This window comes from Cupressus sempervirens, chromosome 9 (genome assembly GCF_028749045.1).
Source record: "Cupressus sempervirens isolate cs-2001-9-10 chromosome 9, ASM2874904v1, whole genome shotgun sequence".
Classification (NCBI taxonomy): Eukaryota; Viridiplantae; Streptophyta; class Pinopsida; order Cupressales; family Cupressaceae; genus Cupressus; species Cupressus sempervirens.
In genome coordinates, this window is record NC_143126.1 from 53,158,449 (window position 1) to 53,446,806 (window position 288,358).

Below are 288,358 nucleotides of genomic sequence, written 5' to 3' on the forward strand. Positions count from 1 at the left end.
CTTCAATGATATCCACTTAAGGTCAGGTACTACTCTTCCTTCACCACAAAAACCTATAATAACTAAAGTTAAAGATCCCTAGCTAAACAAGTGGATGTTTTAGTTCAATAGACCTCTCTTGTAGCCAAAGAGCCTCCATTTCCTCATAGGTTAATGGAACAAGGTCAGCATATAGAAAGCCAAGTAGTAATTTATTTTCTTAATCAGCTAAAGTAAATGACAATAAAAATACCATTACTTGATGTTATCAAGGAAGTTTCTATCTATACTAAAACCATAAAGGAAGCATGTATCAAACAACTAGGTCAAAAGAAGAAGGATCCAAAAACCATTCATGTCTTAGGACAATTGTCTGATCTAATGTTGGAGAAATTAACCATACCCAAATATTCTAACCTTGGGAGTCTTGTGGTCATTGTTTCCAATCATAGGATGCAAGTTAGAATTCTTTATTTGACCTAGAAGAATCCATAAATTCCATGAGAAAGGAGGTATAGTCCCAACTGCATATCATTGGTCTTTGAGAAACACCAACCATACTTCAACTCACCAATAGTTCCATTATTAAGCTAGATGGAATGATAGAAGATGTCATACTCACCTTAAACTATTGGGAGTATCTAGTAGACCTTTTTTGGCTCTCCCTAAAGGCTAATATGGGTGGATGTCCTTTAATTTTAGGGTGACCATGGTTAGCTACTATAGATGCCTATATAGCTTGCCAATTTGGGAAGATGACAATATCCAACGGTATACATACTAAGAACCTAACTTTATACTCCCCTTCTCAGCCATTATTTCAAGATGACCAAGTAATCTGGCCAAACTTGGGTGATGATGATCCAGAGGTCAATTTCATTCATCAACTTATTATGATAGGCTAAGATTCATTTGTAGCCTCTTGGTAAGAAGATGAGATATTTTCATCCATTATTATGAATGAGTATGGAATAGAGTCACAAGTGTTTACTCAAGGGGAATGTATCCTAGAAACCATATTACCACCTTTGAACACACCTTAGCATTAAAAAGCCTCCCAATTCCTTCACACATTATTACCTCAAGAGTTGTATTCTTGTCCAATTTCTCAGTTATTCATGGTAGATAAGGTCATTAAGATGGAAGTTATTCCACAAAGAGAGTTGAATGTTAGCAATACCCTATCACCTTCCCATCAAAAAGTTATTTTGTAGTTATTGTAGGAGAATCAAAAATAATTTGCATGGACATGAAAGGATTAGATCCTATGCTTTGCACTCACAAGATCTACATCTATCCTAACTTCAAATCTATCTGACAACCTTAGAGTAGAGTCAGCCCTATTTTAAGGGATATTGTAAAAAATGAGCTCTAGAAGCTATTAAGTGTTGGTTTTATCTATCCTATCTCTTATAGCCAATGGGTCTCATCCCTAGTTATAGTACCAAAGAAGGGATGAAAATGGAGATTTTGTGTAGATTACAAGGAGATCAATTCAACCACTAAGAAAGAACACTTCCCCTTGCCATTTATACATCAAGTTCTTTTGAACTTAGCTAGAAAGAAATTTTTTTCTTTCCTAGATGGTTTTAGTGGTTACAATCAAATACAAATAGGCCCAAAGGACAAAGAAACAATAACCTTCACATGACCATGGGGGATGTTTGGCTACTTAGTCCTACATTTTGGCTTGTGCAATGCCCCAACCACATTCCAACGAGCTATGATAAGTATCTTTTATAATATAGTTGATCACTGTATGGAGATCTACATGGATGATTTTGCTATTTATGAGACTACTTTTGAGGAAGCAAAATAAATATTAGAAAAGGTACACAAAGATGCCAAAACTATAACCTTTCCCTAAATAGTGCAAATTGTTTTATAATGATGGAAAATAGAGTAGTACTACGTTATTACATTTTACCACAAGGCATCCAAGTAGATCCAACAAAGGTAGAGGTTACTAATAGGCGTCTAGAAACCATTCTTACCAAAATAGTAGAACTCCTTAGAAAGGATTGGGCCACATGCCTTCTTGAAGCTCCTTGGGCTTATAGAATCACCTGGAAATCTAAATCAAGTTTCACTCCTTTTGAGATAGTCTATGGTAGGTTAGTTGTAATTCCTATGGAGTTTGAATATAAGATATTAAGGACTACTTTAGAGCTTGGTATGAAACTTATTATTGCATAATAATACCAAATTTTGAGTTTAAATGGCCTTGATGAATGGCACAAGTCTACATTGAATAACAATAAACTCATCCAATGTTAATGTAAATAATAGAAAGATAAGTTTATCAAAGATAAAATGTTTGTTGTGGCGAATTGGGAACTTCTTTATGATTGTAGGTATCAAAACAATCCAGCTAAGTTTCAAAATCATTAGTTATGGTCGTATGAAATTTTTGTTGTGTTTCGAAATGTCCAACTCTTTACTGTTGATCATGTTCAATTCAAGTTACTAGTCAATGGACAAAGGTTGAAGTTTTATCACAAACCATAGAGTCAAGCATAGTTCCTACAATATTTCTCTTCTACTAATGGCAATACCTCTCTTGCAGCCTCTCGATTCTACTAATTTTAGTTCTTCTCTTCAAATATTCTTGTCATTTCCATAATAAGCACTTTCTTTATGAAAGTCAGTTCTTCGCCATAAATCCACATCATCATCTCTTATCTTTTCACTCATCCACCTCATCATTTTTCATTCACTAAAACAACAATAGATGCACTCAGAAAATGTTTAGGTTCATACACTAGCTAAGATATTTATTTCTTAATTTTTTTTCCAACTTTTTTTAGCTTTGTGTCATCACATGTGCACTTGTGGGACCAATTTCCAAATTAAGATAGGGGGAAGATATATCTTTTTTATACATATATTCATAAATCATTAAAATTTATTCTTTTAAAGTCTTATTTGTACTTTTGCACACTTCTTGCCATCCTTTTCTTTGAATGATGTGATAGTTCTCTAGGTGATGTGATAATTTTTAAAGAATTATGATTTTATTTCTCACATTTCATGAAAGATTGCTAGTACAAGTCTATGATTATTTAATTATGAGTAGTCAATGTGCATTATATGCTTAATTTACACTCATATTTTTTCAAAGCTCACTTTCATCCCATTTTTTGAGATACCCAAACTCCTTGTTTGAGTTTTTTTTTAGTACATGTTTAAATTTCTTGCATCATCATTATGGAGTAATTTGATAGCCTGAAGATGGGAGGTGGCCTTCTCAAGTATGAAACTATAGTGCACAATGTTTTTTTAGATGATCAATCTTTTCTACCATACTTCTATGTAAGAGGGTGGCTTGATTATATTCATAGGCTCACCAGTTGGGACAAAGAAGTTGCATTATAGTTTTTGAGCATGTTGAAGGAAGGAGTGGCCATGGTCAAGGGATTAAAGTTACCCTTTTCATAGGAATTAGTAGCAGATGTTATGGGTTTGTAAGAGGAAGGGGAAGAGTTCTCTAAAGACTTTGATCCAATAATAGTTAGGGCACAATTTACCCTACACATAGACCCACCTCTAGATATTGATAAGAATCAAGTTACACAGAAAATTTCTTTACCAAAACCATTTGGGAAATGTGCAATCTATTTTATCAAATATTACACTTGCAAAGGATGGCAACCATTTTGGTATTCTATTCATTTCAAATTTTTATGTTGTTTCTTGCATGAAATTTAGGCTAGAAATGTTCTTAGCTTCATGCTCAACATTTTGAAGAAGAGGGTTGCTCTAGTACAAGAAGGTAAACTTTCCTTTATTTCAAATCATTATTTAATAAAGTTAATTGTTGTAAATGCATTGAGAGAATAGTCAAAAATGTCATGGGACTATTTTTTGTCACAAGGGTTTAAAGAACAAATCATAGAGCACATAGGACGAAGATTTGGGTAGAGGACTCAAAATGAAAAGGGGCTTAACAAAATTATTGTAGAACTTGAACCAGGATCTTCCTCTAAGAAAAGTTCTAGAGTTAGGACTCTAGTAGGTTCCCCTTCTCTCTCCACCTCTAGGTCCACCCAACATAAGGATAAGGAAAAGACCTTTGTGGAAAAATCTACTCCTATATCACAAAGGGGTCCTCAGAGAAACAAAGATAAGAAAGGAAAAACTACCCCTAGTCCTCTCCATTAGATAAAGAAATGATCTCCTATAGCCACAAACACTACTAGGAAGTGGAAAGTTTCAAAGGAAAAAGAGGAAAATTCATTGAGAAGAAATAGTAGATGGAAGCAAAATGTGATAGTAGACATATCGTTAGAAGGGTTATCTGCTGAATCTGAATCTACTGGGAAAAAGGAAGAAGAACCTATGAATGTTCAATAGGAATTATTTGAGGAATCTCCTGAGATAGAAAAAGAACAAGTTCTTATGGAAAAAATGACTAAGGAATTTATCATAATTGGTGATAACTCTAGCCCTCAAATGTAGGATTTTGGATTCTAGAGAAGAGGTTCATCCTCTAAGGGTCCTCAGATAGCTAATAATTGTAGTGACTTAGAAAATGATGAGATGCATACAAAATGTTTTGCAATGGAAAAAGATGAACCATAATTATCTCCTAAAGTAAAGAAGAATTTGTTTGAAGAAAACTTTGGTATTCACTTGAATTTTGTTAACCAAATGGTAGATCAAATTTTGAGTTTAAAGGATCAAATGCATTGGCCTCTATTGTACAATAATGCAATGATACTAAGAGATCCATGCTAATATGGATAGATCCTATGAACACTGTGAGTTCCAAAAATGGTAAGTCCCTTATTTTTCATTTAGAAAAAAGGGAAGTATTAGCTTTATGTCAGATAAGTCTGATTTTGTGTCTCTATTGTCTAGTATTTTAAAGTTGTCTAATCGATTTGCTTCAGAAAGAGAACAATGGAAACAACAAAAGAAAGAATTAAGTAAGCTTATATATGGGCATTATCACGAAACCCTTGAATAGGAAGGAAGAGAAGAGTAACTACATGAGACACTCAATAAAGCAACATCTCTTATTGTTGAGTTATGGGCTATAGGTCCCCATCTGCTCTATATGCCTTATTTATTAAGGGAAAACTATTGAATTCCCAAATGACTTGCATCATGTAGGATAAGTCCCCATCATTGCAAGAAACTCTTCAGTTTACCCAAGCTTTTCATAATTCTCCTGAATCAAAAAACATACCTATCTCACCCTTTTGTGAAGGAAAAGGCTAAAAAAATTACAACTATTCACCTTCAATGATATAAAAATAGTATTATTATTTAGAATTTGAAAATGAAGTAAACTAATAAAATGTGTAAAAATTGATCAAGTTTAGGATTATAATTTTTAACAATTATTTGGATTAAGAATTGATATATTTTCACAATTTTTATAGATAATTTTTTAATTGCTAAAACCATTGAAAATTAGAGGTCTAGTTCCCGCCACAAAACTACATGGAAATAAACTTATTTCCCTTTGAACTTAGACTATGTTATAGACATCATATATATTTAGAACATTAAAAAATAAAAATTGTCTTTAGACTTATATTTTCACTTTTATAATCATTCAAAGTTCAACTCACCTGAAATCAATAGTTTTTATCTCCCACAACATTTTTTATAACAAAGATGCTCTAACTAGAATAAAAGTTATATATTCTAGAAGAGGAATCTCTCTTCTAGAATGTCATATAAGTTTTAAATTTTTATGATATGATTTGCTTAGTTTTTCTTTCTCAAAATTGATATCTTTTCAAGTGTTTAAATACATGCTTGTAGAATTTTTTAATTACAATATACTATATCTAATTAAAACACTATAAACTCTATATGATAATATTCTTGACTTTGGACTCTATAAATGGTGTTTCTAAGTTATTAAAAATATATCATAAAAAATGTAAGAGTTATTGAAACATCAACTTTTGTAAATAATTATATTTCTTTAGTAATTTGATTAAAACTAGTATAAAACTTTAATCTCATAGACTTTTCCGATTGGAAAGGTGCAATACCACATATAACTTAGCTAGTATGAATTTATCTAGATCATATCTTTGAACAAAACTGAATTTTAGATAGAAATACTCAAATTTAGTCATTCTGATTAGTCAACATGAAAAGTGACACAACTTTGTACTTTTACCCTTCTACATCCATTAAGAGTTTGCTATGTGAATTATTTCTCAATAATTTAGTAATTCCAAATAATAGAGTCTGGAATCCTTTATTAACTATTGGGGATATCCTATTGAGAGCTCTTATGTCTTGGATTTAGAAAGAAGTTAGTCAAGAATCCCAAGTCAAGATATATAGGGAGTTGGGGGATGAAATTCCCCTCTATTTGAGGCAAAACTTAAGGACCCAAGAACTTCTTATTATCATTAGTTAAGGACTGAACCTTCAAAAAATGGAAAACAAAACATTTACCCACTCCATAATGCAACATTTAATTAGTATGAACATTTAGATAATGGTGAGTTGCCTATAGCCATGAACTCCATCTAGTGTTGTTGGCTTAGTTTAACAAAGGAACTAAGAGATAAGGAGGCACATTCACCTCTTAATCTAAACATCAAAAACATACATGCTCCATAGTATATCTACTTGGGTAGAGTAAGAGAGAGTTTTTGGATTCCAGTTACATTTCAGTTGCCTTTTCTTGTGTCACCTCTATTAACAAAGTCAAAAAATTTAGACAATTATGATACAGAAGGATAGGTGAACAGGTGGGAAATATATGGGGGAAAAAATGATTTTATTGGAGTCTTGCTAAGTGAGGTTTTGGATAGTCAATATATTTTGACTAGAGGATGATAGCCAGAATTAAAAACTTTATGTTTGTTGTGGGACCAACAAAAGGTCAGGTGGGAAATGATGAGCCCAATTTATGGTTATTTTATTTATGATTTTCTAATTTAAAACTTGGTATTTCATGAGGTTCTCATAAACAATATTTAGACTTTCTAGTTTTTTTATATATATTCTTATGTGTGTATTTGAACTTTTAAGACTAAAAAAAATATGTTGAATATATACACTTTCCATTCTACATTAATGGAGTTGAGTTCCTACAACCATGTGATGAGGATAATGCTAAAGTAAGGAAACTTATTATGAATCTTTATCTTTGGTATGTGTTGTGGGTTTTGTGTGCACTAATCTCTTGTAAGAAAGAATAAGTTAGTGGGTAATAGGAGACTCGACATTAAAGTGGTGTCATCAAGATAACAAACTACATTCAAGGTTCATCATGGCTTCATTATTTCCTATCAATGGTGGTTGCTTTTATTCATCAATTGATTTAGGAGGATATCTAGTAGTCATGTGTTCCTAGATTCCTATGTGTTTGAATGCATTTTACTCCAGTGATGAATGTTGTTGTTTCTTTTATAACTAAAAGCTTTTGTATCATTAAATGGAAGGATCCTAGTTCTTAGTAGGTTAGCTTCTTAATTGTATAAATAAGTTGGAGTTCATAATTTTAGAGATTATTAGATGTTTAGGAAGTCCATTTTGTAATCTAGCAAGTAGTGAATACAACTCTATTATTTTTTATCTTGTACTTATGATTTTATGAATGAATAAATGATACTTTTAGATCTTAGTCTTTGAGTTTTCAATTCAGCTACTCTTCTGTCAGGGCCCACACTGAAGCTGAACTTAGTTTGTGATTATGTAGGAATTAGATTAAGATTTCTTGAAGTAGTTATAATCCATTGCTCCTACAGCCCCTCGGTAATAGAACCATTGGTTATTTCCTGTAGTATAGGTCCATAGATAGGTTTACTATTTGTAGCATTATCTTAAGCTTTAAATTAAGTTGTCATTTCTATTTCTAGCATAAATTCCCTTCAGTATTGTCTTTGCTTTAATTGAAATGATTTTAAAGGTGAATTAGAGCATATACTTCATAGTCTCCATTTCAAGTTTATGCTCTTGGATTGATAAATCAAATGAATTCAATGTACTATTTTAAGTAAGACAACTATATCACATTTAATTTTAACTAAAAATCACAATAGACCCACAAATCCATATAAGAAAACCCATTATAAAGGACAGAGTACTAAATCAAACTCAAGGGTCAAAATAATGAATTCATGTCACGACAATTTTGGAAGGGTAAATAACTCAGATGCTTGTCCTAATTTCTAGGAAAATTGGATTAAGGTTAGAATTTGGATTCAAGGACTATGCCTCCTCTTTTACCATTGAGACACTACAATAGGGCACACTCATCCTAGAAATTTAGGGAAGTCAATACCCAGTACCTACAATTCACAAAAATCTGAGCATGTACATATACATATAATCTAAATTAAGAAGACAATGATAGGGACTGGTGCATCATGTAGATCCTAACTAGCAGGTGACTATGACTCCTCCTTCAACCATTTCGAAAATATCAAACATAAAGTAAAACATACAAGTACACCATACACATGCAAGTTTGGGGTAAGTAACCATAGAAACTACATATAAATCATCCATCTAACTATCATCATGAAATAATTCAAATTCACTATAAGAACATATGAAACATCATTTTCATCAAAAGGATAAACAAAAATATGTGAAATAAATAAGTATCAAGTAGACCATCAATTATACATAAGTTGCATATAAAATAACATCCAATCAAATCTGCTAATCAAGTAGTACTAATCATAAAACATAACTGTAAAACTGGCCTAAAAGAGTTCAACATTAAAACATGACAAGTGAACTAAGGGTAGGCATTACATCCACCCTCCCTAGACTTAGCCTTACTCCTAGAAGCCTACAAGTAACATAAAAACTCTAGCATTCACTGTATGAGTCCTATTGAACCCTTTACCCTTGTAGGAGGACAAGACTCTGCTAAAAACACCCTCTCAGATCTACCCATATCTCCAACCATGGGTTATGGAGCTATAGTTCTGTGATCCAAGAACTCTAATTTCATTTGAGGATAATTCATGTAGGAGCACCAACCTCTTTACTTTCCAAAGCATCTATCATTTCTAACTCTTCATGAGTTTTACTCAAGGACATTTGTGCCTAAGAGACATATGCAATGGATAGAAATAGTTATATAATAAATCAAGCCTATTTTTAAGACCTAGTCCCCATTTAGTAATCTATAAACCATGGGTTTTTTACTATGTTCATTAGGCACATCTTAGTCCTAGGAAAGGGTAAGTGTGTGCTTAAGTTTCTAAATTGTGTACTTGACTAACACAAGGAATTCCATTGTTAACCAACCTGACTCAGGTGGTATAAATTTTATGTTAAAATTCCTTCATTAATGGACCCAAATCTATCAACAATATCTCTAAACTTGATTAACACTGGGATCTCAACACATATGTGGGAACTACCTTCAATGCCTAAGTGAGCTTGGTGAACACTGACTGCTTGGAAAACGTTGATAGTTTCTCGTTACATTTAACAAAATTTCACTTAATCACTCCCAATGGTCATAACCATTGAAAATTAGTTGGATTAGTTGGGAAAGGTATTCAAATATCCTTTTTAGGTGGGTGGAAGACATATAGAGATAATAATGTAATTTTTCCATTAGAATCAATAAAAGATCCCATTTTTCCTTGTAAAACACTACATTTTCATAGTATATAGGTTATAACATGTAAATTAATGATTGATTTAGAATATTTAACATCTTAGTAGAGTATTGCAAGTTATTTGAGGTTTTTAGGTGCCCTATAATGAAAAATAGTTCAACTTCTTTCTTGAGTGCACGAAAACCTTGTGTTTGGTGACTTATTTTGGTAAAAATGGCCTAACTTGCATTCCCACTATGGAAAATTCATGCCTATTGGTAAAGTGAAAGTTAGGAAGATGTAAAATAATACCCCTAAAAGATGGTAGATATAAATTATGGCTACCAATTTTTCTAGCAAGCCCTAGGCCAAACATCTCTATGTGGTTGGTGTAGGACAACAGGTGTTGAAGTGTTACAGGCACTTCACAGATGAATAAAACCTTTCTAAAGGTGGATAATGATCTTTTATAGATCCCTAAATGTTTCCCAATTAATATATTAACCTAGTCAATCACCTGTTTAGTACTTCCTTCACAAACCCTAGCAATTAGGCCTAACAAAAAGGAAATTGTTGCATTTTTGGTAAGGGTTTCATTTGGCCAATCTGGAGTCTAAAACTTTGAAATTAGAAGATTATTCCAAAAAAGGTGTTTGTATATGAATTTATTTTTTCTATATCCTTTGGATAAGTTTCAAACTAAAACCTAATTACCCCATTGATAGGGCCAATTAGGGTTCTTGGGCCCAAAAGATAGTTTTGCTATCTATAGTCTTTGGGAGAAAGATATGCTATTCAAACCCACCAATATGAGTTTGTTGATTTTTTAAGAACCTTTCCATTCCCCTATAAACTCATAGGTTCCCATTTCAAGCATAAACCTAGTATTTGGAGATTCTGTTCTTTAAAACCTAGTAGTTCTCTATTGGGTGTCTAGGCCATATTTTCAATTAAGTTTTCTTCAAACATGTAGAACCCTCTCTTGACTCTATTTCAGGGTATTTGAAGTAGTCCAAGGTGACACCACATTATTATTTCATGTTAAAATGATAGCTCTATATCAAGTGGTATCAAAGTGACCTAAGATCCCTTAGCGTAAGAAATTTGACTTTAAGCCAAAACAAGACGGTGTCACTAACAAGTACCAAAGAATGAAAGATGTTCAAAAATATAATCCTCATCCCCACCATGACCCTCACAAAGAGAAACCCAAAGAACACTTTGTTGTCATGGTAGGTAAACAAGATGTTAAATACCATCAAAGACTCTTAGATAGGCTGTGGGCTAGTCCTCAAACCTAAGATGAAAGAAGACACCCAAGAAGTGCCTAAAGAAGTAATGAATCTACTACAAAAGTAAAAAGGGATACTTACAAGAGATACTCAAGATAAAATCCCACCATTGAGGGATGTATCACACTAGATTGACTTTATATTAGGTTCTTCTCCAGATAGAAAGGCTGCATATAAACTCACCCATGATCAGAATGTTGAGGTATCAAGACTGATTAGTGATCTTTTGGGAAAAGGACTCATTCAAAAGAGTTTCAGCCCTTGTGTGGTCCCTAATGTTTTGGCCCTTAGAAAGGATGGAAAATGTAGACTTTGCACTGACTCTAGGTAAATCAATAAAATAACAATAAGGTATAGGTTCCCTATACCTAGGATTGAAGATCTTCTAGACCAACTTGGAGGAGCATGCTACATTTCTAAAATAGACCTTAAATCAGGCTACCATTAGGTAAGGATTAGGCTTTGCGATGAGTGGAAAACAACATTTAAAACCACTGAAGGGTTATATGAACATGGCTTGTCATGCCATTTGGTCTAAGAAAATTCCCTAGAACCTTCATGACGGTGACGAATGAAGTGTTTCATGTCTTCATATATAATATTATGGTTGTCTATCTTGATGACATAATTCTCTTTAGCAGGTCCAAGGAAGAACATATGAAACATTTGGAACTAGTCCTTTAGAGGCTACATGAAAACAAGCTAGAAATCAACCTTGAAAAGTGTATATTCATGCAAACAAAATTGACCCTCTTGTGCTTTTTCATCTCAAAGAGTACCTTGAAGATGGATCCTAAAAAGGTTGAGGCTATCCTCAATTGGCCAACACCTAAGATAGCAAGGAAAATCAAGAGCTTCCATGGACTAGAAATTTTTTATAGGAAATTTGTCAAAAGCTTCAGTCACATATGTGCACCTCTTTGGGATACCATCAAGGGAGGTAAGAAGATAAAGTTTCAATGGAATACCCAAGAAGATGATTTGTTTGAATACTTGAAGGGTAGGGTAACACAATATCCAATCTTGGCACTACCTACCTTCAACAAATTATCTACAGTAGAAATTGATGCAAGCAATCTTTTCATAGGAGAAAATTTTAGTCAAGAGGGAAAACTAGTGGCTTTCTTCTTTGAAAAAGTCAATTATGCCAAGAAGAAATATAGTACATATGACCTATAACTATATGCTATGGTTCAAGCTCTAAATAAATGGAGGCACTACTTGCTTCCTAAAGAATTCATTATCTATACAAAGAATCATGGACTAAGCTTCTTGAATAGACAAAACAAGTTGAGTTGCAGACACATGAAGTGGCTTGAGTAGCTCCAAGACTTTACATTTTCAATCAAGCATAAGAAAGGTACTACAAATAAATTAGATGATGATCTTAGTAGGAGAGTCACCTTGGTGGAAGAATTCCAAGTGTAAAGCATGGGGATTGATGCCCTTAAGTAGTTATACAGAGATGACCCAAAAATTGGGGAAATTCATAAGGTTTCTCTACATCATTTGATGGATATAGCACAATATCTTTTGAATTTTTTTGCAAAATGTTCTATTGTTCAAATAAGGACAACTTTTTATTTTTAGATGCTCCATGAGGGATAACTTGATAAAAGAGAATCATTGTGGCACATTAGAAGTTCACTTTGGGATTGAGGAAACTCTAGAGATCCTAAGGAGAAACTATTATTGGTCCATGTTACCTACTAATGTCTGAAGATTTTTTGAGACTTGCACAATATACCAAAGAGCCAAGGGAGTAAGGAAAAATCAAGGCCTTGATCAGCCCTTACCTATTCCAACCAAGCCATGGGATAGTGCAAGAATTTTTTTTGTCTTAGGTCTTCCAAGGACAAGACAAGGTTTCAATAGCATTTTTGTTATTATATATAGATTTAGTAAAATGGCTCATTTTGTTCCTTGTAAGAGCTCTAATGATGTTTCACAAATTGAAAACTTGTTTTTCAAGGAAGTAGTCAAAATTCATAGATTACCAACACCCATTATCTTAGACAAAGATGTGAAATTACAAGGTTACATTTGGAGGACCTTATGGAAAAATTTGGGCACAAATCTCTCCTTTAGTTCCACCTACCATCCATAAATAGATTGGTAGACTAAAACAATCAACAGATCATTAGGTAACCTTTCAAAGTGTCTAATAAAGAAGCATGAGTAGGCATGGGCTATGATCCTCCCTTAAGAAAATTTTTCATTCAATTACTTATTAAATAGTTCAACAAGGAAGACCCCATTCCAGATTAACTATGGATTCCATTCTAGAGGAGTCACCCAAAATCCCAAGAAACCCAAAATAAATTAACCTAAAGTTTCACTAAGTTTGCCAAAAAAAATTGAAAGATAATAACTTAGCGACAATAGATATAATATAGTGGAAGCAATAACATATACAAAACACATACCATAAAATAGATTACAATTTTTAAGGGTTCAATGATGTTGAATTGCATTTAAGTTTAATTAATACTAAAACCAATATATAACAGATCCACATAATAAAAAACTAAAAGTACGAATCTATTTAAATAATATACAATTATCTTGAATGCCACTTAACAATAGTCAAAATGTACAATCATCCAATGTACATGTCATAGGGTATGAAAGGATAGAAGAATACATATCATAAAATAAATTACATCATCTCTTAAGATCCATGAAATAAAATATAATACAGTAGGTATAACCATCCATCATAGTACACAAGATCAAAATGAAAGGAAATACAGAACTGGGAACTCTAGCCATGACATCAAACTTTTGGATCTAAATGGTAAAAGTAAAAAGTAGTACCACCTAACCTCATGGTATGAAAAGCTAAAAGAATATACATATTAAAATAGATTACATCATCTCTTAAGATCAATGAATTAAAATATAATATGTATAACCATCCATCATAGTACACAAGAATAGAATGAAAGGAAATGGAGAACAGGGAGCTCTAGCCGTCACATTGAACTTTCAGATCTCAATGGTAAAAGTAAAATACACTACCACCCAACCTCATGGTAACCCAAAAATGGTCCCCTCCCATCGTGTTGAAGAGATAGTCTCAAGTCCCAAAAAGGCTAACAATCACAAAAGTCAAAGTCAACATCCAGGTCAAGGAAAACTTGAAAGCAATCTAACTCAAGGTACCAAGACACAAACGACATCTAAACCTAGAGGCAACAATGACACATGGGATAATCTACTATGAAACTGGGCAAGTGTCATTTCATGAGCCAACTCTAAGGTTACCCTAATAGCCTTATTGGACTCTAGCCCCCTAGTAACTTTATATGGCACTAGTATCATTTCCTACTGACAAGGCATACTAAAAAAGAAAGGTAGCAAATAAGCATCCTCTCTATGCCCATCTTAGCCTATGCTAGCACTTGAGGCATGGCTAAGGGAAAACAAATAATCTTATTAATTTATTTTACTCTCATTTAATGAAATGTTATCATGTATTAACATAACCTACAATGGGCTACTTAGGCAACTTCATTAGGGCTCCAATCTCCATTGTAAGCCACTTCCCAACATGACATATAGATAACATGTCCTAAGCTTACTAAAAAAAGGTCTTATATGACCATAAATCACATATCAATTCTTAAACAAGAAACTAGAAAGTAGTAAAATATCACTAATTAAAAATCACAGATTTCACCAATATAATCATCCTAAAAGGACAAATCCAAAATAAAGTCCACATGTACAACATCATGACATCGCATGACATCACCAAAAATAATAACTCCTAGCCTCTAGTAAACATATTGAAACTGGTCAACACTCTAAGGTAACCCCAAATGCAATAGACAGGAAAGTAGACAACTAGCAGTGTAGTTTCATAGTTTTGTTCGGTTTTGAAAACACACAATTTGAGTTAATAATAAGGTTCAAGTTTATATTTTTCATAGAGTTTACAATTTATCGTATGAATGACCTTGTTTTAACAAATCAATGATTATTTCATTAGATCAACATTAGATTTAAAATAAATAATTCAAATATAAGTCTTGCTAGTCTAAAACATAAAATCATTTCCCAAACTCATAACTAAATAATGATTATTAAAACCATGCTCATTACATAATGATTTAACACAAAATTACTTAAATTCATTAAATAATATCTAATATTATTTCCATTAATTATATAAAATTTAAAACATTATAATCAAATTAATTAACATAACAATTCTAAAACTATATTAAAATATATTATTAATTTTAAAAAATCTTAATAATATTTAATGTATTAAAATAACTTAAAATTAATAATTTGATAAAATGTATTTAAAGGCCCGTCAGTGTAGCAAAGACTACAAAAATAGTATGTTGCGATCATAACAAAGTACTTTTGCATCAGCAATAGTACCTACTATAGTCGTAGTTGATCTAGTCTGTATGCAAAAGAAACTATCTCAATGTGGAAAGGAGGAAAAGTGGGTGGGGAGGTTGGCAAAGTAGGGGTTGGGGTTTATTATTATTTTTAAAATTTTTTTGTTTTAATAAAAAAATAAAAAATTCACCCTCCCAATAAAATGCAAGTTCACATTGTTTTTTGATAAAATATTATATCATAAAAATATGAATTATATCAGATAGGGAAAACCCAAATAACTAATCAATTTTGTATTTTATAAATTGAGTTCTCTTCCAAACCCTACTCAATTAAAAAAATACCATTCTATTAAATTAATATAATGAGGGTTTCTAAATTCTGAATTTTCATATACATATAATCTCAGAATGAAAAACAATTAAAATTTACAACAGGTTTCAATTCATTCATTTATAGATGTATTCTAGAATAGAGAAGAGTAAATTTCAATAGAAGAGTTCTAACCAAATTTAAAATTTTGAAAACAAATTTATCTAGATAGGAAGAAGACAGGAACTCAAAGAATGGAAACTACTAGGAAAATAATCCACAAGATTCTAATTAAATTTGATGCTAAGACGACAACCAAGGAACACACAAGTATTCCCCTTTCTTCTAAAAACCCTTCTTCTTAGAAAATTGCTCCTCCAAAATTAGTTATGGAGAAATGAACTCTAAATTTCTAATAGAAAGTTTTTTCCCAAATTTAGGGCTTTGATTGTGCAATCACATGAAAATCACTTTGCCTTCATTATTTAATTATATTTTAATATTCATGGACAACATTTTTTTATTTAATTAAAATATCTTTATTCAATAATTTTCTTTCTAAAATTATTTACCTTTTCATTTTCCAACATTTACTTTGCACATATGTGGAGGTGGGAGCCCAACACAACTAGATTTCTTGATAATGATTGCTTTCTAAAATTATTTTCATATCCCATTACTATTGACATAGATTACATTAAACTATACTATCCAAGAACATTAATATCTTAACAACTATAATGGGAGATGAAAATAATTTTAGAAAGCAATCATTATCAAGAAAGCTAGCTGTGTTGGGCTCCCACCTCTATGTATGTGTGAAATAAATGTTGGAAAATGAAAAGGTAAATATGACTACAAGATTTCTTTTCCTCCAATAATGGTTTCTCCAAGTTTGATATTTTGCCAGTTGTTTATGATTTTAGTAGTTTATATAAACATATATAAAAGGATAAGGTTTTCATTAATGCATCATAAAAGCTGTCATTAATGAATTTGATAGATTAGACCATTTTTTTTTTTTTATTCAGAAAAAATAAAAAATTCCTCCGTACTAAAATTATAATGGTCCAAAGTGAAAAAAGTGGTTAAAAAATTTATGTAAAATGAGAAATATGTGTAAATATTTGAAATCACATTTAATTTATGTAATCCTATCATCTGATTGGTCAATTTAATTAAAATATTCACCTATATGAATGCAATAGTATCATGCCTTTGACAGGTACTATTAATGGCCCATATAGATAGATCATGTCTTCAAAAAAGAAGATTAGGTATGTAATCCACTCTTGAACACCATACATTAGGATTCATTTCATGTTGCAATCTTATAAATAAAACCATGGACCTAAAGTTCTTATTATGTCAAACATATGATAAGAGAGAAAGTAAATTAAGTTCTAGTATAATGAGGATTTTATGGCAGATTTTATAGTTAAAAATAATCCTAAATGGTTTCAATTGAATATTTTAGAACTTTCAAATAGAAGATCTAAGATAGTTTCTAAGGGTTTCAATTGAATATTTTAAGATTTTTTTAAAATTTTTTTTTTTTGGTTAAATTTCATAATTAGTAACTTAGGACTTCAAACTAGTTGATGTTACAATCAAGAATAGTTTAAAATTGAATGTTTTATAGAGTTTGAGTAAATATTTAGGAATATTAAAATATTTATTTATGATTTACATTAAGGATTTTAAGAAATTCAAAGTAGTTGTTTAGAATTTTAATTAAAATTGTAGGAATTCAAAATAGATGTTTTCTTTTCATTATAGAATATAATACAATTTCAATTAAAGATTCTAAGAATTCAAATTAGTTATTTATATTTTCAAACTTCAAAATTAGTTAAATTTCCACCAATCAATAAAGTGATGCATTGGATTGCATTACATTATGAGGATATAAATTGACCCTATAACAATGTGAGAATGCTTATATGTTATGATAAAAAATCATTCTTAAAACATATGTTTGTGCATAGCACTATTCCTAATATATTAATCAATAACTTTGATTCATACTTTGTAATTGAATCGTATTGAAATTTTAATACTTTTTAGTAATAGATGATAGTCAATTGATTTATAAAGATAAAGTTGCAAGCTTAATGTCATTTCAAAATTGTAATTATTAAAATATAAATCCAACATGCAGTTTGGGCACGAACCTTCTACCTATTATTCAAAGATTAAATATAGATAATTATTCTTTTTGACCTTTAACCTACTTTCTCTTCATTATTTCTTTAGGAAGATTACTATTTAAAATATAAAGCATGAAAAATTAGACAATTATATATTTCTGTAAAATCTCTGATTAACTTAACAAGTTACTCAAAAGATATATGTGATTATATTCCTTTTTCAGATAGATAATTAGTTCTTTGTGTTCTAGATAAAGTTTTGAGTCTAGTTCAAAAGCTATATAGATCATTTGCTCCTACATAATTTCAATTTTGGTTTACTATTTTATTTATGCATTTGTTGACCATAATTCTTTTAAATTTTATTCAATAGATTTACTTTTAGCTCTCTTTTTTAAAACGATGGGAAGAATATTGTAATAACAAATGAAAGTACACATCATTTAATAGATAAAAATAAAGATTGGCTTGAAAATGTGCAAAAGCACTCAAAATTAAAAGAAAAGTCTTCAACTACGCTAATTTAAACTTATATATAGATTCTCTAATAATGTATATTGACAATATGAATGCATGAAACATGGAACATTAAACTCTAAGACATTAAGGAGATGCAAGCTGAGATATTAAGGAGATGCAAGAGGCTTCAAATGAGATGATTAGACATATCTGATATTCTAATATCTTCATCTTGTTAGGATTTGTCACTATGAACTCGAATATTTTCCCTAAATTACAAAGTTTCCTAATGTGTTTATCCAATATAAAGTCGAATTTACTTTTTCTACCTAATATTTCAACACCGACGTTTCAATTGAGTACTTCACTAATTTTACAGGTTCTCATTACAACTAGAATCGTTGTCCTGATTGTGAATTAGATAATACTTTACAGAAACCGAGTTCAACTAGACGACGCGTATGAACGGTCAAAGATTATGAATAGGATAACAAATTAATACTCTTAACTTATTGATACAAAGAAACCAGATTCTTCTTAACTGGTGTGGAAAGAGTAATACATAGCTATTATCATTCTAATATGATAATGGCCATCATTTAGGTTAGAATTTTATCAGAAAGAATTTACATACCGAAAATGCAACAAATTGTTAGTTTCAATTAAAATAGAAATTAAAAATCTAAAAATAAAAAGAAATCCATGTACTTGCTATTTAAATCAACCATATAAATAATTCTAAGCAACACCCACACCTTGCTACAATATTAACATTTCGAAAAGACAATAATACCTTTGACACAAATGAAATGAGAAATTTGAAAACTCATTCAGCGTGAAGCTTCATTGATTGATGTCATACCTAGTATTTAATCTCCCATTATACTGAACTGAATCCATGTTGACCAAGATAATGATGGCATGATTATGATTATGATGGTGTGGATGCCCCTCAATCCTTGTCTCTAAGTCGAAGAGGTTTCAGGCACATGGGGGTTCATATTGGATTCCTAAATCTTGAAGTGATGGCCTTCACTAGTTGGTAGCTGGCAAGCATTGTGCCTCATTGGGTTGTCGTGCAAGTCTAAACCCTCAATCAAAATGAAAAAAAATGGATAGCAGGGACAAAGATCAAAACGAATCAATCGCAATTTTTTGTTAAATAGCAAGATTGCTCAATTCTCAAGGCAAGGATTGTTGGGATATGGATACTTTGAACATATTTGATAATACAATTTGAGCTCTAGTTTGGGAATGAATTGAGTTATTAAAGCTAAGAATTTCTAAAATCTGAATGTCTATTATTAAAGCTATGCCCTAAGATCTGACTATAAATTTTTGGCTTTTTCTATTCTTAAACATCCGCTTGGAGGTGCTATTATTTTATTTAATTAACTTGTATTTGGGAAGTTATTAAGATTAAAGAGATTAATCCCCACTTCATCATAAAAATTTTAAGAGTGTTGATTCCATTATACCACTGTATAGCTTGACACATTTGTCTCGAATTCTAAAACCATCAGAAAAATTCTTCTACAAAATAATTGGATTTCTTATTTATAATTCTAACAAATATAGATCGATGAAATTAGACACTCTAATATATAAAGTCAAAATTAAAAAGAGAAAAAGTATTAGACACTTGATGCTATGGAATATAAAAAAGAAATTAACCCACTTGAAATGTCTATTTGATGATAAAATTTAAAATAACCCACTTATGAATTGATGAAATAGGTGAAGTTCAGGTCTAAACCTTCCAACTGATATTCAAAGATTTTGTGCAAATGAGTATTCTCTCCCTCCATCAAATGAGTTTCTTCTTTATTTGTTAGGATTATTAATTAAACTATAATGTATCAACAATTATATGATAATATCTTTCTATAAAAGTTATGATTAAAATTGGTATATCATCTTTTAAATAATGTGAAATTATCTTAAGATATTTGTAAATTATATTTGGTAATTCCTTTTAGCTATTTCTACTAATCATTATGAATATAGAGGTAATTGTATTATTCTTTTAAATATAAAAATAGCTAGTTATCTTGTTCACAAATCTTTAAGTTTGTATGTTTAAGAGTTTTATAGATTTTTTTTTTGATATGACATTAATCTTATTTTATTTTCATATTTATGCACTTCTTGACAATAAATTTAAAAAATTAACTTTAATAGATCACCAAACACAAAATTTTATATGTGTGTGTATACACACATATATACATGTACACACACACACAAACACACACACACACACACACACACACACACACACAAACACACACACACACACACAAACACACACACACACACACACACACACACACACACACACACACATGTATGTGTGTATCTATATACACATAAGTTTATACATATGTGTATATAGATACACATACATATACATCCATATATATATATATACACACACACACACACACACACACACACACACACACACACACACACACACACACACACACACACACATACACATATGTATATACATATATACATATATATATACATACACATACATACATGCACACACACGCACATGAAATTTGTTTAGTGTATAGCATTTTATCACAATAATAAACTAGGATGAATATTATAGATGCAATCATTTCTACTCATGAGATATTACATTCTATGAATGCCAATGGCAAACTGACCATGGTTCTCAAGCTCAATATTTCTAAAGTCTATGGTAGGGTGAAATGGTCTTTCCTTGAAAAAGTGCTAACTAATTTTGGGTTTCTTTGAAAATCCCTCGAGATGATTATGTCATGTGTTACCTCTACGTCTTTTATTGTTCTTGTCAATGGTGCTCCCTTAGGATTTTTTACTATGGGTATTCACCTCAAACAAGGAGACCCCCTCTCTCTCCCTATCTATTTATTATTGTGGCAGATGTCCTAAGTAGCTACCTGAACAAACTTAAGATCTCTAACTCTATTCATGGTGTCAACAATACCTCTAATATTCTTCCCTCTACTCATGAACAATTTGTGGATAATATTGTCCTTTTTGGAGAAGTAATATTATTTGAAGCAAATGCTTGGAAGTCCTTGTTAGCTAGTGATGCCAAGTTATCTGGTCAGTAAATCAACTTTAATAAGAGTAATCTTTCCTTTTTCAATACCCCACAAGTCATTCAAAGATAAATTTCTACTATGTCAGAATGCCAAATCAAATATTTATTGGATATGTATCTTGACCTACCCTTCTCACAAGAGAAACTTGGTGTCCTATGCTAGAATAGTGTCATTGAAAAATTCCAAAATAAACTGGCTGGATGGAAAGAAAAACTTTTATGTTTTGCGGGAAAGCTTCTTCTCCTTAAAGCTTACCTACAAAGAATCCTAGTGTACCTCGTGTCATTTTACTTATTGCTTACAAAGTTGGCATTTTTCCTAAAGAAATGTTTTTAAAAACTTCCTATGGTCAAGAGAGGAGGAAAAGAGAAAAATGGCCCTTGTAAACTAGAATGAAGTGTATAAATCCAAGGAGAATAGAGGCCATGGGATGAGGATTTTTAAAAGTATGAACATATCTCCGATCTCTAAATTGGGCTAGTTAACCTTACAAGAAGCTAAAGATTGGTCTAAAATATTAAGGGAAAAATACTTATCTTTTGGTCCTTCTTGTTTTTACCTCTATAGTAATAAATCTAATGACAACTCCATCCTCTAGAGGATAATATTGAAAACCAAAGGCTTGATTAGACAAGGAAGTAGAATGTAAATAGAAATTTTTTTTTGGGAAGAAATATGGAAGGATGAGATTCCCATCAAGGACTAATGTGGTTGATAACCAAGGACTAATGGACTAAGTGAGGGAGAAGATGGGGGCGAAGGTGCAAAACTACCTAGAATGGGGAAATGACGATGAAAGATGGAAGGACTTAAAATAGATTTTGGAAAGTCACAAGAGATGCCAAAAGAATTAGGAATATTAGTAAGGAAGTGGTCACATATCTTATGGATATGATCCCTAACCCTAATCTCTTTAACCAATTCCAAGAAGACAAATAGATCGGGAGATATAACAACAATGGCCTATTCTCAGTTAGCTCTTCCTATAGGGTGCAAGAAGAAAATCTTTTGGTTGACATATTGTAGAGGAACATTTGGATTCATAAACTACAACCTAAAATAAATTTATTCTAGTGGCTTATAGCTCATGGAAAAATCCTTACGATTGATAATGTATCTAAACATGGTCTATGGCTTGCTAACAAATGTGCACTTTGTGAGAAGGATGCCAAGTCTATCAATCATCTATTGTTACATTTCTCTTTCACTATTGAGATCCAGAATCTAGTGCTGAAGGATTATCACCTACCCACGGTGTTCCCCAAAAATATTAATATAATGGTGATTCATTGGATGGTGTCTCCTTTATCTCACTCTATCTCTATTAAAACTTGGGAATTGATTCTTCAAGTTGTTATTTGATGTGTTTGGAAATAAGGAAACAATAGGGTCTATAAAGACAAATAGAAGGATGTTGTCTCCACTTTCCATATAATCAAAAATATCATTATAGAAAGTATGAATTGTGCTTACTTCTCCAAGTTCCTTATGTTCCCTAGTATGTTAGACCTAAGGTTAATTTTTTTTTGGAATATTAATCAAAGTTTGATAGATATTAATTGGCTGAAGATATGGAAAAGGAAAAACTGCTAGTGGATCCTGCTTGAAAGGGGATGATTGAAACGTAATGTAGATGAATGTTCTAAAGATAATCCTAGCATCATTAGAGTTTGAGTAATTATTAGAGATTGGAAAGGTGAAATGGTTCTTTACTTTACGAAGCTGCTAGCACTAAGCTCTAACAACTATGCTGAGGCTATTGTAATGTGGTTTGGCATCAAAACTTTATAGGACTTAGATGCTAATAATGTTGATTTCGAAGGTGATTCAAAGCTAATTATTGATGAAATCTAAAAAAATTTAACTTCCCTTGGAGAATTTCCCTAATTTTAAAAATTATTGTAGAAGATGGCTCTTATCATTTAGCAAAGTTCTTATCAAACATTGCCTTAGAGAAGGGAATAAAGTTTCTGACTATTTGGCCACATGGGGATTAAATTAAGAGGAGTAGAAGATGGAGACTAAGATAGAGTGCATGCAAGAATTAAATTTAATTTTGTTAAATGATAACAAAAATACAAAAAATTTAATAAGAATAAGAAAGGTGATAGGTGGATCCTTAATTTGTGGAGTCATTAGGGTTCATTTTCTAAGAGTATTGAAAGTTATAATTTGACTATCCCTTTGCTAAGTGTCAAGATTAATAAGTGCATTACTAATGGTTTTAGTCTCATGAAGATAAAAAGTACTTCCCATATTATTTTTTAAGCAAGCTTTTTTGTGTGTGAATCCCACCCCATATCTTCTCCTAGGTTTTCCCAAGGTTGTTATTAATACCAATGTCAAGTATTTATGTAGGCAAGTTAATGACCACTCTACCCAACAAAGTTTATATTTGTGACATGTCATCATGATTCATCATATTTTCCACATCAATGGTAGGGAAAGACCTAGCTATGTGAAGTGGTATGACACAAGTTTTAGAGTAAGATCTGTGACAATATTTTAGACCTATTAATGACTCTGATCTATTTTTTGCATTGCTCATAGTTGTGAATGGAATTTCTTTCTAGGCCTTCTAAGTTAGTCCATAATATCCATAATCTTCAGTTTCTAGAGAAAGTTTCCATGATGAATGATATTGTAGAGAAAACCTTGTTAATTAGAACTTGGGTACTCAGAATTTCAAGCAATCGTTTGAGAAAGAGAACACCATGGGATGCTTGTCAAAACATGTCAAACCTAGAAATTGTAAAGAGCTAGAGAAGAATAAATAAATTTGGGGATATTTTGTTAAGGAGGGTCTCCATTTGTATATCCATGAGACAAAATTCCACAACACTATTTTCTCCACTATGTTTGCAAATTCTTAAAATAAAGGACTGGCGAAAATTGGTAGTATTAATTTTGTGGTAATGCTAGAACTGATTGGTGAAGAGATGGGCCTAGAATATATTGGCATTAGAGTGGAAACAAAAAGTTCATTGGAATACAGTAAATTTAGGCATAAGGTCTTTGAAGGAATGAGAGAACCATCTCACGTGAGCTCTAGAAATGGGTATGATAAGCTCTCTCTCCCTAGCCCTTTTGGTGCCACTTTCTACAAGTTTATCAACTATTTTAATCTTGAAGGCCATTACATGACCTATCATGGCTATTATTTTCCACTGCTTAATATGCATAGACATGGGGAAAAATTTAACATCCCATTCTTCCTATATTCCTCTCTAGTCAACAACATTTTCCTAGGAGAAGACCCTTCTATTCACCAATGACTCATTTTTATTCTTTATCATCATATTTTTCTCACCACCTAGGTTTTGGTAGATGTATACCACATATTGATAACCCTATAACCCCTAGAGATCCTGATTCCTCTATGGTTATTGAACAAATCTATGCTAATAAGCCCCAAATGGAGTCACCTCAAATTTTGAATAACCACCATCCCACTAAATCTAAGGAATTTTAAAAAAATCTTTGGAATTACCTTTTGATTGAGGCCCCCAAGTAGTAGAAAATACTTCTACAATATTTGGCCCTAACAAGTATGCCTAAAAAATGGAAAATGGTGGAAAAAATTATTAATATTGATAAAAATAAAGGGGAGGGAGATGTTTCTAATGATGAGGAGAGAACAATGGACCTCAAAAAGAAAAAGGGGAATAGTATCTCTAGGGAGAGAAGATCTATGAGGTAAATAAAATAAAATAGGAAGAGTTGTAAGGAAGAAAGAAAAGAGGAATCCCATAATTCCCAAATTGAGGAAAAGGTGGAAGATACAGAAGTGGAGGAAATGATAAGGAAAGATGGATTTTTCTCCTTTGACAAGGTTGATTTTGAAGTGGAAGCAGAAGAAATTGATGATGAGACTCACTCTCCTCAATATAAGAAAGTGGTGTTGGACTTAGGTATTACTAAAGATGAAGGGATTAAGGGTAGTGAAAAAATTGAGGCTGAAGAAATGATGAAATCCCTTTCCAATATCTAGAGGAATTTGGAAGACTTCAAGAAGGACCGTCATAATAAATTTGAAGAAATAAATGTGAAAATTGAAAATGTAAATAAACAATTCAAATTTGTGGTTACTGATCTTGAATTGGGGGTGACTATTTCCTCCATTTGAGAACTACAAAAAGAAATGATAAGAATGGTCATGTTCAAAGTCATCAATTGGAAGAGAAATTTGAAAAATGCAAGCCAAGCTAATGAAAAAAATTATTAGGAGATAATGAATGCCACCGAGATAAACAAATGGTCTGATAATATCAATTACCTCAATGAAGATTGGTAGAACATTAAATAGGATTAGCTTCTTTTCCTATGATTTTGGTACTTTTTTGGGTTTTCTGTATGTCTCCTTCTTTATGTGTTGTCTTAAAAAAAATTCTATAAACTCTTGACCATGGAGAGGTTTATTTCAACTATTTACTTTGTTAATCTACATCGATGTTGGAGTAATAAATATTTTAACATGTGGTTAGTAAGCTTAGTAGTTTAAGGTTTAGAGTACTATGTTAGTGATAAATGTGTATGGTTTAAACTATTCAAAGAACATCAATCATTTTGATTAATTTTGTCTTTTTGCAAGTTCTTGGTGGGACTCTATCCCCTAGGGTTAGAGTGTGCTTCTCTACTACTTTGATATAATGGCCTAGGATAGATATGGTTTGATTACTTTGATCTTATATGGGTTCAAGACCCTCTTCCTTCCCTTTTTAATCAAAAAAACTTATCACAAAAAAAATTATACTAAAATGTAAGATCCTATATAAAATATTAAAAATTCAATAGAGAAAATAGAATTTTAATTATAAAATTATCTTTTAAGCCTAAAAAAATAGAAATATAATAACTACTCATATGAATGTGTAGAATTTTAAATTCCTACAAATTGAGTATATACAAGAAGCATTAAATGGGATTATTCATTTATCTTTCATGATGACCCTACTATCTTCATATTGTTAAAAAATTTCACCATAAAGTCAAATATTATTTATAAACAACAAAGTCAATTTCTTCATCTATCCTCTTATGTAAGGTACCATCATGAAGATCATAACGAGTTGCATATCCTAGTTTTTTCAATATAAATTTGAATAGTTTTCCTACACACTCAAAGTATAAAATATGAGGATTAAGAGTTTCACCAATTTTATCATTCTTTATTACAATTGGAAGTATTTTCCTAATTATAAATTAGATAATAATTTTCCTAAATATAACTAAACTAGATGGCACATACAAGCAGTCAAAGATTGTGAATTAGTTGATAAATACTCTGACTTATTTATTAAAAGAAGTTGAATCCTACCTAATTTTTGGGTAAACAATAATAAAGAAGTGTTGAAATGTATAGATGATACTTTGGTCTACTCTCTGACAAATCCAACATCTAATACTCTTTTTTAGATTCAACTTCATTGTCATTTTATTTTTCCATCATAGGGAATTACATTATTATGAAAACAAAATTTAGGTCAATAGAATCCATGTTTTCATTACTAACAAGTCATAAAATTTTATGAGGTTAATGTGGATAAATAGAATTTCCTCTTTGTATTAAACATTATTTACACTAGTATCTTAATTATTTTTTAGAAAAAGTGTAAAAGAACTCTATATATTAAATATAGTACCTAGTTCAAAACAACACCCCGAATAAAGAACATTGAAGAAAACTTTGATTTGTCCTTTATAAAGTACAAAAGTTTGGTCATAAAGTACAATGAACCAACATATTGGTCTTGTTAGTAAATAGTTTTTCCAAAGATTTTGACAATTTTAAAGGGAATATACCTGCATACTAACAAATTGAATTCCTAATTATAGATAAGGAATTCTCTACTTGAGATTTGCTTTGTGTTATACAAGGTGCAACTAACCCCTTATGAAAAGATAATCTTTAAGTCCTCTATTGAGAGAAAATCTTCCCAATGAGTATTTTACTATAAAGCTTTAAGTTATCTCATGAATACAAGATAAATATGAATACTAAAAAACCATTTGATTTTAACAATCATTATCAACCACATGATCGAATGCTAAAACAAAGGATAAATAGTGAAGTAATATAGATTCCACCTCCCATGACCTTCAAGATTTAAAACAAATAATTCCAGAATACACAACAAATGTAACTTCACTCCCAATATAACATACACCCTAAGAATGCAAAACATCATAAAGTAGATAGTAGTATCTATCTTCAACACATAAAACTATAGAAGTTTTCTTTAATTGCTACTAATCCAAAAAAATTTCTATTCAAAATTCAAAGTACAGAATATCAAAACCAAAGCATTTTTTTTTTAGTCTACAAAGAGATGAACCCTATTAGATATTATCTATTACATATTTATATGGCATAGAGTTGGATAGTTATCCAAAATTACCCCACCAAGAGTAAATCATCTCTTAGTTAACACAACTGTGTTAACTGAAATGTATAAAAGAAATAAATAGGAGGAAATAAAAATGCAACTGCCTAATGAACATGTGCCATGTCAGGAGGAATTATCATGCCAGTCATGATTCTTGCAACCTTCCATGTTTCATAAGTAGTGGTAAATGTAGAGATAATTGACTGATGAGGTAAGCCGATGTATGCAATTCTCTACTTCTAGACTTCCTTTTCTCTCTTTAGTTCTATTACCTTGTCTTCATGCATCTCCAAATATTTCAAGTTTATTCAATGTAGTTTTAGTATGAGTGACATTTGAAAAATCCTAACCATATGCAACTTTCTTCTCCTAAATCTCTTGGAATTTTTTTTGGACTTCATTTATCAATTCTTTCCTAACCCGCGCTATGGAGTCACTTTCCTTACCTGCGCAATGCTTTTTGAACCACTTTAGATCACCTTAGATTATTTTATCCACAAGCTTAAGACCATCCAAGATTTCTTTGATTTCACTTACTGCCTAGACAAGTGCCTCATTCCTCCATTGGATACAATCTTTAATCACATAACAAAGTTTTTTCATCCAAGCTGACCATACAAAATTCAACTTGGAACCTTTATTATCGAAACCCTTGAATTTCCTCTATCTAGAGCACCACTTTTACCCAATTGTTTCTTTCTTTCTCAAAACCTTCATTATTGGACTCCAACTTCTTGATGATGGTAGTAGTTTCTTTTGAAGTCTTGTCCAAAAGGCTTATCTGTTTCACAGTTTCACTCAGGACAAATTGCAACCATTCTTTAGATGTCCTTGCAAAAACTTTACATTTCTACAAACTATTTAGAAATTGTTGGTTGGTCAAAGAGGATACATCCATTATTATTGACATCTCATTCAAAGGTTTGGGTTCTAGGTGCAGGATAACATTGATGTATTGCGCCATGCTCCTCATAGCTTCTTCATATCTTGTTTATCCTAAGCATCTTTCTAGACTCTGTCTATAATCCTTTTGTTTGAAGCTTTGAAAATCTTCATATCTACTGCATGACTCCCCTTTCTAAGATCAATCCTTAGTGCTCGATACTCCTGAGGAATGAGGTCCTCATGAAAACTACATTTTGGATGCTTGGCTATCTCAGATGACCAATGTCTCAAACTTTTATCAAACTTTATCTTGGATTTTGTTCTAGCTTTTTTGGTTTTAGAAGACTTTCTGAAGCACTTGCTAACCAGTTTATTGATAGGCATTAACAAGGGCACCAAGGATCTTTTCTTCTCGATGGAGGTTTCTAGTCACTTAGGCATGGTAGGTTCTTTTCCTGTCATGGGAGATACCTTGGTTAAGGTGATGGCACCTGATTGAGTACCAATGCTTTCAAGTAAGTTTTGAGGATCTGGTGTAATATTGGCTATGGGAGAACTAAGAGACTATTCTAGATTTGACTTTGTTTCGGAAGGATCTAGATCAACTATCACTATATCCTTTACTTTGCTCAACATTTCTTTCTTAGCGCTCAAGTGAGTTACCCTTCTAACCTTCGGCACCTCGTTATGAACTTGAAGTTGAAGTGGTTGCGATGTTACTTCAACTTCAACTTCATGGAAAGCAGCAATAGGATAATCAATACTAGGGTTAGTTATGGCCTTTGGCTTTGAGAGTACCTTTTTATGTTTAGCTCTTGAGTATTTCTCTGGGGCCCTAGAGGTAGCTATTTAAACATTTTTTGACTTCAACCATTTTTTAGTTCTTCTTAACACTTCTAAAGTATGGGAAAGTAGATCATCCTCGTCCCTTCTAGTCTAATCAATTTTAGAGATAGGCATGCATTCAATTTGATTAACCTAAAATGGGTCAATCACTTCTTTAACTTCATCTTCCATTATCCCATGGGTGTTGAGGTTAACTTTAAACATGTTAATCTGGCTAACCATCAACCTAGACCATAATCTTTTTCTAAATTCAAATTCATTAGGACAATTAGCCCAATAATCTTCTAAATATAGAACATGGACCAGTGAAGATGAATTCTTGAAATTATCCCTAGTAAAACCTATATAACCAAAATCTTCTGTAGGAGAGTAGGGTTTGAGGTATAAGTGTGATAATGCAATTTTTATTTACACAACTTTCTTGAAGTTTGAGCATATGTAATGACCAAATTCGATGATAAATATGGATGAAGATGAATTTTTAGTGCTTTCAAGAGACTCTATCATAGAAACAAACTACCTACATATCTCAAATAAGATAATGTTGTCTAAACAATAGTGTGGCAACCTAAGAGGTTCACTAGAAAAACCTCCAACTCTGATATACATAAATATAGGGATTTGAATATAGAAATAGCAAGAATTCTTGATGGCTTACATTAATTCTTTTGATAAACTAGGATGTTTGTGTCCTTGGAGCTCAAATACTAACCTACCAAGGAATACATCATTAACCCTCCTGAATTCTTTACAAAATTTAGTTTCTTGAAGACCTTTGTAGTACTGATAGATGGTCATTTCATCAGTCTAGGGCATGTGTAGAAGTCCCTACTATTCCTTCGATGTTGCTAAAATGTAGATTAAGAAAGAGGATAGAAAGAATGAGCTGAAATTACAAATAGCTTTAAGGCCCTTATGTAAATTTTCATCTATTAAATCAGCCCAATCAATGATTTTTTCACCTATGAAAATCTTTTGAATAAAGAGGTACATCCAGTTATCCCAGTGGAATGTGTGGTGATTACCCTTGACTCTATTTAAGAGTAACACAATATTTGCAATCTCCCTAATAAAATGCTCAATAGTAAATTGTTTGGGCAATCTAGAGCCTCCTTTAACCAGTTTTAAAAGCCAGGCTTGAGCCATAATAGAATCATAGTCCTTTCTATCATCATATACGTGTTTTGATTCCTCAAATGTCCAAGGCTTGTAAGGTTCTTTCTGAGGAATTCTTAGAGCCAAACTAACACTAGTCTTGTTTATCCTAACCAATACCTCGCCAAAAATCTCATTTATACACTAGGTGCTAGGGTCATAGTGATTTGCACATTCAATAACCAATGCTAGACACTCTATGACTTATGAGAAGGTGGTGGCTTCGAGTAACCTATTGCTGGATAATTTCTAATTTATGGGCCTAGACTAGAAATTTTTTTCCTGCTAAACTATAGTAGCTAGATTTTTATTTACCTGGAAAGTATCCCAAATTTTGGGGAGGGAAAACAAGAGGCATAGGTTTTCTAGCTTAGGCATCTTAGGGAAAAAAAAGTGTCATGGTTCAATTTTGAAAGATGAATATTTACAGAGATAAACAGAAGCACTTAAATGAAAACTAGGCATAAAAATGATAGAGTAGAGGATGATGCACTTATAGTACTTGACAGAGCTCAACCTTTCACTTCTGTTGCTTACCAGTCGACGTCGAGAGCTCAAAATGATTAAATGAGAAATTATGCAAGCGAGATGGGTTATTGTAGGAAATCATTTCTTGAAAATTTCAGGACAAATATGAGCTAGTAGAAGTATTTATAACAAGCATGTTGCCTATTTCTAACAAGACTTGTAAGGTTTTTTGTAGTTAATGCCCATCAAATTCGCACGCAACTCTACATCTCATGATATCACAAAATCTAAACACCACCTTTTCACATTAAAGTAACTATACTTTAGCACAATTTTTCAAAGTTGTCATATTTATTTCCTTTCACATCTTTAAGATCTCTATTAAGTGGGACTCATTTCTTGCCTTGCAAATGAGTTCATGATTTCTTAATATATAACCTGTGAGAAAACAAGAAAATGTCAGAAAACCATGAAGTCAAGTTTGATGTTGAAGTTTTGAATCAACTCCTACTTCAACTTCAACTTTGAGAATATGAACTCGAGATGATGGGTAAATACCTTGTCAGAGTGATGAAAAGTGGGTGGAGCTAAACTTGAACTTGAAGTAGGATAAAACTTCAAGTTTGACTTCAAGTTACAAAAAGGACTCTTGGCTAACAATATTGCACATTGTGAAAAAGTGTAAGGCAACAACTAGTTCCAATTGGGGAACGAGACTAAAAAGGATCATATACGAACTTAGGATCTTTGGTTCCATAGACTAACTTCAAATAGACCTAAACTAAAGAGACACCAAAACAAGAAAAATAGAAAAACACAACCAAGAGGGAAAAAAAAGTAGGGGAAAATGAGTATTTACAATGAAGACAACAAGCAAATGTAAAACTTAAAAAGCTTAAGATCTTGTCCATTATATGACAAGGGTAAATCATCACCATTAAGATACTTAAGTTTGAATGCATTGGAGCCCAGTTTTTCTGATATGACAAATGGCCCTTTATACAAGCTTTCAAACATGGTATGCTCTCTCTTAGGCTCTCTCCTTTTTTCCCATAGTAATACTTGATCTCCTTCCATGAGCTTCCAAGGCCTTTCTCTCTAATCAAAAATATTTGTTTACCCTTGCCTAATGATTGGTGATCCACTATTTCTCTCCTCTCTTCTTTGATCTTTTTGAAGGTACAATATTTATTTTTCAATAGAAGTAGAGAAAACCTCATCCTCAATTACCTTTTTTAGGTTTAGAGCTACTAGTTCTAGTGGTAAAGACAATGGTGCTTCAACTCCATATACTAGTTCAAAAGGAGTCATACTAATAGCTCTTTTAGGAGCGGTCATATCTTCCCAAACTGCTTCATACAATCATTTATGCCAGTCTCTCCCTTTTTCATCCACCAATTTTCTCATGGTATTAATCAAATTTTCATTATTCAATTCAGCCTACCCATTACCTTGGGGGAAGTAGTCAGAGGCATGTGATAGCCAAACACCATGATCATAACAGAATATTTGAATTTCTTGGGATGAGAAATTTTGAGCATTACTAGCTACTATCTTTTCTGGTACCCCAAAGCAAGTTAGGATATCTTCTATTAAGAATTTGTAGGCCACCTCAGACATTGTAGATTTCATAGGAATCTCTTCCACCCATTTGTTGAAGTAGTCTGTGGTAGTGATAATATGGGTATGACCACTACTAGAGTTAGGATTGATTGGACCAATAAAGTCTAGTGCCTACTAATAAAAATATTCTTCTATAATGACTAGCTTCAAAGGTAGGGCAGCTAGTTGTGGTTTACCAGTAAACAATTTGCATTTTTTACAATTATGTACCCATTTATAAGTAGACTTAAACATACCTGGCCAATAATACGCACTCCTTAGAATTTTAAAGGCAGTCACTGTGGATGAAGAATGCCCTTCATAAGCTTCATTGTGAAAAGTTTTAAGTAGCTTCTCAAGAACATACCATCTAGTCCTCTTTTATACAAGACATCATCTACAATCACAAACTTTGCTTCTATGACCTAGCTCTTTTGGTCCTTTCCTTTTAGATGGTTTGGACATTCTCCATAGGTTAGAAAATATGCTATATCTAAAAACCATTCATTCTTCAAACCAACTAATAAGCAATTAGGGTAAGCCCCTTCTTCTTTGTTTTTTGACATAAGCTTGTAAAGACCTTCACCACAAACTAGCTTGGATGGTTTGATATCTCGGCCAAACTCTTGCACTTTTGATACCTAGGTAGCCCTATTTTTTACTGCTACATATTGTTGTGTAAGAATGCTCTTAACTATTGTAGATAGTACATAACCTACATAATGTGAGTGAAGGATGTAGTATCAAAATTTCTTCATAGCCTTCACAATTATGAATACTTTCTTCTTAGCTAGGGAATAGCTTAGTTCATGTTTCTTTAGAGGAACACTCATAAAAGAAATAAGCACTTCTTCTCCCTTTTCATTTTTTTGAAGTAGGATACCAAACATAATATGATCTGATGCATAGAAATACATTATAAAGTCTTTCTTAAAATCAATGTAATCAGATTTCCACAATCCATGATTTATAATGCTAAGTTTTTGGAATAGATTGTGTAGAGATTTTTCATCAATGTTTCGAATCACACTACGTGATCCATCATCAAGAAGAGAGAGCAAAAGGTGTCAAATTATGTAAGATGCAGATTTGGCATAGGGTCACAATTTAAGGAGACCTGGAAGAGAGGGACTGCACACACCCCAACGCAAGTCAAAAGAAGCAAAAAAAATAAAGACAAAAAACAAGCACGGGGGAGAGACAAAACCACCCAAGACACAAAGTGAAAGCACCAAGAGAGATAACAAAGAAAATAAATAGGACAAGATAATAAACTCCAGAAAGGAAGCAAAAGGTAAGAGGTAGTATATGTAAAAATATAAATATATAGTAGAAGAATATATAACGTATAAGAGAACAAAACAGAAACTTAAACATAGTGTCAACATGTGAATATGCCACATAAATTCAATAATATATGCAATATTATACTACCAATTAATAATAAATAATAATAAAATTATGTAGGAGCAAAAATAAATAAATAAATACATAAATCAAAAAATAAGACAAAAAATAATGAAAATTAAAATAAAAATTAAAAACATAAAAACCACAAACACACACACACACACACACACACACATATGTTTATGTATGCATGCATGTGGATAATATAAACTAGCATCAAAATATCAATAAACTCCCATCCTAAAGACAAAATTGTATATATATACATATATATACTTACTAATAAGTGAGAAATATATATATATATAATGTGCACCTATCACAACTAGATGAAAAGAAATGCAAAAATAAATAAATAAATAAATAAATAATAAACAACCTCCATACACAACCCACGAATGGAAATAGATACCAAAAAGCAAGAGAATGCTAAACATATATATATATATATATATATATATATATATATATGAAATATACTATCATATATGTAATAGGAGAAAATTGTATATAAGCACGAGTATATTATGAATAGTGAATATAAGGAGAGAAACACAAGGTAAGGAAGAACAACAAAAGAATGAAGGACGAACGAGCAACATAAAAGGCGCAAAGGCAAGGAGGAGGGAACAACCAACTCAACAAAGAAGACCAAAACTCTGAAGGAGGAGAGGAGTAGCAACAAAGACCTAAAGAGGACTAGAGAAGAAAGGGCGGGGGGGGGGGGGGGGGAGGGGAGGGGAATCAAACCACACACAAAGAGATGAAAACAAAAATGACAGGAAAGAATGAATAGGAGAGAGGAAGAATCATCAAAGACACAAAAGAAGAAGTGGCTAACCTGGGGGAAGGGTACACGACACCAGAGGAGAGGAGAGAGGGAGAGAGGACAAGAACCGAGGAGAGGGGGAGCAACCAAGCAAGAAGGATGGAGAGAGAAAAAGAGAAAAAAGAGATTAACCAGCACAACGAGGGTTCTCTGCAGAAGTCAACAAAGGATGCCACGAGGGGTTGAGAAGCCATCCATCATCACGATTGAGGTTGATGGGGTGGTTAATAATTTCAACGGCTTCTTTAAGCTTCCTCTTAAAATAGTTGTCCTCGTAGGAAATGATTTGCTTGTCCTCCAAACATATGTGATGTTTGGTCAAGAAGGAATGTTTAGCTAGTGCTGACTTGTAAACCCTATCGTGTCTAATGTATGCCACATGCTCCTTGATACGAGTGTGGAAGGAGTCGCCTGTTTCACCAATATAGGGTGTGCCACAAGAGCAGACCACATTGTAAACCCCTGAGTTGGAATACGAATCTGTGGGGTCTTTGATTGGTGGGACATGATTCTTGAGCTTGAAGAGAGACTTGAAAGCAACACGCAAACCATTTTCGGATAGGATCTTGGCAATTTTATGGGAAATGCCTTCCACGAAAGGGAGGGAGGCATGCAGAGCACGAGGGGGGGGGAAGAGAAGGGGGTGAGGAGGCAAGGTGGAGGGACCTAGCTTGGGTGAGGGCCCTAGAAATTTGCCTGGGAGAATAACCATTCAGCCAAAAGACCTGACGGAGGTGGTTGAGGTCAAGGTTTAGATGATCATCATCACAAATCCTATAGGCTCTTAGAGCCAGGGTCTTGAGAGTGCCAGCTTTATGGCTAGGATGGTGGTGGGAGAAAGGATGAATGTACAGGTCGGTATGGGTGGCCTTTCCAGACACACGATGACCGAGGGAGCCATCCAATTTCTTGATGAGCAAAACATCAAGGAAAGACAATTGGTTGTTAGACTCTAGCTCTTTGGTGAAAGAAATACAAGGAGTCAAATTGTTGATGTGCTGGTGGAACTCTTCTAGCTTGTCCAGCCCGTGAGGCCAACAAATGTTAGTATCATCTACATATCTTTTCCACCATTTAGGTTGAAAAGGGAACGAATGAAGGGCTACCTCTTCAAAATGCTCCATATATAGGTTGGCGATGACAGGGGAGAGAGGGGAGCCCATGGCCACACCATCAACTTGCTCATAGATGACCCCTTGAAAGGAGAAAAAGGTTGACCTGAGACAAAGCTCGACCAGACTGGCAATCTCTGCATTGGTCTTGCACTTCATGATTTCAATGGAATTAGGGATAGGAACCTTTGTGAAGGGAGAGACCACATCAAAGCTTACCAAGACATCATTGACATCAAGCCGAGTATCCTTGACAAAATTGCACAAAGTGAGAGAACTCTTTAACAAAGGAATTAGAATCGCCTATCAAAGGAGAGATTAACTTGGCCAAATGAGCAGCTAAGGGACACATGGGGGAACCTATAGTGTCAACTATAGGTCTAAGCAGGATGCCCCCCTTGTGGATTTTTGGGACCACATAGATATGAGGAATAACTTCCTTGGAGGGAACCAAATTTTTCTTGATGTCATCATCAAAAGATGAGGCCAAGACACTCACTTTGACTTTTTTTAAGATTTTACCACAAGGGTTACGAGATAAGGTTTTATAGCTAGTTAAGTCGGAGAGGAGGTCTAGCATCTTGGAGATGTAGTCTTGTTTGTCCATAATGATGGTAGCATTGCCCTTGTCAGCTTTGATGATTGCTTTGCCATAATGACACAACAAGCTTTTGAAAGCAAGAAGCTTAACCTTGGGGATGTTGCACCTCAGTGGTTTGGCACGCCTGAGGGCAACTTCACAATCCTATCTGATAATTTCAGCAACATCATTGGGGAGAGAGCTGATGACATTCTCAATCTCAAGGAGGAAATCAACCCAAGGTATGCTACGAGGTTCCATAGAAAAATTGAGGCCCCACTTCAAAAAGTTGAAGGAGTGGGGGTTGAGAGTGGCGTCAGATAAATTGACGAGTAATTTGCTCTCCCAGCTGGACACAAAATTAGAAGAAACTGAAGAGTCAAGACGACAAGAGAGGGGACAAGGCTCATGAGAGTATAGAAGAACAAGTGATGAAGATCCCAAAGAGGGAGGAGGCAAGGTGGGAAGAACATCCCCGGTCCTTTCCTTCGCAATCCTACTTCGTGGGGAAGTGGGGCCCAAAGGAGAAGCATGGGTGCGGGAGGGAATGTAAGGGAGGCCATTACTCCCATCACATAGATCTCCCCCATACATTGGAGGAGAAGGGGTGACAGGTTGACATAATGTGAGGGTCACATCATCAAGAGACAAGTGGTGAGGAGCAGAGCTTGGAGGCGCTCGAGGTGCAACTATCACCTGCGAAACAGCTAGGGTAACATTAATGAAACAAGAAGAGGGAGAAGAAGACGTACCTAACACGTCTAGAGAATGACCGTTGGAAGAAACTGGCCATTGAGGACCTTCTGTCTGCGGGTGAGAGCCGAGTTGAACCATGTCCAGAGGGATGTCATGAGGTTGAGAAGCAAAGGTAACAGCGGCATGGAGATCAGAGAGCTGGTGCGGGGGCTCCAAATGCTGCAACAAGCTTGGCTGCACATGAATATCCACTGTGTCACCAATAACATTGGATGTCTACAATAAGGAGGCCCTAAACGCAGTAGAGGTGGAAGACTGGAATACATTAGTCGATCTCTGAGACCACGCCTCGTCCCCAACAGGAGAACTAGATGGATGGCGGCGAGAAGGGCTAGACTGGGTGCCTTTGCAATAGCTTCTTTTACTTCTTTGAATACTTTAATTGTCAAGTCATCCCACTTGAAATTTTATTTCTCACTTAAAATTTTTGTCATAGGTTTTATGATTTTAGCAAAGTTAGGTACAAACTTTCTAAGAAACTTGATTTGGTCGAAGAAAGACCTAATACCATTACGATTAACTAGGATACATAACTATTGGATTACTTTCACTCTCTCATGGTCGATCTTGATCCATTCCTTGGAAACTATATGTACTAATAGTTTTTCTTCTATTATAGCAATGATTGATTTCTTGAGATTTAATGAGATGCCATGTTTTCTACACTTTTCAAGTACTTTCTTCAAATCTTTCAAATGCTTTTTTTGTCTCCTAAAGAAAATAGTCATATCATCAAGGTAAACCATGATGCATTTATCTAGAAGGTGTCTTTAAGTTAAACTCATTGTACATTGGAAAGTTGCGCCAGTATTTATCAAACCAAATGGCATTCTCTTATAGGGAAAGGTGCCCTAGGGAATTGTGAATACTATTTTATGTTGATCTTCTTCAACAACTCCTATCTGATTATAACTTGAGAACTTGTCAAGAATGACAACATCTCTGAGCTAGCTACTATTTGAAGAATCTAATCCATTATGGGAAAAGAAAAGTTATCCTTTAGGATCTCCTGATTTAGGTTCCTAAGGTATACACAAATTCTTATTTCTCCATTCTTTTTCCTTACTGGCACTATATTTGTCACTTGATTTGAGTGATGTGTGGGAAAAATTATATGAGCCTTGAGCATCTTATTAATTTCCGTGAATATTTCATCTAAAACTTTTGCATTATGGTCATTAACTTATGTCTAAAAGGAGAAGTACTTGGATTTAGGGTAATGTGGTGCTTGAACTATCCTTCCCTGAAGGTCTTCAAATCTTCATATGACCAGGAAAAAAAATCAATATATTTTCTCATTAGTTTCTTCTCATCTACCTCAAAATTGGTCCTCATGTTCACCATCTTATGTTTATGTTTATCTCCTAAGTTGACCTTCTCATACTTGCCACTTTTGACCTCTTTAGGGAGTGAACTTCGAGCTAAGAAATAATCCCATTTGTTAAAAAGCTTCTCAAGTTCAGCCAGTCCTTTGGGTATTACATTTTCTTTCAATTGCATTATACCTTCCATTTGTTCACTTTCTAAGTTAGGACAAAGCTTCCTACATTTTGATTTAGAGCCTTCAAAATAACTAGTGGAAAACATTTCCATACTTTGCAGGAAAGCATTAATATGTGCATCATCTTTGAATGATTTCCATGAATTATTATTGTCTAGGACACTCGGTCCATGAATGATCTCTATAGAATTCTTACTAGATACAAAATCTAGTTGAGGGATTAGCCAAGAAGTCGATACTATGAAGGAGTTTGCTCTAGTATTTCAATCTCTAGGAATTGATTCTATTGAAAATGATTTGAAATCTTCAATTTCATCCCATACCCAATTTCTATAGTACTTCAATATTTCATTTTCATTGAAAATAGATTCCTAACCTACTTTATGATCAATTTTGCATCACCTTTGGCCTTTAACAACTTAATATTCTTCTTTTTCACCTCTTCTATTCCTAGGAGTAAAGTTGTATATTCTACTGTATTATTCATATGTTCAAAAGCTAACTTGAAAGAAGAGGGAAAATTTTGACCTATAGGAGATACCAATACAACACTAGCCCTAGACCTAATTGAGCAGTGACTTCCATCAAATTCCAACCTCCAAGGTAAATCCATATCTTCTAACTGCATACTTGCTTCTTCATTTTCAAACATAATCAAGTAATTAACAAAATTTGTTTCTTGATAAAGGTTTTGAGATTTTGGGTCATCAGATGGGAAAACTGTATACTTAGACTTGCCTTCAAAAAATAGGGTTACTTTCTCTTTCCCTATGGGTATGAAAACTTTGGACCAATCTATTTTGATTTCTCCTCCCAAATCCTGACATAAATTTTGGGTAAGGAGCAAGCTATAGCTAGTAGGGATGTTAGCTACTAGGATCATAAGCTTTATTCTCTTCTCTAGGAAGGCTTTTAAAGAAACTTGGGCATCTTTTATTTGGCCTATTAAGGGTACCTACTTGGAATCCATCGAATAGAACTTACCAAAAGTCTTAATGAGAAGTAGATCAAGGGCTTTTTGCACTATAGCTGGCATTATAATATCAGATGCACTAGAGTCTATAATACAATTGCTTAATTTAAAGCCATGGAGAAAAAGCGACACATAAAAAGGGTCAAGTTTTTTTGTGGTAAGGTAACTCAAGGCTAACTTTATTAGGCTGGATCAGGTCCTTATGGTGATTCAACTTTTGAGTTTTGGTTTCTTCATTGATAAGGATTTTGCTCATCTACGTAGCAGATACTTCTTCACTAATAGAGACTTTATTTGTCTATTTAGTAGACATATCTGGTGAAGATTGGCGGACATATTCAATCAACTTATTGATTTCACCAGGATTCATTCTCAAGTATCCATCAAGGGATATTTGAATTCTAGATGCTTTACAAAACTCAACTATATCAAATGCAGAGTCAGGATCAGACCTTTTTAGAATTTTAGCAATAGGAACTTGTGTTTGTGATGACTTACTTTCACCTTCCCCTCTAGCTTTGGAATCCTTTACTTTAGTAGGAATTGTAGTGTTTTTGGATTGAGAATTACTTGTGGCCACTCTATGGCCCCTAGTTAGAACTAAACATGAAGCTTCTTCCATAGTTAAATGAATGCCACTGCCTCTATCAAAATTAGATTCATATCTAAGGTAGTAACTTATGGAGTGACCAGGTCCTTTGGAAGACTCTTCCTCTACTATTATATTTGTTGTGGCTACTTTCTCAGCTTAAAGCTACTCATATCTCACATTCTCAAGACATGTGGCCCCTTCATGATCATTAGTGAGGTAAAAAATATATATGTTGGTCTTGTTGGGAGGAGACTCAATTTGTACTATTTGTTGACTTGGAGGCAGGGTAAATTGTTTCCTTTGGGAAGGACCATTATGATTGGGATATTTCCTTGGAATGGCTTGATAAGGAAATAAGGCTTTGAGGAGTTGCTTCTTTACTACCAAAAGGTCATTAGCCAGCTTTTGGATGAGTGCATCATTGGAAGATGATGATGTTGAGGACTGAGAATTTGGTATTTGCACATCTTTTTTCCACTTGCTAAATATGATAAAATCATCCTCTAACTCTATAGAAAGAGTTTTAGATGTTGCAAGAGTAGGAGGGTTAGCTCTTTTCATGGGAAAAGCAATGTTTGGAGGCATTGTATTTAAAAAGAAACCTTTTTTATTCTCATCATTAAGTGTACTAGTTGTAGGTATTTGATGCAGGGCTTTATTAAATATAGCCACAAATTCATGCATGGGTACATGCATTTTGTTTTGCATTTGGCTTAATTGCAGGAGTAAAAACAAATTATCTTTAGCTGCTTTGAATCTAGCCTCAAAATCATTTTTCATAGTATCTCAAGAGGTGATTGATGCATTAGGAAAATGGTGAAACCAATTGGCCATTGAGTTGGTTAAGGTTTGAATGGACAACCTTATGACATCATCTTCTATTGCTATAGCCAAAACTCCACATGCTATATTAGATGCATTTAAATGTTCATCATGCGATCTTTTCCATCTCCACTAAATTTAGGGAGGATTTCTATTGCTCCTTAGGTAATCTAGCCATATTTCCCACAAGTTGTAGAGGTCCTATAGCAACACCTTGGGGTTGATTTTGATCCATTCCTAGTAATCTAAAACTGATAGGTAGGATTGTAACAGTAGAAGGGATCAAGGTTTAAGGGATGATTAGGGATTGCATAGAAAGAAAAGGACTATCACTTTTAGTAGGAGGTGACACTCTGTTGATGGTTTTAGCTTTGTTCTTTTTCAAAGAAAGGTTAGTCTTGAACTCAATTCTAGCTAGAGATTTGAAATCTTCGTCCACTAGACCTAAAAGTCTATTAGTATGTGTATACGTTTTTGCAGTGAGGGTGAAAGTTTTAATATGATTTAATCAATTATTTGCATGGGAAACCCTTTCTACCATGATTCTTTCGTGCACTACTAGAATACATCTAATTCTCTTAGCTATTTCTTCTTCTCTTTCTAGTACAAATAATACTTGGAGATATTGTTGATTACTAACTCAATTAACCCAAGCACAAGAGTTAAGGTCAAAAACAATATGTTCTTGTGTACCTTGAAATCTTAGGTTTGGTTGTAGAATAGGAAATTGATTATAGTTAGGAAGTACCATTTCCCAAAACCATGTAGTCTATTAGAAACCTCAAAGAAAAGAAAACTCTACCTTTTAAGGTTTCCCTAACATAGTTGCCAAAAACTATTAGTAAATAGTTTTTCCAAAGATTTTGACAATTTTAAAGGGAAGATACTTGCATACTAACAAATTGAATTCCTAATTACAAATAAGGAATTCTCTACTTGAGATTTTCTTTGTGTTATACAAGGTACATCTAACCTTTTACAAAAAGATAATTATTAAGTCCTCTATTGAGGGAAAATCTTCCCAATCAATATTTTACTGAAAATACTAAAATGCTTTAAGTTATCTCATGAATACAAGATAAATTTGAATACTAAAAAACCATTTGCTTTTAATAATCAGTATCAACCACATGATCAAATGTTAAAACAAAGGATAAACAGTGAATCAATATAGATTCCACCTCCCATAACCTTCAAGATTTAAAACAAATAATTCCATAATACACAAAAAATGTAACTTCACTCCCACATATAACATACACCCTCAAGAATGTAAATCATCATAAAGAAGATAATGGTATCTACTTCAAGAAGTTTTAGCATGTAAAACTATAGAATTTTACTTTAATTTCCGCTTATCCAAGAAATATTCTATTCAAAATTCAAAGTGCAGAATATCAAAAAAATATATTATTTTTTAGTCTGGAGGGATATGAACCTTATTAGATATTATCTATTACATATTTATATGACACAGGGCTAGATATTTATCAAGAATTACCCTGCTAGGAGTAAATCATCTCTTAGTTAACACAACCGTGTTAACTGAAATGCATAAAAGAAATAAATGAAAGGAAATAAAAATATAGCTGCCTAATGAACATGTGCCATGTTAGGAGGAACCGTCCATACCAGTTGTGATTCTTGAGGCCTTCCATGTTTTATAAGTAGTGATAAATGTATAGATAACTGACTAATGAGGTAAGCCAATGTATCCAATTCTCTACTTCTAGATTTCTTTTTCCCTCTGAAGTTCTTTTACATTGTCTTCATACATCTCCAAATGTTTCAAGTTTAATATCAACATAGCTTCAGTATGAGAAACATTTGAAAAAGCTTGTCTACATGGAACTTTCTTCTCCTGAATCTCTTGGAATTCTTTTGGAGTTCATTTATCAATTCTTCCTTAGGGGCTAAAGAGTCACTTTCCTTACTCATGCAATGCTTTTTGAACCACTTTAGATCACTTAGGATTCTTTCAACCATACGCTTAAGACCATCCAAGATTTATTTGACTTCACTTATTGCCTAGACTAGTGCCTCATTCCTCCATTCAATACAATATTTAATCACATACAAAGTTTTGTCATCTAGGTCAGCCACAGGGCATTTAGCTTGGAACCTTTGCAATCCAAATACTTGAATTTCCTCTATCTAGAGCACCACTTTTACCCAATTGTTTCTTTCTTTGTCAAAGCCTTCATTATTGGACTCCACCTTCTTGATGATGGCAATAGTTTCTTTTGAAGCCTTGTCCAAAAGGTTTATCTGCTTTATGGTTTCATGAATATTTATTGAGTCAAACTCTTTAACTCAGTTTCTTGCTATCAATATTTAACTATGTATTTTTTGAATCAAACTCTTTAACTCATGTTTCATGAATATTTATTCATACATATCCATATCTCATGATAATAAATGGAACAAGTAGCACTATGAATTCACCTAGATCCAATGAATTCTAGGAAATTCTCACATAGGTGATGCACCAAGACTTCAGACCTTAGATCTAGGTGATGCTCATAGAGGTGAAGGAATGAGACTTCACCTAGATCCAATGAGAGATAAGTGTTCTATTTAATATAATGAGAGATGGATACATGTGAATCATAACTTATTGAACATGAGTCAAAGACTTCGACTCAAAAACCATACTATTAAATCCTGATAGAAATATCAAAATTTAAGTTATTGTGGAATAATGTCTCCTGCTTAGGTCAACATACTAAATATCAACACAAGAAACACCTCTCAAACTTTGTATCAAAGAGTATCAATATCATGTGTATAACAATTTAGAGGCCTAGTAAAACCTCTTGCAAGTACAATATCTCCAACATTGAGAAGACCCTTTCTCATATCCATTAAAAAAATTTGTAGTTGTAAATCTTTGTATAGCACTCCACAATTGATATATAAAGTGGTTCAACATTGTGGGGGAGATGATCAATATTGAGAAATATAAGTCCATAGTTTTCTTAAGAGTTGTGTCAAAATATTTCCTCGTCAAAAATATTAAGACAAGACTTCTTTAAAAAATTCCTACTATCTTATTTTCAGCCTTCAAATTATCCAATATGTTCCCTCTCCTTAATTCTCTTTCTTCTCTTAATTATTGATGTCCTCTATCTTCTCTTACTTATTGATGTCCATCTTGTTGTTAATGCAAGTAGAAAAACCTATCCTCTTTTATAGATATATAGACCTAGATCCATTTAAAAGTGTCATATAAATTATCATTCCTCCTTTCTCTAGAGTAAGTAACTATATGAAAACAAAATATTGGTGACAAATTTCAATTGGATAAGAGAGAAAACTTTTTCTCCATCACATCCCAAATTTGTGAGATGGTAAGAAAGTATATTTCCTTCCTCAAGAGTATATAAAGTTCATTTTATAATGTTATTATTAATAAAGAAAGTGAGAAAAAATCAAAGATCCATTTATGAAATCAAGCAATTTCTTTCCAATTTAAAAGTAGAAAGTAGAACTAAAGTACAGTTTTTAAATTTCTTTCCACGAATTTCCTAGACTTATATAATAGTGTTGTAATAGCTTAGGTTAGAAAGAATTCAATATTTGATAATAAATTTGATTATTAAGATCATAGAATGGAAAGAAGCATGTTCACTTAGTCTTGTACTTTTATTTATATACTTAAATTTAGTAGTTGTTGATGGTTATTTTCATCAAACTTATATGTAAGGTTTTATTATGTACTTGATAATATCTTTTTCTCCTTGGGTTATTAGGATGACCTATGTATATTATCTAGTATAGAAAATTATTTTAAAATATATGAAAACAAAGAGACAAAGTGAGGGAGTGGGAAGGTAAGGGCTGTACAAATCATACTTGATAAGGCCTTGTTAAAAACAATTACTCACCTGTATATTGTCTTTAATGCCACACAAAATGTCAAGTCTTTACTAGTCAATGTCTGTCGAGCTTACTCAAGTGATGAAGATAGATTCCTATGTATGTACAATATTCCAATGATAATCAAGTTTAGAGTTAGTATCTACCGAGCTCACTCAGGCATTGAAGAAAATCTAATGTTAATCTATCTCACTCAGTTACAAAAGGAAAGTTAGCATGGAACCAATATTAACTAAGCTTACTTTGTTACCAAAGAAGAGTTGGAAAAATCTAGTGTTAACTAAGTTCACTTGGATACCAAAGGAAAGTCTTTTCTAAGTTAGTGTTGACCGAGTTACGTCAGCTAACAAAGCATTATTTTATTACAACATATTGAGCCTATTGGACTATTTTGTTAGTTCTAGCCAACTCAGGGGTTGATTATTGATTAATTAAAAGTTTATTCAAGACAAATTGACAAGGTTATTAATATAAGTATAAGGTCAAGTTGAGGATTAAATAAGAGAATGTGTAGAAGAAAAGAAGATGAATAAAGGAAGAAAATGACAAGGATGGTAGAGTATCTATGTTAACTGAGTTACAAAGAACATTCTAATCAAGAAGGATCAAGTATTAAGCTAGAACAAACATCTAAATCAACAAAGTCAATTGTATCGACAATCAAATCAAGTCATTTTTGTTCTCTAATAATTTTAGCAATGAATTAAATCTCTTAATAGAGTTACCATTTCTAGATTGAAGTGTCTTAAGACCTCTAACAAGGCCACTCCTAATACGGTGATCTCTAAATCCTTTAACAGGGTCACATGTAATACTGTGTTTTTTAATCTTTAAGAGGCTTGGATTCTAACAAGGATTACTTAAGAAGAGTGAAAAATAGTAACTAGTTGCAACTAGTGGTTTTCCCAAATTGGGATTCCACTTTAAATATTGGTGTCTCATGTGTTCATGTTATTTTCTTTATGTTTCTACAGCTAAGTTAATTGAGGTTAATCACACTTAATACCTTAAGATCCGCATGTTTAGTGTTAACCAAGTAAAATAGTACATAAATTTAGTATTAATTGTGTGTTTACTAGGTGACAAAAATTTATAGTGTTAACCAAGCGATTCTATGTTAACCGAATTACAACAATTTTGACAGAGTTTTGGTTTTGTATTATTGACATATTAAGGGACTTGGACTTGGTTTTGTGTTAATTGATTCATCTTTCCCCTCTCGGCTACTTCTCTTATATTTTCTACAATTGGTATTAGAGCATTTGGTGCTTGTAGATAATGGTTCAAGGACCTAAGCTAAAGAAGATGTCTTACAAAAAGGGAATTGCTAAGTTAAATAGAGATAACTTCAAGGCATGGCAGGAAGTCATGAGGTTGCATTTGGCAACCATTACAGACTTAGGATTAAAATACCTAAACAACAAGTATGTGGCACCAACTAGAACTTTGACTATGGAACAAATTACAGAAAAGAAGAATCATAACATAATGATGAATTCCATTTCCTCTACTCTCAATTATGCTGAATTTGATAAAGTCAAAGATTATCCTACTACTCATGAGACATGGATTAAGTTAAAAGATATGTATTGAAAAGATGATATTGTGAGGATATCTAAGGCATAAAGTCTCAGAACTCAATTTGATCAAGTAAAAATGAGAGAAGATAACAACATTGCAAAATATAGTGAAAGAATCAAAGCAAGTGTAAGTGCAATCAAAGCCTCAAGAGGGAAAATTGATGATGTGATAGTGGTAGGCAAGGTACTTAAAACTCTTCTTCCTATTAATGCAATGGTAGTAACAAAAATTGAAGAGATGAGATGTGATTTCAAAGTTGATATAACATTGGATGCATTAGTGGGAAGGTTGACAACCTTTGAGTTAGATAACTTTGATAACTATGTTCCTAAATTTAGTAACATTGAGTCTAGATTTCATGCTAAGATATCACTCAAAATGAAAGGTGGACAATCTAAAAGAAAGTAGTCTGATAGTGAAGATGAAGAAGATTATGATGATGATCTTGAAACCATTGAAGCACTACTTGCAAGAAGATTCCCTAAAGGAAAAGGAAAGTACAAAGGTAAAATTTCTCTAAATTTTTTTCTTGTTAAGAAGTTGGTCACATTGGTGCTAGGTGTTGAAACAAAGAAGGAAAAGAATACAAGAATTACAAAAAGTACATAGGTAAGAAAGATTTCAAAGCTACAAAGATAGCAAGCAAAAAGGTAAGAAATATTGTTACATGGCTAAAGATTCTAACAATAGTGATGAGGATGAAATGGTTTACATTGCAATTAAAGATGAATCAGATGATGAAAATGATAAGATGGCTCTCATTTTTTATATTAGAAATAATGACACATGGATCATAGATAGTGGTTGTTCTCATGACACGACTGATGATAAATCTAAATTTGAGCACTCAATACACTATGATGGTGGGAGTGTTAGATTTGGAAATGATGAACCATGCTATGTAAAAGAAAAAGGATGGATTGTATTGACCAATGAACTCTAATGTGAAAATGCTATTGGGTTGAAGGACTAAAACATAATATACTTACTGTGGCACAATTGAACAACATTGGATTCAAGGTATAATTCATGAATAGTAAGGCCAAGCTACTGGATGCAAAAGGAAATCTAGTTGGGACTAGCAATCAAACAAAAGGTAATCTATTCTATCTTGATCAAATTGAAATTTCGCATTTCCTAGCTCAAGTAGAAGAAAGTTAGTTATGGCATAAAATGTTGTGTCATGTGAATTTTGATAACCCAGTCAACATAAGAAAGAACAAAAGAGTGAGATGCATTCCAAGCCTCAAGAAACCTGACATGGGCATGTGAAAGAATTGTCAAATTAGGAAGATGGGAAAGACAAGCTTCAAGAGAAAGAACTATCAATCTAAAGAAGTTTTGGAGTTGGATCACACAAACCTTTATGGATCTATTGGCATAGAAAGCTACTATGAATAGAGTGAAAATGATGTACTTGAAGGATAAATCAAAAGCTTTTCAAAAATTCAAGTGGTATCTAGATAGAGTGAAAAAGGAAATAGGAAAGAAACTAAAGTTTTTAGGATTAGACAAATTAGGAGAATTTATCTCAAATGAATTCAATGTATTCTTTAATGAAAGAGGAATCAAAAGACAAGTATCTACGCCTCATAGACCTCAAAAAAATGGCATAGCAAAAAGAATAAATATATCCATTCTAGATTGTATAAGATAATGATGATAGAGAAAAAATGTTGCAATCAAATACTGGAAGGAAGCAATCAACACATTAGCTCATACCTTGAACTGATTTTAGTTGAAGAAAGGTTCAGAATAAACACCTTAAGAATTATGGTATGGCTATCAACCTAATCTCTCTTATTTCAAAGTATCTAGAAGAAAATGTTATATCTTAAAAGAGATAAGGAAAGGAAAATTTGATGTAAAAATTGATGAAGACATATTACTATGATACTCCAACAATAGAAAAGCATACTAATGTTTGAATCTATCTATTCACAAGGTTATAGAAAGTTCACATGTAAAGATTGATGAGTTTGTAGAAAAGAGTGAAGAACAAAGCAATAAAGAACCTAAAAACTACATGAACTTTCTTTACCATGAACCTGATACTTCACCTTAAGTTCAAGCTAATGCATCTAGGAATCAATAGTCTTCACCACCCGAGTCCCCAAAATCTTTAGTTCAACCCGAGTTTCATCCAATGCAACCTGATTCATAGTCAGAAGGACCTGCATCTCTATCAGAAGGACCCAAGTTTTAGCCAGTGGAAACTAAGTCACAGTCTAAAGTCCCCAAGTCATAGACAATGGGACCCAAGCATGATTTAGAAGATCATGCTAAACTAAGTGTACTAAAAAAGAAGGGAGGTCTGTACTTGCTAGATATGTCAGAAGTCATCATGCACACAAGAAAATCATTGGAGATCAGTCAAAAGGAACAATGACAAGAAATAAACTAAAAGATACATGTTTTCTTACTAAATTTGAACCTAAAACTACTAAAGATGCATTAAATAATGAAATTTGGATTGAAGCTATGAATGAAGAGATAGAAAAAATTGAAAGCAATAAAACTTGGTCTCTTGTTCCTAGACCCAAGGATAAAAATGCAATTGGGACAAAATGGTATTCTGAAATAAGTTGAATAAAATTGGAGAAGTGGGGAATAAGGAAAGGCTAGTATGCAAGGGCTATGCTCAAGAGGAACGTATTGACTATGGAGAAACTTTTTCTCCTATTGTAAGACTAGATGGTGTTAGGACACTACTTTCTTATGTTGCACATAAAGGATTCAATAGTATATCAGATGGAATAAAGTCATATTTTTTGATGCCTACCCCTAGTTGAATTTTTTGTTGCATTGTCAGATTCTTTTAGGCCAATTTTATAATTTTGTTTTATGGTTCATGGTAGTTGATTACTAGATTGATTAGATATTATTTAATACCCAGTTGAATTATGTGATGAGCTACTTGAGTTATTCAATTACGCATATGTTCATGATTTATTTTAATGATGATATATGTATGTTCATACAATGATTTTAGTTATTTCATGACGCTAGATAGAGGAATGATTTATATGTAGTTCTATAGTTACTTACCCTATACTTGCATGTGTATGGTATACAAGTAAATTTTCTTTATGTTTTACATTCCTAATGCGATTGAGAGAGGGAGTAGTAGTCACTTGGTAGTTGTGATCTACATGATGCACCACTTCCCACCATTACCAATTTAGTTTAGAATGTATGCATTTGTACATGCATGGATTTTACACAGATTGCAGGTACCAGGGATCGACTTCCTTGAATTGCCAAGATGAGCATACCCTATTCCATTATTTCAATGGTATAAGTGGGGAGAAAACTCTTGAGTCCCAATCCTAAACCCTAAGTCAATTATTCTGAAAAGTTGGACAAGTATCTGAGTTAGTTTACTCATCTAAATTCATCAAGTGATGTGAATTCATCAGTTTGACCTTAGACTTTGATTATGTTCTTTGTCTTTAATTGAGTTGTCGTATTTGGTTTTGTGGGTGTATTTTGATTTAAAATTATAATTAAATTAAATTAAAAGATAATTTAAAGATTTAATTTGATAAAACTTTTATATGTAAAATTCAATATTTGATTATATTTAATTAATTGAGAAATTAATTAAATAAAAGAATTAAATTTAAAAGATGAAATTAAAATTCCAATTTTAGCGTATTTATACTTGTTTAATTTAATCATTATTATTTAAGATTTTTATTTTAATAATAAACTCTAAATAATATTATTAGTTGAGTAATAAATATTATTTGATTAAAAAGAAAATATTAAAAGATGTCAATATTTGATTAATTAAAAACTAATTAAATTTATGCTTTAAACAACAAGTCTAAAATTAGAAGTCTAAGTTTAGAAAATTGGTTAAAGAAAGATTAGAATATGATGTTATTTAATTAACTAGAAATTAATTAGATATGTACTTTAGTTTAAAATATTTATTTTAAAAGTCTAATTTAAGAAGTTGGATAAAAATAGAATTAAAATATTAAAAGATTAAAGATTTGATATTATTTTATTATGATTATTTAATTAATAATTATTAAATTAGAATTTCATTTAAATAATGGGCTTTAATTATTCTTATTGATTTAAATAATAAACTAGGCTTTAAATAGGGCTTGCACTAATTAATAAAGTGAAGGAAAAGAAAATATAAAAGAATATTTTAATTAAAAAGTTCTTTAAATGTGCATAAAAGGATTAAATAATAAAAGTTTATTTTTCGAGAAAGGCTTTTACATGTTTGAAAATTGAAAACCCTAAGTAGAGTCAAACTCTTTATTAAGAGATTCAAGCTCTTTTCTACACACACAGGTTTGGAGGAGCCAATTTCGAAAAAGAGGGTTTTTGAAGGTAAAGGAAGATTCTTGCGTGTTTGTGCATTCATTGTTTTAGCATAAGATCTATGTAGGATCTTGTGGGTTTCTGTAGTAGTTACTCATTCTTCAAATTACTATCTTCTTTGTGTTTGTTGTGTTTCTATTTTCAAAATTTCTCTGGGTTCAAACCATTGTTTGAGAAAATTGATTTCCATGATAGAATTGTCTGTGATTTAAATTGAAACCTCATTGTGAATTTATTGTTCTTCTATTTTCAAATTCTTGTGTCCTAAACATAAAAATGAAAAGTAAAACCCTGTAGTGAAGTTAAAAACTCTATAAATAGTAATACTTGGAAAAGAAAACTGAAACCCTATGTTGGAAATGATTGAAATAATTATAAGAAAAGTTGAGGGAGATTGCTGGAATAAAATATGGAACTAGTAAAGAATGTCCTCAATCATTGTTTTGTCATTGATGTCAAAATTGCTACTTGCAAGGATGATAACTGCTTTAGTGATCCAAATACTATCAATTAGTTGATTGTCAAGGTGGAGGCAATTAATAAGATGTAATCAAAATACCTAGAGAAAGCTTGAAGTTATGATGTTGGAATGAAGTACAAGGATCAGCTAAGCCATTGATGAAAGAATGTATTTGATGACACACTACAAAGAATGGGCACACAGAAACATATCAAAGATTTAAGGTTTTAACTAAGTCTTTTGTAAAGCTTAAACTAAGTTCATTACAGAGAAGGATTCGAGCAACCTAGTAAGAGCCGAGCAAGTTCTAGTTAATGTCGAGTAAACTTCAGATGCCGAGTGGTGCCGAGTAAGTTCAAGTGCCGAGCTAGTATAGGTGCCAAGTAACACAGAGGTGCCGATCACCAGTAACTCAATAATGTTGCTACATTATTTAGGAAATCGAAGATTCACCAGATCTAAGCCAACAAGGTTGTTATCTAGAAATCTGTGAATTAAAAAGAAGATAAGAATGATGAGTTGGTGGCAGAGAACACCATGTAGAATATTTTTAAGATACAACTGGTGAAGTTTCAAGTAGAAAATAAGATATGAGGTAGATACATTGTATCCTACCTAATCAATTTTGAAACCCTAAAACTGAAGAGGGAGAATTGAGTGGTAAAGGCAAATTAGACTTCTATATAAGAAGACATAAGTTAATGAAAAAAAAGAGAGTGAGAGGGGATAGAAGGAAAAGAGACAGTGATCAAGCATAAAAGCATGAAATGCTGAAGAATGTGCCTAGGAGAAGATAGCGCAAAAATTTTATTTGTATAGATGACCACAAAGATGATTGCATTGGCAAAATGAGTGAGAAGACTCAAGGAGATGAAGCTTGAGAGGAAGACAAGCAGTCAGAGCTAAACAGATTAAAACCAAGCATAAGGATTGAACTGAAAGTGTGATCTGAAATCTGCAAAGTATGTTGTAAGTTATATCAGATCAAAAGACCATTATTGTTACTTTCTAGAAATTGTAACTGTAAGGCTAAATCCTATGGACTTAGGTTGGTTTAACAGCCATTAGAAAAATCCTTTAACAGGGTGACATTCCAAGTGAATGTTCTAAAGACCTTTAACCAGGCCCATTCCTAACAATTTGGTGAAATCCTCTAACAAGGTCACATTTAACAATGTGTTGTAAGCCTTTAACAGGGCAGGCTTTTAACAGGGCATCACTTCAAAAGAGTGAGAATCAAGTAGCATGTTACTAGTGGTTTTTCCCAAATTGGGTTTCCACGTAAATCATTGTGTCATGTGTTGATCTTGAGTGTTTTATCTTTGCATGCTGATTTATTGTAACTTGCTTATATGATTGTTTTAAGTATGGATTCATTAAAAGTAGTAAAAAGGTATTAATAGGGCATTTGGACCTTGAATAACTGATTCAGCCCCCACTCTCAGTTATTCTAAAGAATTCTAACACCCTAGTTATTATTAAATCTTTCTGTTTGAAAATGAAAAAGAGAACTTGAGAACCTATAAATGGAAGTTAAACCTTTGTGTTTTCATAAACTAAGGCATTGAGAAAGTTATATTGTATGTAATTTATGTGACGTGTGATTTATTAGTGTTGGGGTTTTTAGGGTTCACTTAGCTTTGACCAAATCAGGATGCTTACTAGAGGCTTGGGATTTTTTTTTTTGGTTTATGATGTTTTTTTATGTATGTGAGTTAATGCTTCCACTTTATTTTATCTCTTATTGTTAATGCTTCTAGTATATTATATATATTGTTGTTTATTATCTTTCAAAAAAAAAAGTTTGGAAAACTTACTAAAACTTTAGGTTAATTTCTTTTGGGTTCCCTAGTGGTGTATTACAACTTTCTTGAATGGAATCCTAGAAGAAGTCTACATTGAGTAGCTTGAAGGTTTCCTTCATCCCAACAAGAGGAATATGGTTTGCAGATTACACAAAGTATTATATGGTCTCAAGCAAGCTCCTAGAGCTTGGTATGAAAGATTGCATAGTTATTTGGTAAAGATTGCTTTTCAAAGAACAAATGACAACAACAGTCTGTATATCAAGGAAAAACCAAAAAAGAAGATAGTAATGGCAAAATTCTCGTAGATGATATATTATTCACTAGACATGATGACTTGTGCAAATATTTTTCTGAGGAAATGAGTAAGGAATTTGAAATTTCAATGTTTGGAGATGGTGCAATATTGTCAGAGAAGATTGCATATGAATTAGTACATCAGGTACATGAAAATTCCATTAAATTTTGTGGGTATGTGCAAGATCATGGTGTACCAAACTATGGCCTTAAGTGGCAGTGAAAAATCAGCAAATCAGGTTTATGTCAACTTGACACATAATTTTGAAGTGGTTATGGACTTTATATCAAAAAGTTGTAAAAAAATAATTTGTAAAAAATTGAATTTAGTTTCTAAACTACTAGGCCTTATCAGGTGAAAAAAATAATTGATTGGTCAAAAGTTTGAATTTTAATGCAATACTAAGAAAATTTCAGGGCGAAAATAAAAAGTAGGTGTATGTCTGACCACCTTAATCAAAATCAAATCATAATATATTTTAATATAATTATAGATATGAAAACTAGACTCATGCTCAGATGTGACGCATATTTTTTGATATTTTTATTCTAAATAAATAATTAAATATGAATTTTCTACCAAAACTTTTTCGGATTAAAAAAAGTCCCATGTCTGACCACCCTAACTAATAGAAATTTGATCAAATTTTTCTTTTTTTGTTTTTTTCTTATACTAGGCAAAGTATAGAATGTGACGCAACTTTTAGATTTAAAAAATGTTATACCGTTTGAAAGTTATAGCTATTTTTCATTCAGTATGTGAATCAGCACTTTACAATAATCTTCATTGATAATTAACTAATAAATACTTATCGAACTCAGAATTTGATAGAAATTATATTGATGGAATCTAGAGAGCAATATTAAAAAACTCATTTCGTTTCATTCAATTTCGATCAAAATAACATTGTCAGACAGTTACCCGAAGTCTGAGTATCACTAAAACTCTCTATAAACTCTCTATAAAATCTGATTTGACATCGGATATCCGATATAGCTCGATAGTCAAATTCCAAAAATCTTCAAATTTTGGAGGGAAATTCCATTTAAACGTTTTAATTTTTTATTTTTAAATTATTTCACTTATATTAATATGTAAAGGCATATATATATATATATATATATATATATATATATATATATATATATATAATAACGTAATGTAAACATACAAGATATAATCTAGTAATATATAATAATATCTTATGTTAATCTTATTACAATCTATAAATATAATATATATTATTATTATTTTTACTAAATATAATAACGTAATTTATATATATATATAAAATACATATTATATATTATTATATTAATATGTATAATAATATAATATTTATATAACAACGTAATATTTTTATTAAATATAATATATATTATAAATATTATTATATAAATATGTATGTTATTAATATATTTATATAATAACGTAATATTTTCATTAAATAAAATAATGCAATATGTATATGTATATATATATATATATATTATTATATTATTATATTGATATGTATATTATTAATATATAAGAGTCAAAGGGTGTCATAGGGTGACCGATAACCCTCTTTGACCCATTAAACGACGATATATGTCTCTAGGGGTCCTAGGACCCCTAGGGAAATATGTCGTCCTCTAATGGGTCAAATGGGGTCCCTTTGACCCATTAAATGACGACATATGTCCCTAGGACCCCTAGGGACATAGCCAAATCATTCATATCGGTCAAAGGGGGTCATAGGGTGACCTATGACCCCCTTTGACCCATTAAACGATGACATATGTCTCTAGGGGTCCTAGAACCCCTAAGGACATATTCGAATGGGTATTATGGGTCAAAGGGGTTCATAGGGTGACCTATGACCCTCTTTGACCCATTAAACGATGACATATGTCCCTAGGGGTCCTAGGACCCCTAGGGACATAGTCGAATCGTTCATATGGGTCAAAGGGGGTCATAGGGTGACCTATGACCCCCTTTGACCCACTAAATGATGACATATGTCCCTAGGGGTCCTAGGACCCCCAGGGACATAATCAAATCATTCATATGGGTCAAAGGGGGTCATAGGGTGACCTATGACCCCCTTTGACCCATTAAATGATGACATATGTCCCTAGGGGTCTTAGGACCTCTAGGGACATATTCAAATGGGTAAAATTGGTCAACGGGGGTCATAGGGTGACCTATGACCCTCTTTGACCCATTAAATGATGACATATGTCCCTAGGGGTCCTAGGACCCTTAGGGACATATTCCAATCGTTCATATGGGTCAAAGGGGGTAATAGGGTGACCTATGACCCTCTTTGACCCATTAAACGACGATATATGTCTCTAGGGGTCCTATGACCCCTAGGGACATATTCGAATGGGTAATATGGGTCAAAGGGGGTCATAGGGTGACCTATGACCCTCTCTGACTCATTAAACGATGACATATTTCTTTAGGGGTCCTTAGACCCCTAAAGACATATTCGAATTGTTTATATGGGTCAAAGGGGGTCATAGGGTGACCTATGACCCCCTTTGACCCATTAAACGACGACATATGTACTTAGGGGTCCTAGGACCCCTAGGAACATATTTAAATGGGTAATATGGGTCAAATGGGGTCATAGGGTAACCTATGACCCTCTTTTGCCCATTAAACGACGACATATGTCCTTAGGGGTCCTAAGACTGCTAGGGACATATTCAAATCGTTCATATGGGTCAAAGAGGGTCATAGTGTGACCTATGACCCTCTTTGACACATTAAATGACAACATATGTCCCTAGGGGTCCTCGGACCCCTAGGGACATATTCGACTCATTCAAATGGGTCAAAGGGGGTCATAGGGTGACCTATGACCATTTTTGACCCATTAAACGACGACATATGTCCCTAGGGGTCCTAGGACCTCTAAGAAAGGATTCGAATCATACATATGGGTCAAAGGGGGTCATAGGGTGACCTATTACCCCCTTTGACCCATTAAACGACGACATATGTCTCTAGGGGTCTTAGGACCCCTAGGGACATATTCGAAAGGGTATTATGGGTCAAAGGGGGTAATAGGGTGACCTATGACCCTCTTTGACTCATTAAACGATGACATATGTCCCTAGGGGTCCTTGGACCCTAAGAGACATATTCGAATGGGTAATATGGGTCAAAGGGGGTCATAGGGTGACCTATGACCCTCTTTGACGCATTAAACGATGACATATGTCCCTAGGGCTCCTATGACACTAGGGACATATTCGAATTGGTCATATGGGTCAAAGGGGGTCATAGGGTGACCTATGACCCCCTTTGACCCATTAAACGATCACATATGTCCTTAGGGGTCCTAGGACCCCTAGGGACATATTCGAATGGGTAATATGGATCAAATGGGGTCATAGAATAACCTATGACCCTCTTTGACCCATTCAACGATGACATATGTCTCTAGGGCTCCTTGGACCCCTAAGGACATATTCGAATCATTCATATGGGTCAAATGGGGTCATAGGGTGACCTATGACCCTCTCGATGCATTAAACGATGATATATGTCTCTAGGGGTCCTAGGACCCCTAGGGACATATTCGAATAGGTAATATGGGTCAAAGGGGGTCATAGGGTGACCTATTACCCTCTTTGACCCATTAAACGATGACATATGTCCCTAGGGGTCCTCGGACCCCAAGGGATATATTCGAATGGGTAATATGGGTCAAATGGGGTCATAGGGTGACCTATGACCCTCTTTGACCCATTAAACGATGACATATGTCCCTAGGGGTCCTAAGACCCTAGGGCCATATTCCAATCGTTCATATGGGTCAAAGGGGGTCGTAGGGTGACCTATGACCCCCTTTGACCCATTAAACCACAACATATGTCCCTAGGGGTTCTAGGACCCCTAGGGACATATTTGAATCGTTCATATGAGTCAAAAGGGGTCATAGGTCACCCTATAACCCCCTTTGATGCATTAAACGATGACATATGTCCCTAGGGGTCCTAGGACCCCTAGGTACATATTCGAATGGGTAATATGGGTCAAATGGGGTCATAAGGTAACCTATGACCATCTTTGACTCTTTACATGATGACATATGTCTCTAGGGGTATTAGGACCCCTAGGGACATATTCGAATCGTAAATATGTGTCAAAGGGGGTCATAGGGTGACCTATGACCCTCTTCGACCCATAAAACTATGATATATGTCTCTAAGGGTCCACGGACCCCTAGGGACATATTCGAATCGGTAATATGGGTCAAAGGAGATCATAAGGTGACCTATGACCCTCTCTGACCCATTAAATGACGAGATATGTCGCTAGGGGTCCTAGGACCCCTAGGGACATATTCGAATGGGTAATATGGGTCAAAGGGGGTCATAGGGTGACCTATGACCCCCTTTAACCCATTAAACGACGACATATGTCTCTAGGGGTCCTAAGACCCCTAGGGACATATTCGAATGGGTATTATGGGTCAAAGGGGGTCATAGGGTGACCTATGACCCTCTTCGACCCATGAAAAGACGACGTATGTCCCAAGGGGTCCTCAGACCCCAAGGGACATATTCGAATGGGTAATATGGGTCAAATGCGGTCATAGAGTGACCTATGACCATATTTGACCCATTGAATGATGACATATGTCCCTAGGGGTCCTAGGACCTCTAGGGACATATTCAAATGGGTAATATGGGTCAAAGGGGGTCATAGGGTGACCTATGAGCCTTTTTGACCCATTAAACGACGCCATATTCCAATCGTTCATATGTGTCAAAAGGGGTCATAGGGTGACCTATGACCCTCTTTGACCCATTAAACGACGATATATGTCTCCATGGGTCCTAGGACCCCTAGGGACATATTCGAATGGGTAATATTGGTCAAAGGGGGTCATAGGGTGACCTATGACCCCTTTCGATCCATTAAACGAAGACATATGTCCCTAGGGGTCCTAGGACCCCTAGGGACATATTTGAATTGTTCATATAAGTCAAAGGGGGTCATAGGGTGACCTATGACCCCCTTTGACCCATTAAACGATGACATATGTCCCTAGGGGTCCTAGGACCCCTAGGGACATATTCGAATGGGTAATATGGGTCAAATGGGGTCATAGGATAACCTATGACCCTCTTTGACCCATTAAACGACAACATATGTCTCTAGGGGTCCTAGGACCCCTAGGGACATATTTGAATCGTTCATATGGCTCAAAGGGGGTCATAGGGTGACTTATGACCCTCTGGACCCATTAAACGACGATATATGTCTCTAGGGGTCTTATGACACCTAGGGACATATTCGAATGGGTAATATGGGTCAAAGGGGGTCATAAGGTGACCTATGACCCTTTTTGACCAATTAAACGACGACATATGTCCCTAAGGGTCCTAGGAACCCTAGGGACATATTCGAATGGGTAATATGCATCAAAGGGGGTCATAGGGTGACCTATGACCCTCTTTGACCCATTAAATAAAGACATATGTCTCTATGGGTCCTAGGACTCTAGGAACATATTCGAATGGACCATATGGGTCAATGGGGGTCCTAGGGTAACCTATGATCCCCTTTGACCTATTAAACGATGACATATGTCCCTACGGGTTCTAAGACGTTTAGCGACATATTTGAATCGTTTATATGAGTCAAAGGGGGTCATAGGGTGACCTATGACCCTCTTTGACCCATTAAACTATGACATATGTCCCTAGGGGTCCTAGGACCCTAGGGACATATTCAAATGGTTCATATGGGTCAAAGGGGGTCATAGGGTGACCTATGACCCCCTTTGACCCATTAAATGACGACATATGTCCCTAGGGGTCCTAGCACCCCTAGGGACATATTTGAATCGTTCATATGAATCAAAGGGGGTCATAGGGTTACCTATGACCCCCTTTGACCCATTAAATGATGACATATGTCCCTAGGGGTCCTAGGACCCTTAGGGACAGATTCGAATGGGTAATATGGGTCAAATGGGGTCATAGGGTAACCTATGACCCTCTTTGACCCACTAAACGATGACATATGTCTCTAGGGTTCCTAGGACCCCTAGGGACATATTCGAATCGTTCATATGGGTCAAAGTGGGTCATAGGGTAAGCTATGACGCTCTTGACCCATTAAATGATGATATATGTCTCTAGAGGTCCTCGGACCCCTAGGGACGTATTCGAATGGGTAATATGGGTCAAAGGGGGTCATAGGTAGACCTATGACCCTCTTTGACCCATTAAACGACGAAATATGTCCCTAAGGGTCCTAGGACCCCTAGGGACATATTCAAATGCGTAATATGGGTCAAATGAGGTCATAGGGTAACCTATGACCCTCTTTGACCCATTCAACGATGATATATGTCTCTAAGGCTCCTAGGACCCGTAGGGACATATTCGAATCGTTCATATGGGTCAAAGGGGGTCATAGGTCCTCTTGATGCATTGAATGATGATATATGTCTCTAGGGGTCCTAAGACCAATAGGGACATATTCGAATGAGTAATATGGGTCAAAGGGGGTCATAGGGTGACCTATGACCCTCTTTGACCCATTAAACGACGACATATGTCCCTAGGGATCCTCGGACCCCTAGGGACATATTCGAATGGGTAATATGGGTCAAATGGGGTCATAGGGTGACCTATGAGCCTCTTTGACCCATTCAATGACGACATATGTCCCTAGGGGTCCTAGGACCCTAGGGACATATTCCAATCGTTCATATGGGTCAAAGGGGGTCATAGGGTGACCGATGACCCCATTTGACCCATTAAACAACAACATATGTCCCTAGGGGTTCTAGGACCCCTAGAGACATATTTAAATCGTTCATATGAGTCAAAGGGGGTCATAGGGTGACCTATGACCCCCTTTGATGCATTAAACGACGACATATGTCCCTAGAGGTCTTAGAACTCCTAAAGACATATTCGAATGGGTAATATGGGTCAAATGGGGTCATAAGGTAAGCTATGACCATCTTTGACCCTTTAAGTGACGACATATGTCTCTAGGCGTCCTAGGACCCCTAGGGACATATTCGAATCGTACATATTGGTCAAAGGGGGTCATAGGGTGACCTATGAACCTCTTTGACCCATTAAACGATGATATATGTCTCTAGGGGTCTAAGGACTCCTAGGGACATATTCGAATGGGTAATATGGGTCAAAGGGGATCATAGGGTGACCTATGACCCTCTCTGACCCATTAAACGATGAAATATGTCGCTAGGGGTCCTAGGACCTCTAGGGACATATTCGAATGGGTAATATGGGTCAAAGGGGGTCATAGGGTGACCGATGACCCCCTTTGACCCATTAAACGACGACATATGTCTCTAGGGGTCCTAAGACCCCTAGGGACATATTCGAATGGGTATTATGGGTCAAAGGCGGTCATAGGGTGACCTATGACCCTCTTTGACCCATTAAATGATGATGTATGTCCCTAAGGGTCCTCAGACCCCAAGGGACATATTCGAATGGGTAATATGGGTCAAATGGGGTCATAGGGTGACCTATGACCCTCTTTGACCCATTAAACGACGACATATGTCCCTAGGGGTCCTAGGACCTCTAGGGACATATTCAAATGGGTAATATGGGTCAAAGGGGGTCATAGGGTGAGCCTCTTTGACCCATTAAACGATGACATATGTCCCTAGGGGGCCAAGGACCCTTAGGGACATATTCCAATCGTTCATATGGGTCAAAGGGAGTCATAGGGTGACCTATGACCCTCTTTCAGCCATTAAACGAGGATATATGTCTCTAGGGGTCCTAGGACCCCTAGGGACATATTCGAATGGGTAATATGGGTCAAAGGGGGTCATAGGGTGACCTATGACCCCCTTTGACCCATTAAACAATGACATATGTCCCTAGGAGTCCTTGACCTCTAGGGACATATTTGAATCGTTCATATGAGTCAAAGGGGGTCATAGGGTGACCTATGACCCCCTTTGACCCATTAAATGACGACATATGTCCCTAGGGGTCCTAAGACCCCTAGGGACATATTCAAATGGGTAATATGGGTCAAATGGGGTCATAGGATAACCTATGACCCTCTTTGACCCATTAAATGATAACATATATCTCTGGGGTCCTAGGACCCCTAGGGACATATTCGAATGGGTAATATGGGTCAAAGGGGGTCATAGGGTGACCTATGACCCTTTTTGACCCATTAAACGATGACATATGTCCCTAAGGGTCCTAGGACCCCTAGGGACATATTCGAATGGGTAATATGGGTCAAATGGGGTCATAGGGTAACCTATGGCCCTCTTTGACCTATTAAACCATGACATATGTCTTTAGGGGTCCTAGGACCCCTAGGGACATATTCGAATCATTCATATGGGTCAAAGGGGGTCATAGGGTGACCTATGACCCTCTTGACGCATTAAACGACGATATATGTCTCTAGGGGTCCTAGGATCCCTAGGGACATATTCGAATGGGTAATATGGGTCAAAGGGGGTCATAGGGTGACCTATGACCCTCTTTGACCCATTAAATGATGACATATGTCCCTAGGGGTCCTCGAACCCCAAGGGACATATTCGAATGGGTAATATGGGTCAAATGGGGTCATAGAGTGACCTATGACCCTCTTTGACCCATTAAACGACGACATATGTCCCTAGGGGTCCTAGGACCCTAGGGACATATTCCAATCATTCATATGGGTCAAAGGGGGTTCATTGGGTGACCTATGACCCCTTTTTACCCATTAAATGACAACATATGTCCCTAGGGGTCCTAGGACCTCTAGGGACATATTTGAATCGTTCATATGAGTTAAAGGGGGTCATAGGGTGACCTATGACCCCCTTTGATCCATTAAACGACGACGGATGTCTCTAGGGGTCCTACGACCCCTAGGGACATAGTCGAGTCGTTCATATGGGTCAAAGGGGGTCATAGGGTGACCTATGACCCCCTTTGACCTATTAAATGACGACCCTCTTTTTATTATATATTATTATATTAATATGTATAATAATATAATATATATATAGCAACGTAATATTTTTATTAAATATAATATATATTATAAATATTATTATATTAATATATATGTTATTAATATATCTATATAATAACGTAATATTTTAGTATATATAACGTAATATTTTAGGATACACTATTTATACTATTTTAGGATAATAATTATAATATAAATAAACACTATATATTTACACTATTATATCTATATTAATAATATTAATACTATTATAGGTATAATAATAATATTGATACTATAGGTATATTAATACTATTTTATATTAATATTATTGATATTTTATACTAATACTAATATACTATTAACTTAGTTATAAATTAAAGTTGTTTGCCTCCAAATATTTTCATAATATTAATATTATTGTGGAAAAGGAGGGAAACCTTAGCAAGTTTTCCCCCCAAAAGTCCTTTTCCTATATCGGATATCCGATCCTAGATTAGATATTCGATCTATTATCGGATATCCGATTATACTGGCATCAATTTTAAATATTTGATTGTCCCTACAGACCCGACAACATTATATTTTTACCTTTTTTTTCACGGGATTTGTAAAAAGTCATGTTTTGGGGCCCAACCAATCTAAAAGAATTCGAAAATATAACCTTAGGTGTTCGAATTTGTCATCTAAATGGGGAGCAGCAGTCGTCGAAAGAATAAACGTAAAAGGAAGATATCCAATGAAGACATTGCAGTATATAGGGAAAAGGACAAAATGAAACACCAAAAAAAAAGATAAGGTATGCTAAATATCAATCAAGTTGACGATGAATTAATAGATGGTGAAATCACAGAGTCAGATAATGAAAATGTACAGTTGGGGAATGAAAATGTACCTATTGAAAATGATAATGCGGAAATTGAAAATGTAGAGATTGAAAATTTTGAAGAAGAAATGCCACCAAGTCATAATCCAAATTGCATAATTGACCATGTTGAAGATTACAATGCATAGGAACTTAATGCACAAGAACCTTACATATCTCCTAATTATAATTGACATGAAGGTTCTAAAATACCAAAATGGATAATTGAAATTGATGAAATGATTATGACTAGTTTGGAAGGAAAAAAATCAGAAAGAACCATTCGGTTATGGGCTTCAAGACTATATCAGATGTTTTTTGGCAACAAGACAGTAGTAGAGCAATGTCAGCTTTTCATGCACTTATTAAAGATGCAAAATATGAGACCTATGCTTTCCAAATTGAAAATTCGTGTCAATAAAAAGTTGGAAAGAAATACCATTATTGTGAAGAATCTTTTCAGTGCTCTCAATAGCATTGGGAAAAATAGCAGAGAGAAGGATAATAGAGCTGCTCGAAGGGTTATTACAACCTCTTTGGTAAGTCATCATTTGAGAAAGGGTAGATATATGAGACAAACTTGTATTGATTTGAATCTAAATCGTACTACTTTGAGAAGAGCACTTAGTTGACGAGAGAAAATTGATGATCCTCTTCAAAATGAAACATGGGCATTTGGTGGGAGACTTCCACGTTTTGATAAGAAGCTATCCGACGATGTGAAGGAAGAAATTATACAATTTTGGCACTCTAACTCATGAGTATCACCTAATGCTAAAGATGTCTTAAAGTTGAGAATTGGCATCAGAGACTGCATGCCACATCCTAAACACTATTTGGAGGTAAGTCAAACTATGTTGTTCAAATAATTTAGAGAGAGTCATCCAAGTGTTCATATATCACAAAGGGCTTTTGAATCTTTGAAGCCATTTTATTGTGTGCCACTCAAAATTTGAAATACATGTTGTTGCAAATATCATGTTGATGCACCATGAACTATTATGCTACATCCGTTCTACTTTTCATAGTAAAAAAATGTTGGAGGATTGTGGGGCTAGTGGGCTTCCAAAATTATCAAGAGACGTGTTAGATCAACTCTTATGTCGTAGAGTTGATGGTTGTTCCTTTTATAAAAATGCTTGCTTAAATGAGAAGTGTTCAGAATGTGGTGGCTTATCCAAGTTTGGCACATGTTTCCATGAGGTGTGTGAACAAGATCTTGGAAAGACAATAGTGAAACAAAGGGTCTATGAAATGGTGAAATACACATTGAAGAGTGGGAGTGAGAGCTCTAGATGTGAATTGGTTAGAAAAGATATCAATGTGGCTAATTTTATTTCAAATTTCAAGGAAAATCTTTTTTACAAGTATGCAAGATATAGTCACAGGTCTCAGTGGTTGGATCAACAATTTAGAATGTGTAAGGAGACTTTTCCCATTGACACTATTATATCAGTTGTTGATTTTGCTGAGAACTACACATTGCAACCTCAAAATGAGACACAATCTCAGTATTACAACTCTATTCAGATTGCAATTTTTGTTCACATAACATATAGACATGCCCCTGATAGTGCGAAAGATAATCGAAAGATTATTAGAGAGTATCATTTTTATATGAGTGATGATAGATCTCACTCTCATGAGTTTGTGCAACATTGTTTCAAGAATTTTTTTTATTTCTTACACGAGCATGCAATTGCTATGGATAGACATATCATTTGGTCAGATAACTGTACAGGTCAATTCAAGAATGCTCGCATGTTTTATTGGTTGTGTAGGATGCACGTAGAGAGAGGGGTGCCTCATATTTGGAGTTTTTTTGAGTCCGGCCATGGAAAAGGGGAACATGATGGAGCCGGGGCATGTGTGAAGAGAGCTTTAGTTAAGGAGCAACTGAAGATTTCAACAACAGAGCTTCTTGATGCTCGTAGCATTGTTGATTGGTGTAGTTTAGCATTATCACAGGGGGGGACTCTTAATTCAGTGGTACATGAGTTTTTTTGGTTGGTTGAGGAAGGGTTCATAGGTGATAGATCAGATTGTGCTACAGTGACAGAATCATCAAAAATGCATTCATTTCGGAGCTCTAATTCTAGTACATGGACCATTTGGACACGACAACTAGCTTATTTTTGTCGTACATTTTTTCAGTGTGATTGGGATCACTATGAGTCAAGTGAGTGGGTGGAAACATGGGCTCCACATTATCTTACTCCATTGTCTATCATACCCTCTATCAAAAACAATGACATGGAAAGTTCACTTGAGCATAATCATCTCATGTCTTTGCATTGGTTGCACCATAGGGGAATGATGAGAAATCCGATTATTGGTTAGCACGTTGTGTAAGAGGAAAATAAAAACTTGCACAATCGATCACAGATGATGATGGATTCACGTATCATACTGGTTCAGTGGTTGTTGCTGGGACATGGCTATGGAAATACATGCTTAGAAGGAATGGAATTCCTACATTCGAAGACTATCAGAAGCACAAAGTAATTCTCATATATTTGCATCTTATTATAGCAACAAATGTAAAGTTATTGAAGCATCAAGGAAGACCAAAAGTAAAAGAACTTTTTACTATTGCTAATGCTGATCATGAAGCCTTGTTGGAGACCCTAAAACAGAGAGAGGACCCTATTGGAATACTTGACTAGGTATATATACTTCTTATGTTATTTTCTTCATAATGATTTAATGAATTGATGATTATCTTGTTTAATACAATAAGTTACTAATTTTTGTATGATATTGGAATGTAGGTACATCATGAAGAGTTGGAGGGGGGTGGTATTGGGGAGAATTTCTAAAATTTATGATGTATTATGATGTAAAATGTGTAGCTTTTTGTATATGGTTTTTGTATTTTGGTAGGTTCTTTGTAAGGAATTATAAGAGGAAGATATTGAACAAGTTCTTCCAGATCATATTTGCATGTGATAAAAGGCTATAACGACAATTTTAAGAGCATTTATAACTATATGAAAGATAATTGCATGTGGATATCTTATTACAAATTTGGTTTTTACCTTATTTGACATAAAGCTGACATTATGATTATTAAAACTATTTTCATCAAACTAATAAAATAAGAAAAATCCATAAAGTACGGATGAACAATTAGAATACTTGATTTCTTCCATTTTACAACCAATCATAGCATTTGAAAGCATAAAGAGTCATAATATTGTATAATGTTTTGAAAGACTTTCATATTGAAAAGTTGTATGAAGCACATTTGGGATAAGCCATAAAATCCATGAAAGAAGATAGCATGTAGGATAAGCAATTAAAGCCAATAAGCAAGATAGCACATGCATACTGACATGATATGAAGTTGGATATGAAGGCTATGAGTGGATGAGTCATTAGAGGTATCAACAATCCCATCATAAATGAGATCTTGGATTTTATGTTTCAACACTATGGAATCTTTAGTTTTATGAAATTTTCTTCCATGGAGATTAATTTAAGAATGCCCCGTGTTTATGTAAAGGTCTTAAGGGAGATTAATTTAAGAATGCAATATTCTCCTTTAACCTTTTCTCAAGTTTAGAATTGATTTCTATCATGTGCTTAGAGAGATGAAGGTAAGAAAGATTATTTGTCTCTTCTAGCTCTTTGTATTGAACATATAGAAAGAGAGATGACAAGTGAACAAATTTAAGTGTAGTCAATAGATCAAGGAAACCATTTAGTGAAAGAAATTCTTAGTATGCATATCATAGACCATGAAGTTAGAAAATACCAATAGCTCTAAGACCAAAGAGCCATTTTATGTATGTTCAAGCACTAGAGACATAGAAAATCAAAGTCAATTTATGAAACTCCCCTTAGCAAAAAATGCAAACAAATATTTGCATTTGACATTTTGACTTGGTTGAAAAAGTTTGACAATAATTGATAATATTGCAAGCTTGATGTTCAAAAGCAATTTTTTTTCCAAGAAAGATAGTGACACATGGAGTAGTCTTCAAACAATCATCCATCATTTGCGGCCACCCCGTATCGAGGTGTCTCCAAGATGCTCTAAGTGCATTTGGAGGTCGATCTTTCGAGGGTCATAACTCAGAGCTCATGAGGGCTATTGATGAACTGTCAAATGCTACAGGATGATGATCCTGAGGCCTAAAATAACCTATCTCATTTTTGAGAGATCACATTCCATTTGGATTCAGCACAGTGATCTCGCTCGATGCCAAAACTCGCAGTGTGCCTCAGTTCATAGGTGCACCACAGCGTAACTTTGAAACCGCTGATCTTGGCATCGAATCGTCAGTGCCATTAGCTCCGGATGGGCAGGTGAGCCCTAGTTACACCCTTTTTTTAGCCACGAAGACCATCCATCATTTGCGTCCACCCCGTACCGAGGAGTCTCCAAGGTGCTCTAAGAGCATTTTGAGGTCGATCTTTCAAGGGTCATAACTTAGAGCTCGTGTGGGCTATTGATGAACTGTCAAATGCTACAGGACGGTGATCCTAAGACCTAAAATAACCTATCTCATTTTTGAGAGATCACATTTTGTTTGGATTCAGCACAGTGATCTCACTCGATGCCAAAACTCGCAGTGTGCCTCAGTTCATAGGTGCACCACAGCGTAACTTTGAAACCGTTTATCTTGGCATTGAATCGTCAGTGCCATTAGCTCCGGATGGGCGGTTGAACCCTAGTTACACCCTTTTTCTGGCCAAGAAGACCATCCATCATTTGCAGCCACCCCGTACCGAGGAGTCTTCAAGGTGCTCTAAGTGCATTTTGAGGTCGATCCTTCGAGGGTCATAACTCAAAGCTTGTGAGGGCTATCGACGAACTGTCAAATGCTACAGGACGGTGATCCTGAGGCCTAAAATAACCTATCTCATTTTTGAGAGATCACATTCTGTTTGGATTCAACACAACAATCTCGCTCGATGCCAAAACTCACAGTGTGCCTCAGTTCATAGGTGCACCATAGCGTAACTTTGAAACCGCTAATCTTGGCATCGAATCTTCAGTCCCATTAGCTCCAGATGAGTGGGTCAACCCTAGTCACACCTTTGTTCTGGCCACAAAGACCATCCATCATTTGCGGCCACCTCGTATCAAGGAGTCTTCAAGGTGCTCTAAGTGCATTTTGAGGTTGATCCTTCGAGGGTCATAACTCAGAGCTCGTGAGGGCTATCGATGAACCGTTAGAGGAGATAAGTTTGTAAGGATGGAGTGGCTTAGTGTTTTTGCTAAAATAAGTTAGTGGAAAGGCTTTATTAGAGGGTCTTGGCCAAACTAGTGGGGTGTTTGCCAAAATTTCTTATTTTATTTCTACTTGGTTTTGTTTTCTCATTTTGTGCTTGAGTATTGTTATGGGATTGGGACTTACACTCACCCTTGTGGGAAGGGAAGAGAAGTCCAGGGTGAAGGGCTTAAGTTGGGTTCAAAAAATGTATTGAGAACCTTGGAGTATGGGCTCCATTGTATGCCACAATATTTCATATCTTGCTAGGGGTGATAAGGAAAGTATGGTGTAGAAAGGAAGTTTGAGGAGTTACAGCTGATGGTAGTGGGTTTGGAGGAGGAAATGTGGAGGCCTCGAGAGGGAATTAAATGGTTCATTTATGATAGCCCCGAGAGGGCATGAAATTTGGTGAATTATGATAGCCCCGAGAGGGCATGGAAATTGTTTATTGCAAATATGGTTTGGTATGGCAAGTCTCCATTTTAGAACACACCTTCACCCTATGTTTATGGTTCCATCTGTGAAGCCATTGTGAAATAGTCTTGGGGGGAAATTGTTCAAGTTTGAAATGTAATGTTTATGCATTGAAAGATTGTATGTGTATCCCAGTTTGAGCCTTGTTCCCTAGTGCGGGGGTGGTCTCTTTGAGGCCTATGGTTGGGTGGAAAGCACCCATGGTCCTTGTTATTTTGTTGTGTTGCATATGCAGATTTGTGTCCAAGGGAGCAATGGAAATGGCTTGGAATGATCATGTTACAGATTGATGTTGGATGAGAAAACTTGACATTGTGCCCTCATTTGTGAAGGAGGACTCACCAGCTTGTTCATGTTCTCAACGATCATGTTGGACAATGTTCATGCTACTCATTGTCCATATCTTTCAATGTCCATGTTCCTTATGATTTTGAAACGTCCCTTATGTTGCCCCATTGTGATGGAAGGAGATTGTATCATTGTTACCTAATGTACGTGTAGAAGAAAATATTGATAAGGTTGTATATGCATGTTTCATTTGGAGTTTATATTGTTATGAAAGCATTGGTACAAGTCACAGATTTGCTTTGACATCATTTTTATCATTTGAAAATGTGAAAGAAAGTTTTCTCCTTGTGGTATTGTAAATGACTAGTTGATAATAACAATCCATAGATGTTATGTGATACCATTGATTGTATAAATTTAAAACTTAGTAGATTGCTTACAATCTTGTTGTGCACTCAATAATTTGGTGAGGAAGCAATGCTGATAGATAATGAGGATATAGTAATATACTAATTGTCACATTAATATATATTGTAATGATTAATGAATGTGTGTACATTGGTAATGAGGATAATAAGTAATTCTGATCCCCTTCCCTTACATGCTAGAATCACGACCTAGTCCATATGATACAACTGACAGACCCTAATAGAATATTAGTATCAGAGGCTTGTTAGAATATGAATTACCTCACTAATTTATGAGTGTTTTATCTTGAACTTTCTCGTTTGACTCATGACGCTAACTTGAACTAGACTGTCATCCAATCTATTTGAAAACCACCTGTGACTAAAATGTTAACACCTTCACACTATTCACATGAGTCTTGAACTCCTATTCAATGATAACCTTTTTCTACAATATGTAATTTCTTATGTGACTTCATAAGCTAAAAAGAAAAAAAAAATTGTTGTGTTTTTACTAGTAAAATTTAGGGCATGACACATGATCCACGATAAATTGAACAATACTAGATACTAAATTAATACGTATATCATTGTGCACGTAAATGATAAAAATATATATCAAAATACATGTATCCATAGACAAAATTTTACACAAATATATATCAAAGATCATGTATCCATAGACAAAGTACTCAAATATATATATATATATATATATATATATATATATATATATATCAAAATACATAGATCCATATACAAAATGTGGCTGATCCTGCCATCAGAATGTGTATAATATCAATGTTTCTATATACAATGTGGCATATGCCATCTCAAAATGTCTCATGATGCATCCTAAAAAAACTATACTATCCTAGGGTGCTGGTGGATGATCAAAATGCAGCCTCTTCACTGCACTAGGTGGATCGGATGCCTCCTACATAAACAAAAAAGGAAAACCCAAAGTTAGACTACTAAATTTATATGATTCTACGTATCTAACATTGAATTACTCAAATGCATAATGATCTTTTTCGTATTGGAGATTAATACTATCAAAATTTCATAATAAATACCTCTCTCATCGACCTCTTGCACCAGTCAGGAGGCCTCTCGTATGCCCTTGGCAATGCTGGTACCTCTGTGATTGTGGGTTGTACATGTTCAAATACATTTGTGAGATGAATCTACAATTTAAACTATAACATTATAATTCATAGCATGCTAAATTTATAAAATATTTAATCATGAATTCAAACTACAACTTACTATTGTAGGCTCCTCCTCAGGAGTGAGTGGCCGCGTCATCAAATCTACATAATTGTCCCGTCGAACCTCATGTGCACTAGGAGTCTCCTATGAGATACAAAATAGTAGTTGTTAATATCACGAAAATTAGTTTTGAATTTATTTATGAAGATAAGTGATGCAAGAGCATCCCATGCTCATCAGGGGAACATTGAAGATCCAAGGCATTACAGAGGTCATGGAACATCTCTTGAAGTCAATTGGGCAATCCTTGCACCAATTATGGCTCATGGAAGCATACAAAGTTATAATGTTGGACTCATATGTGGAAGAAAGTTGTAATTGGGCATGAGATAGGATTTTAGGATTTCATATGGTAGATGTGTCATTTGATAGGTTCATGTAGGTTGTCATGATCATATCTTGTCATTAGACAAGTCAAAATGTTCTAGAATTGAGTTTTGGGGTTTGAACAAGCAGGCCCTGGTTTTTAAGCCATTTTAAGGAGGGTTTTGAAGTTTGGGTGTTTAGGAGTGTGACCAAGACCTATAATCTTTAAAATCCTTAGTGTGTTGGTCCCTTTGTTGAAGCCTTGGTCTGTCTAATTCCTCCTTGTGTGTCCCAGAGTTGAAAGGTACATAAGTGGTGTCCAGAGATTTCTTGGTGAGGAAAGAAAGAGAATCAGTGAGTTGGCCCTTGGGAAGGAAGAAAACTTGTTGTGAAAATGCCTCCTAAAAATTAAATGGCTAGAGAACTTGAAGAATTGAGAGAAGAGTTGGCAAAAGAGAAAAGAGAGAGGAGAGAACTTGAAGCATCTAGAGTGAGGGAAGAAAGACAGATGAGAAGAGAGAGGCTGAAGCTTATTGCAAGGATAGAATCCTTAGAAAAGGAGAGGCAAGAACCTAGAGGAGAAGAGGTTAGAGGAAGAAATCATGGAGAGAACCATGAAGAAGAAGAGGTTGGTAATGCAAGGCAAGAGCATGAGACAACAGATGATCCTGAAGAAAGATGATTTATGAGAATTGTTAAGGCAGTACAAGGTAAAGGTGGGAAGAACCATATTGATTTTCCAATATACCAGGGTAAAATGGATAGTGAAGAAGTGCTAGGGTGGATAGAGGCCCTTGAGAACTACTTTGATCTTGAAGACATAGAGGCAGATAAGAAGGTAAAAGTAGCAACAACAAGACTGAGAGGAACATCACTCACTTGGTGGACTAGTGTTCAGAATGAGAGAGAGGAAAGGTGGTGCAGGGCACCTAACCTATGTGGCAAGGGGGAACAAGTATCTCTGTTGCTGGACACCTTGCCACTCCATCAAAGCGAGGATTCAAGTAGATTAGGAAGTTGGAATAAAGTTTTGGTCCATATTTTACAAGTTGGTCTATGTTTTGTAATAAAGGAACATGTAAGGCCCACAAGCATTTTGGTGTGGTTATAAACCAAGTGACTCCATGGGACCAAAAGGCCTTAGAATAGGGTATTTAGAGTCTAAACAGTATTAGCAAAAAGTGGTTGTTTTTTTGTTTTATGGTAGGGAATGCCTATATGGTTGTTCCAATGGTCATGTAGACCTTTATATATGTCATATGTGATCTCAGTTGAAAGGGGGAGATCAGAGTGTACGGTGGTTTGGAGAAAAAATAATTAAAACTTCAATTTTCTGGAAATTTACTTAGTTGCATTTAATAAATCCATATGACCAATTTTGAGTCAATGGAATAGTTTAGAAAGTTAGGGAATGCATAAAAACTATAGTTTGAAATTTGAATTTCAAATTCAAACGGTCATATTAGTTTTGGAGGGAAAGTAGTAATTTGGTATTTATTTGATTAAATAAACCTTTGTAACCAACTTGGTCAGTTGGGCAGGTTCATATAAGCCTATTTAAGTTGTAATGAACATATGCAAGACATGAATCATTATTGGTACAGAAAAAATCATAGAAATTGTATAGAACAAAAATCATACTTTCCTCTGCATCAATTAAAAAAAATAAAAATAAATGATACTTATACATACAATGGGGCTCTCTGTGCGAATGAAAATCCCTGATGATCTAGGACGCCAAATCTGTACAGGCTCATGGCCAGTAGCCACACCCTATATACAATAAATAATGTAATTAAATGAGATTACCACAAACATTTTACAAGAATGCATCAATATTTAATCAATTAGAAAACATCTAATTACCTTTCCTTTGTCAATGCATGCTGGCTCACCCCCCGCACTTTGTCCCCCCGGGGCAGGTGGTATCTGCAAGATAAAAGAAAGATTAGCAACCATATATCCTACAATATGAAATAGAAAAAATAAATTCGAACACAACATAATGTACTGTAGATGTCTCAAGGCCAAATGAAATGGCCGAGAGTGTAGCATCATCTATCTGTCTGAGCTCCTCCTCGGTCATCAACTAAACATGAATGAAGATCACATACATGTAAAAGTCAGTATGGCTTAAAAATTAAAATTACTCTATTATAAAAATTAACTTTAAATCACATATGTCATAAAAAAAAATGTATACATGTACCGACACCGAAGGAGTCGATGCCTCTACATTCCCCTCCTCTCTCGCATCAGGGTCTATAGCCTCTGCACATGCGTCTGGTGTATCCTCGTCTAATACAAAATGATACTCAAGAAGATCACCTATGAGGCCCAGGAAAATATTCTTGCATGTAATGCAAGTGTGAGGCACAAAAACGTGTGATGAGCTAGCCGATGATGAACTAGCACCAACATCATCAACACGAGGAGGCAAGACTGACCTAGCCTGAGATATCATTAGGCTACTCAGCCTATGAATGGCTCTGATGGTCTGAGAGCTAGCCTCTTCCATAATATCTAGATGCTGCACTCGAGGAGGGGGGGAGATATCAGGGGGGGGGGGACAAAAGTGCCAAGTTTCTTCCGCTGGGAAGAGGGTCTATCCTGAGGAGCTCCTAGTCCTAAGCCCATGTTGGGCTTCATGCTCCAATAGCTCACTTTAAGTTTCAACACAAATTCTGCATATAATTTTTTAAGGAAATAAAATGGCATGTCTAAATTGCCATGTGGAGGGATATCAAAGACCATCCACCAACGGTCCCAAAAATTTGCATGTATGACATCATTTGTGCACCATTTAATCGATAGTTTGGTTTTTTTTGGGTCAACTAGTATACCCATTTTTGGGTTAGCAAAAAGGCTTGCCAAATCGTCTTTGGTTATGTTGAGGGCTGTGACCTCATCATAATCCAAACCATCATCAAACATCTGGTGCATTTCATCACGCCAACGAAGAGCGGCATTTTGTTGGTTTGTAAGAGTTTCAATGTTATCCACTATGGTGTTTAACGTGGATAACATAGGAGCCAGTGCAGGTACATTATTGTATGTTCTATGCAAACCTCTCAACTCAGTGAGATTTTCATTTATCAAATCCTCAATTCGAGGAGGGTTTTGAGGAGGTAGAGGATCATTTGGTGGATGCTTTTGTGGGGATACTGGATCGTTTGGTGGTGGGTTGCGAGGAATATTATTCCTTGCCTCAGTGTCATCATTTTGATCAGCCATTCCTATTGAATTGCAAAACGTAATATATATTAAAAAAAAATCTAAATTTTAACCATTTTTGTCAAAAAAACCCTAGATTCAACTAAAACAAACAAAATCTTGTTAAAATCTATTAAATTTAGGTTAAAAATGAGTCGGGGGGGGAACATACCTGATATCTGATATCCAATTTGCTATCTGATATCTGATTTATTATCTGATATCCGATCTGACTGGCCCAAATTCGCATGAAAATAAGGGCCGCGGGTCTGTGATTTTGTGTTTAATCCATGCACAGGTATCGAATATCCAATATTATAATATATATAATATAACATATATATTACGTTTTATATATTTTTATATTATATTTTATATTTATTATATTAATTTACTATATATTATAATATAAAATATTATTATTATACTATATTATTATAACTTATAATATATTATACTTTCTTATTATATATTATATTATAAGATATTACTTTTTATTATTATATTATATTATATATATATATTATATTACATTACTATATATTATAATATATGAAATATTATATTATATTATTATAATATATGATATATTATATTATATTATTATAATATAATATGTTATTATAATATTATTATTATAGTATAATATTATACGATTATAATATAATAATAATATTATTATTATATTATAGTATAATAATTATTATAATAATAATATTAAATAATAATAATATTATTATAATATAATAGTGTGATATATTATTTAATATTATTATTATTATTTTATATCAATAATAATAATATTAAATAATATATCATACTATTATATGATTTTAATTATTAGTCGGATATTGGATTTAAAATCGGATATCCGATATGATATCGGATATCTGATAAGGCTCGGCTTAACCTTCCAGGTTTGGTTCCTGGATAGGTAAAAAAAAGTCAGAGCAAATTTTGAAGCACTTTTAGGCGTCTTCAAACTCTTTTTTTTTCACATCGCCACTTTTTGGCACACCATGATCCTGCACATACCCTTGTCTTTGGCATAAGATGTCAAAGAGGGAGAGTTTATGCTATCATTTTAGAGAAATTTTGTGAATGATTGAGATGTCAAAGAAAGACATTTCTTATGCTAGAGGGAGAAACTATAACTAGAGTAATCAGAGAATCATTCCAAAGGGAGAGATTGATGTCAAAGAGAGCTCACACTAATAGAGGGAGTTCTCATGAATGACAATCATAATCAATTTAAGGATATTATCCTTACTTTTATTTTTCTCTAAAATTTCATTGTATCATGACATGTTTTATTGCCATCAATGCCAAAGAGGGAGATTGTTGAAAACAATTGTTTAATTGTATATTGTCTTTAGTGAAATACTAGGAGTGCCTGAATATAAAAGCCTCAAGAGAGCTTCTAGAATGCATAGAAGTTAGCATCATGATATGTCATACAGCTAGGCAAATGTCCACTAGATATGGGTTATCCTGCATTAAGCACGGGATTAAGTGCGATGATGTGAGGATAAGCCTATAATGGTGTAGCATGCAAATCAGTGATGTAGACAACATGTGCTAATTGAGGAGTGCAGATAACTATGTTGTCAACATAACAACTCAGTGAATGATGTATACTCCTATGTTGTAGACACCATGTGCATAATTAGAGTTGCGTAACTCAATGAGAGTACACAAACTCCTAAGTGTCTCACCTAAAATAATAATTAAATAATGCATTAACCTAAGTAAAACTTAAGTAAGTGTAATAAGTAAATACTTATTTACACGAACACCCCCCTTAAGTGAAACTTAGGAAAATGCCCTTAACCTTACAAAATCTAGGATGAAATGCAATATGGGTCTGAGCGACTAGGCCATATTAGGTATCCATGTACATAATGATATGCAATCTCCCATAAAGCGAGGAAAGAAAAAAAACCTCATGGGAAAAACCCTCCCCCAAAAAGAAAGATAAATAGGGATGCATGGATGGATGGAGTAATTAAGACCCCCCATTATGACATACATCCAGTATATACATAAGAGAATGATGAGAAGAGGAAGAGAGACAAGATAGCCTCCCCCTCCCCCCCCCCAAAAGAAGAATGTCAAACAGTGACTAGTCCGATGAAGAACCTGATCTAGGACTACAGAATGGTGTTCCTCCCCTTAGGAAGAAACAATGCCAAAGGTAAATATGAGATGCTTCTGCTGTGTGTGGAAAGAATCCCATGGATAATTGATGTCTCTAAAACCTACTCACTTGAGGTTCCTTTCCAAGCTCAATATCCTCTGGCTGGTCTCTTGTGTGAAAATTGAGGAATCACACAATTTGGAGTACAATGAGAATATATTCTCAAGTACTACTTTCACCTTCTCAACCTTCTTAGCCAACACAACTTGAGACAATGTTATTTCACCAAATATTTTCTCATTGAACTTCATGTGGAACTTCTTTTTAGACCATTCAAGTAATTTGATACTGGTGTCTAGGTCTTCGCTTTCTACTTGGTCCACTATGTTCTATAGTTGCTCCATGATGGGTTTTTTCTCATCAAGTACTGGTAGGCTGAAAGCATCAAGAAAGATGTCTTTGATTTCTATCAATGCTTTCCTTCATCTATAATCATTTATGAGTATCTCCTACTTTTTCTTCTTCTCCAATGCCTCTTGCACTTCATTAATCTATGCTATGTTCATTGTCTTATAGTCATATCTTGGTATGACTATCTCCTCATCAAGTATAGGGTCTCCATAGTGAAGTACCCTTGCTACCTTGGTATAGTTCGAGACTAGTGCTAATATTTGCAGTGGCACTACATCAGTGCTTGGTTTCTTAGTAGGAGTCCTTATAGTAGGAAAATAAATTAATGTTTGGATTGCCCTTTGTTCCTTCTCCTTAGGGATTTTCTCCTCTTCCTTGTTCTCTTCAACTCTGCTTTGATCAATTATAGTGATTAGGGAGGAGCACCTTGACTCTATGATGTAGGCGCAGAGGTATCCCTTTGCCCTATTTGCTACTTTCCTTGCTCCTTGGCAGTTGAAGTCTTTGTAACTATGGAATCAACCTTAGTAGATGCATTTTATGTTGGCATATCTTGTGGTTATCCACTTGTAGCTATTGGAGTTTGTGAAGGTGATTCTTGTAGCTTCACCTTCTCCTTGGTAATCTCAGCTACTACCTTTTGTAGTTCCTCTACACTCACTAGAACTGGATTGATACATAATTGTGCTTATAATGTTGTCTGGTGATGGATCTTTTTGAGATCCTCTGTAGCTAGTGGGTTGATGTTCTAACCAGACGTGTCAAAAACATCCTTTACAATCATTGTTTCTATAGATGTAGGTGTAGCGTGTGGAGGACTAGGTGGTGGCAATTGTGTGTCTTGGACACTCTATTCCTATTGTTGCTTCTCATCTATTGCCTCATCACCTTTATGTGTTTCCTTCTCCACTGTTACTTCTTCCTTTTCTTTCTCTCCTTCTTCCTCCTCTTTATTATTTCTTTCCTCAAAGGCGTCTTCTTGTCCTTCCTTCACTATATTTAGCCCATAAATCAATTTCCACATTTGTGTGGACTTTTTCACAACATCCTCAATCTTGTTTTGCAAAATGTTGAAGGCTCTGTATTTGGGTGCAAATTTTCTCCCATACTTTTTGCTTGCCTTGCTTATTTGACCCTTAGTGAGGTTAGGCATTACATGGGCCAATGTTGACTCTCTTATTTCTTTCTCCATATTTAGGCAATAATGCCATTTATTTTCAACAATGGAGTATAGCTCCTTAGGCATGGTATTATCAAGTTCAAGTGGAGTGATTTTTAACATAGCCATCATAGTGTAGATTGACTCTTCCACTATGTTTTGCTCTTCTCTTGTCAACTTATTAAAATCAATTCCTTTTAGCCTTGAAAAGTCTGCATTATCCCTAATATTGTAACAAATATTTTCTAAGTCATATTTTGTGATGTGACTTACCACTCTAAATTGTTCATTATTAGATTATGTCCTCTCCTCATCTGACTCTAGAGGTGCCACATATTTTCTTCTCTTTTTCTCTACTGGCTCTCCTTGTTATGTAGCTTTCTTCTTCTCTTTTTCTTTTTCCACCTTTGTTGTTGCCCTTGTATATGCCCTTGTGGTAGGCTTTTCTGGGCTAGGCTTGATCATTTTCTTCTTCCCTTTAGGCTACATAATAGGCTACCTTTGTGCTCTCCTCTTTTTTGTGTTATGCCTTAGGTGTTTCCTGCTTGGCACCTTCTTCTTCCTCAGTATCCTCACTCATTCCTTGGGTTAATGCTAGTGGCCCCTACCCAAGTTCATCTTCATCATCATTTTCCTCTTCATCATCTTCTTCCTCTACCTTGATTGTACCCTCTCTAAATTTGGCCTTGAGCTTCTTTACCAATTTCTTTTTCTACAACATGGAAGAATTTTTCAACTCCATATCTACCCTTGACCTAACCACATCATATGTGCCAAAATGTGGGGCACTCTTATCCACTTCCTCTACTAATAATGTTGTTATAGCTATAGATGCTTCATCAATGTTTGTTTCATAACCAAGAGGTCTAAGCCATCTTAACCTTCATATGGCTGCTTGAATGTAAGTGTAATCAATGTCAACTAGAAAGAAAATGTCATTAATGTGCTTCTCTACTAATGAAATGGGTGTCTTTGGTCTCTGTTTCATGGATTTTTTGAAATCTTCAAAATAACTAGTCATTAATGTCTCAAAATTTGCCCCCATCTATTCAATATATTCATTCCCCTATGCTACAATGGACCTATTTGTCTTCTAACTAACTTTTTCAAAAGATAAAAATTCACTCTATACATAGAAAAATATACAAATCAAAATTGCACCAAATTTACTTTGGGCTCCCTTTGTTCTCCTTATAGCTCCCAAGTTCTCATTGATGTGTTGTAATTACAATTCTACTATGTCATAAGTATTATCCTTTTTAACTAGTTTCTAGCCAACCTCCACTGCAATGCATGGAACAATGTTGAGTCTGCTAGATTGGTAAAACTTGTGGGAAATGACTCTAACAACAAAATCAACAAGGGGATCCTTAATAGTATCTATGGTCATGCCTCTCTTGTTCCATTTTGCTACTGTATTCTTCTCAATGGCTTCCTTGGAGTCACTTTTGAGGGTCTTGAGCTGATCTAGGGTTGGATACCCTGTTACCCTATGAAAAATCCTCTTTGATATCTTAAATGGGCCATCTTCTAACCACAAATTGCCATCATGAATCCTACTCAACACAATTCTAATCCATTCAGTTTTGAAAATGGTAGGGAAATCTAGGGCACAGGTTAAGCCCTTCCTTTCAATAATTTGGAATTCTACCTTTAAAACTCCATTCTCACACAATTTGTCATAAGCTTCTGTAATCTCCATGTCTCCTATAGCACCTATCTTGCAGTTATGACATCTCCTAACATCTTACACCATTACTACCTTAGGAGGGATTACGAATAAGGCTTTGGCTAGGTCATTTTTGTAGGCAACTTCAAGGATAGGCAAAAAATTAGGTTGCTTAACTTCATTTCACACTAATTAGACTTCAAATGGCTCTTTCTCCTAAGGTTTCCTAGAATTGGAGGCCATTTCTTCGAACTAAGTTTTAAACATGAAAAATTTGAAACTACATAGCTTGAAACTAGTATAAATACCTTGGATTTGATGAAACTATGTTGAATCTTCATAGAAATCTACTCAAAGGCTCAAAATTCTTCTTCAAAATCATTTAGCTCTGTTCTTGTCTTTGCTCTTTTGTTTGCAATGGTGAAAAATGATTCAAAATATGATCATATACCCTTATTTCATTGCATTTAATGCTTAGTGCATTTACAACTGTCCACTCAACTTCTTAAGCTTTTCTTCTTTATTTAGCTTCCATTGTCTTCACAAACACTCAGCATATAGTGGACTTTCCCTTACTTAGCTTCAACTAAATTTCCCTTCACTTGGCATCCACTATCAACTCGGCTACAACTAACTACTTTGCTTCTACTGACTTTAGCAAACTACTCAGTATGTACTAGGATTTTACTCAGCATCTGAAGGCAACTCGGCAACACTTGTAAAAAATTGAAGTTTTAACATTACATCTCTATTCATGCTGATTTTTCCTTTTTAGTACTTGCTTGTCTTGGAATTGATGTATGATAAAGCTTTGTAAATTAGTCTCACATACCTTCTTTACTTAGTTGGATGAAGTGTGACCACTTGACCTTTTGGGTGAAGTGATCCCTTCGTTGGATGTGTTACTTCCATCTTTTTTCTTCCATGTCTTGCTCACTTTTCCTTTGATGTGTTCAACATCTAACTTTTCTTTTCCTTTGTTGAACTCTAAGTTGGGTTCCTTTGACCTTGTTGGACAATTTTTGTTGATATGACTAGTCTTCAAATAACTAAAGCATGTAATTTTACTAAGCCATCTACTATAGTTTCCACTAAAATGTTTCTTATGCAGTTTTTAGGAATGTGTCCATATTCCTAACAGTACTGATAGTTATGCCTAGTGTTGTAGTCCCAATTATAGTGATGTCCATAATTATTTGACCTTTTTGATTGATACATAGGCTTTTATTTGCTCTCAAAAGCTCTATGTCCATACTTCTTTCAATTTTAGTAGTGGCCTTCAAATCTTGGTGTTTTGATAGTTCTTGTCTTGCAGTCATGTGCTTGATGTCCTTGCTTGTTGAACTTGTGACAGTGACCCATGTTCTTGGGTTTGTCATACTGATGGGCGTTCTTACTCTTGCACACATTAGAGGTATGTCCCTTTTTACCACAAAAATGACAAGTGGGTCTAGTGTTCTTACCTTTGTCACTTCTTTCTTCTGTAGTCTTGGATGATTCTCCTTTTCCAGTGCTGGTGTATCCTAATCCTGAAGTATCATTGCTAGCTCTTGGCGATTTGAGTAGCTATTCAAAGTACTTGATATCCTCATTAGGTTTTTTGAAGTTCTCTATAATATCCTTCTCTCTTTTCAAGTCTTTTCACAATTTTTCATTTTGCATCTTCGATGTGGATATCTCAATGTCCTTAACATTCAACTCATGATGTGCGTTCATCATCTGGCTTACGATGTCTAGCTGCATGTTGGAAATTCTTGTAAGCTCAATTGACTTTTCATCTAATCTTTTTGCAAGGTTTCTCTTGTCTTCCTCTATCATAACCTTATCTTCAATGGCTCTTTTCTTCTATTCAGTTACTTCACAAAGTATCATGGCTTGAGATTCTTGTTCAAGCTTGAGAGTTGTAATTTTTTCTGCTTGAACTCTATTCTTCTCCATCAAATCTGCTATTGCTGCATCAAATTCTTTGGAAACTCCATTTGCAAACACTTTTGAGGTGTCAATCTCCTTGTACTATGTATCATTCTCAGCTATGTCAATCTCTCTTCTTTTTTAAAGGAGTTTCTTAATTCTTCTCTAACTTCTTCCAATGTATGTAGAACAATTTGTATATCAATCACCTAGTTTTCTATGATCTTCCCAAGTTTGTACACTTCCATTTTCAGATCTTTTCTCCAAGTTGTAAGGCTTCTCCATGTGAAAACTAGGCTCTAATACCAATTGTTGGAATTTACAAGTGGGAAGATTTACTTATAGAGGGGGGTGTGAATCAGAAGTAACAAACTTTAACCTCTAAAACTTTTAACTGAGATCATTCACATGCATCTAACACATCTTCTTAACTTGAAAATAAAGACATGTATGAAAATATATAACACAAGATTTTGGTCACCTAGAAACCCTTAAGAATGAGAAGGTAAAATTGGGGTTGGGATGACACCCACAAATTATCACTGGAGCAATATGTAACTGGTTAAGGTTACAAAGTTTAATCACTTCCAATGATCCGCCCTATGAAAGGCTTGCCCTATTAATTGCTTTAAACTCTATTAAAAGTGACATATTTAAAGGATTTACAAACACTCACTTGGAATATTAGCCTGTTAAAGGATTTATCACTTTGTTAAAGGTTTATGACATGGCTATTAAACCAACCTATCTCCATCGGATTTTCATTCCTGATAAAATGGCTAGAAAGTATTAGAATATGTTGACATGATAACTTATAATCTTTAATTGCTAATTCTAGATGCTTGTTTTGCTCAATCTGTATTGATCCTTCTTAATCTAATATGTCTCTACTCAAAGTGTTGATGATCTATTCTAAGAAAGTTGATTTTATAGTGTTTCTCTGTTGGATACAATTAAGTAATTGTGTATTGTCTTTGATGTTACAAAAATACCATATCAGTTATCAGACAGAGTCTACCAAGTTCTATCGGTCAGGAACATAGTTTACAGAGTATACCGAGCTCAGTCGGTCAGTAAAGCCTTTTGCAGTGTATACCGAGCGTTCTTGTATGTCACACGGTGAGTTAGTGTTAGCCAAGTTCGCACGGTAAGCTAAGGAAAGCTTAGTTTTCACCGAGCTCACTCGGTAGTTGAAGACAACTTTTACCGAGTCTAGTCGGTTTCCAAAGGAAGTGGCAAGTTTACCAAATTCTCCGGTAATTGTAGTTTTTACCGAGTTCTACCGGTTTACAGAATGCACCTCCACTGCTGAACGGTAAAGGAAAGATGATTGGATCTGGTACTCAAACTAAAGGTAACTTGTTCTATCTTGAACTTGGTGAACATTCATGTTTTATTGCTCAAGTAGAAGAGAGTTGGTTATGGCATAAAAGGTTATGTCATGTGAATTTTGACAATTTGGTAAAGATAAGCAAATTCAAGAAAGTGAGAGGCATTCCTGATTTAAAGAAACCAGAGGTCGGTTTATGCAAGAATTGTCAAATTGGAAAGATGGGTAAGTCTAGTTTCAAAAGCAAAAATTATCAGTCTAAAGATTTATTAGAAATTGTGCATACTAACTTATGTGGACCTATTAGAACTGAAAGCTATACTGGTGAAAAATATTTTATTCTTTTTGTTGATGATTATTCAAGAATGATGACCGTCATGTACCTAAGGAACAAATGAGAAGCATTTGAAAAGTTCAAATGGTATTTGGCAAGAGTAGAAAAAGAAACAGGGAAAAGATTGAAATGCCTAAGGTCAGATAGAGGTGGTGAATTTATTTCATATGAATTCAATAACTTTTGTATTGAAAGAGGAATCAAAAGACAGGTTTCAGCACCAGGTACTCCTGAACAAAATGGCATAGCTGAAAGAAGGAACAGATCCATCATGGATTGTGCAAGAACCTTGATGATAGAAAAGAATGTTGCTATCAAATATTGGAAGGAGGCTATCAGTACAGCAGTTCATACCTTAAACCGAGTATAGTTGAAAAAAGACTCATTCAAAGCTCCCTATGAATTATGGTATGGCTATAAACCCAATGTAAGTTATTTGAAAGTATTTGGAAGCAAATGTTATATCTTGAAAGAATCTAGAAAAGGTAAATTTGATGTAAAAGGTGATGAAGGTATATTTCTTGGATACTCATGCAAGAGTAAAGCATATAGATGCTTGAACTTATCTACTCACAAAGTCATAGAAAGTATACATGTGAAAGTTGATGAGTTTGCAGAAAAGACTGAAGAAGAAAGCAGAAGAGAACCAGAAGATTACAAAAGATTCGTCTTCAGTGAACTGGATATAATATCAACTACATCTGAGAATCAGAAACCTTCTTCTACCGAGTCATCACTAACCGAGTTGCAGGAAACATCTACCGAGCCAACGTCTATCGAGTCAGAGGTAACCGAGCATGTGCATACCGAGCCAGTTGATACCGAGCCAGACCAAACCGAGCATGAAGGAGAAATGCAAGAAGATAACGACAAGATTCATCCAAAAGAAAAAGAACCTGTTCTAGCCAAGTATGTCAGGAGACATCATTCAGCAGATCAGATCATTGGAAATAAATCTGAAGGAACCATCACAAGAAGTAAGTTGAAAGGTACTTGTTTACTTGCTGATTTTGAACCTAGAACTGTCAAAGATGCATTAGAAAATGATAATTGGATTGAAGCAATGAATGAAGAAATAGAGCAGATAGAGAAAAAGAAGACATGGACTCTTGTACCCAGGCCTAAAGACAAAAATGTAATTGGTACAAAGTGGGTTTTCAGAAATAAGTTGGATGAAAATGGTAAAGTATCAAGAAACAAAGCTAGATTAGTGTGCAAAGGATATTCTCAAGAGGAAGGCATAGATTATAGAGAAAATTTTGCTCCCATTGCTAGATTGGAATGTGTTATAACCGTATTAGCATATGCTGCTTACAAAGGATTTAAAGTTTATGAGATGGATGTCAAGTCAGCATTTCTAAATGGTATACTGGATGAAGAGGTCTACATTGAACAACCTTAAGGTTTTATAGATCCAGATAAAAAGAACATGGTTTGCAAATTGCACAAGGCACTGTATGGTCTGAAACAAGCCCCTAGACCATGGTATGAAAGATTGCATAGCTATCTTATTCAAATTGGATTTCAAAGAAATAATGATAACAGTAGTTTGTATATCAAGGAAGGACCAGAAAATAAGATTGTTCTGGCAGAAATATTTGTAGATGATACTGTTTTCATAGGGAATGATGATCTTTGCAAAGAATTTTCAGAACAAATGAGAAAGGAATTTGAAATGTCAATGTTTAGTGAAATCAAATTCTTTGTTGGACTTCAAATTCAGTAGAACAAGAATGGCATCTACATCACTCGAGCAAAATACATCAAAGAGATATTGAAAAAGTTTGGTATGGAAGACTGTAAACCAGTTGGAACTCCCATGTGTACTGGACTAAAACTTACAAAAGAAGATGATTCAAAGGAAATAGATCAGACATTGTACAGATCTATGATTGGAAAGTTGTAATATGTAGTTCATACTAGGCCAGATATTGCTCTTGCACTTGGAATTGTGGCAAGATTTTCAGCCAAACCAAGAGAAAATCACATGATGGCAATCAAGAGGATAATGAGATATCTAAAAGGAACTGAAGATTATGGATTATGGTATAAATTTGGAGGAAACCTAGACTTAAAAGTGTTTACTGATGCTGATTGGGCAGGAAACCTTGACGACAGAAAAAGCACAAGTGGAGGCGCATTCTTTCTTGGAAAGAGGTTGGTTTCTTGGACAAGCAAAAAGCAAAATTGTACATCTCAATCAATAGCAGAGGCAAAGTATGTTGCTGCAGCAGTAAACTGTTCTAATATTGTTTGGTTCAAGCAATTGCTACAAGGCATGAAGATGGAAATCAAGGAACCAGTTGTCATGTTTTGTGATAATACAAGTGCAATCAACATATCTAAGAATCCAGTAATGCATTCTAAGACTAAGCACATTGCAATCAAGTATCACTTTGTCAGAGAATTGGTGCAGGACAAGGAAATCAGATTGGAATATGTCCATACAAAGGAACAGATTGCTGACATATTCACAAAGCCTTTACCTAAGGATGCATTTTTGTATCTCAGAGGTAAGTTAGGGGTCATTCCCCTATCTGAAGTTCACTAAAAATAAGTTTTAGTGATGCATCAGCTCTTACAAAATTGAACAATCATCAGCTGATGCAGCAAATCAAGGAAATATTGCATATGAATCAGTACTAAAGGTACAATGAAATTCATTGAAATTGGATTGTCTTTGGCATGTTTTGTCAAAGAGGGAGAGTTTCACTGTCATATCTTTCCGAAATTTGATTATGTAATTCCTTCACAGAGGGAGATTACTGTAAGAGGGAGAGTTCTCTATCTTAGAGGGAGAATTGTTAATTGTGTTGTGTTGCTGTAGACTTGCTTTCAAATTTTATTTCTGCTATGACATGTTGTGTTGCCATCAATGCCAAAGAGGGAGATTGTTGTATACAATTAAGTAATTGTGTATTGTCTTTGATGTTACACAAATTCCATATCAGTTATCAGACAGAGTCTACCGAGTTCTGTCGGTCAGGAAAATAGTTTACAGAGTCTACCGAGCTCAGTCGGTCAGTAAAGCCTTTTGCAGTGTATACCGAGCGTTCCTGTATGTCACATGGTGAGTTAGTGTTAACCGAGTTCTCACGGTAAGCTAAGGAAAGCTTAGTTTTCATCGAGCTCACTCGGTAGTTGAAGACAACTTTTACCGAGTCTAGTCAGTTTCCAAAAGAACTGACAGGTTTACCGAATTCCCCAGTAATTGTAGTTTTTACCGAGTTCTGCCAGTTAACACATGAAGCAATTTTTTTTTGTTCTGTATTGACCGAGCAGCGTCGGCTAGTGAAGAATTTTTTTTGATTGTTAGTTCAAGCCGACTTTGGAATATGTTTTGTCAAGTTGGTTGGGCCAACTTGGTATTATGTATAGTATATAAAGAGGTGCTCAAGATGCGAAAAAGTGTGGAATAGAGTGTATACAGATAGTGCAAGGAAGTGCAAGGAAGAGACTTGTGTGTGCCTAAGTAGAGTTGAGCAGAGGGAAATTTTGGAGCTGCAAAGATATATTTAATCAGTAAGGATCTTGTGGAGCTAAACTGAGATCTCTATTCAGCAAGATAAGTTGCATGTATTTTCAGATCATTCATTGTTGCTTTCTAACCATTGTAACAGTGATTCCAAAATCTCCTAACAGAGTTGGTTTAACAGCCATTCCATAAATCCTTTAACAGGGTGGCAATTCAGTTGAATTGTTCTAAAGACCTCTTACAAGGCCACTCCTAACAGGGTGATTAAATCCTCTAATAGGGTCACACCTAATAGTGTGTTTTGTAACCTTTAACAGGGTTGGCTCCTAACAGGGCTCACTTCAGAAGAGTGAAAATTGGTGACTAGTTGCTGGTGGTTTTTCCCATATTGGGTTTCCACGTAAATCTGGTGTCTACTGTGTTCATGATTACTTTCTTTTGCATGGTCGCTTATTTCAGTAAATGCTTAATAAATTAACTAAACATCTATCAAGTTTTAAGCAGTAATTTATGTGTTTATCGAGTAGCAGCAGCAACTAAGTTTAAGGCATCATTGGGACTGTTGAATTTGTTTTTTTGGTAACTGATTCACCCCTCCCCTCTCAGTTACCCCATCTTCATTTTCCAACAATTGGTATCAGAGCTTTTGGTGCTTACAGGAGGAGATTTCAAAGATCTAAGCCAAAGATCAAGATGTCTTACAAGAGAGAAATCCCAAGGCTTAACCGAAACAACTTCTCAGCATGGCAGGGATTAATGAGACTTCATCTAGCTTCCATTGGTGACACTGGTCTGAAATATCTTGATGAGGAATATGTAGAACCATCAGGTACATTATCAGTCAATGACATTGCTATAAAGAAGACTCATAACATTATGATGATTGATATTGCATCTTCCTTGAGTTATGAAGAGTTTAATGATGTTAAGGACTGCACTACTGCCTATGAAATGTGGGAAAGAATGAAAGAGATCTATGGTGGAGATGACAATGTCAGAAGAGCCAAAGCTGAAAGTCTGAGAGGACAGTTTGATCAGATGAAAATGAAAGAAGATGAAAACATTGCCAAATATGTTGAAAGATTTAAAGCATGTGTTAGTGCTATCAAAGCTTCTGGAGGAAGTATCAGTGAAGAGACAGTCATAAGTAAAGTTGTTAGAACTCTACTTCCAGTTTATGCCATCAGGGTATCAGTCATTCAAGAAAGAAGGTGTGAGGCCAATCACAAGATAAACCTAGAGGCCATAGTTGGAAGATTGACAGCATTTGAACTAGATAATTTTGATAATTATGTTCCAGCTGCAAAGAACATTGAGTCTGCATTTGAAGCCAAGCTTTCACTCAAGGACAAAGGCAAGAAGAAGAAGGAATCTCAGTCAGAGAGTGAAGATCAATCAGATCAGAGTTTTGATAGCGACCTTGAAGTAATTGAAGCTCTACTTGCAAGGAAATATTCAAGAGGAAGAGGTAAATACAAAGGTAAAGTACCCCTAATATGCTTTTCATGTGAAGAAGTCGGTCATATTGCTGCAAGGTGTCCAAACAAGAAAGATAAAGATGAAAAGAAAGATAATAAATGGAATAGTAAGAAAGATCTCAAATCATTTAAGGATAAAAGTAAGAAATCATGTTTTATGGCTAAAGATTCAAATGATTCTAATGATGAAGAAGAGGATGAGATTGTTTACATTGCCGTAAAAGATGAATCTGAAAATGAGGAAATGGCACTCATCTCTCACATAAGTAAGAATGATACATGGATCATTGATAGTGGCTGCTCACATCATATGACTGGAGATAAAACAAAGTTTGATCAATTTGAAGAGTATGATGGTGGCAGTGTAAGATTTGGAAACAATGAACCTTGTTGCATCAAAGCAAAAGGAAGAATCACTCTAACCCAGGAACTTGTATGTGATAATGCTTATTGGGTAGAAGGCCTAAAGCCTAATTTGTTGAGTGTGGTATAGTTACTCAACAATGGACTCAAAGTAGAATTCATCCAAGGCAAAGCAAGACTGCTGAATGGTAAAGGAAAGCCGATTGGATCTGGTACTCAAACTAAAGGTAACATGTTCTATCTTGAACTTGGTGAACATTCATGTTTTATTGCTCAAGTAGAAGAGAGTTGGTTATGGCATAAAAGGTTATGTCATGTGAATTTTGACAATTTGGTAAAGATAAGAAAATTCAAGAAAGTGAGAGGCATTCTTGATTTAAAGAAATCAGAGGTCGGTTTATGCAAGAATTGTCAAATTGGAAAGATGGGTAAGTCTAGTTTCAAAAGCAAAAAAAATCAGTCTGAAGATTTATTAGAAATTGTGCATACTGACTTATGTGGACCTATTGGAACTAAAAGCTATACTGGTGAAAAATATTTTATTCTTTTTGTTGATGATTATTCAAGAATGATGACCGTCATGTACCTAAGGAACAAATCAGAAGCATTTGAAAAGTTCAAATGGTATTTGGCAAGAGTAGAAAAAGAAACAGGGAAAAGATTGAAATGCCTAAGGTCAGATAGAGGTGGTGAATTTATTTCACATGAATTCAATAACTTTTGTATTGAAAGAGGAATCAAAAGACAGGTTTCAGCACTAGGTACTCCTGAACAAAATGGCATAGCTGAAAGAAAGAACAGATCCATCATGGATTGTGCAAGAACCTTGATGATAGAAAAGAATGTTGCTATCAAATATTGGAAGGAGGCTATCAGTACAGCAGTTCATACCTTAAACCGAGTATAGTTGAAAAAAGACTCATTCAAAACTCCCTATGAATTATGGTATGGCTATAAACCCAATGTAAGTTATTTGAAAGTATTTGGAAGCAAATGTTATATCTTGAAAGAATCTAGAAAAGGTAAATTTGATGTAAAAGGTGATGAAGGTATATTTCTTGGATACTCATGCAAGAGTAAAGCATATAGATGCTTGAACTTATCTACTCACAAAGTCATAGAAAGTATACATGTGAAAGTTGATGAGTTTGCAGAAAAGACTGAAGAAGAAAGCAGAAGAGAACCAGAAGATTACAAAAGATTCATCTTCAGTGAACCGGATATAATATCAACTGCATCTGAGAATCAGAAACCTTCTTCTACTGAGTCATCACTAACCGAGTTGCAGGAAACATCTACCGAGCCAACATCTACCGAGCCAGAGGTAACCGAGCATGTGCATACCGAGCCAGTTGATACCGAGCCAGACCAAATCGAGCATGAAGGAGAAATGAAAGAAGATAATGACAAGATTCATCCAAAAAGAAAAGAACCTATTCTAGCCAAGTATGTCAGGAGACATCATTCAGCAGATCAAATCATTGGAAATAAATCTGAAGGAACCATCACAAGAAGTAAGTTGAAAGGTACTTGTTTACTTGCTGATTTTGAACCTAGAACTGTCAAAGATGCATTAGAAAATGATAATTGGATTGAAGCAATGAATGAAGAAATAGAGCAGATAGAGAAAAACAAGACATGGACTCTTGTACCCAGGCCTAAAAACAAAAATGTAATCGGTACAAAGTGGGTTTTTAGAAATAAGTTGGATGAAAATGGTAACGTATCAAGAAACAAAGCTAGATTAGTGTGCAAAGGATATTCTCAAGAGGAAGGCATAGATTATGGAGAAACTTTTGCTCCCGTTGCTAGATTGGAAGGTGTTAGAACCTTATTAACATATGATGCTTACAAAGGATTTAAAGTTTATGAGATGGATGTCAAGTCAACATTTCTAAATGGTATACTGGATGAAGAGGTCTACATTGAACAACTTGAAGGTTTTATAGATCCAGATAAAAAGAACATGGTTTGCAAATTGAACAAGGCACTGTATGGTCTGAAACAAGCCCCTAGAGCATGGTATGAAAGATTGCATAGCTATCTTATTCAATTTGAATTTCAAAGAAATAATGATAACAGTAGTTTGTATATCAAGGAAGGACAAGAAAATAAGATTGTCCTGGTAGAAATATTTGTAGATGATACTGTTTTCATAGGGAATGATGATCTTTGCAAAGAATTTTCAGAACAAATGAGCAAGGAATTTGAAATGTCAATGTTCAGTGAAATCAAATTCTTTGTTGGACTTCAAATTCAGCAGAACAAGAATGGCATCTACATCACTCAAGCAAAATACATCAAAGAGATATTGAAAAAGTTTGGTATGGAAGACTGTAAACCAGTTGGAACTCCCATGTGTACTGGACTAAAACTTACCAAAGAAGATGATTCAAAGGAAATAGATCAGACATTGTACAGATCTATGATTGGAAAGTTGCAATATGTAGTTCATACTAGGCCAGATATTGCTCTTTCAGTTGGAATTGTGGCAAGATTTTCAGCCAAACCAAGAGAAAATCACATGATGGCAATCAAGAGGATAATGAGATATCTAAAAGGAACTGAAGATTATCTATTATGGTATAAATTTGGAGGAAACCTAGACTTAAAAGTGTTTACTGATGCTGATTGGGCAGGAAACCTTGACGACAGAAAAAGCACAAGTGGAGGTTCATTCTTTCTTGGAAAGAGGTTGGTTTCTTGGACAAGCAAAAAGCAAAATTGTACATCTCAATCAACAGCAGAGGCAGAGTATGTTGCTGCAGCAGTAAATTGTTCTAATATTGTTTGGTTCAAGCAATTGCTACAAGGCATGAAGATGGAAATCAAGGAACCAATTGTCATGTTTTGTGATAATACAAGTGCAATCAACATATCTAAGAATCCAGTAATGCATTCTAAGACTAAGCACATTGCAATCAAGTATCACTTTGTCAGAGAATTGGTGCAGGACAAAGAAATCAGATTGAAATATGTCCATACAGAGGAACAGATTGCTGACATATTCACAAAGCCTTTACCTAAGGATGCATTTTTGTATCTCAGAGGTAAGTTAGGGGTCATTCCCCTATCTGAAGTTCACTAAAAATAAGTTTTAGTGATGCATCAGCTCTTACAAAATTGAACAATCATTAGTTGATGCAGCAAATCAAGGAAATATTGCATATGAATCAGTACTAAAGGTACAATGAAATTCATTGAAATTGGATTGTCTTTCACATGCGTTGTCAAAGAGGGAGAGTTTTACTGTCATATCTTTCTGAAATTTGATTATGTAATTCTTTCACAGAGGGAGATTACTGTAAGAGGGAGAGTTCTCTATTTTAGAAGGAGAATTGTTAATTGTGTTGTGTTGCTGTAGACTTGCTTTCAAATTTTATTTCTGCTATGACATGTTGTGTTGCCATCAATGCCAAAGAGGGAGATTGTTGGATACAATTAAGTAATTGTGTATTGTCTTTGATGTTACACAAATTCCATATCAGTTATCAGACAGAGTCTACTGAGTTCTGTCGGTCAGGAAAATAGTTTACAGAGTCTACCGAGCTCAGTCGGTCAGTAAAGCCTTTTGCAGTGTATACCGAGCATTCCTGTATGTCACATGGTGAGTTAGTGTTAACCGAGTTTGCACGGTAAGATAAGGAAAGCTTAGTTTTCATCGAGCTCACTCGGTAGTCGAAGACAGCTTTTACCAAGTCTAGTCAGTTTCCAAAGGAAGTGGCAGGTTTACCGAATTCTCCGGTAATTGTAGTTTTTACCGAGTTTTGCCAGTTAACACAAGAAGCAGTTTTTTTTTGTTCTGTATTGACCGAGCAACGTCGGCCAGTGAAGAATTTTTTTTGATTGTTAGTTCAAGCCGACTTTGGAATATGTTTTGTCAAGTTGGTTGGGCCGACTTGGTATTATGTATAGTATATAAAGAGGTGCTCAAGATGCGAAAAAGTGTGGAATAGAGAGTGTATACGGATAGTGCAAGGAAGTGCAAGGAAGAGACTTGTGTGTGCCTAAGCAGAGTTGAGCAGAGGGAAATCTTGGAGCTGCAAAGATATATTTAATCAGTAAGGATCTTGTGGAGCTAAACTGAGATCTGTATTCAGCAAGATAAGTTGCATGTATTTTCAGATCATTCATTGTTGCTTTCTAACCATTGTAACAGTGATTCCAAAATCTCCTAACAGAGTTGGTTTAACAGCCATTCCATAAATCCTTTAACAGGGTGGCAATTCAGTTGAATTGTTCTAAAGACCTCTTACAAGGCCACTCCTAACAGGGTGATTAAATCCTCTAACAGGGTCATACCTAACAGTGTGTTTTGTAACCTTTAACAGGGTTGGCTCCTAACAGGGCTCACTTCAGAAGAGTGAAAATTGGTGACTAGTTGCTGGTGGTTTTTCCCATATTGGCTTTCCACGTAAATCTGGTGTCTACTGTGTTCATGATTACTTTCTTTTGCATGGTCGCTTATTTCAGTAAATGCTTAATAAATTAACTAAACATCTATCAAGTTTTAAGCAGTAATTTATGTGTTTACCGAGTAGCAGTAGCAACTAAGTTTAAGGCATCTTTGGGACTGTTGAATTTGTTTTTGTGGTAACTGATTCACCCCTCCCCTCTCAGTTACCCCATCTTCATTTTCCAACAATTGGTATCAGAGCTTTTGGTGATTGCAGGAGGAGATTTCAAAGATCTAAGCCAAAGATCAAGATGTCTTACAAGAGGGAAATCCCAAGGCTTAACCGAAACAACTTCTCAGCATGGCAGGGATTAATGAGACTTCATCTAGCTTCCATTGGTGACACTGGTCTGAAATATCTTGATGAGGAATATGTAGAACCATCAGGTACATTATCAATCAATGACTTTGCTATAAAGAAGACTCATAACATTATGATGATTGATATTGCATCTGCCTTGAGTTATGAAGAGTTTGATGATGTTAAGTACTACACTACTACCTATGAAATGTGGGAAAGAATGAAAGAGATCTATGGTGGAGATGACAATGTCAGAAGAGCCAAAGCTGAAAGTCTGAGAGGATAGTTCGATCAGATGAAAATGAAAGAAGATGAAAACATTGCCAAATATGTTGAAAGAATTAAAGCATGTGTCAGTGCTATCAAAGCTTTTGGAGGAAGTATCAGTGAAGAGATAGTCATAAGTAAAGTTCTTAGAACTCTACTTCCAGTTTATGCCATCAGGGTATTAGCCATTCAAGAAAGAAGGTGTGAGGCCAATCACAAGATAAACCTAGAGGCCATAGTTGGAAGATTGACAGCATTTGAACTAGATAATTTTGATAATTATGTTCCAGCTACAAAGAACATTGAGTCTGCATTTGAAGCCAAGCTTTCACTCAAGGACAAAGGCAAGAAGAAGAAGGAATCTCAGTCAGAGAGTGAAGATCAATTAGATCAGAGTTCTGACAGCGACCTTGAAGTAATTGAAGCTCTACTTGCAAGGAAATATTCAAGAGGAAGAGGTAAATACAAAGGTAAAGTACCCCTAATATGCTTTTCATGTGAAGAAGTCGGTCATATTGTTGCAAGGTGTCCAAACAAGAAAGATAAAGATGAAAAGAAAGATAATAAATGGAACAGTAAGAAAGATCTCAAATCATTTAAGGATAAAAGTAAGAAATCATGTTTTATGGCTAAAGATTCTAATGATTCTAATGATGAAGAAGAGGATGAGATTATTTACATTGCTGTAAAAGATGAATCTGAAAATGAAGAAATGGCACTCATCTCTCACATAAGTAAGAATGATACATGGATCATTGTTAGTGGCTGCTCACATCATATAACTGGAGATAAAACAAAGTTTGATCAATTTGAAGAGTATGATGGTGACAGTGTAAGATTTGGAAACAATGAACCTTGTTGCATCAAAGGAAAAGGAAGAATCACTCTAACCTAGGAACTTGTATGTGATAATGCTTATTGGGTAGAAGGCCTAAAGCACAATTTGTTGAGTGTGGTATATTTACTCAACAATGGACTCAAAGTAGAATTCATCCAAGGCAAAGCAAGACTGCTGAACGGTAAAGGAAAGCTGATTGGATCTGGTACTCAAACTAAAGGTATTGACCGAGCAGCATCGGCCAGTGAAGAATTTTGTTTTGATTGTTAGTTCAAGCCGAATTCGGAATATGTTTTGTCAAGTTGGTTGGGCCGACCTGGTATTATGTATAGTATAGAAAGAGGTGCTCAAGATGCGGAAAAGTGTGGAATAGAGAGTGTATACGGATAGTGCAAGGAAGTGCAAGGAAGAGATTTGTGTGTGCCTAAGCAGAGTTGAGCAGAGGAAAATCTTGGAGCTGCAAAGATATATTTAATTAGTAAGGATCTTGTGGAGCTAAACTGAGATCTGTATTCAGCAAGATAAGTTGCATGTATTTTCAGATCATTCATTGTTGCTTTCTAACCATTGTAACAGTGATTCCAAAATCTCCTAACAGAGTTGGTTTAACAGCCATTCTATAAATCCTTTAACAGGGTGGCAATTCAGTTGAATTGTTCTAAAGACCTCTTACAAGGCCACTCCTAACAGGGTGATTAAATGCTCTAACAGGGTCACACCTAACAGTGTGTTTTGTAACCTTTAACAGGGTTGGCTCCTAACAGGGCTCACTTCAGAAGAGTGAAAATTGGTGACTAGTTGCTGGTGGTTTTTCCCATATTGGCTTTCCACGTAAATCTGGTGTCTACTGTGTTCATGATTACTTTCTTTTGCATGGTTGCTTATTTCAGTAAATGCTTAATAAATTAACTAAACATCTATCAAGTTTTAAGCAGTAATTTATGTGTTTACCGAGTAGCAGCAGCAACTAAGTTTAAGGCATCTTTGGGACTGTTGAATTTGTTTTTGTGGTAACTGATTCACCCCTCCCCTCTTAGTTACCCCATCTTCATTTTCCAACATTCTCTTCCTTTTCTAAGTCTTTACACCCCTTTTAACTTCTCTAGCATTCTCCCATACAACTCTCTCTCTCATACATGAATTATGGGGTTTTAACCTCGTTATAAAGGCTTTGAAGACTTAGGGTTAGGTATGAATCCATGATTGATATTCATCCATCTTTTCCTGCACAAATCTTTACACTTTTCCTATTGGTTGCATGCTTTGTCCATTTTTTTGATTGGCTACATACTGATGACATATGGAATGTAAAAGATTTGATCTTATCTTTTAGATCCTTTGAGATTCATCTTGATTTGGCTTGAATATGGTTTACATATGAGTTTTTGAAGGCACAAACTTATATGTTGATTCTATGTTACTTGACACTTAGTAATTGTTGATTCTTAGCACATATAGGATTTTTGTCTCGCTTGGCTCCTATAGTAACTCTGTCTCACTCGACATCTATACTTTTCTCAGAACCTAAAGTGACTCGGCATCACTTTTCACTCAACACTTGAAACTTTCTCGACACCTAAAATTCACTAAGCACCTATTGAATCTCTCATTTGGCACATACTGTAGCTTAGCATCAACCTTAGAATTTTCTTAAGTATATTGATACTCAAATTTCAAAACCAATCTGAGACAAAAAAAAAATGCCATTCCCACTCTTTTTTCTCTACCATAGACTGGAGTTCCTTAATTTTCCTCATTAGAAACCCTTCTTTTCTCCCCTTTTCTAACAATACTTCCATTTTGAGGGGTATTAAAGACAATAGATAAGTCATGAATGTCAAAGGGAAAGGGGATTAAGGGTATACAAAATCCTTTAAGAAAACTTTCCAAGTCTTAAGAAACCTCCAAGAAAATGCTAATGTCATTAGAATAAAAGTTGTACATGGATCCAAACCACGAGATGAGTGAAATAAAGGTAAGGATATATCTTCCCTTGAATTCATCATTAATCCTAATAAACATCTTTAGAGTTAGACAATGAGAAACAAAGGCTTGAATGTTACACTATTTTTTTTACTACTTTAGACATTAATAAGCTACCATTAATAAATTTCTGCAATGGTTGGTTGCAAAATGTTTTGAGGAAAAATGAGTGATCTCATTATGTCTAGTTATCCTGCAAGCCTTTCAAACACTTCAGAACCAATTTAACTTATCAAAAGAAATAACTTTGGGATCTCATTCAAATTCATAATTCTAATTTGTAATCAATTTACTTCAAACTATTTTCTCACTTTTTATGTTACTATCAAATATTAGAAATATAGCTTAGCTTTTACCTCATTGTTAGCTATATTTACCATGGTGTAGTATTAATTATAGATAAAATCAACTTGTAACATATAAAAATTGACACATATGACATCATGATTTAGTGTAGAAACCCAAGGGAAAACCACTTGTGATCGAGAACCCAAATAATTTCACTTTTCTGAAGAAAGCTCTTCGTAGAGGCAACCTTGTTACAATTTTATAAGAACATTTTTAGTGTGACCTAGTTATAGTGTTGTAACATAAAGATCTTCTAGACCTTATCATTCATTGATATTTTCTAAAGAGTTTCTTACTCTAAAGGACTTATAAACATCACTAATCGATGTTACCATATAGTGTTTCACACACTTGTGAGCTCTACTTAGTTAAGATATTTTTCTACTAAAATGGTAAGAAAGTAATAACCAAATGAACTATAAGATTTAGCATTACCTTTCTTATTCAGATCTCTATTCTACTATGTCTTCATCCTTCTATAATATTTTCTTGGCTAATTCAATTCTTCACACTTTCACTCTACTCCAAATCTGCTTATTCTTCCTTCAACTCTTCTTGGTTCTTTCTTTTTTCCTTTTTGTTCTTTGAAAAAATCATCAACTTTAAAATATTGATCAACATTTAACTAGCAACCAAAACTTTTTCCAACACCTACTGAAATAGTAAAATCTTTTTTTCTAGGTTCTTTTAGATTTTATCGCTTAACCACATCTATTGATCTCATACGTATTATACTTAGTCACCTATAAAGTAGAACTTTCATTGAACTTTATTATCATTCTTATCTGTTTTCAATCTTCATCATTAGATGTTTATTGTATTTTTCTAGTCATTGATCTTATAACTAACTTTGACTTGAGCCTTTGAACTTTTTAAACATTCTTTATTTTCACAATAAGTCAGCCTCACATTCCATCTTTCTTAAGTTGTTCATCTAGCTCATACTTAGTCAAAATTGCATTTCACTCGGGTAATACATGACTCAACTAACAAATAAATTAGTCATTTAACACTATAGTGTCATAGAATATATTGTACTCCTTCGTCCACCTTGTTAGTAGGTATAGCTTGTATAGCTCGGTGAATACACAAAATTCATCATTACATTATAGAATTACATGATTGTAAGACAATCAAATCAATATTACATTATCACTATCCAACTAATTCAAATGCCCATTGAATACCATACTTACTAACTCTATCATGATCATAATTTCTTCAAATCCTCTTCATCAAATGATATGGCACTCTAATGAATTACCATAATGTCTACCCAACTAGGAATTTTACATCAATGAAAATATAAGAATTGATATGACTCTTTCACATGAATTTATAGAATTCTTAGTTACATTATTAGTTGGGGCTAAAACACTTAGAAAAATTTCCATCCAAGCTCACATAACCATCAAATTAATCTCACTGATCCAATTCCCACACTTAAAACCAATGAAGTGACCTTTCCTTTATATCAAGTTTTAACCAATTATTGAGTTTGACTTAAGGCTTTCTTTGATAATCCTCTAAGCTTCTTGAACATAATTCCATCTCTTCTAAAAGATACAAATGATTTACTAGTACCAACTTTATCGATACTCTCTCTGAAATGTACATTCATAAAACATTGCAAAACACTAGTTGGCTTCCTATATCTTTCTACTCAATTAAATGTATTATCTATATGTATCAAAAAAAATATTCCAAATCATGGATGTCCCAACTCATTGACCATTAACTTTTTCGAATGCATCTTCATCTACAACTCTAGTAATCATCACAAAATAATGCATATGTTGACATCAATGGAAGAAACTACCATGAATGCAAGCCATAAGCACACCATCATGTCTCCAAAAATTCTAACATACCCCCCCATAGGAATACCATCATTATTCATCTAACAATTTTTTCATTTTCTATTTATTTCATTTGGGGGGCATCTTTGAAAAACCTTTCATCTAGGAAGGTATACACATAAGAATTTTAAAGACTATATATCTTGAGCATATTTACAAATTTTTATTATGATCAAATTTGGATTGATCATTCTTCACCATGTGTTTCCATAAATCCTAGAGGGGGATATTAAGAGGAATAGAGGATATTATTGGAACTTGGGGGTTTTACAAAGATGTTTTATTAATGAAAAGTTTTGTTATTGATGACATGTATTCTTTGGCTCATTGTAAACCTAAATTCTATATATCACAATCTACTTATTTCTTTAGTACATATGTGATCTTAAAGTTATGTATAATAATGAGTATAGACTATTAGAAAGCAAAATCTACCTACAAAACTTTTGGAGGAGAGGGGGGGGGGGGGGGGGGGGGGGGTGGGGGGTGGGGGCGGGGGTGGAGTTGAATTAATTATGCAATTAACAACTCTCAATTTCTTGATTAATTATGAAACATGTAAACAATAGATGCAACAACCATAGAAAGATAGTCATGCACAATAACATCATTTTTTTTTTACTAGGGGAACCCTTCATCAAAGAGAAAAATTGTTGGAATTACAATAGGAAATGTAAACTTTTGGGGGGAGGGTGAATCAACAATTTACACTTTGAATAATAAAACTTTCAGCACACATCCATCTCATGCGTTCAATTGAAAAACTGAAATAATATGTAACACACATACATCTAAATCATGTAAACATATAAATATTCACACATATATGACACCACATATGATTACATAGAAACCCTCCTAGTGAGAAGGTAAAACTAGCGTGGGGATGACACCCACAAATCTTCACTCTTGCAGTAATAAAGTGTATCTAATGAAAGTTACAATGTTTTAATCATGAGACATGATCTACCTTGTGAAAGGTTTTCCCTATTAAAGGCTTACAAAGACTATTAGGTCTCACCCTATTAAAGGATTTCAACATCCTCTTAGAAGTGTACCTTGGTAATGGACTTTGACTCATAATTAAGTAAGCACCCTATTTAAGGATTTCAATATAGCCTATTAGAACTATTCTGTTAAGAGATTTGATTTATTCACTTGCTAGAATTATTCAACAATATCTTGTGGTTAGCACTTGATTTCTTGATGACAAATCACCTCTAAACTGATGTCTTCTCGATCCTTCTTGATCAAAATGTCTCTCTATTGTATGCTCTTCCTATCCTCTATCCTCCTCTAACTAATTTTGCAATGCAAACTCAGATCATAACTCCTTAGCCACCATGAATGCTCTATTTGTGCATGCAAACTTCTCCCTACTCTTCTTCAACATTCTAGATAGTTTAGGGTTTGTCCTCCTCAAGAACACTTAGGTGACTTAGGGTTAGTTATGAATCAACAGTTGTGATTCATCCATTTTTCTTCTTAAACCTTCCCTTTTTCTAATTGGCTGTATGTAATTACATTGAGAATCTAACATAAGATTTGTCTTTATCTCTAAAATTTCATAATTCATCCTCAAGTCAGCTCAAAAATGGTTATATAGTAGTTTGTGCCTTTACATACAAATATGTCAAAAAATTTCTCACTCAACATTTGAAGTTTTAGATGCTTGGCATATATTGATTTCTATACTAAGACTGGGCATTTGTATCACTCAGCATGCATTTCTTTCTTGGCTCCTGAATCACTCGACATACACTATGATTGAAATCTAATTGAAAAAGATCATTATCAAAAGAGGGAGATTGTTGAAATTTTATTGAAAAGATCATTATTGAAGAAGGGAAATAGTTGATAAAGAATCTTTTCAATCATTTTTTTGTCACTGATTTCAAACTTGCTAATTTTTGGAATGAAAATTGCTTATAATATCAAAGTACTATAATTAGTTGATTGATGAAGATGTTTTCATCAATAAGATGTAACAAAGGCACCTAAGGGAAAGGTTGAGTTATGGTTTTCTAATGAAGTACAAGGATTAGTCAAGACAATGGTAAAATGATGTATTGATAACACACTTAAAGATAGAGAGGTTGGTTACACTTAGAAACTCTAGAAGAATAAGTTGTAACAAAGTTGTTTGCAAAGCTTGACTAAATTTGTTAGTGGGTGCCAAGCAAGCTAGTTCATGCCGAGTAGATTATCATTAAGTTTTTAGCAAATGAAAAGTCTAGTGTGTTCCAAGTGAAACAAAAGGTGTTAAGCTAGACAAAAATTTCATAGGTTTCACACATTAGTAAAACTTAGTTCATGCCAAGTGAATCCACAATAGGTGTCGAGTAACATAGTATGTGCTGAGCATTAGAAAGTCAATAGTACAGAGCTGCTGCATTATTTGAAAAGTCAAAGATTCAATAGATTTGAGCTAACAAGTTTGTTACCTTGAATTTTCTGAACCAGATGGAAGATAAGAATGTTGAGCTGGTGGCACACAATTTTTGGTTAACCATTTTTAGGCAAATAAAGGTGGATTTCACATGATGTTTCTAGAAGAAACAAGATAAGGGGTAGATACATTGTATCTTACCTAACCCATTCGAATAAAAAGTAAGAGTGGGAAGATTAGAGTGGGAAAAGTATTCCAAACTTCTATTTAAAGAGTTATAGGTCAAGAAGCGAAGGGGTTAGAGAGAGTGTGTGGTGTCAAGGAGAAGGAATTGAAAGGGAGGAACATAGTACAAAGACTCTACTTTGATAGGTCAGCACAAAGTTGATTGAATTGACATAATGAGCATGGAGAATCAAGATGAAAAAGCTTGAAAGGAGTACAAGTTGTTAGAGCTATAGAGACTATAAGCCAGAATAATTTGTGAATTGAATTGAGATCTAAAATCTGCAAGTTATGTTGTGAGTTATATTAGATCAAAAGCCCTTATTGTTACTCTCTAGAAATTGTATCAATTAGGAAAAAATCCTATGGACTTATGTTGGTTTAACAACAATTTTGTAAATTCTTTAATAGGGTGACATTCCAAGTGAATGTTTTAAAGTCCTTTAACTAGGCCCCCTTCTAATAGGGTGGTTGAAATCCCTTAACTGAGTCACATTTAATAGTGTGTTTTGTAGCCTTTAATAGGGCGGGCCTTTCATAGGGCATCACTTTAGAAGAGTGAGAAAGGAGTAGCATTTTACTAGTGTTTTTTCCCAAATTGAGTTTCCACGTAAATAATTATGTTATGTGTTGATCTTGCATGTCTTATTCTTGCATGTTTATTTATCAATAACTTGCTAAGAAGAATGTTTAGCTTGGATGCATGGTTAGTTTAAATGGGCTCACTGTACTTAGTGAAAAAAATCATTAGGACATTTGGACCTTAAATAACTGATTCGCCCCCCCTCTAAGTTATTCTAAAGAATTTCTAACAATTGGTATCAAAGCCATTTGTTGATTTCGTTTAAAGGTACTAGTAGCAGAAAGATCAAAATATCTAAGAGAGAACTTCCCAAGCTTAGCAAAGATAACTTCATTGCATGGAAAAGTTTAATGAAACTGCACCTTGGATCAATAGGTAGTCATGAAAAAGACTTAATCAAAGTGGAACATGTTGATCTAGCTAGTGTCCCTACAATAGAAGATATGAAGAAAAATGAGCACAACCAGGCAATGCTGGAGATCACCTCTACCCTCAGCTGTGCTAAATTTGATGACATCAAGAGATGTACCTCTACATTCAATATGTGCAAAGTCTTGTCATATATTTATGGAGGAGATTAGAATGTACAAAGAGAAAACAAATAAAGCCTCGGAGGAAAGTTTGATGACATGAGAATGGAAGAAAGTGAGAACATTGCTCAATATGCCTCTAGAATAAAGGAAGTAGTAAGTGCAATAAGAAGTTTGGGGTGTCATTTAGATGATGAAATTGGTAATAGAAAATTCTTAAGAACATTCCTCCCCATCTATGCTATTAGATTATCAACCATCCAAGAGTTGAGATGCATACTAGGAAACAAGCTAACTCTTGAAGGTATAGTGGGAAGACTTACTGCATTTGAGCTATCCAAATTTCATAAATACAAACCTAAGAATCTTGAATCTACTTTAAAGGTTAACATATTGTTAAAAGAAACTAAAGAGGTGAAGCCAAACAAGAAGAAAAGAAAGATAAAATATGCATCCAATGATAGCAACACAGATGAAGAAGATGTGGAATAATTGGAAGCATTACTAGCTAGAAGATTTCATAGAGGAAAAGGTAAATTCAAAGGTAAGTTGCCTATCATTTGTTTTAATTGCAATGAAGTAGGACATATTTCTACAAGGTGCACATAGATAAAGAACTACAGAGAAGGCAACAAGCACAAGAATAGAAGAGAAGATGATGGTAGAGATTACAAAGACAAAGGCAAAAAGTGATACATTGTTGAAGAAGAGAATTCTGATGAAAATAATGATGAGGTAGTGTATGTAGCTATGAAGGATGAGTAAAATGAAGATGAGGTAATAGCACTGGTAACCTATGCAAACAAGAATGACAAGTGGATCATAGATAGTGGATGCTCACATCACATGACAAGAGACAAAAGTAAGTTTGTTACCTTAACTTAGTATGATGGAAATAGTGTTAGATTTGGAAATGATGCTCCATGTATAATCAAAGAAAAAGGTTCCATTAAACTTACAGAGAAAATTTCATATGATGATGCATATTATGTTGAAGGATTGAACTACAATATATTGAGTGTGTCATAGTTAAGCAATGTAGGATGCAAAGTGGAATTTGGAAATAAAACTGCCAAAATCTATGATACGGATGGAAATCTGATAGAAAAAGGAGATCAAACTAGGAGTAATCTATTTTACCTAGATATGGAGTATGTTTCATGTCTTATTGTAAGATTTGATGATGTGTGGCTATGGCATAAAAGGCTATGTCATGTCAACTTTGATAATCTGATTAGCATTAGCAAAATGAAGAAACTCAGAGGATTGCCCAAACTAAAGAAGCCTGACAATACAATGTGCAAACAGTGTTAGCTAGGAAAGATGACCAAGTCAAGTTTCAAAAGAAAAACCTATACTTCCAAAGAAGTAATAGAGTTAGTTCATATTGATTTATGTGGCCCAATAGAAGTGTAAAGCTACAAAGGAGATAGATATATAATATTTTTTGTTGATGACTACTCTAGGATGATGACTATCATGTTCTTAAAGCAAAAATATGATGCATTTCAAATGTTTAAGTGGTATTTGGCCAAGGTTGAGAAGGAAATGGGGAAGATTCTAAAGTGCCTACTATCTAATAGAGGAGGAGAGTTCACATCAAAAGAACTTGAGACATTTTGCAATGACAAAGGAATCAGAAGACAAACATCATCACCTAGAACTCCCCCACAGAATGGCATTGCAGAAAGGAGGAATAGGTCAATGATGGATTGCGCTATAACATTAATGATGGAGAATAATATTTCTATAAAATACTAGAGAGAAGTTGCAAGTACAACTGTCTACACCCTAAATTGAGTACAAATCAAGAAAGGTACAAATGCAACACCTTTTGAATTATGGTATGGTCACTCACCCAATGTAAAACATTTCAAAGTGTTCGGTTGTGAGTGCTATATTCTTAAATATACAAGAAATGACAAGTTTGATGTAAAGAGTGATGAAGGCATATTCCTTGGATACTCTACTAGAAGTAAAGCATATAAGTGTTTAAATACTAACACTAACAAAATTGTGGAGAGTACAAATGTAAAATTTGATGAGCATGTTGAAGTTCAAGTTGATGAATCCAAGAAATTAGAAGAGAACAAATCCTTTGTATACTTCTATGAAGGAATTCCCACTAAGGAAGAAGCTGCCAATTAGAAATAAATTTTAGTATTAGCTGAGTCACAACTAGTGAATGTCAATTTGCATTCAGAAGCTGAGTTGCAAAATGAAGATAATGCACATTCTGACTCTCAAATTAGTACACATGAAAGAGATGTTGAACTACCTAAAAGAGATGTGCACAATAACTCTGAAGCTAAAAGGCCAAACATGGAAACAAGGATAGTGTTGGTGTTTGAAAACACTGGAGGGTTGTCAATTATCCCACTGAGAAATAGACATATCTAGGGGCAGCTAACTCCCATTTTCAACATGCCATTTTTGACAACAGGCCAACTATAAGGCATGACACTTCTTCTACTTCAGGCTTTGCTAAACCTAGGCTGGTAGACCTCAAATTCAAATGATACCATACCAGTGCAAAAACATATCATTGAATCTATTAAGCAGATGAAAAACCCTTATATCTCCTAATTACTCATGAAATGACACAGATCTATAGTAGCAAAATGTAGATCTATGAATCTCGTAAGTTGAGTGAGGGTTAAACTATTCTAGTTTTTCAACATAAAATTGTAAAGATGATTTGAATTTGATTCAATTTTATGTGGGTGGGGAAAGTGGATGAAAACTAGGTATAGACAACAACTTAATGACCCTATAGCTGATCAGTGCCTGAGTCATTGGGAAAATTCATGAATCTCCCTCATGTATTTTGGATATCTGATACTTATTTATATATTCAAATATATGATCTATCCATTCACCTTTTAAATAGACATCAATGTTCGATCTAAATCTCATTCTTACCTGATATCCCCCTTAATAAAACTACAACCCTATTAAATATCTAAAGCATTTACATAATTCCTTTAATTACAAGAAACAATGAAGCAACATATAGCCTTAAGGGACTGCACTTATGATCTAGGCTCCTTGTTCAAAGACCATAAAACATCACAACTCAACTAAGAAAGGAGACTAGATTTAGACTGAAACTAAACACTTCCTGCTCACTATATTAATTTCCTTGAAATAACACATGAAAATACATGAAAAGACTCAGAAATCACCTAATAAACCAGATTGTACAATACCATATGCTATCATACAAGAGAGAAAATGGCAAGAATGAGAAACTGATGGGATGGGAAGGCGGTATCACAGCCAACGAAAAGCTTCATGGTCCTGAACTAGCACATCGCAGGTCTTCCATTCAAAATAAATCAATGCCAGGGCTAGTCCTACTAACTATCTTCATACCATAGATACTTTCCAAAATTTTCACCACCCCCCACCCCAAAAGAGAAGAAGAAAGAAATAAATATCAAGAGGGCAATTCTCGGATTGAATCTACAACTAACAAGTGTCCCCTCTGAATTCCTTCCTAAGAATATTAAAAGCCTCTCTCTACTTTCTCTCTTTAATGTAAAATCAAATCCCCATGATTCTAGCTCTTAGAAGCATAAAGAATATTAGGTATTTGGTAAAAAATATAACTAATTTCTGCTGTCGCATTTGAACTCAAAGTAAAAAAGTGAAAAATTAGTTATATGACCTTTAGGAATCGAGAAAACATCACATAATTGATTTTCTTCACTTTGACATCTCACCAAGCCTTAATATATGTCCTTTAACCAATTCTATTAATCAATGATGAGTTTTTCCTATTCTACTGAGAATGCCCTAGATTTTATAATTTGGCTTATAACTCAAACCGATGAGCACCTGTGCACAAACTAACTTCAGAAATGGATAGTTTGTCTTTTTCCAATTTCAACGGTAGATTGGAGTGCATATTTTGCTTATCGGAAAGCCCCTAAAAACTAGTTTGAAAGATACTCCTCTGGTAGAAATGTCAAGTCTGTCACTTTGAGAGATTAAAAATTCAAAAATTTAATTTAGTTCTAAAGTTCAGACTTTATATTTAAAATCCTTTTCTAAATTTAGTGACGTGCATCTTCTTAATTGGAAAAATGATAAAATATTGATATTTAAAAAAAAATTATTCTCCCTTTATATGCATTTCAGGGTCAACTAACCAAGTGCCATGTGGTAGTCTCTGATTGGTCAACCTGCCACCTCATCACCATGTGGTGCTCGTTGGCTTGCCCACATTTCTTAATGATCCTGCAACTTTTTATTGTGGGGCTGCACTGACAGTCAGATCTGCTAGGTGGCAGCATCTTGTGCCTCCATCTACAACTAGCCCTAGTCACCACATCACCATGCTTGGGTCTCGCACTACCACATGGCACAATCTTGCTTTCTTGCAATACTTATCTAGCGAGCAACTTATAAATGTGGTCTTGTGCCCACCCTTGGATCTGGACACATGGTGGCATCTGGTGTGATCTTCACTTTTGGCACCATGTCATTATTCCTGCACTATTATTCAAAAATTTTCTAATGTCATCATCTAACTTGGGCTCAAAATTTGAAGTTATTTTGCCGATTGCAAACCCCACATGCTAGTTTGGCTTCTTTTTGAAAAGCTTGTGCCTTAAAGACAATTAACCCTATAGTGCTTTTCGTTTTAAAGACTAAATAATCCTGCTCTCTGGTGAATGTGGGATTATGTCCTTTGACTATGTTTTCCACATATTTCACGTTGTGTGGCTATCATCTTTTGTTTGCTATGTGGCTTCATTTTTATTGGTTTCTCTATTTCTTTTTAGTGGATTTTCCCTGTATTTAGCTATCATGGATGTCTTTTACATTACTTTCAACCAATTGCTTTGACTTCCTTTTGCATAGAACTCCCATTTACCTATGGGTTGGTCTTAGAATTCAGAGCAAGACAGTAATTGACAGGACTTTCCAATTTTTGATTGTAGATTACATATACAAAATATGGGTATCTTGTTCATTTTGATGCTAGATATAAGATCTTATAACTTCCACCCCTATCTCCTGTGCATGCTTTGCCTCCCCTATCATTTTCTTTATGTTGGCATGGATCTTCATGCTTTAACAGGCATCCCACTTTAATGGTGTAGTCTTCCATTTTTAAAAACACCTTTATAGATTCTTGGAAAACTGAAAATCTTCTAATATCTCCTATTTGCTACAGGTGTGGCTTTATTTTAACATGCCTGCTTGTTCCTCTTCCAACATTGACTTGTATCTCCCTGTTGTTGGATGCCTCAATGTATTTACTTGCAGTGATCTGTTGAATGGCATTGACTATTCTTTTTCTTTGTCTACTGGAATCTTTCATCAATTTATGCACATTGATTTCCTTCTTGAAAAAATGTGATCTTCTACCTTCAATTTTGAAGGAAACTTGTGCTAATCTCAAAGGTGGCTTCAGATTTTATGCACAAGTCTACTGCTATGAAAGCAAATTCATTTAAAAACTTTGCAATTTTTTCCTTTCTTAAGCCAAGCCATGGACTTCCTTTCTATGCTAGCAACTACTTTGACTGTCTTCATGTTGCTACTCCAGCAATGGACTCTGCCTTTTAAAACTTGGTGGTCACTTGCTAATGGGCATTTTGTGTCTTAAACTCCCCTGCCTATGCATGGGACTATTGTTTCTGACATTTGACTTTAACCACTACCTTATCATGTGTGGATTTTTATTTGATTTGCCCTGCCATAGCCTCTACTCCTTGGGATGCCCTGTTGTTTGCATGCGTGGAAATCATAGGCTCGTTTGCATGTAGAATATTCCTCATGTGTGGGCAGCTCCTTGGCATAGTGGATATTTATTTTTTGCAAATTAATTTTTAGATCCTGTGTGGTGGCATAACTATGAGTTTGTGGGGTTACATTATAGTTGGAGTTCATGCAAGAATACACTAGTGTGATTATAGGCATTGGATGGGTTTGATCCCAGAGGATTTCTACATGGATCCCACATGGATAAGCCTAGAGTCCCCTCCTCTATTTTCTTTAAATGTTGCCTCTCCCTTTGGCCATGTGCATTCCACCTTAGCATTAGGATTCCTCTGAGACCTCTTCTTCACCAAGGTTCTCTTCTTATTTAGCTTGCATATACCATTAATCTACTTGCACTCGAATGAGTGAGAAATCCCATTGTCAACGTGTATGTTGTAGGCATGAATGTTCACCAATCCAACAGGTGAAGATACAATATAATTCTTCACTATCTGGGGAATGACTATACTTGGGCATAAGGATGAATCTGAGAAGATGTTGCACTATTAAAATGGGTTTCTAAAGAGCTCTCTGGGATTCAAAAGTGTATTAGTGACCTGATGATTCCAACCATTTAATTGATAAATTTGCTGCAACACTTCATGCCTTTGTTTCTCCAGTTCATAATAGTTGTTAACTAGATGAATGTGTTGATCACCAATATAATTCATCTATTCTGAAGACCATGCATGTTCTGCCCCAACATTTTTTGTACCATATTTGTCAACCAAACAATAGATTTTGATGAAGGTCCTTAGCCCTTGATGCTTGTACTCTCTCATTATTTATACACCCACAATAAAATTTAAGTGATACTTCTTGTTCAAGAAACATAGCAAAAATTAATCCCCCACAACTACGAACTGCAAAATCTTCTTCTTCAAGAGCATCCTATTTTCTCTTTGCGCCTCTTTATTATTCACTCCATATGATTTGTGTGTTCTTTAGATCTGAAATGAAGGTGTAAGCATATGAACATCCACAATGAATTCACTCACTAAAACCTTAAAAGTAACCTTGCCATCCATGGAATCCTGTTGGTCTGGTGGAAATAGCTGGGCCTCAAAATAGGTCCAACTAAAAAAATTTCATTTTTGAACACCTGAATCTTATAAATGGCCCATTCATGATCTTGGATTGATTAAAATTTAAAATTGAGAATTGAACCATCAATTAAAACTCAGTTTATTACTGATCTGCAAACTGTCAAATTGGTGCCAGAAGGTCCGTTGACTGACCTTAAAAACTAACCCAAGCCTCTGATCAGACCCTAAAATCTAACCCACTGATTCTCTGCTCCGCACTCTTGCACCCTGGAGAATCTCATCTCATGAGAAATTCGAGGTCAAAAGATATTCGCTATCAAAGTTGACCTCTCAGAACTACTTGTAACAAAACATGTCAGAAAATACTAAATTGGGTTTGAATTTGGATTTGAAAACTAGGTAAATCGACACTTGGGAAGAGTAAAACTGGGGCATTGGTTCTCTGTCATGAGGACATTATAGATCTACAATTTTGGCTCATAAAAAATAACAGGATGCAAATGGTGATCGGTCAAACTGGGCTACTTGGAATTTTGTAGATTGAAACAAATGGCAGAAAGTGATTTTTTGCAAATGGAATTGACCTGGAAAAGTGTGTAAATAGATTTGTCATGAATTGAAAATTGGCACACTTGAAGTATTTTCGGAGGACAACACGGTGGTACAATCCATTTGATCTCACCTATCATAGATTAGGAATTATGACATCACGAACAGGGTTCTTGACAAATCTACGAATGCTGACACCAGTAAAAAGATAGAAATTGCATTTGGAATCGCATTTGAAGATGGATTAAATGGATTTGTCATAAGCTCATACTAAAAACATAGCATTTCTCTGACCTCTAAAAGGTAACGGAAAAGGAATTTCAAAAATTGGGTCAACTGGTCAAAATTTATAACTTGTCAAATAGGGCTTCCCAAAAATGTGTGCAATTTGCAAATGTGTGAAAACAATAAACTACCAACTTTGAGGGATTCAAAACCTAGTCAAATGAACTTGAAATGGCTTGAAAATTGAAACATAGGTTCTTAGGTATGAATACCAGACACTCCCAAAGTGGTGAGTCCTAAAACATTTTTGGGTGCACAATATTCAATCACAAACATAGCCTCTCATCACTGTTTGACACTTGGGGTAAAATAGAAATTTGGCAAATGCTCTAAACAAGACTTCACAGAATGACTCGAAATGATAATTTAACTTCATAGAACACTTAGATGCACTGAATGCAGGGTGTTAGAAACATTAAACACCTTAGGGGCCCAAAGGTATGACCAAGTACATCTACATTTATGGGGCTTCATTTTTTAACAGTGCTCAAAATTTGGACTACAATTTTGAGTGCCAACAGATAGAACCAAGACTATCGAAGTATGTAAGAAGACATCACCTTGCTAAACAAATCATTGGTTAAAAGGAAGCTAGATCAATGACAAGGAATAAAATAAGAAATGAATCATGTCTACTGAGCAAGATTGAACCCAAAATAGTGAAATATGCACTACTAGATGATTATTGGTATAAAGCTATGGAAGACAAGATTGAGCAGATAGAGAAGAACAAAACTTGGACTTTAGTTCCAAGACTAGCTGATAAGAATGTGATTTGTACCAAGAGGGTATTTAGGAACAAGATAAATGAGAATGGTGAGATCACAAGAAATAATGCCAAACTAGTCTGTAAAGGTTATGCTCAAGAAGAAGGACTGGACTATGGGGAAACATTTGCCCCTGTTGCAAGGATGGAAGGAGTAATAACTCTACTTGCGTATGCTTCTTACAAAGGTTTTAAAGTATACCAAATGGAAGTAAAGTTTCTTTTTCTAAATAGTATACTAGAAGAGGAAGTCTATATAGAACAATTAGAGGGATTTGTTGATGACAAAAACAAGGATATGGTTTGTAAACTGCATAAAGAACTCTATGGTTTAAAACAAGCACCTAGAACTTGGTATGAGAGACTTCACAAATATCTTGTGAAGATAGGATTTGAAAGAATAAATGACAACAACAACCTATATATCAAGGTAGAAAAAGGTAAAGACATTCTGATATCTAAAATCTTTGTTGATGATATAATATTTGGAGGCAAAGATGCACTATGCAAAGATTTTTCTAATTAGATGAAACATGAGTTTGAGATGTCAATGTTTGGAGAAATCAAATTCTTTGTTAGATTGCAAGTACATCAACTAAAACATGGCATATTTGTGACTCAATCAAAATATATCAAAGTGATGCTCAAAACATTTGGCTTAGAGGATTCAAAACAAGTCAGTACACCAATGGTAATAGGACATAAGTTATCCAAGAATGATGAGTCAGCTTCAAAGTAAATTAGACAATGTATAGATCAATGATTGGAAAGTTATAGTATATTGTACACAATAGACAAGACATTGCATTATCTATTGGAATAGTGGCAAGATTTTCTACAAACCCAAGATAAAATCATCATATGGAAGTAAAAAGAATAACGAGCTTCCTAAAAGGAATAGATGACTTTGGTTTATACTAAAAGAAGATTGAAAAGTTTGAGTTGAATGCCTACACTGATGCAAATTGGGGAGGTAATATAGATGACAAAAAAAGTACCAGTGGAGGAGCACTCTTCTTAGGTAAAAGATTAGTCACATGGACTAGCAAAAATAAAAGTTGTACCTCACAGTCCATAGCTGAAGCTGAGTATGTTGCTACTGCCAGCAATTGCACCAATATTGTATGGATCGAGCACCTACTGAAAGGTATGAAGGAAGAGATAATTTAACTTGTGATACTCTATTGTGATAACACAAGTTCCATCAACATATCAAAGAATCCTATGATGCATGCTAAAACAAAGAAAATTGCAATTAAATATCACTATGTAAGAGAACTGGTGGAAGATAAACAAGTGAAGATGGAATATGTCAACTCAAAAGAACAAATTCTTGACATCTTCACAAAACTATTACCTAAAGATGCACTTGAGTATCTTAGAGGTAAGTTGGGGGTGATACCCCTATCCAAGGTTGTGTAAGTAACAACAAGACTACCCTACATCAAATGAGTTGATTGCTGAAATGGTATAAATTGATGCAAAGGATACTTACTTTAGGTTTTGCTTGAAGTAATTAAAATACTAAAATTCCAAATAAATTGCAAGCAAGGTGACAGAGGGAGAAATTGGAGTTCCTACAAATTCTATACTTGCATGATAGGATGCTAAACTAATATGTCTTTGGCATTATTGTCAAAGAGGGACAAATAGAAAAAACTGATCAAATCTATAGGATCAAATGTGTAAAGGGAGAAATAGAAGCTAAGAGGGAGAAAACAACACAAAAAAAAATCAATGAATTAGGATGACAAGATTAGAGAGGGAGTAGAACAAAAAGAAGAAGATAGTGTATTAGCAAAAGAGATATCCCCAATACTTTGAAAGAGGGAGTTACAAAATTCAGAGGGTCATAAGAAATTTGAGTCATAAGAAATTCAAAATTGCTGATAGAATGAACAATTTTGGATACAAAGTTTTCTTTCTGGCATTTGACTTACTATTTTAACCTAGTCAACATTTCGATAACTTGGTTGATCAATTTGGTTTGCCACGAATGTAAAAGAGGGAGATTGTTGAAATCTGATTGAAAAGATCATTATTGAAGAAGGGAGATTGTTGATAAAGAATGTTTTAAATCATTGTTTTGTCACTAATGTCAAACCTACTATTTGTTGGAATGACAATTTCTTATAAGATCCAAGTACTATCACTTAGTTTATTGATGAAGATGATCTAATCAATAAGATGTAACAAAAGCACCTAAGGGAAAGGTTGAGTTATGGTTTTGTAATGAAGTACAAGGATTAGTTAAGACAATGGTAAAATGATGTATTGATAATACACCTAAAGATACAGAGATTGGCTACACTTAGAAACTCTAGAAGAATAAGTAGTAACAAAGCTTTCTATGAAGCTTGACTAAATTCATTAGTGGGTGTCAAGCAAGCTAGTTCATGTCGAGAAAATTATTAGTAGGTGTTGAGAAAATGCAAAATCTAGTGTATGCTGAGTGAAATAGAAGGTGCCAAGGAAGTTTAGGTGTTGAGCTAGACAAAAATTTAATAGGTGTCGAGCATCAGTAAAACTTAGTTAATGCTAAGTGAATCCACAGTAGGTGTAAGTAACATAGTATGTTTTGAGAAGTCAATAGTATCGAGCTGCTGCATTATTTGAAAAGTCAAAGATTTTCCAGATTTAAGATGACAAGTTTGTTACCTTGAATTTTGTGAACTAGATGGAAGATAAGAATGTTGAGCTAGTGGCACAGAATTTTTGGTTAACCATTTTTAGGCAAATAAAGGTAGATTTCACATAATGTTTCTAGAAGAAACAAGATAAGGGGTAGATACATTGTATCTTACCTAATCCATTGAAACCAAAAATAAGAGTGGGAAGATAAGAGGGGGAAAAGTATTCCAGACTTCTATTTAAGGAGTTACAGGTCAAGGTAAAGGGGTTAGAGAGTGTGTGTGGTGTCAAGGAGAAGGCATCAAAACGGAGGAATAGAGTACAAAGACTCTACTTTGATAGGTCACCACAGAGGTGATTACATTGGCACAACAAGCATGGACACTCAAGTAGACAAAGCATAAAAGGAGGACAAGCTAACAAAGCTACAGATACTATAAGCCAGAAAAATTTGTGAACTAAATTGACATCTGAAATCTACAATTTATGTTGTGAGTTATATTAGATCAAGAGCCCTTATTGTTACTCTCTAGAAATTGTATCTGTTAGGGAAAAATCCTTTCAACTTAGGTTGGTTTAATGAGGTGGCATTCCAAGTGAATGTTCTAAAGTCCTTTAACCAGGCCCACTTCTAACAAGGTGGTTGAAAATCCTTAACTGGGTCACATTTATCAGTTTGTTTTGTAGCCTTTAATAGGGTAGGCCTTTCATAGAGCATCACTTTAGAAGAGTGAGAAAGGAGTAGCATGTTACTAGTGGCTTTTCCCAAATAGGGTTTCCATGTAAATCACTATTTTATGTGTTGATCTTTCAAGTCTTATTCCTACATGTTGATTTATTAGTAACTTGCTAAGAAGAATGTTTAGCTTGGATGCATGGTTAGTTTAAATGGGCTCACTATACTTAGTGAAAATTTTTATTAGGACATTTGGACCTTGAATAATTGATTCACCCCCCCCCTTAGTTATTCTAAAGCATTTCTAACATATTTTCTCGGTAGTTGAGTAACTCGACACATGAGTGGCTCGACACTCATTATGAACTCGGCATGCACTATTATATACATGTTGTGTTGGGAATGTTCTACTTGTTCAGCATGAACTAAGTAAATGACTTATGTGTGTGGACACTCATTAGTCAAAATCAATCTGAGATCAAGAATATCCCCCTTTGACATGAGTGTCAAAAACACTTGGTCATGCACTAATATCTTTAACCTTATGAGCATAACATATATCTAACTTGTCTTATACACAAAACTTCAAAATTTCAAAGTTTTACAATAACTTGTATACCTCAAAATATGATGAATACCCCTAAGTTGATAGGTCTATTTTGTATCCAAAATTTTGTACTCGTGCTAAGTAAATGTGCCTCAATTGATACTCTTTGACTTCATGTTGTTTGTTTATGTTGTTTGTCTGCTTCCTCTACCTTAGCTTAATCTATCTTTTCTCTGTCCCTTTTCTTACCCTCTAAAATCTTTATTTCTCCCCCTTTACTACTCTCTTACTTTTCTTACTCCCTCCCTTTATCTCACTCTCCCCCTTTTTGACACTTATGTCAATGGGCTATACACTTATAGTGTATTTATCAAAAACATATTTATGGACATCTAGAATAATATTAACAATGGCATCCCAATTCTTAGATGCTACATCCAAAGACTTGATTTGGATAGCTAGCTCAATATAAGGCCATCTAATGTTGAAAGATTGGGATCTTTATTCATAAGGGTTTCAGCGTAACCTAGTTCCATGGGGGTCAATGTTTTCTAGATGCTAATCAATTTGGCCCTTATATTGGCCTCATATTCTTACAATGTAGCTAACTAACTCTGGGTTTGTAGCAAAGCTATAAAGTGCTTTTCAATTTGAGCTAGATTAATAGGAAGTTTTGCACCTAATGAATTAATATAACTTTCCAAACTCGTAATGTGACTTCTAGTTTCTTGTGTGAAGGGTGTTGGGTTTCACAATTTTGTGTATAGTGAGAAGATATTCTCAAGTACCTTCTTCACATCCTCAACCTTAGTTTCTAGTTCAAATTTTGTTAGTGCTATGTCACCTAATAATTTTTCATTTACTTTGCTCTAAAATTTCTTTTCTAACCATTCTAATAATTTTGCATTGGTGTATAGGTCTACATCACTAACCTTTACCACTGTGTTTGTCAGTTGTTCTATCAATCACTTGGTCTCATCTAGAGTTGGTAGACTAAATGCATCTTAAAAGATGTCTTTGATATCCTGTAGTGCTTGCTTCTACCTATGTTCCCTTCTAAGCATTTCTTGATGCTTCTTCCTTCCTAGGGCTTCCTAAAGTATGCCCATTTTCTCAATAGCCATGGTGTTATAATCTAATTTGATAACACAATTTCTTCATCTAGGCTCACATCTCCATATTGTATCACTTCTTCAACTTGATGAATTTGGGCTCAACACTAAGATTTGCAATGGTGTTGCATCTATGCTCACCTTCTAAAGAGTATGACTAGAAGGAGTGCTAGATAGTGGTAAGGTTACCAAGGCTTGAATAGTTGCTTGCTTCTTCAACTGTTGTGTCATCTCTATCTCTTTAGTCTTGTCCTTAACTTTCATAATGACTTGTGATGTACCTTGTACTTTGGTTGAAGGTGAAAATGGGATTATCTGACCTATTTGACTATTTTCTTTAGTTGTGACTTGTGTTTCCATTGTGTCCTTTGCAATTGTATCAACCTTTTCAAATGTAGCTTTAGATATGTTATCCAAAGGTTGTACATGAGTGACTTGAGGGGTGATAGTAGGTGATTCTTGTGCATTCACCTCTTCCCTAGTTGTTTCAATCACTAATTTTTGCAATTCATCCACACTCACGAATACAAGATTATCACAAAGTTTTTCCTATAGTGTGGACTGATCAAGTACCTTCTTGAGATCTTTCTATATAAGGAAATTGATTTTCTAACTTGTGACATTAGAGACATCCTTCATTGTTATCATTTCAGTATTCTCACCTATTACATGTTTGGGGCTTACATTAGGCAATTGTGTGTCTTAAATAGTTTGCTCTTTGTGTTGATTTGCTTCAGTTGGTGCCTTGTCATCTATATGCATTTTAGTCCTTCCCTCAATAGTATTGTCATTTTTATCATCTTCCTCATCATATTTAATCTCTATGGGTTCCTATTCACCTTCCTTTACTATAGCAAGCCCAAATATTTCTTTCCACATTTGTATGGACTTCTTAACTACATCTTCAATATTGTTTTGCAAAATGCTAAAGGCTTTATATTTATCTACAAACCTAACTTCATATTTCTTCATAGCCTTAGAAATGTGTGCCTTACTTAGTTCAGCAATCACTTGTGCAATTGAGGTTTCTCTTATTTGTCTCTCCAAATTCAGACAATAGTGCCATTTCTGCTCAACTCTATCATATAATCTCTTAGGCATTGAGTTGGTAATTTCTGGTGGGGTATTTTTAAATTTTTCCATCATGGCATATATAGCCTCATCCACTTGATTCTTCTCAACTTTACCAAGATTATAAAAGTCTACATGAGAGAATCCAAATAAGTCTACACTATTCTTCACATTTTTAGATATATTTTCATGATCTGATAGAGGATAGTGACTCACCACATTGAATTGGGTATTGCCATCTGATTTAGTTTTCTCCTCATTTGATTTAGCTTGTGAAATATTTTTCCTCCTTTCCTTTTTCTACACTCCTCCTTCCTACTCTACTAGTGTTGCTTTCTCCTTGGCCTTTAGAGTAGAGGCATGTGCACTAGCTCTTGCAGTAGGTACAGTTGGTTTGGGCTGGCTCAACTTGGCTACCTTCTTGGCTTTTGTCACTGGTTGGGCCTTAGCCTTCCTCTTCTTTTATTCTGTAGGAGTAGGTGCTTCCTTGGCTTCTTCTCCCTCACCACCTTCAGCAACTTCAGCCTCCTCTTCCTTCTGGTCTTCTTCCATTCCTTGAGTAAGTGCAAGTGGTTCTTGTGCCTAGATGCATTCTTCCTCTTCATCCTCATCTTATTCTTCTTCTTCCTACTTGACACGTTCACTAAATTTATCTTTTAACTTCTTCGTGAACTTATCCTTCTTCTTAATATAATTGAGGTAGTCTTCAGTTCCATGGTGATTTTAAATTTTTCCATTTCATAGTTTCCAAATTCCTTAGCACTTTTATCAATTTCTTCTACCAGTAAAGTTTTCATGGCTACAAAAGCTTCATCCACATTTATTTCATGTCCTAAGGGTCTCAACCATCTCACCCTTAATAATGATGCTTGGACAAATGTATAGTCAGCATCCACTCAAAAGTAGACATTGTCATAATGCTTTTCCACTAGAGATATTGGTATTCTCAATGTCTTCTTCATTGACTGCTTGAAGTCCTCAAACGAACTTGTCATCACAAATTCAAAATTCTCACCCAGTTGTTCAATATATTCACCAATTTGTACTGCTACTGACCTGTTTGTCTTCCATCCCACAGTCCCAAATGTAGGAAAAGTGTTTTGAACATAAAAGAATATACATATGAGCATAGAAAAAAAATTTCATTGTGCACTCTTAGTCCTTCTTATTGCTACTAGGTTCTCCATCAATTTTTGTAGTTGTAGCTCTTCAAGATCATATGTGAGATCTTTCTTAATAATTTTATATCCAACATCTACTGCTATATAGGGCACACTGTTCAATCTACTACATTGGTAAAACTTGTGTGAAATAACCCTGACAACAAAATCTATCAAAGGATCAATAATGGTGTCAATAGTCATTCCTCTCTTGTTCCATACAGCTCTAGTATTCTTCTCTATGACCTCTTTTGAATCATTGCATAGAGTCTTGAGCTGATCTATGGTTGGATACCCTATCACCCTATAGATTAGCCTCTTGGTTATTTTGATAGGTCCATTATCCAGCCATAGTGAACCATCATGTATCCTAAGTTTAGCACTATCCTAATCCATTGGGTCTTGAATAAATTTGGGAAATCTAGGGCTCATGTTAACCCCTTCTTTTTTACAATTTTGTATTCTTCTTTCAATACACCATTCTCTCAAAGTCTATTGTATGTTTCCCTAATCTCCATATCACCAATGCTTCCTATTTTGTAGTTGTAACATTTCTTAAGATCTTGCACCATTAAAATATTTGGTGGTATCATGGAAAATGCACCAAAGGGGTCTTTCTTGTAATCCATATGAAGTATGGCCTTGAATATGGGTTTCTTAACCTCATTTCTCACTAACTGATCATTCAAAACCTCCTTACCCTCTACATTCTTTGAACTAGATGCCATTCAATGAAACTAGGGTTTGCAAAAATATAAACAATGTAGCTTGCCTCTTGATAAATACCTTGTAAGACTTGACAAAATGATATAGAATCATTGCTCAAGTATTCTACAATCACTTAAGTAATTTTTCCAATCACCTTTTTCTCTCCTTACTCTTTCTAGATTTTGAGCTGATGAAAAATGAGTCAAAAATTGATCAAATACCCTTAGAAACTCTATAATTAATGTTTAGTGCTTACACAACTGTAAGCTTAGAATAAACCAATTTGAGGTTTACTTGACATCCATTATCATTTCATTCACTCAACATCCATTATGAGCTCAACATCAACTAGCCATTCTATTGACTTGACATCATCTAGCATTTTACTAGGCACACATAGGAAACTTTTCATGCTCAACAATAACATGAAAAATTAAAGATTTTACTTGAATTCCCAATGACAACTTTCATCTTTATTCATGCTAATGTAATCTTTTCAATATTAAATCCTCTAGAACTAATGAATGATATAACCTTTAAATATCAGTCCCACATACCTCTTAATTGCTTAGTTTGATGAGATATGATCATCTGACCCATTGGGTGAAGTGATCCCTTCTCCATTTTATGTGTTGCAATCATCTTTCTTCTTCCATGTCTTTTTCATTTCGTTTTTGACATTTTCAACATCTTCCTTTCCTTTGCTTTGTCAAATTCACAACTTGGTGTCATTGTCCTAGTTGGACAATAATGATTGATGTGACTAGTCTTCAAACAATGAAAACATGTGGTTTGACTCAACTACCTTTTTTTTTCACCTCTAAAATATGTCCTAATACAATTCTCAAGAACATGTCTAAATTCTTGACAATAATGACATCTATATCTTGTATTATAATCCCAGTTATAAGAGTTGGCATGGTTCCTTACCTTTGTTTGCCTATTTGATGACCACATGGGTTTGGATCTACATCAAAAGCTTTATGTCCATACTTCTAATAGTTATAGCAATATCCTTCAAATCTTTGTGTGTTCATGGTCTTGGTTATGCATTCATGTGTTTGATGACCTTGTTTGTTGCATTTATAACAATGAACCATGCTCTTGTGCATGACATTCTTATTATAATTCTACTCCTACACACATTAGTATTATGTCCTTTCTTATTACAATTATGACAAGTAGGTTTGGAATTCCTACCTTTGATGCTCCTTTCTTCAACACTTTTGGATGACTCTCCTTCAACACTTGTGTATCCTAGTCCTAATGTGTCATTATTGGATCTAGGGAATCTCAATAGTTTCTCAAAGTATTTTATGGATTCATTAGGCTTATTGAAACTTTCATCAAACTCTTTTTCCCTTTTTAGGTCACCTTGCAATTTCTCATTCTACAACTTCAATGTTGTTATCTTAATGTCTTTGACATTTAGCTCATAGTTGGCATTCATTATTTGACTCAGTGTATCTAATTGCACGTTGAAATCTTGGTTAGCTCTGATGATTTCTCTTAAAATTCTTTCATCTTCTTCAATCATGGCTTTGTCTTCCATAGCTTTCTTCTTCTATTCAATTACCTCACATAGTAGCATGGCTTGTGATTCTTTCTCTAACTTGAGATTTCTGATTTCCTCAGGTTGGGCTCTCTTATTTTACATTAGATCTACAACTTATGCATTACATTCATTGGAATCTCCATCAAAACATAGCTTAGTAGTGTCTATCTCTTTTTATTATGTGTCATTCTCCTCAATAGCAATTTGCTTCCTTCTCTTCAACGATTTCTTTAGTTCTTATCTTCCTTCATTTAATTGATGTAGAATGAGTTGTATTTCAATTTCCTAATTCTTAATAAGCTTTATAAACTTGTAGAATTCCTTCTTAAGATATTTAATCAATGTTGCAAAGCTTCTCTTTCAAAGAACAAGGCTCTGATACATATGACACCAAATATGATTACCCAAAAACCCTCCAAGTGAGAAGGTAAAATTGGGTTGGGAATGACACCCACAAATCTTCATTACTACGGTAATAAAGTGTATCTAATGAAGGTTACAATTTTTTGATCATGATAAATGATATACCCTGTGAAAGATATGCCCAATTAAATGCTTACAAAATTTGTTAGGTCTCACCCTGTTAAACAATTTCAACACCCTACCAGAAGTGTGCCTTGCTAAAGAAATTTAACTCAAAATTAAGTAAGCACGATGTTAAAGGATATAAATGTAACCTATTAGGACTACTCTGTTAAGAGATTTGGCTGATTCACCTACTAGAATGATTCAATAATGGTCTTACAGTTAGCACTCAAATGCCTAATAATAGATCACATCTAAACTGATGTCTTCTCAATCGTTCTTGATTAGATGTCTCTTTATTCTATGTTCTTCCCTTCCTCTATTCTCCTCTAACTAATTCTATGATGCAATCTATGATCATAACTCCTTAGCCACCATGAATGCTTTGTTTTCACATGCAAACTTCTCTATACTCAACTTTAACATTCTAGATAGTTTAGGGTTTTACCTCCTTAAGAAGACTTACGTGACTTGGGGTTAGGTATGAATCAATGACTGTGATTTCCATTTTTTCACTTAAACCTTCCCTTTTTCTATTTGGCTACATGTAATTACATTGGGAATCCAACATAAAAAAATTCTTTATCTCCAAAATATTGTAATTCATTCTTAAGTCAAATAAAAAATGGTTTACATAGTAGTTTGTGCATTTACAAATAACTATGTCAAAAATTATCTCACTTAGCATTGAAAGTCTCTAATGGTTGATATATATTGATTTCTATAATGAGACTCAACATCTGTATCACTCAACATGCACTACTTTCTTAGCTCCTAAATCACTCAGCATACACTATCTGCTCAGAACTTGAGTGACGCAGTACGTGACTAACTCGGCACTCACTGTGGACTTGGCATGCACTATTATATACATGTTGTGCTCGGCAGGTACTACTTTTTTGGCATGAACTAAGTAAATGAATTAAGTGTGTGGAAACTCATTAGTCAAAACCAATCTAAGATAAACAAAATTGTGATGGGGTTGGTACCCACAAAATGATGTGTAGACATAAAAGTTCCATGTTAGAGGATAGATTCTTTTAGGAGTCAATGAAATAGAATTAGTACATGTGAGTATATAATAAGCAAGAAGGGATGTATATGATAAGTATAGAAATGTTTCTAGACATATAATAACATAACTACCTAGTCGATTACCAATTTTGGAGTTGATAGGTAAAATTATTTTGTGTTAAGAATGTTGTGTGTTATCTTATATTTCACATGTGTATGGATTTGTCAAGTTTTTAATTCAAGGATTACCAAAAATAACCTTATATCTCAACCTATTCAAGTGTACTTATACTAACTTCAAAACTCTACTAATTTTTAGATAAGAGTGGTATTACATCCTCCACCCCTAAAAACTGACTTACTCTTGGAATTCATCATAATCTTGTAAGTTGCTATCATGTTTCATGGTAATCTACTTTAGGAAAATGTAGTCATTTATTTGGAGTCAATATTACTCATAAGGGTTCTCAAATACCTATTCATGACCATGTTTATTTCATGAGTTAGCTATCTCATTTAGCTAATAAGATTATAGGGTTTTCATTTCCTTAACTATACCTAATAGAAAATACTTCGTTGTAAAATTTTACTTCATGAATTAGCACAATTTCTCTAGAGAATTTTATTTTTCTTTATCTCTATCATTTAAAAATATGAAGAGAAAATTTGTACGCATATGTTCACAATCGATTTTTATGATAAAGAACCTTAATATTGTATTCTTATGATACTTTTTCTATGATTACCTTATTGAACTTCAAGACCTTAGTTTGTTTTCAAAAGTAAATATGACAATTCTTGGCTATAGTTATGTTTTTTGTGTCATTCATGTGCTACAACAAACAATTTTATAGCTCAAACAAACTTTATCTAGTTAAAGATAGTCTTTACCATTCAAGGAGGAAATAAAAAATAGTTTCAAAGAGCTTTCTTTTACATATGTTTCCTATGTTTAAGAAGTTCCTATTATTCTATTCATTTAATACCATAAATCATTTAGTGGGATACATCTTGCTAATCTATGTTCATTGTTGATTGTCCTATTATTTTCTAGTATCAAAATGTTACCCCGATTAGAATTTCTTCTCGTCATTATCCTAAATTTTCCTAGCTCACAATAGCTTAGGACTATCTTAAAATATTCTAAAATGTTTAATACTTAAGGTTAACTTATAATTTGACCAGTATCAAATAAATCTTAAATTGTCTTCTCATAACAATTATATTATTTTTATACAAGACTTTGCATGTTATTATGAACCATTTATTTTGCTAGTGATATTAAAAAGGATAATATATTAGAAACATTTTTCTATTCAACCTTTCTAAATAATAGGGAAATTATTTCTATATAATAGGAAGGGAGGGACTCAAACCTATTCTTTTAAGAAAATCTTATTCTAGATTACTCAAATTTTTTAATCCTTTAAATAGAGTTTTGGGTAAGAAATAAAATATTTAAGGATTCTAACGGCTCATCCATCTTCTAGACTCAAACAAGGATATACTATATCTACCACTTTTCTTATCTAGATATTCATGTTGTTATTACAAACATCTTTTCATTAGAAGTAGGGGTATAGCACATGCATCCCTTAAGGTATCTTATATAATCATTTCTTATTAACAACCATTGTTATTCAAAAATATATTTCTCTAAGAATTATATTATTATCATATATTGATCTTTATGTAAAAATAAGATATGGCATCAAATAAGTGCTATTATCATGTTTTCTTAATTAAGTATTCCAAGCATCCATGTTTCATAATCATTACCCAAGAATGTATAGTATCATTCTGATTCCAACCCAAGATCTTCTATGATCCAATATGATTTTAGGAAAGTTTTTATACTTTTTGTTATTTTAGTAATATTTCAACAATTCTAGAGATTTTTTAACTAATTTTTCTTGTTCTATGATCCCAAACATTAATATTTTGAAATTTAAGTTCACGTTGAAGAGTGAAAAGATAGGAATTCATTAATCAAGTGGAGTTTTTCTCAATACTTGAGACATGAACTAGTGTAGTATAAATTATCTAGAGGTACTTGCAAACTACCCTCTTCTTGGCAACACTAGTAATAAGTATTTATCCCAAAAATATTTGTGTTATAGTTATCCCCTAGTATTGAATTATTTCTTAGAGTAGGACCTTATGGTTATGATTTGTTTTACTCACTAAACTTAAGAAATTTTTTGGAAGATTTTTAGGTCCTCCTACCTCTCATGCCTTAGGAGGTATCCTAATGATAAATAGGAAACATTCTCTAAATAATTTCATGCTTTTTTCTTTCTTTCTTTTCCTAAGCATATTAGACCCCAGAGCTCCAAGTGTAGAAACCAAGGGTTCTGATACCAAATGTAATATCTCACCAAGGAATCCAAAAGGATAAGAGAAATTGATACATAGTTTGGTGACTATTATTTTTTGAATTAATTTTACTTACTATATCTTATATGTAATGCTTCAAAAAAGTTCCCTAACTTCATCTCTAAAAATATTATATACAATATGCAAAGCAATATCTAACATCATAAGGAACAAGGGATGTATATGATAAGTATGCAAATGTTTGTAAACATATATTAACATAAGTACCTAGTTAATTACCAATTTTGGAGTAGATAAGTAACATTATTTTGTGTTAATAATGTTTGATGTTATCTTATAGTTCACCTATCCCTAGATTTTTTAAATTTTTAAATCAAGGAGTACCAAAAGTAACCTTATCTCACAACCTAGTCTAAGTGTACTTATACTAACTTCAACAATTTACTAATTTAGGATAAAGGGGGTATTACATGAGTCCATGCTAGGAGATATTGAATTCCTATTAGGATTTGAGAGGAATACCACTAAACTCACTATCCATATAGCCCCTATACTATCCCATCCGAATAATACAATGTGAAATAAGAGATGTGCAACCAACAACTTGTCTTGCCAAATATAGTTCCTTTTAAGCTCATTATTTCTCAACTGCACCAAAGTCTACTAGGATCTTCACATCTTTGCATACTAATTTTTCATAATATATAGTGCAAATTTATTACTGCATACCATAGAAATGATCTCATTGATTACCAATTATCCATACTGAATCTCACTAATCTCATACCTCACACTCTACCACAAGGAAATGACCATTCCTTTATACCATGTCCTAAGAAAAGTTATTGAGTATTCCTCTAGGGTTTCCTGATTTAAAATAATAATTTAGGATATCTAGGTAAGATATTACAATACACATTACATTATGATATTACAGCTTTTCAAGATTCTAAACAATTTGTCGACTCATAGTCATCATAAATTTCCATGTGGTATGCATATAATTATGATAAATTAACCAAGTCATCTTCAACATGTCCTCAACCTCTACCTCAACTTGCCCAATCATATTCCTTCTATGTTAGGAAATAAAATCTAAACAATAGTACCCACTTTCTAGAAATGCTGTCTAAAAGATGTCTTTACTAAAATCTGTATAACTTTATCTAGTCTTATATTTTTATAGGTTCTCCTAAAAATAGAATCTAGACATATTATAGAACTTAATCCTAGTTTCACATAAGCTGGTCTTCAATCCTTGAACATCATGAAGCCAATTTCTCTCTATTTTTCTACTAGTCCTCACAAAATAGCAAGTATGTTGACATCAATGAAAACATCTGTCATGAATGCGACCCATAAGATCTCAACCATGTATCCAAAAATGATAATATACTCCCCCATAAGAATATCATCAGCATCCATGATAACAATATCACTCGTTGGTATTGATGGCAACATAGATGAAAAACATCTAAGTTCTAAGAATACCAAATATACTTCTTCTTTATCTTTCTTTTCTCCCACATTCATGATGGAAATGAATATCATCTAGAATCAGCTAGAAAAACAAGAATAAGGAAGGTCATAACATCCCATATACATCAACATCTATGTATAAATCTTCTTCATCAATCAAATCCTCTTTATCAATCAACAAATCCTCATCATGAATTAATGAGATCTCTTCAATATCAACAACTATATATCTCTAAAAGGATGTATCAAGTATAATGTACATATCTCTCCATATCATCTGGAATCAACTAAAAAAACAAAAATAAGGAAGGTCATAACATCCCATATACATCAACATCTATTTATAAATCTTCTTCATCAATCAAATCCTCTTTGTCAATCAACAAATCCTCATCATGAATTAATGATCTCTCTTCAATATCAACAATTATTTATCTCTAAAAGGATGTGTCAAGTATAATGTACATATCACTCCAATATATATATATATATATATATATATATATATATATATATATATATATATATATATATATATATATATATATATATATATATGTATGTATGTATCTATGTATGTATGTGTATGTATGTATGTATGTATGTATGTATGGATCTTTTTCATGTACATATCTCTTATCTTCGTATTGACATCAAGGGAAATTGTATCATTATGTCAACTGTCAAAGTAATCATTTTAGAAATAATCTAGTCAAGCTCTAGTGTCCAAAGACATTATAGAATAATAATACCAAGAGTCCTTAATGAATCAAATCAAGCATAGATGCTCCCCCGTAGAGGAAGCATCACGAATTAAATACAAGTAAAGAAATAGTGCTCTTCTACTAGCTGGACTAATGTAATGTTTGCATCATCTACTTTGAAGAAGGTTGGGGAATTTCCCCATGCATACTTCTCAAATATTAAAATATGTCTTTTTCCAAAGGTTTTGTGAATCTATATTTTATCAGCTCCTTTGTACTAACACACTCTAATCTATTATCTTTATCTACAAGTTTCTCTCTAAAAAAGTGATACTAAATAGATATATGCTTTGTCTTTGAATGTACTACTAGATTCTTTGACATACCTATAGTACTTGTGTTATCACAATGTTTGATATCAAGTTTAGTGAATTCAATCCCAATATCTTTCGACATTTACCTCATTCAAATGATATGATTACAATTATTTTCTACTACTACATGCTCCACTTCTACTATACTTTGTGAAATGCAATCATGGTTTTTGCTTAGCTAAGAAATGAATCTTCGTCCCAAAAAGAGTGCTCTACCACTAGTATGTTTTCTATCATCTATACTTTATTCCCAATCATCATCAGTGTATACATGTAAAGTAAATTCATGTGATTTTTCATACCATAATCCATAATTAGGTGTGCCTTCCAAATATTTAAAAAATTCTTTTACTGTTGCATAATGTGTGTCTTTAGGATCTACCTTGAATCTTGCCACAATTCCAACTACATTATCTATATATCAGGACTATTTTATGTCAAATTATGTATTTGGCCAATCATAAATCTATACATTTTTTGTTCAAGAGTAAGGGATTCATCTTTTCTTGATAACTTTCATCCAATTACCATAGGTGTTCCAACTAGTTTACAACTTTCCAATCCAATTTTTTATAGAAAATATTTAAGATACTTTATTTGTGATATAAAAATTTCATCATTATTCTACACAATACGAGTGTTCCATCTCTCCAATTATACTTATGTCAAATTCTTTCTTGTTTTCCTCTAAAAATTCCTCAACTACCTCATCGTTTCCTCCAAAAAATATGTCATCCATAAATACTTTAAAAATTAGTACGTCTTTGGCATTCTCTTTCAAATCCAAATTACTATCATCTTTACCTTTCAAAAATCCCAAACTTGTCAAATACTTGTCCAATCTTGCATATTAGGCTTTTTGTGCTTATTTTAGTCCATACAATACATTTTTCAATCTACAAATCATATCATCTTTATCTGTCAAATGAAGACTATTAGGTTGTTTAATGTATACCTCTTCTTCAAGCTCTCCATTTAGAAAAGATGATTTGACACCATCTGATAAAATTTATAGCTTTACAGTTCTTGTTAGCTGCATATGCCAAAAGAATTATTATCACCACTAGTCTAACACCAGTTGCAAAAGTTTCTTCAAAATAAATTCCTTCTTGCTATGAATAACCTTTACATACTAATGTTGCTTTGTTTCTTACAACTTCACCTTGTTCATTTATCTTATTTTTGAATACCTATTAAGTTCCAATAACATTCCCATCTTTAGTTCTAGGAACCAATTGCCATGTCTTGTTCTTTTCAATATAATATAATTCATCTTTCATAGAATTTATCTAGTAATCATCTTTACAAGCTTCATCAATATTCTTAGGTTCAACTTGAGAAATTCAACACAATTCTTCAAGTAGCTTATTCCTTGTCATAATTCCTTTGTCTGTACTTTCAATGATATGTTCAACTTTTTGGTTCTTTGCAACTTTTTCATTATTTGTTAGTTGTTCACTTTTGTTATCCTCTCTAGGTTCTCCTCTTTGTAATTCTTCTTGTAATTTAGTCTACAAATATGTTTTAGATTCATAAAATAATTCATGTTCATCATTTTTAATGTTAGTTCCTTGATTAGCCTCTCCATTAGAATCATAATCACTTGTATCCTTTCTTGAATTTTGAATCTTTCATCAAATCTCACATTATTATATTCAATAATAGTCACTAAGCTTGTATCTTCTAATTCTTCATCATCCTCATCATCACCATCATCTAGAAAATTTATCATCTAGAAATCAACTTCACCATCATCATCAGTGTAGAAGAAATCTTATGTACGCTTTGATTAATAAAGCTTTCTAGACTTTATCTTCTTCCCTCTTTTAGGAAAACTAGATGCAAAATGACCAAATTATTTGAAAAGCTAACCAAAAAATTTTATACATTCATTTTCTTATTTCCAACTATCATAATTAATTCCATCAATCTTAAGACTTTTTTTTTTTTAAATGCACCATATATCTTGTTTCTGAAGTATTAGATAGCAACCAAAAGAATAGGGGGTTGACCCTAGAGTAGAAAATGGCTTAAGGATCAAAGAAAGATTACCTCCCAATTATCTAATTGATAGTAGTTTTATACTTCAAAAAAAAAAAAAAAGTTCCAAAATAGAGAAATCCTTACAATCAATCATGTTACTAATCCAAAAAAAAAAGGAAAAATATACCAACAGCAAGGAGACATATTGCTACTATTAGTCCAATACTTGACCCTATACATATATAAGAAAACCCCATAGGGAACCAAGTTTAGAGTGACTAAAAACATTATTAAAAAAAAAAAAAAAAAAAAAACATACAAAAAAAAACATAAGAAGGGCTAGCTACGCACATTCTTTTCGTGTTCCTATTTTCTTCTCCTCAAGATCTTCCCTACTTATGTCCACCCCCTCCTCTTTAATAGGTTTGTCCAAGAATGTCTTTAACCAATCCTCTACCAAGAAGCTATAAATGGAGCAGGTAGTTTTTCTCTCCTTGTCTAAATCCCTTATGTCCTTATTCACCTATAGGAAATATAGATTAGTGGTAGTCAAATGCATGAATTTCATGGAGAATTCAACAAGGGTGTCAAATGTTTGGCAGATCCCAATTTGGTTGTCTATCATCTACCTCATCGAATGCTCTAGGCTCTCCAACCAAGCCTTTCTTTGGCTATAGCCATGGCTATGTTTCCCTTTACTCCCCCACCTTTAGGAGTGCCTTTCATAGGGAGTTGATGTCCTCCCCTTTCTTCTAGCTAAAGGATGGGACAACTACAGGAGTATCCAAGATGTGTGAGGGACTAGATGGGCTAGAGATAGGCTTCTTTCCAATTTACTGGTGTGGCCTCTTCATCTTGGTGGGATTTTTCTTACTCTTGGTAGAATCAGAGATAAATTCCTATTTAGGGTAGGGGGGTACTTGAATTTCTTTAATTAGTTTCATTTACTAGTTCTCTAAGCATTCTACTTGCTTCTCCTCATGTCTATATCCAACTCAATAAGTCTTATTTTTACCTCAGATCCAGGGGTCTCCTATTTTTTGTGGCTTGAGCCACAATTAGGGTCTATGTATATTTGGGGAGTGACGATAGCTATTGAGTTGACCAGGAGTGATAGGCTTAAGGCAAGGTAGTATTTGTAAAGTTTGTGTATGAAACCTTGGTGAATGATATAAAAGGGTTTACCTTCCTCTTTCCTTTTCCTAGTCTCATAGACATAGTCTTCCATGGAATTAAAAATAAGACATGGAAAATAAATCTTATCCAAGTTCTTTAAATGGTTGAGAATGGGGAAATGGTAGTCATATAGTAGTTGGAACTAATACTCAAGGGTAATATACCCCATTATGGCATAGAAAATCACATCCTAGGGCTTCAAAAGATCCTCTTTGGAAAACCCACCATGCATGCGAACTAGCTCATTAAATTTAAAGAAATTCCTTAGAATTTTTTCATTGTTTACTCTAGCCTACTTGTGCCAATTCTTACCCCCTAAGGAAAACCCTCCAACCCTAGTAATGACTTCCTCCATGATTTTGAATGCTATCCTATTGATGTTCACTCTCCTATCATCCCACAAGTTGAAGAATTGCATCGATATGTGCTCATCATGTTTTCCCATTCCTTCCATGAATGGTAGTGAACCACCTTCTCAAAGATAAACCATCTCAACATCACTCTTACTGATGCAAGCTTCAACGTCCACTGGTTCAATTTGGTCACCGGCACCGATTTCTCCACCTCACTCAACCACTCAATCCACATTATTTTGGATATTATCGTGTTACAAATTTGGCAATCATAGTAGGTTAAATTAATTACACCAAGGATGAAATTTTTAAGGCAATAAAAAACCATCATAAGGTCACAAGGTTTCCCAAAAATAGAAAAACATCCCTCAGCAATACTTTTGTTATTAACCATCACCATCTTTAGATGGATTGGGGTTTGATTAAAATTTCTTTGTCATCTATCTTTGTCAGTTTTTATATCTAGAAAAATCCACTCCATTCATCCTTTTTTGAAAATAATTAAGGCTCATGGTAAGAGAATCACAAAAAAAATTCTCACGTAATCTTTTCCAAAATTAAAATTTATGAAAGAAAATCCACTAGCCCTTCTGCATATGATGATTCATAAAGGCATACCATCTATTGTAATGATTCATAAAGCTTTTTCAGAAGTACTCATGTATTTCATTATTAATTGAGTTGATGAAAAAGTTTGGCTAATATCCTCCCATTCAATTATCCACGTGATATTATGGAAAAAAAATTCCAACTCGTCTGCCACTCCATTTCCTTTGCAGTAACTGTGGTCCATGTGAATCTCTTGATACCCCTCCATCAAGTTGTAATTTTTTTCTGTTGTCATTTTGATCTTCCAACTACTTTGACCCTCTCCTTTAACAAATTGAATAATTAACATTGAATCCCCCTCAATTCATAACCTATTAATTCCTCTAGCTCTCGCAATTATCATTCCCCATAGGAGAGCCATGGCTTCTCCTTCATTGCTTGAACCCCTTTCATATTTCCCATTATAGGCAACCACTAGTTCCCCCATACAATTGTGGAACACACCCCCAACTATAGTGCTTCCCACCATGGCTAACCCATCAAAATTGAGTTTTATGCATGTTTTAGGAGGGTGCCACACCATTCTACACCTAGCCATAGATTTAGAGTTATCAAACTATACCACCATTGGGCCTAAGTCCCAAGAAGATGCCCACTTCATATCAAATCTTCTTGAGGGGGTCAAGAGGGCTTCCATTGCTAGATCCCACTACATTCTTTTAATAGTCTGATAACCTACTAGATCACTACCAAACTTGTAATGGCTTTGTCCCTAAAGATTATGTTATTTTGATCCTTCCAAAATTTCCAGTAGACATATGGTGGGATTAATGTCCATAGACTTTTGAGATATGGGTGATATGACAACCCATCCCAATGAAGACATTGTTGTACGATTTCATTAGCACACTAGTGGACCTCCCACAATGCAAGGACCCCCCTCCACACATCTAAAGAAAAAGGGCATTGGATGAGAAGGTGTAGGATAGATTCCTCATCTTGGTAACGTAAAAAACAATAGTTGGCTATCTAATACCCTCTACTTTGAAGGTTATCAATTGTGAGGATAGTCTCATGTAAGGCCATCCACCAAAAGAAATTTATCTTTGGTAGGATCCTTATTTTCTAGACCTTCCTCCAATCTCCCTAGGCCACATCCCCCCTTAGACAACAAATATATGTCGACTTCACCATGAATTCACCTGAGGGGGTAAGTCTCCAAACCATAGGAATCTACCTAGGTGAATGCAATCCAATAACATTGAAGAATATTTTATAGTTCCATGGAAAAGCCCATCCCTATAAATTCCTCATTCTAATTTCTTATCCATTGGTGATATGAGGTAATATAGCTTCTAATCAATGTAGCATTATGTCTAGTACAAGTATCACAGAAGGATTAGAACCTAATGTGCATGAGGGGGTCCTCTTGGAGCAATTAGTTTTCCCAAAATTCAATGTTGTTTCCATTCCCCACTATCTAATGACAACTTGTCTTCAAAGTTTTTTAGGTGTTCACCACATTGTTCCAAATTTTAGAACCCTAGGGGAGAGCATGGGTCCATAGGAAGTGATGGAATGGCTCCCCTCCAAGATACTTCACCATCACAATGTTGCACCAACTACCTAGAGAGTCCATCAATATCCAACCAACCTTGGTTAGGAGGGCCTTATTCATATGTCTTATCCTCCTTATATTCTAACCTCCAAGAGTCTTAGGTCGAAAAACTTTTTCCTAGGTCACCAAGCTCACCCTAGACTTCTCTTCAAAACCTAATCATAAGAAATATCATTGAATTTTTTTTTAATAAACTCTTTATATCTACCTAGGAGTTTAAAGATGGAAAAAAAATACAACCAAGTTCCCTACAAAGATGTTGAGAGAAGCTAGTGTTTCCCTACACTACTTAGGATCTTTCCTTTCCATCATGCTAGCTTTCTCTGAAAGTGTTCAACCAGGACATTCTAGTACTAATTGAAAACTTATTTAATTGTTAGAAGGAGACCAAGACAGGTATCCATGAGAATTGCTTCCTGGCACTTCAGTATTCTAGTCATTGTTTCTCGTGGGCTAGTATTTCTATTAAAAAGTACACTATGCTTTTCTGATAGTTAATGCATTGTCTCAAAACCATCACATACTGATTTAGAATAGCTTTCCACTCCCTAGATTCATGAACTAAAAAGATTCAAAATATTAAGGTGTCATCAAAAAATTGTTGGATAATTTATGATGAGTACATGGATGTAGGTTTAATGCCTTTTATTCTATCAAAGTTAGCCATGGCCACTAAAGTTTTCCTAAGCACCTCTGCCACAATGATGAATAGGTAAGGTGATAGGGGGTCACCTTTTCATAGACCTTGGGAGGAAGAAAACAATCTTCCAAGAGCCCCATTAACAAGAATAAAACATATGACAGTGTTCACAACATTCGTGATAGTTTTGATAACATTCTTATTGAAGCCTAAATTATTCAAGATAGCAAAAAGAAATTCCCTCCTAACCTTATTATAAGCCTTGGAAATATTAAGTTTAAGGTCCATACCTAGGTGCCTTCTCCTTTCCATAGCATGAGTTACCTCATGTGGTTATTACCACATCCAGGATTTGCCACCCTGCCACAAAATCCTTCTAATGTGGTCCTATAACCCTATCAAGAAGGGTCTTGATGCAGCAAACCATTATTTTGGTGAGAATTTTATAGATCATTTTGGAGAGACTAATGGGTCTAAAATCTTCCCTAAGTCTATGGTTATTCATCTTAGGAACTCGAAAAATGAATACTTGGATAAGTTCCTTCAATAGTTTGTCATTTCTAATGAACTCATTAGCTGTGTGAATCACATCCTCCTTAGCAATATTCTAGAATTCCTAGAAAAAGCTTGGGAGAAACCCATCACATCCTAGGGCTTTGTACTAATTCATACTAAACATTTCCTATCTTACTTCCTCGTCCTTCTTGACCTTACAAGTCATGGCCTCCCTCGTATGGTTATTCACCATTAAAAAAATGACTTTTAAATATCATTTTGCATGTTACTACTGACCTAAACAACTGGGGGGTTGTAGATTTCCTGGAAATAGTTATTGGCCTTATCTTCTATCTTCTCTACTTCCTTTATCTCTTGATCATTATTGTCAACCAATAGGTTTATGGTATTTCTCTTTTTCCTCCTTGAAGTCAATCTATGGAAGAAAGTCATATTCCAGTCACCCTCCTCTAGCCACTAGACCCTAGATCTCTATTTCTAGAAGATTTCCTCCCAATTTAAGAGGGTCTTTCACCTATCTTGACACTCTCTCTCCTCTTGTTGGTGTTCTTCATTAGCATTACCTTATGCTAGATGATAAGAGATTCCAAATTATTTTCAATAGTCTTCTTATCTTTGGAAATGTTCCCAAAGGAAGTATTGCTCCATCTTCTAGCCTCTTTGTAGATTCTTTCAAGTTTTCTAGCATTATGGAACATATCCATTCCTTCAACCAGATTAGTCCACCATTGTGCAATACAATCCCTGAACTCTATGTGCAAGTGCCACATGATCTCATACCTGAAGGGAATTCATCTAGTAGGTTGACTCTGCATCCATGAAAAAACTAATATAGAGTGGTTTGATATGGTCCTTGGATCTGCCTTTAAGGATGTATGTTGGAGAATGTCCCAGCTGGTTGAGATAAGGGCCCTCTCAAACCTAACCTAAATCAGATTTTCCCCAATCTATTGTTAGACCAAGTGAAAGAAAGACCTTGGAGATCAATATCAATCAAATCATTCCTCCTAAGGAAGCCCTCCAAGTCATGCATACTTTAAGAAAAGTCCTCCAAGGCCCCCATTTTCTCTGAAGGGTAAAGTAGGGTATTAAATCACCAATGCATAGCATATTTTCCTACCTTATAGTATCAACTACTTTATTTGCAATGTCCCAAACAACCAATTTAGCATTTTGAGTGTTGGGAATATAGAAGTTGAATGAATGCCAACTACCAACTTGGGAGGTGAAATCCATGATGACAAAATGGGTATTGAGGAGGATTGTCAAGCTCACCACCTTGTCCAAGTTCCATAGTATTGCAATGCAACTAGAAGCACCATTAGCATCACTATAAGAAAATTTGGCACCTAGACAAATGTAAGTAGCCACTCTAGAGAAAACCTCCTCTATCATTTTTACTTCCTATAGAAGAATTATATCAGTATTAAGTTCAATGGTCTTTTGCTTAATTGCATACTACTTCTTGGGACTATTAAGCCCTCTCACATTCTAGGATGTAATCTTCATCTCTTATATGGTTGGGTTTCCTTCAGATTTTTTTCCCCCTATGCTATATCCTTTTATTTTTCCTTCTGATAGATTTTCCTAATTGGTGGCCTCCCAACCCTCATTGTTGACCTAAAATCAACCCCATTTCCTCCTTGAGGTATCCTCTTTAGGACTCTCTATTCAACTTCATTGCTTAGGTAGTTGATACTTGGTATCTCAGAGGTAGGTGATAGTATTCCCACAATACCTTGGAGTGAAACCACCAGGGTTTTGTCAGAGAGTGGTGAGTCATTCCCCTTATTTGGGGATATGTTATAGGGATTAATCACTCCAAACTCATCCTCCAGGTTGAGCTAGTTGTAGGGCTTGCATTTCAACAATCCTCCCCTCCTCTTTCTCAGTTGTTTCCCTTTTATTAGTTTGACCACATATGATCACCTCACCTTTCCCATCAACATCCTCCTTCATCGGGGTCCTAACCTTCTCTCTATCCTTACTAATAGCTTCATTCAAATCATGAAGTTCATCTACGCTTGTTTCCATCAATCTTACCAGTTCCATTCTACCACAAACACACCTGATGAGGTAACTTTTTCCTTGAGTTTCTCACCCTTCATGCATTCTAATATCAAATTTCTAAGCATATTACATTGTTGGAAGGAGGGAGAAGCATTCTCATAAACTAATGGTTGTGACGAAGTGCCATATTTAGGTTTCAGATCCACCATGGTCGACGATGGTTTATTCATATCCACATTCACACAAAATATGGAAAATCCTAGTTTAGTCGTCCATAGCTAGTCATTATATCCATTTTGAACTATTCAAGGAGTTTCTAGTCCATCTAAACAATTACTCATCATAGAATTCCAAAGGGAAACTAGGTAATCTTATCTAGACTGATGCAGATCTGCAAAGGGCATGCTCAAGGTTAAACCCTAGTTTCTATTTTGCAACCATCAATAGGTGTTTACCAAAGTTATATGATCCTGGCATAACTAACTCATGACCCATTTTACCAGTGAAGGTAAACAAAAAGAGGAATCTTGCCATTGCAGAGACATACACCAAACTTGATAGTTTTTACCTAGTAGAGCACCATTTTCTCACCATATCCATCATAGGTTGGAACAACAAAAACATTCCAACAAGGCACAAGGAAAGACCTAAGGAAATTGAATAAAAAAATGAAGACTGGTACTAAGATCTATGGTCTTAGAGCCCTTGACGAAAACATGTGATTCTCTCCAAAGTCCACAGTAAACATCAATCTAAAGACAACCCCTAGCTAGTTGGACTTTGGGGTCATAGCCTCATTGACACTAATCATGGGACCCCCCAGAGGTTGGGGGCCCAGATAGGCATATTCATCAAGAACATTGCATGGTTCCATCAGGCCAAGATTTTCCACTTGATGCAACACCCAACCATTCAAGGACTTAACAAACAACATTAGCTCTAGATTTGGACACACATGGGCTAGCTCTAGGGTGGTAACAATGGTGGGGGGAGCCATTTTCTTGAAGACTGAGAAGGAATGAAACTAGATTATAGGTCAAGAATGGGTTAGGCTTTTTACTTTAAGGACCTGATACTCTAATACCAATTATTATAATGTAAATTCCACCAAGATAACTAAGATTTGGGGAGGCCGAGGAGGGGTGTGGTGGATTAATATGTTATGCAATGAAAATAACTCTCATTATTATTATTAATTATAAAATGTGTAATCAATAGATGCAACAACCTTTTAAAAATAACCATGCCCAATAACTCCAGACTTGTTTACTAGTGAAAATATTGATCAAAGGGAAAACCCTAGTGGGGATGCTACCCACACAAAATGATATGATAATATTAAATTTCTTTGTTATAGGATAAACCCTCTTAGGAGTTAGTCAAATACAATCAATACATATGAGTCTCTATTAGGAGACTTTGAATCACAGTTAGCATATTCCAACCCTATAAGGAGTTGTGCTAACCATATTATGATTTGAAAGGAAGAACACTAAACCCAATATCCAAATGGCATGTGTACTATCCCTTCTAAATAATACAATGTAAAACAACAACTATTCAACCAACAACGTATCTTGACAAATAGAGTTCCTTTTAAGCTCATTGTGCCTTAACTACACCAAACTCTTCTTTGATCTTGACAACTTTTCATACCAAGTTCACACAATAGATATTTCAAGGCTTTTGTTGCATACCATACAAATAATCTCACTGATTACAAAATATATGTACTGGATCCCACTAATATAATAATTCACACTCTACCACAAGGAAATGATTTTTATTTTACAAGTCCTTAAATAAGTGATTGAGATAGGGTTGAGGGTTTCCTAATTTACAATGATAATATAAGACATCCTTAAGATATTATAATACACATTAAATTAAAATATTACATCTTTTCAAGATTACAACCAATCTATCAGCTCACTTTCTTCAGCAGAGAACATATGATTATGCTAACTTAACCAAGTAATTTTCAACATATCTTCAACCTCTATCTCAACTTGCTTAACCAAATTCCATCCTTTTTAGGAGATAAAATCCAAATAATAGTACCTTCTTTCTAGAAATGTGGTCTGAAAGCTTCCTTTACTAAAATATGTGCAACTCTATCCAGTCTTTATATTTCCATACATAGTCTTAACTTTTACATCTACACATACTATATGTAACAAATTCTTAAGTACACATAATCTGATCTTTAATCCTTGAACTGTGTATAGATAATCTCTCTATGTTGTTCTTCTATTTGTCACAAAATAACAAGTATGTTGATATTAATGAAAAAAACTATCATGAATGCAACACGTAAAATTTGAATCATGTCTCCAACAATGCTATTATATACTCCCCTATATGAATACCATGAACATTCATTGTAACATAGATATCCTATGTATGTTGTAATAGGGGCAGTCTGGATTCTTTAATATCTTGATGGTAGCTAGAAATTAATAATGGTGTTCATGGAAGATGTTATAACATTTTATCATGCACATGTGTTTGGATATGTGAGTCATTTATCTTATTCTAGGAAGGTGTTTGGTATCTATTATAAAATGTATTTTAGTAACAGCCAACTGGGTTGTCGGATCATGTGAATTATTATTAAAAAAAGTTATATTCTTTTGTAATATGTGGTATACTTTATGTAATGGTTATATATATATATATAATTGTACATTGGGTAATCTCTAATAAGATGAACCAATAATATATAAGGAAAGGGTTTAAAGGAGATATATTTTCCTTTTCTAGAATGTATGAACTAGATGATCAAAATGGAATAATGAAATCCTTAATGGTAGATTATTAGAACACAATAGATAAGCCATTGGGATGTTGGTCGACTTCAAAGGAATATTTTTGGAAAAGTAAGTTCTAGTTTAGTTAATTCATACTTATTAGATATGTTATCCTAAAATGTTTATCTTTCACTATTGTGAGAGCATTTGGACAATGGGTCCACTTGTTCTCATCAACCTTTAACATGGTTAGAACCTTCTAAAAAGGGGTCTAGATATCGTAACAAAAAATTATCCTTTAACAAAGGTTTTTATCATAACTGAACTATATTTGACTCCTAAGAGGGTCACATCCTTTTATGAGGAGCCTACATATTAGTACACTATATTGTGGGTGCCAACCCTACCATTATTTTCCCTCTAATCAAGGATTTCCTGAGTCAACAAAATCCATATGTATGGTGTATGGTTTCCTATTATTGTGTATCATTATCATAATTTTTGGTGATCAAGTTTGTATGTTTTGATTTGATTATATTTGTTTACTATTGATTACTCCTAACCTTAAAATTAGATGTTCACAATGATTCCATATACTTAAAATTATTAATAGAAGTGAATTAATTATACTAACTAAGAATGAAAGAGCTTCCTGAATATAGAGGATCATAGGGTTTTGAAAGGATCTCAAAATATTCATGTTAGATTTTGAAATAAATATCAAATGTAATATAAAATATAAGTACATTAGACCAAATAATACAAAAATCTCTTGAAAAGATGCTCTCCACCTCGACAATAGAAAGTCATTCATTCATAAGAGCAGAGAAGGATAAAATAACAAGATTTTTGTTTGAAACCTAATTCATCTTTGAAAATGAGAAGTCCTATCCGAAAAAAGGAAATATAAACAAGGAAATAACCATTTTTAAAAAGTTTTAAACCACCTTGATAGGATTTAATTTCACTTCTAAAGAATACAGGAAAAAAAATAGATGATAAAATGATTTAGTCACCCATCCTAGCTTTAAGGAGAAACCCAAACCTACTAAGGAAAGAATGAAAAAAAATATGGGCTTTAAAATGAAAAGAAGAAATCCCCATCAAAGAAAAAAAATAAAAAAAACCACACAAAACAAGGATGGGCCCTTCAAAATAAACAACATCCATGAGAAAAAGGAAAACTATAACCACCTTGACCTTAAAAGTTAAACTTTAGATAACCAATGAGAAAAGGTGAAAGAATTACACAAACTCTAGAAAATAAAATCTTCTTTGATATATGAAGATGAATATAAGAGATATAAGATTAAAAAAACCCTTAGAGGATAAAGAATTTAATAAGGGAAAATCAAAACTAAGAAAATCAAAATATTTTCAGAATATTGGTATGAAAAAAAGGAAAAAGAAAAAAGAAAAGAGTAGGAAAAATCCCAAAGGGAAACAAAATAGCCACAAACTGACAACTAGGGTCATTTAGTCTAGAGATAACATGGAAAGCTACATAAAATGTGAAAGGTCATAAGTTTGGAGAATGAACCCAAGATAGGGATACTACCCAAAATAATGTGCTCCACAAAGAGAAATAGTAAATGTTGTAGAAAGCCCATGCTAAAATGTTCCAAATGAAACACTAGAACTAAAAGGGGCATAAGTGTGCTCCCCAACTCACATATCCATATAAGTCCCAAATTATAAATAAAAGATCCTCTTGAAAGTGTTCCATAAGAACGTTAAATAAAATGAGATTTCTGGATTGTCTTGGAGACAGATCATGAGCTAGGTAAACATGGCTAAAGAAAAATGGTAAAAGAAACTATGAATCCAAACCCAATATTTTTGCAAATTATGACCAAACTAAAATATATAAAGGAAAGGTTCAACATGGTGGCACAAGTGGTAACAAGGATGTGTAGCACCACAATGAAGTAGGTGTGAACCCAAACATAAGCACTAAAATAAGAGAACAATTAAGATGTAGAATTTTGAGCTCTATAATACTAGAGTAAATGATAATTAAATATATTTTTCATGTTAAATTAGAAGGTTTCAAGTGTCATCCCTAGTCAAAATTGTACACCATAGGAAAATATGGAGAAAGCCACAACTATACAAGGCCCACAATAGTGGGTTACAGTTTTTTGCCTAAATTGACAATGAACTCTGAATTTTTAAGAAAATGTTCACTTTCAAATGCAAATTCCCATTTAACAATTAGGAATTTTAAGATGAACTAAACTAGAGTCTTTTAGGATTTTGTGTCTAGATTCTAAATATATTTTTTTATTTTTTTAAAAATTGAATTTATTGAATTATTGTTTCTCCTATGAAAATTGTATGATATCAAAAACCTGATTTTTAAAGAGTGACATTGTTTTTGACACACATAAATTTTTTCTACAATAGATATCAATGTGATCCTTTTGAATTTAGTTTTTTTAACATCCATACCTAAACTGTAGAGTTGGTGTTATATCTTTATCATTAGTATTTCATATTTTATTGTAGTTTAAAGTTGGCATAACACTAATTTAGACATACGTGGCTTTTGACACATGTAACTTATTATATATTTACCCAATTTTTAAAAAGAAAAATTTTATTGAAAGGTGTCTCAAATACGGAGACCGTACTTATTTTTCAAAAATTTAATTTTTATATTTACTATTTTTCCATGAGCGTCGAATATCTCACTTTATTTTTTATAATAAATCTATGTTTAATTCATGTTAAATAATATATACCTAAATTTTTTGAAAAACATCAAATTCATAGTCATTAGAAAGCTAGTTCATAGTACTTCAATCATGTACAATTTTAGGTCTTCAATGCTCCATTTAAACCTGGTAATTCAGCTCCAAAGAAAGGAAATCATTGAAAAAACTTTAAACTATTCATGTGGGCTTCTATCTAGCTAGTTTTGATAGAAACTAAGTTTCTATCAAAACTATTTTGCAAACTTTCAATAGAAACTAAATGTCTTAGTTTCGATCGAAACTATTCGCGGTTTACACGAGTGATTAGCAAATCACTTTCAATCGAAACTATCATGCTAGTTTCGATCAAATTTATAATGAAAGCAGAATAATCCCCACTCTGACCATAGGGGAGTTTCTCTAGTCGGCTCCTTAGGGTTTTTCCCTTGTTGGCTAATAAGGAGGTTTTTTTTAAAAAAAAAATTGTATATAAATGTGAGTTTCATTTTTCACAATTTGCATTTATGTGAAATCAAGTTATTGGCTTTTGAATTGGGAAGAAAGAAATATTTGAAAAACTTCAACCTATTTTTGAATTTTGGAGGAAGAATTTACGACATGGGCAATAAAGATAAAAGAGCAAGTAAATATGCATGAAGAAGAACTAAGGAACAAGAAGATGAAAATCGTCAAAAGATGCTAGCAAGATACTATCTTAGATCAGGTACACATGCACAATCTTTTTTCCAATGTATTTAATTAGTTTATTTAGTTAGCATTAGGGTTTAAATCCAATCAAGAATATGATATTTATCTTAAATTAGCATTACTAGATTAACTTAATATTAAGAGTTTATCTGAAGCTATGTTCATATTTAGGCCATTAGGGTTTATTCAATTATGTCCATATTAGTCCTTAGGGTAAATATTACATTATGAATAAATTTAAATTATGAATTTATTTAGCATGGGAATTACCTTGTTTATTCAACAATGTTAATAATTTATAGTCCATTAAGGTTTATTAGATTATGATTAAATTTAAATAAATGAATTTATTTAGGACGTAGTCAACCAGGAAAACCTACCGACATTGGAGAAGGTTCACCCCAAGTTCAAACAGGTACATGTGCATCTCTTGCAAGTATATAATATAGATCTCTCTAGATTTCTAGGTCTCTATCAAACTTTATATCTTTAATTTTTAAATTTAGTGAGCGATATTTCCCCTTACAAAATTAGTTGATTTTATTTGTTATATCGTGCACGTGCAACTCTAGTAGATGATAAAAATGTTGGACATGAGGAAATTGAAGATGAAGCAATGTATATTGAAGAAGGACCATCTGAAGGTTAGATAATTTAATCAAGTACATAATATTTCACTCAAGTTAAACATGTATATAGGTATACATATATGTCCCCTAAAGAGATTGTATCTTAAGAATTTGTTTCATTTTTTCTTATGCAAGCTGAGATCAAACAAAATATGAGAATGAAAATTTAGCTCAAAGATTGAAGAGAAAAATTAATCATAGAAACATAGATCATTTAATTGAAATGGATGTGGAAAAATTGAGAGAATATGCTAATCAACCTACACATACTATGAAGAGGAAATTGAATAAAAATTCTAAAGACATAATTGCACAATTTGAGAATCTATCAACAGTGGAGAAAACTCAACTATTATCAATTTCACTTCTTAAAGATGAATTAAAAGATCCAATGAGACTATTGGGTATAGATACAAGTATAAAAAAGAGGAGGACTTCTAAACTAGAAAAAGATATTGGTGAAAGTGTTAAGGAAGGGTTACATTCCATTGGGAAAAAAACTAGGTCTGCAGATAAATCCATTGCACGAAGAGTGATACTGGCATCTATTTTAAATAAGAAAACATCCCAAAATAGATATATCTCTTCATTATCATCTCATTTCAGGTATAGTTGGAAGACAGTACTACATTATCTAAAAAGGAGAAACAATTTGAATGATAGTACATTAGAAGGCAATTGGGCACTAATGTGTAGAGCTCCTCGATCTGACATGATTGGGGAAATAGTTGAGAACTTAGTTATTCAATTTTGGATTGATAATACTCATCCTTCACCAAATAGAAGAGATATCATCAAGCAGAGGATTGGGCCTAAGGAATATATCCAACACACAAAACATTGGTTGGATGTCACTCAACATGAATTGTATCTCTCATTTTGTAATTTAAATCCTAACATAGAGATTGGACAAACAATTTTTGAAAGATTGAAGCCCTATTTTGTGAAGATAAATAAATCTTTTGAAACATGTTGTTGTCAATATCATGTTGAATTTGATCTGTACTATGAAGGGTTTTGAAAGATGATAGAAGAAAGTGGTGGAACTTCTCAAAATATTTTTCCTAAACGACCAAGTCAATTCATAACATCAATCTTATGTAACAAACCTAATGATTGTGGAATAGGTGAAATAGATTGCATAAGAGGAACTCATGAAACATGTGGTAACTTGACTAAATTTCCTTTGAGAGAAGAAGATACTAATACAACAAGGATGGTAAAATGTAAGAGATATAAGTACATAAAGTCAGAAACAAAAGCTGCAAAAGAATCAACAAGGTTAGAATATGTAGAGGATGAGATATCGGCTAGAGAATTTATGTCAAGTTTTTGTAAATTGATTCAACCATATATACAGCATGCATTTTTTGCTAAGTGGCAAGCAAAAAAATTTCAAACACTAAGAGAAACTTTCCCACTCAGAACAATTCTATCTGTTGTTGACTTTGCAGAGAATTACTCTTTCGTATCTCAAAAAAAACTTCAAGCAGAATACTACTATATAGAGCAGGTTACTATTATGGTTCAAGTGTCTTATTGACATGCACAAATTGATCTAGATGGTGTGGAAAGTACAAATCATGCACGAGTCATTAAAAAAGAGTATCACTTTTATATTAGTGATGACAAAGAACATGGCACACATTTTGTGGAACATTGTTTTAGGACATTTTTTTTGAATATTTGAAAAACAAAAACATTAAAATAGAAAAACATTTTGTATGGTCAGATGGATGTGTAGCACAATTTAAATTTGCTAGACCACTTTATGCATTATGTAGATATCATCAATACCTTAATATACCACACATTTGGAGTTTTTTTTAGAGTGGACATGGAAAGGGTGAGCATGGTGGTGCAGGAGCTTGTATAAAATGTGCTTTAAGAAAGTATCAAATGGAATATAAAGGATATCACATTAATAATGCTCATGATGTGGTTCTGTGGTGCAAAAGACATTTTTCGGTGCCAACAAATATAGATAACACATCATCACAAGTAGATCAAGTAATACCATTTAGAGTGTTTTGGGAGGTATCAGGTATATATAAATTAATTTGTTCATATTTTTAAATTGACTCTTAAATTTATATTTAATATGTTACCTTAGATGATCTCTAACTAAATTATGGACCTTGTGTACATTCAAGTGTTGATAGAAGATCAATGCATGCATTCAAGAGGGTAGAGAAGACACGATCTTTGCATTTAGTTATGAGTACAAATAGTAATGTGTGGTCATTGTACACAAGAGAATAATCACGTTTTTGTCCTAATTGTATTGATGAAGACTATGGTGGTTGCATTAATCAAGAATGTGGATATGTGGGTGAACGGACTTTGGTTCCACTAGATGTTATTAATATGAATGAGTTTGAGGATGAAAACTATGATGATATTCCATTGATTTCTAGTGATTATAACCATATTTCAAGATTGATCAGAGTTGGTATGTATTGAATATATATATATATATATATATATATATATATATATATACCTAGATCATGTACATGTATACAATTTTCATAATTTTGGTTAATTATGCTAAGAGAAATTCTATACAATCACAACACAAATCCCTAGCACAGGAATATGCCAAAATAGATTCTCCTTCAATAAAAAAGAAATGGGAGTGGTTACATGCTAATTTAATAAAAAATAATTTTATAAATGCATTTTCAATTTGCGTTTCTGTTACATTTCAATATTTCTTCTTCATTTTTCTTTTTCCAACCGATTGAATGCAAATCAATTGGCAATCTTGTAATAGTAAGAAGCCATAAAATCATTCCAAAACTTTAAATATGTTGGCCTTGTCGAATTTGAACATACACAAAGATATCTGACTTCTGCTTTGTTTTACAATTTCTCTTGACTGCCTTGCTCAGATACGACATCTTTAACAATCAAAATTATACATAATTGCATGCCATAATCCACTGCTTCCCATGGAGAAAGAGAGAAGAAATTGTGATCGATCACATTCTTCAGATCACCAAATGCATGGGTTCCTTAAAGCTTGATCAATCTATCACACATTGCGCTCAGAGGATTTTCAGAGAAGCATTGAACAAAGGAGCTCTAATGAAAGTAAATATGTGCTCTCTTCATCTTGCTTGCATTTACATCAGCGCCAAAATACTCCACAAGATGAAGAAAATGGAGGAATTAGTAGCATTTGTTTTAGAATCTCACATTGTGTGCAAAATTGAGATCTTTAGGGCAATGAAATTCATTCAACAAAATTCACCTACGGGAGCATTTTCTACAGATTTATCAATCGGATCTTCTTCTTCTTCAACTGTTGAGGAGAAAGAAATCAATAAATTTGCCGACAGTGAGTTAGCTAGGGCTCATCTGGATCACCTTTCATAGCTTTTAAAATCTTTGAACTCAACAGACTATGAGATGGTTGAATGTGCAAAGAAAATGGCAGCAAAAGCAATTCAAAATTTAGGGGTTTGTAATTTGAGAGCCCTGCAACACACTTAGACAACGACTTTGCTATGGATATGCTCACATTTTGTTGAGAATAAAGAAGTGGTAGACATAAATTTGGTGGCTCATTACTCCATCAAAAAATACATGATCCATAGCACTTTCAATGAATTGGCTCTGTATTTGTAGTCTCTATTCCCACAGTATTTCATTTTTGGAGATTGTTTGGAAAAGATATATGATTCTTTTGGTGGATCTCACCATTAGCAAGCCTAAAATGGAGAAAAATATGTTTATTTGGAGCAAAATTTGATTTCTGGAGATCTTTTGGAGAAGCTTAATGGTTTTGATAGGCGAATCCCACCATTAATGAAGCTTAAATTAATTTTTTTCATTATTTCTTTGAGGTTTTTAAAATGTTATTATATTTTCAATTTTTTTCTGTGTATCTTTGCTTAATTCTTTGTTTATCATTTCAATTCTTAAAGACTATAATGGTAGAAATATTTTCATCATGCATAATACTGAATTAAAATGCTTTCATAGTTGGACCAAGACGTGCCTTGACTTCTCTACGTGTTTGTTAGATAAAACTCTTAATTCATTTCTTGGAGATTTAAGTCTCTATGCGGCTAGCTATTAGAAACTATAAATTTGATCAAAAAAAGTTTTTAATAAAATTATATTTAATTATATTTATTATATTTGATAACAAGTCATTTCATGCACAAGATGTCAACTTCCACATGAACAAAAGTTCCTAGAAAAATTATAGTGAAATAAATCTTTAGGAAAGAGAAAATAGTAGTCAATGGAGGAATTAGTAGCATTTTTTTTAGAATCTCACATTGTGTGCAAAATTGAGATCTTTAGGGCAATGAAATTCATTCAACAGAATTCACCTACGGCAGCATTTCCTACAGATTTATCAATCGGATCTTCTTCTTCTTCAGCTGTTGAGGAGAAAGAAATCAATAAATTTGCCGACAGTGAGTTAGCTAGGGCTCATCTAGATCACCTTTCATAGCTTCTAAAATCTTTGAACTCAACAGACTGCGAGATGGTTGAATGTGCAAAGAAAATGGCAGCCAAAGCGATTCAAAATTTAGGGGTTTGTAATTTGAGAGCCCTTCAGCACACTTAGACAACGACTTTGCTATGGATATGCTCACATTTTGTTGAGAGTAAAGAAGTGGTAGACATAAATTTGGTGGCTCATTACTCCATCAAAAAATACATGATCCATAGCACTTTCAATGAATTGGCTCTGTATTTGTAGTCTCTATTCCCACAGTATTTCATTTCTGGAGATTGTTTGGAAAAGATATATGATTCTTTTGGTGGATCTCGCCATTAGCAAGCCTAAAATGGAGAAAAATATGTTTATTTGGAGCAAAATTTGATTTCTAGAGATCTTTTGGAGAAGCTTCATGGTTTTGATAGGCGAATCCCACCATTAATGAAGCTTAAATTGATTTTTTTCTGTATTTCTTTGAGGTTTTTAAAATGTTATTATATTTTCAATTTTTTTCTGTGTATCTTTGCTTAATTCTTTGTTTAGCATTTCAATTCTTAAAGACTATAATGGTAGAAATATTTTCATCATGCATAATACTGAATTAAAATGCTTTCATAGTTGGACAAAGACGTGCCTTGACTTCTCTACGTGTTTGTTAGATAAAACTCTTAATTCATTTCTTGGAGATTTAAGTCTCTATGTGGCTAGCTATTAGAAACTATAAATTTGATCAAAAAAAGTTTTTAAAAAAATTATATTTAATTATATTAATTATATTTGATAACAAGTCATTTCATGCACAAGATGTCAACTTCCACATGAACACAAGTTCCTAGAAAAATTATAGTCAAATAAATCTTTAGGAAAGAGAAAATAGTAGTCAATGGAGGAATTAGTAGCATTTGTTTTAGAATCTCACATTGTGTGCAAAATTGAGATCTTTAGGGCAATGAAATTCATTCAACAAAATTCACCTACGGGAGCATTTTCTACAGATTTATCAATCGGATCTTCTTCTTCTTCAACTGTTGAGGAGAAAGAAATCAATAAATTTGCCGACAGTGAGTTAGCTAGGGCTCATCTGGATCACCTTTCATAGCTTCTAAAATCTTTGAACTCAACAGACTGTGAGATGGTTGAATGTGCAAAGAAAATGGCAGCAAAAGCAATTCAAAATTTAGGGGTTTGTAATTTGAGAGCCCTGCAACACACTTAGACAACGACTTTGCTATGGATATGCTCACATTTTGTTGAGAATAAAGAAGTGGTAGACATAAATTTGGTGGCTCATTACTCCATCAAAAAATACATGATCCATAGCACTTTCAATGAATTGGCTCTGTATTTGTAGTCTCTATTCCCACAGTATTTCATTTTTGGAGATTGTTTGGAAAAGATATATGATTCTTTTGGTGGATCTCGCCATTAGCAAGCCTAAAATGGAGAAAAATATGTTTTTTTGGAGCAAAATTTGATTTCTGGAGATCTTTTGGAGAAGCTTAATGGTTTTGATAGGCGAATCCCACCATTAATGAAGCTTAAATTAATTTTTTTCATTATTTCTTTGAGGTTTTTAAAATGTTATTATATTTTCAATTTTTTTCTGTGTATCTTTGCTTAATTCTTTGTTTATCATTTCAATTCTTAAAGACTATAATGGTAGAAATATTTTCATCATGCATAATACTGAATTAAAATGCTTTCATAGTTGGACCAAGACGTGCCTTGACTTCTCTACGTGTTTGTTAGATAAAACTCTTAATTCATTTCTTGGAGATTTAAGTCTCTATGCGGCTAGCTATTAGAAACTATAAATTTGATCAAAAAAAGTTTTTAAAAAAATTATATTTAATTATATTTATTATATTTGATAACAAGTCATTTCATGCACAAGATGTCAACTTCCACATGAACAAAAGTTCCTAGAAAAATTATAGTGAAATAAATCTTTAGGAAAGAGAAAATAGTAGTCAATGGAGGATAAGACTCGATATAAGAAAATAGCTATCTAAAAAAGAGAGAGTCTACATGAGAAAATAGTTGTCAATAAAAGATAAGAGTCTACATAAGTTAAGAGGATCACAAATAATTTTATTTTAAAATAAATTAAATGCATAAGAAAGGTAAAAATTATACACACCATAGAAGGGAAAATATCAGCCAACTCACACACTTAATAGTAGCTAGTGGCTAACTAGCCAACTGGATTAATTATATTAAAAAAATAATAATTAAATGAAAGAAAGGAAAAGCATGGTAATGCAATTTTTAAATCAATTAAAAAATAATTAAAGCAGTGAATCTGGTTGGCTAGATAGACACTGCCCTTTATAGCATAAGTATTTCTCACTTATCTACTTTCCCTAGGAAATATTATTGCATTCACTTGCAACAACTAATGAACTATTTGCACCAATCAAAACACTTTTAAATTTTTCTCAATAATAAAATTATGTATTTGACATATGATTGAATGAAAAATATTTTTGTTTTATAGATAGTTTATCTTAGTATGAATAATTCATATTGAGGCTTCTCTCTAACTCATATTTTAACCCTAACCCTTTCTCTACGAATATCTCTAACCCTAACCCTAACTCCAATCCTAACCTTAACCATAACTCTAATCCTAACACTAACCCTATTCCTAACCCTAATCCTAACCATAATCCTACCCCTAACTCTAAACCTAAATATAACTCTAACTCTAAATCTAACTCTACCATAATTAGACTCTAATCCTAACCCTAATCCTTAGTTTAACCTTCACTAAAAGTATAACCTAACCCTAACTCTAACCTTAACCCTAACTCAAAAATCTAACGCTAACCTTAACCCTAACCTAACCTTAACTCTTACGCTAACCTCCTAGATATAACTGTAAACACAACATTAATCGTAACTCTAACCATGGTCCTACTTTATCCCCTAACCCTAATCGTAACCATAATTCTAATGCTTTGCCTACCCCTTACTCAAGAAATAACCCTAATTGTAACTTAAATTCTAACCTAACTTATATTCTAACACTAAACCTAACCCTGACCCTTACCCTAACCCTAACCTTAACCCAAACCCTAATCCTAACCCTTTATTTACCCCTATCTCTAACCCTAACCTTAAGCCTAAGCCTAACTCTAATCCTAACCTAATCGTAACTGTAATCCTAACACTAACCCTAACCTTAAGCCTACCCCTACCCCTAACTCTAACTCTAAATATAACTCTAACTCTAAAGAAGAATATTCATTTTATACTCATTTTAAGTGTAATCATTACCTCAATAACATTTACTAGCCCTTCATTGTACACTACTCAAGCTAAGCATAATTAACATTAACCAATGGTCTATTTATAAACCTAACTAATAAAATTATAAAACTACTTAAGGAACATTGTAATCCTTATATTACTCCATTATGCTAAGAGGCCTATCTAACGAGAAAAAGATTCCCTCCTAAATGTAACTCTACACGTAACACTAACCATAACTCTAACCACAGTCCTACTTTATCCCCTAACCCTAACCCTAACCATAATTCTAATGCTTTTTCTACTCCTAACTCAAAATATAACCCTAATTATAACTTAGACTCTAACCCTAACTTATATTCTAATACTAAACCTAACCCTGACCCTAACCCTAACCCTTTCTCTACCCCTATCTTTAACCCTATCTATGATCCTAATCTTAACCCTAACCCTAATTGTAACCCTCTTCCTAACCATTTCTTTATCCCTATCTCTAACCCTAACCCTAACCCTAACCTTAACCCTAACCCTAACCCTAACTTAACCCTAAATCTAACTCTACCATAATTAGGCTCTAACCCTAGGCCTAACCATCATCCTAACCTTAACCCTAACTCTAACCCTAACCCTAATCCTAACCATTTCTTTATCCCTATCTCTAACCCTGACGCTAATCCTAACCTAACCCTTACTCTAATCCTAACACTAACCATACCCTTAACCCTACCCCTACCCCTAACTCTAACCCTAATTCTAACTCTAACTCTAAATCTAACTCTACCATAATTAGACTCTAACCCTAGCCCTAACCCTAAATTTAATGTTGACTAAAACCCTAACCCTAGCCTTAACTCTAACCTTAACCCTAACTCAAACTCGTACCCTAACCTTAACCCTGATGTAGCTCTATATATAACCCTACCCCCTAACTATAACCGTTAATCTAACTCTACCATGATTGGACTTTAATATTATACCCAACTCTATATATAAACATAACCCTAACAATAACCTTATGCCTAACACTTTCTCTAACTCCAACGCTAAACCTAACTGTAACCCTACCCCTACCTCTAATTGTAGCCTTAAATCTTACTCTACCATAATTGGACTTCAACCCTAATTGTAATGGTAACCCTAACTCTAACCTTAACCATGACTCAAACCTCTAACCCTAACCCTAACTAAAACCTTGACTCAAACTCAAACCCTAAATCTAACCCTAATCCTAACCATAATTCCAATGCTCTATCTACCCCTAACTCAAACTATAACCCTAACTAGGCTAACTCATATTTTAACCCTAAACCTAACCCTAACCCTTTCTCTATGGCTATCTCTAACCTTAACCCTAAATCCAATCCTAACCTTAGCCATGACTCTAATCCTAACACTAACCCTATTCCTAACCCTAATCCTAATCATAATCCTAACCCTAACCCTAAATCTAATCCTAACCTCAACTCTATCTCCAACTTTAACTCTAACTTGATCCCTAACTCTACCTCTAATTCTAACCCTAACCCTAATGCTAGCCTCAATTCTAGCCCCAAATTCTAACCCTAACACTAATACTAAAACTAACACTAATTATAATCCTAACCCTAATACTAACCCTAACTCTAACCATAACCCTTGTGCTAACCCTAAACCTGACCCTAATTCTAACCCTAACTCTAACTCTAACTCTAACTCTTGTTCTAATTCTAATTTTAACTCTAACTCTAGCTCAAATCCTACCTCTAAATCTAACCCTAACCCTAACCCTAACTATATTTATAACCCTAATTCTAGCTCTAACCCTAGTTCTTAGCCTACCCTAACCCTAGCTTTAACTCAATTTGTAACCCTAGTTATAATTGTAACCCTAATTCTAACCCTAACCCTAATCCTAACTCTAACTCTAATTGTAACTCTAATCCTACCCATAATCCTAAAACTAACCTATATAACCTTAACTATAACCCTAATTATAACCCTAACCCCAATTCTAACTCTAACCCTAACCTAATTCTAACCCTAACTATAACTCTAATCCTAACTCTAACCCTAACTATAACTCAAACTCTAACTCTTACCCTAACCCTAACCCTAACCCAAATTCTAACCCTAACTCTAACTCTAAAGCTAATTCTAATCCTAACCCTGATTCTTACCCTAAATCTAACTCTAACTTTAACTCTATCTCTAATTTTAACCCTACCCCTAATTCTAACCCTAACTCTAACTCTAACTCTAACTCTTTTTGTAACCCTAACCCTAACATTAACCCTAACCCTAACTTTAACTATAAACCAATCACTAATCCTAACCCTAACACTATATATAACTCTAACTCTTACCCTAACCCAAAATCTAATCAAGTAACTTTAACCCTAACCCTAATCTAACCCTAAGCCCAACTCTATCTCTAACTTTAACTCTAATGTGAACCCTAACTCTAACTCTAATTCTAATGATAACCCTAACCCTAACCCTAACCCTAATTCTATCCCCAATTCTAACCTTTAACTCTAATTCTAACTCTAACTCTTATACTAACACTAACACTAACACTACCTCTAATTTTAACTCTAACTCTAATTGTAACCCTAACCCTAATGCTAACCCTAACCATAATCCTAACACTAATTCTAATCCTAACATTAATTCTATCCCTAAATATAAGCCTAACTCTAACTCTAACTCTAACTCTAACTCCAACCCTTATTCTAACTCTAATTCTAACTTTAACTCTAACCCTAACCCTAACTCTTATTCTAACCCTAACACTAACCCTAACTATATTTGTAACCCTACTTCTAACCCTCACCCTAATTCTTACACTGACCCTAACCTTAGCTCTAACTCTAATCCTAAATATATTTGTAACCCTAATTCTAACCCTAACCCTAATACCAACCCTAACTCTAATTATAGACCTAACCCTAACCCTAACCCTAACTCTAACCCTAACTATAACTCTAACCCTAATGCTAACTCTAGCTTTAATTGTAAACCTAACCCTAACAAGAACCCTAACTCTAATTCAAACCATATCCCTCGCCCTAATTTTCATCCTAATGCTAACCCTAACTCTAACTCTAACCCTAACCCTAACCTTAACACTAACCCTAACCTTAATTCTAACCTTAACCCTAACCTTAACTCTAACTCTAACCCTAACCCTAACCTTAACACTAACCTTAACCATAAACATTAATATGTCCCTAACTCTAACCCTAAATCTAATTCTACCATAATTGGACTCTAACCATAACCCTAACCCTAACTTTAATCTTGGCTCAAAACCTAACCCTAACCATAACTCTAGAACCTTAACCCTTACTTAAACCCTAACACTAACCCTAACCCTAGCCCTACTATAACCCTAACCTAACCATAACCATAACTCTAAGCCTAACCTTAACCATGAGTATAACTCTAACCCTAAACTTAACCATAAACATAACTCTATCCCTAACTCTAACCCTAAATCTAACTCTACCATAATTAGACTCTAACCCTAATCCTAACTTTAATCCTAAATAAAACCCTAACCCTAATCCTAACTCTAACCTTAATCTTGACTCAAACCCTAACCCTATCCTTACAATTACCCTAACCTTGAGCCCTATAACAACCCTAACCCTAACCCTAACCCTAACCATAACTCTAACCCTAACCTTAACTATGAGCATAACTCTAACCCTTCACTCTAACCCTAAATCTAACTCTACCATAAATGGACTTTAACCCTAACTCTAACCCTAACTTTAATCCTGACTCAAACCCTAACCCTGATTTTAACCTTAATGCTAACTCAAACCCTAACCTTGGCCTTACTATAACCCTAACCCTAACCATAACCATAACCATAACTCTAACCCTAACCTTAACCATGACCATAACTCTAACCCTAACCTTAACCATAAACATAACTCTAATCTGAACCTTAACCATATATAAGGTAGTTACATCGAGAGGCGTTCTATACAATCACAACATAAATCCCCAGCATAGGAATATGCCAAAATAGATTCTCCGTTGATAAGAAAGAAATGGGAGTGGCTACACACTAATTTAATAAAAAAGAAATTTATAAATGCATTTCCAATTCACATTTCCATTTCGTTTCAATATTTCTTCTTCATTTTTCTTTTTCCAACCGATGGAATGCAAATCGATTGGCAATCTTGTAATAGTAGGAAGCTGTAAAGTCATTCCAAAACTTTAAATATGTTGGCCTTGTCGAATTCGAACATACACAGAGATATCTAACTTCTGCTTTGTTTTACAATTTCTCTTGACTTCCTTACTTGGATATGGCATCCTTAACACCTGAAATTATACATATTTGCATGCCATAATCCACTGCTTCCCGTGGAGAAAGAGAGAAGAAATTGTGATTGATCACATTCTTCAAATCGCCAAATGTGTGGGTGCCTTAAAGCTTGATCAATCCATCACACATAGCGCTTAGAGGATTTTCAGAGAAGCATCGGACAAAGGAACTTTGAGAAAAGTAAATATGTGCGCTCTTCATCTTGCTTGCATTTACATTGCCACCAAACAACTCCACAAGATGAAGACAATGGAGGAATTAGTAGCATCTGTTTCAGAATCTCACACTGTGCGCAAAAGTGAGATCTTTAGGGAAATGAAATTCATTCAACAGAATTCACCTGCGGCAACATTTTGTAAGGATTTTTTTATTATATATATGTACTTATGTAAATGACGTGCATCTAGAATTTTGACATATATAAGTTTGTGTAGGAAATGTTTTTGTAGTCATGATAGAGTCAAAAAATGTAGAAGCTACTAGCTATTATTTATTACATTGTACCATGGAAAGAGAGAAGCTATCAAAGACTAAAATAACTGATGAAATTATTTTTCCCACATGTTAGTATATAGTTGAATTATGTATATATGTATGTCAAGTATCTATGTTTTTAATGAATTCAAATTCTTTGACTTAAATTCAAGATTGATGTATTTTTTAAATGTGTACATGTGTAGGTTTTGTTTTTGTACAAGGAACATATTTGAAGCAAATAAAAGTACTTAAAATGGGATTCATTTCACCGATTATCAACATAATAGTAAGGTATATCAATATAGTAACCATGTTATTGCCATTGGTCTAACTCTTCATCCAGTCAAAGGACCTAGAATACATAAGTGGAGGCTCCATATTGATGATCATGAGAAAATATTAAATGTTATCCAAGAATGAGCTGATCCACTTGATATGAGATAGAAACAACTCCTAATTTGAAATCTAACTCAAGAAAAATTTGAAATTTGTTGGAATAACTAATTTTCTAAATTGAACTTTTACTCTATCATTTTTAACTCGATCTCTTGAATTCAAATTGTCATAAAGTAACTAATTATAGAAATTATGAACTTATATGTATGTGTGTACACTAATTACCTAACATGTGTACCTTGAGGGAAAGAAATTCGAACACCACTTGTCTTAAGGGGATGAAATTAGGAGTTTTTAAAATTAATTATATTGAACTTTCTATTTCACTTAACTTGTCAATTTTAGGACACATGTACGCTTTCAATTTAACTAACTAGGATATGTGCTTTCAATTTCAGGACATGTGAACTTTCAATTTTAGGACATGTGAGCTTTCAAGTTCAAATTTTGATTTGTTTAACTAAATTTTGAACATGTACATGTTTTAAGTTGGACTTGAATTAGAACATCGGGCTTAAGGGGATAAAATTCTAGGATACATGTGTACAAATTAAAATTTCACTATGATCAAAATTTGAAATGTAACTCAAGAACAATTTGAAATTTGGTTTAAACTATTTCAAATTTGGTTGAACAATTATTTGATCAATTTGAAATTTGGTGTCCAATAACTAATTTTCTAAATTGAACTTTTACTCTTTCATTTTTAACTCAATGTCTTGAATTCATTTAACTTTTGATTATATTGAACTTTCTATTTTACTTAACTTGTCAATTGTAGGACACATGTATGCTTTCAATTTAACTACTTAGGATATGTTCTTTCAATTTCATGACATGTGAGCTTTCAATTTAACTAATTTCCTGACATGTGAGCTTTCAAGTTCAAATTTTGATTTGTTTAACTAAATTTTGAACATGTACATATTTTAAGTTGGACTTGAATTAGAACATTGGGCTTAAGGGCTCGATAAAATTCTAGAATATGTGTACAAATTAAAATTTCATTATGATTAAAATTTGAAATGTAACTCCAGGACAATTTGAAATTTTGTTCAAAGTATTTCAAATTTGGTTGAACAATTATTTGATCAATTTGAAATTTGGTGTCCAATAACTAATTTTCTAAATTGAACTTTTACTCTTTCATTTTTAACTCAATGTCTTGAATTCATTTAACTTTCTATTATATTGAACTTTCTATTTCATTTAACTTGTCAATTTTAGAACACATGTACACTTTCAATTTAACTAATTAGGAAATGTGCTTTCAATTTTAGGACATGTGAGCTTTCAAGTTCCAATTTCAATTTGTTTAAAATAAATTTTGAACATGTACACATGTTTTAAGTTGGACTTGAATTTTATAATATTGGGCTTAAGGGGATGAAATTCTAGGATATGTCTACAAATAAAAGGGACGAGTTCTATAGATTTACTCGAGTTAGGAATTATGTACAACTAATTCCCTGATACTTGAACATTTAATACATGATATATTACCAGACATTTAAATTACATGGACTATATATATATATATATATATCTAGATTTAATCAATATATTAAACATGCATGTACATATCTAAATAAATTAGTTATATATCTTAGATAGAAACAATTTATAATATACTAGATCTAGATATATAATGTACATTAGATTCCACAACATAATGTAACATGTATCAATCATCTCGAGAACAAATAACAAAAACATGTATCTATCTAGAGATCTATCAAAAGATAATATCAAATATAAATAGCGCGCGCACATGTAGACATGTAGATCCAGGTACATCTATATCAAATCAAATATAAATATAACATGCATCATGTGTGTATATAAAGTGTCTATCTGATATATGAATTTCTCTCTAGATGAAAGTCTACAACAAATCATCTAGATAAAAAAAACTATAGATCATCAGGTGCAGGACTATCATCACCACACCTCCTCACAACGCGGTCTGAATACTGACTAGTATCAAGGTGCTCACTAGGATGTGCTAACCCCTATATATAAATTAAAGAGAAAGTGATATCAATACATACATACATCTAATCAAGAGAAAGTGATATTGAAATACATGTACACATAATCAAAACATAAATAAACATTACCTGTCCACTACTAACATCATCTAATGAGTCTCGATGACGTACACGATTTGGCATCAAAGCTGGAGTAAAAAGAGGCATGCCCCCCTACACTGTACATGTGCATGTGGAACACATCAAATTAAAATTTCTCTACATGATTACATTTTAATCTACATGCATGATATGCATACATGTGCACACATGCACATGTCTAAATTAAATTAGTTTCAAATGATTGAAATTTTAACATGAACAAAAAATTTACATGTATAGATGGTGGCATCGAATAATACTCAGACTGCCTAGCATCGATCATGTCAACTAATGCATCCAGATTTTGCTATGTCACATCAAGGTCAATCTCTACATCTATGCAGGCCCCATGATTGGTGACTGGCACATGTCCTAATAATGAAAAGCCAAGTGGACTATGTGGATGAGATGGCATAGAAGTAGAATCATCACGTGTCAACAAGTCCATCCATCCTGTGGTCGACAAGCTCAAATCAACATCATCAAAGACAACATCTGAACTCTAAGCCTACACTATAACACTGGCTGAAGGGTCTGTGGTATGTATATGTCTCTCTAGAGCAAACGAGTGGTCAGTAGATGGATCATCATGTGCACTACCACCATGACCACTACCTGATCGATTAGAGGAATATGGCTGAGGATGCGTCCTAGTACTAACATGGACATGACCTCGAACATCTGATATGGGTATGCCAAGATGCTCTGATACAAATCTATATGTATATAATAGATTCTCTGCTAGACCAATCATAGTATATAATGCCAACACTCCATTGAGACCCTCTAAGCTAGCCACTGAAGGGATGCTTGCTGCACTGTACAAGTCTCCTAAAGATGAAGCATAGGATGATGATCTGGAATGCCAATGAGACATAAAATACTGACCAACCTCATCACTCGAAATAGATCTAATAGCTGCTGCAATCTTTCCAACTCCCTAAAGGACCCCATGTAAATAAGTGCTACACATGGCCTCATCAGTTGATGGACCTAACACAAGGGAAATAGTAGATGCCCTCTCTTTGACAACCAATCTATGTGCCAGTGGGGGACGGCCTAGCTTCCTATCAGCTAGTCTACCATGCCCCTATCCTATATGTCTTGGTAAATCTATGTAGTTCACCACCCTGCATAAGTGAACCTTTGCATAAAGCTATTGGGAAAAATATAGTGGAATTTGGTCATTATTTGGATAACAACCATGGGTAGAAAGGAAGTGTGGGTATATCAATGTAGCCATTTGTGGATCTGTACACTTAAGGGGAGAATACCCCTTCACATACTTTTGTGAAAGATAATGAGGGAAACATTCCCTCTTCAGGACATCTTTGGGCACCAAGCCCTACACCTCTTGGAGTGAAAGACCAAAGGAGACCTCTCGTCTCTTACTATCAAGGATAGTCTGTATAGTATGTGTAGAATATGAGGGAGCACCATTAATCTCATCTTGAATAAATGTCAAGCTACATGAGATACTCTGGCATGTACCACTATAAACACTAGAGCATGTGCCACTAGTCAGGGATTCTTGAAGTCTATGAATCTCCTTGTTAGTGCTATCATAAAGCTCCTGAGGTGGGATAGGTAGCTGATCATGAGGGACATGATGCTACTTAGGGGGGATAGGCTGCTACTCAGGGCCTAGGATAGGCTGCTCGAGCTCGAGTATAGGCTGCTACTCAGGGCTCGGGATAGGCTGCTCAGGCCCGGGTATAGGCTGCTCGAGGGGAATATGCTACTTGGGGGGGATAGAAGGCTGTTGATTAGCCATGTCAATGTATGTAGGTGCATGTATAATGTGTAAAACTAAAAATTTAAATTAAAATGTATGACATTTAATAAACTTGAAATTTATATTAACATATGTATGTACAATTTAACAAAATTAAAAAACTTGTATCTAAATTGTTTTAATAAAATTAAACATGCACGTACATGTGTACATATGTATAAAAGTCCTAAAACAGAAATGAACATATAACTTAATAAAATTAAATTTTAAAACACAAATGTTGTTATATATAATGTTTGTAACTCAAGGACCTTTTAAGAACTACATGTGTGCAAGTTATATTTCTATCTAAGTTAGATTGAATGTTCAAAGGTTTTAGACATATGTGTGCACACAAACTTGTCAAGTGTAATTTAATTCCACAAAGTAAATATGTGCATATATATATGCGTATATGTACATGATATGTATATTTGCACATATATCTATCATGTGTGTGTATATGTGTGCATATATATACACACACGTGCACATGATATGTGCAAATATACATATCATGACACATATGCATATATAGATCTATTTATGTACATACACTCTCTCTCTCTCTCTCTCTCTCTCTCTCTCTCTCTCTCTCTCTCTCTCTCTCTCTCTCTAGGATAAAGTTTAGGTTTAGGGTTTTGCATTGAGGTTAAATGGTGTGGTTGTTTAAATCATGGTTAGCAAATTAGAGTTAAAAGTTATAATAAAAATATAGTTAGGTTTGGGGATGGCTAGCGTAAGAGTTAATACTAATATTAAGCTTTAGGGTTAAGGTCAAGTTTAACATCATGATTAAGGTTTGGGTTAGGTTAAATTGTATTAGTGATATAGTTAGGTTTAGAATAATTCTTAGATTAGAGAAATACCTTTCTTAGGATTATTGTTAGCATAACTTTGGTTATGATTAAGATTATAGTTAGGGTCATCATTTATGGTTAAGGCTATAATAAAGGCCAGTGTTAGGATTCATATAATGCACCATGTAGGGTTAGAGTTATGACTTTGATTAGGGATTGGGTTATGATTAGTGTTCATATTATCTCTTAATTAGGGAGAGAATTAGAATTTGGTTGGGTTGAGGTTTAGATATGGTTTGAAAATATTATTTGAGGTTAAGGTTAGGGTTTACATCATGGTTGGTTAGGAATAGGGTTTGGGTTAAAATGACATACCTAGGTTTTATGTTTGGGTTATGGCTAAAGTCAACATTAGGCTTTATAGTTGAGGTTTTACATCACATGGTAAGGGTTTGGATTAGTGATATATAGTTAATTTTAGCATCATCTTAGGTTAGAGAAATAATTATATTGGGGTTTTAAAAAATTAGGGTTAGCATTTCAATTATAATTAAAATTGGTGTAAAGCTTATAGTTGAAGTTACAATTAATGTTAGAGATTTTTTTAAAGGTCCTAGAACTATGGCTAGTTTTAGAGTTTAGATTAGGTAAAATAGTTAGAGTGTACTTAAATAAACTTTAAATTAAAAGATAATATTATATATTTAGATCTAATATGGATGAAAAATTATCTTTAAAAAATATCTTATTTGTGTATTTAGAGATTCACAATGACAATAGAGGCTTAAGCATGAATAGTAAAATAAAATATACAAAGAAACATATATAAAAAACAATAAAATATACAAAGAAACATATATTTAAATACTAAAAACATATAAATTTTAACTAAAACAATAGAAGAAGGAAAAAAACAAATGTTTCATACCTTATTCGGACAGTTGATGAGGTGGATGCCGATCTCTCTCTAACTTTCAATCAAAATAATGAGAAGACAACTGGCTAAGCCCCTATTTATTCTAGTGGATTAGGGTTTCAATCGAAACTTTGAAACCCGCGTAGAAACTCGCGTTCCAAGTTTCGATCGAAAGTTTGGAATTGAGTTAGTTTAGATCAAAACTAACTTTCTATCGAAAGTAAATATTTTTGATCGAAACTTCTCAAATTATTTTTCACCTCCGCACTTTTTTGGAGGAATTTCTTCCTCCAAAAAAGTGTAACCCACTATTGTGGGTTCACCCCTAAATTTATTAGAAACTAAAAGCAGAGAAAGGAAAACTAAATGACAGAAAAATGCATAAGAGATCCCTTTAAAACTCATAATGATAATACTTATCATGATCAGTTTGTTGCCTGAAAATAGGGGAACAAAGGTCTACTCTGTCCTTTTTAATTCAGACAAAGAGAAAATAAAACCATTGACATCTAACAAATTGTATCAAAAAATAATTGATACAAAATACCATTCAATTGACTCTGAAACATCAAGTACTTCACACCATAAATTAGCTAACCCTTTATTAATCTTTCATTATAATACATATAGGATTCTAAGATGACCATTGCAATGGAAGTTCAATTAGTTCATCTCCCTAAAAATGAAAAATAACAAGGAGCTACTTCATCTATTACAATAATTACATAACAAAAATAGAAAGGGAAAAATATGAATCACTTCACCTTCTTTCCCTTTTTTGCCTTTTTCCTATAGGCCTTGGTAGCAAAAATGATTGGAATTAACTCCTCATGTCTATGGACATGTACATTGTTGTATCTCAAGAGCCATTTAGAGTGCTCTTGTGTTAGGTCTTTGATGGCACCTAAATGATCTTTTAGTTCTTCCATGGCCACGTGCACACCTCCACCAAGCTTTTGCAATTCAGATATCATGTTCTAAGGATTAGAACCTATTTCTATCAAACCATCTATAAAATTAGAGAAGTTTTTCTACATAACAATTATTCTAATGATTTCTTTTCCTTGCCCATTGGACTATGAATCTTTTTTCAAGGCTCTTAGTAGTTTATAATCTCTATCCTTCCCCTTCTTTACTTTAACTTTGGTTTCCTTCAATCTTTCCTCTGTAGCTATGATCATTTCAAATTTGAAGTGCATACTTTGAAACTATTCAACTAAGGGCTCATCCCCTTTAGGCAAGATCTTTGCTTCTATAGCCTCCTTTTTCTTCATGTGAATGATCATTTTCAATAAGGAAATGCAATCATCACTCTTAATTTTCTCTACAACCAAGGTGGCTCTATTTGATGATATGTTCTCCTTCTCCATTTCCAGTGTTAGTATAGCATTGTTGATTTACTCTATGATGGAGAGTCCTTTAATTTTGATTTTTCTACTCTCTACTGATTCATCTAAAATGCTTATCTTTTTGGAGCTGGGAGATGAGGGTATGAACATCTGCAACAGTGGGATCACTAGTCATAGGCATCTCAGAAATGCTCACCAATGAGGTGACCAATTTCTTGATGAAACTATTCAATTCTCGTATTTCTACTTTCACTCTAACCTTTGACAACTTGAGGCTTTCTAATTGCCCTTAAATTGGTTCATTTTTTGACTTCCATAAGCCAACCTTGATATCATGTTTGGCCTCCCTAAGATCCATGGAGTATAAGGAAAAATCATTAGGAGACATGTCTTCCAATCTTCCTTTCTTGATGGGCTTGGCAACTTCTATGGTCAAATGCACTATTTCAGGATCATGTCCAAGGATTGACAAAGTCTTTTGCTTCTTGACTTTGCTAAATGCTGATCCAGAGAGGATGGAAAGGGATAGAGTATCCTTGTTGGGGGGTACCTTCATCTTTCCTCTTTCTTTTTCTCTCTAAGTTATGCTCCAACCATGAATCTATACTTATTATTTTAGAGGCTATTCCTAGAGAATCTATGTTGAATATCTTCCTTTTGGATGGAGTGGTGATTATGGTAGATGAAGAAAAAGGATTCTTCATAGTTTGTGAAACCAACTGCGATGAGCCTTGAGCTTTCTCTAGTTCTTTGGATTTCTTTGCCACCTCATCAGATTCAGTGGATTCTCTAAAATATACCATTTGTACATGAGGGCTACTTGGTAAAAGGAGTGCAAGGAATACTAATGAAACTATACTACTATGAGGTGAAGGGGGAGGGGCCACAATGTCTTTGGCTTCTTTTGCCTTCTTCTTCTTAGCATTCAATGGGGATCATACCATTAGGAGGGAGCCATCATGGCAAGTTTGCACAATGGAGATATTATTATAGGAGGTTGATCACCTCTGTCTAATGGTTGGGTTGGTCCTTAGGTGATAGCCATGATGATACCCAATGTACCTCCTTGAGAGGAAGGAGTCGCTACAGCTGCTAGAGAGGCTTGAGCTATCGCACGTCTGCTTTGACTCTTCCTTGTTGTGGTCCACTGGACCAACTTCCCTATTCTCTTGATAATTCAAGCCATCATCACCTCTAGATCCTCACATGCATATTCATAAGCCTCAAAGCTAACAGGAGTGCCCCTTAACTTTGTTAGATAGGTATTATTGTACATGTTTTTTCCATCATCCTCAACTCCTTCAACATCAAGGTTGATTCAATACATTTTTACATGATCTACTCTAAGCCTAGTGAAAGCTCCTTCATGGCTCTTGAACTCATCTTTACAATTGGCCTAGTAGTCTTCTATGGTGGTGTATATTTAATCACACTCACAAACTAAAGAACATCTTTTGCATATCCATTTCGGTCAAACATAGGTCACAAGACCTCATACATTTCTAGTTTTTATTTCATCTCAAACACCTTAAGCTTGTCCTTCACATTAGAATGAGATTTACAACTAAAAGCTCCCACCTTCATAGGGATCTTGTAGCCCATCTTCTTTAAGCTCTCACTCAACACATTCACCTAAATTTCCTGCCTCATGATCTTGATCAACACGATCATGTCACTCGAGTAACTTGGTAGCTTCAAAGGGAAACCATCAAAAGCTACAAGATGCAAATATGAAAGGGATTAGAACTAGATGAAAAAACTCCCAAATTGACTGATAGCCACCATAGCTTCCAAGCTAAATCTCCTTTCTAGACACCCTTGAAGTTCCTTGAAAATTCTCATATTAAATTCATTATTAATTCTTATATATTCTGCATAACTATTATCCAATTGTAAACAAGGGTAGAACTCATAAGCCTTCACATCATTAGGAAAATTCTCTACCGTTGGGAGGCCTATCCATAATTGTAGAGAAGCTAACATATAAATGAGGAAAGAAGACATATAGAATATGTTGTAGAACTTTGTAACACTAAGAGCATTGGACAGATTCATGCTTACCTTGTAGGCCCAATCAATGTATTGGGTATGAGAACAAGTAACTTACACCAAGAAGTATTGTTCAACAAAATTCAAAGCTTCTACCTCACCTTTAAATTTGTGCAAGAGGATTATGATGTCGATAGTCTTAGGTTTGAGATTACTACCAAACATACTATTAGGGAACTTACTCTTGGCACCTTGTGGCTTTTGGAACTATGATTGCATAATCTCCTTTCTCTAGACCATTTTATTTGTGGAAAACTTAGAGATGGTTCCACCAATTGTCAAATTTGAAAATGCTTCCCACTCTAAGACTCAAAAACAATTTACCATAGTTTTCTTATCAATAGAGATCAATACTGTGTTATCTACCAATACAATTTTCCTAGTGTTTGGATTATAATGATATATGCATTCATGAATCAATTTAGGAGCATGGATTGGATTATAATGATTCATGCATTTGTAATTTGTAAATCAATTCAGAAGATTCTTAGTGATGGGAAGGATTGACTCCAATTTTACTCTCTTCTAAAAATCTTGCATGTCAAAGAAATGGAGAGAGGTATCTATCAAATTCTATAGAGAAGACTTGATTCCATTTAATTCATCAAAACTCATGAATCTAGTTGCCATTCTGTTCATTGATGAATTTCAAAATCTAGAAAAGTAGAGAATAGTAAATGCACAGATGCTAGCTTTTCAAATAGAAGTTGTGCAAATTAATAAAATAACAATTTGAGTAAGAGTGGTAATATTGTAACTGTTCATATATCTCTCTATATAGGATTTTCAATCCATCCATTAATCTTTAGGATTTGTGCCACATGAATGAATTGAAGGGAGGTCTATTGAAATAGTAAATGCATAGTTTATATGGATATTAAAGTGTCCATTCACTATTCCATTGGTCCAACGACAACTTTGTATCTCACATATGGACTTTCTCATTGTGCAGTAAGTTTCAAAAAGTTATAAATAGAGTACTCCATAACAAAAGATCTGCTGAAGTGAATTCTTCTTAGTAGATCTTTCCCAAAATGGTTAGATTATTTCCATTATCATCTTGAGAAGTCTAGCACAAAAATAATGGGTTTAATCCACACACCAACTTCATTTTCTTTAAAATTTGGAAAATTGTCCTCATGGGTTGAAAACTTGCCAAGGAGAAGACAACTTTCATTTCATTGCCTAGGCTTGCCCTTTAACTTTACCTTTTGATCATGGTTTCCTTTGGGTTCAGAGATGTCCAAAAGTAGTTTAAAATATCATTAGGGGCCCACCTTTACTTCTTTTCCTTCAAAATTAGCTTTTTCAAGAAATTGACTTCATGGGTTGAAAACGCATTGAGGAGAAGTCATTTTTTAGTTTTCCACCCTGAGTGATTTTGAGAATTGTGATGAATCCTAAACATTTCTTGAGGTAGATAATTGTAGGGGGAATATTAATTTATTATAGGGTACCTTTTTTATCTTCTTATTTTGGCCTGTATGCATCATTTGTTGCTTTCAATGAAAACTCACATTCATGGGTTGAAAACCCACCGAGGAGAAGATGAATTCTAGTTTTCTGCAAACTGCTATTCTCATGGACAATACAATGAATCCCAATTAGATATAACTCTTGTAATTTATTATTTCATGTTTTGTGAATCTCCATCAGATTAGGTACTAAACTAACCACAAAAAATCACAACACAAAAAGAAAAATCACCTGTTTATGAAATGTGGGGAAGATGAAAAATTTGATGAAGACTCTTTCCACCTAAGGGGACTTTGGATAGACTTGGACACACCTAAGACTTTATAAGAACACAAATTATTCACTTTGAAAATTGGTTAGATAATAAAGAGTGGGGCAGCAATCTCAATTGATACTTTCTACCCCATTGACGTCAAATTGTGCAAGTCTATAGGAAACTTGTACAAAAATTGCAACTTGATTTGAGTGATATTATTTATCTTTAATTTTATGTTGAGGGGAAACAATGTAGTTTTTAGAGAAGTCTACAATGGATATAATGCATCTTACTAGGAAACAATTTTTTGAATCTCAAAACCATTTCTCTTGCCATCTTGCACCATGACAATGTTGGATGTGTGGATAAAACAAGATTCTAAATTTTATCCATAAACTCCCCATATGGAAAATTTCTCTCCTTCAAAGATATATTTTTTAATTCTTCTCCATTCTTTGTTTGATATATCTCATACTCAAATCTATTCCACACAACTAGTGTTGAAAGATCAATATTTTCTATTTCATTTTTTGCAACTCTACACAATTTTTACATGCATTATACATAAAATTTATTTGACCATTCATAATTATCACATAACAAAGACTAGACAAATTGTGTTGTGCTTCTAGGAATTATTAGATCCAGCTTAAGTGCTACCAGAGTTTTTCTAAATGATTGCAAATAAAGATGAAACTCAACATGATTTCAAAACAACAAGTTTCATGTACCTTATTTATTTGTACAAAACATGGGTCCAATCTCTCAAACATTCTTTGAATTTTTTTCATATTTGCAAATTCACTTTTGAAAACTTCAAATAATTCACTTTGTGTTGTGTCTAAAAAGTGTTGAGATGTGCTATTTTCATACCTTCCTCTTCATTTTTTATCTATATAAGGGTATGTGTAGGATCATGGTCAACCAAACTATGCTCTTAAGTGGCAATAAAAAATTAGAAAATCAGGATTATGTCAACTTGACGTGCAATTTTTTACTTGTTATTATCTTTATATCTAAAAGTTGAGAGAAAAGAATATCTAGGAAATTAATCTAGTTTCTAAACTACTATGACTTATCTCAAATAAATAAAAAATTGATTGGTCAAAATTTTCAATTTTAATGCAATATTACAAAATTTTTAGGACAAAAGTAAGAAGTAGACGTATGTTTGACCAACTTAATCAAAATCAAATGATAATATTTTTAAATAATATTCTAGATATAAGTATTAGACTCATGTCTGGATGTGACACATATTTTTGGATATTTTTATTTTAAATAATTAATTAATAACTAATTTCCGACTTTAGTATTTTTGGAATTAAAAAACTCTCATGTCTGACCACCTTAACTAATTCAAAACTCTGCAAAACTTTATTATTATTATTATTTCCTTATAGTGGAGGAAACATAGATTGTGATGCATCTTTTGGATTTAAAATTGTTGTACCATTTGAAATTATAGTTGTTTTTTAAGTAGTGTGTCAATCAACACTTTATACATAACTCTATTAGAAAATAAGTAATAATTATTTACTAAACTCATAATTTGAGAAACCTTACATTTATGGAAATATAAGAACATTCTTAAGAAACCCTTTTCATTTCACCAAATTTTGGTGAAAAAAAAAGTTGTTAGCTACATGTTTGAAGTAAAAATCACATAAAAATAGGGCAAACATACATTTTTAGGATGTTTCTAAAGTTGACCATATATGATTGGTATCAAAAGATATAGTAGACCTTATAATGATATTAATTATTTGCATTTAGTATCAGGTTGGGTGGGAAAAAAGTTGGAATAGATTTTGAAATGGTTTAAGGAATTTTAGAACTACATATTTTTCAGATTGCCACTTTTTGGCACACTATGATCTTGCACATACCCATAAGTGTCTCTTCTATTGGAAGAAACATGTGACTAGCTGGTCCAATATTTAACAACCTGTCTTCTAACATCTTCAGAGATTCTATCTTTTCAAGGAAGTTGACAAATATTAACCCAGTTCTATTAAATGTCCTCACCAAGCAAATTTATCCTTTTTATGTATCTTTGAACAAATCTTCTAGATGGATTGAGCATTTTAGAAATTGCTCAAACTTTTTTTTTTATGACAAGTCCTTTCCTAAAATCATAGGCATCAATGCTCTTTGTGCAACACTTAAATCATCTACTTGACTTTTGTTATCAATAACATTTAATGCATCTTTCAAATTCTAAACTATTGTTGCCTTGACATTATCTTTTGATCTTTTCTTATTTTTTACACCTAACAACTCTAGATCAAGACTCATTTCTCTTTTCCTAAATAATTTGAAAAATAATTGTGCTTTACCAATTAGAGATTTATTTTCAAAAAATTCCTCCCACATATTTTTCAAATGTAGCTTAATTGTACTTTTAGGCATCATGCATTCAGATGATTTTAATTCTCTAAATAGAGAGTCTTTGTCAATCTCCAAAAAATTTTCCAACGTTAAACCATTTTTTCCCAAATGTCTTACTACTTTTTGGAACACCAACATGATATTCTTCAACTTCAATCAATGAATCTTCAATTGGTGGCTCTATATTACATCTTGTCCATCCTTTCTTCTAGTAATCTCTTGATCATATTTTTTTTCTCCTTTCACTTTATTCCCCATTGCACAAAAGCCTAAATAGAGAGCTTGAAATCACTTGCATATGAAGGACTTCCAAATTCAATTACATAAATAATAGTAGAGCATAGATAATTTAGAAAAAGCTTTCAACTTTAGATACTTATTATATTTGATTGTCTATAAGACTAGAAAATCTTAAGATAATTACTTGCATTAAAGCATTTATAAATTTAGATTAAGCAATTTATTAAATAAATTAAATAATTTAACTATTTAATAATTTTAATAGTTTTCATAATGTTTTAAAACAACTAAATTAATTCTAATAATTGATTTAAATAAAATTTATTAATAAATTAACAATATTTAACATTAAATTTAAAACAAACAATAAATTTATATAATCTATATCAATAAAAAATAATAATAATAATTTCCAAATATTTCTTTAATAAAAGTTCATAAAACATAACTTTTTCAATACTAAAAATGCAAATACCATTAAATATAATAATTAATAAAAAAAAATTAACCTTTAAAATAAAATACTTATTTTATTGTATAAACATTTAAAACTTTTAAGCTGTCATATGTGACCTTGTGCAATGTACTTTTATGTCGTACGAATCTAGCTAGATTGAAAATATCTATGTGTTATCTGATGTGGTACTTTCTTTAATATTTTTTGAAATTCTAAAGAACTTCACACTTTAGAGGCCACTTTCATCCTCAAAATTAGGGTTTCAAATAAAATAAAAATACCAATGAATAAAGCTTATAGTCAAGAATATGCCAATATAAAATTTTTTATAGGTGACAAAATATCGATTACAATAATTGTAAAATAATGCAAGTAGGTATTTCAAGATTGTAGATAATGCACATTCAGAGAAATATTAAAATTAGTAGATGATATCAATTTTTTTTTTATAAATATTGAATTATTCTAGAGGAGAGAGTTCTCTTCGATAATATATAACATTTTTAATGGTTAACATGGATTTAGTAGGGAAAAGATGGTGGGAATGAAAAACTTCTAAATTATGTAAAGTTCAACTTTAAATAGCTATAACAGACAAAATATGCAATATTTTTTATAGTTTCTTTTTTATACTTCTAGGGTACATATGTCTTCAACATACTTCAAATTTAGATGGAAAAAAATGATTTGCAATTATTTTTGTGGTGGTAACTATAACCCCTAAATTCCTAGTTTTTTGACACTATCAAAAGAGGTCATTTGAAATTATAACTTGATAATAGTAATGCTCCTTCTATGACTAAATGCATCCGCTACCCTATTCTCTTTGACTTTAATGTAATCAATGCCAAAGTTGGATTCAATGAGGAATTCAAGCCACAACCTCTATCTAGCATTTGGATTAGATTGGGTGAAAATATATCTAACCCCATATGATCTATTTTAAGCTCAAATGACTTCCCCAATAGGTAATGCCATCATGTCTATAAAGCATGTACTATCACATCCAACTCTAAATCATGTAGAGCATAATTCACTTCATGCAATTTGAGCTTCCGAGACTCGTAGGAAAAAACTTTATTGTCCTACATTAATGCATCCCCAAGCCCATCTTCTAAAGTAGCTATTGTGACAAAAAAGTGTCTATTAGGATCTATTATAACCAAGATAGGGGTAGTAGTAAGCCTTTTCTTATGCAAATGAGAGGCTTTGTCATATGCTTTTATCCACCCAAATATTTTACCCTTTTGCTGGAGAGATGTGATCGTTGCTACTATGCTGAAAAATCCCTCCAAAATTCTCCTATAATACCTAGCAAGACCCACAAAAATCCTAATTTCACTCATATTCTATAGGGTTGGCCATTCAAGGATAGATTTTATCTTTGTGGGGTCCACTAGTATTCCATCTGCTGATAAAATATGCCCCAAGTAGTGGATCTCCTTCTGATAAAATGAACACTTGAAGAGTTTCCCATACAAATTCCTCTCTCTCAGATGTTGCAATACTATGTGAAAGTGCTCTTCATGCTCTTCTAATTTCTTGGAGTATATTAGGATATTATCAATAAATATCTCCATCAATTTGTTGAGACAGTCTCTGAATACCCTATTCATTAGGTTCATGAAAGTGGTAGTCATATTTGTCAGTCAAAAAGATAAGACTACAAATTCATAATGCCCACACCTTGTTTTGAATGTTGTCTGAGGTATTTCTTCATCTTGAATCTGATGTTGATGATATTTGAAACTCACATCAATTTTAGAGAATACAATCTCTCCCTTCATTTGATCACATAATTTATCAATTTATGTGAGAGGATATCAATTCTCTATGGTCACCTTATTTAGCATGCGGTAATCAATGCACAAGATTAAGGTACCATCCTTCTTCTTAACAAATATTTGTAGGAGATCATCCATATTACCATAGTCTATATTCTAAGGTTCAAAAATTAAAAAACCCTAATGGGTGTCTTAGCTACTATCTTAGGATCTACAAAGAATTTAGTAGCACTTGTATCTATCAAAATAGAAATAGGGTAAACAAAAGGTGTGCCAATCATCTATATGGGAGTTTCCTCATAATTTGATTGCTTATGATCAATTGCAACATGAATGTTGTGCTACGATGGAGTCTCTCTCTTGTCAGATAGTTGTGAAAACTTAGTAGTAAAGTGGTTAGCGCTACATATAAAACATCCTACCCTTGGACCTCTCCTATCATCATTCCTATTCTGGTCATCCTGATTGTTTCCATTCCTTCTATTTCCATTTCTCTTCTTTTGTTTCTTCTTGTTGTTCCAACTTTCCTTGTTCCTATTCATGTTCCTATCAAAATTCTCTTGTCCCTTATCCTTCATGTTTCTAATCTGTTGTTTCTTTCCATTTCCCTTTTTCTTTTCATCCTAATATGACTTGTTATCCTAAAACTTTCTTTTATATTTTTGGTGAGAAGATTTAGAGGAAGAAGCATCCTTTAATATGTGTTCCTGTTTGAGGGCCTTATGTAGTGAAAAAGCCATGATCTTGGGTTCTTTTATTTTGAACTCACTATATATCTCAGCTTACAAACCAATCATGAATCTTTAGGTTCTATATAGATCATCATGCTGGTATTGAGGAACATACTTCACCAAATGACAAAAGTGTTCATGTTATTGTGTAATGTTCATGTTCCCTTAAACTAGCTTGTAGGAATCTAATGATTTCTTGTCATAGAATAGCTGAGGTAACCATTATTTATAGAAAAGTTGTAGAAATTATCCTCATGTCACCTCCCCATGATGAAATTTATTTTCAGCCAATACATTTTCCCACCATGTAGTTGCCTCACCTATCACCTAAAATGTGACCCAAACTACTCTAGATTTTCCTCTATAGTTTCATACTAGGAAATACTTCTCCATGCTAGAAATCCATGCCTCGACATCTTCCCCAGAATCTATACCATGAAATGTGGGTGGAATAATTTTCTTGAGATCTTTTCTTTAGTCAGTAGCTATCTATACCCTATTAATATTAATAAGAGCAATTAAACAGTCAACTTCTACCTACTTCTCTACCTTAGATCTCCTAAGAGCCTCAACCATCTAATCATCCTCAAGTTTCTTCCTTAGTTCCTCCTCCTACTTATGTAGGGCTTCTAAGCATTGATCTTCATCATGCTTTATTTCCTCTTCTTACACATGGCTACCTTGAGTCTCATGGTCTAAGGAATCCATCATTTGGCCTTATTGATGTAACAAAGCCCCCTTGTTGTGTCAATAATGCCAATATCTAAACTAACCTTTGATTACATTCCTCAAATCATACACCATTTTTGGAGTCACCTCTATGGTTAGCTCTTGTGGCCATAGTGATAATTCAAACACTTGACACACATTGGTGCATGTTAGCATAGTTTCCCAAGGCCTAGTGTTTAAACACATCTCTGGTACAATATGTAAGAACCATGTCCTAAGAAAAAGATTCCAAATCACATATGAACAAAAACTATAGAAAAGAGCCAAACATTAACTAAATATAATAATTACAATAACTAAATATAATAATTACAATTAGTTTATCAACTAATAAAATATAATGTAATAGCGATGGTATTGATCCACATTTACATATACATCTCATGCCCATCTCAAACATTGAAAAAATTACATCACAATCTTGTAGGATCGCATTATCCAATTATCAAAGATTACATCAATTGAATGTTACCATACTCATCATCAAGATGAGGATATAAGACCACAAGATAGGTTCTAAATATTGATAGGTGTCCTTCAGTGTATTTGGTCTCCAAATCTATCAGACGTCATTCATCTACTATCTGATATGGGAGTGTAGCCCATGTGCTTTTACCTCTCCAACCACAAAGCAATTACTCCCTTGGTATTCATCCTCACATGAAGAGTTCCCTGACCCTGCCACGAGAAGCCTAGCCTTTTAGAATAAGATGGATTAGATGGATCTGATGTAGCCATGAAACATACTACATACAACCATGTGCCTAGTAGCCTAATCGTAGAATTTGGTAGGGAAAAGAAAAGAACAGTACACATATGTACTCTTATGTGGTTAAAGAAAAATTGCAACATATCTACCCATATGCATATTTGTTTTAGTTAATGCATATCTACACATGTGTATGATAAAAATAACCATAGTCATACGCATATGCTAAATGCTACAAACAACATACTTAAATGTAATAAATAAATAGCTTGGCCAAGCACTAAATTTTCTACCATTACTAAAAATAGAGACAAAAGATAATGAATCCTACTTTTAAGAATCTGACAAGTTGAGAGAAGAAAAACAAAATGCATCCATCTCGACCTTCCCAAGTGCTACATTACACCCTTCCATAAGGTAGTGAAACAAATGAACACTCAGGACTACATCAATTAATTTAGCAAACCAGTTCTTATTTCACTTCTTTGTATTCAATAGTAACTAACATTCAACTTTGATTCTATAGTTAACAATGATTAAAAATTCTTGTAATACAAAAGGAAAAACAATTCTTGTAATTGGAAAGGAATAACAAATTCTTGTAATATGCACTAGAGTTCATATTTACCATAAGGTGTACATATACTTGGAATGCATTAAAACAACAATGTAACATACTTAGAAATGGTATTCAAATCAACACTCATGAAGGGAGTCTTAATTAAATCTCAAGTTTGAATGCAGTTAATTTAAACAAGCTAAGAATACTTGCCCAATGTAACAGTTCTAGTAAGGGACCTCGAAGTGGTTAAGATTAGTAATTCTAACATAAATTATAGGTTATCAAACATGTTCAATAAAATGTAAGTATCAAGAAACCTATTTCCTATTATGTAAGTAGGTTTGTTTCCTAAGCACAAGGTCTTCATGATAATAACTCTCCAAGTTTTATTAGGGAATCCTAGAGTTAAAATGATCTCCTAAGTTTTGTTGCTCATTTGTTCATTCAACTACTCACCATATTCCTTAACATGTAGAGCTCTACTATCATAGAGAAGTTAATAGAATGTTCATGCATTTATTGTTAGGAATAAGGTGTCTCAACCTTAGATAATTCCTATTCTTATTATTTGTTTTGTAAAATGTATTTTTTGTAAAATGTATTTTTTGCAAATAATATGTAAATGCGAGTGTACATGTCTAGTTGGCATGTTGATCACTTACATGTGTCAGCATCTTGAAGTGTGTGAAGGAGATCATGGCTAAAATGGTTATGATAGATTCCTATGACACATAATAGCTATTTAAGGAATGAACTATGATAGGTGTAAGAGCATCTTATGACATGGGGCCTATTTGGGTGCCCAAGAATGAGTGGTTGGTGTGTGTAAGAGAATATGTCAAAAATAGGTTGGTATGATGGATTCCCTTACACTTCTCTTGTGACCACTATTTTTGGCAGATTCTATGACAAGCTGTCATTGTCTATTCAAGGGATAGATGTCCTTTTCTTGGTATTGCATGTACATGTGGAATTGTACATGGTTCTTGGTGGTTGAGCCATGAAAAATACCCAACTCCTTTGTGGGCATTTTGTTGGGTCTTAAGATGTTCATAAAGGCAGTATTTCATGTTCTAAATGCAAGAGAGATGAAGAGGAGAGTGTACAGGTACTAAGGTGCTACTGAAGTCTTCTATTGTCACTATTGAACTTGCATTGCAAGTGTATTGTAACCTTGTGTTGAAGATAATACAGTCTGCAGGTTCTAGAGGGGTGGGTTTGTTTTACAAAAAAGTTTTTCCCCACCAGAAAATCTTTGTGTTATGTGTTTCTTTCTCTCTCTATTTTCTGTATGCATGGTTGGCAGCAATATTTTTTTTTACATGATATTGAATCTGTAAGTGTAGAATATTTTAAAAGGATTTGCACCATACTTTTTGTAAGAGATTAGTGTAGGAAGTTTTTTCCACACCTAAGTTTCCTTACAAGTGGTATTAGAGCCTGATCAACTTTTGATCCTAGTTGTTGGGTAGGGTTTTTTGAGCTAATCTCAAGTTGAGTGGGAGTCTTGTGTAGATCATCCTAAATCTTATTTTCAGATTGAGATGGCAAGTTCATTATATGGAAGAATAGAGGTGGAGAAATTTAATGACACTAATTTTGAGTTGTGGAAACTCAAGATGGAAGACATGTTGGAAGATCATGACCTATGGGAAGTGACTTCAAATGCTACAAGACTAGCAACTGTGGCACAAGCAGATTGAAGTATCAAAGATCATAAAGCTAAGGATCTCATAAGACTCTATTTAACTGATGTAGTTCTTCTGAATGTTCTAGATGAGAAAACCACATATAGTTTGTGGTAAAGACTTGGGGCTGTGTATCATGCCAAATCTTTGGTGAACAAGTTGTTCCTGAGGAAGAAGTTGTACTCTCTACGAATGGAGGAAGGTGGATCCTTAATGGATCATTTAAATGCTTTTAATTTGTTGGCTTCACAGTTGACATCAGTTGGTGTCAAGTTAGAGGAGGAGGATCATTGCTACACACTTTTGTATTCTTTACCGGATTCATGGGACCATCTTGTGATGGCTCTCGAAAGCACATTACTCACTCTCAAAATGGATGATGTGGCATCTTTGCTGCTATCAGAGGAGATGCGGATATAGACTTCCATTTCAAAAAAAATAGCCCTTGCTATTTGTGGGAGATCCATGGAAAGAGGGAAGAAAAATGAAAATAAGTCTAACAATAAGGGTAGATCCAAATCCCATGGAAAGTCAAAGACTTCCAATAAGTCCAAAGAAAAATGTTGGAACTGTGATAAACTTGGGCTCTTTCATAAAGATTGCAAAGAGCCGAAGAAGAAGAAGAGAGGTTCATATTTAGCTTCAAAAAGATCTCAAGAAGATGGTGATGCATTCATCGTAGCTTTGGTAGCCCATGCATATGATGATGTGTGGTTGGTTGAATCAGGTGCATCTCTTCACATGACTTCTCATTGAAACTAGTTCTCAAAATATGAAGAGTTCGATGGTGGAAAGGTGTACTTGGGTGATGTTCTCACCTAAAGATAGTTGGATGTAGAAGGGTCACTATCAAATTTCTTGATGGATGAGTAAAGGGAATCAATGGAGTTATGCACATTCCATGTTTGGCATGAAACCTATTATTTGTAAGTATTTTGAATGATGTAGGTGTGCAAGTTTTTTTTTTGAAAGAAGGATGCAAGATGTTGAGAGGATCGATAGTGCTTGCAAGGGGTACTAGGAGAGATACCTTATTTCAGCTAGATGCATATATTCCTCTATGTAATATTTCTTCATCCTCACCATTTGAATGAGCAGTGAAGAATACTGTGGTTATTGGTTTCGATGGCAATGCAAACACTTTGGAAGGTAAGCTTCCTGCAGAAAAGACAATGTTATGGCATTTGAGATTTGGTCACATTGGTGAAAAGGGTCTCAAAACTCTGAAAAATAAAAATATCATTGAGGGGTTAAATGATTGCAATCTTGAGTTTGACTTCTGTGAACACTGTGTCTATGGTAAACAAAATCATGTTCAGTTTTACTTAAGTTCTCACAAATCTTCTGATGTTTTGGATCTTATTCATTTTGATGTATTTGGTCCTGTAAAAGTTCCTTCAATCTCCAAGTCTGTATTTTTGGTATCTTTCATAGATGATTATAGTAGATGGAGATGGATTTATTTCCTTAAAATTAAGACACAAGTCTTTAGTCGATTCAAGGAATTTAAAGCCCTTGTAGAGAATCAGACTAGTAAGAAGATTAAGTGTGTGAGAACTAACAATGGTGGTGAGTTTTGCTCAGCAGGTTTTGAACAATTTTGTAAAGAACAAGGTATCGAGAGGCATAAGACAACTCCTTATACCCTAGAGCAAAATGGAGTTGCAGAGAGAATGAACACGACACTGATTGAGAAGGCTAGGAGTATGCTTAGCGGAGTTGGTTTAGAACAAAGGTTTTGGGCAGAAGCTGTGGCCACTACTTCCTATCTGGTTAACAGATCTCCTACATTAGCCATTGTTGGTAAGACACCCATGGAGGTGTGGTCTAGTAAGAAGCCTTCAATTAGACATCTTTTTGTTTTTGGTTGTGAAGCTTATGCACATGTTCCAAAGGAGAAAATATCTAAGTTCGAAAAAAAAGCTGTTAAATTTATTTTCATCAGGTATAGTGCTGGTGTGAAAGGAAATAAACTTTGGGATCCTATGACTCAAAAGGTGTTGTGTAGTAGAAATGTTATTTTAGAGAGCTAACATCTTCTCCTATTGTGCTACAACCAGATGAAAAAGAAAAGAAAAAATATGTTGTTCAGTTGCCTCCTACCCTTGAGAAGACTAAATAGAGGGACCATGTTGGGTCTAATGATGAGGAGAGCTCTAGCAGCTCTGATAGTTCAAAAGAAGAGGAAGAGAAACCTCAACCTCAGACCTTAAGGAGATCCATGAGAGAAAGAAAGCAACCAGAAAGGTTTGGTTATTCTATGTTAGATTCCAGTTGTGCCTTTGCTTTGATTACTAACACTGATGAGCCTAGATCTGTGAAAGAGGATTTGGGCATGGAAGATGTAGGTTCCTGGATTGAGGCTATGGATGATGAGATGGATTCATTAGAGGAAAATAAAACTTGGGACCTTGTACCTTTTCCTAAAGGGAGAAAATTTGTTGGCTGTAAATGGGTGTTTGAGAAGAAATTCTGTGCAGATGGTAGTGTTGAAAGGTACAAAGCTAGATTAGTTGCAAAGGGGTATTCACAGGTAGAGGGAATAGATTATGGTGAAATATTCTCTCCTGTTGCAAAGTTGACATCCATTAGATTTTTTTTATCTCTTGCTACATCATATGATTCAGAGATAGAATAGATGGATTTGAAGATAGCTTTCCTTCATGGTGATTTGGAGGAAGAGATTTATATGTCACAGCCTGAGCACTACATTGTTAAAGGTAAAGAATCCTTTGTTTTTAGATTAAAGAAATCTCTATATGGTTTGAAGAAATCTCCTAGGATGTGGTAACTTAATTTTGATGCCTTTGTATTGTCAATTGGATTTGTAAGATTGAAATCAGATCATTGTGTTTATTTCAGAGTTGAAAATGATCGCCTTCTTATTGTTGCATTATATGTTGACGATATGTTGCTATTTGGGAAGGGTAAGGGTATGATTTCTTATTTTAAATCTTAGTTGTCAGCACAGTTTGAGATGAAAGATCTCGGGGCAGATAGGTACATCTTGGATATGGAAATCAGTAGAGATAAGTCTAACAAAAAACTTTGCCTGAGTTAGAGTAAGTATGTGAAGTCTGTGTTGGACAGGTTTAGCATGGCAGATTGTAGACCACTATGTGTTCCTATTTCTGTGGGAACCAAGTTATCTGTAGATGATTGTCAAAAATCTCCTAGTGAGATGGAGGACATGAGTAGAGTACCTTATGCTAGTGTTGTCGGTAGTCTTATGTATGCTATGATTTGTACTAGACCAGACATTGCCCAAGCAGTGGGAGTCGTGAGTCAGTTTATGGCTAATCCTAGATGAGTACATTGGGATGCAATTAAGTGAGTATTTAGATATTTGAGGGGTACATCAGATTACTCCATATGTTATCATGTTAACTCTTCTGGATCTCCGCATTCAGTTTTCATTCATGGGTTTGTGGATTTAGATTGGGCAAGTGATATTGACTACAGGAGATCCACCAGTGCTCATGTGTTCACTATGTTTGGTGGTGCCATTAGTTGGATGAGCGAGCAACATCCTGTGGTTGCTTTGGCCACTACAGAAGCAGAGTACATGGCTGCTACTCATGCTTGTAAGGAAGCAATTTGGCTTAAGAGATTGTGTTCTGATGTTGGTGTTGATGTAGAATAGATTACTATTTGGTGTGACAGTCAGAGTGCTATATTCCTTGCAAAGAATCTAACTTTCCATGCCAGAACGAAGCACATTGACGTGCAATTTCACTTTGTGAGAGATATGGTGGAAGATGGAAAGGTAAATTTGGAGAAGGTGGATACTACAAATAATGTTGTAGATGCATTAACAAAACTAGTGGGCACTAAGAAGTTCAAATGGTGTTCAGAGTCTATGGGCCTTTTGGCCTATAGTGGTTAGTTCCTATTCTGTTCCTGTTGCCCTTACAAGGTGTTCGACAAATGGGAGAATGTTAGGAATAAGGTGTCTCAACCTTGGATAATTCCTATTCTTATTATTTGTTTTGTAAAATGTATTTTTTTCAAATAATATGTAAATGTGAGTGTACACTTCTAGTTGGCATGTTGATCACTTACATGTGTCAGCATCTTGAAGTGTGTGAAGGAGATCATGGTTGAAATGGTTATGATGGATTCCTATGATGTGTAAGAGCTATTTAAGGAATGAGCTATGATAGGTGTAAGAGCATCTTATGACATGGGGCCTATTTGGGTGCCCAAGAATGAGTGGTTGGTGTGTGTAAGAGAATATGCCAAAAACAGGTTGGTATGATGGATTCCCTTACACTTCTCTTGTGACCGCTATTTTTGGTGAATTCTATGACAAGCTGTCATTGCCTATGCAAGGGATGGATGCCCTTTTCTTGGTATTGCATGTACATGTGGCATTATGCATGGTTCTTGGTGGTTGAGCCACAAAAAATGCCCAACTCCTTTGTGGGCATTTTGTTTGGTCTTAAGATGTTCATAAAGCCAATATTGCATGTTGTAAATGAAAGAGAGATGAAGAGGAGAGTGTGCAAGTACTGAGGTGCTACTGGAGTCTTATGTTGTCACTTTTTAACTTGCATTGCAAGTGTATTGTAACCTTGTGTTGAAGATAATACATTGTGCAAGTTCTGGAGGGGTGGGGTTGTTTTACCGAAAGGTTTTTCCCCACCGGAAAATCTTTGTGTTATGTGTTTCTTTCTTTGTCTATTTTCTGTATGCATGGTTGGCTGCAATATTGTTTTTTACATGATATTGAATTTGTAAGTGTAGAATATTTTAATAGGATTTGCACCATACTTTCCTTAAGAGATTATTGTAGGAAGTTGTTTCTGCACCTGAGTTTCCTTACATTTATGTGTTCCAAAATTAGTCTGAATTTATTATTCCCAAAACCATTGGAATGTGACTAGGTTCATTCTACTTAACTTTCCAAAACATAAAACCACAACCACAATTTTATAATTGATGGTTGTCTTAAGCATTGTTGGCTTGTTCTACTGAAGTAACAGAATCTATCTATCTAAATTAAAAGAAAATTTTTCTTTTAGTTGTTGGTGTTTCCTATCATGCTCAAATCCTTTTATTTCTTGTAGTTCTTAAAAATAAAACTCTAAATATCATGTTTCCATACATGGAACTTGGTAAAACAAATAAGATGAAGAAAATTGAAGAAAAATAGAGTAAAACTAGATCAAAATGTGAGAATAAAGAACTTGAATTCCTCTAAAACAAAATCCCTAAAGTCAGCTAGGACTTCTGAGCCATTAGTTTGGTGATGCTATCTAATCGATGTCATATAGTGGTCTAGGCATCAAATGAGTTTCAAGAGACTGAATTGCTTAATAGGCAGCCTTAATTGTTAAACTTCCTACCATGCATTTAAACATAAACCTACAATGGTGTTTAGGATTTAGGGTTCTTTTATGCAAGTAGCCAATATCCAACAAAAGGATTTGACAAAAATGGAAAAGAACTAACCTTGTTTTTAGCATTTTTTATTCATGTTTAAAGATCAACAACTAGGGTTGAGATTTGGAAATCATAATTATCTTTCATAAATTAAACATTTACATGAAGAATAAATGAATTCCCTCACATAAAATGATAAAAATTTTGAGCTATCATTTATTTCAAGCAATTTCTTTCGAAATAAATGGATTCTATATGAGTTTTCCAAAGGAAGAAGAGGAACCTAGACATTCTCCAATTGAACAAGTTTCCCTCCCATGTCTAGCTACCAATGATGTCCTTCCCAAAAGAACCTCTATTAGTTATATATATATTGAAAATAAAATAACCGACCTAACTTTTCAAATTTCCCTCGCCATACGAATAATCAAGAATTTTAATGTAGGTGACTAAGTGTTCAACATAGTGTTGTGTTTTTATTTTGTGTTAAAATGTTTTCTTTATCTTTTATTTTTCTAAGATTAAGGTAGTAACAAACACCCTCTATTAAATCCACACATTATTCCATTTTGAGCTTACCATCATTATAATTTAATACATCTAATTAACATCAACAAAGACACACTTTTACTATCAATTTTCTTATTTAAAAGAAAAATCAATATATTTATATTTGCAATTAGATCATCCAGAGAAGGTTAGGGATACAAATAAAAATTAAATTAATTAATAATCTAGTAATCTAATATTTAAGTGGCATTTGGACTATGCAAGCTATCCATACATCCCTTTCCAAAAGGCTAACCCTCTCTACCTCAACCACACCCTCATCTCGAGAAACCTACAATCACTCAAAGAATCACAACCAAATAGAAATTAGTATCCATCAAATTAATAACTAAACCCACTTCACGAAAATCCTAACATCAATGAAATAATACATGCATTAGTATTCATATATACATCACTATCATGTACAACATAACTCATTATACCATTGTCTTAAAATGATATTCAGTCTATCATCATAAAATAACTTTATAAACATAATCATGTTTAAAATTAAAATGATGTAACCAAGACTTTTTAATGAATTAATTCTCCATTTAATCACTATAATTGATACATCATAATGTAGTAGTTAGCTAGTAATCAATCCATGTTCAAATCAAGGATTGACTAGTTCGAAATCAATAGGGTTGCCACATAAGCAAGGAAAAGGAAAGCCACAAGATGGGATGTGACACTAGATGAAGTAAGCATGATGAACATATACATGTTGGTGTTTTTGTAGTGAAAGATGTCTTTCTACTAACATGATTTGAATAATTATAGAAATACGCCTTTTCTAGAAACTCTTAAGAAGGAAAAGGAGATTCATCTCACATCTATTTAGTTTTCTCTATTATCTGGTTTTAAACTTTTGTTTATATTGGTGTTGATTCTTTTTCTATTATTTTTAATGGTTTTTTAACTATAATTCACTTTTAGTGAATTTCTCTCAAATTGTCCAACTACTTGAAATTATTTTTTCTTTGTTGGGATTAAGCCCTTTCCCTAATGACACAAAAACTACTATAAGAATAAAATAATAATAGTAGTTGGATTCAATACCACAAATACACAAACCAATAATATATTTAATATCTAAAATACAAGTTAAGTTTCTAGAATAGATACATTTAGATATAGTCTTTAATAGAATTGTGAAATAGACATAATTGTGTATGTTTTTCTTTAAATTACTTCTCTTCCCAATGATGGATCATTTCTAGTGTGATCCAAAATTTCAAAGAAATACATATAGAGTTAATCAAAATAAATTATCACTAACACTCATAAATTATGGAAAACTCTTCGCATTGACAATTCTAAGGCCATCTTGCAATCCAATTAATAAATTTACATATAGAATGTTTGGCGAATATCTAAAACTCACAATATTTCTATCATTTTAAAGAGACATTGATCATTAATATAGATGAATTTTTAGAAACTAGATTTTATTGTTGGATACAATTGATCAATTGTGTGTTGTCTTTGACATTAGAAAAATGTCATATCAGTTTATAGTTAGTGCATATCGAGCTCACTTGGTCAATGAAGAGATTTTTCCTAGTCTACCAAGCATTCCTATGTTTACTATGTGTAGAAGGTATTTTCTACCAAGCTCACTCGGGTGTCAAAGGAAGTTAAGCATAAAAGAGTGTTAATTGAACCCCCTTGGTTAATGAAAGGAAAGTTCAACAGAGTCAGTGTTAACAGAGTTCACTTGGTTACCAAAGAAATTTTATAAGCTCGCCATGTTAACTGAGGTTCTATTGGTTAACATAGGAAATCACTTTAGAATCAGTTTCTACCAAGTTGGGTTAGCTACCAAAGGGTTTTCTTATTTTGGCATGTAAAGCTTAATTATTTTACCTATTGATTCTAGCTTACTAAGGTGATGAATATTGGTTATTATAATTTGTATTTCATCCAACTTGACAATCTAAAAGGTATAAGTAAAAGGTCAAGTTGTGATTTCAAATTGTGTATGAGATACAAGTTGAATAAGTTGAAAGAGATAAGAAGAGGAAGCAAACTTGAAGGATAAGCAGATATTCTTATGGAGCAAAAAAGCATTATTTAATCAGCAAGGATCAAATATGAACCAGAACATAGATTTATAATCATAAATTTAGTTGCATCACAATAAGGTCATTTCATTGTTACTCTCTAACCATTGCAACAGTGAACTAAAATCTCTTAATAGAGTTGGTTCAATAGCCATTTGTAAATCCTCTAACAAGGTGGCAATTCCATTAAATTATTTCAATATCTTTTGCAATGCCACTCCTAATAGGATGATTAAATTCTTTAATAGGGCCACACCTAATAGTGTGTTTTGTAACCTTTAATAGTGTTCGCACCTAACAAGGCTCACTTCAAAAGAGTGCAAAACAGTAACTAGTTACATTGGTGGTTTTTCCCAAATTGGGTTTCCATGTTAAATCCTAGTGTCTCATGTGTTCATGTTATTTCTTTCATACTTGCAAGTAATTATTGATAACATCTTAAGATTAACTAAATAAATTCACACTTTGCATTTACCGAGTTACAAGAATTTCTATGTGTTTACCGTGCATTAGTAGTAATTAGTTTTAGTAGTTTGAATCTTATAGTTGACCTTTAAGGGATCTAAGATTTATTTTAGTGGTAATTGATTCACCACCCCCACCGCACCCCCCCCCCCCTCGCCCCCTTCAGTTACTCCTCTTATATTTCCAATAATTGGTATCAGAGCTTTTGGTGCTTGAAAAGAAGGCTTCAAGGGTCTAAGCTAAAGATTAGGATGTCTTACAAGAGAGAGATTCCAAAGATGAATAGAGACAACTTTGTAGCATGGCAAGGACTTATGAGGCTTCATCAAGCTGCCATCAGTGATTTAGGATGCAAATATCTTGATGAAGAATATAAAAACTCCTATTAGGACATGATCAATTAATGATGTTGCTGAGAAAAAGAACCATAACATCATGATGATTGACATTGTATATGCTTTTAGTTGTGCTAAATTTGATGAGGACAAAGACTGTAAAACTACTTTTGATATGTGGAACAAGCTGAAAGAAATCTATGAAAGTGATCACAATGTAAGAAGAGCCAAATAAGAAAGCCTTAGAGGTAAATTTGATCAAATGAGGATGAGAGAAGATGAAAATGTTGCAAAATATGTGGACAGAATCAAGGCCAATGTTAGTGCAATTAGAGCATTTGGATGAGAAATTAAAGAAGAAAATATTGTAAGTAAAGTTCTCAAAACTTTTCTTCCTATCTATGAAATTAGAGTATCTACTATTCAAGAAAAGATATGTGATCCAAATAAAAAGTTAAGCTTGGATTCCCTAGTAGGAAGATTGACAACTTTTGAACAAGACAACTTTGACAACTATGTTTTTGCTTCCAATAATATTGAATCTACATTTGAAGCTAAATTCTCACTCAAAGGAAAAGAAAAGAAAATATTAAAAAATCAATCAAAAAGTGAGGAAGAAATTGAAGAAAGTTCTGATAGTGATCTTGAAAATGTTGAAGCTCTACTTACAAAGAAATATTCCTGTAGAAGAGGAAACTACAAAGGTAAAATCCCTCTAATATGTTTTTCTTGTGAAGAAATTGGTCATATCACTACTAGGTGTCCAAAAAAAGAAGGCAAGGAAGAGAAGAAAAGCCACAAGTACAAAGGCAAGAAGGAATTCAAAGGTCAAAATTCCTACAAAGACAAACGTAAGAAAACTTGTTTTATGGCTAAAGATTCTGAAAATAGTGAAGATGAAATAGTGTTTGTTGTTGTAAAAGATGAATTTGATGATGAAGGAGATAAGATGATACTCATCTCTCATGTTAGAAAAAATGACACATGGATCATAGATAGTGGATTTTCTCACCATATGACTGGAGACAAACTAAGTTTGAATATTTTGAGCACTATGATGGAGGTAGTGTAAGGTTACAAACAATGAACCTTGTTTCATAACAAGGAAAGGTCGAATCTCATTAACTAATGAACTTGTATGTGATAATGCCTATTGGGTTAGAGGACTAAAATATAATTTACTAAGTGTGGCATAGTTGAACAACATTGGATTCAAGGTAGAATTCATGAATGGCATGGCAAGACAATTAGATAACCAAGGAAATTTGATTGAATCTTGGTAGGCAAACAAAAGGTAAATTATTTTATCTTGATCTTTGTGATTGTTCAAGTAGAAGAAGGTTGGTAAAGTTGGTTATGGCACAGAAGGCTATGTCATGTAAACTTTGATAATATGGTCAAGATCAGAAAACTCTAAAGAGTAAGAGGTCTTCCTAGTTTAAAGAAACCTGGTGTTGGATTATGCAAAAATTGCCAAATTGGTAAAATGGGAAAGACTAGTTTTAAGAGCAAAATCTATAAGTTAGAAGATGTCTTGGAAATTGTACATACTGATTTATGTGGACCCATTTGAATAGAAACTTATAATGGAGAAAATTTTTTCATTCTTTTTATTGATGATTATTGTAGAACAATGATTGTCATGTATCTTAGAGAAAAATCAAAAGCTTTTGAGAAATTCAAATGGTATCTTGCTAGAGTAGAAAAGGAAACTAGAAAAGTTTGAAATGCTTAAGATCAGATAGAGGTGGTACTTCTAAATAGAATTGAATAGTTGAAAGAAGAAATAGATCCATTATGGATTATACAAGGACAATAATGAGTAAGAAGAATCTTGCTATCAAATATTGGAAGGAAGCTATGAGAACTATAATTCATACTTTGAACCGAGTTCACTTGAAGGACTCAAACCAAACTCCCTATGAGCTATGATATGGCTACAAACTTAATGTAAGTTACTGGAAAGCATTTGCTAGCAAATGTTACATCTTGAAAGAATCTAGAAAAGAAAAATTTGATGTAAGAGGGGATGAAGGTATATTTATATGATATTATTTTAGAATTAAAGCATACAAATGTCTAAATTTATCCACTCACAAAATCATAGAAAGTGCACATGTGAGAATTGACAATTTTGCAGAAAAGATGGAAGAAGAAAGCAAAAAGGAGCCAAAAGACTATAGAAAATTTATGTACTATGAACCTGATACATTTCCAAACACATTTGACAAAAAGTAGACTTCATCTCCTGAGCTCTCCAAATCTCCATTAGCTACAGAGTTGTAGAAAGTGCAAACTGAGTCATAGAGACCCAAGTCACATTTAGAGGTTACCGAGTTAGTGCAAATAGAGTTTGAAGAACCCGAGCCAGAGATGGAAGGATCCAAGCTAAAATTTGAGATTCAAAATGAAGATAGTGTAGTTCATTCAAAAGTCAAAGAACCTGTATTGGCTAAATATTTTAGAAGGCATCATGCACTTGATCAGATTATTGGGGAGAAATTAGATGGAACAATGACAAGAAGAAAACTAAAAGGTACATGTTTACTTGCTGAATTTGAACCTAGAAGTTTTAAAGATGCACTAAAAAATGAAAGTTGGATTGAGGCTATAAATGAAGAACTAGAACAGATAGAAAATAATAAAACTTGGATTCTTGTACCTAGGCCTGAAGATAAAAATGTGATTGGTATAAAATGGGTATTTAGAAATAAGCTGAATGAAGATGGAAAAGTGTCAAGAACCAAAGCAAGGTTGGTATGTAATGGTTATTCTCAAGAAGAAGGTATTGATTATGGTTAAACTTTTTCCCCTGTTGCAAGATTAGAAGGTGTTAGGGCTTTACTAGGTTATGTAGCTCACCAAGGATTTAAGGTATATTAGATGGATGTTAAATCTATATTTTTTAATGGAATTCTTGATGAGTAAGTCTACATTGAACAACCAGGAGATTTTGTTTATCTAGACAAGAGTAACATGGTCTACAAATTACAAAAATCCCTGTATGGTCTAAAATAAGCTCCTAGAGCTAGGTATGAAAGACTACATAACTATTTGATACAGATTGGTTTTCAAAGAAAAAATGATAATGAAAGTCTATACATCAAGGAATAATTAGATAAGAAGATTATGTTGGTAGAAATATTCGTGGATGATACTCTATTCATAGGAAATGATGACCTATGCAAAGCATTTTCAGAAAAGTGAATAAGGAATTTGAGACATCCATGTTTGGTGAAATAAAATTGTTTGTTGGATTGTAGATACAACAAACCAAAAATAGTATCTATATCACTCAATCTAAGTACATCAAAGAGATATTCAAGAAATTTGGAATGGAGGATTCAAAACCAGTTGCAACCCCCATGTGTATTGGACTCAAGCTTACAAAAGATGACTCCAAAGAAATAGATCAAACCTTATACAGATCAATGATTGGGAAATAATAATATGTGGTACATACAAGGCCTGATATTGCCTTAGTAGTTGAGATAGTGGCAAGATCTCAGCTAAAGCCAAGAAAACCACATGATGGCAATAAAAAGAATCTTAAGATATCTGAAAGGAACTAAAGACTATGGCTTATGGCATAAACTTGGAGGTAACCTTGACTTAAAAGTATTTACAAATTTTGATTGGGTAGGAAATCTTGATGGCAGAAAGAGCACCAATGGTGGAGCATTCTTTCTTGTAGAGGCAGAATATGTAGCAATAGTAGTGAATTGTTATAACATTGGTTGGTTCAAACAATTGTTGGAAGGAATGAAGGTGGAAATCAAAGAGCCATTAATGATGCATTGTGATAATACAAGTGCAATCAACATATCAAAGAATCGAGTAATGCATTCCAAAACAAAGCACATTCCTATCAAATATCACATTGTAAGAGAATTAGCATAGGAAAAAGAAATCAGATTGGAATATATGCATACAAAAGAATAAATTGTAGATATACTCACTAAGCCATTTCCTAAGGATGCATTTTTGTATCTAAGAGGTAAGCTAAGGGTCATTCCCCTATCTAAAGATCACTAAATAAATTTTAGTGATGCATCAACAAGAACCAAGTTGAAGATCAATTAGTTGATGTAGTACTAACAAGGACATATTGCAGATGAATCTGTACTCAAGGTACATTGATACTAATCAAAATTGTCTTTGGCATCTATTGTCAAAGAGGGAGAAGTTTACTATCATATCTTTCTAAAATGTTATAGAGGGAGAAGTTAAGTAGTTCTTTAACAGAGGGAGAACATTATAGGAGAAGTTTTTTGTGTAAAATCAAAGAGGGAGAAACTTTCTGACTGAGGGAGTCTTGTTCTCAAAAATTTCACTATGTTATGACATGTTATGTTTCCATCAATGCCAAAGAGAGAGATTTTTGGATACAATTGATTAATTTTACGTTGTCTTTGATGTTACACAAATATCATATCAGTTTACAGTCAGTGCATATTGAGCTCATTTGGTCAATGAAGATAGTTTTCCTAGTCTACGCAGTGTTCCTAAGTTTACTATATGTAGAAAATAGTTTCTACTGAGCTCACTTAGGCATCAAAGGAAGTTAAGTAGAGGAGAGTGTTAACTGAGCTTACTTAGTTAATGAACAGAAACTTAAACAGAGTTAGCGTCAAACATGTTCACTTACTTACCAAAGAAATTTTGTAAGTTCATAGTGTTAATTGAGATTCTATTGGCTAACACAAGAAATCACTTCAGAATTAGTTTCTACTGAGTTGGGTCAGCAACCAAAGGATTTTCTTATTTTGGCAGGTAAAGATTAATTATTTTACTTATTGATTCTTGTTGACTGAGGTGATGAATATTGGTTATTCTAATTTTTAATTTAGCCTACTTGATAATTTGAAAGGTATAAGTAAAAATTCAAGTGTAATTTCAAAGTGTGCATGAGAAGCAAGTTGAATAAGTTGGAAGAGATAAGAAGAGGAAGTGAACTTGAAGGATAAGCAAATATCCTTATGGAGTAGAAAATCAATACTCAATCAGGAAGGATCAAATATGAACCAAAATAGAGACCTTTAATCAGCAATTTAGTTGCATCACAATCATCTCATTTCCTTGTTACTTTCTAACCATTGTAGCAACGAACTAAAATCTTTTAACAGAGCTGGTTTGATAGCCATCTGTAAATCTTCTAACAAGGTGGCAATTTGATTGAATTATTTCAAGACATTTTGAAAAGTCACTCCTAAAAAGGTGATTAAATCCTTTAATAGGGCTACACCTAATAGTGTGTTATGTAACCTTTAATAGGGTTGGCTCCTAATAGGGTTCACTTCAGCAGAGTCAAAAATAGTAACTAGTTACATTGGTGGTTTTTCCCCAATTGGGTTTCCACGTTCAATCCTAGTGTCTCATGAGTTCATGTTATTTCTTTCAAGCTTGCAAGTAATTACTGATAACATATTAAGATTTGCTAGAGTAATTCACACTCTACACTTACCAAGTTACAACAATTTCTTTATGTTTACTGAGTATTAGCAGTAATTAGTTTTATCAGTCTAAATTTAATAGTTGACATCTAAGGGATCTAGGATTTATTTTAGTGGTAATTGATTCAAACCCCACCCCCCTCAGTTACTCCTCTTCTATTTCCAACATTTACATTTCAATACAATTTTTTTTTTTATCAATTTGACTAAAAAAATGAAAAATCAAACATTAATTATTCAATGAAACCATGTAAATCATTCAAAATATAATAACATGTCCATATTAGTTCAATCATAAAAAGGAATTAGTAATAATAATAGAGGGAGACTATATAAGATTTTGACACACAAATAGATTATCAAATGTAGGAAACACTAATTTAGGAAGAGGCAAGAAAATCCACCCTAGTGAAAAGCTAAATTGTCTAGTCATTTCGAGGTTCCTATCAGTACTATTAATATATGGTTTTCTACTTTGGAGTTGACATATTTTTATTGTATATTCCATGACTTATAGAAGAAAATAATATCTCAAAATATATTCTCAAATTTAATAGCGTGTCATTCAAAAATATTGCCTCCAACCAAATCATTGAGCATTCATAATGGGCACATATGTAACATTTATTCTCGAATCTCTAAAATATTTGTATGATCGCATTCCCATTCAGAAATACAAACTATTTATTATTTGGAAACATTAATATCCATCTCTATAGTGGCCAAGTGACATTCAACATCGATCATGAAAGTGGAGAAGAACAATGATTAATATTGAATGCCATTAATATCTTTGTAGAAGTGAAGTACTGATAAACATGTGATTATTATAGTAAGAGAGATAGAGATTTATGAAAAAATACTAAAAGATTATTCCAAAAGATTATTCAATTATAAAATAGGTTCGTAGTGAATTTAACTTAGCTAAAAGGTTTAACTCGCACTAGTGTGGTGATCTATATTACTTTGAGAGAAGCAATATTACTCCCCCCTACAACACTTCCATTCAAACCATCTAAAAGCATGCATGTATTAATCTAATTTAGGGTTTGAGTACTAAATTCATAAATGTGAAATTAGCAAATATCACAAAGAATGCTAGTTGGACAATCAACTAAGTTTTCTATCCTCCTTAAACTTTGATTGTCTTTTGGTTTTGTTTACCAAACTATTATTTTTTATCTTTGTTAGAAGATGATCTTAAATTTGCACAATAGTGTTCTATAGAATTTTATTTGTAGAATATGATAGGTTACTATAGCTCTATCATTTGAATTACAAAAATTAAAGTTTTTGATGTTTGCACAAAACGCAAAGATCTTATGGCTTGATTAGATTTATGGCATATATTTGTGCATTTACTAAAAATAAAAATTAATTAGAAGTACAAATGGAAAAATATTTCTATAGTTTTCTATGGTGTCAAAAGACAATGCACTCATTTATAGTGAACAAAGTATGTTCCATCCTTCTATCAATCAATTAAGCTACTTCCAAAGATCAAGGAATCTAAGGAAGGATGGATAGTGGTTTGGTCTCCTAGATCTTAAAATGATGGATTATATCACTTTAGAAGGCAAAGACTTAGGCCTACGACCATATTCCTTAAAAATAAGGAAGAAAAAATCCAAATCAATTTTATGCCTTTAGATTCCTTCAAAAGGTTAATTCAATAGAATTTGATTTCGCATCTAATCTAATCTTATAGATTAGATAGAAGGGAGAACTCCCTAGCTCGGGGATCTTTGACAACTTTGAATCACATCAAGAAAGAAAATAAAATGGACCATGAAGTGATCTACCTATCAAAACATGAGATTAATTATGTTCAAAGAAGATGCCAAGATCAAGGAATTTTTTCCTGGTGCACAGGCCTCGATATGAAGGTGTGTTCAATTGCTAGCTAGCTTTAAAATATTCTAGGAATATAGGCCAGCCTTATAATTATAGATAATGAACTAATATATTAGGCTTGTGATCTAGTTTAGATCAAATAAATAAGCTCTTGTATTAGCCTATAGATTTTTTTAAATGCAGCTCATTCATTGATCTAAAAGAATTGGAAAACTTTGATGTAGAAAAATAATCCTTCTTCCAAATCTAATAATTAAACTTTTCATTAAAGGTACACTCAAAATAATAGGCCACAAATTAGGAACATATGGAGGGTTGATAGAACCTAATATCACTTGCTCTAGTCCAATTATTATAGTTAGAGTAAATGTTAATGTAGTTGAATTTAAAACCCTAGGTATTAATGTAAATGGTAAAATCATCTCTATCAATCCAAGAATTCCAAGGTTCTTTTTATAGTAGAACCAATTTGTGTTGTTTTTCTACCTCAAGATGTCTATTATTAGGATCTTTTGGGAGATTTTTTGAACATTCTGATCATCTATAATGAGAAAGGTAGGGGTTTTTCAATCCATATATAGGAGGAGATGGAGGAAGGAGAGATTAGAGACTGGCCTCCCCACCTCAAATTACTAATTATTAGTCTAGGTAATTTTGATGAAGAGTTCCCTTCATATAAAACTACTCTTCATGTCACTCTCTACAAGGGATTAGTCTAATCTAGTTAAGAAGCAGAAGAGGAGGAGGTTATTTCCAGAAATTCAGCCCAAACAATAGAAGAACCAAGTGAACTGCCAAAATGAAAACAAGAAGAAGTCAATATCTTAATAGAGGCCCTATACAATATGGTAGTGGATCATCTAATGAATAAGTTTTTGGATGAGATTTGCAATGAGGAGGAGGTGAAGTTGCAAAAATCTATTTTGATCTCTAGTGGACTTTAGGGAAGAAAGAATAATCTCTATTGTTGGTAAGGAAATAATATATTTTGAGATCAATGAGGAAATAGAGGAGGATAACTTAGGACCTCTAGGTTTAGGAAATTCCCTCCCAAACAAAGGAGCTCTTTATTGTGTGAAAGTGTTGAAGAAGTGTAGTAAAAAATCCTTATAAGAGTTGAGATCTAGAGATGGGGTAGCAAAATATCAAGTTAAACTTACTAATATTATTTATATAGGGAAGGGGAAGATCCCTCCCAAAGCACCATGAATATCATTACATGGGATGTCAGCAGCCTCAATGCCTGTAACAAGAAGTGACTCCTAAAGCATTGCATCTCTAACACTAAGGTTGACATAATTTCTCTTCAAGAAACTAAACTTAATAGTGAATAAATGGGTAAATTTAAGAGGTCACTAGGTTTGAGGGAGGTAAGAGACTCTCCAATAGAAGGAGCTTCAGGTGTGTTGATAACAATTGATTAATTATGCATTGTCTTTGATGCTACACAAAAGCTCATATCATTACTAGTCTTTGTTTGTTGAGCACATTTAGGCATTAAAGACAATTTTCTATGTCTATTGACCATTCGAGAGTTATGCTAGTTTAGAAGATAGTATCTACCAAGTTCACTTGGGAGACAAAGGAAAGTTTGCTGAAGATGAGTATTAAGCAAGCTCACTTAGTTAATGAAGAAAATATGTTGGATGGAAACAATGTTAACTGAGCTCATTTGATTACCAAAGGAACTTTGTGAATATGAAATGTTAACTGAGTTCACTTGGTTAACATAGGAAAATTTCTTTGAGTTAGGGGTAAAAGCACAAACCTATGTCACCCTTTATAAAGAAAAGTGATATCAAAATGTGACAGTTCAACATTAATGACAAAAAAAATGGTATTTGCGTTTAAAATACAAAGATGATGTAAACTGATGAAATGTGTAGAATTGTATGAATTCTATGCCTATAATTTTTATTATTTTTTTGACTAAGAATTTATTCATTTTATTTTATTTTGAAGTCCCTTTTTTAACTGTAAAAAATATAGGATGTAGTTCCCGTCAAAAAAGTATGTGCAAATCATCTTTTTTTGTTATGATTTGAAAATATTTTATAGATGACATGTTTGACTAGTGCACAAAAAAAGAAATAATTATTTTTGATGTATATTTTCTTTATTATAAGTACTCAAGTTCGACCTTGTCAGAATCCAACAGTTTTTTCCTCCCGTCAAAACATCCCTATCAAATCTATACCTTCTTGAAAAAAAATTACATATTCATGAAGAGGATTCTCTCCTCTAGTGATAAATTTATTATTTTTATTTTTTTGATATGATTTACTATTTTTTTTCATTTTTTTGAGAGAGCATCTTCTGAAATGTTGAAATATCGACTTATAATATTTTTAGATTATATCATATTATAACTAATCAAAACAATCAAAAATTTATATAATGATGATATTGAATCTGAAATCTATAAAAGGGTATTTTTAGTTTTTTTTTTTAAATTGAGTTTTGATAGAGAAATGAGATTTGACCAAAACAGGTTTTTGTATCACAAACGGTGACACAAATCTATGCTTTTACCCTTAGTGTCTACCAAGTAGGGTTGGCTAACGAACGATTTTCTTGTTTTGGTATATTGAGTTCAATTGAATTATTTGTTGGTTCTACCTGACTAAGGAGATGAATACTAATTATTCTAAGTTATATTCTAATCAACTTGACAATGTAAAGGATACAAATATAAGGTCAAGCCAAGAATTGGAGAAGAGAGCATAGTGGAACATAATTGAAGATTTAATATTGCTAAGAGGAAGCAAATTTGAAGGATAAGCAGAATATCCTTGAGGAGCTAAAAAGATACATTTGATCAAGAAGGATCAAGTATACAAGCTAGAATTGACATCTATGATCAACAATTCAATTGCATAAAAAATCAGATCATGTCATGGTTAATCTCTATCCATTGTAGCAGTGATCTAAATCTCTAAATATATTTGGCTTAACAACAATTTGTAAATCCTCTAACAAGGTGGCATTTCTATTGAATTATCAAAAGAAATCTAACAAGGCCACTCCAAATAGGGTGATTAAATCCTCTAATAAGTTCATGCCTAGGAGTGTGTTTTATAACCTTTAATAGAGTTGGCTCCTAAAAGGGCTCACTTTAGAAGAGTGGAAATTAGTAACTAGTTGCAATTGGTGGTTTTTCCCAAATTGGGTTTCCATGTTAAATCTTGGTGTCAAATGTGTTCATTTCTCTTATGTCTTTACAACTAAGTGAAAGTAATATTAATCACTATTAACATCTTAATAATTTCATGTTAAGCATTTCCCAAGCTATTTCAGTGTTGACCTAGTTAGAATAATTTTCTATGTATTTGCCAAACATCAACAGAGTTAAGTTTTCGTAGAGTTGTTTTGTATAGACATCTAAGGGATCTGAGATTTATTTTAGTGGTAATTGATTCACCCCTCCCCTCTTAGTTACTCCTCTTATATTCCCAACAATTGGTATTAAAGCTTTTGGTGCTTGTAGAGAAGGTTTTAAGGACCTAAGATAAATATTGACATCTCTTACAGAAGAGAGATTCCCAAGTTTAACCAAGATAAATTTGTATCATGGCAAGGACTTATGAGGTTATGTCTAGAAACTATTAGTGATTCAAGTTGTAATTATATTGACACTTAATACAAGACTCATACTAGAACATTACCAGTTGACAATATTAATGAAAATAAAAATCATAACATCATGATGATTCACATTGCTTCTACTCTTAATTATGTTGAATTTGATGAAGTCAAGAGTTGTACTACAACTTATGATATGTGGATAAAACTAAAAGCCATCTATGGAGGACATGACAATGTAAGAAGAGCCAAAGCCAAAAGTCTCAGAGGACAATTTGAATAGATGAAAATGAGAGAAGATGAAAACATTGCAAAATATCGTGAGAGAATTAAAGTAAATGTGAGTGCAATCAAAGCATCTGGAGGAGACATTGATGACAAAATAGTTGCAAGCAAGGTACTTAGAACCCTTCTTCCTATCTATGCAATTAGAGTTTTTTTAATTGAAGAGATGATATGTGATCCAAATAGTAATATAACTTTAGATGCTCTAGTTGGAAGATTAATAGCTTTTGAGTTGGATAAATATGGTAACTATGTTCCTAGTTCCAAAGGTATCGAGTCTACATTTGACATTGAGATTTTACTCAAGAAAAGAGGTAAGAAATAATAGGCCAATCAATTAGGAAGTGATGATGAAGAAGAAAGTATATACATTGATCTTGAAGTTGTTGAAGCCCTAGTTGAAATAAAATATTCTAAAGGTAGAGGAAAGTACAAAGGCAAGATTCCTCTAATCTACTTTTCTTTTGATGAAGTTAGTCACATTGCTACAAGGTGCCCAAACAAAGAAAACAAGGATGAAAATAAAAGTAATAATACAAAGGAAAGAAGGAATTGAAAAACTACAAGGACTAAAAGGAAAAAGGTAAGAAATATTATTTTACAGCTAAAGATTATGATAATAGTGAAGACAAAATGGTATATATTTATGTAAATGATGAAACTAATGATTAAGGAAATAAAATGGAACTTATCTCTCATGTTCACATCATATGATTAGAAAGCAAATGAAGTTTCAGCACATGGAATATTATGATGGTGGTGGTGTGAGATTTGGAAATAATGAACCTTGTTGCATAAAAGAAAAATGAGGTATCTCATCAACCAATGAACTTATACATGACAATGCGTGTTGGGTTGAAGGACTAAAGCACAATCTACTAAGTGTGGCACAGTTGAATAACATTGGATTCAAGTAGAATTTATGAATGGGAAGGCCAAACTACTAGATACAAAAGGAAATCTGGTTGGACCTAGCAAAAAAACAAAAGGTAATCTATTCTATCTAGATCTCAATGAAATTTCATGTTTTATTACTCAAGTAGAAGAAAGCTAGTTATGACACAAAATATTATGTCATATCAACTTTGATAACTTGGTTAAGATGATAATATTAAAAAAAAGAGTAAGAGCTATTCCTAGCTTGAGGAAACTTGACATGGGTCTATGCAAAAATTGTCAAATTGGTAAGATAGGAAAGACTAGTTTCAAAAGCAAGAACTATCATTCTGAAGAAGTCTTAGAGCTGGTTCATACAGACTTATGTGAACCTATTGAAATAGAGAGATATAGTGGAGATAAGTTCTTCATTCTTTTTATTGATGACTACTCTAGAATGACGACCACAATTTATTAAAAAGAAAAATTAGAAGCTTTTCAAAAATTCAAGTGGTATCTGGCAAGAGTAGAAAAATAAACTAGAAAGAAGCTGAAATGTTGGAGATTAGAAAGAGATGGTGAATTCATTTCCAATGAATTCTACATTGAAAATGAAATTAAGAGATAGGTATCAACCCCTGGTACACCTCAGCAAAATGGAATAGTTGAGAAAAAGAATAGATCCATCATGGATTGTGCAAGAACATTAATGATTGAAAAGAATGTTGCAATCAAATACTGGAAGGAAGAAATTAGTAGTACAATGTATACCTTGAATAGAGTACTCTGAGGAAAAACTCAAATCAAACTCCTTATAAACTATGGTATGGCTACAAACCTAATGTAAGGTACTTGAAAGTATTTGGTAGAAAATGTTATACCTTGAAAGAATCTATGAAAGGTAAATTTAATGTCAAAGGTTATGAAGGCATATTCCTAGGATACTCCTATAGAAGTAAAGAATACAAATGTTTGAATTTGTCTACTCTTAAAATCATAGAAAGTGCACATCTGAAAATTGATAAGTTTGCAAAAAAGAGTGTAGAAGAAAGCACCAAAGTGCTTGAGGATTATAGATGATTTGTTTACTATGAACCTGATACCCTACCAAATCTATCTAGAGAATAGGAGGCTTCACCTCTCAAGTCCTAAACATCTCCAATAGCTACCAAGTTGTAATAAGTGCAACTCGAGTCATAGTCGGATGGACTTGAATTGTAGTCAGAGGCTACCAAGCTAGTACTAGAGAAAACCAAGTCTCTTGGACTTGAGACAAAAATAGTGGGACCCAAGTTAATATTAAAGTTCATAAAGAAATTATTGAAATAAACTCCAAATCCAAAGTACTTGTGCTACCAAGATATGTTAAGAGGCATCATGCACTTGATCAGATCATTGGAGACAAGTCAGATGGAACAATGACAAGAATCAAATTGAAAAGTACATGTTTACTTGGTGAATTTGAACCTAGAAATGTTAAACATGCTTTGAATAATGAAATTTGGATTGAAGAAATGAATGAAGAAATAGAAGAGATTGATAACAACAAAAATTGGACTTGTGTTCCTAGACCTAAGGATAAAAATGTAATTGGCACAAAGTGGGCATTTAGAAATAACCTAAACAAAGATGGAGAAGTTTCCAAAAACAAAGCAAGGTTGGTATGTAAAGGCTACTCTCAAGAGGAATGTATTGATTATGGTCAAAAATTTTGCTCATGTTGCAAGATTAGAAGGTGTTAGAACTTTACTAGCACATGTAGCCCATAGAGGATTTAAAGTTTATCAAATGCATGTAAAATCTACATTTTTGAATGGCATTCTTGATGAGGAAGTATACATAGAACAACATGAATGTTCTATAGATCCTGGAAAAAGAGATATGATCTCCAAATTACAAAAAGCATTATATGGTCTCAAGCAAGCTCTTGAAGCTTAGTATGAAAGACTTCATAACTACTTGATACAGATTAATTTTGAAAGAACAAATCATAATAGTAGTCTATATATCAAAGAACAACTAGACAAGAAGATTGTGTTGGTAGAAATATTCATGGATGAGATTTTATTCATAGGAAGTGATGAATTATGCAAGGCATTTTTAGAAGAAATGAGTAAAGAATTTGAGATTTCTATGTTTGGAGAGTTAAAATTCTATGTTGGATTGTAGATCCAATAGAAGAAATATGGTATCTACATTACTCAAACTAAACATATCAAGGAGATACTAAAGAAATTCAAAATTAAAGACTCGAGATGAGTTGGACCCCTATGTCTACTAGACATAAGCTTTCTAGAAAATGATGATTTCAAAGAGACAGATCAAACCACATACAGATCAATGATTGGAAAATTGTAGTATATAGTGCATACAAGGCCTGATATTGCATTAAAAATTGGTATGGTGGCAAGATTCTTAGTAAATCCCAAAGAAAATTGCATGATAGAAATCAAAAGAATCATGAGATATTTGAAAGGTAATATGGTTTGTGGTACAAAATAGAAGGCACTTTGGATTTAAAAGTATTCATAGATGTTGATTGGGTAAAAATTATTGATGAAAAAAGGAGAAGTAGTGGTGGAGCATTCTTTCCCTATAAAAGTCTAGTGTCTTGGATAGGCAAGAAACAATATTCTATTTCTCAGTCCATAGTAGTGGTAGAATATGTAGCAGCAGCAATTACTTATTCTACTATTATTTGGCTCAAACAACTATTGGCATATATGAAGATAGAGATTAAGGATCCAGTGGTTATAAACTATGATAACACTAGTGCAATCAATATATCAAAGTATCTAGTGATGCATAGCAAAATAAAACACATTGTTATAAAATATCATTTTTTGAGAGAATTGTTATATGATAAAGAAGACTAGAATACGTGAATAAAAAATAACAAATTGTAGATATATTCACCAAGCCCTTACCTAAGGATGCATTTTTTTATCTAAGAGATAAGCTAGGGGTCATTCCCCTATTTGAAAATCACGAAATGAATTTTAGTGATGCATCAACCAAAGCATGCTAAAGATTGATTAGTTGGTATAGTATTGACAAGAGCTTATTGCAAATGAATTAGTACTTGAGGTACATTGATATTCACTGAATATTTTCTTTCATATGATATCTCAAAGAGAGAGAATTGTGTTCTCATATCTCATAGAAATTTTGTAAAGAAAAAGAGAAAGAGATGTCAAAAGGGAGAATGAACTTGGTCTAATATTAAAGAAGAGTTTTCTATCAGAGGAAGTTGCTGTAGATAGAAGTTTTCTAATAGAGGGAGATACTAAAGGCAGAAAGAGTTTTTACTAATAGAGGGAGTTCTCATGGATAAGAATAAGAATGAAACTAAGGATATGTTCCTTATTTTATTCTTGCTCTAAAAATTCAATTGCATTATGACATGTTGTGTTGACATCAATGTCAAAGAGGGAGATTCTTGATAACAGTTGATTAATTATTTATTATCTTTGTTGCTACACATAATGTCATACCTTTGCCAGTTAGTGTATGCTAAGCTCACTTAGGCATTGAAGATAGTTTTTTGTGTCTACCGAGCATTCCAAAGTTTGCCTAGTTCAGAAGAAAGTGTCTACCATGTTCACTTGAGAGACAAATGAAAATGTGTTGAAGATGAGTATTAACCGAGCTCACCCAAGTAATGAAGAAAATGTTAGATGGAACTAGTGTTAACCAAGCTCACTTGATTACCAAAGGAACTTTGTGAATATGCATTGTTAACTAACTTCACTTCATTAGTACAGGAAAATTGCTTTGAGTTAGTGTCTACTGAGTAGGGTCAGCTAAAGAAGGATTTTCTTGTTTTGGCATATTGAGTTTAATTGAATTACTTGTTGGTTCTATCTAACTAAGGAGATAAATATTAATTATTCTAATTTATATTCTAGTCAACTTGAAAATGTGAAAGATATAAATATTTTTAGGATTAATCTTAGATAGAAATAACAATTACATGCAAATATAGTCAATACTAGAAAATAGTAGATTGCATAAAATAGAATACAAGAAACCAAGATTTAATGTGGTTCACCCAATTCCTAGGCTATTCTCGCCAATAGAAAGTCCAATATTATTATTATCTAGTGATTACAACTTGATTACAATCCATAATCCCTTACAATTCAATACTACCACAAGAAACAATTTTCACATCACACATTATGAAAATTCGAAACCCTAAGCCTTTTTATACAAGCTTTTTGCCTCTTACAAAATTAGAGCTAGAATAATAGAAAAAATAATAGCTAATGGATAGTACAACATAACACCATTTTTTGCTTCAAAGGTGCTACCCTTGCCCCTCAACCCCGCCCTATACTATGATAGGAAGCACTAGGACCCTCTAGGGGCACTACCCCTTGACCCCATCTGGGGGCACTAATAGAGAGGAAAATTTTTGCCAAATAAACCTTTGAGTCTAATTAGGCTCCACATCACAATAATCTCCCACTTGGAGACTGATCAATCTCCATAGTAATAACCTCCCACTTAGAGACTGATCATAACACTACTAAACCTATAGCTCCAACTGGAATATCAAACCACCCTAGAATTTGTTGTTCTTTTATTCTGTTTAGGCTAGAAGACCAATTGAAGCTAAAGAGTAATTTAACTTCTTCCTTGTCACAACCTTTGTAAACATATCTATTGGATTACCATTTGTATGTATCTTCTCTAATTTTAACTATCAATCATCCAAAACTAACTGAATCAAATGGTACCACAACAACATGTGTTTTGTCTTTGAATGTAGAGTTGAATTCTTTGCAAGATGAATGGCACTCTAAATATTTATAAACAAATAATTATCCTTCTGAGGGTTTCCTAGTTCTTCCAATAACTAAAGCCATATCATCTCCTTGGCTTCCTCTGTAGTAGTAACATACTCTAACTCTATAGTGGATAAAACATTAATCTTATGTAACCAAGAAACCTAGCTCATGACTGCCCCACCAATAGTAAATACATAACCTGTAGTACTCTACCTCATATCAATATCCCATGTCAAATCTGAGTCAACATAGCCCTATAAATTAAATAGTAGTGCCCCCAAAGTGTAAACACTTACTAGATATTCCTCTCAAATACTAGAGAGTCCTTTTAATGATATTCCAATACTAAATTCTTGGATGACTCATATACCTGCTAACAACTCCCACTACATGTGCAATATCTAGCCTAGTACATACCATAGCATAAATCAAGTTTCCTATAGCTGAAGCATAAGGTACCTTAGACATATTGTCCTCCTCTTCTTGTACCTTGGGACACATCTGCTTAGTCAACTTGAAATGACCAAGTAAAGGTGTGTTGACAACTTTAGCATTTTCTATAAAGAAATGTTCCAACACCTTCTCAATATAATCAACTTGAGATATAGTCAATTTCTTGTTCTTTTTATCTCTAAAAATCTTCATAGCAAGGATTTCTTTTGCTGCCTCCAAATCCTTTATAGCAAATGCATGTGCTAACTAGCATTTAGCCCCTTAATATGATCCATGTTAGACCCAGCTACAAGCATATCAGATCAACATATAAACATAAAATAATGTAGTTGTCATCATCCAATCTCTTAAAATAAGCATAATAATCTAAATGTCACTTGCTATATCCATACTCATGCATAAAACTATCAAATTTTAGATACCATTTCCGAGGTGCTTATTTCAAGCCATATTAATTGTTCTTCAATTTGCACACTAAGTTCTCCTTACCTTTGACCTCAAATCCTTGTGCCTGAGCCATATATATCTCTTCATCCAAATCAACATGAAGGAAGGTTGTTTTGACATCAACCTGCTCCAAATGCATCTCTTTAGTAGCGACAATACTTATAATAGTGTGAATAGAAGTCATTTTAACATCAGTAGAAAATATATGATCAAAATCAATGCCTTTTTTCTATTCAAATTCTTCTACAACCAACCTAGCTTTAAATTTTTTCTTGCCTCTATCCTCTTCTTTCAACATTTAAGCCCACTTATTCTACAAAGTTTTTTTACCTATAAGTAACTTGCATAAATCCCATATCTTATTTTTCAGCAAAGAGTCAATTTCATCTTTTATTGTAGACTCCCACTGAATCTTTGTATGCACCTACATAGCTTCATCATAATATTTAGGTTCACCAACATTATTAAGTAAAATACAATACAAGGAAGAAGAAAATCTTTTTGGAGGTCTGCTCATCATTGTTTCCTATCTAAAATTTATTAGGGTGTGTGGTATTTGTTATTGCAGTTGTTGCACATCATGAGGAATTAATAGATCATCAACTTTTGGAGTGTCATCTAGCACTACATAATCATTTTCTTTCTTCTCATGTTGCTGCAATAGATTTTTGTACAACACTTTCTCATTTAATATCACATCTCTGGTTCTTATAATTTATGATTTTCAAAATCTCAAAGTCTATTACCATATCCATTAATGTCATATTCAACAAATACACATATCTTTAACTTAGCTTTGGTTCTTTTTTCAAAATCTATATGAGCAAATGCTTCACAACGAAAGGTTCTAAGAAAATATTAACTCACCTTCTCACTAGTTCATGCATCGTTTAGAATACCACAACCCAAAGGAGAAGAGGGACCTCTATTAATCAAATAAATTGTAGTATTAATAGCCTCTACCTCCATGCTTAAGAGAAACCTAGCATGCAACATCATGCTTCTTGTACACTCTATTATAGTCATGTTGATGTGTTCAACCACTCCATTTTCTTATGGAGTCCTTGAAATAGCTTTATGTCTATGAATACTATTAGTGAAGCAATAATCTTCAAATTCATGACTACAATAATCACCACCATTATCAGATCTGAGATATTTTGAAATACATTAGATTTCTATCTAAGGAAATAAACCCATACTTTTCTAGTTTCATCATTAATAAATATAACATATTAATGAGATTCACCAAGGGAAGATATCTGAGCTGGTCCCCATACATCTGTATGCACAAGCTCTAATTTCTCACTTTTATTTTCCTTTCCAATCATCACAAAACTCACTCTCTTTTGTTTTGCATACACACAACTTTCACAGAAATCCATATTGACACATTTTAGACCTAGTAATTTTTTTTTTTGAATGAAGTACTTTCATACATTTCTCACTCATTTGCCCAAGTCTATTGTACCATAGTGTTGTATTAGAATCTACAGTAACTATTTGTTCTCCCTACTGAACTACAATAATTGTTCTTGATCATTCATTTTTCTCTAAAACAATCAAAGTAGAGGGAACAATATGACCTGTACAAAGATATAAGGTGCCTATTTTCAAACCTTTTCCTACTAAAAGGGAACATTTTTAAATCTTCCAATTTTTATCATTAAAAGTAACTACACAACCCTTATCACTGAGTTACCCTACTGGTATTAAGTTATTACCTCATGTAGTGGCCAATGATTCCCAATATGCAACTTAATCTTAACTTTTCCCTTTCCAACAATCTAATAGGGTTCATTATTCCCCAAATAAATAAGCCTAAAATCCCCTTGGACATAATCAATGAAATAACCTCTATGAGGTGTAGCATGAAATGAAGCACCAGAATCCAAAACCCATGACATCAACACTTTCTAAAGATAGAAGCAAAGAATCGTCTTCAGATTTGTTACTTACAACATTTGCCTCCTTTTTCCCTTCTGGTTTATCTAGTTCATCTTTCTTTTGAGTCGAAAAATATTTCTTCTTATGCCCTAATTTCCCATAGTACCAACAATTTCTCAGTCCTCTGGATTAAGACCTATTCCTCTTTGACTTTCCTCTTGATTTCTCACGATTTCTGAAATTCTATGCTCTCTCAGTTGTTCTTCCTCTACTTTGTGCATTCAAAGAAATTCCTGATGTTGATCCACCTGATATTTTCCTACAAGTTTCCTCACTCAAAATAACACTGATCACATCATCATATTTTGGGGTACTAGATCCAGAAATAGAATTACTTACACCTATTATCTAATCATTCCAACTTTTAGGAAAATAACACAAAATCAAGAGAGCCCTAATTTCTTCATCAAAATTGATACCTACAGAAGATAACTAACTAGTAATATTATTAAACTCATTTAAGTAATCCACAATAGATCCACCTTCTTTCATTTTCATATCAAATAAATGCTTCATGATAAATACCTTGTTTGAAGTGGAGGGCTTTTTATATAGTTCTGCAAGGGTTTGCATAAAATCTTATGTTGTCTTTACTTTTGTAATATTAAATGTCATTAATGGTTCTAAGAATAATTGAATGCTTCAAAGTTCCTTTCTATCTAAGAGATCTCAGCCATCCTTTGTCATAGATCCCCGATTGTTGGTTTTTCCTTCGAACGACTTCCATAAATCCTTTTGATAAAGATAGTCCTTCGTTTGCATTTTCCATAACTGAAAATTTTTCCCATTAAATTTTTCAACCCTTAGCTTGCCCTCATCCACCATCACTCCCACTCAAGTGTGAGTCCTTCCTACAGAGGATCACTAAAAAAAAATGACGACAATCTAGCTAAAAAAATATGATGACTATATAGTTAAAAAAATGATAACTTTTTAACTCTAATACAACTTGTTAAGATTAAGCCTAGACAAAAATAATAGTTGCATGCAAATATAAACAATACTAGAAAAGAGTAGATCACATAAAAGAGAACACAAGACACCAAGATTTAACATGGTTCACCCAATCCGTAAGCTACATCCACCAACATCAAGTCCAATATTATTATTATCCAATGATTACAACTTGATTACAATTTGTAATCCCTCATAGCTGAATACTGCTACAAGAACCAATTTTAACATCACACATTAGGAAAATTCCTAACCCTAAACCTTTTTATACAAGCTTTTTTGCTGCATACAAAATTAGGGCTAGCATAATAGAAAAATTAATAGCCGATGCCTTTTACAATATAAGGTCATTTTTGGCTTTGGGGGTGTTTCCCTCGAAAATCCCAATGGGGGTGTTACCCCTCAACCCCAACCTATATTGTGACAGGGAGCACACCTAGGATGCTACCCAAGAACCCCATAGGGGTGCTACCCCTTAACCCCGTCTTGGGGGCACTGGCTCCAAATCCACATAGAAATAATTTGGAGGAAAAATAATGCCAAATAAACCTCTAAGTCTAATTAGGCTCCACATCACAACAAATATAAGGTCAAGTTGAGAATTAGAGAAAAGAGCATAGTGGAACATAATTAAAGATTTAATAATGCTAAGAGGAAGTGACTTTGAAGGATAAGCAACATATCCTTGAGGAGATGAAAAGATAAATTTGATTAAGAAGGATCAAGTATACAAGCTAGAATTAAGATCCACGATGAGTAATTAAGTTCAATCAAAGAGTAGTAGTGATCTAAATCTCTTAGTAGAGTTGTCTTAACAACTATTTATAAATCCTCTAACAAGGTGGCAATTCTATTGAATTGTCAAAAAACCTCTAACCAAGCCACTCCTAATAGGTGATTAAATCCTCTAACAAGGTAACACTTAAAAGTTTGTTTTGAAACCTTAAATAGGGTTGGCTCATAAAAGGGTTCACTCAAAAGAGTGAAAATCATTGACTAGTTGCAATTGGTGGTTTTTTCCAAATTGGGTTTTCACGTTAAATTATGGTGTCAAATGTATTCATTTATCTTATTTATTTTCAACTAAGTTAAAGTAATATTAATCACTATTAGCATCTTAATATTTTCATGTTAAGCATGTGGCAAGTTATTTTAGTGTTTACCAAATTGTAACATTTTTCTATGTGTTTGTCAAACATCAATAGAGTTAAGTTTTCACAGAGTGGTTTTGTACTAACATCTAAGGGATCCGAGATTTATTTAAGTGGTAACTAATTCACCCCTCCTCTCCTCCCCCCAGCCCCCTCAATTAAAGGGTATAAGTTCTAATTTTTGTTATAAGTTTTTTAATATCTATGTATGAATCAACAAAAGATATAAGTTGAGGTTGTGGATGGAATTGGAAGAAAGCATGAGTGTCAAGTAAGATGGTCTATCTATTATGGGAGGAGATTCCAATGCTATCCTTCATCCCTTAGAGAAAAAAGATGGAAACAATTCTCTTTCTTTGGCATCAAAGGAAATTTTTGATAGGGTTAATAGGCTAGGTTTGACGGAAATAGTATGTTCAATTAATGCCTTTACTTGGAATAATAGAAGTAAAGGATTTAGAAATATCACAAAAAGATTAGATAGGTTTCTTATTTATGGGGATGTCTATACTTATTTCATTCTACTAAAAAGATAAATCAATATCAAGATTAGACCACTATCCTATTGAGCTAAATGTTATAGAGGATAAACACCATAGTAATTGCTCTTTCAAATTGGAGAAAATGTGGCTTCAAGATTAAAATTGTCTTAAAAAAAATAAAAAATGGTGGGAAGAAATAGAGGTCTCAGGCTCCAAACTATTCCAAGTAGCTGGTAAGCTTAAATAATCAAGTGAAAACTAATTAAGTGGAACTCATAATTCTTTGGGAACATCTTTGAGGACAAGTTAAATTCGGAAGAAAAATGGTATCCCTTAATAATGAAGTTATGGAGCATGGAATAGAGAAAATTTTGTATGTAGAAGGAAAAAAGCTTATGCAACAATATAAAGAAGTTCTTGCCAAAGAAGAGCTTTTTTGGAGATAGAAATTGAGAGAGGTGTGGTTAGAGGCAGGGCACAACAATACTAAGTTTTTCCATAATAGTTCCAAACAAAGAAGGAAGTAATTGAATTACATCTATCAAAGGAAGGGATGCAAATATCAAGAATTATCTTTAGGAAATAAACTTGAAGTCTCTTATTTTGAGGATATCTACAATTGTGGGGTTAGTTTAAATCTACTTTCCCAAAAAAATGATATGTCCAATACCAAAAAACTAGTATCTAGGGAAAAAACATCTTCTTGTATAGAAAATATCTAAGTTAGAAGTTGAGGCAACTCTTAAACAAATGCATCCAAATTTAAATCACTAGGACCAAATCGATTCCCTACCTTCTTCTTTTAGAAATGTTGGAACTTCATTGCGGATGATATTACTAAATCTCTAGAAGGAGTTAGGAATTTAAGAAAATTGCTTCATGAAGTTAATAATACTTTTATTGCTCTTTTTCCTAAGAAATAAAATATGGAGTCATTTAATGACTTTTGACCCATTTCCCTATCCAATACTCTTTATAATCTCTTTACCAAGATTTTGGTCAAAGATTCTATCCAACCTTATTAGTGAGAAGCAAACAGGTTATGTCCCTAGAAGATCTATATATGACGGTATCATTATAGATCAGGACATAATTAATTCTATTTGAAATAATAGATCCCCTAATATGCTCATTAAGTTAGATAGTAGTAAGACATATGATAGGTTAGTTTGGTGTTTCTTATGTAAATGTCGAGAAGCATATGGATTCTTGAAACATTGGATAATCTATATGCTATTTAGGAAATTAACAAAGATAATTAACAAGGATTAACAAAGCATAAGTCAACCTTAAAGATGTCTATTCTAGTAAATAGCACCTTGGTAGGTTTTCTAAGTATTTTTTGGGGTCCTAGACATGGGGACCCACTCTCTTGATTGCTCTATATTATAATTTAAGATCTGTTAGGAAGTTCAATTTCTTGGGCTATATCCCTGGTAGAAATTGAAGGGATTCTGATAACTAGTGATCGAGTTCTTACTACTCCTCTTTTTGTAGATGATACCATGTTATATGGGGAAAGCTTGGTAAAGGAGGCTATAGCTCTTAAAAGTATCATGAATAAATATATTGAGGCATTATGGTAGGAAAATAACAAAGAAAATTTGGAAACCTTTATCTTTAATACCAATGCTAACATGGAATAACTAATATGTGATATCCTTGATTTTAAAAAGGGCAATCGTACCTATAAATATTTTTGTCCGCTCCCCTAAACTCTATCCATAGTACATCAAATTTTTGGGATCCTCTCATAGAGAAACTAAAAGATAGAATAGTTGGTTGCAAAGACAAATGACTATCCTTAGCATGGAGGAAAACCATGGTTTTTTAAGTCTTGTCATCTCATATTGTTTATGAAAGTTTCATGTATGGATCTTCCTAGTAGTAAACTAAGTGACATTAATGGTTGCATTAGGTCCTTTTTCAAGAAAGGAAATGTAGAGAAAATAATTTTTCCCTCCTCTCTTGGGACCAAGTCTGTAGATCATAAGAAGTAGGAGGGGCAAGCAAAATAATATTAAACTTCAAGGGAAAACTTTATGAGAAAGGTTAATTTGGAGAATGATCAAATTCACCAATGTAAAATGGGTCAAGATGCTGACTCAAGAATACCTTCCATCCCCAGATTCAATTAATTTTTTCAAAGAGACTCATCATTCTAAAGGATCAATATTATGGAATTTGTTATTGAAATGTAAACATATTATACATGATAACTTTTCATGGAATCTAGGGGATGAAAGGAATGCTTTATTCTAGTGAGACTCATGGGAAGGATATAAGGCCCTTGATCTTTTCCCTTCTCTCCATCTATCCAAATCCTATTTTGAATCAAAATGGGGATCTAAGGTTAGGGATTATGTGACTTTTGAGGACAGTGGGATGAACTAGATATGGGATAAATTGGAAATGGAAACATGTAGAGTCTGAGGAGATTCCACTAGAAGATAAAAATATCCTTAAATCAATTCCTTTTTTCAGGAAAATTTCCTTCAGAGGAGGGAATTATTCCCTCATTTGGGCTAGAAGTAATAATGGAGAGTACTCTTCTAAACAAGGTTATAGGTATTTAGAATCTCTTCAAGGTTTTTTGTAAGAAATCTTCCTCTTAGGTTTTGTTGGGATAATTTTTGTCTCCTTAAGGAAGGATTATTTATTTGGATTTTCATTAACTAGAGGACCTTCACTGTAGAAAGAATGTGAAAGTTTGGATTTCAAGGTCCAAATAGATGTACATTATGTACTGCTAAGGTAGAAAACTATAGATCATATCTTCCTTAATTTTTCTTATTCAACTATTTGTTGGCAATTTATTTTCTCTCAATTAGACCTGCTGATAGTCCTCTCTAGCTACATACTCAGTATGTTGATGTCTTAGGCTCTCTTAAGATTTGAGAGTATCTTTCACAACCTTTGGATCTCTTCCCCTTCCATAGTTCTTGGGAACTATGGAAGGAGAGGAATAAAAGAAGTTTTGAAGATGGTAAGATGTTAGTTAATCAACTTATTAACAAAATAGAAATTTCACTTATTGAGTTAAAAAAGAATAGGTTGCTTAAATCTAACATCAAACAAGCCATGATGACTTATTGGAATGAAAAAATGTGTGGATGATGGATTAGGTTAAAGATCCTTCCCTTTTGGCGAAAAGAGGTGGATGAAGCCAAATCTCCAAGGGTAGAATGTATATGAAAATTTCCAAAAAAGAGATGGTTCAAGATAAATTTTGATGGAACATCAAGAGGAAACCCAAGTAAAGCTAGCATAGGATGCTACATTCACAATGAAAAAGTAGAGAAAACTACCACTATAGCAAGATATACTGGAGAAGCTATTAATGATAGGGCAGAGATTTCTACTTTAGCAGAAGGCTTCTTAGGAAATTAGCTCTTTCTAACTAGAGGCTAGATACAAATCTCTTGGAAGCTTTAGAACTATGAAAACCCTTCAATAAAATATAATTAAACATGTTTAATTACTAGGTAACAAGAGAGAAGATGAGCTCACTAATATGAGGATTGATGAATCCCTTTCAACTGATTAAATCAAATTTCAATCTACACTTCAGTCCCCTTTTGCAATTATTGTATAATATAGAATTATTTCAATTTATTTTCCCTTTTTTAAATAATCATTTCCCTTTGAAAGTTTTTAATTCATTTTATTATTTTTATTTTATGTTTCCTTTTTGTCTTAATTTAATTTTTGTTGGTTCCTTGCTATCTATCTTTTTAGGATATCAAGGTCTTTAGTAGATTTATGTCTTCCTTAGGACTCTCTAACCTCCTAACAAGTAATATAGAGTTTTGTTGGATGTTTATTTGTGCTATTTCAGGTCACATAAATAGATGGGCTAACTAAATCTCTCCCAATAGTTTTAAATTCTATCATGCAATGGTTTTGATTGGAAAAGGGCAATATTGATGGACTATCACCTAACTTGTTGTCTCAGTGACCCTTGAATTAGGTCATATAACTATTTTCAATTGATATATGGCTTTGACCTCTTGCTTTTTTTTTTTTTATAAGAATGTGAGAATGCTCAAAATAGATTTCACTAATATGTCATTCTTTTATAAAAGCTATATATGGTAAGCAAGAATATATTAATGGAAAAATTATAAACTAGATATAAGACAAAAAAGTATTATAATCAAATAATAATAGTAAAAATTTATAATATTGCTAATATTTAGGATGCAAAATATAATTTTAGTTAATAATGTAAAGTTATTATCCTCAATATAACTTTATCAACATTTTAATATTTTTTGTAATGTATGTCCCAAAAATCTTGGTGAACAAAATTCAATATGAATAATTTTTTGAAAAAGTGGTCTCAAATAAACCTATTATCTTTGAGATAAATATTTTATACAATGTATAAATCATAAATAAATATTACAAGTTTACAAACATGTCAATTAAAAAATATTAATTGATCATGATTGATGCAAAATAGTTAGTCAAGTACAATAGTATGATACTAATTTTATTGAGAACATAAACAAGTTATTTGTGTTTAGAGCTTGGTAGTCTAGAATAAAGCATGACAAAGAGATTATATACAATGAAACCAACAAATACAATAGTACTAGATAGTAGTGGCTAAGTACTTGCCTGTAGTTTGAATTTTATATGTATATTTATTTATAATTTATAATGTCATTGTTACTATAAAACTTTATATAATACAAATATATAAGATGAACATATATGATAATACATTTGAGAATGTTAAATATAGGGTCTTTGAAAATATAATTTAATGGAGTAAATATTTATTATATATATATATATATATATATATTTGTGATTTACACCACTCGACTTTAAATGATAGTAATCTTGAAATCATTTGATTTATTAGAACATGATGAATAACTATCCACATTATATTACTTCCTTTATATTTAATGTTAACTAAATATAAAATTTCAATTGATTAACGTAATTCAAATATATTATAACTAGAAACATAAGACAGATCAAACTACTAATTATATTATTATAATGTATAGTTTAAATAGTTATCTATATGGATTTTCAAAATAATTGTAAAAATATATGTACAAAATAATAAAGTGTTTGAAACTAAAATTTAATTTAATGTACTTTTCAATAAATAGATAATAAAGAGACAATATGGCCCTACAATATAGATAGCTGAGAAATGTGTTGGAAACTAGGAAAATATTTTATTAAATATCAATATAATAATATTTTTATAATAATAATATCGAATCATTTTTTTTTTGAATGATTATATATAATATTTATTATTAAGTGACAAAATAATACATACTAAAAAAAATTAAAATATTAAATATTAATAAATCACATTCTCATTCATTAATAAATATTATATATTACAATCCTAAAATTGACAAAATAATATATTATTTTTATACAAAAATTAAAATTATAAGGAGAGCAACTACAGATCATTAAAAAAGACTCCATAACTACTTTTTAGATTAAATAAAAAATAATATAGACAACCAAGAAATGTGCTAAAAATTAGAGAAATTTTTTATTAAATATCAATATAATAATATTTTTATAATAGTAATATCTCATAATATTTTTAAAATGACTATATATATATGTAATATTTATTACTAAATGAAAAATAAATAGATACTAAGAAAAATATGAAAATATTAAATATTAATAAATCATATTCTTATTCATTAAAAAATATTATATATTACAATCATAAAATCCACCAAAGAATATATTATTTTTACAGTTGTAACAACTGCCTATTTGAAACCTAGGGTTTCTGGCAGTGCTAGGGGCATTGCAAGGGTGCCTCGGCTTAGTAAGGAAGAGGATAAGGATGAAGAAGATGATGAGCATGCAACTGACTATAGGAAAGGTCTTTCTTTTGGTGTATGGGTTCTCTCTTGCCTAGATTTGGCTTTTTTCTGCTTGGACTTTGGTCAGTTTTTTCTAGCTGAGATTCTTTGACTCTTTGTGGGGAGTTTGGGGCCTATATCTCCTTTAGATTTGGTTGTCATTGATTCCCCTTGTATTATGTGTTCTGGACTAGATACATCAGTCTTATGGCTACATTTTCATGGGACAGTGAGGTTCAGCTTAATATGGGGTTTTTCCATTTGTGTGGGTGTCATGTTGGTTGTATTCAACATAATAGAGGAGAGATTTGCAATGGATAGAGTCATATTTACTCTTTTGATTGATCTAATGGAGATATTGTTGATGGGTTTTTCCTAGATGTGATGCAGGAGCATCCAGAGGTATAAGGGCAATCCTGTGTCACCCAAAAAATTGTACTTAGACTTAGTTTTTGTTTCATGTGTTTTTATTTCTAGATACCCATTTGGGTCAAATAAAGGTTCCAACTCTCACAGTTCCACTATTAGTGTGCTAGAAAATCTTGAAAAAATAGGAGCATGTAATTGGGCCATCATTTTGGTGAACTAGGAGGTGTAAATTGGCTAGATGAATGTAATTGTAATTTAGAGCATTCCAGAAAAAGAATCGGGTCAAAAGGCCCCACGGTTTGAAAGTTATTGTAGTTTTTTGAGTTTTGGAGACCTCCTAAGAATGCTTCAAAGTCAGGTTAGGGGCATTAAATGACCTCAAAAAGGGCCAAAAAATGGATGATGAGTGAAGCTGGTCCACAAGACTATAGAGCGCTTCAAGAGCTTTCCAAAAATGTAAACGGTTTGTCAATCGGAGCTACGATTCAAAAGTTATGCCTCTCGGAAGTTCGGTTACCATTTCTGGATTCTTCTAGATTTGCACTGACTTCTAACATAGCTTCTAGAACCTTCTATTTGGTCGGTGGATTCCTACTAGCAATTTCTAGAATGTACTCCTAGTCCTTAACTCTCTGGGGTCTATTTAAGGAGATTTATGGCATTGTAAAAGGCAGTTAGGAGTGGAGATTGAGAGGAGGTACTGCAAGGAGAAATTATCTCTAGATTTATGCTATTGTAAGCCCTTAGGGAATGTTTTAAAGTTTATTTTCTCTATACTATTTGTACTAGCTTATTTTCTCAGTTAATACAATTTCCCTTTTTTGTTGTGTCCATTCTATCCTTGGGTTGTGTCCCCATCAAGTGGTATCAGAGCTAGTTTTCCTGAGTTTGTAGACAGAATGCCGACTGTGAGGCAGTTTGCACAAGGACTGTGTGGTTGTGGGTTTGAGTTAAGAAGATGCCTCCACGAAGAGAGCATGGTGGAAGGGCCAGAGCTATTAATCCTAAGGAGGTTAGAGCCCTCCAGAGGCAGGTACAGGCATTGCAAGAGGAGCTTCATAGAGGAGAAAATGTTGCCGTAGGTGATGACAGTGAGGATGACAATGAAGAAGAAGTAATGGAACCAGAAGGGGAATTTGACAGGGAAGTTTTGAATCATGCAGAGGAAAGGCTTTTTAGGGCCATTACTAAGTTTGGGAAAAGACCTACAATTGAAGTGGGTGTATTTTCAGGAAATCTAAAACTAGATGAGTTGATCGATTAGATCAATGAACTAGAAGAATACTTTGAGTATGAGGATATCAGGGACCTAGATAGGGTTAAGTTTGCAAAGGCAAAACTGAAAGGCCATGCCAAAATCTGGTGGCAAGAGGTCCAATTGGAAAGAAACAAAATAGGAAAGGAGAAGATAACAAGATGGGATCACATGGTGGACAAATTGAAGAAGTAGTTCATTCCTGTGGACTATGAGCTTGATTTTTTTAAGAAGATGCATGGGTTAAAGCAAGCAGGAAGATCAGTCCAAGAATATACAGAGGAATTTTATCGACTCTTGATTAGAGTGGGACATGCAAAAGAAAATAAGGAGAAGGTTGCTCAGTATATCAGTGGGTTGTGACCTAGCATCCAGGAGGAATAAAGTCTGGTAAGAATGACCAGCGTTGAAGAGGCATACTAGTTTGCCCTACGAGTTGAAGAGAAGCTGAATAAAAGGTTTGAAGGAAGACAAAGAGGGCGCGGTCAAGGAGGAAGGGCAAGCAGTAGATCATCTGGAGGCCACAATGAAACCCAAAAGAAAAATGAAGATGTGGGTACTAGCAGGAACCAGAGGAATGAGGGTTTCAACCGCTCCCATGATCAAGACTTTGGAAATCAGAGAGGAAGAGGTAGAGGACATGGAAAAGGAAGAGGAGGCTTCCATGGTACCTATTTCCATTGCAATGAAGAAGGTCATTGTGCCTTTGAATGCCCTCAACAACAAGGAAGGACAGATAGGAGAGCTGAGGGCCAAGCTAGGGTTGCTCATGTGGATAAGGATGCACAATCATCACATTCAGAGGATGCAAAAAGAGGAGAGACCTTGGTAAATGAAAGAGTCCTACTAAGTCATGAGATTGAACTAGGACAACGAAGGAGTTTGTTCCATACCAGATGCAAGTGTGAGGATAAATGTTGTGACGTGATCATTGATGGTGGTAGTACTAATAACTTGGTATCAGAAGAGATGGTCTCTAAGCTGAAGCTCAAGAGGGAGAAACATCCCCAGCCCTATTGGATTTCTTGGGTAAAAGATGATCATAAGGTCCTAGTATGTGAAAAATGTTTAGTAAAATTCAAAATTGAGAGTTACCATGATGAAGTTCTCTGTGATGTTATTTCGATGGATGTTTGCCATCTATTGTTGGGTAGACCATGGCAGTTTGATAGACATGCAGTACATGATGGACATGCAAACACATACTCTCTGACAAAGGATGGAGTTTTCCACAAATTGAAGCCCATGAAAAAAGGGGAAAAGGTATGTAGCAATGCTAGGATTTGTCTTGTTGATGAAAGGAAGTTTATAGATGGCATGAAACATCAGCATATGTGTTATGCTTTGTTTCCTAGGAAAGATAAAGAAGGTAGTAGTGAAATACCAGTTGAAGTTTCAAATTTACAAGGGGAGTTTGGAGATATTATCTCTGATAATGTTCGAGATGGATTGGCACCAGTAAGGCAAATTAGTCATCAGATAGATCTGATTCTAGGAGCTAGTTTGCCTAACAAGGCTACTCACAGGATGACTCCTACTGAAATAGAGGAGCTAAATAGACAGATTCAGGAGTTGTTGAGGAAGGGCTTGATTCGAGAGAGCCTGAGTCCATGTGCAGTACCTACAGTACTCACACCAAAGAAGGATGGAGAATGGAGGATGTGTACAAATTCTCGAGCTATAAATAGGATCACCATCAAGCACCAATTTCCTTTGCCAAGGATGGATGATATTATGGACTGCTTGAGTGGAGCTCAGTACTTCACAAAGATAGATCTGAAGAGTGGTTATCACTAGATACGGATTCAAGAAGGAGATGAGTGGAAAACAGCCTTCAAGACCAAGGAGGGTCTTTATGAGTGGTTAGTCATGCCCTTTGGATTGACGAACGCCCCAAGCACCTTCATGTGGCTCATGAATGAGGTACTTAAGAAGTTCTTGGGAAATTTGTTATTGTTTATTTGGATGATATTTTAATTTTTAGCAAGACTTTGGAAGAACATTTATTGCATATTTGTAGTGTCCTTGAAAGGCTAAGGGAAGAGAAACTATTAATTAATATGAAGAAGTGTAACTTTGCAAAAAGGGAGTTAGTCTATTTGGGGTTTGTTATATCACCTGAAGGTCTCAAAATGGATCCGGAGAAGGTAAAAGCCATCTTGGAATGGCCTACTCCAAGGTCTGCTACTGAGATAAGATCATTTCATGGTCTGGTTAGTTTTTAGAGGAAGTTTATTAAGAATTTCAGTGGCATATGTGCACCCCTAACTGATACAATAAGAGGGGATAGAAAAGAGTTCAAATGGACTGCAACAGCTGCGAAAAGTTTTGAATTGCTGAAGAAGAAGATAATAGAACAACCTGTGTTGGCACTTCCAGATTTTAGAAAAGTGTTCCAGGTGGATTGTGATGCTAGTGGCAGCGCTATTGGGGTTTTATTAAGCCAAGAAGGTAAGCCTATTGTATATTTTAGTGAAAAATTGAATGATGCAAAGAAGAAGTATTCTGTTTATGATCAAGAATTCTATGAAATAGTTTAGGCCTTAAAGAAATGGAGGCATTATTTATTGAGAAAGGAATTTGTTTTGTATACTAATCATCAAGCATTACAGTACCTAAATAGCCAAGGTAAATTGAATTAGAGGCATATGAAGTGGGTAGAGTTCTTGCAGAGTTATACATTTGTGTTGAAGCATAGAAGTGGAAAATCTAACAGGGTTGCAGATGCACTAAGTAGGAGACAATTGTTGCTTATAGTAATGCAGGTTGAAGTAGTTGGGTTTAATGAACTCAAGAATTTGTACCCTGAGGATCCTGATTTTGCTGAAGCCTAGAAAGCTTGTAAAGAACCTGTCGCTATAGATAGAACCAAGTGGTTAGACTATTTGATTCAGGATGGTATGTTGTTCAAAGGTAGTCAATTGTGCATTCCAAGGAGTTCCATGAGGAAAAATCTCATTAAAGAGAAACATAGTGGAGGGATGGTAGGACATTTTGGTCGAGATAAGACCATTGCCATTCTTAGAGAATATTATTTTTGGCCTCAAATTTCACAAGATGTGAAGAAGTTTGTACAAAGTTGCCAGGTTTGTCAAGTTGCCAAAAGGTTTAGTCACAATATTGGCCTATATCAGCCATTGCATGTTCCATCAAGGCCATGGGAGGACATAAGTATGGATTTTGTTCTTGGATTGCCGAGGACACAAAAGGGTTAATGATTCAGTATTTTTGGTGGTTGATAGGTTCTCCAAAATGGCACATTTCATTCCATGCCACAAAACTCATGATGTTTTCCATATTGCAGACTTGTTTTTCAAAGAGGTGGTAAGACTACATGGCCTTCCAAGGAGTATAGTTTCTGACAGAGATGCTAAATTTGTGGGGTATTTCTGGAGGACATTGTGGAAAAAGTTGAGAACAAACTTGAAATTTAGTTCCACGCATCACCACAAACTGACGACCAAACAGAAGTGGTAAACATAAGTCTGGGCAATTTGTTGAGATGTTTAGTTGGGGATAAGCCCAAGGGATGGGATTTGATTCTACCACAAGTAGAGTTTGCTTACAATAACTCTATAAATAGGAGTACTAGAAAATCACCATTTCAAATTGTATATGGGAATAGCCCAAGGACTACACCAGAATTGAGGAAGATAGAACAAGGGGAGAGGACAAGTTCTGAAGCTGAGGAATTTGCTAAACATATCAAGCGTCTACATGAGGAGGTTGAAGCACACATTACCAAGATGAATCAAGAGTATAAAACTAGGGCTGATTAAAGGAGAAGACATAAGGAATTCCAAGTAGGGGATCTAGTCATGGTGCACTTACAAAAAGAAAGATTTCCAACTGGTACTTACAACAAGCTAAAAATGAAGAAATTTGGCCCCTGCAAAATTTTGAAGAAACATGACTCAGGAAATGCATATGAAGTGGAGCTGCCAAACGGTATTCACATTTCTCCCATTTTCAACATTGCAGATTTAACAGAGTATCATGATGATGGTGCAGATGAGGAGTTGGTGTTAAAGCCATGTCCAATTCCTGCTTCTAAGACGGAGGAGATAGAAGACATTCTAGATCATCATGTGGGTAGGAGTACCAGAAATAGGCAGTATGAAGAGTATTTGGTCAAATGGAAAGGAAGACCAATCGAGGACTCAACTTGGATTTCAGCAGCTGAGGTTTCCCATTTGGGATTTCCTCTACCATTCATAAAGTGATAGGGTCACTTTTCAATCTACCCTGGGTGTTTGATGCAGGAGCATCTAGAGGTATAAGGGCAATCTTGTGTCACGCGAAAAAATGTACTTAGACTTAGTTTTTGTTTCATGTGTTTTTATTTTTGGATACCCATTTGGGTCAAATAAAGGTTCCAACTCTCATAGTTCCACTATCAGTGTGCTAGAAAATCCCGAAAAAATAGGAGCATGTAATTGGGACATCATTTTGGTGAACTAGGAGGTGTAAATTGGCTAGATGAATGTAATTGTAATTTAGAGCATTCCAAAAAAAGAATTAGGTGAAAAGGCCCCACGGTTTGAAAGTTATTGCATTTTTTTGAGTTTTGGAGACCTCCTAAGAATGCTTCAAAGTCAGGTTAGGGGCATTAGATGACCACAAAAAGGGCTAAAAAATTGGGGATGAGCAAAGCTGGTCCATAGGTCTATAGAGTGCTTCAAGAGCTTTCCAAAAATTTAAACAGTTTGTCAATCGGAGCTATGGTTCAAAAGTTATGCCTCCCGAAAGTTCGGTTACCATTTATGGATTCTTCTAGATTTGCACCGACTTCTAACGTATCTTCTGGAACCTTCTATTTGGTTGGTGGATGCCTACTAGAACTTTCTATAATGTACTCCTAGTCCTTAACCCTCCGAGGTCTATTTAAGGAGATTTATGGCATTGTAAATGCAGTTCAAAGTGGAGTTTGAGAGGAGGTACTGAAAGTAGAAATTATCTCCAGATTTATGCTATTGTAAGCCCTTAGGGCATGTTTTGAAGTTTATTTTCTCTATACTATTTGTACTAGCTTATTTTCTCAGTTAATACAATTTCCCTTTTCTATTGTGTCCATTCTGTTCTTGGGTTGTGTCCCCATCAAGATGCCAGTATTTTCATTTGAAAAATGGGTAATGGAGGGATTATTGGATTTTTCATGTGCTTGACCTATCGCTATCTGTCTACTGGGTTCACTTGGTCTTTTCTTGGCTTTTTAATTAAGTATGAAGGATCCTATATTTTCCTCTCCTTTTTTTGGGAGCTTTATTTTTTTGGGTTTTTTATGGTTTTTTATGAGTAATGGTTTGGCAAGGTTTGTCACTTCTCCCCACCCTATGCTTGATACTTTATTGATCTATTGTTCTTGGGCTAGGCTATTGTCCTTCTGACAACCTTTAGTTGTGGAAGTAGATGCAAACACATAGTTTAAGGTTTTTTTGTTTCCCTTGCACATTTGGTGGGGAAAATCTCTGATTGGGGGTCATATTTGTTGGGTATCTAATTCGAGCCCTCCAAGTATGTTAAGTTTCCCAACATTTTTCTATTTGTGGGCATTGGATATTCTTGTACATCTCTGTTTGCTACTCAAGTTTAGTTTCCCTATTTAATGGGTGGTTGGTTCCTTGGTTATGAGAATGTGTAATTATATAGGTAGTGGACTTGGATATTTCTGTTCACTTCTTCTTGCATGGCTTCTATGGAGGTTAAGCTTTCTCCCATCAAGGTGGAGAGTAGGTGCAAGATTTTGGAAGTGGAGAAGGCTCCTATTGAGGGGGAGATTTTTAGGGCTACCACTTGTGAAGAGGCTAGGGAATGGTGGCTTTACTACCTTGGCCATGTTATTTTGATCTTTCTTCCCCTTATTTCTATTGACGTGGACCCTTTTACTATTGTGGTGGGAAAGGAGACTACATTCGGTTGGAAGATCTTTGAGAGTGTGCACCTAAACAAGGGGTCTAGATGGTTATTGATCTTTGTTTCTAAAAAAGAAGAATGGATAGGAAGATTGTGACTTTAGTTTGGTTATCAAATCTTATGGTGATAAAAGTGTCCTTTTGGTTTTTTTCTTTATGTAATCGGGTGTATGTTGGAAGTTTTAAAGGAACCACCCAGGGTCTTAGATATTGTATTTGATTAAAGTTTACAGCTTTTGAATGGGCTTGTCCCTGATTGACCTTTGCCAATATTGACATTATTTTTAGTCACTTTCAAACCTTTCCCTTTGATAGAGGTAGGTCTAGATGCAACTCTTCAATGATTGGATTTATGGATGTCTAGCACTAGGTGTTGTTATTGTTGTTTAACAATGACTTTTTTTGCTGGTGTACCATGGGTCAGCACCCTCTTGTTGCTTTTCTTAATAAAAAACAATCTATTATTGTTGTTAAAAAAAAATTATAAGGAAAAATATTTTCCAATTTAAATTAAAAGTGATATTCTTAAGTTACCTTTGAAAATACTAGGAGAGCAACTACAAAATCTCCATAAGTGTAGAAAAGTAAATGAGAAAGTGTGAAAAAGTTGAAAGAGGGTATGCAAGATGTGTTACCATTGACAAATATTGTATGATCTTTTTCCTAAATAGATGACTTATACATCTAGAACAAAAGGATAGTATTTAAATAGAATATGAATATGAGTGGAAAATTAAAAACTAGTTTTGAATAATTAAAATTTCAATTATCCTAGGCAAGAGCCTACAACACAATAGTAAATTGTGAGCCTCTTATCAAAGACGTCTTGGGTTCGAATCTAGCCATGCTTAATAAAATAATAATTAATAATAATACATAATAATTAATCTTGGCTTTGGCCTCTTACCAATAAGAAATAAAAAATAAAAAATTCAATTATCCTAGTTACTTTGGATTTAAAAACATTTAAATTTAATCAAGAAAACCCCAACATAATAAAACCAATCTTTTACAATGAAAAAGTTTTTCCCTAGAACTAGGTGTGAAGTCAACCTATTTGTGACTTCTAAAATTACTTGGCCTTGTCCTCATTTTGATCAATTACATGGATACCTCAATGCATATACCCTGAGTAGGAATGAAATAGAGGAAACTTCCCCTTTGCTTAAAAAATTACGATATAGAAGGGAACTCAAAGTACCTAAAAAAATTCATCAACTACAATATACTTTACAATTTTCTTAAACTCGTAGAACTTAGGCCTGCTTTGATAAGAAATGAACACTGTTCTATCTTTTAGCTTGATCTAAAACCTTAGGGTAATCATAGGTTTTTACAATCAATGGATATTACAATATATAATACATACACAAATTTGAGTCAATCTTTTCTAAAGCTCATTACATATCTCTTTATTTTCTATTCATCTAAAGTTCAAAACATATCCTTTTAAGTTTTTATATTCTAAATTTCAAAACATATTTCTTTGAGATTTGTTCCTCTCTTTTCATGTAATAAAAAGGTATGTTATTGCCTATAGCTAAGTATGCTTGCTCTTAATCAAATATAATTTCACTTGCTCTTAATCAAATATAATTTCACAAAACTCAGTGAGCTCCAAAATAAGAAAGGAACTTTTAATTAAAATGTACTTTCAAAGTTTACAAAAAATAAAATATAGACATCAAAATATGAAGTTATATTTAATGATGAGATTATAACTGGCTAAAATAATACTTCTCAATTAAATCTTAGTGGTAAAAAAATTGAATTTTTTTTTGATTTCTCTACCTTTGAGAGAAGACATTCTTTGATTGAAATGGATAATGTTAGAAAACACTTAGAAATAAACATGAATTGAAATAAATGAGAGAACACTTAAAAGTAATTAATTAAAATATTTGGAGGTAGACATACCAAATAGATGTGTAATTGCATAAAATATTGTAGCTAGCTAGTACTGAAACATGTCCACAAATACAAACGCCAAATAGATCTAGAATTGTAGGTATTCTTGTAACTCGTCATTATCTTAGTACACTGCATTCCATTATAGAAACTAGAACAATAAAAGGAAAAATTACCATGCTTGGCTTACTACACACATAAGAAGAAAACAATTTCTTATGCATGCCAAACTTGTTGCATGTTGCCTAGTTATTCTAAGTTGCTGATAATCAAACCCTTGTCATATAATATACCATCTAGTAGTAATACAATAATTTTACCATAAGGTGGAGACATAGATGCATGAGGCAGACACCCATCCATTTAGCTAGCAATAGAATGATAATAACCATATGAGTAGCAGTGTCCATGGTGTCTTTTCCTTCATCATGATGGGGGCCTTGATGATTCTGCACCCAAAGGGTGCTTCAAAATTCATAGGATGGCAATGGATAAATCTTTGATTTCCATTCTTTCCTCCATGTGTGTGCATATAATATTTCTACTTAAACTTGATATGCTCATGGTGTATGTGCTTGATGTTAGAAGGCACATGATGCCTTTGTTTCATTTGAATATGGCATTTCAGTTTGTGCTTGTGATGGGGGCATGGACAACCATCAAAAAAGAGAAAATCCACACAACATGTATGCATTGAGAAAATAAGAAACAATGCTAGAACCAAGGAGTGTCAAATTCTATGAGTTTTATTTTTATTTATTATTTTTTTTGCAAAAAGTGAGATATTGCAAACAATTATAGTAGTATTGAAGGAAGAAAATTGTTTCCTATGCTAGCTGAATCAAAGTAGTAACTAGATAGTATAGAAGTAATAGAGAAGTAAGACCATGACTAATATTGCAACATCCACCAAATAATTAGCCAAACAATGCTTGGTGCTTATAAGTTGAAGTTGCATAGAACTTACATTTGTACTATTCTTGAATCAACATTATTCACTAACATATAATAGTACATAGTTATCCAAAGTTTTAGGTGAAGAACTATTGTGTCCATTTTTATGTGATCTTTGGTACTAAATACAAAGGTGATGTGAATTAAATTCTCAAAATGGTATTGCTATGATTTGCGAATAAAAAAAATAATTTCTAGCTTTCATAGTTGTGACATGGATTAAATTAATTCATAAGGAACTAGCTAAGTTTTTCATTTTAGAAGGAGGAAATTGTAAAGATGAAGTGTAAAAGGCCAACTATAATATTTATTTTTTCACAATACCTCTATAAGGCCTGCAATTTCTCCAAACTCAATATTTCCTTCCTATAAGCATTTCCAAACTTGTAGTGAAAATGATTTCTTTGTTGAACATGCCTCATGTTTTAGCATCTAACATTATTGTGTAGTGTATGAAACCCTACTTTAGATTGTGCCAAATGGCTTCATAAAATTGAGGGTATAGTTACTAAAGCATTTAAATTTAATAAATATAAAATACTCATACATGGCACTCCTTCCCTAACAGAAATGCAAATTTTTAGATGCAGGCTCTGAGCAATGTGAAGTTTCTTACCATTTTACTCATAGTCCATTCAAATGGAAAGTTTGTTGCCTCCATTCTTGCGATGAACAAAACCTACACACTACAACAATCACACAATATATTTCCATTAAATTAACATAATCTAGATATTAACCATTATTATTTTGATCAATATATGAGATCTAATATCTAAATTAGCATAAAATGGCCAAAAATTATTCTTATTATGGTCAAAACATCAGTTCACAGACCTAAATTAACATACTCATCCCATACCAGAAAAATGGTCTGGACATAAATAGTGATTATTGTGTTTAGTACTTTAGAAATGAGACCTAACTTAATAGAGTCTATCCTTACACATCATCTCTGGCATCTAAACAACTGGTATTTTGACAAGAATGTGCCTATTATTTAGGATATTCCTTTAAAATTAGGGTTACAAAATAAAAAATAATAGAGAAATTAATAGAGAAGTGCAAAAAAATAATAAATTTAATATTCATGTTGCCACTCTTAGTAATTTCTTGAGGCCCATTAATAATTAGTCTCAAATTAAAATTTTCATCTAAATATGCACAAACATTTGAGGCAATTATGAGGGAGGGAAGGAGGGAAGAAAGCCCTTCTACTCCTAACATGGCCATACTTCATTCTCCATTTTTTGACCTCACAAAAAAATCCTTGTAGAAAAGTCAGAAAGTTTGAGAGGGTCAAGTACACAATCTCAAAATCAGGTGTTGAGATCTAAAGTAGTGCTCACAATAGATAGAATTACCCCACATGAAGCTAAACTTGAAAATGCACCACCATTATCCTTTTCTGCTCAAGCCCCAAAGATGAGTATTGCTAATTTTCTATAATTGGACGCAAAACTCTAGTCAGTTAAAACACACTCATATGCATTGCAGAATGCAAATAAGGAACAATGATGTAGGTGACCAAAACATTGTATCAAAAGAATACTACTTACCCTTCTAGATATCTTTAGTTTATTTTATTTAGGAAGTAGTTTTCTAGTAGTTTACTTGCGTAATCATCTATATAGTTGTACACAACCACCTAAATATTTTTTAGGTTGTATATATTCACTTGTTGTTTTAAATAATTTGTTGGCATGTGCATTTCATTTTAACATTTTTTGGGCCTATTATAATGGTACCAGAGCCAATTTTTTGTAGAAAAAGAATTTATATTGAATTATGATTCAAATTCCTTCTTTAATTTCAATAATTGGAATAGTTCTCTTTGGAAGAGAGAATTACCATGAATGATTTGGAAAAGTTAAAAATGCTCTTATTTTTAATGATTTATGGGATGGAATTTGTGAAATGAAATATGAAAATAAAGAGCCTGAGCAAGCTACAGATGAAAAGGAACTCATCATCTAGAAGAGTAAAGACAAAAAATCTTATGCTCTCATTATTGCCACCATTATGGAAGAGGTAAGTAAACATATGATCTCTTGTAAGAGTGTATTTTCAGCATTAAAGAAACTCAAAGATCTATATGATTCTCATTCAAAACTAGAAATCATTTAATCATTAATGAAGTTATTCAACTTAGAAATAAAAGATAATGATCCGATGAAGTTAGCTTTTAAAATTAGGGTTTTATTTCATGATATTGGAGCCACATGTGTAAAAATATATCTACAACTCACCAATTTTATTAAAGCTCTTTATCCTACCTATTGACACCATCTTGAATCTGTTCAAACTAGTGAAAAGATGAAAGCTATAAGATTTGAAAAACTTGTGGAGAAGATTGCAGAGAGGGAAAAAGTATTTGGGAAGAAAGAATCACTTTCAAATGTTGACACTTTGTGTCTTACACAAAAACAACAGGGGCAACCATCCAAGGATGAGCCTAGTAGACATTATGGTACCAATTGAGGTCATGGAAGAAGAGAGTCTAGAGGCAGGGTGAATAAAAATTATCAAGGTTATAGACAATATTCTTAGCCACAACACTAGCATATGGATTATCAATAAAAAGAGAGGCAATCTATATAATGTTATAGATGTGGAAAAATGAGTCATAGTGCCAATCTTTGTCAAACTCCATGGTAGAAGATTTGTGACAAGAAGGAGAAGCCACCATATAGACGTAACCCTCCTAAATTTGTACATTATGTTATAGCACATTGGAATGTTGGGATTGAATAAGTTTTTAGTACTTCAAATTCTAGTTTGAATGATACTTGGTTGTTAAATGCTAGAGCCACATGCCATATGACATTTACAAGAGATTTTTTTGAGACATTCAATGATAAGTGGATGGAGTCGTATATTTTGCTAAAAAAATTTAGTTATAACCTTGAGGCATAGGATCTACTAGACTTAAATTACCAGGTCCTTTTTATTACATACTTTCTAATATTATTTATCTTCTACAATTGAAGAGAAATTTAATATCACTTGTGCCTATTAGATAGAAAAGTCATTCAATACATATGTTCGATGGTATTATTGAGATTAGAAGTGATGATGATCATGTGATTGTAATGACTAGAGTGGAAGATGACAAAATTTTAGTTTTGAAAGGTATTTCATCAAGTTCTCTAAATTATGCAGATTTCTCACAACATGGTAATAATATTTCTTCCAGCTTGTTATGGCATGCAAGTTTTGGTCACATTAACTATGATAGTATCAGAATTATGAAACAAAATAGAATTCAAGGACTTCCCACTACCTCAAAACAAATTTCTCAATCAGATGCTTGCATTTTGGGAAATCATAGTAAAGAACACTTTCATGATTCTATGTTTAGAGCTTCTAGAAAGTTGGGTCTCATTCACTCATATTTGTGTGGGCCTATTCCTTTTCCATTAGAAAATGGAAAAAAATACATAATGGCTTTTATTAATGACTATACTAGGATGTGTTGGGTTTATTTATTAAAAGAGAAATCTCAAGCTTTTGATACCTTCAAAAATTTCCATTTGTGGATTAAAAATGAGACTCAACTCAATATTGGAACCTTAAGAAGTGATAATGGTGGTGAGTACACTTCTAAAGATTTTGAAAAACAATTGTAGGAAAATTGGTATTAAGCATCAAACAACTATTCCTTATAACCCATGGGAGAATGGTGTAGCAGAATGTATGAATGAAACACTCCTGAATATGGTAAGATCTATGATGTTTTCTAAAAATGTTAAATTAATGTTTTTGGGAGAAGCAACTTTGTGCTGTCTACATAAAGAATAGAAATCCTACTATTGCACTAAAAGGTAAAGCTCCCTATGAAATGTGGCATGGCCATTTTTTGAGTGTCAAACATTTTAGGCTTCTTAGTTGCACCTATTATGCTTTAATTCCTACTCAGCTAAGAAATAAATTGGAAGCTAGGAGTAGAAAATGCATTTTTTGGGATATTATACTACTTCAAAAGCTTATCATATACATGATTAGGAGAATAATTTTTTTATTTTATTTCTAGAGATGTTATATTTCTTGAATTTGAAAAATATGCTCACAATATTGAGAAACAACTTTCTCATCTTAATAGATTTCAATAAAAAAAATTCTATCATGAAGGGGATAATGAACTTCCAACTCTTGAAGGAGGCATTCCCTTTCTCAAAAAATCTTTGGAAGCTACAAAAAATGAAGATAATATGAAAGAGAACAATTCTAAAGAATCTAAAATAGTTTGTGAAGAACCTATTGAAAGAGAAGAGAATAGTTCTAAAAAATAAGAAATTATTTGTGAAGAACTTGTTGAAAAAACTTATGAACTAGGTTGTGAAGAATCTTATTCAAAGGCTCTTGATACTGATAAAACACCAAAGTAATCAATCCATAGATCAATGTATACCAAGAAAATTCCAAAAAGGTATGAATATTTTGAATTAAATTTTTCTATTGTTGATGAACCTTCTTTATTTCAAGAAGCAACAACAACTAATGCATGGAGAAATGCAATGCAAAGATAGTATGATGCTCTCATAAAAAATGGAACTTGGAGGTTAGTGGACCCTCCAATTTGATCCAAACCTATTGGCTACAAATGGGTATATAAGAAAAAATATAAAGCTGATGATTCACTTGACAATCACAAATGAAGACTTGTAGCAAAAGGATATACTCAGACAAAATGTGTTGACTAAACAAAATTTTTTTCTCCTATGGCCAAGTGGGGAACTATTTGAGCATTGTTTGATTTGGTAGCACAAAAAGGATGTAATATACATCATATGTAATTTTAAAGTAGCCTTTTTGAATGGAGATTTTAAGGAAGATGTCAACCTAAATGTTTTGTTATCAAAGGCTAGGAATAAAAGATATGTAAATTCGTAAAAGCTTCGTATGGTTTGAAGCAAGCACTATGTTCTTGGTATGAAAAATTATCTAAGCACCTTCTCAAATTAAACTACAAGCATTTTATTCTAGATGATGCAACTCTCTTTGTCAAGAAAATTGGTAGATCAATTATGTATCTAGTTGTATATGTTGATGATCTTCTCATCACTAGCAATAATGATGATCATATAGAATCCATTAAGAGAGAGTTGAAAAATTATTTTGATATGACTAACTTGGGATTACTTTGTTATTACTTAGGTATTAAAGTCATAAAAAATGCCAAGTTCATGTTTATTTCTCAGGAAAAAATGATAGGAGAGTTATTATTCATATTTGGCATGAAAGTTTGTAATTTTCTTTCCACTCCAATGGAGAAAAATTTGAAGATTTCATCCAATGAAGTAAATGCTTTTGAAGATCCAACCAAGTACAACTAGCTTGTTGGAAGTTTGATTTATCTCACCACTACTCATCCTGACATTATCTTTGTAGCAAGAACGTTGTCTAGATTTATGCATAAACCATTCGAATGGAATTTGTTTGTAGCACAAAAAGTTTTAAAATATCTAAAAGGAACTCAAACTCCTGGTATAAAATATTCAAAAGTTTCACACTTCCATCTTACTGGCTATTTTGACTTAGATTTTGATGGTGACAAAGAGAATGGGTTATCTCCTTTTGGTTATTTGATGACCCTAGAATTAGCTACTATTACTTAGAGATCAAAGAAACAAACAATTCATTTTGATTCTACAATTGAAGTGGAATATGTAGTAGCAATTCAAGCTACAAAAGAAATTGTGTGGCTGAGAAAAATTCTTCATGACTTACTAGAGAAATAGATAAATTCAACAACTTTATTTTTTGATAATAATTCTACAATACAATTGGCCAAGAATCCTAAATTTCATGATCAATCCAAGAATATCAATACCAAATATCACTTGTTTTGACATCATGTTAAGGTCAAAACTATACATCCACTTAAGAACAAATTGCTAATAATTTTACTAAAGCACTAGGACATGTTAAATTTGAACAATTTTGAATGGTACTTGACATGACAAATATCCTTTTAGATAAAGGGGAGAATGCTACATAATCCTTTGGAATATCTTTACTTTATTTAATTTTTAAGTAGTTTTTGTTTACTTATGTAACAGTTTATATAGTTGTACACAACTACCTGAATACTATTTAGGTTGTATATATTCCGTTGTTGTAATATTTTTTTTGGTGTGTAGATTTAATTTTTACATTCTTTGAGCCTATTACAAAGAAAATCTATTCAAATTTGAAACTGATTGGGGCTATGAGAATAGATAGGAGCCCCATCATTCTACATAGAAATTATTTTTAAGAAAACAATTGAAAATGACACCAGTGATTGAATTCCATTATAAACAAGTAGCTATATCCAAACACATCATCAGATATGTGGTAGTACCTCAATTTTCAATAATGGAGAACTAGACAACAAAAACAAAACAATTTTCAATGGACAAAAAGCTTTTCATTTCAGCCAGTTCCAATATAAAATTGTTGAATGTGCAAGCACCAACTCCATCTCGAATGGAGAAGTTTCTAGAGGAATGTTTGTTCTCCTACCTCATGAATCTATCTTTCATCTACCTCCGTAAACTTAATCAATAGTACAGTTTTAAAAAATTTTGAATGGTTGATTGATTTGTTAAACAACATGTAGCTTCACTAATGAAAGTAAGAAATGAAAATTAAATGAAGAATTTATATTAGATGTTGAAGATAAATTTAATAACAAGTTAATAGAAAGCCTCCACTATAGTTTCTTGTTGTGGTGGGAACTAATAAAAAGTAAATTGAATGGTTCTTGATTTTGTTTAGAACCAAAAAATAACATACCACTAGTTCCAATGAATCTTTATAGATGCATTCACCAAACTTACTAAAATATGATCAATATAGTTAAATATGAGTAACAATTCTAAGTTTAAAATACCTTGAAAAACAACCATGGGGAATAAACCTCACTAATTTTGTCACAAATAATATGGCCATAAATGAGTAGCCATACTAATCTCAACAGTAATTCAATCAATATGGAATGACAAACTCAAGAAATTTTTCAAAAGGAATGCCTACCTTAATTCACCAAAATTGTCTCATGAAAGTTAGGTTGGAATGTGAGTGACATGAATATGGATGATCTGAATTATGACATCAAACAATTATTTGATTAATAATTAGAGTAGGAGATATTTTTCACAATAAATTATCAACCCACAATGTTTTAGATAATACTTCTCACCAAGTAAACAACAGACATGGTAGGTCAATGTTGATGACTATAGGAGGAATTGAAGGTCATTGGTAATTGAAACTCATTTTTTATTAATTTAATAATGTTACCTTTTTTATGAATAGTCCTTTTCTATTAATAATCAATATACTAAGATTACAATTCACAAAAAAGGGCCCAGGGATACAAGATCATCCTATGAGAGTTCACATGGGTGAAACTAGAATATTACACTATTCATCAAAGAAAACATATAAAGAAACCTGAAGAAGCTAAAGCAATACCTTCTTAGGGTGGTGGCTCATCATGATCATTAAAACCCCAATTATCTTTGGGATTGGGGGGCAGACTAGGAATAGTCCACCCATCATCAGTAGCATCAAAAACAATAAGATCAGTGGCCTGGTTAGCATCTTTTAACTCTAGCCATGACGGAAAAATTACTAGGTCCAAGTGAGGCCATTTTCCAGAGAGCACCCACTGAGCACCAAAAGGAGGAGCTAGGAACCATCCAATGCCACCATGGGGTAGGGAAGCTAAACAATGCCTCCATCCACCATCACCATCATTGGGAGAGCGATGGCAGGAAGCCTGGGAGCATGGGGTGTGTGAATGATAGCCTAAGGAGTGGCACTACTAGTGGTGGCCTCCAGGCATTGAGGTATCAACCAAGGCATTTGGAGGAACTTTGGCAATAGTGCAAGGGGCATTTCCCCAGTGCTTATGTCCAGGGCCACTTTCTTTGCCTGAACTTGAATCTACATAGTTAAATTATTACAAATGCATTCCTTAGTCTACATAGCAATATTAATATCAAGAAGAATGTGAGTAACATTTCTATCTTTCCATAGAGTGAACAAAATCTCCATCATGAAGGTGTGCCAAATCTAGGTAAATTTCTGAGGGATTCTGGGGGAGTCACCCAAAATAGTCATGTGCCAAGAAAATGGTTCAAGCTTGAAAGGCTTGAAAATGTCATGAATCCAGTACCAATAATTTTGAGCATGTCTACAAAACTAGAAAATGTGCAAGAAAGACTCTAGTTAGCCATAGAAAGGGCATCTAGGATCTAGAACCCTAATATACTTGAGCTGAGGCCCCAAGGGAAGACCTTTAAGAGCTAAACACCAAGCAAAATGAGCAATCTTGGTTTCTATAAAAACACTCCAAATAGTGTCAAAAATATTTCTCTATTAAAAAAAAGAAGTTTGCAAATTGCATCTCTAGTTGAGCATATCCACCATTAACAGATGGGGAAAAATCCATCTATAACCTAGACTTGGCTTGTAATTGATGAAAGGAATGACAAGATATCACTTTCAATCATGACACCGAGGTCTAACTGATTGAATACCCACTTTGTGAATTAAGTGCATTGGAATTGAAGACAACAATAAGTCAAAAGTCTGCCAATCTGAACGGCAAGATGCTACTGGACTTGCATATCTTTCCAAGATCTAAAACTCATGGAAACCCTAGAGAAAATATCTTTAAGATTCTTGATGCCACATTTGAAAAAATTCAAAGCACTAGCACCTTGTGTCTTGGCAAGGGGGGTACCCTGGATAGCAAATAGGGTAGACCACCAAATGCTCTACTGATTCAAAGAGAGTCCATTGCAGAACTCATAACCAAACTAGTGAAGCGAAGGCTTGATATCTTCCCTAGGTTTCCATATTCTCTTAATGACAAAAGAGCCCTAGATGATCACTAGCTCTCACATGATGAGGAGGGTGTGAAAGCCAATTCCTTTCCATGCAAGCCTATTAACTAGAAATGTAGAAGAATGCAATGTCGAACCAAAATCTTCAAGGCTTCATCACCCATGATGGCACAAATAATCCACTTGGCACATAGAGAAAGGCCCTACTTTTGTGTGGAAAGTAGGCCAAGGCCTCCAGATTCCTTTGGGAGACAACAAAAATCCCAAGCCACTTTTTGAAATCCATGATGGTCAAAACTAGAAGCCTAGAGAAAATCATGGAGCAATCTTTCCAATTTCTAATAGGAGGCTTTAGAAGGAGCCCAACAAGAAGAATAATAGACATGAGTGGCCACAAGGACTTTCAAGAAAATATGGAACTTTCCCACAAGAGAAAGCAGTTTTGTAAGCCAAAAATCAAGCTTCTTAGTAATCTTGGCAAGAAATGCATTCCAAAGATCAATAAGCAAAGCCTGAAAGACAAAGGGAATGCCAAGAAAGCAGAAGATCTCCCCATGAGCGACCCATTTCCATTCAAAATGGCTAAGCCAAGGTGACACTCACAAGAAAGACTAGTGGTAGCAGAGCATTTTATGCCATTGAATAGCAGATCCAAAGGCTTGACAACAAGTGTAAAGGAAAATTAAAGCATTTTTAATGTTTTCTTCATCCTCAAAAAAAGTGAGAAAGGAATCATCAAAAAAATGACCATTGATCAATTGGAAAGATGATTCTGGCTAAGAAATGCCATCAATGAAACTTGAAGACATGGAGTGGGCTAGTAAATAGCCAAACCCTTCAACGGTAAGAACATAAAGCACCAAAACTAGAGGACAACCTTGCTTGACGAAATGAAAAAGCCTAAAGACATCAGATTGGGAATTATTTATGGTAATGCAAGCATTAGCATCACCAAAGAGCATTTCCATAGACTGCAAGAAATTGGCCACAAAAATAAGAGCCTGAAGCATAGCTAAGATAAAAGGCCATTCAATGCAATCATAGGCTTTAGCAAAATAAATCTTTAAAAAAAAAAAGTGAACTATTTGGACTTGCAAGCCCACTCCATTCCTTCTTAGATAGAAATATTGTTGTAAAGAATATATCTAGGCTTGATAAAGCCAATTTTCTTAGGTCACACAATTAAATGCAGTAGGTGGCACATTTTAAGAGAGATTGGCTTGGCAATAATCTTATAAGAAATATTCAGAAGGGTGATGGGTTTCTAATTGAAAATATCCTCAGGATCTATAGCTTTAGGTATGAATTTAATATTTTCTTTATTGATAATGTCTCCTAAGCTTTTAGAAAGATAAGCTTCAAGATAAACATTGTGTACATTAGGACCAATATTCTCTCAGAGGTATTTGTAAAATTCATAGGCAAACCTATCACACCCTAGGGATTTATCATCAACCATGGAGTAGACTGCCTCCTTAAGGTATCGAAGGGTAAGAAGTTTCTCATAGAAAGCACATTGCTCAATTACTAGGTAGTTAGGAGTAACAAAAACACATTTTCTGAGAGCTTCCTCCCAAGAAACAAAATTTCCCTGCAAAGCAAAAACATTCTCATAGTGATGAACAAATGCGTATAGGATGTCAAGGAGACTATAGAGAAAAAGTGTGCCTTGTTTTTTTTAAGTCCCATGATTGGTATGATGGAATCAAAGAGTCTAGAAGAACTCTTTTGAAGCCTTATTGTCAACCTCCAACCAATGGAGACAAGCTTTGATTTGGGCTCCTCAAGTAGCATAGTTATTAGGAATGTATTTAACATGGTGAAGTTTGGCAAGCTAGACTTACAAATCAACATCAAAGGGATTAAGGATGAGAACCTCAAAGGCTTTTTTAATCATAGAAGAAGTGGAGTCATAAGACTAGTTTCTAAAAACTGCCAATTGCCACCCATAAATGCACAAAAAGAAAGTAGTTCTAGTAATGGCATCATTCCACCATTGGATCCACCCTATTTGAGAATGTATACATGGCACCAGATTCTAGACACATAGGATATGAGAGATGGTGGAAGCATGCATTAGCATAGATGAGTTGAGGAAGAATTGCAACTTGACAACTTTCTGGATTGTTGTTTGCCATGAAATGACAAAATAAATGGGATAGTGATCAGATAACATCAGATTTGGTAGGGGAATGATAGGTAAATCATGATCCTTAGAAGAGGAGAAAAAAGACTGAGTAGTAATCATGGCACAATCAAGATGCTTTAAAATGTAGTTAGAGCCAACTCAGAAATTGGAAAAAGTGTCCCAAACCCCACTATGTTGATGGGGGTTAATATTGGGATCAAAAGGGCCCAAATTATTGTGCATCTAGTACCAAGCTTCCCTTTCCCCAGTTGTCCAAAAAAAGGGCAAAATGCCATCTTTGTCAGAGGCCACTTCAACCATATTGAAGTCACCACACATAATCCAAGTAGCTAGAGGCAATTTGTCAGCCAAATAGCCCCACATTTGAGACCTTTCCACCACATCATTAGAAGCATAAACATTAATGACTCCAAATAAATTTTTGTTAATGGAAAGAAACAACCAAATAATTCTATGCATGGGGTCAGAACTATGAAAAATAATAGCAAAATGAAAACGAGGTGATAGGAGAGTAACTACACCACCTCTACTAGCTTTGTGTTGAGAGGAAAACATAAATCCATCCATAAGAGATATTATATTTCCACAATCCATTGAAATTATTGGTCAGATTTCTAGGTTAGATTGTGTTCAATTTTTACCATCCAAAAATCAATCTAATCGAGAAATCAGACCAATAATAATATAATCCAACCAAATGACATGACATGTAGAAGAAAGCAAGAAACCAGAAATCTTAACTTCTTGCATGCAGAGAAAATCTAAATTACCGAGTCTATGATGGTTGTCCAGGACATAGTACTTTATGGAGAGGTTTGTAAGACCTTGTACATTCCATGAAAGAAAATTCATGTAAATTCTTACATATCTTCCTCCTCAAGAGAGGAGTAGCTATTCATAAAAAAAAATAGAAACTTGGTTAAAGTCAGAAGGAAAAACTTTTGGACTGATGTTTCACCTCTAGTTTCTCAACATGTCCAGGAGGACTATGAGAACATCATGCATTCTAAGGTACAATGGAAGAAGTAGAAAGAGGGGTTTGAACCATAGTTGAGGCATTAGCCATGGCAGCCACCTCAATCCCCTGAGAGCTAATAGTGTTTGAAACTTGTGAACCCCTTGGGTTGGGTTTCAAAGAAATTGCTTGTGTCCCAAAGCTAGCTATTTTGTGCTCATGTTGAAATAGGAGGAACCACAACCACCACTGCATATGACTATTCAGGAACCAATGGAGTCAAGGGAATGTTGCCCTTGCACCCCATATTAATCCATTCTTCTTTTCTCCCTTTAGTTGGCTTGGTAGGAGCTTTTTTAGGTGGGGGTTTAACTATAGGCATAGCCAAAGGAATATCACTAATCTTGTGTTCCATTTATTGCCACCTATAATAGGTGTTGGGGAGTTTCATATATAGCACCTTCTGACAGAAGGTCTGAGCCTCAACCTAGATTTTCATAGAATTTTTAAGATCCTTGGAAAGATCAACTTCGATGCAAACGTGTCTCTAAGGGCGAGCACTAAAACAATTTTCATGTTCGTTTGTGATGACTTTGCTAAGAGTATTGGAAATGGACTCAATAAAAGGCCAATATGACAAGGGTAAACCTTGGAACTCAACCCACGCAAGATCCTTAAGCCTTTTGTCATCAGAGATAGTGAAGTCACATGACCATTTTTGAAAAACAAGTAGGGAAGCAGGCACAAACTAAGGACCATTGTTAAAAACCACATCTCCTTGTGATAGGTTGGTGAAGTGAAATAAAAAAATCCTTTGTTAAGGTTTTGCATAGTTTCAAGGTAGGCTCCATTCATGGAGCATAACTTTTGGAGGAGTTCTAACCACAAAATACCCTATTAAGGTGTGTTTTTCTAACCAATCACAAGCAGCATCAAATTCTTGTAAAGGAAGGATAGTATGAAGGTTACCTTGTGAAAAACCTTTAGGAAAAACTTGCCAGGGTATTTGTTCTGAGGAGGCATCATGGCAATTTCAAGCAGCAGCATGAACACCAATAACAACTAAGTCACCACTGGTCAGGGCCATTATAACCTAGCCTACAAGCTCCCATATTAAATGTGGTGTGAAAAGTGGAAACAACAGAAGGAAAGCTCAGATAGAGAATCGTACGAAAGAAAATGAAAAGTTTACCAATGTTACCTTTTTTAATAGCCAGCAATTTATTAGTTTTATTTTTCATGTACAAAGAAATTGATCAAGTCTAAGTCAAGGGAATGCTAGGGCAAGAGAAGGCATCACAACTTCATCAAAATTTTCAGCCATCCCATCTCAATCTCTAGTTATATCCATAGCTCTAGAAACATTAAAATGAATGAAATCACTAAAATAAGAATATCTCAGTATTATCTAGAAAGAAGAAAATATATTTTGCCTCAGACGCATTGCAAGTGTGTTATTCAGATATTTTTGTGAGAGAGTTAATTAAATTAATTGCAGAGAGAGAGAGAGAGAGATTATTTTCCTTCTTTTCAAAACATATTCTCTCTCCTCGTACTACCTCCCTCTACGTACTAAAACTTCTAGAAAGAGGTTTGAGTTTTGATTGTTTTTTCTTAGACAAACTTTCTCTCTTCATGTAATGAAATTATCTCTCTATGTACTCAAACTTTTTCCCTAATTTTAACCCAAACTTTCCAAATAAAACTCCAACTTTAAAACAACCACCGACTCGAAATAAAGTTCACAAGTATAATTTGAAAGACTAATTTTATCTATTGGGAAGGCCATCCTCAAAAATTAAATAGGTATCATTTGGCACTCACAAGTTAGTCATGATGAGTTCGGAGGTGATGTGACTTCAATTAATTATCAATGTGTATTCCCACTGATGCTTCGAATTTCATAGTAGTTTGACAGGAAAGTGAAAGCATTCAAAATGTTTCCCCAAAAGTCATCTGAAATTGCATAATTAAACTAATATATTTACCAATAGATCTAAAAGCAACAATTGGAGTAGTAAGATCCCAATTATCAGTCTTTGATAGCTTGATTTCATATCCAACTCGTATGAAATAGTTGGCTGCTTATCAAGAAGCACATAGAGTCATTGTAGAGTTGGCCATGAAGGCCAATTTTTATAAAACGTCTCATGAGATACAGTAAATGATCAGGGCAACCATGGCAGCTACGGTAGAAAAATTGCCTGATAAAGTTGGAGGATTTGGGTCTTCAAATAAAGAATAAAAATCATGATAGCTCAGGAAACTATTTATTTTTCTTATAGAAGAAGAAATTGCTTTATTTTTGTTAGTTTCACTCCAATGCAACATTGGTCTTTAAAATTTAAAATCCTCAAAAGGTTCTTGCACTTTTCCTAAATGAACATCTAGGGAGAAATTTTAAATCCTACATTGATTTTTCATAAACTTTTAGTTAATAAGAAAATTTCATCTTTTGAGGTGAATTCATAAAATCTATGTAAAGTGGAAACTTGCTTATTTCTCTAGCCATAATGCAACTACATTTATCTTAATATTTGTCCATCTCAGTTGGGTGGTCTATGGAAGACTTGCACAGGGTAAAGAGAAGACAAACCAATGATATATTATTTCATTTCATAATGGACATGCATATGAAGGGAACTATTCAAGAGTGTGCAAGCCACTAATGTAGTAAGTGATCACTTGAAATAGTAAATCACTACCAAGTGACACCTAAAATCCATGCACACTAAATGGACAGGGTGACTTATCATGCGTATTCTACAAAACTCCGATTAATTTTGGATCTTCTATTCACAAGGGATTGTGCAGAAATTGTGCATATATGTAGAATGATAGTGATGTCCACCAAGAGAATGCCTACAACATGACAATTTTCACTAAGACCTTAGACAAATCAAATAACAGCGATGAAGAGGTAGTGGAGGAAGAAATAGATAGTAAGAATGATAAGAATTTGCCCTAGACATATAATATGGTTGATTGGTTTAAGACAAAGCTTATAAGTGCCCTCCAACTCGCAAGCCAAGTGAGAAATAAAAATTGCACATTTTTTTTTGTTTTAATATCATTCAGTGCGATCATTTGAAAGCATGGATGTGCTTATAAGATGAGCGTGGAAAAATTAGGAAACATACCTAGCAAGGGAACTGTTTGACATAATATGTGTGGCATGACACCAGAACCATCAAGAAATATGATGGAGGCATAAGAAAATGACAATGCACATTGTGTACTCAAGCGTAATACACCAATCACCATCCTTGTTCCATATCCTAGCATACCATTCTCTCAAAGTTGGTGGTGAGTAGTTTAGAAGAAATCATGGGGGCTGTTAGAAATATTAATTTCTACTCAGAATTAAATGTTTTATATTATTAGGTTTAGGTTTAGGGTGTGTCAACTGAAGCATTTTCTGGAAGTTTGAGTTGGCTGTAGTATTTTCTAGAAATATGTAGATATTTTGTCTTATTGGCTAATGGTAGATTTCTCTAGAAAATTATACAATTCTTTATAAAAAGACACTATGTATTCATTTGAGTAGTGAATGAAATATAATATATTTTTAAAGTGCCTCTGCCCACCTATCAGATTGGTATCAGATCCCAAGGTTAAATATTATGGAAAGATAAAGATTTCAGAGCATAAGGATAAAAGTCATGGAGATTTGAAGACTACAAGGTCAATGGCTGGAAAATGTTGGTGAGATTTGTGCTTCTATGAAGCTTTGTTAAATTTTGTGCTGTGAAGTTAAGATAGCAAATGGAAATGTAGATAAGGCTGAAAATGAATGGTTATTTAAAGTTATAATTCTATGAAGAGGCAAATGCTTGGCTTGATTTGTTTTAGACGTGTTATTATACTAGTTTGCAGAAAATTAATGAAAGAAGTTTCATGTGTTAATTGTTGAAAGGGGTAAATATTTATTTGTGACAAAAGATTTGATGAAGTTCAAAAAAAAAAATTGAAAGGATAGAATAGTGAGTTGTTGAAAAGGGATAAAGTGTGTTTAATCTCTTTTATTTCAATCGGAAAAGCTGCTAGAGTTAAAAAAGAGAAGACAAATAAGTTGGAAGAAGAATTAGTGATGGCGAAGAAAAAACTTGCAAGATTATTGTGTGAAAAAGATATTTTGCAAAAGGAATCGGAAAAAGTAAGAAATGAAATGGGAGAAGAAAAGTCTAATTGTTAAATGAAATTAGTGTCCATATAGAGGTAATTGAAGAGCCAGGGGACATGTTAAAATTTGTGCAAGAAGTACATAATTGGTAGGTGAAGGATGTTGAGAAAAAGATCAAAGTTTTAGAAGAAAATGTGAAAAAATTGGAAGAGAAAAATAATATGTTAAAGTTGGAATTATCTACTTTGAAACAAGAGAAAGAATGTCTGAATGTGAAACCATTTGTATGTGATGAAACAAATGATTTGAGTTATTATGAGATTAAGAAATGTGATTTTGCTGAAATTGTTTGCAACAAGGAGTGTAATGATGAACATGAAATTTGTATTGATAGAACTTCTAGCTATGAAAATATTGGTTTGAAGATTATGGAAAGAATAGGTTTCAAAGGTAAAGGCTTGGGAAAGGATGAACAAGGATTAGGGAATCTAATTGAGACTATAGTTAGGCCAAAATATGTAGGTCTTGGATATGATGGAGGCAGTCGAAAGATGAATAAAGGTTTAAGAGAATCAATTGAAAGCATAAAGATTGTGCAATGTTTACACTGTAACATGAAAGGGCATACAAAGGATAGATTTTGGGATTAAATCCATGTAATATTTGTTTCTTGAAAAATCATTGTGATAAGACATGTTAGAATAGAGATTGCAAAAATGATCCAATAAAAGGTTGTATAAAATGGATTGTGGATGGAGCCATGGATTGAATTGGCAAAAAATTGTAGGAATGATCAAAGGTTTATTTAGGTACAAATGTTCAAGTATAAGAAGAAATGCATCAGCATTGGGAAATTGATTAGAGCAAGGCATCAAGAGGCAAAAGCTTCTTATTGAATCCTATCATTGGCATTTGTGATAGATGAAGCAAAATTATTAGTGGATCCTATGAAAAGAGGAAACCATTAGTAGCCAATTGCAGACAAATTTTTTTTCTAGAAATTAAAGGCCATAACTTTGGAAGACATTACTTGTACATTAACAGATATGAATATTACATGGCACATTGCAATTTGTATGAGACAAAATTTGAGAGAAGAAATTAGGGGTGAGTGTTAGAAATATTAATTTCTACTAGGAATTAAATGTTTCTAGATTATTAGGTTTAGGTTTAGGGTGTGGTGGCTGAAGTATTTTCCAGAAGTTTGAGTTGGTTGTAGTATTTTCTAGAAATATGTAGATATTTTATCTTGTTGGCCAATGCTATATTTCTCTAGAATATTGTACACTTTCCTATAAAAAGACACTATGTACTCATTTGAAATCACGATGAATGAAATATAATATTTTTTTATTGTGTCATAGCACATAGTGTTTGGTGTTTTGTATTTACCTATGCCTCTACCCATCCATTAGGAGAGATCTTATGAGTCAAAACTCATTTGTCATTCCCAATGTAGTTTGCAAGATATTGATAGAGAAGATATTACTTCATCGTGGTGTTGGAGCACTGAAGAACATAGAACCAACAATTACAGTTATTTGATTTCATCTTAATGTCTCTTAAACGTGAGAAGCAATGAAATGAGGAATGGTGTTTCTAGATTGGTGCTAGATGAAGCATTATAAAGATTTATGAAAGTGTCCCTTGACACAAACTTGATACATGATGGAGGCTACTATTAGTTAAAGCGAACATGCTAATTGTTGGACAAAAATACTTATGTTTGGAGATACAATTATATTGAGAAAAGAAGGTCGGTGATACTCTTGTAGATGATCTTTGTCATTTAACACAAGTTGAATGTAGTGAATCACAAACATATCATGACTTCCTTCAGAAGTCATCTTGATTGGTTAAGTGATGGTGAAATATTCATAACACTTATAAATTGGTCATAGAAAGTGAAAATTTTCAAAGGTATCTGAAGAAATTGGAGGAAAGATCAGCTAGTCAATCATGAAATATAAATATCAAAGGCCTAATTCTACTCATTCTCCCATATGATGCACATAGACGAAGTTTGACATGGTGTAGCATATCAAAGAGATCATTGAAGATGTTGGACTTGAAGCCATGTTAATTGAAATTGATGGTGGTAGTGGGCAACCATGTCATGTGACCCTCAATAGAATATAAGAGAAATGATATTAGTAGCCAACTATTTGACATAATGCTTCAAGAGGGGAGAGTACCTTGAATAGCTCAGCATAGTGTAGTAATTTTGGCGAGACATGTTTAATAAATATAACATTGGCATGTGTCCATTATTCATCTAATGATTGTGAGATAAATATAGTTTTGGCAAGGTACACTTTGAATGAAGAAATGGAGGTTATAGCTTGCTAAATGAAATTCTAATAAGCAAAGTCAAGATTAGTTTACATTGTAAAGAGACATATGTCACTTATTGTAAACAAAGTTAGGATGTTGTGCTTTATTTTGTAAAAGGTTGGAATTGGTTGTGAAATGCATTCCCAATGTTAGAATCCTAACTTTTTATGTAGTTACAAAACTGAAAGATTGGTTACACTAGAATAGCCATAAATTCATAAATCTCAATGTAACAAGTAACTTTTTGGACTTTGAGACAACAAACACTTATGTTTTGATAACAAGGCAATTTTTGGAAAGTGCATACAATTTTTGTTCCTATTATCAGTCATTTCTTATGTTCTTGGTGCTAAGAAATAAAGAAAGTACACTTTGTGTTCTCTCTTTCTATGTATCTAAAATAATGAAATATTGATTCTTTCTTTGTAATGAGTGCTTTCATGGTATTTTGCAAATGCTCATGAATTATCAAATCAACATAGTGTCAGTGATAGCTCTCAAGCGTAGTTCTTGATTTTTTTCATTAACAGTTTACATTAATTTTATGGAAACATTGAAGTCCTATGGTGCATTCACTATCAATGGTTTCCTTCTTATATTCTAAGTTCTAAACATCTTTACTGAAAAATCAAAATAATTTATCTTATGAGGGAGTTGCCCCTCTAAATGCAGAGGAAGGTCAGATATCAAGGGCCTAGCCAACTATTGGAGAAATCGATTTGCCACACACTCCATTGAGCTAAATTGTGTATTTTCTAAGTGACAAATCTATTTAGCACTAGATTTTTGGTGACTCTACGAGGGATTTGAACAAGAAATACTAATCAATCGCTTGTAATGAAGTAAGATGGTATTGCCACATGAGAATGTGTTTCTATTTCTACAACCGAATCTTGGCTTTATGAACATCCAAGAAGATATTATATTAGATTTGAACACTCTAGCCTAGAGGTATAGACAAAAGGCCCAATAGTACCATCAAGTGAACCGAGATCTAGGAGAAGAAGAAGAATTTGGTGAAATCTTGTGAAGAGCTACTATTGGTCAAAACATTGTGCTGATCAAAAGAATAGTTGCTATTCCAAGAAGAAATAGGCAAAATCTTGGTCATATCCATGATCAAGTGAACAATAAACAGTAACATGGTTGATAAAAGGTACCTTCCCTAGAATGAATTTTGGCAACTCTATTTTAGAGATTGATTATCGATGACTCTATTTGAAGGTGGAAATTTAGATTCATGGTTTGGTATGAGGGAAAGGTTGAGAGTGACAGTGATGATGAATACTTTTCATATCCCAAGAAATAGATTCTTGATGAGCCTCTTCAAGTTGAATTCTTGAAGAATTTTTATGGTAGCAGAAGGCTCTAGATCCTAAAATGGTTCATCCGCACTTAATTTAGGTTTTGCAACAAATAAAAGAAGAAGATGGAAAGGATTATGGTTTTCTTTTTCATGATCAAGAATCCTTCTTGGAGAAAGATTCAGCATATAAAGATAAAGAAGGCCTCACTGAACAAAGTGCTTCATCTAAATCAGCAATGAGGAATACTAAAAATCTCTCTCATGTACTTGTCTCTCAACAAAATTAGATTTTTATTTATTCTAAGTAGGTTAGCTTCTTGAAGAGTTTCTTTGGTGGATAGAAACTAGATCTAGAAAAGATCCATCCATATTTGGTCCAAACCTTGCAAAAGATAGATGAAGAAGATGGTAAGGATAATCACTTTTTCTCTCATAAACCAAAATCATTTTCCAAAAGAAATTCCACCTGTAATTAGAAGGAAGACCTTGATTAGAAAAATAGTTCATATGAATCAAGGATGGATAATGGTGGTCAGAAAAATAGCCCGACGCCTACCCCTCTTGCTCATCAAAATCACACTTTCATTGATCCCAATTAGGTTAAGTTTTTAAAAAGCTTCTATGGAAATGCATAGCTATATCCTAACAAAGCACATCCTTCTTTACTTCAAACACTACAAGAACTTGAGAAAGAAGACCCCCGATACTTTCTTGATGAGAGAACATCACCCGATCCAAATGTCTCATCAAAATCTTCATGCATGAAAGAAGATGGGGATTCTACGTTTAATCAAAGAGATGGTGTCTATAGAAGAAGAAGGGTCTAGTAATGTATCAAGGCATCATTGTCAAAATTTCTGAACCCAAGAATTACTATTTAATCATCTCGATTCTAATGGAAAAGAAAAAGAAATATCAAAATCTCAAGAAACTATGCAAAATATGGTTCAAGATGAGGGAAATGCAGATCAAGGTGAATTTCATACTTCTTTTATTCCTAGTTTGTGACTCAATTCTTCAGATAATGACTACCTATGTGGACAAGATCTTCCTGTTCATCCTTCTATGATCATTCAAGTTGATGAATCTATAAACAACATTAATACTTTAGATGTTCTGATACAATCTGACACCACTACCATTGATGGAGATAAAAGCAAAAATGAACCTCTACAAATATCTACTTTCTGTGGGGAAATGGAGATCTTTACATTTGATGGCATTGATGAACTTGTGATTAAAAGATCAGTTGATGAAAAAGCTAAAGTCAGCTTCAAGGGGAAGAAGATGAATCATCTGGCCTTTATTCTTTATCGTGCATGCAACAAGAATATTAAACTTTTATATTTGATAAAAGATGTCATGGAGAAGACTCAATGATTCAAAAATACATAGATATCATTGAACATATGAAAGCTATATGGATATGATGACAAGTCCCTTTGATCCAATGGAAGTGCAATCAAAATCCTATGGATCATTCAAAGGTCAAAGAAATCCTCTTTTTGAGCCTTCTCATCAAATAGAAAATCCTCTATCAAAGATCTTTTATGAGAAGAATAACCATGATAAAAGAAGTGATGATTCAGTAGGGAATCTTATGGAGGAATTTGATGAAGGAAACTCTTCAAATGTATTTACTCCAAGCTTATGCTCAAAATCCTTGAATGATAATTTCCTCTATGAAGAAAATGTTTACTTTAACCCTTTATTCTTAGATGGAGGCATTTCAATTGATGATTCTCAAGTTGCTATTCAAAGACAAGGTTCAATGGCTATAAGTCCATAGGTTGCTTCACATCATAGATTGTATCAAAGCAATCCAATATGAAGTTTGGTATCTCCTAGCATTAACCATTAGAAGACCCTTTTGATAAAGAATTTTGATATTTATGGGATGAAAATTAAAGTTATGGCCTGTAATGTTGAAGATTGTATCAATGTAACTCAAAAGTGCCTAAAAATTCAAGATGATCTTGTGAAGATGAAGAAGAAGAAATGGTTCATAGGAAGATTCAATCTAACACAAATATACATCTAAGTTGGAATGAGTTTATAGAAGATTCAACCATAATCATGCTCATGGAAAAGAAAGAATACCTAGTGTCTGAAATGAATTCAAGGCTTCATGATGACCAATCACTAGAAATTCAACTAGAGGGCTTGCCAAGTAGAGGAGAAGATTAGAGATGCATTCAGAAACTTGAGATTCTAATTCTACAATTATTTCAAAATGAAGTCATTCATGACATGCATCATGAGGGAGAATTGAATCCAAAGTTAAAGATTTTTAATGAGAAATGGTTGTGTGGATACATTCCCTTGTCCAAAATAATGGAGCATGTTAGGAATCAAAAATTTGAAATCCAAGGGGCAGAGCTACATTTGAGTTCACGAGTAATGGAGGATTGCTTCCTATTAAAGAACCATGGCATATACTTTTCCCAACCAGTCAATCAGTTTGCATGAATCATTTGGAGCTAGAGCTATCAGAGGTAGGGGTTCCTGCCTTGTACATAGTCTAGTTTGGAGTTTTTTTTGTGTCTTTCCCTCCCTTTTGTTTGGTTTGTATTCTCAATTTTGGTGTGCTCGGTCCCTTTTCATGTATTTTTTCCTCTTTTCGAGTGACGCTATAGCCCTTTTGATAAAGCACTACTATTTCTTAACCCTAGGTTCATTCAGCATCCTGCACAGTCCTTGTCCCCAAAAAGAGGCAGTTGTTACCTGAACATTTTTGTGAGAGAGTTAATTAAATTAATTGTGGAGAGATGGTGACAAAGAGAGATTATTTCCATCTTTTCAAAATATATTCTCTCTCCCCGTACTACCTCCTTCTACATACTAAAACTATTAGAAAGAGGTTTGAGTTTGGATTGCTTTCTCTTACACAAACTTTCTCTCTCCGCATACTCAAATTATCTCTCTCTACATACTCAAACATTTTACCCTAATTTTAACCTGAACTTTCCAACCCAAACTCCAAATTTAAAACAAACACTGGCTCGAAATAAAGTTCACAGGTATAATCTGAAAGACTGATTTTATCTATAGGTAAGGCCATCCTCACAAATTATATAGGTATCGTTTGGCACTCACAGGTCAGTCATGAAGAGTTTGGAAGTGACGTGACTTCAATTCATTATCAATATGTATTTCCGCCCATGCTTGGAATTTTACATTAGTTTGACAGGAAAGTGAAAGCATTCAAAATGTTTACCAGAAAGTAGTCTGAAATTGCATAACCAAACTAATCTATTTACCAATAGATCTAAAAGCAGCAATCGGAGCACTAAGAGCCCAATTATCAGTCTTTGACAGCTTAATTTTATATCCAACTCATACAAAACAATTGGTTGCTTATCCAGAAGTGCAGAGACCCATTGTGGAGTTTTCCATAAAGGCCAATTTTTATAAAATGTCTCATGAGATACAGTAAATGACCAGGGCAACCATGGCAGTTGTGGCAGCGAAATTGCGTGATAAAGTTGGAGGATCCGGGTCTTCAAACAAAGAATAAAAATTACGATAGCAAGAAAACTATTTCTTTTGCTTATAGAAGAAGCATTGGCACTATTTTTGTTAGTTTTGCTCCATTGCAACATTGGTCTTAAAAATTTAAAATCCCCAAAAGGTTCTTGCACTTTTCCTAAATGAACATAATCTTGCATCGATTTTTCATAAACTTTCAGTTAATAAGTAAATTTCATCTTTTGAGGTGAATATATAAAATCCATGTAAAGTGGGATGTTGCTTATTGCTCCAGCCATAATGCAACTGCATGTATCTTAATATTCGTCCATCTCTGTTGGGCAATCTAAGGAAGACTTGCATAGGGTCAAGAGAAGACAAACCAATAAAATATTATTGTACTTCATAATGGACGTACATATGCAAGGAACTATTGAAGAGTGTGCAAGCTGCTGATGTAGTAAGTGATCACTTGAAACACTAAATCACTACCGAGTGACACCTTGAACACCCCGACACTAAATGGAGAGGGTGACTTATCATGTGTATTCTGCAAAATGCCCATTAGTTTTGGATCTTCTATTCACAATGGATTGTGCAGAAATTGTGCACCTACGCACAATGATAGTGATGTGCACCAATAGAATGCCTACGAAATGACAACTTGTTCTAAGATCTCAGACGAATCAAATAACGGTGATGAAGAGGCAGTGGAGGAAGAAGCAGATAGTGAGACTGATAAGAATTCGCCCTAGACATATAATAATGTTAATTAGTCTGAGACCAAAGCTTATGAATGCCCTCCAACCCGTGAGCCAAGTGGGAACTAAAAATTGTACAATTTTTTTTGTTTTAATATAATTCAATGAGATCTTTTCAAAGCATGGATGTGCTTATAAGATGAGCATGGAAAAATTGGGAAACATAGGAAGCAAGTGAGCTGTTTTACATAATATGCGTGGCACAACATCCAAACTGTTAAGAAATATGATGGAGGCATAAGAAAATGACAATGCACATTGGGTACTCAAGTGAGGTTAATACACCAATCACCACCATTGTTACATATCCTGGTGTACCATTCTCTCAAATTCAGTGGTAAGCAATTTAGAAGAAATCACGGGGAAGATCTTATGAGTCAAAACTCATTTGTCATTCCCAATGTACTCTACAAGATATTGATATAGCATATATTACTGCATGGTGGTGTTGGAGCACTGAAGAACATAGAGCCAACAATTATAGTTATTTCATTTCACCTTAATGTCTCCTAAATGCGAGAAGCAATGAAATGAGAAATGGTGTGTCTAGATTGGTGCCAGAAGAAGCATTATAAAGATCTATGAAACTGTCCCTTGACACACACTTGATACATGACAGAGGCTTCTATTAGTCAAAGCTAACATGCTTATTGTTGGAAAAAAATACTTATCTTCGGAGATACAATTACATCAGGAAAAGGAGGTTGGTGATACTCTTGTGGATGATATTTGTCATATTACACAAGCTCAAAGTAGTGAATCACAGACATATTATGACTTCCTTTAGAAGTCATCTTGACTGGTTAAGTGATGGTGGGATATTCATACCACTTATAAATTGGTCATAGAAAGTGTAGAATTCCAAAGGCATCTAAAAAATTGGAGGAAAGATCATCTAGTTAATCATAAAATATAAATATCAAAGGCCTAATTATGCTAGTTCTCCCATATAGTGCACATAGATGAAGTTTGACATGGTGAAGCATATCAGAGAGATCATTAAAGATGCTAGACTTGAAGCCATGTTAATTGAAATTGATGGTGGTGGTAGGCAACCATCTCATGTGACCTTTGATAGAATATAAGAGAAATGATATAGCTAGCCAACTATTTGAGATAATGCTTCAAGAGGGGAGAGTACCTTGAATAGCTTAGCAGAGCGCGGTAATTTTGGTCAGAGGTGTTTAATAGACATAACATTGGCATGTGTTCATTAGTCATCTAATGATTGTGAGATATATATAGTTTTGGCAAGATACACTTTGAATGGAGAAATGGAGGTTATGGCCTGCTAAATGAATTTCTAAGAACCAAAGTTAGGATTAGTTTACGTTGTAAGGAGACATGTGTGACTTACTGTAAACAAAATTAGGATGTTGTGCTTTACTTTGTAAAAGGTTTGAATTGGTTGTGAAATACATTCCCAATGTCAAAATCCTAACTTTTTAGGTAGTTATGAACCCGAAAGATTGGTTAGGCTAGAATAGCTACAAATTCATAAATCTCAATGTAATAAGAGACTTTTTGGACTTTGCGACAAGGAACACTTATGTTTTGATAACAAGACAATATTTGGAAAGTGCATACAATTGTTGTTCTTAGAATTAGTCATTTCATATGTTCTCGGTGCTAAGAAATAAAGAAAGGACACTTTGCATTCTCTCTTTCTACGTATCTTAAATGTTGAAATATTGATTCTTTCTTTGTAATGAGTGTTTTCACAATATTTTGCAAATGCTCATGAATTATCAAATCAACATGCTATCAGTGATAGCTCTCCAATGTAGTTCTTGATTGTTTTCATTAACAATTTACATTGATTTTATGAAAACATTGAAGTCATGTGGTGCATTCGCTATCAATCGTTTCTTTTTTATATTCTAAGTTCTAATCATCTTTATTGAAAAATTAAAAAAACTTATCTTACGAGCGAGTTGCCCCTCTAAATGCAAAAGAAGGCTGGATATCAAGGGCCTATCCAACTGTTGGAGATATCGATTTTCCACACACTCCATTGAGCCAAATAGTGTATTTTCTAAGAGACAAATCTGTTTACCAACATAGTGTAAGCATCAAAGAGTATGGCACTATGTCAATTAGCTTTGAACTATTAGAAGGAGGCAAATGAGAAAGCTCAAGGAAATCTAGTAGAGAAAGAAAATCAATTAACGGTCTGTAATATTTGGAGAGATATTCAGGGCGTCAACAATTGGAATGGCATGCTCGATCCCGTTAACTCAATTTTCAAAGCAGAGATACTAAGATATGGTGTTTTTGCACAGCAGTGCTATGATTCTTTTGACAACTGTCACTCCTCCACATACTATGGGGATTGTAAGCGCAGCAAAATCTCTCTCCCACAAAGACTGAGTTTGCTAACCTGTGGGCGTAGATATGAAGTTACAAAATACATATATGCAAATACGAGTCTTTAGGACTTCATTTTTGGGCAGGAATCAAGTGAAGGCGTGGCCTGGATTGGTTATATTGCGGTTTGCACTGACCCAGTTGAGATAAAGAGATTGGGAAGATGTGACATAGTTGTTGCATGAGGAGGCACTCAAACTCCTTTTGAATGGATGCAAAATCTGAGAGAGATATTGGATCCTATAATGACATCAAGGGCTACGACGTGCTCCAACATCGAAACCATTTCAAATCCAGATGTGAGGATTGAGAAGGGACTTCTCAGTTGCTATACTTCCACCGACGACAACTCAGTAAGATGCAGGCTTAGTGCAAGGGGAATCGTAATGTGTGAGATAACCAGATTGGTGAAGGAATAAAAAGAGAAAGGAGAAGAAGAATTGAGCATAACATGTACTGGGCATAGCTTGGGAACTGCACTGCAACTTGGAGCGCATATGATATCAAAGAAACCATGGTGAATGAATATGGTTTCACCTCAATTCCTATAACAGTGTTTTCCTTCGTGTCTCCTCGCGTAGGGAACTTGTCATTTGCCCAACATATGGAGGAGATTGGCGTCAGAGTGCTGCGTGTGGTAAACAAAGGAGACTTGGCTCCGAAAATCCCTGGGATGTTTTTCAACGAAAACTTGGGATGGTTGACAAGGATTTTGCACTGGCTTCCATGGGCGTATGTTCATGTGGGAGTTGAGATCAGTTTAGACAGCAGCAGGTCACCTTTCCTAAAGCACACGCTCAACCCTGCAAATTTCCACAACTTGGAGGTTTATTTGCATGCACTCGATGGCTTTCATGGAAATAACGAATTTCCCTTCAAGTCCTCCGGAAGAGATTCGGCTCTGGTAAACAAATGCTCCGACTTATTGATTGAAAGCCAACGGATCCTTCCTAACTGGTGGGCAAAGAGAAATAAAGAAGTGGTGAGACGCATAGATGGTATGTTGGTCTACTCTCCTACCACTCCCACTCCAGTTCCTCTTCGGCAGGTTCCCATCTGATGCATTCTATTCCACTTCATTGCTGTTTTTTTTCACCCTTTGCTTCTATTCTACCACTTGCATCTTTTTTAATTTTTTTAATGAGTACTTCTTTTTCTAATAATTAAAACATTATCAATAACTCATAACTTTATGAGCTAAGGGCCCGTTTCACAAGCGGAATAGACTGGAATAGGCATCTTTTTATTCTTGAAATCTTTGTATTCTCCATTTGGGTGCAGCAGGTAGGAATTAGGAATAGGCATACAATAGGAATATGCATCCCATTTTATGCCAAAAAAGAGAGTATTTCAAGGAATTGGAATACTTATTCCTATTCCACCAAATACTTTGATAAAAACTAAAAAATTTCAGATCCGTCAAAAATCTGCCCGCTCATTTTTTTGGGTGCTCAAAATAGAACTGCTGTAGCTCATTTCTTGCACAACTTCTCTAGTTTGGAGGTAGCAATTTGTTCTCTCGGGTTTGGAGGTAGGGATTTTTTTCTCTGTAGTTTTATATTGTTCCTTATCTTTGGATTTGTTCCTTATTAGCTTGTGTTCAGTTTCTTTCTCCATACAAGTGCATAGATTAGATGGAACAGCTAGGTTAGAGCAGATGTGCGGTTTTTGGTTTGTTAAAATGTGACAGGATTTGATTTTGAAATAGGATTAAATTGCAGTTGGCGAGTTACTTGGTTGTTTTTCTGTTATTTTGCTGTTGTGGCACCAGACTTCGGGCTTGATTGATTTGCAAGTCAAACAATAGGAGACATCCTCATTCAAGGTAAACCTGCTAATTATTTTTAAAGATTTTCACGCTTATGGATTTTTATTAATATTTTTTTTTGTGTTATTTCGTCTTTCTTTTTGGCTGAAACTAATTTTGGGCTTTACCCCATTTTTGAAATGGAAACAATTAAAATTTGAAGAATTGCATTGAGGTGTCACTGCCATGTTTTGGTAGTTTGCATCTGCATCTGTGCTTTAGGATGTTTGAGCCTTGAGGTGTAAAGATCTGAAAATCTATGTGGGTTTTTTTTGAAACTTCAGCCAAAAATTAGTTCCATTAACTAGTCTAAGAAAAATTAGAGTGCACCAATCTCGACCTCATTCTGCTATTTGCATTCAAGGGCTTTCTTCATACTTTAGCAAGAGGCATTTTTTGAACCACACTGGTAAGAACACAGTCTTCATATTCCATTCTGAGAACTTGTTCCATTTGCTCCCAAAATGCTTCTTCCACTCCCACTCCCTATTGTATTCAAGGAGGTATTATTTCACACCCATTCCTTCCCTCCTACACAAGTCATTTTGCATTGGAATGGGCAAGGAAAAGCAAGAGGTTATCGAGTGCAAAGAGCCATGAGAGTTGATCAAGGTTGATGTAGCAGTAGTGTTATATGTGTTGTGCTTGTTCTTCCTCCTACTTGCTTGATGGGGACACAACCTAAGAACAGAATGGAACCAACAGAAAGGGAAAATTATATTAAGTGAGAAAATAAGCCAGTACAAGTAGTACAAAGAAAATAAACTTCAGAACATGCCCTAAGGGCTTACAATAGCATAAATCTGGAGAATATTTCTCCTTATAGCACCTCCTCTCAAACTCCACTCCGAACTGCCTTTTACAATGCCAAAAATCTCCTTAAATAGACCCCAGAGGGTTAAGGACTAGGAGTACATTCTAGAAAGTGCTAGTAGGCATCCACCGACAAAATAGAAGGTTCCAGAAGCCGCATTAAAGGTCGGTGCAAATCTAGAAGAATCCAGAAACAGTAGCCGAACTTCTGGGAGGCATAACTTTTGAACTGTAGCTCCGATTGACGAACCGTTTACATTTTTGGAAAGCTCTCGAAGTGCTCTATAGCCCTATGGACCAGCTTCACTCGTCCCCCATTTTTTGACCCTTTTCGAAGTCATTTAATGCCCCAAACTTGACTTTGAAGAATTCTTAGGAGGTCTCCAAAACTCGAAAAATTGCAATAACTTTCAAACCGTGGGGCCTTTTGACCTTATTCTTTTTCTGGAATGCTCTAAATCTCAATTACATTCATCTGGCCAAGTCACACCTTCTAGGTCACCAAAATGATGGCCAAATCACATGCTCCTATTTTTTTGAGATTTTCAAATGCACTTATAGTTGAACTATGAGAGTTGGAACCTTTATTTGAGCCAAATGGGTATCCAAAAATGTAAAGACGTGAAACAGAAACTAAGTCTAAGTACATTTTTTTTGGGTGACACAGGATTGCCCTTATACCTTTGGATGCTCCTGCATCATTACTCCTATAGGAACATTTCTTAGGGTTCCTCTAGCAGTCTAATGCCTTTGGAAATTCTTACAAAAATTCCTTGGTTGATTGACATTGTAGTTGTTGTAATAATAAAACTTGGTCTCCAAGCTATCACAGCTTGGACATGGGAGAAGCTTGTCAGGTTTTTTGGGCATCACTTATCAAGAATGTTGCTTGAGCTGCTATTTTTCCCATTCTCTGATTCACTTGTCTCGGTTTCTTCAACATTTTCCTCTATTTTCTTTGCTTGAGACTCACAATCACTATTTTAAAATGAGGCTGCTTGATTATCCTCACTGGGTAATGAGGATTCATCATTTGTTTTCTATGAACATGAAAAAAAACTCTTGTTTGTAAGCCCAATATCAATGAATTCATTAATAGATATTTGAAAATAATTCAATCAACATCTGAATCTGAAGCGCATGTAGGATCTATTGGATAAAGAAAGATAAAAGCCGATGTGTAGAATCTGAAATATGAGTAACTTTCTCTTGCATCTTATCTAAAAGTTATATAAATTGTATCACTCTCAACAATTGAAAGAACACTAATTAATGGTCTTATTTGATAATTTAATAGCTCTTATGACCATTCATGTATATCTAGATTGATTTTCCTCTTCTATTGTCGATTTAACTGCCTACCTACATGCCTAACAAGAAAGATTTTTAGACTCTATTGCTTTATTGAAAATTTTCTCATTCAAAATCTCAATGAATGAAATTGAAAAAGAAGACTTTAAAACTTAAGATGTCCTATCTAAATTTTCATGGTGGTGGTTAATGTTTATAATACTCAACTAAGTAGGATCACTACTGACATTTCCTCATCCCACCTACAATTCATCATCATGTAATAGAGATCTTCATCTTAAATCTAGCTATTTTCATTTTCTACTACATCTTTTCCTTATCTTCGAAGTCTTCATTTCTAACCTAACAAATAGTAAGACTCTCATAATCTCCAATGAGTTTCTTTGATGGTACATCTAACTATCCTCTCTTGAAAGATAGGGGAAAATGACATTTTTTCTTAGTACTATATAATATCTAACTATTTTCTATAACATCTCTTTCTATAGAGCAAGTTCTAAATGAAACATTAGATTAAAAAATTATATCTCCCTACAGCACAAATTCTAAGTGAAATATTAGACCCAAATATTATATCTTACTATAGAGTAAGTTCTAAGTGAAACATTAGACCCAAATATTATATCTTCCTATAGAGAAAGTTCTAAGTGAAGCATTAGACCCAAAAATTATAGTGAGAAGGAACTAGAGTTTATTAGGAAGATGCAAGATGTACCATATGCATTTTTACTTCACATTATTGAACATCTAACTATTCTCTATAACAAGCCTCCCAAGCGACCATCTAACTATTCTCTAGCTTGGCTAAGAACATGAGTAAAAAAGAAGAAGAAGAAGAAGGAGGAGGAGGATCAACACAAATATGAGTGGGAACCTAATAGCACCCTACTACGATACCCATCTCAATGAAAAACCTAACAATGTGGAGTCAGTCCCATATGACCTCAATCTTGGGTAGACAGTAGTAGGTATTGAAAGTGATCTTGGATACCTCAATCATCAATCCACAACCCCTCTATTTCTTTAACTCACACAATGGGGATATGACAAGAGGAAGAATTTGGCTTGATCTGTTCATTTTGCAAAAATTTTACATATCTCATTTGATCTCTTCATTTTCTAGAAATGAATGGAGGTATAGTGAGGCATTGGGATGAGGATACCTTATAATAATGTTATTCGTATGCTTAATTGTTAACTACTTAGGCTCTTCAATAAGGATACAAAAGAATACCATTGTATATCTATAGTACTCTATTCAACTATTCCTTTTCTGCTAAAGGAGACTCAACATTACTCATCTTGCAGGGGTGTCTTTCTACATTTAGATCTAACCATCAAGTGCACAAATCTATACTAAATTTTTTTTTGCACTTCTTGACATTGATAAGTGAAAGACTAGGGATAGGTTGGCATTTATTGTCTATCTTCACCAAATTCCTGAGAATTAGTTCAGATTGCATGGTTCCAAAATATAGATAATTGCCCCAGTAACAAATCAAATGCTTCTAACAGTAGTCATCTAATCTATAAATACCTTCAGGTCATATATAAGTTGTGTGAGATCATGATGTGGACTAGAATTTCTTCTAACAATATTGAACAATTTGAATTGATATTTAATGAACAATATTGCCTAATTTTTTAAGGAACTATAATAGTTGAAATAGTTGGTTTTAATTCTTACCATGTTAGAGCTCTCTGTAGCTGCGAGCGATTTAAATACCTTCCAATGGTTGACATCATCCTTGTTTAGGAAGTCCTCCAGCTATTAAACTAACATTTGATTGAATATTTAGGTGTATAATAAATATGAACTAGAAACCTTATAAAAGAAGAGAAGGACATTGAGTACGAAATTTACCTTATTTTGAATTTCATTCATGTTCAAATATCTATTCATGCTTTCTCCACACATTATCTAGTTGTAAATGTTTTTACATCTTTTTTCCCCTTTCCTTGTTGAGTTATAAGATTTAATATCAAGCAATTCTAGAGCTACACTTGGTAACTTTGAGGATTCCAACAATGCCATTTGAGTAGCTTATGCTAATAAAATCTGTTTAGTCTAAATCATATAGAAAAAAAAATAGATGAAGTAGCCCACTCTAGATATATGTGTTATAACTTGCAAATATCAATTCAAATTGTTTAGGTTTTCTTCAAAAAATTTCTTGCCTTCTTATTCATTCTCCTCATCTTTATTAATATGGAAATCTAAATTAAATCTATATACGTGTTTATAGGGCATTCGATGGATCTTGCTAATGATAAAAAAAATTATGGAAGCATTATTAGGAAGATCATGCTCTTGCATGTATTTTTATTTTTTCTTCTAGCCCAAGTAGTAATCATAGTAGCATCTTATGAAGATTCTAGAAGACAATGACACAAGCGAAGAAGAGTTGCTTGCCCTTTCTTTAAATGTATTATATATTCTAATGACATGGATTGCCATGAAAAAATACGCATGACTAGAGGAGCTTTCTTCAAACCCACCAATATTGTAAGGGAGAGAGGGATCATTAAAGATATAATAAACGATGAAATTGGAAGAGCAACTAGTCATGTTCCTACATACTGTTGACCACAATCTAAGGAATGTGATTTGCCACTTCCACAAGGTCTTGAAGGAAATCATATTGCTCCATGGCAATTAATTTTTGCCCCCTTCTACAGCTACCCCTCCAAAAATTCTTGGGAAGGATCATTTTCATCCGTACTTCAAGATAAATCTCCTAGTAACATGTACTTTGTTGCTTGAGTATATCGTTACGTATTTGACTATAATATTTTTAGTATTCTAGGATTGTGTGGGAGCAATTGATGGGACCCATATACCAACTACCATTGACGTGATAGAAAAGGCAACTTGTCACAAAATGTAATGGGTGTTTTTTCCCTTTGACTACAAGTTTCAATATGTTCTTTTTGGTTGGGAAGGTTCAACTACAAATAGTTGTGTTCTTGCTTTAGCTCTATCAAGACCAGATCCATTAATAGTTCCCCCTGGTATATTAAATCATATTTCTAATGATTATGTAGTCATTATTATAAACCATAGTGTTTATGTTATTTCAATCATAATTATTATTATTCTTTTGCATAGAAAAATTCTATTTAGTTGATGTCAGCTATCCAAATGTTCCTAGATTTCTTGCCCCTTATCAATGTACGTGATACCACCTAAAAGAGTTTTCTAGAGAAAACCTGATTAGCAATTCCCACAAGCTATTAGACCGCAAACACTCCTCTCTTAGGAATGTCATTGACTACACATTTGGTATTTTGAAGCAACATTTTCCTATCAAGGAATGCAACATCTTATAGTATCACAACTTAAACAAAGATTGTGTTAGCATGTTGCATACTACACAATTTCATTATGACAGAGAATAGTGTTCCACCCAATGTGAAAATTGAAGAGGACATTGATCATGGAGGGATAAATGTCCCAATTCTTGAGACTTTTGGAATGACTCAACGACATAGAGATGATTGGGTAAATTTTCAAGATGAAATAGTAGAAAAGATGTGGGGGGACTATAGATCTCGATATTAGTTGATCATTTTACTTGCATTGATACATTCTACTTCAATTTTGAATAGCTAGAATACTGCATTGACACTTTATATACAATGTTCATTCATTCTAATATATGATTCAAAAACCTGTAAAACTGTGACAGTGAGTCAACATTCTATAAAGCTATTTCAATATTGATTTCTTATTGTAGTCTTGCATATGGTTCACTTATTTGTATGATGTGTATTGTTTCTTTAATGACCATCTTAATTAGTTTTTAGTTTATTATTTAGTTTCTATTTCTGATCTTAGTTGTTGATTGTTTTGTTTAAAAATTGTCATTGTAAATCAATCCAAGGAAACTTCATCTCCATTTCTTAATATATCAAACTATTAAGTTTTGTAAGAAAAAAATTGTAGATCATGTTAAGCATAATAAGTTAAAATTATAACCAACATAATATTTGAATGGTAACATAAAAGGCATTCAAAACAAAAGCCAATGAACATCCTAGATGTGTCTAAAAAATTAACTATGAACTTCATAAATGTAAATCTTAAAGACACTAGGGCATAGAAAAAGAATAATTATTTTGACAGCATCGTGGCATCTTATGCCAAAGAAAAGAACTTTAACCTATGTTGAATTGAGATAATTATGTATAGCAGTTTTTCTATGCACGATAGATTACATTATTTGATTGGATCAATCCTAAACCTATAACAACCACATAGCTACTTATGTTAGAAAATGCAATCATTAGAAGAGGGGCATGACAATAGGGTTCTTCCAAATGTTGTATCTTCTCACGAATTTCTTATCATTAAATAGTTCATCCCACATTAGTTCTGGGAGACTTCTCACCAAGCTAGTTGATATTTTCACATTTAAAATCTCCCCACAAAATTTAGAACTCTCCAACATTTATGGGAATGCACAAATGAATCCAGGTTTTGGTTACAAAGTAGCAGCAATCTAGTCCAAAAACCAAGGTTGTTAAGTTAATAATCTATCTGTTTTGTCCCTTTACCTTTCTACATCAACATGTGGTACCAAGTTCTCAATTATTTTGGACCATGTTTAAGATTTCAAAATGTTATTTTGTATATAACATTATGTTGGCCTCTATTGAGAATGTATATATGCTAGCATGATACTCTGTAAGTCTGTATTCTGCCTGGGAAAGTGTATGGCTAGGTGATTTGGATCAGATCTGACCTCCCTTTCTATAGGTTTGTTTCATTGTTTAATAATTTTACCATCTTTATAGTTATTGTCTCATTTTGTCTACTTAGTATGGGACATTTTTAGTGGTAGAATAAGTAATTTGTGAGTCGTATCTCTAATATATATGACTTTGATGCTTGGTAATAGGGTGTTCCTTATTTTGTTATAGAATAAGACTCTACATCATGAAAATGGTGGTGTTAGTTGTTAAAGATCAGTTTCTCTTTGATATCATTCAATTTATTTTATTTATACTTTACACCTTTCTTATACAGTAAATTATTATGTCTCCTCATTTCAAGCAGGCATTCTCATTTCTTGGCAACACTAAAATTTTTAATTGTAATGTCCTTTAAACATTAGAATGTGGGAAATAAAAAGACCCTAGTCAACACATGGTACTAAAGCTTATTGCATTTGCATCTGCTTCAGAAACATTGTCAAATGGTCCAACACCTAGTTTTATTCTCTTGGGTCATTGTTTTTCAAAAGTTGTCTATGATTTTTAGTGAACTGCTTTTACATTCTGTTGTTTATTTGTTTACATTATCATTACATTTTATTTTTTAATATGAAAAAAATATATTAAAACCTTTTATCTTTAATTGTGTATTTAAGTTTTTACTTTTTAAACATCTATTCTTAAAGATATAGATTTATATCTTTTGTTTCAAAGTTTGGTTTAGATTATATTTGACAATTTTCTTTCTCTTTTGTTATCTTACTATGAAAAAAACTTTTATAATTGAACAAAAACACAAAGCTAGCCAATGATTGGACATCAATAAGGCTGTGTTGTGACCACTAGTCACACCACACCCATGCCTAGGACCTGCACCATTTTGTTTGGATTTTGCCAGCTTTTTTGCCAGCTTTTTCCTTTTTTTGCGGAGCACAGTTTTAGAGAAGTCATGGAAAAAATGAAATCCTCCAATCCTTAAGAATCTCGCTTTGCATTAAGGCACGGAGTGCAATTTTAAAGAAGTCATGAAAAAAATAAATCCCTCATTCCTTGAAAATTTGAATTTCTATAAAGTGTGGAGTGCAGACTTGAAGGAGTCATGGAAACATTTCATAAAGGATAAAATCCTTCATACCACTAAAAGCTCGCTCCAGCAAATTTTGAGCACAGAATTAGGGATTTTAATTTTTATCTCCAATCCAAGCATAGATATCGGGATTGATAGCGCAAGCCTGAAGATAGTAAGCGAAATGTTTTAGAAAAGACAGAATCCTCCAATCCTCAGAAACCTCGACCTATTAAGGCAAGGAGCGCAGTTTTCCAGAAGTGGAGGAATGTTTTGGAAAAAATGAAATCCTTCATTCCTTGAAAACCCCGACCTCCTAAGCATGGAACGCAGTTTTTTTTAGGAAATATCGTGAAGAAAAAATCCTCCATTTTGGGAAAAGTCAGATCCCGTGAATCATGGAGCACAATTTTAGTGTGGCATAGAAATATTATCATTAAAAAATTAAATATTAGTTTACTAATATTTAATTTGATTTTTTTTGAATAATAATCCAAAAAAAATAAAAATGGAAAAAAAGTTGCAAATGAATTTGATTTTTCATTAAAAAATGGTAGTTAATTAAATATTGATTTTTTTTTAATTGATATTTAATTAATAAAACTAAAAAAAAATCAAAATAGAAATACTTAGCTTCATCATGAAGTTAAGAGCATTAAAGATAGCAACTTTTTGAATCAAGTAGCAAAAAGGCGACAAGTGGCACAAAAAATGGAAACCTTAATGGTTAAGTAAAGCAGCTGCCTAATCTTAGTTTGCAGCTTTAAAGGCATCTTTTGAAGAATGATTTATATAAGATACCCTCTCATTCATTCAGGCTCACACAAAAATTTGAAGAGCAGATTGAGAATAGGAGTAAGATTTGAGGAATTCAAGGAAGCAGATTTTTTTTTGAGAAATTTTTTGAAACTGTTGAGGATTTTTTTGGGAATTCATGATAGAAGATTTTGAATCCTATCAGTGAAAATCCAAAATCTTTGTCTTATGGACAAGTCATATCTGTTTTTTTTAATGCTTTCCTTGCATAGTCTTATGTATGTACATTTTCTATTTTGCAGGAAAGGAAAATGGCAGAGCCCAGGGGAACAAGAGAAATGCGAGGACAATTGATAAAGAATGAAAGGATAGGATTCTATCCTGAATCCAAAATCATGTCAAAGTGGACAGAAATTGGAGATACAAGTCTTGGCAGCCTTGATTTGAGATATTTTAACCGAAGAATGCTCGAATATAATGACTATCACCCAACACACCTGGCTACAAAAATTGTGAGAAGTGGAATTTTTGCTGAAGATGGTATCCCTCCTTCTTTTCAACATCTAGAGTTAATCGTGGAATGTACCAAACATTACAGTCCTAGAGACAGAACCATCCAGGATTCTGAACGAAATATTTTGGAAGATTTTTCTCCAGCATCCATTTTTGAAGCATTTGGAATTCCTTCAAATCCAAGGATGGTCACAAAAACACAAGAGCAAGCACTGAGAATCTATACACCTGGAATCAATTTTTGTGAAGAAAAAATCAACAAAAGATGGTTGAAAAAGAATAGACCACATCATTCCAAGATTCCTAAAGAAATAGTATGGCTCAACTTGCAGAGGGAATATAGTGATATGGTCATGATGTTGAGTTGCATATTTGGCATGCCTTATTCTTATAGGTTTGAATCTTGGATGTGGTATTTTGTTGAGTAGGTAATGGAGGAAGGTGATACAATAGATTAGGCTGGGCTCATAAGTGATAACCTAAATGAGTAGTTGATGAATCTAGAGCATACAAGGAAATTTTACATGAGCTCCTATGTCATCTACATGCTAGCACGGAGGACAAATTATGATGGACTACGATGCAAAGGAACAATTGGAAGCGGAAGCCAACACCTCAAAGTCTACGAATGTTACTCGCAGTTGCATTTGTATTCAAAGGATGATTACATGAGGGTTAATGATTTGCATAAGCTTGAAAACCAGTCTTAGATTTTACAAAGTGGTGCATTGAGCATAAGCTTGAAAAACTAGTTGCACCAGCTAATGGATTCATGGATAGGTTGCTTGGCCACAGACCACTTAGGGATGAAAGATCAAGACAAATATCTGAAGGGACATTTGAAAGAAAGGGGAACTCCATTTGATGATGTAGGAACCAAGAAAGGGAAGGAGGTACCTCGAGAAAAGTGTCCTAGGATTGAGGAAGTCATCCAGGAATCTCAAAATAAGAAGCAGAAACACGGAGATGCTCCCTCTTCTCCAAGTTGAACTCCAAGTGTCCAAGAGATAGAAACTTTTGAAAGGCAGGATGTAGGGACAAGTATAAGGAGATTTGAGCAAGAAGAGAATTTGGATAGGCCAATTCATGATAGGTGGAGTATAAATGCTTATGAAAAATCCATGCAAGAAAGAGGGAGAGATCAAGATATTGCTACAGAAGAAAGTCTTGCCACAATCTTAGAGCGAGAAATGATTAATGATGGAGATGCTCCACTAGAGGAAGAAACTCCAGGGGTAGCAATACATCTTCCAAGTGCCAAAGCTATAGTTCCTGAGGTTACAATGGATAGTCCAGGAGGTGAAGAAGAGATTGACATTCGAGCAGTCCAAAGGAAAGAATAATTGGTAATTTCGAGGGACCAAAGTATACCCATTTCGGAAAGGTTGAGGCAATGAATTCAATTGCATCAACAAAAGGAGGTTGATCCAGCAATTGAATTACAGGAAATTTTGGACCGATCAAACCAATCGGAAGAACAAGGGAAAGCAAAAAGATATACTAAATTCATCAGAGGAGAATTAGGATCTAGAATCTTGCAAATTGCGACTCCCACAGTTGACAAAGGGAAAAATTAGATTGCTCCAGATGAATATCATGTTACAAAAGTAAATCTTGGTCGGGCCTCCCGAGAGCAAATATTAGAAGAATTTGATGGCTCCACACAGGCTTTGAAGGATAGGCTGAAGAAAGTAGAAGAAGGGTATGAAAAGCAGAAAAGAGAAATTCGGGCCTTATGTCAGTACATCAATAACTTGCCTCATCCAATAAGAGAGGAAGGTTCATCATTTGTCCCTCCAACAGGTGTCTCCAGTGAAGTGGTAGGTGATATTGACAGAATCAAGTGGATTGCTTAGGGTGCAAAGATTTGGATTGAAGGAATTCATGAGGTAGCCTTCAAACATGCAAAGTGCACAATAGGGCATTGGCTGCAGTCTCTAGGATTCAGTGCATGGAGGAATCATGGGTGGATGAGCATATTTACCAAGAAGAGGTGATTGTCGACATTAGAGTCTGATGGATACCCCAAAGAAAGAATTGATTGATGATCAAGTTATCAGTGAGGGGGATTTCTATGATTTTATTTGATGGTATAGTGCAGTAATCATGGCTAAGGAAATGTTTGAGAGCTTTACCATGGAATCCAGTCGATGGAAAAAGATTGTTGATAACATCAAGCAAGGAATATTAAATGCGGTTGCATCCTTGTTATCAAAAAGATTAGGGGAAGAGGAAATGACAACTGATAATCTGAAAGTCAAGCTAGAGGAATTCTTTCAGCTAAACGTCCATCTTCTGAAATACAATGCACACTGCTAAGGACTTACTACCAAATTGGGATAAAAGCTTGGGAAAAGCAGAAAGAGCAATTGCAGTTCTAGAATTCAAGCAAGAATCTGCACCAAGCATCAGTATAGAGGAGTTGGAAATAGTATTAGATCGATTTTGATCTTTTAGGCAAAGAAATCAAGGATAGATGCATTAAATGCAGAGTGGGTGTGCATAGGGATCATTTATTACACCCCACTCCTTCTTAAATTAGCATGCATGGTGGGCATTTAATACCCACTACAGTAGTGGATTCCTTATGGCATTAATGCAGATGCCTTTCCATTGCCCTAACCCTAATTAGGGCTGATGTGGCATGATCTCATTGATCGATTATTGTGATCATCCGAGCCACCCATTGTAATCGAGGACCTATATAAAGGCCTCATTTCTCATTTGTAAGGAATATTTTATGAGATTGTTGCTATGAGCTACTGAGATAATAAATTTTTCATTGGAGTTTGGTGAATACTTGACGTGTCTTAGTGCTTGCTTGTTCTCCTAAATTTCTTCAGGTAGATTAAGTTTACCATAGTCAATGTGTCGTGATTACAATGGAGAATATGATGGTGTATTGATGAATTCCTTTGGTTCATACTTTTGACATTTTAGTGATTCTAATTCATTGTAAAGTTAGCCTGAACCCCTTTCATGCATATGCTCAACTTCTATCATTTGTATACATTGTTCTTTATGATGGTGTATGCAGTGATATGAAAATCTTTGGCATAACCCTTGAAGATTGCATTGGTTCATGCTTAGTTGTAGTATAACTTGGCGAAGCGGAATTCAATAAATTGAGGAATTTTTCCACTAGAATACTATTTGTTGTTATCACTACCCTTAGGATTAGAATAGAATTCCTGAACTTCATCCTATTTAATTTCTGCATATTCTGTGAAAAATCCAAAAAAAGTGCTTCATTGCAAAACCTTAAGATAGCTCCCACATCCAGTATGGTTTGAAATGAATATGAATAAACATGTAAGGCCCCTTGTGATGATCAGCAAATCACATCAACCACCGATCTTATCCACAGTCAAGACCTGGCATTAAAGGAACCTTGAAGTCATTGTATGATCTTCTAGCAATCCTAGCATACACAAGACTTTATTCAAGAGAGGATAGGATATTTCGGTATTTTGTTCTACTGTTTGGTGAGTCATAAAAAACAAATCAATAGGCTGCCCATTCATGAGATTGGGGTGTTTGTATTATATCTATATAATAGTCTAAATTCACCATATTTGTTTATGTTTATAATTCTGCAATGGCTTTCCATAGGGAATGCATTTCTTTTGGTCATGGTGACAAATGATTCCCATAGTTTTAGTGCTTCATATATTTAGTATGGTACAATATTTTTAGTTTTTTCTGACAATATATAATGTGCACTTTTATTTTATGGATGTTTTCCAGCAATATAATAGTTTCTTATTACAACAATATGTCTTTTACCAATCTTTTGACAAGCATACATGAGGAGGTTAATATGCCCCCCATTGTCACCCCTATTGCTACACTTGTTTCTACTCCTACTTCAACTTCTTATAGAAATCCAAAAGTTGTATGGACTAGAGAAATGGAGAGAAAGCTCTTGGATTTTCTCCTTGAGCAAGTCAACCAAGGAAAGAAAGGTGAAGGAGGTTTTGGTAGAGAAGCATGGAGTGCTATCGAGAGGAGATTCAATCAAGAGTTGAAATTGAACCTTGGAAAGGAAAATTTCAAAAATAAGTTGAGAACATGGAAGATGGGGTATAGAATACTGAAGGAGTTACGAAATACAAGTGGCTTTGCTTGGAATGAGGTAACTCAATGTGTGGATGCTGAGGACAGCGTGTGGGATGAACTTCTAAATTTCATGTCCTCTTCAATGTTTTTTCAATATTAATGTCATAAAAATATCTAATTATTTAATTTACACAATGTGTATAGAGAAAAGAATTCAGGACTACAAAAGTGCGTAGGAGGTAGCCATTCAACTATTTTAATAATCTAGCTATCATAATGGGGAATGACATGGTAGAATGAAGTGTATTTGGAACACCACAAGATGTTGAAGATGGTAACCATTATTATGATGCTATTGATCTGGATGATGATGATGATTTGAATACACCTATGAATGGTGTTGCTGATTTGGATAAAGATTTCCTTCAGTCAAATCAGTCCACTACATTTGCTAGAAGCATTCCTTCAACACCAACAACAAGGAGGCCAAAGAGGAGGAAGGAAAGCATGCCTACTTCTTTTAATGTAATATCTAAAATGATCCATGAGATACGAGAGGGAATCAATAAGTTGCAAACCATCAAATTTGATAAAGAGGATACTAAGAAAGATGTTGCAGATTTGTTTACTACCTTGAAAGACATCCCCAGAATCAATTGAGAGACTATGACTATTGCATCTAATAATTTTATGCAAGAACCCACAAGAGCTATTTGGTTCTTAGAAATGGATGACTCAGTGAGGGAAGATTATATTAGATATAAATTTGGAGGATTGTAATATTCTTAAGAATTTGAAAAATAGTATTTTACTATCGCACCTAATATTCTTGTACACTTATAGGATTATAAGAAAAATAGCATTCTATATTATCTTCAGTCTTGTTTAGAACTATTTAGCACTCTATATTTGAGTGTTTACATTTTGTTAAGCACTCTTCCAAGAATCCAACTTTGTAGAGCTATAACAAGCAACCTTAAAATATAAGTTTGTAATAGTGCTAGCATGAAAGAGCAGAATCTTAGTTAATATAAAGACTAGTTTAGTTTGTGTATTTTTGTTTCATTTTTTCTCCCTCTAAGTATTGAATATCAAGATCAAGTAGAATCATGTTCAATTGATTGACTTTCTATCACGTTAAAATTGTTGACTTAGTGACTGCTAGGATAAAGGAAACTAAAATATATATTACATGAGCTTTTCATAACTCAACATAGTTTTCCTGGAAGTGATATTTTTTTATTCTAACATTTTCCTTTCTTGTTTTCAATTCCATTACTTGTCTTAGAAGGGTGCTCATTAGCTTTATACTTCATTACAAACATAGCCAATATATGTGTTGCAGAGCTCTTAGTAGTAGTATGGGATGCAAATAGAGCTTTCTATTGTGCCAAACAAAATTTATGTCATGTTGAGAGATCTATAATGTTGTAGGATCAGGACTATAAGTTATGTACCCTTGATCTTAATGAGTTCTAGGCATCAGATATGGTGCATAGTAATTGTAAGGAGAGAATAGAAGGCATAGAAAGATTCAAAAAAATGAGATTTTGTTTGGGTATGTAAATACATTGATATTATTATGAATAAAGATAAACCCTATAGGTAGGGAATATTGTGGTATGGTGAGTTCTATCTTAACTGATGGCATTATCTTGTTGTCCATGATCTATGACCCACTATAAAACATTGAATGGTTGATAGTTATATATTTATCCTCTATTTTCTATTGTAAGGAGAGAATAGAAGGCATAGAAAGATTCAAAAAAATGAGATTTTGTTTGGGGATGTAAATACATTGATATTATTATGAATAAAGATAAACCCTATAGGTAGGGAATATTGTGGTATGGTGAGTTCTATCTTAACTGATGGCATTATCTTGTTGTCCATGATCTATGACCCACTATAAAACATTGAATGGTTGATAGTTATATATTTATCCTCTATTTTCTCTTGTGTTATGTTACCTAAGTCCAATGTGTAAACTAGCATATATTAATTTCATAGCATATATATAAAGGTGATGGGATGAGTATTGAGGGAAGAGTGTATAAGGAGTATAGGGTCAGAGATTATTAAAAGTGGTTGCAAGACCAAGTGAAGAATAAGTACAATTGGAACAAGATCAAGAGTTGTATTCAAGATGCCAAGATTTGCCAAAGCTTGGCTGAGGATTAAGTTAATGTTGTTGTTGAGTAGTTCTATAAAACCAATTTATCATCCATTCAAGTTTGGCCTTTCTTTTTAGATTCTTGGTATTTCCTCAACATAGACAGCCTAGATTTAATTCACTTTGATTTTAGTAGTAGATAATGTTGTGCTCATAATACTAAAAATCTCTAGCTTAGCTATGAATTGATGACTGTTTTGAATAGTTAGAATTTTTCAATTGTTGGGGGACTTAAATTTCATACATTAAGATTTGATTCTTAAAGTGTTAAAATCATCAAAATTGACTTACTTTTTCAAGCTTAATTTTTCCTTTGATGTATTATATTTAATAGCCACCAAACTCAATAAATAGAATTGCAAGTTTTATATTGAGTTTTGATATAGAGTTATTAGTCTCATCTATTTAATCCTTCATACTCATAGTAATTTAAACTTGAGTTTTGATTTAGATACAAAGCTATTAGTTGTATCTGTTGATTAAGAATGATCATATATTTTCTTTTTTTTTTCTATGATATGTACTTCTATTGACAATTCAAACATTCAAATTTGGTTAATCTATTTTTCCAATTCTTATATAAAATTTATGTATTAAGCTTCTATAGTGTCTATATATATCTAATACTTGAACAATATTATGATATAAGTATTCCAAATTTATCTATATTTTAGAGAAGATCAACTAAAACACCTATGCCCATTATTGATGTCTACAATGTGAAGTGTATTTAAAATGGAAAACAAGAAACATATATGCTAATCAATTTATTTGGCCTATATATCTACATGTATGTTGTGTTTTATCTCATCTAATGTGTACTATGTGTTTTATCTCATCAAAATCCATATCCTCAACTTGCATAGATGTGATTTCTAGTGGTGTTGGTGTGATGTTCCCATTCTTGTTGCAATTGTACTATACAAGTCAGTACTAGTGCATTTTTAGATGGTTTTTTATTAATCTCTTAGTAGGAAATGTCCAAACAAATTAGTAAATAAATGAAGGAAATAGTTTCATTTTAGTTATTCTTTTTAATGTCCTTCTTTCCTCTAGAAATCATAGTTTTCTCCCCAAATAACTTTTATTGCAACTTCATTGTTGTGGGCTCTTTTTAGTTGAGATACCTAGTCTATTACACTTAAATGTTGACTGCATTTTCAATTGCTAAAGAGTTTGACTTGATGAATGATAAATAAAACACCTCAAAATATGCCATGGTTGGAAGGATGATTTTGGCATAATAACGTGTCTAGCACTAACAAATGACATTGTAGATCTAACTTATAATGAAACCCAAGCTACTTAAACTTATGACATTTGCATTCACGAGTAGTCTTAGCAGCATGGTGCTTTTGGAATTGCTTTCAATCTGAACTTAATCTAATTCTTGGTGCCTTTAGATAGCATAGCTATTATGGGATACAATAGGATTGAAGACCACATTATTTTTCTAAATATTGAAATGCAAAGAGAAGTTCTCTTAAGATGAATGATAATCCAAAAAGGATTTAGTTCAAATGATCATCTAAAAGACTTAGTTGAGGTCATTATCATTTTATAAATTGGATTCTTCTATAATGAATGTATATAAAATAATATATCTTGCTAATTGAATGTTTCATTTTATTTGTAGTTGTTCATATTTTATACAAGTTTGATGGATTTAAATTTGCCAATGTGTGAGTGTGGTGTTGACCATGTAGTACTGAAGACCTCACACACAAAGGATAAGCTAGAGTGTAAATTCTATTGTTGTCCAAATTGAAGAAAGGTTATTACTAATTTTTTTTGTATGAACTTACATTTTTGTATCAACTAATTGTTCTAGACATTACTAATTTAGAATTTGTATTGCAGGGGGATAGTGGTTATAATTTATTTTAGTGGGTCAATGATGTCCCCCTCCCCCCCGACCCCCAACATCTATCGTAGCAAAATCCATAGCACATGAAAGTATTGATTGCAAGTTGTACATGATCTAAGAGAGTGAAAACATGTTTCTTTGAGGCATGTTGCGAATTATAATTGTTTCAATCTTACTAGTCTTTTGGGACCATATGCGTAAATGTAGTTAAAAGCCAAAGCAACTATTGTACATTGCAATTTATTTTATGATTTTGAATAGAAATGGTGGACATATTTAATAACAATTTGACTATTTTGTTGTTTGGAACTTGTTTCTAATCGTATTGTGGTGACTAATTCTATTAAAATGATGAAAAAATTATACTAGTTTCATTACTATTTCAATTTATTGTCTAACTAAAAAAAAGCAATTCCCATATTTCAAATTCTAGGTGAACCAAACAGAGAATAGGAATACGTATTCCATTTTTGTATTCTCAGAATAAAAAACCTAGAATAGGTATTCCTATTCCTGTATTCCAATTCTTCTTGCCAAACATGCCCTAAATGCCGGATTCATAATGCTATTTGGATTTATAATGTTGTCTCATATTATAGAGTATTTCTTATAGTAGTGCCCAAGTTTCAAATTGTTTTTTTTAATAAATGACATCAATAAAATCAGGCACTAATTTTCTAATATTGTGCATTTTATATATTTTTTATAGTTTCAAATTATTTGGATAAGTGGTTTTGCATTCTAATAATGAAAATATCTTTTATTGAGGAGAGTATAGAGCAGATTCAAAATTTACATCACTAAGTTAGGAAGTATCTTCAACATCTTCATCTTAATTTAATATAAGAGTTTTAGTAAAGTCATAAATCTAGATTTTTTTTTTTGAGTATATAATATAATTAATATTTATAGATATATTGTAAGATATATTAAAGAGGGATTAAAAAGTTGTCATTTCAAAGTGTTGTCCTATATCATATTGAAAATGTCCCCATATTGTAGTCATCTCAAAAAATTTCAATACTTATGTACAAATGTCTTTGGGGTCATTCAAAAATTGTCACTACTTAGGCACAAATGTCTCATAATCTCTCAAACATTCAAACTACAAGAAGTAAATGAGAATAACTATTGTCACATCATATATTTATTAATGTGTTTTTAATTATTGTTTTTTTTAGTCTCTTTTAATTTGAAAATAAGAAGGTTGGGTGAGGAGGGAGTGAATGATAATTGATACATAGGCCATAATTGATACTCTTCCCTTGAATTTAATATATCTTGAATATTCTATACTTCCATTTATATACTATTTATTATACAATACATAATATCCAAGCTCATTGCAATGAAGTCATTTGAATATAAAAACTACTTTAGCTTTTCTTAAGACTACTATGTTTATTTTGAACCCATACAAACAAGAATTGATAAGATCATAAAGTCACTAGAAGTGAATTCAAAAGGCTTTTTAATGGAGCAACAATCAAAGGGATAAAAATACAAAGGAGAAAAGAAATCTAAAAACTCACAAGCTTCCTACCACCGCTCTCTCAGTGGTGGGGCTAGTAGCTGGAGGCGCCGCTCTGCCTCCCCACCCCGTGGTGGCTCTGGCTGGTCCTTGGTTCCTCCTCCTTACGCTCGTCGAGATAATGTTGGCAAATGGCCCCACCTAGCATTGGCAATCTCTCCCCCACGGCCTGAGGTCAAAGATGTGGAGGCTGCCACTAATCCCCCTGCTATTGTTGCTCCTAATGACGGCTAGTCTATACCCAGCCCACCCCCCAATTCCACCAATGATTGGGGTTTCAAGGACAAAGATGATCCTCCCCCCTCGACTACCACTGCTTTGGCAACCTGAGGTTGCTATATATGTTTTCTTTTAATGAGTAGTTGCTATTTATGACTGATGCTATGTGTTTAGATCGGGCTTAGGCTGCTTGAACTCTCTCGTGGGGTGATCTTGTATCCCCCGACCCCTTTTTTGTGAATTGTATTCTTAGTATATTTTTCAATAGAACAGGACTATTCATCAAACAAAAGTGGAGGCCTTGGAAGAAGAAAGAACCAATGCAAACCATAGAGAAAGTGTTTGGGGAGAGAAGGAAACCAACAACCTCAAACAAAAAACTAGACTACCATAGGGCAAACCATACAAAGTTTGAGAGGGTAGAAGTACCAGAAAAGAGGGAGAAATAGTGCCAACAACACTCTCACATCTAGCAAGGGAAGAAACCAAAGTGTTAAGATGACTAGAAAAAGACCACAAAAAAGAACCCCCAGAGTGTTCCAAAAAGCCCACCTCAAAAAGGCATAGCACAATAGAAGAAGGAATTGTGAATTCCTCACTAAAAGTCAATGAGAACAAAGATCAAAGATGCTAGAAATATGCCAGCAAAGAAGAGTCATATCAACCAACCATTTTCAAATATACATAGATGCAGATTTATATTTTTTATTTCTAATCTTTAACTTATTATATCTTGAACTCCAAATCACTTTCTATTATTTTTTAAGATATTAGTAATAATTAACAAGAAGCCCTCTTGTTACAAGAGATTAGCATCACTAAATTGAGCCCACTACTATGGCGTTATTAAATATACATTCATTAAAAAAGTAGATTTATAATTTTGATTTCTAATCTTTCATTGATTGCATCTTGAACTCCATGATACTTTTTATTTTCTTTTTTATATATTAATAATACTTAACAATTAGAAAATAACATTTAAAACATCATACATAATAAATCTTATAGACAAAAAGATATTAAAATTTAAATTATTAAAACATACCACATATTTAAGAAAAAAATATAATCTTATTTTATGAATAAACAATACAACTTAGAAAAATATTATTACAACGTTATACTTTAAAATAATTCTATAAAAAATTAAAATCATATAAAAAACGTTTTGTTGACAAAAATAAAAACGTCTACAGATGATTCAAATGAATATATACCGTGTAATGCCCCCGCCTTGACTGTAATATTGCAATAAAGACAGATTCTGTCATGTCATTTCAATAAAACATTATTCCAATCTTACTTAATTTGAAGACCGGTCAACTGCAACAGTGTTCGTAACTCTTCCATTTTAAACTCTATCTTTTGGGGAGAAATAAAATGAAGACAGTGATCAAATGGGGTTTGTATTGAGAAGTCTTGGTATTTCTTCCTTTAGATAGATATAATGTTGGTCCTTCCAATCATTCATGTCTGTCATAGATTGGTATGTTTATCATCTTATTTGTAAAATATAAGTTAATAAGTTAATCAAAGTTAATTTTTTTTAAAATATTATATTTGACATATTAAGTAAAATATTTAATAGGATAGATAAATCAAAAGTTTTGGTGATTATATAGTTAGTGAGACAAAATATGTTGTAAATATTTTATGAACAATGTTGGAGTTAAATGAGTTTGATCTTATGACAAATTCTATGATTAATAATATTTAGATAGAGTAAACTGAATTGGGTGTTGATTATTAAGCTTTCAATTTCATTTTTAATTTATAATTTAGTATTTCTCATATTTATATTTTATATTCTTATGAACTATTTGTAGGGCCCATTTGCCGTTGCACCAAAAGCCATGACTGTTAGTGAATATGGAACACCACATAATTAACCACCTATGGGCAGGGGAGTGCGTCGCATCACCCAACACTATTCAATTGCAATAACAAGTTTCCAAAGTAAAAATCAAAACTTCTATTATTTTCCATTGTAATGGCTACTCATCTTTAATGCCATCAGAAATAGAATAATAAATCTTTTAAAAATATTTCATAACACTATACCTATTTCTTTACTATTTAATAATGAATTCTTTTAATTGTTAAATTGTCTTCTTAATAAATCGAATCATAAAGTTTTGCCAGTAAGTTATTATAGTTTAATTAAGTAAAATAATCAAGTTAATAAAATTATATGTGAAATAAAATTATTAATGTTTAATATTTTATTAATATTATAATATTTAATGAAATATATTTGCAAAATATAATAATATTCCATTTATATAAAATATTACGTATTTAACTCAAGTTAAAATGTAGAAATTTTGAAAATTGCTAATATAAAAAATTGTATTACATTTTAATCATACTATAGTGACTTGATAATTATATTTTTAACTAATAACTAATTCTTTTTATCTTTCTATTTGTTTATATATCTATGTATGGTAAAAGTTAAGTTAATATGATAAATACTATAGTGATCCATACTAAAATATATACAAATCAAAATATATTATTTATTTTTTGATTTGTTTAGTGAAGCATATTATTCAAAATTCACTCTTATAAAATTTAAATTTATCAGCAAAAATAAATTGAGTTTTACAAAAAAATTTACAAATAAACATTCAAAAACACAAATTTTATTTTTATTTTTTTGATGAATAGTCCTTTTCAATTAATAAAATTTAATAAGATTACAATTCACAAAAAAGGGCTGAGGGATATAGGATCACCACGCGAATGAGTTCAATCAGCCAAAGCCAGAATGAACAACATGGCCACAGCCAGAAACTATAAACTATTCATCAAAAAAAAAATATTTAAACAACCTCAAGCTGCCAAGGCAGTACCAGCAGAGGGAGGAGGATAATCTTTATCAGAAAATCCCCATGCATCAGTGGGATTGCGAGGTAGACTAGGAATAGTCCAGCCATCAGCAACATCTACAAGATTTGGGGTAGTTGCAGTCTCCACATCCTTCTTGTCTAGCCACGGAGGAGAGATTGCGAAGGCCAGCCAGGGAAACTTGCCAGAGTGTGCCCGTGCAGGGGGAGGAGCTGGAGACCAGCCAGAAGCCCACCTAGAGGGGGGAGCTAGGGACTAGCCAGAACCACCATGCAGTGGGAAAGTGAAGCGGCGTCGCCAACCGCCATGACCACTGTTGGGAGAGCAGTGGCGGGGACCCTAGACGCGACGTGTGTGAATGGCGGCCAGAGGACTAGCGTCTGAAATGGTGACCGCGAGACAAAGAGGCATCAGCCGAGGCATCCGAAGGCACTCTGGCAATGGTACAAGGAGCATTGCCCCAGTGGTTTAACAATTCCTGTAAGTGGGCAACCTCCAAGGAAACTTTATTAGCTTGCACTTGTATCAGCATAATGACATTGTTACAAATGCATGCCTTAGTGTACATTGCAATGTTAACATCCAAAAAACTATGAGTGAATAAAGGTGCATTCCTATCTTTCCATAGAGAAAAAAAAATTTCCATCTTGAAAGTATGCCAAATCTGGGAAAACTTCCGAGGAAATCTAGGGGAATCACCCAGCAGGCTCATGTGCCATGAAAAAGGTTCGGGCCTGAAAGGCTTGAAAAAATCATGAATCCAGTGCAAATAATTCTGAGCACGCTTGCAAAATCAAAAAATATGCAAAAAGGACTCAGGTTGGCCACAGAAAGGGCATCTAGGATCAAGAACCCTAATGTGCTTGAGCCGAGGCCCCAGGGGAAGACCTTGGAAGGAGAGTCACCAAACAAAGTGGGCAATCTTAGGTTTAGTAATGGCACTCCAAATGGTGTCGAACCGTTTTCTCCATTGAGAAAGCGAAGAATGAAAATGCCATCGTTGATTAAGTGTGTCCACCATCGAAAGGTGGGGCGAAAGCCATCTATATCCCATATTGGACTTATAATTGGTAAATGGAGTGGCAAAAAACCACTTCCAATCATACCACCAAGGAAAAATAGACTAAATCCCCACTTTATGAAGTAAGTGCACAGGGATGGAAGACAACAAAAGGTCATAAGTCTGGTGATCGAAAGGAACAAGGCAGTATTGAACTTGCATATTCTCCCATGACCTAAAATTCATGGTGACTCTTGAAAAAATGTCCTTGGTAGTGCAGATGCCACGTTTAAAGAAATGCAAAGCACTAGCACCTTAGGTCTTGGCAAGAGGAATACCCTGGAAGGAAAACAGGGGAGACCACCAAATGTTCTGTTGATTTAAGGACAACCCATTGTGAAACTCATCACCAGCCCAACGAAGCTAAGGTTTTATAGCTTCCCAGGCTGTCCAGATGCTCTTTATAACAAAAGAGCCCTGTATTACCATTGGTTCATGCATAATGAGAAGGGTCTGAAAACCAATCCCCTTCCACGCCAGTCTATTAGCAGGAAAGCCTAAAGAGATGCAATGCCTGACAAGAATTTTTCAAGCTTCATCTCCAAAAATAACTCTGATAATCCATTTAGCACAGAGGGCAAGGCCCTACTTTCAAGTGGAAAGCAGGCTGAGACCCCCAGATTCCCTTGGGAGACAACAGAAATCCCAAGCAACTCTGCGAAAACCATGATGGTCAGAACTAGAGGCCCAAAGAAAGTCTCTGAGAAAACATTCTAATTTGAGATAGGAAGCTTTGGAGGGAGCCCAACAAGAAGAATAATACACATGGGTGGCAACCAAAATCTTAGAACAAATCTGGAATTTACCAGCAAGAGAATGCGGCTTAGTGATCCAATAATCAAGCTTTTTGGTAATCTTTGTAAGAACAACATTCCAAAGTTCCATAGGGGAAGCCTAGAAAGCAAAGGGAATGCCAAGAAAGTGGAAAATTTCTCCATGAGTAACCCATTTCCATTGAAATTGGCGGAGCCAAGATGGAGCTTGCAAAAAAGACTGTTGGTAGTAGAGTGTTTTATGCCATTGAATGGCAGAGCCAGAGGCTTGACAAAAAGTGTCAAGACAATTTAAAGCATTTTTTATGTTTTCTTCATCTTCAAGAAGAGTAAGAAAAGAATCATTAGTAAAATGACCATTTACTAACTGGGAAGAATTAGGCAAGGAAATGCCATGGACCAGTCCTGAAGACACAGAGTGAGCAAGTAAATAACCAAAACCTTCACCAGCAAGGACATAAAGCGCTGGAGCTAACAGACAACCTTGTCTAATGGAACGAAAAAGTCCAAAAGCTTCAGATTGCGAATTATTGATGGTGATGCAAGTATTAGCGTCACCAAAGAGCATCTCCATGGACTGAAGGAAATTGGGACCAAAATCCAAAGCCTGAAGCATAGCCAAAATGAAAGGCCATTCAATGCGATCATAGGCTTTAGCAAAATCTATCTTTAAAAGGATAGCCTGTTGCTTGGACTTACGGGCCCATTCCATACCTTCCTAGACAACAATGATGTTTTCAAGAATATACATGGATTTGATGAAGCTAGTTTGTTCAGGCCGCACAGTTAGAGGAAGCATATGGCAGATTTTGAGAGAGAGCACCTTGGCAATGATCTTATAAGACACATTTAGGAGGGTGATGGGCCTCCAGTTGCAGATGTCCTAAGGATCACTAGCTGTAGGTATGAATTTAATATTGCCTTTATTTATGATCGCTCCTAAGCTTTTAGAATGATATGCTTCAAGATAGACTTTGTATAGATCAGGACCAATTTTCTCCCAAAGAATTTTAAATTTAATAACAGATTAATCACTAATTAATTGACTACAATAGTATATTACCTATGAAAAATACAATAACAATAGTTTGGTTAGGTAGCAAATTGACAATATTCACAACTGAAAACCTATATTTTATTAAATGTCTAATTTATAATGGGTTTGGAAATTAAAATTTATCGAAACAAACATTAAATTTAGTATTTCGTTGATGAAAATAGACTACCTATGTATAATTTAAATGAATCTTCACATTCTAATGCGCCCGCCTTCACTATAGTGTTATCATTTCAGTCATCTATAATTGGATATAGGTCGATCAGAACAATATGAGTCATTTTAAACAAAAATCTTATGTTGGACAATATATGGAAGCCCACGACAATTCAAATTACAAATGTTAACCTAACCATCTCACGAATGTTAATATCCACTACAATAAATGAGGACACTGATCGAAGATTTCAATATTAGAGCAGAGAGTAGAAGATATTATCAAGATTTCTATATCTCAGTTAGCTATTGGCCATAAGGATTGTTTATAATATATCAGCTCTTGTTACAATTGCTCCAAATAAGAACTGATGGAGATAGGGAGCACACAAGATGATTGCATGCTGACATAAGATATTCAAGCTATTTTGTTCTGTTGGTAAATAGATTTATCACTGTAAAATTATTCAACGGAGTGTATGTGGCAAACCGTTCACAATACTTGGATAGGCTCTTGTTATACAGCCTTCCTCTACATTTAGAGGGGTAGCTCCCTTGTATGATATAATTTTTCAAAGATTTTCAAATAACGAACTTAAAACTCTAAAGATTGAGAGAAAGCCATTCAGGAGGAATGCACCACACGACCTTACAACTTTCTTGAGTGGACGTAGAATGATAACAAAGGCAATCAAGAACTACGCTTGGAAAGGACCATTATTACCATGCTAATTCATGATTCATAAGCATTCGCACAGTACTATGAGAATGCTCACTACAAAAGAATTAGTAGTTTATACTACAACAATTTTGATTTTAGAACAAGAAACCAAAAGTGCATCTCATTTCATTTTCTTGTACCAAGAATATAATAGAGAATTTTAATTTCAGAGACAAAAGTTGTACATACTTTCCAAAATTTGTCTCCTAATCAAAATTTGTCTCCTAATCAAAATTTCAGCATAGTGTTCCTTTATTCGAAAGTCTAAAAGGCCCTTTACAAAGCCAAAAAGAGCCCTTATATAGACATAGAGGTTAATAACTACCCCTTCATGGTTTATAACCACCTCCAAAATACGTAATTTTTGAGAGATTAATCAACCTCAATAAAATTAACCTATACACAGAAAATTTTTAGCTAGAATTTATAAGGATGTATACATATCCAATCACTAGTCTTCTAGCTATGAACTCTATCTACCTGGACATAATTGAGTTATCCTAGAAAGCCCTATAAGCATTAAGGATGATCATCATAGATTCATAATTCGAAATGAACACATTCTCCATCCTGAGTTTGGCTATGAAGTATTTATCCTAAATCTCTTCTGACTCTTGTCGATAGGTTGAAATGTTGCAATCTTTCAGAGTGACTGCAACTAGGCTAAGCTTTGTCATAGTTTTGGCATCTGATACTTGATTCTCTATTTCTGAGTGAATTTGGATACTAAATGAATCAAGAAGAAATTGGAAATCAATATGCTGAAGATCACTTACTACCACCCCACCTATGATAGTAGAGACTAATTCATCTGTGACTTTTGTTTTCAGCTGCTCCCAAGAAGTTATTAGTTTTTCAAACTCAGTAATCCCTTTGCTGATATTTATCATTTTCCAATTAACACTTTTACTCCATATACGCATCTCATTCTCACTTGGATCAGCAATAAACTTTTGAAGAACTAGGATGCTAATATCTATCTTGGCCATTTCTTGTAATTCATCAACTACTTTTTGCGAAGTGACTTTCTATTCCTTGTTGCTTCCTAGCTCTTTATAAATTTCTTGTATCTATTCAAAGGCTTTTTCATATATTTCCTTCACTCCAGTTATGAGTTTTGAAGCATCTTCTATCATTCTATTTATTCAAGCTTTGATCATCATACTATGTGACTTTTGTTTGTTTACTCTTTCAACAACAACATGATCAAGGATTCTATTAGGACCTACTAAGGTTGGTGAAATAACTACTATCTTCGCATTAGAGGAATTGCTAATTGAATTGATGTAAGAGACTAACATCTGGACTTGCTCCTTGAGTTGCTCCTTGGTTCTTTTCTCCTTCTTTTCTCTTTGTAACATTTGGGCAGTAGTCACTTCAAAATTTTGAAAGTGTCTTTCTTTAGTAGATGGACCAAGATCAACCTTATCTATAATGAAATCTTACTCAGATGCTTCATCAACATTCTTTTCCATGATGGGCTTGGCTATTTCTATGCATAGATTGCCTAAAGTTTTATCAATAGCTAACCTGGACATCACTTTAGTCTTTTTCACTTTAGGAGGCTTCTGAAGAAAACTAGAGACCACATCAAATGGAGGCAACATCATTTGAATAACTTTATTCTTCTTCTGAAGATTGGTTTGGAACCATGAATTCATAGTATCTAAAACTTGCATGTCACATGTTATATTTTCAGCAATCATCATTAAATCATCTGAATTAGATAATTGATTATCCAACTGTGTGATGTCTATTAATGATATCTTAGGAGGAGAGAGACTTGAATGAAGAATTACTACATCATGAGAGGATGTAACAGAGATGTGTGGTTCAACAACATGAGGAGTTCCTTGATCTTTCATATTAGGCTCATTTCCTTCCTAATTTTGATCTAGTAGATTTACTTTTCATTTTTGTCCTTCTCTTTTTTACCGTAAACTTAGCTGGCTAATCTAGATCTTCATCTTGATCTGGAAAACTTGCATCTAATTGCTGTGTTTTCTCACTAGAAGTTACCTTTAATGCCATTTGAGATGATTCTCCTTGATCGCCTCTTCCCTCTCTACTTTGGAATTCAGCAATCACCTTTTCCACTCTAACTTTACTGACCCAATCCCTTGTTCTTTTAAGGACATAGGTAGTTCTTTCTTTTAGGCTTTTTAACTCTTGAATTGACCAATCAATAGGAGGAAGATCTAGTAATTCAATTTTCTTATAGTAGAATGGATCAACCAAGGAACCTTCATCATCATCTACTCTTGTCACATCAATATCCATCTTGAAGTCTATTACCTGCCTTATTGTAAGTTGCATCCAATCTCTCTTCTTGACTTCAAAATCATTTTCACAATCCTCCCAAAAGTCCTCCAAAGCTAGAAAGTGACCAAGGCTAGGCTTTAGCTTTAACTCATTAACTACATAGCCTCTACTATCATAAGGAAAATGCATAGTATAAGGATGAAAATTTATTCTGGCAATGGATCTCTCTATATTCCTCACATCTGATGTAGTTTCATAGCTATAATATCCTATGCCAATAGGAAAAAGTATTTCATCTATCCTCCTATTCTTGCAAAGTTTGTTGATTTGACTAATCTGACTGCACATTTCAATCAGGAGCAATTTATCATCAACGAATCTAGGTAGCATTAGAGGACACCCATCATAGGTAGCTAATCTAATATAAGTGAACTTCAAGAACTGTATGAAGACACTTCCATATTTTTGTACTTTCATTGTTGCTTCTGGTGAAATTATGAGCCTGATATTCCCTTGAATTTCTCTTACAGATAGCATTGTGAACGCATCATTCTCTCTTCTAAAATGGTGTAGGCTATTGTAATAGTATATCTGAGGAAGATGATTGTAAATCATAGTTGTATCATCATATATACCTTGTCGGTTAAGCCCTGGCCAACCTTTGGTACTTGCAATAGCATAGAAAAGGTATGAAGTCATGTAGAAGCAATCATTTTCCTGAAGTTCCATGAGTTTCTTATGCAGCGAGTCACTAATAATTTCAGCCCAATCAATATGTTGCTTCCCTTCGTAGACCATGTTAATAAACAAGAACATCCAACCTTCAAACTCATGTGAATCCCAAAGTCCTATTATCCTACTTAATAGAGTTACCATGTTCACTACATCTTCCTTTAACAATGATCTATGGATGGATTTGGCTAGTTGAGATTTCCCTTTCCATGGTTGCAAGAGCCATGACCTAGCAACAATGTTTAAGCACTGAGTTTGATTCACCATATAGTATTCCTTAGCAGTTCTTAGATTGACGTTGGTATATTACACTCTAGTGGGTAGTCGGAAGGCAATGACAATAGAAACAACTTCTACATTATTATTTGATGAAACAGCTTCTCTAATATTTGGATAATAAGCCTTCATGCATACCAATACTAAGTTTGAGAACTGTACTGAAATGGGATGCCCTCCTGCTCGAGCCAAGCCACTTTCCAATATCTTTCTAGCTAAAGGGGTTCTTTCCTTGCTCTCAAGAGATGACCAAAAATCTTGAAGGCAAAAACTTCCTAAAATGGTATCACCAATGTCTGGAAGTGTACTTTTTAAAATGGGAGCATAATCTGGCCTTTGATATTTATACTTCATGGTTTGATTATTAATCTTTTCTCTATTATGCCAAATGTCTTCAACACCGCACTGCCTCTTTATTTCGAGTTTCAAAGTGATAAACTAGTCATTCTATCAAAAAGATCTGTCAACATTATTTACTATACATTTGACTGAAGATCACCATTTTTTGGAGCTTATATTAGACATTCACAGGAATTTTTGTCAGGTCTAGCCTATCATTTACTCAAGGATTTGGATAACATATATGATGCTCTAGTCTATATGTAGGTTGCCAAATGCCAAACAGAATAAGGATGATAATCTGAATTCAGATGACTTAATGTTTGAAGATAAACTTAGTGAAGCTTCCAAAGCTACAGGTTAGGAAAGGGCATTTCATTTTGTCAAGCATTTTGTTAATAGTCTACATGCCTTGTCCATGTTCTCCACCTTTCTATTTAGGCATTACATCAAACAAGTCAAGTGCATTCTCAGGTATTGCTTACATTCTCCATAACATGTCCATGGATTCGAAAATGCACCTCCTTTCTGTGCACAAAGCTGAAGATATCATTCCTGATGCATTCGCATTAAGTATTGCAAGCCTTAAAATATAGGAACACCGCAGGTTGAGAGTAATTTTTCAAATCTTAGGTAGTATCATGAGTTGGCAATGGGGTGGTCAAGGTGGCATGAGGCTGGGTGATACACTACGAGTTCATTCTTGTTCAAAGTTTCCTCAAGTTTAACTGATCCAAGCACCAACGCATCAACTACTCACGTTAAGAGAATAGTGTCCTTGAGTTGACCTTTATTCAACCTTGATATTTTAGACTAATCCATGGAATATTATGTCAAACAATTCTCACACATTGTGGCCCCTATTTTATTAATGCTCAAAGAAACTTTCACAGATTTATCTTTACCACTTCCACATGAATATTTCACATGACGATTAGAATTCTCTTCCTCTATGCCTTACTTTTAATTGAAACTTAATCCGCGATTCTAGATAGCCATTTATAAGGCTAAGGTTGTTACTCCTCGGTTGAAATTCCAGGCATGGTTCAAGATGACTGCTATATTGGTTAATCCGAAAACACTGTCACACTAGAACATTGAGCTTTTCTTCTTGTTCGACAGCTTGGCTTTAGCTATATTTGTAGGTAGTCACTATCTTGTATTAATCGAGTTCCTTCCCTATGTTCATACTCATGTTCTAATCTCTTCAAAAACTAGAGGTAATTATAACCGATAGTCACTATTTCTATTTGCATGTTGCCTGTATCTGTAGCCTGTATCTTAATCGGCCAAAAGCATTTGTGTCGAGTATTACAAGCCCGTGTCAATGATTCATATCCCTAGCATGAGGCTGGGTGATATACTTGCGTATCTTCAAGCTTAAGTGATTGTGGCATGAACATATCCACTTCTCACGTGGAGAGAACGGCACACCTGAATTGATATGTATGCCGCAGCCCCATATGCCGCATTGTGTATTGATGGACTGTTGCAATCAGCTGAAAAGCTCTCATTTTTTTGTTTAGAGAACAATGCATTTAATCATCCTTCATCAAGTATTTCAAGAGGTTAATAACCATTTCAAAGAGGTTAATAGTGAGGGAGAGAATACATGATTTTGGAGAGGTTAATTAACCTCTTCTAAAATACGTAATTTGAAACTTATCATTAACCTTTTTGAGAGGTTAATGGATAATGATAAAATTGAAAACATGTATTTTTGGGTCTCTCCATTAACTTGTGATAACTTGGGGCTCAGATTTTGAAAATTCGAAGTGCTGGGCAAAGCTGGGAATGAGCTGGATATATTGAAGATTCAAAACTTCTCAAAAACTCAGCGATAAAATAACAATTTCAATGATTAAAATGAGACATATTTAGAAAATAACCATAGGATTGACAAGACAAAAAATTGAGACATTTTTGATAATCGGGTAACACGCCCTAATAACCTAATTGTCAAAGCAAAGAAACTCGAGCATTGTTATTAGTCCCTGCCATTAAGGCAGGAGACTAAAGCTATCATGTGGCTTTTCTCTATTAATCCATTTCTTGAAAATCATGAAAACATCGAAATGTTTCACTTATCCTATGGTCATTGTGAATGATTTCTCTTAAAATGATTTTTTAATTTTAATTCTCATTTTGTGATTGGCTGTGCCATTTTTCCTAGTAGTTTTTTCATCTTTTTGCTGAGAAAATTAGAAAAAATTGGCACATCTGACATATGTCCAGTGGAAATTTGTTGATATTCCAGCTGTTCAAATTAATATGCATTTGTGTTAGGTTGCATGTAAGTAGATTCTTGCAGATGAATTGGTGATTCTTGTAAAGACACGTCACAAGTTTGAATCCCCATTTATCTTGTTGTCAAATTTTAAGGAAGAAGAATTCATTGTTCTTTTGAGAATAGTCATGCAAAGTAAGGAAAATATGTTCTACGAATCTGTATAGGACTTCTTCTCTAGAAATATTTTTTTTGTGGCTTACAGGAATGTAGGGCACTCAAAGGGGTTTTACTATGATTTTTGTAAATAGTCTATATGATTCCTTCAAAAAATTATTGACAAAATACGAAGTATATACTATTCATCAATCTTTTGTGACCACCCTTCATCATCAATTCACTTTAACCTTTTGTGAATTTTGGTAGTACTAGCGAAAGCATCGTAGTTATTAGGGTTTGTTGAGACAAACCTTTGCTTATAAATGGTTATTTGCCATGTTCCTTTGCTTCTTGAAAGAAGTCAATTGTAATGTCTTTAATTTTAAGAAGAATGATGTAATATAATTACATACTTCTTTGTGTGCATATGTAGGTCACAAATTAACAAAAGAATCGCTTATGTTGTAATACTCCCTTGGTATCCCATGTCATTAAAGATTTGAATGAAACAATATATGGCTATGAATAGGTGGTTCTCTTGTACCAAAGATTCGAAATAGCATGAGGCATAGTGATTTATTATACTCAATGTTTCTAGTAAAATCCCCCAAGGTTTTTCTTTCTTAGTTTTCCACTATTTTGTCCTTGTCATTTTTCTCTTTACGACAATTCCAACCAAGTTTTTGTGATCCCTAAGTTACTCATCATGACTACTGTATGTTTACGATTTTTGTATAGATTTCCATATTAGAATTTATTAAGCTACAAAAGATGCTAGGATTTTGACTATTGACAACTGAGGGATATTGAGCTTCTGGGCAGTGCTAGTACTTATTTTGGTTAATAAGAGTTCATAGTTAGAAAATCCATTTCAATTTGATAGTCTAATGGGCACATGATCATATATAATTCATATGGTGGTTGATAATTTATTGCCACAACATTTAGAAAACTAAAAGAAACCATGTGGACAAAACATCATTTGCTTAATACTTTGTCCCCATGGTTCTTTTTGATGATGAAATGATTGCAAAGTATTTCTATGGAAGTGTTCAATCTTCTTTCTATGCGCCTATGCAATTAAAAAAAAAAAATTTCTTTCTTTGTGATGTGTGCATTTCTATAAGTGGGTTCTCAAGGATTCAATGAAGTGATAAAGTAATAGAGTGAGAGATTCCGATTCAAGAGGGGGAAAAACCCTTAGCTATCACTGTCTCATAAGAATAGTAAAAAATTAAATCTTTTCCAATTTTACAAATCAAAAACTTGACGTAAACAAAGAAAGTAGAATTAAGTTTACTATCATTGTCAACAAAACTAATTTGAATCTGTCCTTTGGAGAGAAGATTAGCATTTTTATCACTCGTGGATGCATGTGATAAATTTACCTCACATGGAAGAATCTTGAAGCGCATGATTTTCAATCACTATCATCTGCAATGCCATATTCTATCACTGTAACTAAAAAATAGAATCCAATTAGAATAATGATGACAAGAGTATTACGATCTTAACTACACTAAAGAAACCTCGGCAAGCATGTTTGCAAAATGTGGATGAAAAGAAAGAACACATGAAATGTTCTAGATGTGTCACTTGAGTTAACCAAACTGGTAACACATACACCTTGAGATGTAGAAGTATAGATAAAACACGTGGACGATTCAACATATTATACCTGAGACAATGAAATTCTTCATAATATTCACCTATTTTATCCATTGTGCATTTGTGTTATTAGGTGCGACTTCTAAAATAGTTCATGTCTACTTGTCCCTTCCAAATTTTGCACACATACTTGCATCTGTCCAAAAAAATATTTATGACTTTACCATCATTCCTTCAATCAATTTTTAATCTATTTGGAAAGTAACTTCTAACCTATCCATTTTCGTAAGAGACCGCTCAAATGGAATATACTCGATTATAATTTTGACTACAAATTTAAGTGTCGAGCTTCTCTTTCCAATTACAATGTTCATGCAAATTCCTTCATTGTATGCTGAGAGCCATGGCATTCTGATGTTTTTTATTTCAGTGATTGACTAGGATTGGAAAATATTTGTTAACATTGTTATTTGACCTTTTAAGTTCTCACTAATACATTTGGGTCATCTTATAGGAAAAGAATAGATCAAGATATTTGTTATTTGCACTTTAGGTTCCATATCTCTTTATGAAGAGGATCTAGAACAATGCTCCCTGGTTCTTTTTCTTTCGAATGTATCTTCTACAATATCAGATTGTTGGGATAAAGAATTTCAAAATATGTACATGACATATGAGCAGTAGGTAAATCCTTTATCTCTCTTTATTCAATAAATTTGTTTTCTGTAATCTATTACTAGCATGCATTCTAACTCAAAGATTGAACAATTGAATCATGGAAAGGCAAAGAAGCTGGTCAAAACCCACAAGACTGGTATGCAATTTTGTAAGCTCAAATAGAAATTTAGTTTTCTAGGATAGCCTAATAGTTGATGATTTCTCAAGAACTTAACTATTTTTTAAATTTATTTTCATTATTTTTAAGCATTGATCTTGTTTTTAGCCACAGGATGACTATAATAGAAAGACCAATCAATCAACAAAACCTTAGAATGTAATAAAATCCTCAAACCTTTACACCAAGATTGTCGAGTATGATAGTGCAATAGTAACCATAGTCTATAATTTGGCATCTTGTTCCCTCCCAATATTTGTAAGAGAAAAAATGAATTTCATGATCTATTTCTTTTAGGAAATTCTAGTTGAACCTTATCTTATTTTTTTTTAGTAGAAGGGGATATGATAACTATACTTTGATTATGATTAGCTAGGGAAGGCCACTTTCTTATTTCTATTTTTGAGAACATTTATTTTTCTTTGCTAGTTGATTATGTTTAACTTGTCTTTGCAGTTCTAAATAATGTATCTTTTAATATTTACAATAGTGTAATAAATCACAACCATAGTTACTATAGATTTTTAAAAAATTATTAATATGAATTGGTGATTAGGGTATGGCTGATCTAGCTTCATCTAAAACATGGATGTAATCAAATTTTGTGAACATTTGAAGAAGTGGTCTCAAGATGAATCCCAAACATTTAGTCCATTGTCCACTACCATTGTTGAGTAGATCATGTTCACTCCTATGCTTTGGGGAAAGACAAATTAGGTAGATATGAAAACAAATGTGGACCATATCTCCCTTTTACATCCCCACCCAAGGCAAGGACTCTTGCTACTAGTAGCTCTTGTTTTGAATGGAAATCCTATAGTGCATTTCACAAGGTCACTACGAGTACTTTGAGCTCTATGTTTTCCAAAAAATAGAATGAAGACAATGATCTCCTAAGATTTTTGTTTTTTTGGATTGTAGCTATGGTTGTTAGGCGAATTCTTTATGTTTAATATTTTTTTGTATGTATAAATCAAAGAAAATATTATAACAATACATTATTTAAATATCACCTCAATGTCAATAGATGAATTAAAGGTTCTATTAAATTGATAGTTAATTATGGAGAATGAACTTTGCATATTTTTGAATTATGCAATAATCTAAATAAGTTTGACCTTATGAAAAAGTTAAATGTATTTGACATAGAGTGGTATCGATGAAGTGTAGCTTTCTAACAGATCATACTTCATCCTTATAAGTTTCAACTAGGCAAGTGTCAAATAGATGCCTAGAAGAGATAAGTTCATGTGAACTAAAACTCCTAATTGATGGACCAAGGAGATTGAATTAAAATTTACCAATTGAATCCTAACAAAAATTTAACAGTTTGACATGCTACAAAATATACCTCCTATATTTCAATGGATTAGCTAAAGCTAGTCTACAATAAATTTTTAATACAAAAAAACTCTTTTTGGATATTCTATACATGGGTTACTTAGTTATGTAGACCTAAGCCTAGTGGAGGCTCCTTGACTAGGAATTCTTCAAAATGATTTGTACTAAGATGAATGACCTACCATAAAAATTGATTCTTCACCCTTGTGAGAGTCACTTAGAGGCAATAATCTTAATGTGAGCAATGCATGCTCATGCAAGTTGATTATGTAGAGCTAGTACCCATCAAATATAGATTGTTGGTTTTGACTAGAAGAATATTTAATTCGATCATAATAAAAATATCGTAGTTTGAAATGCTAAATACCTCTTTGTATTGCATGGGTACATAGCTGAGAGGGGCTCTACATTGAATTGTTAATATGACGAAATATCTTTTTAAGGGTTCAAAAGTAAGCTAGCAATGTATGAAGAATTAGTCTTAGAGAATGCTCCATAGAAAATATGGCTTGGGAAAGAGTAACACTAGGATCAGGAATCTCCTAAATAACATTAATGTTTTACCAATATCAACATCACCAAGATGGAGTTATGGTTTTTGTTACCTACTATTGTGATGGGCATAGTTCCTTGGTCTATCTTGATTTTGTAACTATCTCTACATTGCATTGTATATGTGTTAATGAAATCCTAATTAAAAAGTAAAACTTTAATCTTGATAATTAAGGTTAAAATTTTAGCCTAATCTTCAAGGAACACATCACCATAAGCATTATATTTGTACAAAGAAGAATGCATAGACATTATATGCCACCTAATTAGTTCTCTTATAATAACCAAAATTATAATATAATTAGGGGACACTTTATTACAAGGTACAATTGATTTTAAAGTTAGGGAAAAACATAAAAATCACAAATATTAATATATAGAGGCTAGGTGATGAAATATATTATTGGATGGGAGGAAAAATAGAGTGCACTCATAAATAAGGGATTTCCTTTATTTAGAACAAAACTAAATTGAGAGAGAACTTGTATTTCATTTAAGGTGCCCATTAGGTGACATGTATTAAAACTTACTATGAAAAAACAATAAGGTGGTTTCTAAAAGAAATGGAATTGTATACAAATGTTAGGTTCTTATGTTTATTATGGTACAATAATAATGAAAAATTAGCTATATATATGAGGTTATTTGGTTACATTGCATTCTTGGTGAAATGCATATTTCAAACCACTAGCCACTAGTTATTTTCTACAACAATAAATAGTTGTCGAGGCTTATTATAGAAATAGTTTTATATGATTGAAACAGGTGCATAGAAATTGAATGTCATTATATTTAAACTTTTAGGTGATGCAACATTGCATTAATATCTAGTATTTTCCAATTGATTCATCAATTGAAAAAATAATAATAAGGTCCCTTGGCAACATGAAATATGGTTTTTCTTCAAGGGTAAATTTGTAAACACATGTATTAAAGATGGAATGTTAACATAGTATATAACAATTTGCTCCATTATTAACTAATCTATGCTCTACTAGTTCCTTGCAATCTATTCAATCCTAGAAATGATCATTTCCAACTCATATTTTATGTATTTATATTTGTATATTCTAATTACATTAGGACAGATTTTTTCTCTATCTTACATGAACATAAACTAATATTCACTTTATATGAAAGTGATTTATTACTAAATTCTCAACATATAGAGTATAACTCTTTTTTATATAATAAAAATAATAGAAAAACTATTCATAAATATTACTTGTATATCTAAGTAGAAGAAATAGTCATATGTAAATTTGATGATTTAGTATCATCAAGAAAAGAGTAAATGCATTCAAAATAGTAACATGATCACTAAAATCCTATCTAAAGTTGGTGATTTAGTATCATCAAGAAAATTATTCTATCTAAGGTGGTCACACAACATCCCATTAGAAAAAGGATTGAAAGACTTTCAAACAAAATTTGTCCAATTCTAAATCTAAAGATTGTGGGTATATCTTGTTAGTTCCATCTATG

The 288,358-nt window shown here is 33.7% G+C and overlaps 1 pseudogene; it reads left to right on the forward strand.

The window, feature by feature from the left end:
* The first annotated feature begins 248,805 nt into the window (after nucleotides 1-248,805).
* LOC149537587 (phospholipase A1-Igamma2, chloroplastic pseudogene) lies at nucleotides 248,806-250,151 on the forward strand (annotated as a pseudogene).
* Nucleotides 250,152-288,358: the final 38,207 nt, after the last annotated feature.